Source organism: Schistocerca nitens, chromosome 1 (assembly GCF_023898315.1).
Source record: "Schistocerca nitens isolate TAMUIC-IGC-003100 chromosome 1, iqSchNite1.1, whole genome shotgun sequence".
Taxonomy (NCBI): domain Eukaryota; kingdom Metazoa; phylum Arthropoda; class Insecta; order Orthoptera; family Acrididae; genus Schistocerca; species Schistocerca nitens.
Genome location: NC_064614.1, coordinates 524,986,049 through 525,274,406, shown reverse-complemented (window position 1 = coordinate 525,274,406; position 288,358 = coordinate 524,986,049). Strand labels below are relative to the sequence as shown.

Here is a 288,358-nt window from a genome sequence, read left to right as displayed (position 1 = left end):
TGGGATAAGCCGTGTGCTCTAAAACATATACCTGCACAAAAATTGTGCTCTGTTGTCAAATCTGCCACGTATCGCTGCCTATTATGCCTTACAGAGCGGCAAGGTACCGATCTCAACGTTTTTTGATGACTCGAGGCTTGAACGTTGAACACTTTGTCGCCTACTGGTGGTTTCACCATCCTACCGCTGTCCATACATACTCCAGACAACAGCAAGCGAACAGCCGACCCTTTGCCATTTTGAGATGCTCGTTTCCAGGCACCGAGCCACAAAACTCTGCCCTTTGTCAAAGTCTTTTTTTTTCAGTGGATTTTCCCATTGTTATCATAATTTCCCCGTTAGTCTCTGTTCCGCATATGTACTTTTCTACCTGCGTCACGAGCCCCAAACTCCACCAGGCGGCATTTAATGCCGCGTTGTGGAGTCATCACGAAGTTGAAAAATCAAGAAAAGCAGTGTATTTACACTCTAAAGAAACAGAAAGAAACAGTGGAGGAATTGTCCGAATAGGACGGAAATCTGTAGATGTGATTCAATGTACAAACAAAGAAATAATTACAGTTTCCGAAACATTTGATGATTTATTCGAGACAACGAGCTTCACAAATTGAGTAAGTCAATAATACAATCAGTTATTTTGCTTGGCAATGGTTCATAGAAATGTTTACAGAATTGTTGGGTGTCTTTGTGAGGATTATCGTGCCAAATTCTGTCCAAATGGCGCGTTAGTTCCTCAAAACCCCGAGCTGATTGGACGGCCGTGCTCATAATACCCCAGAAGTTCACGTTAGGGGAGGGACCCGAAGGTTTTCCTGGCCAGCGGTTAGCTGAGGTGTCTCCTACTGATGGTGGTACCTTCTTCGTCTGACGTCCATGCACTTCCTCTATGGCATATGTTTCACCCCATGCGGTTTCTGTCGTTGCAAGTATTTTTCACATCTTGTTATTAAGTGTGTCGGAAGTAACAAGGAGACGTTGCGTAGTCGTCATTACCGGTTTCGTCCAAATTTATGGTGTAAGCTGGGCTTGGTCATAAATGAGAGAGACAGAAGTGAAGGCTCCCGCGTTTCGAAACAAAATAACATTTTTGGCGTGGCTGTGAGAGGCATGAGCCATTTATGTTAGCATACTTTCCAAGATGCAGTCAGAGCCGCGGAGAGAATACCGAACCGGAATCGGAGTGTCCCTAGGTCGAGTCCCCTTTATGACGTGCCGTTCCATAAGTCGCCATTGTTCGGCAGTGACATACGAAAAAGCTGTGTGTGTTAGTTCCATTAGGTCTGGCAGCTTAACGATCTTGTCAATTCTCGGGATAAATCCGGCTCCAGATCAGTTCTGTTGGGTTCATATTGCAATGGTACAGTGGCAAATGTAAAAATGCAGCATTTGTATGATGTGTTAGATGGTGTGAAAATGATTGTTTTTCTTGTTTCTACGACACTTATCACTCTGGCTCGTGTGAGACTACATTCGTGGTATAAAACAATGGACATGGCCCAGATAAGGAGTCTTTGGTTTTTCTTTTTTGCCCCAAAAAAATAAACTGTTATGTTTCCTTAATTTAAGCAATATTTCTTGTCCTTTTCTAATTCCAGTTCTTGCGTTAGTTGCCGGCCGCTGTGGCCGAGCTGTTCGAATCATGCCTCGGGCATGGATGTGTGTAATGTCCTTAGGTTAGTTAGGTTTAAATAGTTCTAAGCTCTAGGGGACTGATGACCTCAGATGTTAAGTCCCATAGTGCTCAGAGCCATTTGAGCCATTTCTACGTTATACTGCAAATGAATCTAAATAGTGATCAATATGTTGTATTTATTAGTATTTTCATAATAGGCCTGAAAAAGAAAGGCAAGGGAAAATTTGAGATTGCGAATAAACTTCCAAGAAATAATTGTACTTACATTTTGACCTTCGAGCAGTTCTCGGCAGCTGCAAGCGAACAATAAGCTTCCTGCACAGATACCGAAAAAATTACTGCATCCCATGTTTTTACTATGAATACCGTGTCATCCGTGGATGTGTTAATTGTCAGCTGTAAAACAATAAAAGCCCTTCTTGGAAATTTATTTGTAATCCCTATTTTCCTTCACCTTTCATTTTCAAATATTTTGTGGAAATACTAATAAATACTATATGTCAAGCATTATTTCTGGTTATTTATAGTGTAAGTAACGTAAAAACTGAAGAAAAACTTTTCTGCTTAGGTTCTAGCCCCCACGACACTCGGAACGCAGTTCTGTACCCATTCCACTGCACCAGCCACTGCCTGCCTGACTTCTCGCCTGATCCGCACCAAAAATTACTATTTTTAAACGCTCGGTCATTTGGAACTTCCACTTGTGCCACTTTCATTTCGGAACAAACCCTGCATATACCACAAAGGTAGACGATATAGGTGCTGACGAGTAGGCGCGGCCCCTTGCAAGTAGCTTGGAAACGTCCCCTTAGAAAAATTAGTGAATTACTGTGCTGGTAAACCCCTTACGTTATTTGATTTTCAAACAGCTGGGCAAAACTGAACGTACTCAGACATTTCTCTCTTTACTTATTCTGATCATCACTAAACTGACACACAATATTTTTTAGCGCAACGCAATCTCACTTTTAATAATCCCTACAAAAGAATGGCCCTCACTAACAATAACCTACACCTTTCACGAATCACTTACCTCACAAAAATCTTCGTTACTCGAACTACTGCAACACAGCGAGTGCCACTACTGCCAGTTAAATAAAAGGTTCTAACTACTGAAGGCACTAACTGCTGATAGGCATAGTTAGCAAATGAAAGATTTTGATAGAGAACAAACGATATATTTACCTTAATAGTGTTCAAAAGTTATAATATATACATCAGTTCATGACATCCAGTCTTACAAATTTACTGTCTCTGATGGACACACGTCCAGATCATCCGCTCTCAAAACTCCGCCATATCTCTCCCCACATCCACCACTGCTGGCGGCTCACCTCCAACTGCGCAACGCTACGCGCTGTTAACAGCCAACTGCCCAACACTACAATAGCGACTATTCCAACAATGCCATCCAGCCACAGACTGCACACAGCACAGCCAGTGATTTTCACACAGTCTAGTTACAGCTTTTGGAAGACATTGGCCAGTGTGCGGGTGCGTGTAGCTGGCGCTAAGGGTGTGGTGCGGGGATGAGCCCGGCGTGTGTGGCTGCGTGCGCGCGGTGCGTTGGCGGCGCTGGGCGCGGCGCGTTCCCACGACCCCCGGCCGGCCCGCATTGTCTCCGCGCTGTGGCACGCCGCGGCGTCACACCCGACGGCCGCCCACTCCTAGGAGCCGAGGGCCGCAACTGGCCTGCCACGGCGAGTCGGGCCTGGCTGCCTCATACCGGCTGCATCTACCTCTACATACGTACGCCGCAAGTCACTGTATGGTGCGTGGCGGAGGGTACCCTGTAAACTGCTAGTCATTCCCTTTTCTGTTCCACTCGCAAATAGAGCGAGGGGAAAAACGACTATCTATATACCTCTATATGAACCGTAACTTCTCTTGTCTTCGTGATCCTTATGTGAAATTTTTGTTGGTGGCAATAAAATCGTCCTGCAGTCAACAGCCGGCCGGTATGGTCGAGCTGTTCTAGGTGCTTCAGTCTGGAACCGCGCGACCGCTACGGTCGCAGGTTCAAATCCTGCCTCGGGCATGGCTGTGTGTGATGTCCTTAGGTTAGTTACGTTTAAGTAGTTCTAAGTTCTAGGGGACTGATGACCTCAGATGTTAAGTACCATAGAGCTTAGAGCCATTTGAACCATTTCTGCAGTCGGCCTCAAATGCTGGTTCTCAAAATTTTCTCAATAGTGCTCCCCTAAATGAACGTCGCTTCGTGTTCTTCGAACCTACTGGTAAAAAAATCCGACCTGGTACCGATCCCAAACACCCGAAGACTATTCAACAATGGGTCGCACAAGTGTTTTATACGTGGTCTCCTTTACAAATGAACCACAATTCTCTAAGGTTCTCTCAATAAACCGCCTCCCCTACTTGAGTTCTTACATATTCATTCCCCTTCATATTCGTTTGCAACGTTAGGCCTAGATAATTAATCGAAGTGACTCTGTCAAGCAGCACGCTACTAATATTCTGTTCGAATTTCACGCATCTGTTTTCCCTACCCACCTACGTTAACTTATATTTTTCTACATTTGACGCTGACTGCAGAAATGCGTACTGCCAGTACGGCAACTGAACGTCCAGTGAGCGGTGACACGTGGTCTTTCAGATGAATTGCATTTTATTCTCCTCCGGACAGATGCCCGTTTGTGTGTACATCGTGAAATGATTGAAAGCAAACTCTCTGCTTGTATTACGAACTGGGAAATATTTCGTGGCGTTCTGTTGGTTCTCTCATCACTCTGGAATGCACACTGGATCAACAGAACTATGCATCTATCCTTGGGTACTATCTCCACCCATAAGCGCATTTTGTTTTTTCCTCGGCACGATGGCATCTACCAGCAAGACAATCCAACGTTTCACACAGCTTGCAGTGCACATGAGTGGTTCGGACAGCACCAGGATGAATTTACCGTCCTCGTTTGGCCACAAAACTACCCGGATTTTAACCCAATCGATAATATGTTGGACCACTTCTGTAGGGCTGTTCGTGCCGTGGATTCTCAGCCGAGAAACCTAACGCAGGTGGCCACGGCATGGCTCTCCATCCCGGTAATAGCTTCCAGAACCTCACTATTTCTGCACATCCGCGCTGCAAAAGTTGGTTATTCAGGCTTTTGACAGGTGGTCATATTAATGTTACTGGATGGTGTAGTTGTGCAGAAGGGAGATGTCAAATGGGTGTAAGGAAGAATGCCAAGGAAGTGTAATTCATCTAAGTGAAGGCCTTACAAAATTTCGTAGACCAGTTCTTGAATATTGTCAGTCTATTTGGACTCTTACTAAATAGAGAAGATTCGAAGAAGAGCTTTTGCCATGGTTTCGTTTGGTCACAGAATTGTTGAACGAATTTCAGGGGAGATGGTACAAAATTACTGTGTGTATGACATCCTCAAAATTTTAAGAGCAAATGTTCTACTTGGAGCACTGCAAGCTAATGCACTGTGCGTGTGGTGTTCACTCAGCTGCAGTGTGCGAGAGAGAGGGCGGAACTTCGCACCACCTGGGCGGAAGTTGGCGAAGACGGCCGACACAGCCGACTGCGCGGCTAGCGCAGCCTCGCTGATGCTCACAGTGCGCGACCTTGCAGTGTCCGGGGGCTCGATGTTCTTCCTCTGCCGCTCGTGCTGAGTTGGTACGTAGCTGTCCACCATGTTTCCTTGGTCCACTGAAGTGGCTATGCGCCTGCTGAATTGGAAACGGCAGTGTTAGCCCGCTTAAAAGGGAGGACAAGAAGCGCGTGGATAGCGAGTGGTAGAGACCGATCGCCACTCAGCCACCTTTGCTACACGGATGCATTGTCCTAGTTGTAACACGAGTTCATCGTATTTATCATCAACGGTGTACAGTTCCACTTACTGGGGTACTGTTGACGAGCCTTTTCCACTTCCTTTCATCCGTGTATAGCCTGTCACAGAGAACACCATCTACCGCCCTTCCTCTGGCAGCGAGGTCACCGTCACGTCCATCCGACGGGTTGCAGGTCTCCCCACAAGATGTTTCCCTCCCACCTCTAATGACAAATTTGTCTGGGCTGTTCTTGTAGGCTCAAACCACATAAAATCCTGTACCAGCGTAGTCTGGATCTGACGATTCACTCTAAAAGGGTTGTCTTGATTCTGGCATTCCATCCCTTCACTCCTTAACTTATCCATTTTCATCTTCTGGTTGGTAGAAGCAAGCATTTTGATTTAAGATGGCTGGCGTCTTGATTACTCTTTCTGAGGCGCATGCTTCGACCCCATGTGTCAATATTGCTGTGAAGTAGCTGCTGAACATCACTGCTTTTACTTTTTCTGGAATCATATCGTCCCATATACTGAGGTGACAAAAGTAATGGGATATCGAAATACACATATACAGACGGCGGTAGCATCGCGTACGCAAGGCATAAAACGGCAGAGTATTGGCGGAGCCGTCATTTGTACTCAGCTGATTCATGTGAAAAGTTGTCCGTCGTCATCATGAACGCACGACGGGAATTAAACAGACTTCGAACGAGGAATGGTATTTGGAGCTACACGCATGGGACGTTCCATTTCGGAAATCATTATGAAGTTGAGTAAGCCAAGGCCCACAGTGTCAACATTGTGCCGAGAATATCAAATTTCAGGCATTACCTCCCACCACGGAGAACTCGGTGACCGACGTCCTTCACTTAAAGACCAAGAGCAGTGTCCTTTTCGTACAGTCGTCAGTGCTTACAGACAAAGAACACTGCCTGAAATAACCGCAGAGATCAATGTGCGACGTACGACGAACGTATCCGTTAAAACAGTGCGGCTAAATGTGACGTTAATGGGGCACGGCAGCAGACGAACTACATGAGAACGTTCGCTAACAACACGACACAGCATGCAGCACTTCTCCTGCGCTTGTGACCATATCGGTTGGACCTCAGGCGACTGGAAAACCATGCCCTGGTCATATGATTCCCGTTATCAGGTGGTAAGAACTGATGGTAGGGTTTATTTTTTTCAACGACTATTTCATAATTCCAAAGGTGTTTTCACGAATACGCGTAAATCACATTGTTCTATATTACACTACAAACACAGTTCATTCCTCGTTTTCATTTCTAATAGAAAACTAACAAAACGTATACGCGGAAAATGCCGGGTTTGTCGGTTAGTGATAGCCTCTCGTGAAGTAAACCGGCCCAGGACTGTCCTAACTGTCGCAACTGATCCTTGATATGCCAGACACGCACGGGCACTGGGGCAGAGTTGACATTCGTGCTGGTCCCACACATATACTGTCGGAGACTGATATGGGGATCTTGCAGGCCACAGGAGTGCCTCAGCATCATGCAGACGGTTAGATGATACACACGTCACTTATGGACAAGTATTGTCCTGCTGAAAAATTGGACCAAGATAGTGTCACATGAGAGATAACAGATGAGAACGGAGGATGTCCGCACGTATCTTTGTGCAGTCAGAGTTCCATCAGTCACCACCGGCCGCGACCTGAAGTCATACCCGATGGGTTCCCGCACCATGACGTCACGAGTAACACCGCTGTGCCTCTCTAAAACATTGGAGCGAGGTGGTCTTTACCTGGATCGCAGCCACGCTCGCTGACGATGGTCATCCGCGGTAGCGCGACATGATTTCCGATATCCAGAAAGCTACAGGCAACAATCACTTTTGGGTTAAGAGCCGGCCGGGATGGCCAAGGGATTTGGGGCAGGTTGGGAAGGTGTTGGTGGGGGGGGGGGGGGTGGAAGGACAAGGGGGCCTCTGGGCACTATGGCACTTCACTTCTGAGGTCATCAGTCGCCTAGAACTTAGAACTACTTAAACCTAACTAACCTAAGGACATCACACACATACCTGCCCGAGGCAGGATTCGAACCTGCGACCGTTGCCTGACAGTAGGGGATATGTGTACGAGTTTGACTGAAATCGGTCTCAGAGGAGGAAATGTGGAACGCACACACACGCACACGCACACGCACACACACGCACGCACACACACACACACACACACACACACACACACACACACACATACATACATACATACATTTTTATGTATGGATTCCCAACCAAGGCCTTGCATGCACCGAGGTCAGAGGGGATGAAATGTCATAGTGATAAATGATTTGATACTGGTAAGTTCCTTGTAGATTCGATTCGATTTGGAATAACTGACGTAACGTCACATACGCTCTAAGGCCACAATGGTGTTTTGCGTTTCCTCCTTCCTTTTCGGGAGCTCCACTTTTTTGTCAGCCAGTGTACATCTCGCATTGAATATAAGAAATCGGTGTCCTCTAAGCTAAACCTTCTTCCCTGCTTACAGTGCGAACAGCAGCAGAATATCATGAGGAGGTTCTGTGGACGGACGAAAGGCATGTTTGAATAGTAGGAGATGGCAGGACTGCAGAGTTCCGAGTTTTGAACTGATACGCTGCCGTTCTGCGCGGAGGCAGATCAGCGGCGGCGCAGTGCGTTCGGCGAGGTGCGTGCGGCGCCCGAGGCGGTGGGTGTGCCTCGCCGCGGCGGGGACAGGCCGAGTGTAGGCAAGGCCAGCGCGGCGGACAATACACACGGCGCGGCACGGCCTCTGGCGGCGGGCACTCCCTCCGGCCAAAAAGACCATGGCCGCCGCCGGCACATAATTTATATTTAAGGTCATTTGATCGGAATAAAAAACCGGTTTAGCTGAGACAAAGGCTCGTACGTCCTCCGGCTGTTTTTCGTTTTAGCACCTACGCGTCGCGCCCGTGGCTGTGGGCTGTGCGCTGTCCCCGTTTTCTCCCCCCGCCCCCCCCCCCCCTTCGCCGCCAAATCCCTTGGCAACCGCTCGCCGTGGCTGACGCGGGAAGGGCGTGCAGCGAGCGGCCGCGCCGGCGTGAGTAATGACTGGCCAGCATGTTTATTCATCGCCGCCCATCGTTGCCATCTGAAATTATTATTCCGACAAGGTGGACGTGCAGTTGAAGACGCCCTAGCACTCATTTGTTCTTCTGCTGCAGTCACGAATTGTACGCCTGTAACCTGTCGGAGACAGTGAAGTTATGCAGCTCTCAATTCGCCCATCTGTAAAACTCACATTATACTCTAAAAACGCCATTTTCAGCGAAAAACTTGGAAAGAAATCATAGGCATATCTTTTTAATTTTTGATTTGTTAATGCTTAAAAAAAGTATTTAGGAGGTTCACTATTTCACGCCATGGGACATTAACAATTCTAAGTGAAATTTCTCTTATATATAAACATGAAAGAGCCTCCTTTCCCCAGAATTTCATTGTGGTCCTTCATTTTGATATAAATCATACGACGGATATTATCATTCGATGATCGAAAAGCAAAGTGTGAAGAAGTAGGACGATCGCAGCCCACTACGCTTCCTACTTTATTGCTGAAAATATGAGAAAGTTATTAATTGGTATTATACAAATGACCTAGTTTTAAAATTCGTAAAAATACAACCTATTTCGTACAATCAAAACCACCCGCATCCGATTAATTACTGAGCCACGAAGAGGTATTAAATATCATAGAAATGGTTCAAATGGCTCTGAGCACTATGGGACTTAACTTCTGAGGTCATCAAACCCCTAGAACTAAGAACTACTTAAACCTAACTAACCTAAGGACATTACACACATCCATGCCCGAGGCAGGATTCGAACTGTAGCGCCTAGAACCGTTCGGCCATTCGGCCGGCAATATCATAGAGAGTCCGTATTTCTTTAGCTTAGATATTCATGATAACAAAACGGCGTACATCCTATGGTAGAACTGCTAAAAGTAAGGATTTATCTAGTTTTGCCTTATGAGCAATTTATAATTTTGGAGACAGCAAAATTAGCATGTTAACATATTTTATGTATCTTCAATCACTGTTGCCCCGTGGCACAATATTTTGTGACAATTCCTTGCTCAGGTGGAAATTACCCATGACGAAAGAAAAATTAGTTATAAGCTAGAGCGGGGTTCAGAAACCTCTGTACATTTTGTAGACGTCCGGTTTTGAAATTCGGAATGTCAGCTACAGAATCAAATGATATTTACTCGTAGACGAAATTTACAGGACACACCCATTTGCTTCTGAGTGATTGAGATATTCGTAATAAACAATACAAGAAGGAAAATTATGTGATCTGCACAATAGCGGATCTAATGTTGGCGCAGGATTGCTGTAAAATTTATTTAACACTCTGCTCAATAAAACGAGATGTCTGAGAAACAGCCGACCGGCGTAGCCGTGCGGGTCTAGGCGCTTCAGTCCGGAACCGCGTGACCGCTACGGTCGCAGGTTCGAATCCTGCCTCGGGCATGGACGTGTGTGATGTCCTTAGGTTAGTTAGGTTTAAGTAGTTCTAAGTTCTAGGGGACTGATGACCACAGATGTTAAGTCCCATAGTGCTCAGGGCCATTTGAACCATTTTTATCTGAGAAACAGCAACAACGTCTTACAAGCAGAAGAAACTGTTTCTCCTTGATAACATTTTTATAGTATAAAAAACTTTTAAACGGACAGATCATAGTTACATGAATACATTTCTTAAAAGAAATGTTTGCAGATTATGTTCGACTGCTACATTACACATTATATTGTATAATTTAAGTTTAACCTGCAGTAAAAGGAACTAATTATACAAGCTTAACAATAACTCATTTACGATTTTCCGTATTTCATCACCACAGAATCCTGAACATTTTTTCCCACTATAAATGCGTCTCATTCATGATTCTTAATACTGAATTACTACAGTTAAATGAAATAACTGACGACACGTGCTCCTAACGTCCCTGTTGTCTGGGAAAAACCATCGGTTTCGAAGAAGAAATTAAATGAAAGAAATATAGAATCAGCTGTAACCGAATGGTTATTACGCGATTACTTCTACACAATACGATAAAATGAATTTGGCAAATGCTAAAAACTGCATAGTAGTTAGTGAAATTTCAGATAATGAAAAATATATATATTTTTTTAGTTTAGATAGCTATGGTTATAGAAAACAGTCGCCGCCTCGCGGTATGAAATGAATCTAATCGTGAAATCAATAAAGAAAACTGCGCTGAGCATACGCACTTGACTGCAGGTTGTTTGGAACTCAGTATGCCTAACAAATGGCTTCGCGCAACCTACCATAACACCTACTGTTAATATTTCTTCTCTTGTTATTTTTCTTAAGTAAATATTTTCTGTTAAGCAAAATATGCCTTGTTAGCGTGTAACTTTCATTAAATAACTACTGGTTAACACTTGGATAACACTGTTACTTGTTTTCGACATGAGAGCAGAAATTATTGATCACACGAAGAAATTAAATATTCTGATCCACGATGATCTTTGAAAACCAATTGAAATCACTTTTTCTTAACCACTGAATATTAATACTTGATTTTTAAGTGACGATTTCCCTGAGCAACAAAGTCCATTATCTTAAACTATCAAAAATGGTTCAAATGGCTCTGAGCACTATGGGACGCAACTGTTGTGGTCATAAGTCCCCTAGAACTTAGAACTACTTAAACCTAACTAACCCAAGGACAGCACACAACACCCAGCCATCACGAGGCAGAGAAAATCCCTGACCCCGCCGGGAATCGAACCCGGGAACCCGGGCGTGGGAAGCGAGAACGCTACCGCACGACCACGAGATGCGGGCTCTTAAACTATCAGTCTCAATTATTTTTTAAGTTTTGATAACTTTCACTTTTTTAAACAAAGCATCAACATTCGTCAAATGAAGCTATTTATTGTCACTTTTTGCCGGAAAGCAAAATTGTTTTTCACCGTATCTGTCATTGCTCAAGTCTCGCGTATTTCCGCAGCGAGACATTGAAGCATATTTGCAAGCGAAGTCCGTCGTTGGTAGCAGAAAAAAACGCTACAGCTATTCGGTCGGGATGCGCAGGTAATAGCGTAGGAGACGTGTTATTAGGAGCAGCAGTGCACTATTGGCAGTCCGACAGATATCAGACAATACTGACATAATCCAAGACTCATTTAAAAAAAGAATCGGATGCGTTGACACTCATTCGGATACCAACAATAGAGCAGGCCTATTAAATGACTGACAACTAATTTTAAATGCACAGAAATTGAACGACAAGATGCGAAAAAGTATCAGCTTTTGCTTGCAGCAAACAGTTTCTCTCCACAAGTCTAAATATTAATAATGAAGAAAGAATATGCGAGAGAACTGTCTCATAAGCTCGTTTCTGGTAAAGAAATCGCATGCTGGCCATTGGGAAACACCCGTCCAAATATCCGAGCGCTGTTTCGGGCACGGGGAGTAGAGCTTCACCAGGTTTAACGACGCTTCCTGGTGAGCCAGTCGGCCACAATGTGATTTTCAGGTGGTTTCCCACACACCACTGGGTGAATGGCGGGCGATACCCACATACCGCCTCAGGCACTCGCTACGCAAACATTTAGAAAACGTTCTTACCCTTGCATACAGGATACTCTGTAGACGCATGTACACAGATTTCATATAAGACACTGATGACCTTAGATGTTCAGTCGCTTCAAACACGCCCGCACGTCGCACCGTGTTATCGCAATGCAAAGCATTTCTTGCATAATGAATTTAGTACATGTATCTGAAAAGTACAGAGCAGGTGAAGCGGTTATCCAGGGATGTAACAAAAAACATGGTATCTAATAGCCAGTTCCCATGAAAAAAGCTGCTTGTAAAGCCTTCAAAACGAAAAAGTACGCAACTAATGAAAAGCACACAGCTAATTGTTTCCGATTTACCTTAAACACACTAAAGCGCCAAAGAAACTGGTATAGGCATGCATATTGAAACACAGAGCTATGTAAGCAGGCAGAACACGGCGCTGTGGTCGGCAACGCCTATATAAGACAACAAGTGTCTGGCGCAGTTGTTAGAGCGGTTACTGCTGCTACATGGCAGGTTATCACGATTTAAGTGAGTTTGAACGTGATGTTATAGTCGGGGCACGAGCGATAGGACACAGCATCTCCGAGGTAGCGATGAAGTGGGAATTTTCCCTTACGACCATTTCACTAGTTAACCGTGCATATCAGGAAACCGGTAAAACATCAAATCTCCGACATCGTTGCTGCCGGTAAAAGATACCCCAAGGACGGGACCAACAACGACTAAAGAGAATCGTTCAGTGTGACACAAGTACAACCCTTCCGCAAATTGCTGGGCCATCAACAAGTGTCAACCATTCAACGAAACACCTCCGATACGGGACTTCGGAGCCGAATGCCCACTCGTGTACTCTTGATCACTGCACGACACAAAGCTTTACGCCTCGACTGGGCCCGTCAACACCGACATTGGACTGTTGATGACTGGAAACATGATACCTGATCGGACGAGTCCCGTTTCAAATTGTATCGAGTGGACGGACGTGTACGGGTACAGAGATATCATGAATCCATGGACCCTGCATGTCAGCAGGGAACTGTTCAAGCTGGTGGAGGCTCTGTAATGGTGTGGGACGTGTGCAGTTGGAGTGATGTGGGACCCCTGTTACATCTAGATATGATTCTGACAGGTGATATGTACTCAAGCGTCCTGTCTGATCACCTACATCCACTCGTGTTCATTGTGCATGTCGACCGACTTTCCAGCAGGACAATGCGACACCCCACACGTCCAGAATTGCTACAGAGTACCTCCAGAACGCTCTTCTGAGTTTAAACACTTCCGCTGGCCACCAAACTCCCCAGACATGAACACTGTTGACCACTGTTCAAAAGAGATCTCCACCCCCTCGTACTCATACGTATTTATGGACAGCCCTGCAGGATTCATGGTGTCAATTCTTCAGACGTTAGTCGAGTACGTGCCATGTCGTGTTGCGACATATCTGCGTGTTCTCGGGTGTCCTACACGATGTTAGGCAGGTAGAAAAAAAAATGAAACAGGACGGTTCGCTATTTGATAAACGTGTATTCTGTCTGTAAAACATTTTTAATGCCGCAGAGAGATATTTTAGAGGCAAATGTTGTTAAATACAATCTTGGTGTTCACAGAAGTAAATATTTTTTAAAGAAAGAAATAAACCTCTACAAACAAATGCAATCGAAAGTAAAAGTTACAACACTAAGCCAAAGTTTTAATGATCATTGTGCAGGTATTTTTGTTATCGCATATAATTCTTGACTACCCTCGCAATGCATGGCGGTGTGGAAAGACTAGGGAGTTATTTGGAACTAACATTTCGTAGACTGCATACTGATCCGACCAGGGAACAGGATGTTTCAGAACGATACCACGGAGAAAAGTATGCTTCTGACTAATTGAGACGGGAGCAAAAGGAAGCCTCGCTCGCCCTTGCGGCAGCCACCGCTGCAGACCTTGTGGTCGGGCTTTCCCGGGATGTGGGACTTCCCCTGTAGCTATAATGTGGTGCTCGGTATGCAACGTTTAATCGCAGCGTATGATAGCGTCGCCCTTGACTTCTGTTGCTTTAGTCTAATCGTTCAGTGTCAAGACACGGGAAATATCAACAGGTACGATCATACGAAATAGCTTTACTAATTTGTGATTGGCGCGAAGTATTCTTCATCCATATGGACCCAAATATTACTGGAGTTCGAATGCTCTCCAGAAACAGAAGTAAGATCAGGAAGTACATCTTATTACACAAGAACAGAAGCGCTCTTAATTCGATTGCTGATGGTGCTGCCGAAGATGTTTTTTACAGACGCTGTGTGACTTTAAAAAAATGTAGAGCGACTTAGGTAATACGTCCACTTGGGGTACTGAAGGGCAGTTTTCTCGAAATTTGGATTAATGGATAAAGGTGCCTATCCTCTCAATCTATAAAGTTTAGAGACTGGATTAATCAACAATAGAGAAAAGCTAAGATGGTGGTTTTACTACTTTGGATGTTCTACATACTCTTCCGCTGGAGTACAACGCACACAGAACGTTCAAAGCATCCTGTGAAGCTACACTGAAGAGCCAAAGAAACTAGTACACCTGCCTAATATCGTGAAGGGCCTCCAAGAGCACGCAGAAGTGCCGTACTGTGACGTGCTATGGACTTAATGTCTGAAGTATTGCTGGAGGGAATTGACACCATTAATCCTGCAGGGCCGTCCATAAATTCGCAAGAGCAGGAGGGGGTGGAAATCTCTTCTGAACAGCACGTTGCAAAGCATTCCACATATGCTCAGTAATGTTCACGCCTGGGAAGTTTGGTGGGCAGCGGAAGTGTTTGAACTCAGAAGAGTGTTCCTGGAGATACTCTGTAGCAATTCTGGACATGTGTGGTGTCAAATTGGTATGCTGGAATCGCCCAAGTCCGTCAGAATTCACAATGGACATGAATGGGTGCAGGTGATCAGACAGGAAGTTACCGTACGTGTCACCTGTCAGAGTCCTATCTAGACGCATCGTGGGTCCCATATCACTCAAACTGCACATGCCCCACACCATTACAGAGCATCCGTCACCTTGAACAGTCCCCTGCTGACATGCAGGGTCCACGGATTCATGAGGTTGTCTCCCGCTCGATACAATTCGAAACGAGACTCGCCCGACTAGTCAACAGCGGGCCGGGGTGGCCGAGCGGTTCTAGGCGCTACAGTCTGGAACCGCGCGACCGCTACGGTAGCAGGTTCGAATCCTGTGTCGGGCATGGATGTGTGTGATGTCCTTAGGTTAGTTAGGTTTAAGTAGTTCTAAGTTCTAGGGGACTGACTTAGAAGTTAAGTCCCATGGTGCTCAGAGCCATTTGAACCATTTTTGAACCAGTCAACATCTTTCCTGTCATCGGCAGTCCAATGTCGGCGTTGTTGGGTCCAGGCGAGGCGTAAAGCTTTGTTTCGTCAAATCATAAAGGGTACACGAGTGGACCTTCGTCTCTGAACCGACCGATGATTTTTCGTTGACTGGTTCGCACACTGACAGTTGTTGATGACCCAGCATCGAAATCTACAGTAATTTGCGGAAGGGTTGCACTTCCGTCACGTTGAACGATTCTCTTCAGTCGTCATTGGTCCCGTTCTTGCAGGACTTTCAGACCGCAGCGATGTCGGAGATTTGATGTTTATCCGGATTCTTGATATTCACAGTAAACTCATGAAATGGTCGTACGGGAGAATCTCTAGTTAATCGCTGCCTCGGAGATGCTATGTCCCAGGGCTCGTGTGCCGACTATAACACCACGTTCAAACTCATTTAAGTATTGAGAACTTGCCATTGTAGCAGCAGTAACCGACTAACAACTGCGCCAGACACTTGTTGTCTTATATAGGCATTGCCGACCGCAGCGCTATATTCTGTCTGTTTATATACTCTGAATTCGTATGCATATACCAGTTCCTTTGGCGCTTCAGAGTATAAGAAAACGACCCCTTTGCGATACGTTTCGACTCGCGCATCACATTGACTTGAATGTCGGTTATCTCAATAACGTTGACCCTTCATGTGAATTTCAAATGGCTCTAAGCACTCTGGGGCTTAACATCTGAGGTCTTCAGTCCCCTAGACTTAGAACTACTTAAACCCAACTAACATAAGGACGTCACACACATCCATGCCCGAGACAGGATTCTAACCTGAGACCGTAGCGGCAGCGCGGTTCCAAATTGCCTAGAACTGCTCGGCCACAGCGGCCGGCTTCATGTGAATTTCTGCTGCTTGTCGTTTTGCGATAGGTTTCTAGTGATAGCATGCTTTGTCAACCTTGATGATCACGTGTCGTTATTCTTGTTCGGTAGTGAAGGTAGCGGGACAAACTTCGCAAACACTTTTCTCCTCTTCGAAACATTGTCTTGAATAATTGGTTTATAGGTGTTGCTCCCTTGCGATTTGTGGCACAGCAACGTTGAGACTGGAACCGCACGACCACTGCTTAACACTGTCTGCTCACAACCGACTGGTCAAATGCACTTCTGTTGTTTACAGTAGTTAGGTCAAGGTGCCACCATAGTTCCTACGATAAAATGTCTCAGAGTTTTTGTTGCACGAATGTTACCTAAGTTGCAGAAATAACCCGATAATATTCGGTTACAAGGTTAGTGGTGTACATCACATGTCTTTCCCTTCGTTTAATTGTATGGAATGACACGAATTGATATGATATAGAACGAGTATCCGGAATCATTGGTAGAAAAGGCGTATGGAAGAGTTTTGCGACATATAATACAACTGTTAAATGGCTTCTGTGGCTTAATGTAGAATACCGCACGGTGTAGAATACAGTGTTGTCATAGTATTCATTACCAAGTAAGCATGAGCGCAGATGTCGAAGGAATTCAAAGACGCATTGCCAGGATCATTGCAGGTCAACTGCAAAACAACGTAAGTGCACTGGGATCTTAAACGGAAATGTTTTAGAGAAAATCAACATATTTCTCAAGATATCCTGTTGGGTAAATTTAGAGACCCAGAATTGGAAAAAGAATATGTAACAGCTCTGCTGTCTCTATTGCACGTTTCACGTGGCGATCGTGAGAGTAGCAAGATTCACCAAAGCGCTTATGAAAGCATACGGTCTTACTTCCTTGCTCCCTAAGCTAATTGAAAAGGGCGGAGTGTAGCTACTACTGGCACTAAAGATCCTCTGAAATACATTGCACAGTTGCTTACGTTGTATACAGTATTTCTAGATGTAGATGTATAAAACGATATTAAATTTAAATTACTCCGGCGCTGTAAGTCTAAGGATAATCCTAGAAGCATCCATTGCAGCAGTTGTATAGTAAGCGTTGTCCCCTACGTGATGTTTGTTGAAAGTTATTACAACACTATAACAGAGAAACAATTCGGATCTTTACTAATCTACTCTCTTTCTGACGTTAAAGAACGAATGCTGCCTTGAGCGTACCTCAGTTTTGAACAGTACAAAAATTAGTAGCTGCATATGATGTTAGATGGTACACACATTGTAAAAAAGACGAATAAATCATTAAGTTGCCTAAAACTCGTATAGCGCAGTCTCCTACTACACATCGACAGCCAGCTTAGAATAAGTTTTTTTAAGGTAATCTAATTTTCTTTTCTTTTTGTTAAATTAATATTTTGTACATCACCTCGTATTTAGTCTGACGTCGATGTGTAATATATCCAACGTACTTCTTTTTCTTCAGAGGGCAGGCTGGTTTTCACGCCAAAGGAACGTTGCGAGGAATGTTGGTTGCTGTATTCGGAAGACCACTTCCGCCATAATTCAAAGAAGGTCCTTACCTCACGTTCAATAGTCCCTTTGAACGCGAAACATTAGATGGCGTGCGTGAGGGCAATAAAGTTATATTTGTACAGTTTACGATGGTGGAGAGAGAAACTAAAGTATGTAACCCGGCGGGAACTCGTGGTCTAAGACTCTGGAAAAATTCTAGGAGACAAAGCTAAACTGGTGTTGATGGCTTCACTACAGGACATTACATAGATCATCTTATCCAGGACAATGCGCATAGTATGGCGAAGAACAACTAACTGAACTTTACCACTGTATCTGCTTCTTATAAGACAATGCCTGGCCTTCAACGATGAAAAACTGGTTTTAAGATGGCTTGTATTTACCAATCTCACATTCTTCGTTTGGTGAGGCTGTGCCTTCAAATAACATGGAACGGGAAGAATTCGTTCGGTATTGATACCGTGATACGGAAAGCTCACTTTCACGACCACAACTGCAATAATACTGTGGGCGACAATTTTTTTTTTTTTTTCCTGAAAGCAGGTTGGTTTTATTCAGGATTCCAATTCACCACATCATTCCACACTCTTTTGGCTACAAAATCCTGTTTCTCAATGTAACCTACGTTCAATGCGACGGCTTTACCAACCTTAATGGCAGGGCCTGTATGCGCGCATCACATCGCAGTACTGGTCGATGTCGAAGCTAATGTCTTGCTGCATTAATAACCTCCCCATCACCCACGAACTGGTTCCTGCGGAGAGCATCCATGAATGGTCAAACAGATGGACGTCAGGGAGTACGAGATCGAGGTTGTAACGTGGATGAGGAAGAACAGTCAAGTTTTGTGAGCTTTTGTCGGGTGGGCAAGCTTGTATAAGGCCTTGCGTTGTCATGGAGAAGGAGAAGTTCGTTTGCATTTTTCTTCAGTTTCCTGAGGGTAGCAGAATACACCCGAGACTTGATCGTTGCGTCATGAAAGAGGTCATCAATCAGAATAACCCCTTCACAGCCCGAGATGGCTGAGGGTGAGGTTTTGAATCTTTTCTTCGGAGGTGAGGTGGTGTGTCGCCACTCCATCGATTCCCGTTTTATTTCCTTTCCGAAGTAATGAACCCGTGTTTCAACGCCTCTAACGATGTACGACAAAAAAGTCACAGTTAACTTTGTAACGCGCAAGCTATTCCGCACAGACGATTCTCGTTGCTCTTTACGGTCTTCGGATAGGTGACGAGGCACCCAACGCACATAATGTGGTGTCACTGCCAGACACCACACTTGCTAGGTGGTAGCTTAAATCGGCCGCGGTCCATTAGTACATGTCGGACCCGCGTGTCGCCACTGTGTGATCGCAGACCGAGCGCCACCACACGGCAGGTCTCGAGAGACGTACGAGAACTCGCCCCAGTTGTACGACGACGTTGCTAGCGACTATACGGACGAAGCCTTTGCTCTCATTTGCCGAGAGACAGTTAGAATAGCCTTCAGCTAAGTTAATGGCTACGACTTAGCAAAGCGCCAATTGTCACTGTGCATGTATCTTACGAGTCTCATTTGTATAGTCAAGAGAGATGTATCACAAGGATTGATTAAAAGTTAAGTATATTCCAAAGATACGTATTTTCTTTATAGTATTCAATACGTATCCTGTTCCAGACTTGACGCTAGTCGGCGTGTGTGTACGCGTGCCTTTCGGCTTCCTCCTCAGTGTGGCGTGACTAGCTTGTTACGCCACAACACATACACCTTCGAGTATGCCAGCAGGTGGATGAATTTGTCAGCGCAACCAACAGAGACGTCCAGTTCTGCAGCGAGATGTTCGATTGTGATCCGTTGACCACCTCGAATGAGAGTGTCTGCACGTTTCAACTCTGCAGGATTCACAATTGTGTGCGGCAGGCAGTCAAGCAGGAGATCGGAGAGGTTTTCGCGACATTGTGGCGATGACGGCAGACCCCTCGATCTACAACTTACCGTGCTTTTGTTCACTGTCAGGTCTCCGTACACAGTCTCCAAGCCCCTATGAATATCTGCGGTGTTGTGGTTTTCCGCAAAAAGAAATTCAGTGGCAGCTCTCTGGCTGGAACGCACCTTCGTTACAGACGCTATTCTGAAGGCTATGCATCGCGCCGCCACCTACTGGAACTTCATCGAACCACAGGGGCTAAAGCGGGAATATTCTGCGAAGTTCCACAATAAATTACGCATTTTTTCAACCGAAATTCGCCGAGAAAAAAAAGTGTTGCATTACTTACTGAACGTCCCTCGTAAAACTTTGAACCTTGAATTCTCGAACATGGTGGAGAATCACATCGTGTGAGAGCAGCACTCATTGCATCTAAGTACTCGTATATACTGCAATAACGCGAAAGGTGAGGAAAATGGACGGCCCGTGGACGAGTGCTTCCCTTGTTAGCGGAGGAGGACTGGCTGGCGCGCCGGGGCGGAACGGCAGCTCCTCACTGTTCGTCACGTGGGTCGTGGTCCGTGCTGGGCTGGTCTGGTGGCATTTAGCAGAGCGAGCCGGACCGCCGGTAATTACAGCTATTGCCGCCGCTATCAATCGTGGCACATAGGCCCGGACCGGACCGGACTGGCCCGCGCTGGCTCCACTGCCGACAGCCGATATCGCGGATCGCCTCTCGATCGCCGAATCTCCATTTCACTGCACTGGGTGACCAGGTAGACGTGGCGAGGCGCGCTAGAAGTAGGCGGGAAGGGGGAATTGTGTTTAACGTCCCATCGACGGCGCTGTCATTAGAGACGTAACACAAACTCGAATTGCGAAAAGATGGGGCAGGAAATCGGCCGTGTTCTTTTCAAAGGAACCGTCGCGGCATTTGCCTTGAGCGATTTAGGGAAATGGAGGAAAACCTAAATTTGGATGTCGGGACGGCGATTTAAAGTGTCGTCGTCCAGTGTGCTAACCACGCCGCCACCTCGCTCGGTGCGGCCTTGCTAGTACGATGGCTTGTCTCCATAGGGAACGATATTATCCTGCAGCATCAGTCGCTGCAAACACTGACCAGTTTCTTTAAGCATTTATTGACAAACTACAGTTTCAAATATTGAAATTAATTCCTGACATTGAACTTAACTATAATAGGTATAGATGTACTACCCTAAAGCGACATACGAACATTTGCGCCGGAACAGGATTCGAACCCGTATTTCCCGCGTGTCGCGACTGATTGCCTTACCTTTTATGTGATCCGAGCACGCTCCCCGGACCGAACGAAACTCCCATAGTCACACATCTACATATTTCTTCTCTTATATTACTAACTAAAAAAATTTTCAAATGTATGTGAAATCTTATGGGACTTAACTGCTAAGCTCATCAGTCCCTAAGCTTACACACTACTTTACCTAAATTATCCTAAGGACAAACACACACACCCGTGCCCGAGGGAGGATTCGAACCTCCGCCGGTACCAGCCGCTCAGTCCATGACTGCAGCGCCTCAGACCGCTCGGCTAATTCCGCGCGGCTATTACGAGGTCCATTCAAGTTCTAGGGCCTCCGATATTTTTTTCTAATTAACTACTCACCCGAAATCGATGAAACTGGCGTTACTTCTCGTCGTAATCGCCCTGCAGACGTACACATTTTTCACGAAGCTGACGCCATGATTCCATGGCAGCGGCGAAGGCTTCTTTAGGAGTCTGTTTTGACCACTGGAAAATCGCTGAGACAATAGCAGCACGGCTGGTGAATGTGCGGCCACGGAGAGTGTCTTTCATTGTTGGAAAAAGCCAAAAGTCACTAGGAGCCAGGTCAGGTGAGTAGGGAGCATGAGGAATCACTTCAAAGTTGTTATCACGAAGAAACTGTTGCATAACGTTAACTCGATGTGCGGGTGCATTGTCTTGGTGAAACAGCACACGCGCAGCCCTTCCCGGACGTTTTTGTTGCAGTGCAGGAAGGAATTTGTTCTTCAAAACATTTTCGTAGGATGCACCTGTTACCGTAGTGCCCTTTGGAACGCAATGAGTAAGGATTACGCCCTCGCTGTCCCAGAACATGGACACCATCATTTTTTCAGCACTGGCGGTTACCCGAAATTTTTTTGGTGGCGGTGAATCTGTGTGCTTCCATTGAGCTGACTGGCGCTTTGTTTCTGGATTGAAAAATGGCATCCACGTCTCATCCATTGTCACAAGCGACGAAAAGAAAGTCCCATTCATGCTGTCATTGCGCGTCAACATTGCTTGGCAACATGCCACACGGGCAGCCATGTGGTCGTCCATCAGCATTCGTGGCACCCATCTGGATGACACTTTTCGCATTTTCAGGTCGTCATGCAGGATTGTGTGCACAGAACCCACAGAAATGCCAACTCTGGAGGCGATCTGTTCAACAGTCATTCGGCGATCCCCCAAAACAATTCTCTCCACTTTCTCGATCATGTCGTCAGACCGGCTTGTGCGAGCCCGAGGTGTTTTCGGTTTTTTGTCACACGATGTTCTGCCTTCATTAAACTGTCGCACCCACGAACGCACTTTCGACACATCCATAACTCCATCACCACATGTCTCCTTCAACTGTCGATGAATTTCAATTGGTTTCACACGACGCAAATTCAGAAAACGAATGATTGCACGCTGTTCAAGTAAGGAAAACGTCGCCATTTTAAGTTCTCATTCTCGCCGCTGGCGGTAAAATTCCATCTGCCGTATGGTGCTGCCATCTCTGGGATGTATTGACAATGAACGTGGCCTCATTTTAAAACAATGCACATGTTTCTATCTCTTTCCAGTCCGGAGAAAAAAAAATCGGAGGCCTTAGAACTCGAATGCACCTTGTACTAATTCATTTACCCCGTCACGTACGGCTCTTAATTCTCGTGCAGGTTATAGACTCAAGACAACGAGAAGTTATAGAATATTGTTGACATTTTCGCTACAGGAGTTTTTTCCCCTTACATATATTTATATTCAATGACGATTTCAAATATGTTGCTTTAGTCAGTACATCTATGCCTTTTACAGTTAAGCTGAATTTCAGGAATAGAGCTAACGATAGTCTCAGCACTTTAGGCTCGGTGTACACGAGTGACTTGCTACAGCGGGCTCACACCTGGTTTCCTCTCACGTGTTTTAACAGCACACCAGTAAATTCTCTCCCCCCCCCCTCCCCCCCCCAACTACCACACACACCTCTCGGCTCGCCACTACCGTTTTTTAAAGGATCGAACTCCCATGTAAAAAACTTCAAACTTCCAATTACTTTACAAATGAGTTGACGTGAAAAATAATTGACACTAAGAATGTAAGCGAGATAAAGTTTTGAAAACGTTCGGTTGTAAACTAAAAGCTTGTTCGAAGCCGCTAAACGCTTTTATTGTCAAACACTGAATGGATGTATTCTAGATAATTCGCACTCCGTTTGAATTGAGAGCTAGTTTTCCACGCGTCTCAATGTCTGTGACGTCCTATCTCATGAACTCTGTGTCGTACAGTGGTATAATTTCGCAGGTATTTACAGTGGTATATTTGGTTACCTTCTGCAAATGTGTTGCGAATAGAATTATAAATTAAAAGGTCATGCCTGATGCTGCAGTTTTACTCCATAAACAGTGAAAATTTGGTAAGAGATAAACGTCCTCGTATCATCATTTTGTTGTGAGTTACTGCGAGCTGCTGTAGCTACAATTGTTACAATTCTTTTCATTGGTACTAGTACTACTTTCCATGTTTAATACCTCTTGAAGTAGTTTCGTCAAGTACTGATTTTACATTTCCTTTACGTTTGTATATTGTTCATCTTTTTTTTTTCTTTTTAAAATACAGTACTACTACACTCTTAGAGATGGCATTTATTATGTGTTCTCTCACATTCCTCCATTTTCCTGCATTTATTCATTTCTTTTACCTTATTAATATTCCTTAAGTTCTTAGTACATTCTTTACTTACAATTGATAATTCTTTCTTTTAATTGGTTTGTGTATTACTCGCCATCTTTTATTCCTCTTGAAGTAGCTTTCTCAAGAACTAATTTTATTTTACTTTACTGGTTTTGTTTCTTAATATAAACTGTTAAGTAGTCATGCTTTTCCTGTTTTTTGTTAGAGTCTCTTCCTGTATACTCCCTTTGTATTCATTTATTGATCAACTTTTTACTTTTTACATTGCGTTACAACCACACTCTCAAAGGTGTCATTTACTGTACGTTTGTGTTTCAATCTAGATGTGTAACTTCTTTTCCAGTGGCATTTACAATCATTGTAACTTCTTTGGCGACAATAGACAGTAAATGTCTGAAGATGGCCTTGTAAGCCGAAAACCGGTTAACACAATAAATTAATACCGTAGAACAAAAGCAAACTAGCGATTTTCATTCATTATTCAGTTTTCATTTTAATGGCAGTTGAATAGGTAAAAATAAGCTCAAATTTGACAAAATTGCTAAGCCTAAAATCCAGGGGCATCTACAAATGAATGACAATCAGCAACAAATAATTCGGTTTCCTCAAACGAAATAAATCCTTCGTCAAGGAGAAAAGAACACCAAAAAGAGAAAAAAGTGAAGAAAAAATATTAATTGGGACACCTTTTAGAAAGCAACTGAAATCGCAGTTAAAAGAGAAAGACAGAAAGAAACCAACGCGGGAACAGTTTGATTCTGATCAAGCAAACAAAGATAAAGCAAAACAAAATTTAAATACGTCGACGGAAAATCTACAAAAATCCACTAACGGAAGACAGGATTCAGCATCTAAATTGCGAGTTGTGCAGCCATGATTGCCGCTCTTATAGTTCTCAGCACTCCATTTGTGATCTCTGTTAGATGTTGTTTGTATTTTTGGCTCTGTCTACTTCACAAGCCTACGACTAACTGTCTAAGTCAAATTTTAAGTTAACGCTAGTTATTACGAGTATATGCTGAGAATCTAGGAAAATTTAAGGAAATGTGTATTTGACGTTCCACGGGGAGGAAAACCCGAATTACTGAACATTACTTTCAATTGAACTTATTTCACTGTCTTTACACCGTTTTCAGAAGTTTTTAATTCAATTTGCTACGGCAAGAAACATTCATATTTCAGTATATAAAGGGCCATCATCTTTATTTTAGTGAAAATTAGGGGTATTTCTACAACTGTGTTCACTTATTTTTCAGTAAAACTTGTCTGTCATAAAATTTCAGTGAGTGGTACTCAAAAGCCCCCAGATATTTGCTGAAAATCATGTCAGCCCGCTATCAGCAACTATATTGATGCTATCAACTTCGGAAATTGCAAATCATCGTCAGGCGAAAGAAGTTTTTCACACAGCCAATGCATATAAGAAACTTCTTGTACCTGATGATAATTAGTAAAATTATAAAATCGTGTCAATAATAAAGGTTTTCATAACAGCTGACGGTGTGCAACATAATTTTCGATAATTGACTTTCATAGTAAGTGAGGACATTGAAAATGTGTAAGTAGGTTGTTTAGGTTTTCTTATTGGTAACGCCACATAGCGCTCTGTATGAAAATCACTGGCTGTGCTGTGTGCAGTCTGTGGCTGGTTGGCATTGTTGGAATACTAGCCATTGTAGTGTTGGGCAGATGGATGTGAAGAGCGCGTAGCGTTGCGCAGTTGGAGGTGAGCCGCCAGCAGTGGTGGATGTGGGGAGAGAAATGGCGGAGTTTTGAAATTTGTAAGACTGGATGTCATGAACTGCTATGTATATTATTATTTTTCAACACTATTAAGGTAAATACATTGTTTGTTCTCTATTAAAATCTTTCATTTGCTAACTATGCCTATCAGTAGTTAGTGCCTTCCGTAGTTTGAATCTTTTATTTAGCTGGCAGTAGTGGCGCTTGCTGTATTGCAGTAGTTCGAGTAACCAAGATTTTTTTGAGGTAAGTGATTTGTGAAACGTATAGGTTAATGTTAGTCAGGGCCATTCTTTTGTAGGGATTTTTGGTTTCCAACATCCTTTTTCACATATCAGAGACCCTAACCGCTGTTAATTACTCCTTACTTTATTACACATATACATATTCGTCGATACTTCTTCAACATTTCATCATAAGAAATACGTAGTATAATCAAATTCCTCATATACGGAAGCATCATCTTATTGATCATAAACATACCTCAGCAGCATAATACACATCGTCGTCGTAATAATAACATCATAACACCTCAGTCAAATCTTGAAAATGTCGTAGCTTTCTGCAATAATTTCAAAACATAAAGAGAATTCTCTGCTCAGTTCAATAGTGTCATCTACCTCAAAAGTACTTTAAAAATCACGATCCCATACCAAATACATCATTCAAAGCTTTAACTACAAAATTAATCACTCAAATGCGTGTCCTGTAGCGCTAAATGTGCGTCTTGCTGTAAGATAATTCTGTGGAAGTGTCGTAGTTATCGTCCTCTGTAAGCAAAGTTCTGCTGAAGTCAATGTACTTACCTCATCAAAAACGAAAGTGAAATGCTTTGCGTATATATATCGTAGTTATTACGTACCTTACCGTGATCAAGAAAGTACTATAATGTGACGTATTGTTGTGCTACGAAAAAAGCTGTCTCATTGTAGCTATACCACAAAAGTTACTACTGAAACATGTTTTACTTTCAAGAATCATACAGAAAAACTGTGAAGATATAAAAAAAGATACACCGCAAAAGCAACAATGTAAATTGTGTCACATATTAATAGCGTCGCGATATAATCGTGTAGCTATCAAAGAAACCAAATGCTAAGTCATCTTTAATCTCACCGAATGTACTTCAAATAAAGTAAACCAAAATGTTGCATTAATATCTCATTAGCAGTATAAGTTCTAAGTATGTAAGCCTGATAGTCGTTACGTAATCGTGCAACTTGTTGAAGAATGTATAACACTGTGTCGTCTGTTCACTATAAAAATGCATTCGTAATTTCTGTTTAAATAAGTTCTCTTGGTTCTTGATTGGACACTTAACTTCAAACATTGTTGCATGGTAACAGATTCTAAGTCTGACAATGCATACTAGAAATGTGAAGTGAAAAGTTTTATGGCAAAGACAAAGTTAAAAATCAGATTATCTTTCAATAAACGGTTTTACATGTGAAATGTGGTGCAAACCTTTACTCTTCCTAGTACGCAGGGTTTCAAATTCAACGCAATTATCATGTGGTATACGTCGGATTCTGTAAGGTCCATTGTAAACTAGAAAGAATTTGTGACTAAAGTGTTTCTTCTTATGTGACAATGAATGAGCTTTAATGAGAACTTTCTGACCAATATGTAACTTCTTTGCATTTGCTTTACCGTGTAGTTTTCTCCTTTTGTCTGCTGCAGATTTTATATTTTTAATAGCCAAATCAACTATGTCTTTGTGTCGAAGTTTACGTGTATTCGGGAAAGGTACAAGCTCTCTGATTCTGTTCGGTGGTTCTTCATTCTTCAGTACAACAGTAGGTGGTAAAGCAGTGGAGTCATGAGCCATTTCATTCAGCACATTTTGAAATAAGTGTAAATATCTGTCCCAATGCTGATGCTTTCTGTGACAATAAAGTCTGCAAAGCTTATTGATTTCTTTCATAATCCGTTCAGATGGGTTACAATGTGGTGAGTACAATGAAATAAAAACAGGTTTGATTTTATGGTTCCGAAGCACGCATGAGCAAACAGCAGATCTGAATTGCGGTCCGTTATCTGACAGTACCATTATCTCTACAAGGACTGCAGTGGGTCTGCACCTCTGGTGGCCCACCAATACCATACTCTCTACCAGGACTACAGTGGGTCTGCTCTGTGATGACCTACCTACCAATATTTTTTAAAACTTCAACTGACTCTGCTGTGGGTTTGCTCTGTTGTGGACCATTCCCTGTCTGCATGTCAAGAGTCAGCACAGTCTTTCTGTTGGAAGGACAACACTACTTCTTCAAGACTGCATTGAAATCCACTACTTCCGTGTGCATAGTCTTTTACTGCTCAGACTTTGAGAAAAACACTGCAATTTTACTGTGATGAACGATCAGGACTGTCTTTATGGACTGTGAGAAAATTTTAGCTTTTGACCAACATTGTATCAATAAGTGTGTGCATATGATTTCTTTGTTATTGTAATTGTGAGAAAAAATTTTAACAAATATGTATTGGCCAGTGCCAAAAACAATTTGTACAATTTTTTGTGAGGAGCATGGGGGCCATGTAAGTAGGTTGTTTAGGTTTTCTTATTGGTAACGCCACGTAGCGCTCTGTATGAAAATCACTGGCTGTGCTGTGTGCAGTCTATGGCTGGTTGGCATTGTTGGAATACTCGCCATTGTAGTGTTGGGCAGATGGATGTGAAGAGCGCGTAGCGTTGCGCAGTTGGAGGTGAGCCGCCAGCAGTGGTGGATGTAGGGAGAGAAATGGCGGAGTTTTGAAATTTGTAAGACTGGATGTCATGAACTGCTATGTATATTATTATTTTTCAATACTATTAAGGTAAATACATTGTTTGTTCTCTATTAAAATCTTTCATTTGCTAACTATGCCTATCAGTAGTTAGTACCTTCCGTAGTTTGAATCTTTTATTTAGCTGGCAGTAGTGGCGCCCGCTGTATTGCAGTAGTTCGAGTAACCAAGATTTTTTTGAGGTAAGTGATTTGTGAAACGTATAGGTTAATGTTAGTCAGGGCCATTCTTTTGTAGGGATTTTTGAAAGTCAGATTGCGTTGCGCTAAAAATACTTTGTGTTAGTATAAGCACAGTCATACATAATTTTTCTAAGGGGACGTTTCAAATGGTACGACGCAGTGAGGCAAGTGTAGTTAACAGCAAAAGGCAATATCTGCGTTTTGCTCAAGCTCGAAACATCATAGAAATCCCATCGATTTGAATTTCGAGAAAGATGCGCTTTACTATTTCACTGGCAGGATATATAGATAAGCAATTTTTCGCACCGAATAGTCGTTTACGTGCAACTGTGTGCTGATCTGCCAATGATTCTGATCCGCAAAAATTAGGCCGTTCTCCGCACTCGCCTGAGTGTCCTCTGCCTTAACGAGTGTCGATTCAGTAAGGGGAGGACGCCGGCCGGAGTGGCCGAGCGGTTCTAGGCGCTACAATCATTTGACTGCGAGCATAATGTACACGACGTCTCTTCCAAGGAAATCCCCGTCGCGTCTAGAAATAAAAAACTTTCAAAATGTTCAAATGTGTGTGAAATCTCATGGGACTTAACTGCTAAGGTCATCAGTCCCTAAGCTTATACACTACTTAACCTAAATTATCCTAAGGACAAACACACACATCCATGTCCGAGGGAGGACTCGAACCTCCGCCGGGACCATCCGCACAGTCCATGACTGCAGCGCCTGAGATCGATCGGCTAATCCCGCGCCTTAAAAAACTTTCCAGCAGATAAAAGGGGACGGGGCTACACGAGCTGAGCTGAATAAACCCTAACGGGTGAATGCCAATCGCTGTTTGTTCATATGATTGATTGAGTGTGCTAATGATCAACGTTGTTGTAATTATTAGTGAAATCCGTAGATTAAGACTGTCAGGGTGGAAATAACCGGCTGATAGGAATAACAAGAAAGAATACATATTATCTTCCCAATGTATCCAGAAAATGAAATTTTGTCAGAAAATGTTTGCCAGATCGCTACGCTACTAAGGACTAGTTGCACAGTCCCGGTTAGCATCCGCTTAAGTTCAATTCTGGGAATAGCGCGGAAAATGCGTTGTGCGAAGACCTCATAACGCATAACCGGCGAATAAACGCGGGATAACTAAACCGGTGATTCTGGGAGGGTTAGTGAAGTTAACCAGAAAATACGTACTGACAATGGCGGGTATATTTACAGAACTAGTGATGACAATATTGTTTGTTAGAACGAGGAAGGAGAAGAAACGGGGACACCATATAAATTATATGGAATCATACGACGATTCTAAACTTATAAAAAAATTTTGTACTACTACTTTTCGATCTCATGATTGAGAAACTAGAGCGTATGAATGAAATGTCAAACTATTTTCTAACACAAAACTGTTTTCTTGTAGTAGGCCTAATAGGTATTTGATATTGATACTTCGTGAATTATATTCTGTCATGTAAGTTATGCAATTGAGGTACATAAAATAACCATTTGTGCCATAGCAGTCTCGCTTATTTGGCGTGTGTTACATTTGCTGCAATATTAGAAACGCCTATTTCGTTTCATCTATCAGTGAGAAAAATGAATAATCAGATCGAGAAACCACACCAGTATTGGGTTATATTCCTATTAAAAGCTTTTTCAGTATTAGACAGCAACATTTTTATTTTTAATGTACCAAAACGTTTCACGAACTTCGATGAGGTAATAGATTCTTTCGCAAAAAGGAAAGCACGCCATGTAAAGCTGTAACAAGGTTAGAGAGAAAAGAATGTCGGGAATCGAAAAAAAAATGTGTACTATCTTGCTTGTCTCTTGTCTTTGCCGACTTTATGTTTCCTATATTTAATTTTATGTCACACAAAAGAGAAATTTATCAGTTAATAGCAACAGAGTGCAAATTTTCTGAAGAGTTTTTATTCTATCGGTTACAAATAATCCTACCCATTATTAACCGTGAAGTTTTTTTTTTTTTTAATTTTTTAAGGGGTAGGACTGGGAGCAGGAAAGGCACCACAGGACATTTGAACTTCCGCTGTCCTGAATACTGGTTCGATGGCTTCCATTACAAAATATACTCGTTTAAATTCCAGAGAGCGATACAGTGACGTGCGATAGAAGAATGCTGTGTGAAGAGGCATGGCACTGCACTTTGGCACATTTAAAACCAAGTAAAATGTCTTATATTTCCTCGAACATGTAGGTTTTATATATCAATCTTTTCAGAAAGACGTGCGCTACAAAATGAACATATTTTTGAAAAATCTGTTTCAAACTCTCGATGGGAGGAGGGGGAGGGGAATGGAGGTGCTACTAACAAGTTTTTGCCCCGGTTCGGAAATATCGTACATCCGGGGTTGCCAAGGAATGCCTGTTATCTTGTAAAGTGGACGATGGCGGCAACATCGCCCTTGCCCTGGACGATTTCTTTGTCTCACTCGGTCACTGCGTCAGCCGATTCCACTGCACACTGAACGCTCGGGACTAAGAATAACGTGCTGAAACAGGAGATAGGTTGTGGGCACCTATTAATCTGCAGGGTCATTTCAATAAAATGTAATAACGTGGCGTCTCAGCCTGTCGATTACCGGTTCCAGTTCTCAGCTGCCAATTAAGATCAGGCACGTTTCCACCCTAGACAGGCGTAAAAGGACGCAGTCTTCGTGTTTACCAGCGGCGCGCGGCGTTTAGAAACAATAATCGCAACCTTATTTAATTACACGAGGCAATGAGCAGGTCCGGTAGCCGTGATAGCGATCGGCGGCGGCGGAGGAGAACCGCGCTCGGCAGCGGCGGAAGCCATATTTCATCGCCAGTGACACTGGTACTCACCGCGAGCGAGCAGCGCGGGGACGCGGCAGAGGTCAGCGCCGTCCGGGCGCCGCATTGTTCTGCCGATAAGTCATCTCATCTGATTTATTGCACATCTCGACTAATGGACTTGAAACGCGACCTCGTCGTTCTGGGGTCTGTGCCAGCGTCAGGCATTCTACGCAACTTGCATCTACCGAGCAGCGGGTATATACAGGGTGTTACAAAAAGGTACGGCCAAACTTTCAGGAAACATTCCTCACACACAAATAAAGAAAAGATGTTATGTGGACATGCGTCCGGAAACGCTTAATTTCCATGTTACAGCTCATTTTAGTTTGGTCAGTATGTACTGTACTTCCTCGATTCACTGCCAGTTGGCCCAATTGAAGGAAGGTAATGTTGAACATGTGCCTTTACACGTACGACACAACATGTGGTTCATGCACGATGGAGCTCCTGCACATTTCAGTCGAAGTGTTCGTACGCTTCTCAACAACAGATTCGGTGACTGATGGATTGGTAGAGGCGGACCAATTCCATGGCCTCCACGCTCTCCTGACCTCAACCCTCTTGACTTTCATTTATGGGGGCATTTGAAAGCTCTTGTCTACGCAACCCCGGTACCAAATGTAGAGACTCTTCGTGCTCGTATTGTGGACGGCTGTGATACAATACGCCATTCTCCAGGGCTGCATCTGCGCATCAGGGATTCCATGCGACGGAGGGTGGATGCATGTATCCTCGCTAACGGTGGACATTTTGAACATTTCCTGTAACAAAGTGTTTGAAGTCAAGCTGGTACGTTCTGTTGCTGTGTGTTTCCATTCCATGATTAATGTGATTTGAAGAGAAGTAATAAAATGAGCTCTAACATGGAAAGTAAGCATTTCCGGACACATGTCCACATAACATATTTTCTTTCTTTGTGTGTGAGGAATGTTTTCTGAAAGTTTGCTTGGCCGTACCTTTTTGTAACACCCTGTATACAGGGTGCCCCAGAAATGTTGCGACAAACTGCTAGGGGTTGTAGAAGGCGTCTTGAGGAACAAATCGAGGACAGGATCCTGTGTCCGGAAACGTCATCCAATTACGCTACGGAGCGTCGAAGTCATAGGCGCCGGCGCCTGTTACTAGCCCACCCCATCGTCAGCAATCGTGACTTCGTACGATCAAGGACCGTAGGCGCTTCACGGTGTTGTTCGTTACTCAGTGATCGCGACTGATTGCCACGACCGCCAGTGGAGTGGATGGAGCTAGGTACTGAGTGGGCAGGCCTTACCTCCTGTGAATGCAATGCTCTGTTCACTTGGTGGATAACGGTTTCGAACAGAACTTTTCATCTGTAGCTTTTTTCCTCTACACCGAAAAACATTGGAGATTTTAGTGGGTTCCAGGAGAAAAATAAAATTGGGATGGAAACCTGTGTCCGAAACAGATGTCCACCGAGGCCACAGAACATTGCATTCGTAGTAGCAAGGCCTGTCTACACAGTAGCGGCTAGCTCCATCTTCTCTGCCGGCAATCGTGGCAATCAGTCTCGATCACTGAAAAAAAAAAAAAAAAAAAAACTTTGGGAGACGTTCCGCCTGCATTCTGTCAGCGTACAAAGTCATTCTTGCTGCCAAAGGGGTTGCTTACTGGCCGGCGATGGCGGCTATAACTTCGACGCTCCGTAGCGTAATTGGACACGGATTCCTATATTCGATTTGTTCCTGAAGATGCCCTGTAAAGCCCCGCGAAGCTATTCGCAAAATTTCTTGGGCACCCTACATATACATTGTGTTGGTTGTCTTTTATCTGCGTCGAACAGTCTTCCCACAAACACGCTACATGACTCATTTTTTGATCTTTTCTGTACGGTCGTAACTCCAGCACTAATTCGACTACGCCTGTGAGCCTAGACTAACCATTTTGCATGCACTTCTCCTTACTCAAGGTATCGAACAGGATATCGAAATACATAGGCCTTTCCACTGATGTGAAATAAACGTTGTTTATTTTCAGTTTACATGACGTTTTATGCAAAGTAGGGACCCAACTGGAAGCTTTGAAAAAAATGCCTGAAGCAATTCTGAACAATTCTGATACTCAGCCTTTGACATTATCTGCAGTACCATGGCTGTAGCTTTCTGGATATCTGAAATCATGTCGAAACGCTTTCCTTTCAGTTCCATTTTCAGTTTCGGAGCGCAGACAAGTCAAGCAAATAAGGAGGGTGTTCAAGCATCAAGATATATATTTCAAGCAAGTTATCGTGTACGACGTTGTTTTTCTGCGCCAGTGCATTGCTCTCCCACAAACACCACGGCCCTTCATTCCGGTATTCAGATCTAAACCGAACAATTTAAAACACACAAGCAGCAATCAGTATTCACCTTTTGATCTTCTGGCGCGAACTCTTCATGGGAATTTCCTTTCGAAACAAAGAAAACTGTGAGCAGTGTCCTGACACGGCTTTTCTGGAAGTGTACTTTTTTCGGTTTCTGAGATTCTTGACCGTTCCGTTCTGAGCTTTGGCGCTTTGTAAGTGTCTCGTACTGAAAACACCACGATTCATCACTTGTTAGATGGCTGGTGGCAAAGCCTCGCAATTTTCAGTTTTTCTTATGTTGTAGTCAATGAGCGGTAGATTTTCCTGAGATTTCAAATTGAAGTCATAGGTTGCGTTGTTACCTATAACCCATCCAACTTCCAGCTCTGTCTGATTGTTAATTACACTTGAAATAACCCTTTATGAAATTGTTGTACTGTAGCCAGGTTACCCAGAAATATTGGACTGAAATGTCTCATGAATTTGAACATAATGGTTAAAAATTCTTGTAAAAAAATAATACCTTAATCTTCTCGAAAGGAGGATTTGTAGAGTAATCTGAAAGAGTTCGAATGCTGAGGCTAAGCTATGTATGTACCTAGTATATAGTGTACTTTCTTTGATTCATCTTTTAAGTCTCAGGGTCTACACCTTCTTGTTCTTCGCAAACTACTTTGCCAAATAGTAAGTCTATATCTATATCCAAGTCATTTTCATGCTGTGAGAAGTCTGAATCTGACTCTAAAGAAAAATCATCTGCCTGTTCGATGTGTGTGTGTTTTTTTTCCCTTTTCTTGGCACTGATGTAATGAAATCTAGCTTACGTCGTTTTCTTTTTATAACACGCTCTTTTCTTTCTTTGACACGTCTTTTGTTCCCAGTAGCAAGCTTTTCTTTTCCATGTGTTCCTCTTCCATTCATTCTTTAGTGGGTGTCTGCGTTAGAAGCACAGATCAGTCTTTGCTAGTAAGTTTCTCCTAAATATTTTAGACAGAGGAGTTATATCTTCAGGTGAGATAACCTCACACAGTGTGTGTTGAATGTCAATTTTCGCGGCAGTTATAATTGAAGAATTGTCATCACTTTATTGGAGCCGCGGGCATTACCAGGAACACTTGCGCGGATTTGCTCAATTCCTCCATCTGCCGACAAATGCGCCATTGATGATTTTGGAGACTAAGTGGAATGATTTTTTTCAAGGAGAAAGTGAAGCTTAAATGCACAGTGTCAACAAGTAATTCGGTGATTGGTCTCTTTTAAACCTACATTAGACAATGTTCGAGTAAAACATGAGAAAAGTTACATGTATGTAGTAAAACACAGACTTGTCTCATTTTCTCATCTGTGGAGTGACCTGCCTTGACAAAATTCCATGTAACAATAAGTTACAATAAGACAAACCTGCCACCTGGTGGGCAACTCCTGAATCGGTGACAGTTTATGAAAAACCTCGGTGCGGGTTTTTACTCAAAGGGGGGACGCTATAACCCCACTCACCCTATGATGCAGGGAATGAACTCTGGATCCTTAGTGGCTGATCTCTTCGTGTCTCTACAGTGTTCTACACTGCAACATTTTTGATCGTCAGTGAGAGAGTGGGGCTCAAAGCGACAACAGATCTTTTTGGCCAAATTTTCAGTTAGAATGCTACGCACAGTTGTTTCAGCAATTCCAGTGAGCTCCTCAGTCAACCTGGTAGAGGCACGACGATCATGTAGAAGTATTTCAGCCAGTTTTTGAATATTTCCTCCTACTCGAATTTCCAATGAAGCTCCCGGACTTCGATCGTCTTCAATGCTCTTCTATCATCAGGAAATCTTGCGTACTACTTAAAAATGTTATGCTCTTCTATCATCAGGAAATCTTGCGTACTACTTAAAAATGTTTGTATCACTCACCGTTTCACTGCCAGAAAAAGTTTGTATCATTTCAAAAGGCTACTGGTCTTACTCGGTAGAGTACAGCCTTTCTTGACTGCGGCACTAGGACGGAGAAGATGGCGGGCCTATCGCCCCTGCCCAAAAGCCGGAAAGATTCACGGTACTCATTTCTTAGGACGCTTAGTGGTACGGGGGCCGCCCTGGAGTGATTGGAACGACATCTCCGGTGCTCATTTGAACAAATTGTGAAAACGAAGATTAATAATAAAATCATATCATGCCTTTTTCACTTGGTTGACCTTTTCTGCCCACATCCGTTCCTAATCCATTACAGACAGCGACATTCCTATTCGTCTTTCATGCATTCACAGCACCTGGTGGGCAAAATTGAAACTAATTTTATTCCACCGTAAATCGATTCCGAGCTAGCGCATTAGAATATCTACTAAGTTTCGCTGCCATACGATAATTACTGTACACACGGGACCTCTGTGATTAGTTGCACTTTAACTACCCATTTTTGGAGTTCCAGGTCTTGCGATGAGTGTCCATGAGAAAGACGAACAACAGTGCTCGGACCTCTGGTATGCCTCAACTGTCGTTTGAAGGGTATTGATGAGGCCAGCCGGAGAATGCACTGAGGTATTCAACACTCTGTAAGCACTGCCGAGCTGATCGGATGTTCACCCTCTATTTTCGTACAATGATTCATGTCAGTGGATGAAACAGTGGTAAGTCGACGGACAAATTTCCCATCAGATACCCCTCCAATGTGGCTGTTTGTATCGTTGACGCACTCAAGCAAACCTTCTCTCCCATCCTCCCATCCCCCTACCACAGCGAAGTCGATGCTTCCTACGGTGATTGGATTTGGGGGGAGGGGCGTATGGATGTAGCGCCATTAAAATTAGTTTCATAGAAGTTTAAATTTATTACTTTCATTTATTGTATGGTTAATCCATGTAGCAGACTACGTGGAAAGTCTTCGTGGGTAACCTTGAAACATTTAAATATCCAACTAATGTTGACCTTTTTATGTTACACAGCTGATAACAAAAATTTTAATAAAAGCCACTAGAGCAGTATTTCAGCTTCGTTTATTTCGTAACAAGCGGTTACATTCTAATTGAAAATTTCCAGCTGGCTTCGAAAGGTCACCAACAGTCCTCGTATCTAGCTGCCACATATTATCATGTTGTGACCATCATACACGAGGACTTTTGGTGAACTTTCCGTGTCGCCTAAAGATGTTCATTCACAAGGACACCTGCTGAGGAGCAGTAAACACCCCTGAAGTACAGCTGTGGTGGATGTTATTAACATTTATATCGATCTGAGCGTGGTTCTCGCCCTGACTGAGCCAGGACTGGCAGATGGCCGGAGGAGACGCGCGTGCGGCGTGTGGCGCAGCTGGTGGCGCACTCGCTGGCGCGCCACGCCACTGGCGCCAGCCCGCGCCTCTCATTACATATTCATACACTCGCACAGCCGCGGCCCCCACGGCAGTGCGGATCATAGCGGAGCCCACGGCTCATCCCTTCGGCGAGCGGCCCCACCCACTGCGCAGTGCTGGCCACCTGGTAGCTGTACCAGGTTCTTCTTCCCTCCTAACCAACACTCACACAACTTCTTCTTATTTTCTTGTATTTCATTTCAATGTTTGTCTCGCCGAATAACCGATTACGTGGTAATATCACTGTAATGGCACAAAAAAGCGTTTTCTTGGCAATTTTTCTTTTTGGGGGGAGGGAGGGGGATTGGGGGGGGGGGGGGTCGATGGTTGCAGAAAGTGATACGCGTTTTGCCGGCCGGAGTGGCCGAGCGGTTCTAGGCGCTGCAGCCTGGAGCCGCGCGGTCGCTACAGTCGCAAGTTCGAATCCCGCCTCGGGCATGGGTGTGTGTGTTGTTCTTAGTTTAGTTAGGTTTACGTAGTTCTAAGTTCTAGGGGACTGATGACCTCAGCAGTTAAGTCCCATAGTGCTCAGAGCCATTTGAACCATTTTTTGCGGAATGTGATAGAGAAATAATACTTGGGATAATTATTAAGCATTTGTCGGAATATATCACAAAATGGTGACACTGTGCAGCCATTCTCCCGAGGCATATTGAAATATGAGGCGATCTGCGACACGCACTATAACTGATGACGATTTGAGTCTAGAAAAAAGAAAAAAAACTATGTAATGTGCATGGGTATAGCTAGTGAACCACGTAGTAAATTTTATAAATATTGATTTTTGTATAACTGGAGTGTGTTTGAATAAAGTCGTTCAATATTCACCAAAAAGACAGTCATTTCTTAATAAATATTGTTTAAATCAACTGACCGAAAATCCTCTTCCTGATTCACTGTGCAATGTTGTTTCAAAGTTGTTGTCATATTTTCGAATAAAAAGATTGAAAGTTGTAGGAGTCTCCGTGCCGTTTTGAAAAATCACATTCCGAGAAAAACGCGTTTCAAGATTTGAAATGTGTTGTAGATATGATTAAATGAAAAAAAAATCTGCTTTTGGAAAACTCTTACCATTACTCTATGTCCCAGGACTGAATTACCGTACTGTTGTTGATACGATCGAAATCATATCCACTAGTTTAACGTAGAACGATTGAAATATCAGTCGTTAAAAACCCATGAACGCACAAAATTTTACAATTCCGTTTATCTCTATTACGAATAGGCACATTGCTAGAACGATTCGACGGTTGGTTTCGTATGCGTTCGGCATAAAGTTTCTAGTTCATATAACAGCTTCTCGGCTGTTTGGACAAGCAATAATTTTTGTGAAGCCTAACCCTCGAGGACGTCGTTCTCGCAACGTGATGTCTGCATTGCACATATTACGTTTCACTTGTTGAGAAATAACAGAAAAAATGGCAAGAAAATTTATAATCCTGTAGTCCAATCCATAATTCACATCAAAATTGTCATTGTCTTCAATTTCTTAGCAGAGGCACTGACTCATTCCGAAACGCTCTTAGCCTTATATCTATTCCTTGGACGCTTTGATAAGTTACTACTTCGACACCGCGTGGCGTACGATGTTTTTGCATCTTTTCTGGCCTAGTAACTTGCTTAGCATTCTTTCTTACCTGAAAGACAAAACTGTATACTATTAAATATTAAATAAAATATCAAAAGTCAATACAGCATACAAAAATCAAGATTCGAAGCGAACGAATAGTCTTTTTCGTACACGTACTGACGCTTGCTTACGCCAGGCTAACGCACTTTTGTTCTGAAACGCTTCTAACTACACCCAGACACTACAGGGGGCATCGAGTTGGCGCAGGTAGGTCGTTTCGGGTCATCCGAGGCGCTAGAGGAGAAGCTCGGGACTTCACAGAACAAATTTGTTTTCACTGATTAGACTTTTTGCTTCATATTTCAGAAGATTCAAAGCATCTTTTAAGCCAGTAAAAGAAACGATTTTTTGAAAATTCTACAGTGGTGTTACCCCTTAAGTGTCAGGCTACGGATGTGCCGTCCAGCCCTAGGAAATTTATCTGTCACTTATCACTCCTTTCTCCTCTGGCAATGCTCTGTATTGTGAGAAACGCCATTTTGTACCGTGTTTAGGCTTCGTTCAACTATAGGACTACCTATGGCTAACTGAGTAATTCTGTTCAAAATTCGGAGGAAGGTAAGAGCACATCACCTCCGAAAGGACCACCGTGGTGTTCAAACTAGTCTTCGAGTTGATGACAGCATTACTAAATTCCTAGCAACGAGTCAACGCAGTGCATGACAACATCCTGCGTTCCTTATGTCTCTTGGAAGATTCTACAGCAGAGTGGCTGTGTGGCTGTGACATTTAAGGCCGTACGAACCATTCATTACATGGTGTTTTCCTGTTTCCATGCAAACATCAATCTCCCGATGCACCGTGAGTTTCATTTAATATCGTTGTAATGACAGTAAAAGAGAAGGTGCATGTAGTTGCGATCGGGAGTAGGTTTGCGGCCGATACAAATGAATAGACAGACAAGAAAACAGAATAGAACGGGAGCCGCTAATTGGTTTCTTCGAATACAAGGGCGCCATCGCCCACGCTGAAGCCCGATGGATAATAGGATGCCGACTGCCCTCTCACTCGGCTGCCACAGACACTTGTGCAGTCGATTGCCTTACCTTGCGAAACCTCGACGACCTCGGAGAGGGTAATTGTTTCGCAACGACGCACGAATTTGTTATCCGGAAGTCCTCTCTGGAATTCAGGAAATGCACGGATTATACGTTCTCGTTTAAAGACACTCGTTTCGAGCATCAGAAGCAAACTGTACTGGAAAATCGATTTACTTGGAGTTCTTTTTTATTTATTTATTGGCTGTTGGTTGCAAGAGCATATAGCCAACCATAATTTCTGCATATTAGTAATAACTGTGAGTTTTGAGTCTTGTCTGTGAACAACATTTAAATATATTTATACTGAAAGCGATACAATTTTTATTAAACTAGTATGAATACACTACGCTTGTCTACGTCCAAAATTTAAATCAAATTGAGTTATAAAAAAGGAGTATTATTGTGAAGCAAAAAAACTTTTGCAAGTACACTACACTTTGTGTCCAGTTTGTCTTCTGACGTATCGGGTAATATTATTCCGTGTTGCTGGAGTCAAAAGAAGAGCTCTTGCAGTACTCACAAGATCTAGATTGTATGGGAACTCCTAATTCTTTGATAGGAGTGCATGTGACTTTTTACACTCTAAGGTTATTTGTTCCCAAAAGGGTGGTAATACAGTGTGGGCCTTCATACCCCACAGCAGTCAGCTGATTAAGTTTTCCATTTATTCTGTCCGTCTTTTCGGGACTTCCTTATCTTGTATGGTTCATGTTTTCTTCCTTTCCACAAGTACAAAGAGGGTTGTCGATGACTCGCAGGCGAAGCAAGTGCTTTCTACAACTACCTGGATTGAATTTCTTGACACCTTTTGCTTCATATACCAATGAACTGAAATTACAGGCTGTATCGCTTTATAATATTTCCCTCTGTCGTCGGTTCTTCTTCTCCATTCCTCGTTCCATCTCAATCGCATCGTCCTTTTAAGTCTTTGTATAAAATATGTGTGCGGTATCTTTGGAAGAGATGGCGTTCCTGAAACCGCGTCTTGTTTAGCCAGTCGGTCAGCCTGTTCGTTTCCGCGGATACCACAGGGCCTTTCACCTAGATTAATGTGACTTATCTCTGATGATTTTGTGGATTACTGACTTGCTGCATAACTTCATATCTGACTGGGTTGTAGTGTCGCTGCATAAAATGGTTGTTCTAGATCATGACTGCTGCTCGGGAGTAGGTTAAGATAATGATTTTGTCCCCAGTGCACCTACCTGCATATTTAAGTTCTTCAAAGGGGCTACTACTCTGTCATAGTGCTAGACATTTCCACAGGTACTTTATAAGATCCCTAAGCGTGTGTTGTGTGGTCTGTAAATGCAAATCGGTACCATTTGCACCCTGGGCTCCATCTGTGTATGGAATTTAGGCGTCCGTCATGTGTCCCAAGATTTGTATCGCGTGACGTGCTCTGAAAGGTTATCATAAGCATCGTTGAGTTGTTTACTTTGGTTTGTGCGAGAGGTGTATGATAATAGTTGAAACACGCTAGATCTGTAGCGCACATCACTCTGTGTTGGAGTTCCTCCGTTTCAAAATAATTTAAAACAAGTGTTGGCGCCCGCTTGTTGATCCAATAGCATCCGGTAAAATAGTCAGTCGCTCGATACCGTAACCAACGACCCTGTAAACTGGCTGTGTTTTGACATGAACTACGATGCAAAATAGCGCCATAGGATGCTTCTGACACTTAGAATTCTTGATAATCTATATAGATGTCCGTACTGCATGTTTTATATTCCATGCAGTTTTAAGGGACCTGACGATTCCACTGAATTTAATGCAGCACCTTTGCGAGAGTGCCCATGTGGCTCCATGTTTGAAAAAAAAACCGACTTATTTTTATTTTGTTCTGGCACTTACTGTCAGATGAATTTTGCCTCCAGGCCTGAGGGTGGAATCGAAAACGTTGTCTTACGCGAGTAGTACTCTTGCTTTCTGAGCTATCCGAGCACGCTCTATTACGCACACTGAGCCTCTATCAGCTATTGTCGCTCTTCGGCTGGAATATTTCTATGTATCGTACACTCTGAAAATGAAAAATGTAGTTAAGAATTTACCGTTAGCCATATTCTGAAATACATTAGACCAGAGATTTATTGTTTTTGCTTCTAGTAGCTATACAACTTTCCACGGGTTTTTGGTGTCAATGTATTCACTTAACTGCTTAATTTAAATTGGTCAAAACCATAAATTCAGTTATATGCTGCTGCAAGAACAACATTCCGTTTTGTTGCACAATAGCAGCTTCTCAAAAAACGGTTCAAATGGCTCTGAGCACTATGGGACTTAACATCTGAGGTCATCAGTCCCCTAGAACTTAGAACTACTTAAACCCAACTAACCTAAGGACATCACACACATCCATGCCCGAGGCAGGATTCGAACCTTCGACCGTAGCGGTCTCGCGATTCCAGACTGTAACGCCTAGAACCGCTCGGCCACTCCGGCCGGCTCTATCTTAGGCATGTACAAGCATTAGTTCAACTACAATATTAGGTTTGGTCTAATGCATAAGTCAGAATGTCACGTTTTGATTACGTTGACTCTACATGACTAATTATAACGTACTGATGATAGCTGCACTTACTTACTTACACTGGCCACACAAACGGCAGCCGGTCCTTGGCCTCACTCATTCCAGCCTACCACACCTTCCTGTCAGCTGCGTCTTCATCTCCCGGACTCGGTATCTGCATGTCTCTCATTGTATTGTTCTTCAATCTCGTTCTCCGTCGTCCTAGTGGCCTCTCAGCTGAAATCTAGATCTGCAGTTTTAAGAGAAAGTCAGATGACGTTACGACCGATGCCGACCTTCTTCCTGTCCTGAATTAAAATTTGACTGAGATGTGTCCCTAAAATTGAGAAAAAAAGAAAAATTATTTAGGTGATTCGATGAGATCGTCTGCAGTACACTTTATGAATCTTACGTCTAGCTTCCGAATATACCGTTTAGAAAGCAATAAGCGAAAATCGAGATTGATAGAATAGTTCTTTCTCTATGTCGGAGACAAGTGCATTTTGAAAATTTGTTCTTAATAATGGATACCGGTTGATAATTGACTCACATAATATAAATTTATTTCTGGCGTGGCTTGCAGTTCAGCAGTTACAGTCGGAAGAAAAGTATTCCAACTGACGCATATAGACACATAAAATATAACGAGAGAAACAGTTCATCCAGAAAAGTTTCAGAACCTGAAACTTAATAACAGTAATGGCGAATAGCTTTATAACTATAAAAACCGATGCTGATTACGCGGATTTCTCGGTTTGTGTCGTCAGTCCACGTTGCCACTAAACGATTTCAGCAGTTGCCATACCGTAGCGTAATTCGCTTCCCTAAATCACTTAAGTGCCGGTGTAGCTCATTTGAGAACGACACGGCCGATCTCCATCCCTCTCCTCCGCCATCCCGACCTCGTGCCCCGTCTCTAATGACCTTGTCGTTAACGGGTCATTAAACGATAATCTCCCTTGCCCTGCGTTCTTAAGGCAGTTTATGGTTTGCATATCCTATCGTCCGTACTGTCGGTTACGACACCTGTATACCAATCACGATCTCGGAATCACATAGTTTCTTTGTGAAACTAACGCCAGTTTGAGCAATCCGTCTCTCATCCTACAGCAATTATCTTGTAACAAAATCCAAATGAATTAAAATAAAATACAATCAGTTTCTGCAGCGCTAATTGTATGCAAAATTTAAGGACTTCCACATTTCAGTTCTAATAAATAAGATCGAGTTAAAGCTACAAAACTTCGACACGGAACCATTTTCTCCTGGCAGTCCTTTCTAAACTCGTAGTCAGAAAATAAGGTTAATAATTTTTTACTAAGTGTATTACATACAACGGTATGATATTTTTAATAAAATCTCCGTTGCGATATGTGCAGATGAGCCAAAGCTCTACTAAAGGTTGTATTCCTTGCGGATAATATTATTCATCGAGACTATAACCACTAACCAACTACCTATTGCAATTCGAGACAGAAGTCCTTGTCGGCTGGCGCTTTCTTAATGGAGTCACCGAGCGAGGTGGAACAGTGGTTAGCACAACGAACTCGCATTCCCCAGGTAGACGGTTCAAATCCCCGTCCGGCCATCTAGATTTAAGTTATCAGTGATTTTCCTAAATCGCTCCAGGCAAATGCCGGGGTCGTATCTTGGAAAGGGCACAGCAGGTTTGCTTCCCTGTCCTTGAATAATTCCAAGCGTGTGGTCAGTCTTTAATGATCTCGATTCCGACGGGACGTTAAATCATAATCTGTCTCCCTCCTTCTTAGTGGAGTTCACAGATGTGGTAATCATTATTACAACATAAAAAATATACGAATATGGTTGACATTCAAAACCGGACTCGCTCAATTCTATTAAATAACTACTCTGTACGCATGTACGTAAATCCATTGTCCAATAAGAGAGGAAGAAGGTTGGACAATACTCTACAACGCCGAATTCGAAGTGTTAATACAAGGTGGGGAAATAGTAAAATTTGTGAAATCACAGCGAATACGATTACTACGATGGTTGGAAAGAATAGCAGAAGATAGAATTCCAAAGAAAATGATGGAAGGTGTGATCCATTGGGCTAGGCGAAAAGATAGACCTAGAAGAGGATGGATTGACGACGTAATAGTGGATCTCACCAGTATAGGAGTCCGTGGGTGAAAAAGCGCAGCAAACAACCGAGAAATGTGGAGGTTCACCAAGGGCTGTAGCGCTACTGAAGAAGAATAATTACTTTGTACATGATCTCACATCATCACACTTCACTAAAGTACAATCACTCAATAACCGCACAATGTTGTTTTCATTGCAGACTTAAAATCGTGATCAGGCAGACTTCTGTGTGACTCAAATTTTTCATGTTCTCTGAGCGTATAATGTTGCAGTATTACAGCTTTCTGGCCCAGAAACAACAGCATGTTGCAGTCAGTAAAATTCTTCTGGGTTTGAGGCCACATTGTCAACTGTAAAATTCCGACGTTTCGACGATTGTTGCAAGGCGCCTTCCTCAGAGTGTATTGTCTGAGGAATGCGCCTTGCAACAATCGCCGAAACGTCGGAATTTTATTGTTGACAATGCCGCCTCAAACCCAGAAGAATTTTATTGACTGTGACAACGGCCGCGGAAGCCTACTTATGTTGGTTTCTAGACTTCCTGAGAATTTCAATATTGCTAAGCTTTCCCTGTCCTTTTGGTCTCCGACTGCAACTGCTTTACCAAGCGCTTATCAGCGGTAACAATAACTGTTGATAAATCATCTCCTTCCGTCTCGAAACTAAAGCACAGTTTCCAAGATGTGCACACAAACTTCTTTCACTTGGTACTTAAGTTGCTGTCGATCGCACGTGACTGTAACTTCGTGGCGTTACACCGTATTGTAAACTACATGACGCACAAAGGCATGACTAAATTCAATACCATATCAATTTCTTCGTGAGTTATCAATCGACTCCCTCGGAACTCTCGACGTTGCCTGCTGTATTCAAAAAAATGGCTCTGAGCACTATGGGACTTAACATCTGTGGTCAGCAGTCCCCTAGAACTTAGAACTACTTAAACCTAACTAACCCAAGGACATCACAAACATCCATGCCCGAGGCAGGATTCGAACCTGCGACCGTAGCAGTCGCGCGGTTCCGGACTGAGCGCCTAGAACCGCTAGACCACCGCGGCCGGCCCTGCTGTATTCGCAGTGTGCTGAGGGACAGGTACTGCGCGGCCGTAAGTGTGATCACTCCGGTCGTAAACGCCTCATACCATCTGTAAGTATGCTGAAGTCACAGGGAGGAATTCCAACGACTATTCGACAGATTCCTTATGTGCATAATTCAATATTTTAGGCTTGTATTTAAAAAATACTGACATTAACTTCTACGCTAAAATGTTTTTTCACGAAAAATGTAAATCGAATATAGTAAACGTAAATTAAATTTAGGTTCAGAATAAATTTTGCTTGATGCTTACATTTGCTTAATAAGGGATCGCGATCTAAAATTTAGAGCCCTTAGGGCTTTGAAAATATTTGGATATCTGTTGTAAATTTCAAATATATAAGCGAGTTTTATTATTTTAGTATTTAAAATACGCACAGTCGACCCAGGATGAGTTTTAATACAATACAATCTTCCTAGCCTCTGAGACACGATCTCATTTAGGGATACTTACTGAAGCCGTAAATTCAAAAATTGTGGGTGCAATTTGCGCCGGAGCAGTACCCCTCGTCCAGTTGCCACAGAATGTAGAAGCAATCCTGAGAGGAAGTTTTATATAGTTTTTAGCAGAAAAAAAGAAAGATCGAAAATATTGCAATATAACCAGTCCCTCATTAGGACACGAATACATCTTTAGACCAGGTATCGATTTTACAGTCGGGTCCACGTCAAAAGGTTCCACATCCAGTGCCCAAATTCACATTTTCTATTATCTAAACAGTTTATAGAGCTATGCTGCATTTTATAAGCTCTTAAGAGGCACTGTGCAGAAGAGAAAAGAAATTTATACAACAGTAGAACTTGTGTAAAAGAAAGAATACAACGTTAGTCGTCAAGAAACAGTTACTTTGGTATTGGAGGAAATTGATGTGGATGGTATGGGGGAGGTCAAAAATTGCAGGGAGAGATCAACGCTGGACTTTAGTAAACTGGTTCAAGGGCATTTCGATTGCAGTAGTTATGCAGAGATGAACAGAAATGTGCAGGACTGCCTAGCTTGAAAACCTGCAGCCAACCAATCCTCGAATACAGACTGCGACGGCGTGGGTTGGAGTAACTCATGCAGCTGCAACCCGCAAAACCCGATTCCTCATCGAGCCGCTTGTACTTCAGCTGTTACAACTTATTAAGCAGTCTGAATTTCGAGCCCTACCACGTACGCTACGCAAAGGACGCCTTCCTTAACAGGAGAGGTCTCAATTATGGCAAGCCGGCAGCGGTGGCCGGACGGGGAAACTCCCGTCAGAACCAGACGCAGATCAGGCGGAAAGGCAAAGTGATCCCGCTGTGGCTCGGTGAATGTCAGTGGTCAGCGAGGCGCCAAATGGAGTTGGTCGGCTGGTTAGCAAGTAGCGGGCGGTGCGGTCTTGCAAAGCCTTGGCGGGGTTGCGAGAGCCGGCCGGCGAGTGCCAATAAAACAGAGCGGCCGGCAAGTTGGGCTGTTTATCCGGCCGGAGTTGGCCGCTATCGAGTTACGGCCGCCACGAACTTGCGCGGTCAGCCCGCCTGTCGGCAAAGAGGAGAGCCGACTCCACTGGCCCAGGTACTGCCTTGCGCTGCCCGCCGCCAAGGCCAAACCTGGCCCCACTCCATCGACGACCATTTTCCCGATATTACTTGGTTTCAGGCGCACGTCACACAAAATCACTTCAGCACAAATTCAACGAAGTTTTCGGAAGTATGTTTTAGGATGGACTTTGTGCTGTGACAACACTACTGTATCCGTAAAATAAATATCAGCATTTCCTTGCGCTGATGTGTAAGAAGTGCGTTCTGACGACGGTTGGCGTATCTTACACTGTATTACATACAGGGAAACAAGATACCATTACGCTTAAAACTGTAGTTAACCACACAAGATACATATCAGCATACATTACTCCTTACAGTGTGATACCAATGGCTAGTAGTTACTACACATGACAAAATTATAGATGTATGCTAAAGACCTCATTCTTCAACTAAGGTTACTCCATTCCAGCACAAGATTATTTAATTAACAAGTTATTAATGCCCTACAAATAATTCATTACATCAGTGCATTTGAACTGATAGTGATCAGGAAACACCAGGTTCGAATCCTGACAGGGTCGCCACTTCTTACACTGTGGTAGAACAGCACTTCTGTATCTGTGTAGTAACTATCGACACGTCTTTGTGCTGATTTATAAGAAGTGCGTTCTAATGAAGGCTGACATTTCTTACACTGTCTTACATAAAGGGAAACAAGGTGGCAATTTATTTAAAACTGTTATCAATCTTACAAGGTAGATACTAGTAATGTTGTGTGGCCTTAGTCAAATTTTTGGCACCACTTCACTACGTCTGGACACGACATCGCATCTCGTCCACATACCGCCAGACGTTCACGAAGGCCGGACGCTGTGGCCGAGCGGTTCTAGGCGCTTCAGTCTGGAACCGCGCGATGGCTACGATCGCAGGTTCGAATCCTGCCTCGGGCATGGATGTGTGTGATGTCCTTAGGTTAGTTAGGTTTAAGTAGTTCTAAGTTCTAGGGGACTGATGACCTCAGATGTTAAGTCCCATAGTGCTCAGAGCGATTTGAACCATTTTTTTCGTTCATGAAGAATTTGCTTGAAAGATGTTCAGTTCACAAAAGACGTACTTCACCTCTGGAGTATGTTTCCACATGCTGTGCCACTTCATTATCATAATGTGATCACCTGCTTCCGTACAATAACAGAAATGTGTGAGGTGGAAATCTGGAACAGGTACTCTCTTGTGACAATATGCTCAACTTCTTAGGGTGGAAAGACATGTGTAACTTACTTTTCGAAATTCCCTCCAAGCAGCACTATACAGTAGTACGTTACGATATTAAAATCACATGTTTTACTAAACCACATTATCAACTTGACGTAGAAACTATGACTGGACAGCCGTCAAAAATCGGCAGTGGCTAATATTACTCGTGTTTTGTACATTCACTGTTCCACCAATACATTTACCTACTTGAAGACAACCTACGTAACCAAACGATAGCGCAGAAAATAAACCAAAAACTGATAGCTGTAGGAAACATTGAAAATTCAAAAAATTCTTAACTACTGTAGGCGCAGGTTCAAAGAAAGCAGGATTTAACCATGTTTTATTTCTTTTGTTCATTTCAGGTGTTTTACCTTCGCTATCATACTTTATTAAATGATAAAAAGAGAAACTGAAATGACCTCACACATTTACGTAACAGAAAATCAGCCAGCGAGAATTCTGCCACAGGAGCGCTGTTTGGCACCTATATTCACTTCAACCACATCTCCGTATGCCGATCTGAATCGCGGAAGTAGGCAAGGAAAGGAGATTAGAGTTTAACGACCCGTTGACGACGAAGTCATTACAGATATGTTCGGACGTAAGTGGAAATTGGTGGCTTCATCCTTCTCAAGGTACCACTGAGGCATTTGCCTTGAGATGGTTTTAGGGAAACCTAAATCTGGACACCAACCGCCGTCCTACCCATTGCAAGTCGAGTGTCTTACCGCTGCAATACCATGGTTGATTTCCTGGTAACAGACGGTACGAGATTCTACAGTGGAGATTTCTAGTCCCCAACTGGTTTCAATCGATTATACGTTATTTGGAAGACGTTCAACCGACAGAGATCATGGTGAGGTAAACCATGTCTACTCCAGTGAGACATCGCAGAAAATGAATATTGCTGTCTGGAATGGTCGACACCCACTTAATTAGTTACATGTTCCATAGATCATTTGAACGATTAACATTAATTAACACATTTTTAGTCCTATTCACGTAACGACACCTAAGCAAGGTTCTCCTTGAAAAAAAAGAAAAAGCCTTATAGGATCGCTTCGTTGCCTGTCTGTCTGTCCGAGCCGGTCGCTGTGACCGAGCGGTTCTAGACGCTTCAGTCTGGAACCGCGTGACCGCTAAGGTCGCTAGTTCGAATCCTGCCTCGGGCATGGATGTGCGATGTCCTTAGGTTAGTTAGGTTTAAGTAGTTCTAAGTTCTGTGGAGGCTGATGACCTCAGATGTTAAGTCCCATAGCGTTCAGAGCCATCTGAACCATCTGTCTGTCCATGCTGAAAACTCTGTTCCTCAGAAACGGGTTGACGTATCAAGTTGAAATGTATGTTGCAAGCTAAGTCTATAAATTCTTGGTGGCATAAAAAGCATGCTCTACAGTTCCACTCCACATGATAAGGTAGGAAATAACAAACAGTCATTTCGTGTAGCCCGAAGCTAGTAATAACATGGCAAGTAAGTAAAATTAGTCTTAAAACCAACAAATGGTTGATAAAGTACTTCTTTGGAGTAATTTTTGACGTTGTGGATGGTACTTATATTCCGACAAGCTAGAAAAAGGCAGGGACCTACGCTAATTACGTCACTTTGTAATGTAAAATGAGCATTATACGCAGGTGTAGGCAATAATGAATCAGAAAACTGTTAGCTGTTGGTAATGATGATGTATACAGTACAAAAAAAAAGCTTGCATACAAATATCTACAAAATGTGTGTTGCAAACTAAAAACTGAATTATTGCTGAAATACCTTAAATAGAACTTCCAACTGTACAATGAGCATCGAATGAAGAAGTACCTGTATCAGCATTCACGAAAGTTTGTGTTAGAGTGGCCAAGGCTGTTTGCCTTGAGAGTTGAAAGTGGTCAGGACGAGCAGTGAGGTAATCAGAGCGGTAATGCAAATTTAAGGGACGTAGTGGCACTCAGTTTAGTTTGTTATGCAGTTTATCTTGCAGCTTATACTCACATATGGTGAAATAATAGGATTCATGGGCACTAAAGAAATTGACATCTAGAGTCTCGACGTCCTCTCTCACCTAATCCTGTAGCTCTGTTTTCATGTGTTTTCATGTGAAACCGTTCACGGAGAAGATAATTTTAGGTATGAATGGTTCAAATGGCTCTGAGTACTATGGGACTTAACATCTGAGGTCATCAGTCTCCTAGAACTTAGAACTACTTAAAGCTAACTAACGTAAGGACATCACACACATCCATGCCCGAGGCAAGATTCGAACCTGCGACCGTAGCGGTAGCGCGGTTCCAGACTGAAGCGCCTAGACTCGCTCGGCCACAGCGGTTGGCTTTAGGGATGAGAGATTGATTAGAGATATACTTACTCCCCGTTGTCAGTTGTAGGCAATATCAATCGTGCAAAAATAGTATTGCGTGGCTGCTGTACACATTATTTTTCCGTCTCATATGGGAAGTCAAACTAAAACTGGGGAGTAAGAATTATTTTCAGCACTCTGGTAACAATGAAGCCAGTGAAAACTAAGTTTTTAATGAGCAAGGTTTTATGAGAAATGCGATGGTTCTTAAAAATTAATTTGATTACAATATCGTTTGCTGTAAGATTTTTCCAGTTTTTCTATTATTTAACAAGTAAAATTAAGTAGCTTTGATATGCTGAAAATGTAAAATCGCAGTAATGAGTATTTCATGCACTAATGTCTCTTGTCACTGTGAGGATGTGGCGAGCACACCAGACCGCGCTCGGGCCAAGTACAACTAGAATGTAATTGACGCTGGGAGCAACGGTTTGGAACTCGCACAGAGCTTCAGGCAATCACTTGAAAACACAAGGAAATTGTGGCGAGAAGGTAAATAATGATGGGGAATAGAAATGGCGGACCGTCGGACAGAAATTAACTCGCGCCGCTGAGGAACAACACGGCGGCCGCGGTAAGCTGTTTATACAGTGATGCGCTGGTCTGCTGCGCCCCACAGGGCTCGATATTTCGCCCTCTAATATCGCCGGCCGCCCAGCCGCACCACTGTTCTAGGCAAAGGGCTGCAGAACCGACAACTGTCATGTCAAGGTACCCTTGGAACCTTCACGTTGCTACATCTAACGAAAAGGAACGGTCTATTCTTCGTTGAAACATATGATAAACCTTAGCATTGTGTACTTCGTTTTGCCGCATGAAATATTTTCATGTCTAACTAGACATTATTCCTTACATTCTCACCTGTCATAGTAGGCATTGAAAAGTAAAGGAGGTATTCAAAATTCCAGTAGTTACTTTCTAATGAGTAGCGAGGCAGGGATTGCGGTGACTGAGATCTACACACGAACGGTGCATGCGTGTCCATCACTCCTCTTCTTGATTATACGAACATCGCTTATTTATGATCTTTTCGTTTCGTATAAAGCTTTCGATTAGTGCTGCAACAGTGAGTTCACTATGCTAGAGCCTCTCTTCCGCATCAGTTTCACGAGCACTGCAAAGCTGTGTAGTAGATAGACGAGTCTTTAGCTACTTATAGAATCAGAGTTGCTCGGAGTAATCGACAGAGTTTTTCGTCATTCTCGAATAATAAACACGTCCGCCCACTGCCGGAAATGAGCGGCACATAGGTGCTACAGCGAAACAACGTTATTACAACAAATCGACAGAGCTCTGGACAACTAACGTTCTTTCCTATCATACGTTTTCGCAGCATAGTCATCAAGCTACTTCTAAACAGAGCGGATTGCTAATTTACACTTTAGCACAGTGCATAAACTCTTGGTTCGACTTCTCTTAGAACAAACCTTGAAATGCTCGGCAGGCTGTGCCTTTCATACTTCAATAAAAAAATCCGCTATCTGTTAACATTCTACTTTTAAATGTTTGTATGTAGCCTGCATTAATCTGTTTCTTAGGTGGAGGTTGAATCAATATTGGTAACTTAGCTAGCTTATGTTGCTCAAGAACAACTGGTTCAGACCTAAGGTGAATTAGACGTTTCACACTGTAAAGGGAAAATCGAAGTAGTGTAGAGACTGACAACTGTTTTTTCTCTAGCAATGGGAAGTGCAAATAATGGAAGAGGAAAATCACATGTGGCGCTAAGTGTAAATGCCATATATCACCTTTACTAAGAAGAAAGAAACTATGAACCATTATAAAGGGGCGAAAGAAAGTATTTATTGTGCTAGGAGTGTGGATGGAAAATGACACTGCAGGTTTACCTGAAGTACGAGAGACCTGGAAGTGTGAAACGAAAAAATGCCCTTAATGTAAAACTCGGATTATTAATTAATTCCATATTTGTTTAAACTGAAAATGACATGAAGGTACTAATGCAGACATACAGCCCGATACACAACATTACGCGCATTGCTTGGTGATTTGATGTGAGACGGCCGCGGTGACAGAGCGGTTCTAAGCACTTCAGTCCTGAACCGCGCGACTGCTACTGTCGCAGGTTCGAATCCTGCCTCGGGCACGGATGTGTGTGATGTCCTTGGATTAGTTAAGTTTAAGTAGTTCTAAGTACTAGGGGACTGATGACCTCAGATGTTAAGTACCATAGTGCTCAGAGCCATTTGAACCATTTGATTTGATGTGATCCTCTTGAGAGAGAGAAGGAAAACTTGAAAGCTCCCCGACGTCGTATCCCTGAACAATAGTGGTCAGTGAATACTGCCAAAGAAGTTGTCTCTGAATCCCAAGACTCCTATTACAATCCCCTCGTCGCGACTACAAGTCCTTCGATTGCCGGAAGCAGATCTAACCAGAAACTACATTACTACCAATGCACCTTTGGTCAGTCGAACTTTTAGACCGCAGTTTAAGGCTCGGAGACGTTGGTAATTTCTCTCCAAATAGAGAAGCCTAAATATATGTGCCAATATATCGCTAAGCGAAGAATAATGACGATGCGCGTATTGAGATCCTATTGCCGGAAGCAAGGGAAAATCTGTACATTCACTGGACATAACTATGGTTGCAGTAGATCGCACAGCCATCCTATACAATTTCCAAAATACCTACAAACAAGAGGAAGAAGTAATCACGATATCACCAGATTCCCAGATCAGCGTTCACTGTCCAGAACAAATAACCACTCGGTTGCCTACGACATATACAAACTGCCAAGGTCGAGCTACTCTGTGTGAAGGTACTGCGGCCTTAACAAGAACTAAATCGTGGATTTATTCGCTAAGGAGTGTACACACGGTGGAGAAATTAGTCATTAAGGAATCTGAGCTACTGACTTCCTACGAACAGTTAGAGCTTCGAGCAACCACCCATCTGTGGAGCAACGAACGGCACGAGTCCTCCCCATGCAGTGGAAGAACATACGAGTAACAACACTTCATTTCCAATGCTTCACTGGAAAGATAACTGCCTATGTTCAAGCAGCTTCGTAACCATCATAGCGTGCCTCAAGTTCATTGGCGTGACGTTGCAGTAACATCTGCACCGTATCGATGTAAAATTTGTGAAGAGGAGAACGTCTATCAAATTTTTCGGTGGCATAAACTGACAGGATTTCGGAAATGTTCCAATGCAAAATCTGCTCAAACTCTACTTGTCCTTCTCGACTTTAATGACTCCTTTATGGTAAGAAAACTACAGTCTAAGCATAATCGTGTTTGGGTTTCTAGTAAATTTGGAAATCCTCCTTCAAGAGTGAAACGCAAGGTAACAAACTGTTAACTGTTTTCTATTCGTTGTATTTTTAGTTATCCATGTAGCAGTTTGCTATAAGAGACCGTTTCAGAAGATAAAAAAAGACTTCATTTTGGCGTCGGGTGTCTTGATGCCCATAGTACGTGCCAGCTTTAGCCTGCACGCCTACCATTTCGTTTCCCATAACAACGCCATCTGCTATTACTCAACAGAACCTGACCTGCTGACGGCTGTGGGTTGATTTTAGCGGTATCTGAGATTACGAGGGTGTTCTCCGAAATGTAGCGTGGCTAATTACTGTCGAACGTTGAAAATCACCTATCCACTTGCTGAATTTCATTCACTACTTGTAGTCGTCCTAACAGATCTGAGTAATAACTGCCCAAAACGAAACCCAATCTTTGTGCAAGGAATGTTTCTATGGCATATAGCGTAATGCTGCAACAGAAGAGACAGTGTTTTGTAATGAAAGTCTTTATACAAGTGTCAGCCAATGGACCATACGTTTTAGCCCCACCCACGGCTCCGCAGACGTTAGTGAGCACTCGCCGCTGCCGTCAGCATAGGCTGTTCGGGTCGGTCTGCTCGTACACGACGGTTGACAGTTCGGTGTGTTGCCAATGTCAATATCCGATGCAAGGAAATCCAAACCACTGAGGAGCCATATACACAGCGTGACAAAACAGTGAAGCACCCAGAAGGTAACGAGTGTACGGGTATGGAGACAATCTCATCAATCCATGGACCCTTATGTCAGCATGGGACTGTCCAAGCTGGTGGAGGCTATGGGGCAGTTGGAGTGATGTGGGACCCGTGATACGTCTAGATACGACTGACAGGTGACGCGTACGTAAGCATCCTGTTTGGTCACCTGCATCCATTCATGTCCATTGTGCATTCCCACGCAGTTGGGAAATTACAGCAGGCCAATGCGACACCTCACGCGTCCAGAATTGCTATAGAATGGCTCCAGGAACACTCATCTGAGTTTAAACACTTCCGCTAGCCACCAAATTCCCCGACATGAAGATTATTGACCACATCTGGGATGCCTTGTAACGTGCTGTTTAGAAGATTTCCCCCCCCCCCCCCCCCCCCCCGCTGGACAACTCTGCAGGAATCATGGTGTCAATTACCTGCAGCAATACTTCAGACATTAGTCGTGTCCATGCCACGTCGTGTTGCGGCACTTCCGCGTGCTCACGGGGGCCCTAGACGGTATTAGGCAGGTGTACCAGTTTCTTTGGCTCTTCAGTCTATAATACGTTGGTCAGAGAATGACGCTCGTATGCATATGACATCTATTAAGGCCCACGCCATTTCTGGGCCAACACCTAGTTGTCTGCTCTTGTTCCTGAAAGGAGCCAACACCCTTTACGCCCCAAAACAGATGGTTCCGATCCGCTGATCTTGTAGTGTGATCCAAATTAGAGTTGGCATAAGATAATTCCATAATTTTGGTATGAAGCCATCCTGCACTTAAAGTTAACATTTAATCCTTCATGTGTTACAAATATAAAATGATAGTAAAATTTGGACCGATCACTTACAAAGAGTGGAAATAATCAAACCATCCAAGGCTGGATTGGATTACATGCCTAAGGGAAGAAGAGATGGAGGACGACCGAGTACAGGCTAGAGATAACTGTGAGTGCGGAACGGGCAAGAATGCGTAATCCATGGAGTGGAGAAGAACAAGATGTGTTCAAATATCGTGTATCAACTGAGGCGATTGCTGCGGAAGTCATGTCATCGTATTTAGTCATTTCATTATTTTACTCTTGGTACACACACTGTGATTATAAATCATTTTACAGCCGAGAACGAAGAGGCACACCATGATCAATAAGTAGATGGAAGTGCTCAGCCATGTCCACCCAGAAGTCGAATATGTTATAACGTAAAGCTGGCAAAACCAAAAATTCTGAGATACTTCACTTTACAATATATGCAAGAATGCTTTAGTTTTTTATAAGTATTTAACAGCGATACTTCTAAGCGTTATTGCTTAACAATACTTGGTCTATCAATTTCCGGATTATTCTATTTTATCAGACATGTTATGTTTACATTAAACACCTTGAAGAAACAGCGGCGGCACTCTTTATAAACAAATGTTTGAGAGGAGGTCACGGCGTCCTTTCTCTATGCTATCGCAGTGCAGAATTGCTCTCCTCGCTGTGTCTGTTAATTCGACAACAGTCGCTGGCTCTGTTATCCCGTCCACGTTTCGCGAAAGGCGCGAGCTCCCCGTGTTATTACAGAGTTTTCCTCTGCCCCGCGATCGGAGGCCGGTGTCTCAGATCTCCCCAGGAAAACGTGACCAGCAGGAGCGGCGCAGAGGCCTCGGCGAACCACCGCAGCCTCCCTGCAGATATGTCACTGTTTTCACAGAAAATAATTGGACCGCGGGCGATTACTTTTGCAGAAGGCGACCTTTCCCCGAGGAGTCTGCGAACACAAACAGAGGCCAGTTAATTGGCAGAAGGGCAGTCCGCACGGCGTTCTCGCGACCTGCTGGAGAGGTGGCCGCGTGTGTGTGTGTGTGTGTGTGTGTGTGTGTGTGTGTGTGCTCCTCCCGGCTCTGGAAGGATTCCCCCTGCCTGCCGCCTCAGAAATTACCTTGCTTTGCCCTGCGGCCTGCACAAACGGCTCTCCATATGCTCACACACACATACACACGCATATACGCCACACACTATCCCCGAAACGCCGTCGCATAAGAGGAACTTCATTATTTCCTGATGGAAATGGGCTCCGGCGTTTATTCTTCAGGGACCGTGGGCACCTGACTAGTAATAAAATTCGAGTAATGCGACTACGGCCTGTGCAAACACTGAAAAGACGGGAACGTGCTTCTCGCTCTTTCAGTCTACAGCTATGACATGTACAACACACTCTGTGATTCAAAACTTGGGCAAAAACTGATATAGCCGACTGGTGTGTAGTCAATGTACACCTACTGCCCAGTCAGAATATAAAGTCTAGGAGGGATGCGTTGGAACACAATGAGGAAAGCTAAAAGTAACAGTTGACTATATTTATTTGCGCATGTATTTTTGTGTATATCGTTTGTTTTGAAAAATGAGTTTATTTCTTTTATTTTATAGCACATTTTATGCGCACGCAGAAAGTCTAAATGTAAAGTCAATTTTTAGAAAGAAATTTGTTGTCGGAACTGAGTATTGCAAGTAACATAATTTCTTTAAATTGTCTCACCCATCTTTATAACTTATCCGTTTCTTACCAAGATTAACAGTTCCACCCTGGAAGAAGTTATATGTGACATTGAGGCTATAAATTCTGCCACCGCCTTTAAGGTCTCGTCATCCGATGAACCTTTAGATTCATGGTGGTGTTCCACCGTCAGATGAAAAAAATGAAAATCACTTGGAACTAAGGTAGCTGTCATTATTTACTGTTTGTCCTTCTAGCGCGTAATGAATCAGGAGTTGACCTTGTAATTTTGTACAACACTGATGTCAACTATGCAGCAGCTACATGGTTTTTGGACTATTTTGCTGTGGGCGAGGATGGATCCATGCTCGTCGCTTACTCTGTTTTTTGTAGTGATGGACCCAGATCTCGTGAACGGTTACTATTAGACTGAAGAATTCTTTTCCTTCCTTTTCAAGCCCTTTAAATGTGATTGCGCCATTTTCAAACGTTCTTGTTTATGTTTGTCAGTTGACATGATACCCAGTAAGTACAAACTTTCCAATAGTTTACAAAAATGGTTCAAATGGCTCTGAGTACTATGAGACTTAACTGCTGAGGTCATCAGTCCCCCCAATAGTTTACAGATTCCTGGGTGACTGTGAAATGCTGACTCATCGGTAATGTTCAGCGCATGAAAAATCACCCGTTCTGGCACAATTATCTTCACGAATCATTCGCACAACTGTCTCAATGCTCCTTCTCTTTTTTGCAGTGGAGCACTTGCCCGAACATTCTTTGTCGCAGACAGATACACGTCCACTTTCAAAGAAATTCGTATGCCTTTTGCTCACTATGACTGCTGTCAACATACCTCACCTGAATTCTGTCAGTAATCTCCTCAGCATGAGTTACTTCATAGTACAGAAAACGAATCACTATTCTAATGTTTTGCTTGGCGTAGACAGACAACGGGGCACTCCTAATAAAAATGCTCTGAAATCACTACTGACAGAGTTATTCATTGGAGTAACACAGCTAATGTACAGGAACAAAAGGGAGATTTTGGATTTAATACTCATTCAGCAGTAAGCATTAATTTCTATTTTTTGGTTTAAGAGGCCATAGAAATGTTGTTGTTGGGCCAGTGTTGTTAAATGTTGGAACACAAAAAAATGTCTTTACTACTGCCTTTGTTATGTGGCAAATTATGCCAAAACTGATACACATCCTATTTTATAATCTGTTACACACATCCCAATAATAGTAAAGACGTTTCTTTAATGCTCCATGGAAACTACAAACAGTATTCATAATTGCCAATGATCGCACTGCTGCTTATTCTTCTTCTCCTTTATTGTGATGAGGGAGACCTGCTAATTTTTGGCTTGGGGCTTTCCTTAGCTGGCTCGTGACAGGGAAGATATGAGGGCTGTTCTGGAAGTAAGGTCCGATCGGTCGTTAAATGGAAACCACAGTAAAAACAAAAACAAAAATTGTTCACAAAAATAGGCCTTCCAACTACCTCTTTAAATAGTGGCCGCTCCGACTTAAACATTTGCAGTAGCAATGTACAAACTTTCCAGTATCCTCGTCACAGGTAGGAACCGTCTGTACTTTCTGCCAGTTCTCTACACTTGTCTGCCTTTAGTTGTTTGTACCAATGTTGTCTTTGTAGACAGCAGTTCATGTGTGCAGAGATAAACATCATAGGAAGCCAATTAATGGCTGTATTGTGGGTGATCAAACACTTCCCATCGAAAACGCTGCAGGAACGTCTTCCTTGCCCCTGCAGAATGCGGCTGAGAAAGAAACGCATGCGCCGGCCGGAGTGGCCGAGCGGTTCTAGGCGCTACAGTCTGGAGCCGCGCGACCGCTACGGTCGTAGGTTCGAATCCTGCCTCGGGCATGGATGTGTATGATGTCCTTAGGTTAGTTAGGTTTAAGTAGTTCTAAGTTCTAGGGGATTGATGACCTCAGAAGTTTAGTCCCATAGTGCTCAGAGCCGTTTGAACCATTTTTGAACCAAAGAAACGCATGACATTTATGTTACGTTGGCTGCATAGCTTCAGGTAGAAATCTGTCACCATGTCCGCATAGTCGGCAGGAGACACTTTTGTTTTAGGAATTTCTAAGTGATCACTTTGCGCTCTGAACTGAAAAGAGCGACTTGAAGCGATCAACAGGCACAATAAAGATACTGCCCAACACATCTGTGCAAAGTTTCATTGGATTTACACAGTGGTTACATTTCGAATACCCCTCGTACCTTAGAAGGACTGCCGGCCGCGGTGGTCTCGCGGTTCTAGGCGCGCAGTCCGGAACCGTGCGACTGCTACGGTCGCAGGTTCGAATCCTGCCTCGGGCATGGATGTATGTGATGTCCTTAGGTTAGTTAGGTTTAAGTAGTTCTAAGTTCTAGGGGACTAATGACCACAGCAGTTGAGTCCCATAGTGCTCAGAGCCATTTGAACCATTTGAACCTTAGAAGGACTAGAGCATCATAAACTTGTTTGGCCCTGAAATCCAGTCCCAAGCAGGTGTAGAACAGGGAAATCACTGTGTTCGGTGTCTGCACAGCAGGTGTGTAGAGGGAGGGGGAGGCACTGTGCATTCCATAAAAACTACATTGTGTGAAATGCTAGAAGGAATCCTTTTTGGCAAGATAAGATTTGGAGGGAAGCTGAGAAACTCAGAGCTTGAAACTGTTTGACTGTCCATGGGTAATGGCCGTGCCATGCAGAAATTTTCATTTAAATCTGTGATCGGTTCACAGTAATTTTTGATGTAGAAGGCGTGTTTTCCCACATGTATTTCTATTGGCCAGGTTGTAGATCTGTCATGAAGTGAGATTTCCTACCTTCCTTCCGATGCCATGGTGAACCATGACAAAATTCGCAAGAACAGGAATTCGTTAAACTTGATCATAAAATTATTGCTGATCAGAGCTCGCAAGGTCTGCTGCAATAAGGCAATGAAATTCCTACGTTGGAAGAATTAGCAAGGTTTTGGAGAGTGAAGTCAGAAGACACTTGCTGCCGGGATATCAAAGAGTGTGCTTGTTTCAAGAGGCTGAAGGGTATAGTCGCGGGAGAGAGAGACGACTCCAACTTAGAGCGAAGTACAGAGCCTGAACTAGGCTCAGAGTCGCCAGTCACTTCTGCAGCCATCCTTCACTCTCGCACCATTCAGGAGTGGTAAGCATGAGACTGCGATGCAATCACAGACCCAAGGGGTACACGAACCTAGTTAATTTACATCAGGGTTTCGCTGCGCTATTTTGATATTCACAGCCAGCTAATGTACGCATCATCCACTTTGGCGAACCTAATAGCATTCATTCTTTTCTGGTGATTTTTCTTAAACTTACAAGCAAACAGAGCGCCAGATATCACACAAAGGGAACACCCTTTCCCCATTGATTTAATTATTCCATATTCTTTTCTCAATTGCACACGTTATTACACTTTCTCAGAAGTCCGGTGTCTGCACTATAATAATATTTTGTTGATACTTCACCCTCATAAGTGAGGCAGTGCTGAGTATGTCTCAAGTAATTGGTTCCTTGAGCTGACTACAGCATCGACATGCTCAAGTGACGTGTAGCATGTTAAACAAACAATAACTACTGTAGAACAAAGTTGTGCAGCGTGCCAACTTAAATCTGCCTCAAACAGTCAACTAAATGTAAATCTCTACAATTTATTACATTTTCGTCCTTCATGGCACAGTCCATTAATCGTCATTGTATTTGTTTTGTTGACAATAGTAGTTAAACCATACTTTGTGACAAACGTTATTTTCCTCCCTGTTTAAAATAAAAACTGTATTCTGCTGGTTATTTTCACAATTCGATATTGATGGTAGAACACAATACTTCTCGAAAATCTCTTACACTGTTCCTTTCAAATTGTCAAATGCTTTTTTATAAGCTGTAGGTGCGGATTTTTTCCCGCACGTGTTCTCTTTCATTTTTAAGTATCTTTCTCAGTCTGAGGATAGAAACAAAAATGAGCGTCTTATTCTAAAACTAACTCTTTGGGTTAAACTGCCTGTGATAATTATCAGTGCTTGATGTTAAATTCTCGTATATAATTTACAAGCTGTATTTGGAAGGAATTATTTGCCTTTCAGCTGTCTTCTTTCCTAAAACCCTGGGTCATTACATATTTTCCGTAATCAAGTCCAACATTAGTTTCTGGCCCGTAATCGTCTATTTGTCATCATTATAGTTCCTTCCTCAGCTTTTATTTTGAAAATAAGCTGTCTAATCTAACTTTTCTGAGCTGAATGAGAGTCTGTTTTCTGAACAGACTTTTAATGGCAACGAAAACGATGTCAGTGGAATTCTTAAATTAGTACTGGATGCAATATCGCACCCCCCTCTGGCACTAGCATAAAAAGTTTTCAGGCTGGTTACGCTGAAGATAACAGTAAGCTGAAATGTTAAGGGCTCTGCAGTTTTATTCATGTCTTTCTATCAAAATTTATTTTCCATCCTGCATTCTTGCTGCAGATTGCATTATTTACTGTTACAAATCCGCTAGCGCTAAAAAGTACTGCGTTTGGAAGCAAGTGCAGAGGAATGCAATACTGGCATGTTTACTGTTTGTATTCCCGAACACCAAACAGAGCGCTTGTCCGGATTACAGACCGAAAGCAAATTATGTGTCGCATAACGATAAGCCGAGAGCACACTGTCAGTTTAGCGGAGCAAATCAGAATAACGCGCTTAAAACAAGCAGCGCTGAACCTGTTTTTGTACACATAAAAAAGGGCCAGCATTATTTGTAAAACAAACGCTTCGTTGGATCTGGTTATATTTCTAATGGCGCAACAGAGCGCATTGCGTTTAATATGGTAACCATTTTCACCTGAAGTACTCTCATACATATTAATTTCAACGGATTACAAAATCCGCTGGTCTAATACTTTTCCGCGGCCGTTATTGTTAAATGAATTTGACTGACAGACTGCGAGAGTCCTGTAACAAAAAAAAATTATATTAAATATTTCTCGGTGTAATTAATGTGTGGAAAGGCGTGCTGCTTATTGCACAAGTGAAAGTTCGTTTCAGCTGAAAATGCAATGGTATCATGCAAGTACGACCATGTAAAGACTAGTTAATACTAGAAATGGCTGACCGGTAGTGTGGGTCACTATGATATAGCTAGACTTCCATAAAACATAACTACAGCTGTCTTTTAGAAGCTGAAATCATAGTTTCTTTCAACATCCTGCACAAATATACGGCACCAGCGTACTTCTAGGAGATACTCCTCGCAAATACATTACTTAGGGAAAGTTGTATACCAACAAATAACAAACATCGTCGAGTAAATGATGAGAGACGGTCGCCAAACTCAGTATTGTTTTACTCCGGGGCACGAAAATTTCCTCACTCCTGTGATATGCCTCTGTTGTTCCCGATATTTAAAGAATACATAAGCAAGAATGCGATCGACTGATCAATTGAAAGCAAAAGTTCTTTAGTTTTTCTCATCTAAATTCACGCATGATAGAAGTTGTTTCTGGTAAAGGATAATATATCCTGCCGACTACGGCATATGATTGCTTAATGTTCTTAACGCTATAGATTTTACACACATTTACTCAAACAGAATTTAGTTTATGAACGCAGTTTTAACTTCTGGTTTTCTTTTTTGAGATAAAAATCGAAGTTTACTATCACACGTCAACAGTCAGAAATACCTTCCATTCGCAAGGAGGTAATAATTCTTGTGAGAGCCTGGTTTCATAATTTGTATGGAGAATCCGTGCGCTCCACCCTCCGAAAGGTAACTGGTGTGTGTTACAGAAACTTACCTTCTTAACGAGAAGGTCCCCCTTGATTTCGACTGTAGTTTTTGGCTTTACAAGACTGGAGTATGGCAGCTGTATGTTTCAAACTATTAAACAATTTTTGTTGTGAATTTACATGAGCTTTCTTAATGTCTTTTTCTCCTGTCCAGAAGCAAAAAAAAAGGGGGGGGGGAAAGGATCACACAAATGTTGTTTAGCCACTTTCTTCACTACGTAGATGTGAGCACCCAGTATTTTTTATTCTGTAGTCCACCTCCTCTTCTCAAGAGCTGTTTAAAAATGTAACACAGGGCACCATTCACGTAAACATTAAGTTGTTAGGAACGCAATTTGAAACTGACTTTGACTTTTCTGTACCAGGACGCAGGCACGTTCCTGGGTTAATGTAACTAGTCCACTTGCTGGAGTTAACAGTAAACAAATAGAAACAACGAAAATTGACACCGTAATATTTTTTCCTGGTGTAATGCTATTTGGGGTGGTCAAGACAAAAGGGACATTTCGTTTATTCCTTTTTTAATGAACGTTGTACATCTCTTCTTTGTTACCCAAAAGCTCGAATAGTTTAAGAGTCTCACTTCAAGGCTGTCATCCGTAGACCCCGTTGTTCATGTGCATGGGAAAGCAAGGAACTGAACGACAATAGCTCCATGGTGAAATCCTACCGATTTTTTGGTAATTAATTCCGAGAGACGTTGTAAATTCTAATAAATCTTCATGGTAAGTGTGGCAAAGACGATATCATTAATTCGAGCCTGCAATGGTGATAAGTTCCCCACTCTCAAATAACAGAGGTGGGATACCTTTCAGTTGCCTCTCACCAACGACTTGACGTGCCTCCACTGGAAAGCTCGGGACGGTTGAGATATGGAGACCTTGCCAGCCACGTTACAAGATCACCCTTGCCAAACCATCGCGTAGAGAAGGTGTTGGTGTTATTCGGACGATGCACTCCAATACTGAAGTGAGCAGGCGTCCCGTCACGTTACGCCTTCGTCCTCTCGCGGACAACGAGAGCACCGTTTCCAACAACGCAAGCAGTATACCCCGAAGAAACGCCAGTCCTTTCAAGTCGCGTACCAGAAGATTATGTACTATGAGGTCCTCCTGCACAACGACGGCCGAAACGTTGATTGGGAGTTGCACTTAATGACAACCCATCAAAATGATATATGGCTCTTCATCGGTTACTGATTATCACACAAGGAGTGAAGGAAGACTCATTTATTGAAAGGAAACACACTGGAGCACAACAATAGCACTTTTCTGGATGAAAGACTGACAAAACTCAACTCTAGACAATAAATCGTTTCTGATGACTAGGGTGTATTTTCTGGCCTCTTAATGCACGCGGAGCTCTACCCTTCGTAACGTGTACGAGACGAGCAAAGTGACGGATGCCCGTTGTTCGTGATTCTTCTACACGCTTTAAAATTATCTCTCCAAATTCTCGTCTAGGACTGTTAACGATCTAGCAAAAATGGTTCAAATGGCTCTGAGCACTATGGGACTCAACTGCCGAGGTCATTAGTCCCCTAGAACTTAGAACTAGTTAAACATAACTAACCTAAGGACATCACAAACATCCATGCCCGAGGCAGGATTCGAACCTGCGACCGTAGCGGTCTTGCGGTTCCAGACTGCAGCGCCTTTAACCGCACGGCCACTTCGGCCGACAACGATCTAGCACCTTCTAGGCTTCATGCACTTATTTTATTTGGGATGATAACAGAATATGGTTACAATCACAGTCTGATTTGGCAGCACATTGGCCATCTCCATATTTTCTGCGGCATTTGGCGAACGAAGCGTTCACAATATGCGTTGACACATCCGGCTTTGTTTGCTCCTTCTCGCGCTGTGTCAAATGACTTCAGATTTGGACGTGTGTGCATCCTTTCGGAGTCTGATGATCAACGTCTTGCTGACCCGCAGAAGTCTAGCATTTCGTTTGACGAATCATATCGTTGATCTATCTTTTCTTGTTATGTCAATCGGAGGTATTTGTGTTTGGCGTGAAAGATACGGCAGTTTCTTATTTGTTCTTCCACCTTGTTCTCTGCGGGGTTACAGACGGACCATTCTCGAATTCATATTATTGTTTATGTTATCCATTATCATCTCATAATATTTGACATACTGTGCCTCTTTGATTCTTTGAGTCGATTATCCCCAACCCCACTTATTTTCTTCCATTTTCAGTATAATTAAGTCAAGTTTATATATCTAGCATTCATAATCAGGACTTCCTTATCAATTCTACGTCTACGACTACGTGATTACTCCGCTATTCATAATAAAGTGCCTGGCAGAGGGTTCAATGAACCAACTTCAATCTGTCTCTCTACCGTTCCGCTCTCTAACGGTGCGCGGGAGAAATGAGCACTTAAATTTTTCTGTCATCCGTCAGTCCCACCTGATGCAGATCCCACACCGCACAGCAATACTCCAGAATAGGGCGGACAAGCGTGGTGTAAGCAGTCTCTTTAGTAGACCTGTTGCACCTTCTAAGTGTTCTGCCAATGAATCGCAGTCTTTGGTTGGCAATGCCCACAACATTATCTATGTGATCGTTCCAATTTAGGGTATTTGTAATTGTAATCCCTAAGTATTCAGTTGAATTTACAGCCTTCAGTTTTGTGTGACTTACCGCGTAATCGAAATTTAGCGGATTTCTTTTAGTACTCATGTGAATAACATCATATTTTTCTTTATTCAGGGTCAATTGACACTTTTCCCACCATACACATATCTTATCTAAACCATTTTGCAATTCGATCTGGTCATCTGATGACTTTACAAGACGGTAAATGACAGCATCATCTGCAAACAATCAAGACGGCTACTCAGATTGTCTCCTATGTCCTTGGGGAACGCTGGATATTACTTCTGTTTTGCTCGATGACTTTTTACTTTCGATGACGAACTGTGACCTTTCTAACAGGAAATCAAGAATCAAGTCACACAACTGAGGCGATGATCCACAGGCACGCTGTTTGGTTAGAAGACGCTTGTGAGAAACGGTGTCGAAAGCCTTCTGGAAATCTAAACATATGGAATCAGTTTGATATCCCCTGACGATAGCACTCATTACTTCATGAGTATAAAGACCTAGATGTGTTTCTCAAGAACGATATTTTCTCAATCCGTGCTATGTGTCAATAAATCGTTTCTTTCGAGATACTTCATAATGTTCGAAAACAGTATATGTTCCAAAACCCTATTGCAAATCGACGTTATGGATATGGGCCTGTAATTCAACGGATTACTCTTACTTCCCTTTTTGGGCTTGGTGTGACTTGAGCAATTTTCCAGTCTTTAGGTGCGTACCTTTCAGTGCTTCATAAGCAACCCTCTCGAGAAAAATAATGAAAAGTGTTAGGTCCTCGTTAGAAACTGGACGTCTGAGATTGTCTTCAAAGTTCTCTGTTCCTCCGTGTGCATGGTATGACTCCTAATCTCGTTGGCAATGACATTGGAGGCGGTAATGGAATGCCGAATGCGGTACTCCTCGGTTCTTGAGGAGAACTTTGTCAGGTAAGATTTATCATCGTGTTGCGATGTATGCAGGCAATGTAGTGCTTTTCCATATTGGTCTTTACAAGTGCTTGACAGTGACAATTTGTCGAAATTAGCTGATCGCACGATTAAATAAAAGTCACGGTACAGCCTTCTACGGACCATGTTTACGTATATTAAACATCTGGAGGTTGTGGATCCCTACAGATACAAAATTTTATCACCATGTTTGTTACAGAGAAATTCTTTCAATGTTTAACATTAATAAATGGAATGCTAGTGCGTGTAAATGACTGCAAAGAAGTATGGATACAAATAGCAGTTCAGATTCTCGTAATCGTATTAGCACTGACGTTGAAAGATGTTATATTACTTCTTAGATTCTTGCGCAAAACTACGAGTATGTTAACTGTCTTTTCTCGTCGTGTTTCTTGTAAATAAACCCTTTCAATGTTTAACATTAACAAACGGACTCGACTAATCTGTAAATGAGTATCAAGAAACTTTCACGTGAAACATTTCTTTTTATCTTTCTACCAATGGAACTGAGATGTTTATTTACGCCGATAAGTGTCCAAACTGCTATAATTCACTTCCAGTTTCAAGGACGTGAGCTGATTTCACTATCAATGAAAAGGTTATCATGAGAGCGAATCAGCTTCTTGTGTCACTTAAATAGAAAAAAGTGAACTAATTAGTTTTAATAGTAGTGTTAAACATATCCACAGACTAATATTAAGTAATTATTTTGCGAAGTGTTTTAGTTTCCACGAACCATAAGGATAAATCTAAGAACACCTAAGCTTTTATGTTAAGAAAAATAAGCCAAATTTTTGAATGTTGCATTACTGGAGCAAGACCTCAGATATATTTATAGTTATGGAATTATGGTTCTGCCTTGTGCGAACAAATATTATTCTTGTTTAAAACCCAAACATGTTTCGGTTAAGTTTCACCATCGTCGGTGTGCTCGTTTATTTTCTGTCTGTTAACGTGTAAAGAAATTTTGCATCATAATATATGCAATTTTTGAATAATTTTATTTACATTTATAAAATTATTAACAGGAAAGTAATACTTCAGTATCATATGTTGATGTTTAAGTGGCTATCTGGCACTTGCAGTAAAGTCGATATTTTGTTTCAGATTGTTATATGCAATTAACGAGTATTTTTCTGTTATGTTACGTGTAGTTAGCAAAATATCGGGCCTAAAATGAAACTATCGTTTTTTCTGCTTTGCTAATGTTATATAATATAACGCTGTCAATACTGATCTCTTGTTTTGTTCTGATAAAATAATAGCTTTCGAAAAATGATGTGGATATACTTTGGTTACGTATGCGCTCATAAAATGATGAATGGGAGAGAGAGAGAGAGAGAGAGAGAGAGAGCGAGCGACGAGGGGGGGGGGGGTTGTGTGTGTAAACTGAATGTACTTATTTCCTGATAATCCGGCTTTTTTGCGCCTCTACGGGGTGTGTGAAGTGTGTGTTCTAAAGTGCACTGTCACTATCATTCAGTTGTTATGCCATCTTGTTTTATGTGTTACGGGCGGTTCGCTCGTGCGCAGCTCTGTTTGGACGGCGATTCTCTTTTTCCACTTACCTGACGCGAGCGCGCACTCAGTGGAACTACGAACACTCGAGCCGGCCGCTGTGAGCCAGCGGTTCTATGCACTTCAGTCCGGAACCGCGGTGCTGCAACGGTCGCAGTGCTGCCTCGGGCATGGAAGTGTGTGATGTCCTTAGGTTCAAGGGGACTGATGACCTCAGATGTTAAGTCCCACAGTGTTTAGAGCCATTTGAACCATTTGAACGAACACTCGGCGCCATTCTGCGCAGCTCTGCGCCACCGTTTGTGCTCAGTGTGACGCTGCACGGCTCGGCGTGACCGGCGTGGACGCGGCTTCATGTGCCTTGATCTTCCGATAGTTCCTTTGGAGCTGAGAACCATGTTCCGTTGCACAATGCAGTGTATTCGTTCATTATTTCTTTCCCTTCTTTTATGGCCATTTGTGTATGGAATTTGTTTCTGTTACAAATTTCTTTGGATAGCTGTGTTTATGTCTTTAGTCTGTGGTTAGTGTCCATAATGTACTTTGCAAACGTCGAATGACTGCTGTACACTTAAGTACCCTTCTGTGTTCAGTTTATCTAAAGCTAAAATTTCTACCTGTCAGCCCGATATAAACTAAGCTACTGTCTTGACATGTGAGTTGGTTGAACTAAGTTTTACTTGTATATAATTATTTTTTCTGCGGCTATTTTCAATCCTTTCGGAAATAAAACAAAAATTTTTTGGTTCAAGATAGAACCGTATTTCGTCAATAATATATTAGGAATCAAAAACGAACAAATTGTGATGTTCAAACAAAAGATGAATAATAATAATCTTCTTTTTTTTTTTTTTGTATTTTTAAACCCAATCAAGTAGCGTTTGGCAATGCAGTATACGGTTTCGACTAGGCAGTGGTTATCTTCAGACTAAAGCCACAATTTGCAAGTAGTTTCCGTCGCCTTGTCATCAATACGTATATAGATATGTATTGTTGTTATAGGTAACGTACAGCAGCGTAGTCAATGACACGGAAACTGCTTACTTCCTTTGTCTTTAATCTGAAGATTACCATTGGTTCAAATGGCTCTGGGCACTATGGGACTTAACATCTATGGTCATAAGTCCCCTAGAACTTAGAACTACTTAAACCTAACTAACCTAAAGACATAACACACATTCATGCCCGAGGCAGGATTCGAACCTGCGACCGTAGCAGTAAGATTACCATTGGCCGGTCGAAACCGGTTATTGAATTGTAAAAATCTTTGACTTACACGCCAAGGCAATATATCCTTTTTTTTTCTTTTTTCAACCATCAGTCTTCTGACTGGTTTGATGCGGCCCACTATGAATTCCTCTCATGTTCATAATGGTTCAAATGGCTCTAAGCACTAAGGGACTAAACAACTGAGGTTCCCTAGACTTAGAACTACTTAAACCTAACTACCCTAAGGACATCACACACATCCATGCCCGAGGCAGGATTCGAACCTGCGACCGTTCAGACTAAAGCTCCTAGAACCGCTCGGCCACAGCGTCCGGCTGCTCTCCTGTGCCAACCTCTTCATCTCAGAGTAGCGCTTGCAACCTACGTCCTCAATTAGTTGCTGAATTTGTTCCAATTTTTGTCTTCTTCTACAGTTTTTGTCCTCTACAGCTCCATGATGTCTTAAAGGATGTCCTATCATCATGTCCCTTCGCCATGTTTTCCACATATTCATTTCCTCTCAGATTCTGCGCAAAACCTCCTCATTCGTTATTAGTCCACCTAATTTTCAACGTTCGTGTGTAGCTCCGCATCTCAAATGTCTCGATTCTCTTGTGTTCCGGTTTTCCGACAATCCGTGTTTCACTACCATACAATGACGTGCTACAGACGTATATATCAGAAATTTCTTCTTCAAATTTTGGCCTACGTTTGATACTACTAGACTTCTGCCAGTGTTAGTCTGCTTCTGATGTCCTCCTTGCTCCACCCGTCAATGTTTGTTTTGCTGTCTGGGTAGTAGAATTCCTTAACTTCATCTATTTCGTGGCCATCAGTATTGATATACGAGCTGATATCGATAAATGGAAGCGCACATCAAAAATACAGGTACATTATGTGATCAGAAGTATCCGGACACCTGGCTGAAAATGACATATAAGTTCGTGACTTCCTCCATCGGTAATGCTGGTATTCAGTGTGGTGTTGGCCCACCCTTAGCCTTGATGATAGCTTCCACTCTCGCAGGCATATGGTTCAATCAGGTGCTGGAAGGTTTCTTGGGGAATGGCAGCCCATCCTTCACGGAGTGCTGCACTGAGGAGAGGTATCGATGTCGGTCGGTGAGGTCTCGCTCGAAGTCGGCGTTCATCGCAAAGGTATCTGTAGGATTCAGGTCAGGACTCTGTGCAGGCCAGTCCATTACAGGGATGTTATTGCCGTGTAGCCGCTCCGTCACAGGCCGTGCATTATGAACAGGTGCTCGATCGTGTTGAAAGATGCAATCACCATCCCCGAATTGCTCTTCAACAGTGGGAAGCAAGAAGGTACTTAAAACATCAGGGCAGGCCTGTGCTGTGACAGCGCCACGCAAAACAACAAGCGGTAGAAGCCCCCCTCCATGAAAAACACAATCACACCATAACACCACCGCCTCCGAAGTTTACTGTTGGCACTACACACCCTGGCAGATGGCGTTCACCAGGCATTCGCCATTCCCACATCCTGCCATCGGATCGTCACATTGTCTACCCTGATTCGTCACTCCACTGTTCAATAGTGTAATATTTCGCACCTTACACCAAGCGAGGCATCATTTGCCATTTACCGGCGTGATGTGTGACTTATGAGCAGCCTCTCGGCCATAAAGTCCAATTTTTCTCACCTCCCGCCTGTCTTAGTACTTGCAGTGAATACTGATGCAGTTTGGAATTCCTGTGTGATGGTCTGGATAGATTTCTGCTTATTACACATTATGGGCCTCTTCAACTGTCGGTAGCCTCTGTCAATCAACAGACGAGGTCGGCCTGTTCGCTTTTTTGTTGTACGTGTTGCTTCACGTTTCCACTCCACTATCACATAGGAAACAGTGGACCTAGGGATGTTTAGGAGTGTGGAAATCTGGCGTACAGACGTATGACTCAAGTAACACCCAATCACTTGACTCAGTTCGAAGTCCGTAAGTTCCGTAGAGCGCCGCATTCTGCTCTTTCACGATGTTTAATGACTACTGAGGTCGCTGACACGGAGTACCTGGGCCGCGCGGAATTATCCGAGCGGTCTAAGGCGCTGCAGTCATGGACTGTGCGACTGATCCCGGCGGAGGTTCGAGTCCTCCCTCGGGCACGGATGTGTGTGTTTGTCCTTAGGATAATTTAGGTTAAGTAGTGTGTAAGCATAGGGACTGATGACCTTAGCAGTTAAGTCACAAAAGATTTCACACTCATTCGAAGATTCGAGTACCTGGCAGTAGGTGGCAGCACAATGCACCTAATACGAAAAATGTATGTTTTTGGGGGTGTACAATTACAACGTAGCATCTCCATAGCACTAGGATTCCAAATAAGGATTTCCCAACTTACAGCTCTTGTTACGTAACGCTATTTTAAGCCAATAGATTTTAGAATTTGTTGCTATCAACGCTAACATCTAATACAGACCTTGTTGTTGTTTATGTTGCAGGAAGAATGTGAAGTGCGAGATTCGAGGCGAGGCGGACGGCAAGGAGCCCAAGGACCTGACGGCGAGCACCAGAGCCATGTTCCCCAGCTCGCAGATCAAGATGAGGTGAGCCGGTGGGCGCTCCCGCTCTCTCTCTCTCTCACACACACACTCACTCTCAGCATACGGCACAACTGCACTGGCAGGACAAAGGCGGTGCGGCATTCAGTGAACTGCCGCAGAGGACCTTTGCCACATCCAGCAGCCTGCCTGTATTGAATCAACCGAATGCCTGCCCAGTGTGGTTGCGGTTCAGTGACGCGACGCTTCTGAGATCTAACGGGAACGTTAAAGGGGTGCAGGCGATCGGATAGGCTTACTTACATGTTTAGAATTAGTTCCTTGAATGAAAAGTACCACGTCGGGCAACAAGTCTGCTCTAGTGAACTCGATCAGCAGCCAGGTATTCAGCTTCCTCCCAGTTTATGTCCAAGCACTGAAGCTCCCTTTGCAAAAATTCGTTCCCAGCTGTTACGAGGTCTTCCTCTACTTCCGTAACTATCGGTTTGCTTACACAACAGTTCTGGTTTGGGGATTCTACTACCTTTCATGAGTAGAACAGACCCGCAAGCTTCACTCTTATTTCAGCAACGATTTTGCACAGGTTGCCCAGACCACTTCTTCTCAGCACTTCATCATTTCAAACGATAACTGATCAAGATTCGCCTCAAGCTTGTGCGCTAATTTCGCTGACGTTTTACAGGTCTCACATACATATGTGGTCATCATCAGGATGATAGAGGGGCAGAGCTGAAAATTGGGGACATACTTCTAGAGTTAAATTGCAATATGGATCGCACTTCATGGAAGATAGCAGAATACTTCCCAGTTCTGCTGCTGTTATCTACATCTAAGTCCCCACTAACACATTTGAGGCTGCCGAGGTATGGAAGTCGGTCAGCATGTTTTAATACATTGGAGTAAATACATTTCCACTTTTTATGTACACTACTGACCATTAAAATTGCTACACCACGAAGATGACGTGCTACAGACGCGAAATTTAACCAACAGGAAGAAGATGCTGTGATATACAAATGATTAGTTTTTCAGAGCATTCACACAACGTTGGCGCCGGTGGCGACACCTACAACGTGCTGACATGAGGAAAGTTTCTGACCGATTTCTCATACACAAACAGCAGTTACCGGCGTTGCCTGATGAAACGTTGTTGTGATGCCTCGTGTAAGGGGGAGAAATGTGTACCATCACGTTTCCGACTTTCATAAAGGTCGGATTGTAGCCTATCGCGATTGCGGTTTATCGTATCGTGACATTGCTGCTCGCGTTGGTCGAGATCCAGTGGCTGTTAGCAGAATAAGGAATCGGTGGGTTTAGGAGGGTAATATGGAACGCCGTGCTGGATCCCAACGGCCTCGTATCACTAGCAGTCGAGATGACAGGCATTTTATCCGCATGCCTGTAACGGATCGTGCAACCACGTCTCGATCCCTGAGTCAACAGATGGGGATGTTTGAAAGACAACAACCATCTCCACGAACAGTTCGACGATGTTTGCAGCGGCATGGACTATCAGCTGTGACCATGGCTGCGGTTACCCTTGACACTGCATCACAAACAGGAGTGCCTGCGATGGTGTACTCAATGACGAACCTGGGCGCACGAATGCCAAAACGTCATTTTTTCGCATGAACCCAGGTTCTGTTTACAGCATCATGATGGTCGCATCCGTGTTTGGTGGCACCGTAGTGAACGCACATTGGAAGCGTGTATTCGTCATCGCCATACTGGCGTATCGGCCGGCGTGATGGTATGGGGTGTCATTGGTTACACGTCTCGGTCACCTCTTGTTCGCATTGACGGTACTTTGAACAGTGGACTTTACATTTCAGATGTGTTACGATCCGTGGCTCTACCCCTCATTCGATCCCTGCGAAACTCTACATTTCAGCAGGATAATGCACGACCGCATGTTGCAGGTCCTGTACGGGCCTTTCTGGATACAGAAAATCTTCGACTGTTGCCCTGGCCAGCACATTCTCCAGATCTCTCACCAATTGAAAACGTCTGGTCAATGGTCGCCAAGCTGGTTTGTGCTGAATCCGCTGAGCACTTCCTGTGCAGGTGGGTAATCAGCTGGTGGTTCTTCTATTATCCTTTACGGGATTTCAGTCATGCGAGTTGACACTCACTTCCAAAAAGGGGATGCCCATCGTCAATTGTTTGTCTGAGTCTCTTTGAATTCATGTGATATTCTCCAAGAGTTGAGATTCGCAAATCCGGCAGTTATATATAGTTTTGGTAGGCAAGTAGGTTTCACCACACAACTCGGTTACGCCACACATGGTGCCATGGGGGAAGTCTCCCACTGGACAGTATGAGAATCTCTGACTGCTGGTTCATATCGATTCTCGGGCTGGATGGAGTGCCGGAATCGCTTTCAGATACTAAAGCAGTGACAATCAGTTGAGATAACTGATGGACTTAACAGTATAAACTTCAGATCGCCACTTCCTGAGAGATTAAACTCTGTGTCAGTCCGGGACCTGAACCTGGGTCTTTGCTTCTCATAGATAATGCTATTACTAGTAAGGAAAACCTTCGGGATCCAGTCTCGGTCCGACACTCGCTTTTTGTGTCCAAAATTTTCATATCTGCATACATTCCTTACCCCCCCCCCCCCCTGCGGGTCCGGGGTAAGAATAGGCCCGAGGTATTCCTGCCTGTCGTAAGAGGCGACTAAAAGGAGTTTCAACCGTTTCGGCCTTCCATGTGATGGTCCCCCTTGGGGTTTGACCTCCATTTTTCAAAATTCTACAGAAGTACGAGCCTTTTGGGGAAGGACACCTTACGTGGTGTCTCACTGGTCCTCAGTGCACTAAGACCTTGGCACTCAGCATTATAACGGCGTTGTAACCACACCCACTATTCCACAAATTGGGCCTAAACGCCTGATGGGTTGCACAAGTTACTCCCATAGTGCGTCCCCATCTGCACCTACGATCATGATGGACTTTCCATGGCACCCGAAATCCAGCACGGTAGCCAGCCCATTGTGGTGGGATCGTCATGTACCCTCTAGGTTGTAGCCCCCTGACAACACAGGGATCGTACTGCCGATACCTGAGCTGCACCCTCCCCACGTCGGCCAAGGAGTAGATGCCCGTCTCCTTGGGGCATCGGGACTCCCGGCAACAGTCATCCTGCGAGGTGGCCCTTGCTGAGGCTGGGTGACGCCCGTGGGGAGAGCCCCTGGTCGGATTGGGTGGTATCGGGGCGGACGTTTCGCAGATGAAACGTCAACATATATCAGGTCGCTCTGCGGCCGAGTCTTTTAAAAAGAAAGGTACTGTCTCTGGTTCTGGTTCTCCTGCCCTTTCCCCCTTGGCCACTCCCTGGGAGGAAGGACAGGGCGAAGGCTTGGGGCGAAGTACTCCCCCCGCTATTTAGTCTGTTCTCGGACTGATGGGGGGACGTTCGCCACCTCCGAGCCCATGTTCTTTGTCCAGCACATCGAGGACATCTTCGGGGAAATCGAGGCTCTCAGTAAAATGCGTTCGGGGTCCGTTCTTATAAAGACCGCCTCCGCCACACAGTCGGCGGCGCTCCAGGCGTGCGACCGACTACGGGACATCCCAGTGTCTGTTGTCCCGCATCTGGCACTGAATAGGACGCAGGGGGTTATTTTTCATCGGGACCTCCTGCTGCAATCTGATGAGGAGCTCAGGGCCAACCTGGAGCGCCGATGCGTGCATTTCGTCCGGCGAGTTCAGCGCGGCCCCAAAGACCGTCGCGTCGACACCGGAGCCTTTATCCTCGCCTTCGAGGGGGACGTTCTCCCGGAGAAGGTGAAGATGATGTGCTACTGGTGCGACGTGCGACCTTACGTCCCGCCTCCTATGCGCTGCTTTCGGTGTTTGCGCTTTGAGCACATGTCGTCACGGTGTGAGGCTGAGCCCCTTTGTGGCGATTGTGGACGTCCTCTTCGTGAGGAACATACATGCACCCCACCACCTCGGTGCGTCAATTGTCCTGGCATCCACTCGCCTAGATCTTTAGACTGCCCCACGTATCAGAAGGAGAAGATTCAAGAATTAAAAACTTTGGATCGTCTCTCTTATTCTGAGGCCAGGAAGAAGTATGACCGCCTCCATCCCGTGACGTTGACAACTTCGTTTGCCTCAGTCGTGTCCGCTCCTTCCACAGTATCCTCACCCCTCTCCTGTCCCCCCTCCACCTCCTCACCCCATCCGGGGTCTATGCCTCCGCCTCCCAAATCCCTCCCTTCCAAATCCTCCTCCCTCGCGGCCCCTGCCCCCTCTGCCCCGGGGGCCACCCTTCCTCCTCCTACCCCTCCGCCGCCTGAGAAGCGATCCTCTTCTCAGGCGTCCATCGGGGAAACGTTCCGGACCCCGGCTTCCGAGGTCCGGCGTTCCAACACGGACCCCGCGCGTGAGGACCTTCTTCGGGTCCAGCCCACCATCCCCGTGCCTCATCGGACTTCCAAGAAGGCCTCCAAGAAGAAATCTTTATCTCCCTCTCCACCCCGGCGTGTTTCGTCTGACGCTCCATCCGTGAGTCGCTGCTCCCGGCCGTCCTCAGTTTCGCCGGGACGCTCTGCTGCCAGGCGCTCAGCTGGCCTCTCGTCAGCGAATGATGCTGCCCCTCCTACGCAACCCGGGAAAGCGGCCGCCGCTGGCGACGACTCGATGGAACAGGATCCGCCTCCCGCCGGTTGTAGCGTTGTTCCGTCGACACCTGGCCCTCCGCGGCCGTCGAGGTGACCAGCTCTTCACCCGTTTCGTTCCCCCTCTTTTCTGACTAGCGATGGCTTTGTTACATTGCAACAAAAGAGGTATTCGATCTAATCGGGAGGAATTACAACTGCTCCTCGGCCTGCACTGTCTGCTCGTTCTTGGTCTCCAGGAAACCAAGTTGCGCCCAACTGACCGTATTGCTTTTACCCACTATACCTCGGAGCGGTCTGACCTCCCCCCTGTGGACGGTATTCCAGCTCATGGTGGGTTCATGTTGCTCGTTCGGGACGATGTCTATTACCGTCTCCTCCCATTGACCACCCCACTCCAAGCAATAGCTGTCCGTATTACTCTTTATGCCTTTACTTTTTCTGTTTGTACCGTCTACACTCCATCGTCATCCGCAGTTCGTCGGGCTGACATGATGCACCTGATTGTTCAGCTTCCTCCACCGTTTTTATTGTTTGGCGACTTCAATGCCCATCATCCCCTTTGGAGCTCTCCTGCATCCTGTCAGAGAGGCTCCCTCTTGGCGGATGTCTTCAACCATCTCAATCTTGTCTGCCTCAATACTGGCGCCCCGACTTTCCTCTCGGATTCTACTCATACCTACTCCCACTTGGACCTCTCGATCTGTTCTACCACTCTTCCCCGTCGGTTCGAGTGGTATTTCCTTTCTGACACCTATTCGAGCGACTACTTCCCCTGTGTCGTTCGTCTCCTGCACCACACCCCATCCCCACGTCCTTCGAGCTGGAACATACCGAAAGCTGACTGGGGACTTCACTCCTCCCTGGCGACCTCTCCGGACCACGATTTTCTCAGTTGTGACAGTCAGGTCGAATACCTCACGGCTGTTATCATCAATGCTGCCGAACGTTCCATTCCTCGTACTGCCTCTTCTTCACGTCGCGTTTCCGTCCCCTGGTGGAATGAGGCTTGTCGAGACGCTATCCGTGCTCGACGACGTGCTTTACGCACCTTTCGCCGCCATCCTACGTTGGCGAATTGTATTGGATACAAACGACTCCGAGCTCAATGCCGTAGTCATCAAAGACAGCAAAAAAGCTTGTTGGGCCTCTTTCACCAGCTCCTTTAACAGTTTTACTCCCTCTTCTGTGGTCTGGGGTGGCCTGCGCCGGCTGTCGGGCATTAAGGCCCACTCCTCGGTACCTGGCCTGACTTCAGGTGATGAGGTCCTTGTTGATCCTGTGGATATCTCCAACGCCTTCGGCCGCTTTTTCGCGGAGGTTTCAAGCTCCGCCAATTACCACCCTGCCTTCCTTCCCAGGAAAGAGGCAGAAGAGGCTCGGCGACCTTCCTTCCACTCGCTGAATCTGGAAACTTATAATGCCCCCTTTACTATGCGGGAACTCGAACGTGCACTTGCACTGTCCCGGTCCTCTGCTCCGGGGCCAGATGCCATTCACGTTCAGATGCTGGCACAGCTTTCTCCGGCAGGCAAAAGCTTCCTTCTTCGTACCTACAATCGCGTCTAGACCGAAGGTCAAGTCCCCATGCGTTGGCGTGACGCCGTCGTTGTTCCTATACCCAAACCTGGGAAGGATAGACACATTCCTTCTAGTTACCGCCCCATTTCTCTTACAAGCTGTGTCTGTAAAGTGATGGAGTGCATGGTTAACGCTCGGTTAGTTTGGATTCTTGAATCTCGACGGCTACTTACCAGTGTTCAATGCGGCTTTCGTCGCCGCCGCTCCGCTGTTGACCACCTTGTGACCTTGTCGACATTCATCATGAACAACTTTTTGCGAAAGCGCCAAACGGTCGCCGTGTTCTTCGATTTGGAGAAAGCTTATGATACCTGTTGGAGAGGAGGTATCCTCCACACTATGCACGGGTGGGGTCTACGCGGTCGCCTGCCCCTTTTTATTGATTCCTTTTTAACAGATCGACAGTTTAGGGTCCGTGTGGGTTCCGTATTGTCCGACGTCTTCGTCCAGGAGAACAGAGTGCCTCAGGGCTCCGTCTTGAGCGTAGCCCTTTTTGCCATAGCGATCAATCCAATTATGGATTGCATTCCACCTAATGTCTCAGGCTCTCTTTTTCTCGATGACTTCGCGATCTACTGCAGTGCCCAGCGAACTTGCCTCCTGGAGCGCTGCCTTCAGCGTTGTCTAGACAGCCTATACTCATGGAGTGTGGCAAATGGCTTCCGGTTCTCTGAAGAGAAGACGGTTTGCATCAACTTTTGGCGATATAAATCGTTCCTTCCGCCATCCTTATCTCGGTCCCGTTGTTCTCCCATTCGTGGAAACAACTAAGTTTCTAGGGCTCATACTGGACAGGAAACTTTGATGGTCTCCGCACGTCTCTTATTTGGCTGCCCGTTGTACACGTTCCCTTAATGTCCTCAAAGTTCTTAGTGGTTCATCTTGGGGAGCGGATCGCACTGTCCTGCTTTGCTTGTATCGGTCCATAGTCCGATCAAAGCTGGATTATGGGAGCCTCGTCTGCTCGGCCATCCCTCTTACGCCGTCTCAGCGCCATCCAACATAGGGGGTTACGTCTTGCGACCGGAGCTTTCTACACTAGTCCCGTCGAGAGTCTTTATGCTTAAGCTGCCAAATTACCATTGACCTACCGGCGCGACGTACTGCTTTGTCGGTATGCCTGCCGGCTGTTGTCAATGCCCGACCACCCCTCTTATCAGTCCTTCTTCGCCGATTCTCTCGACCGTCAGTACGGGTTGTATGTGTCTGCCCTGCTGCCCCCTGGAGTCCGCTTTCGTCGCCTGCTTCGACAATTGGATTTTGCCCTCCCTACCACCTTCAGAGAGGGTGAGAGCCCGACACCACCTTGGCTCCAGGCTCCAGTTCATGTTTATCTCGACCTCAGCTCGCTCCCGAAGGAGGGTACTCCGGCTGCAGTGTATTGCTCACGGTTTGTCGAACTTCGTGCGCGACTTGCCAGTCACACCTTTATTTACACTGATGGCTCCAAAACTGACGATGGTGTCGGCTGTGCCTTTGTCGTCGGGGCCGGCACCTTTAAATACCGGCTCCTCGACCAGTGTTCCAGCTTTACGGCCGAGCTTTTTGCTCTCCATCAGGCCGTTCAGTATGCCCGCCGCCACCGCCATTCATCGTATGTACTCTGCTCTGATTCACTCAGTGCTCTTCAGAGCCTTGGAGTTCCATATCCGGTCCATCCCTTGGTGCAACGGATCCAGCAGTCCCTCCATTCTTTCGCTGAGGGTGGCTCTCCTGTCAGCTTTCTGTGGGTTCCCGGCCATGTAGGAGTGCCTGGGAATGAGGCTGCTGATGCTGCAGCCAAGGCTGCAGTCCTCCTGCCTCGGCCAGCCTCCCATTGTGTCCCGTCATCTGACGTTAGTGGTGTTGTTTGTAAGAGGCTTGTGTCCTTGTGGTGGGATATTTGGTCCTCACTTCAAGGAAACAAGCTCCGGGCAGTAAAACCATTCCCAACTGCTTGGACAACCTCCTCCCGACCATCTCGGCGAGAAGAGGTCCTTCTGACCAGGTTGCGGATTGGGCATTGCCGGTTTAGCCACCACTACCTGCTCTCCAGTGACCCAACCCCGCAGTGCCCTTGTGGTCATGCATTAATAGTGCGCCATGTTTTATTGTCGTGTCCCCGTTTTAGTCAATCTCGTGTTGTCCTGTCTCTGCCATCTACTTTACAGGGTATTTTAGCGGATGACGCTCGAGCAGCTGCTCGTGTTCTTCGTTTTATTACTTTGACTGAATTGTCCGAAGACATCTAACTCTTTCACTTATTTTATCTGCATCTTTGTAAGAACTTTCTGGTGTCCCCCCCCTCCCCTTGAGTTTTACTAGATTCTATGTGATCTAACAATTGTGACTGGGCGCTAATGACCTCAGTAGTTGAGCGCCCTTAAACATCCCCCCCCCCTCCAAAAAAAAAAAAAATTACTTACCTTCAGTAGTAAATAGAAGCAGGAGCTCTATTAGAGCACTTGCGACAAAGCAGCATTAAATAAAACTGCCCTGCTCAGTGGAACACGGATATATGGAAACATACGTTTTCATTTGAATTGCTGGTCAAGCTTTGTTATTACATACAGGTTGTTTCAAAGCCTTTACGATACATTTATAGGGATAACTGATCAAGTCAAGGGGAATATCTTTAGTTAATATCTTTGATGACGCTTCCCAGCAACACTAGGCATCCTTTAGCATTCACCGACCCTGGGACGAAGAGATATTACGGAGCCAGCAGGATTTATTAAGCAGGTTTGTAGCATACTACACAGCTCAGTAAACTGACAAGAGCGATTTTCAACCAGAAAACCATACGGATAAGTGTCTTTAAAATGAGGAAGGAACTTCAATTTTGCTCAGCCTCCAGCCTTTCACGCAGAGCAGATTCCTGGATACTAGGCAACACGCATTACATACGAACACCACGGAGTGCCTACAACCTGCCGCCTCCAAGGGGCATACTCAATCGAACGAGGCCTGCGTCGCCGGGAAACGTCAGTGGAGATTTTGTCTGCAACAAAGGTGTTCCCCCATGACGTGATCTATAACCCCCCCAAACGTTTCTCGCAAGGACTTTGAAACATATTGTATATGACATCAGACTGAGGATCCTCACTGTCAGAAGACCATATACCCTTGCATGTAATTTTTCACATACGTATAATCTTTCGCATAGTTCGGTATCTCACTGGAACTGGTCTATTTACTGAGCCGTTACCACATCCAGTTTCTTCCGTCCGTTGAGAGATAAATAATGAGATGCGATTCAGTGAAAGCTGTCTTTTCATAGACGTACAAGAGTCAAGGCTATTACCGAGAAATGATGACAGTCTAAAACCGCGCTCGATGTTTACCTTCAGAGTCTCAACGCTTTCGATTTAACCATGGAAAACTGTTCCATTATTTTATAATGGCTTTCTCTGAAGTAGCCAAATGGAATTTTAAAATGAATTTTTTGGCGCATTAACACACCTGATTCATACCTTGAACGTCCCATAGAAAAAATATTACAAGTTACGACACTCAAACAATGAGCCATGTAGCAAAACTGGTAGGCGAAAGGTCTCCATTAAAGAATATACTTGTTAAAGTTTAATTGGAAATGAATGTTTAATGATTTTCGACGGTCCTGCATCGCGTGTGTACTTACTGCAACCAAAATTCACAATAATTCATTTCTAATAATCTAATCTTAGTCTTTCCATTTATTGGTAACTCTTCATGTAATTATTTCATCATGTGTTCTTTTTAAGACCACTTCATTTAGCGATACACACATGCTTTCACAGCATCGCATTTAAGTGTCTCCATTTTTTCTTCAATTCTCCAATGACCTGCGTTTCACTGCCATAAAATGCTCTTCTTGTAACACTATTGCAAGAAAATGTAAAAAAGCAGTCGTAACAGAAAATAGACCATTTGGGAATGGAACTATGCGTCCATAATGTAGTAGTGACAACTGATTATTAGAACGTTAGTACAGGCACATCACTTCGTGCAATCGTGTATCCACCGAATAGTCAGTAATAATGTCAACAGCGATTTCGGGAGCAGGCAAGTTAATTAGAATTGCGAGTATCTGGGAGCACGCGTAAGAAAACAAATAATATTAATAACAGTCAATGATTTTCGGCTGACGATAGCAATACGATACTGACTTTAGCACAAACGCTTCAGGAGTCACGTATATTAAAACCAAAGGATAAATATATTAGTAAAGTGCTGTAAATGATAGGATTGTATAATAACGGTAATACGTGTGGAGAGCATACAGTGAAGCTATAGTACGAAGCTAGGCAGGTTGCTTAGCATGTACTGATGTTTATTACTACAAACACCGTCTTACGCCGCACTACTCATTTTTTTAGTTAGCTTATGAACAAAGTCACTCCCTATTTCAGTACACCGTTATGTAGAATATAGGTTCAAAATCTGTTAACAACGCACTCGGAGAATCACCTTTGCGCTATGTAAATGCACGTCTGTTGTTAACTTGAGGATGTGGCTTGAAGAGCATCATTTGTGGAAACGTTAAAAGTTTTATATACTATACCAACCACTATATTGCGAATGCGATCCACCGATTGTCACAAGTTACAAATACCAAATTATTGACTCAGAGCAGAGTGCATTATTTAAGATTTTATAGGGACTGACTTTCATAGTTTAGCTTTTCTTATTGGTAACGTCACGTAGCGCTCTGTATGAAAATCACTGGCTGTGCTGTGTGCAGTCTTTGGCTAGTTTGCATTGTTGTCTGCCATTGTAGCGTTGGGCAGTTGGCTGTTAACAGCACGAAGCGTTGCGCAGTTGGAGGTGAGCCGCCAGCAGTGATGGATGTGGGGAGAGAGATGGCGGATTTTTGAGAGCGGATGATCTGGACAGAGACAGTAAATTTGTAAGACTGGATATCATGAACTGATATATATATATATATATATATATATATATATATATATATATATATATATATATATATATATAATGACTTTTGAACACTATTAAGGTAAATACATTGTTTGTTATCTATCAAAATCTTTCTTTTGCTGTGTATTGATTTGATTTTGATTTTGTTTGAATTTTCTAATTTGATCATACTCTTCAGTGTCAGTGAAGGCTACAGGTCTTGTCATTCAGATCATCATCTACCTACGTAGATAAGTTAGTGAACTGATCTGAAAGTTCGGCTACTTTATCCGATAGTGAAATTATTTCCTATGTGTGTTTTTCTGAACCAAGTTTCAGAGTGTCCATTTGTGTTGAAATCGTATGTACTGTGTCCTTTAAGTTTTCCTGAGTTTTTGCAAGTTGCGTAACCGAATCGGTAGATTCAACTGAGTCAATTTTACCTTGCAAGGTCTCATGATTTTCATGAACAATAATTTGCAGTTCTTTTATGGCTGCTTCGTGATTCTCTAATGCATTTTCATGCCGCGAAAAAATAGGTTGAAAATGCTCACAAATTTGTGTTTTTACGTCATTACAGGCTTTTTGACATTTCGATTCAGTGTTATGTAACTCAGTAGTTAAATCTTCACGTGTTTGTTCAAGTGTGATGTCTAACTTTTGAAGCTTTTGCTGTGTTTGTCTCTGATTTTGTTCCATTGTGTCTAACTTTTGAAGCTTTTGCTGTGTTTGTCTCTGATTTTGTTCCATTTGTTGCATTAATTGCAATAATAATGTATTAGTGTCTGGAATGTGTTTCTCTATGCTTTTTGGCAGTGCATTTTCACTGGCAACATTCGCATTTTGAAAAGCAGAAAATGTGTATTGACTTATTTGAGAAAACGGTGAGGACGCAAAACCTGAATCTGCAGTATTTGCAAGATTGTGTCCTGTCATTTCGGATTCCTGAGGCGAGCTGTTGCCGACCGATCGATCGATAATGCTTCCCTGTTCACTATTTGTTTCACTGTCTACGCCATTGTTTGCCGCCCGCTCCATTTCCCTATGCACAATTACCAAATTACTATGTTGAACATTAGTTAATTCATTACACGGTGGCGCTAACACACTGCTTTCGTCTTCACTGTCATTTCTCAGTTTACTTTGGAGCCTAGTATTACGTTTTTCACACGCCATTATTGTCACAGTATTTCACACGACAACACAGAAAAGCACAATTCGAAGAGCAAAATAACAAAACACATTAACATAGCATTGAAAATAATATCTAGTTAATTGCAAACGCAGCTGCGAAATACTTGGTGCAAATCTACATGCATGCCACAACTGTGTACGACAATGAAAAACTACAACTACAAAGGAAATTCTCTCTATAATTACGCGCTAGCAATAAACAAAAGCTACACTAATTACACAGACTACAAGAAAAAGTCAGAAGATTCCAGTGAGGTATCCTCGGCTAAGGGTCGACATATGAAACGTCCCCCTTTGAACAATTACACAAGACTGTGCTTAAACTGGCACACAATATTTTTAGCGCAACGCAATCTGACTTTCAAAAATCCCTTCAAAAGAATGGCCCTGACTAACATTAACCTATACGTTTCACAAATCACTTACCTCACAAAAATCTTCGTTACTCGAATTACTGCAATACAGCGAACGCCACTACCGCCAACTAAATAAAAGATTCAAACTACTGAAGGCACTAACTACTGATAGGCACAGTTAGCAAAAGAAAGATTTTGATAGACTGGATATCATGATATATATATATATATATATATATATATATATATATATATATATATATATCAGTTCATGATATCCAGTCTTACAAATTTACTGTCTCTGTCCAGATCATCCGCTCTCAAAAATCCGCCATCTCTCCCCCCACATCCATCACTGCTGGCGGCTCACCTCCAACTGCGCAACGCTTCGCGCTGTTAACATCCAGCTGCCCAACGCTACAATGGCAGACAACAATGCAAACTAGCCAAAGACTGCACACAGCACAGCAAGTGATTTTCATACAGAGCGCTACGTGACGTTACCAATAAGAAAACCTAAACAGCCCACTTACAATAGTATGGTAGTTACTAATTGTAGCATTATAGACATATAATGGAAACATCATTTCATACAAAATCAACAAACACACAAATGCCACGTATGTTTCGTACAGGCTAAACAACCACAGAGGCAACCAAATAAGAAAGATCGTACAGAATTCTAAATGTTACTCATATGTTACTCCATGACGTGCACGCTGTCAACGACAAAGAATGAATTATGTCAGCACACGAGAAGACGAATTTGGAGTAATAAAGAAAGCCAGATTTCTAGACGCATCCACTACTCTGCAGTTCATTCTACCAGAATTAGCGGATTTTTCAGGGAAAATTGACTGACTGCGCAGTCGCTTCCTGGTGATCCAGCGTTCCATCAGTCACTGGACTGAATCTCCAGCTTGCCCTAATTCAAAACATCTCAATAGTTGCAGCGAGCGACTACAATGAGCCGACCGTTCGTCTTTGCATTTTCTGAAATCACCACTCTGTTTTGTGGAGACAACGTTAGTCTTCTGACTGGTTCAGTTCGTTGCGGCCCGCCACGAATTCCTATCTTGTATCAACCTCTTTATCTCTGAGTGGCACTTGCACCCTACAGTTTCATTTGTTGAATGTATTTCATTATTTGTGTTCCACTAGAGATTTTGCCCTCTACAGTAATGTGGGGCCCTGCCCACTCGTCTCATATAGGGTGCCTAGAGGATGCTGCGCTCTCGGAATGCTATACAACAATTCAAGCAAGTAACATTAGTAGTTTTATTTCAATAAAGCAGATTGACAATACTTAACTTCGAAATAACAATGGTGTCGCAAACGATGGGCGACATGCAAACAGTAATGTTCTTCGCTATAGAAAATGTCCAAACAAACAGTGGATATGGAACGCTAATAACTGCTCTCGTAGCACTCTCTGCTAGGCCGTGCTAATACTCAGCGAATACTGTTCACTAAAGTCCGGCGGAGGCTGGCAGGAGTGGCGCCTATATTCGCTATCGTGGTGACGTCCTGGTGAGCGCGCTGTTGGCTGATGTCGTCTCACCGCCTTCTCTGGTTTTGCGTTTTTCTTCTTCGTTCCGGCGCTTCATCTACATCTACATCTACATTTACACTCCGCAAGCCACCCAACGATGTGTGGCGGAGGGCACTTTACGTGCCACTGTCATTACCTCCCTTTTCTGTTCCAGTCACGTATGGTTCGCGGGAAGAACGACTGTCTGAAAACCTCCGTGCGGGCTCGAATCTCTCTAATTTTACATTCGTGATCTCCTCGGGAGGTATAAGTAGGGGGAAGCAATATATTCGACACCTCATCCAGAAACGCACCCTCTCGAAACCTGGACAGCAAGCTACACCGCGATGCAGAGCGCCTCTCTTGCAGAGTCTGCCACTTGAGTGTGCTAAACATCTCCGTAACGCTATCACGGGTACCAAATAACCCTGTGACGAAACGCGCCGCTCTTCTTTGGATCTTCTCTATCTCCTCCGTCAACCCGATCTGGTACGGATCCCACACTGATGAGCAATACTCAAGTATAGGTCGAACGAGTGTTTTGTAAGCCACCTCCTTTGCTGATGGGCTACATTTTCTAAGGACTCTCCAAATGAATCTTAACCTGGTACCCGCCTTTCCAACAATTAATTTTATATGATCATTTCACTTCAAATCGTTCCGCACGCATACTCCCAGATATTTTACAGAAGTAACTGCTACCAGTGTTTGTTCTGCTATCATATAATCATACAATAAAGGATCCTTCTTTCTTTAGCTTGTAGTTACGCCAGAACAAGTAATTCCCTGATGTCTTAAGACATGTTCTATCAACCTATCCCGTCTTCTCGTCGGTGTTTTCCATATGTTCCATTTTTTGCCGATTCTACTGAGAACCCCCCCATACCTTACATTATTGTATTTATATCATAAAATAACGATGGTACTCAAATCTCTATAGCTTTTGCGAAAGAAATATACCCCCACACACTGCAGTTGCAATACATCTCGGACACTACTATTTTAACAGTTCTCTTTACCAAATATTTCTTTATTTCTTAAAATTGGTTGAGGCGTGATCAGTCCAAAGTTGCAGTAAAAGCAAACTGGTTCTAATAAGTAAACAATGACTATAATTTGTATACCAAAGGCTGTAGGGTCACAGTCTACAGCTGTGTTCTTTTGTGGACTACTTCTTTGAGCCCAGTGAGTATTTGATACCAGACCAAAAAACATGTCTTCTCTTCTGACAGCTTCTGAGATCATTCTTGCTTCGACCATAATGAATAATGAAGCTTTTTAGACACGAAAATCAATCTAATTCGTCTGGATCTGCCTGTTTCCCGAATACAAGTGCTCACCAAGTCGCTACTTCCCGTCGATTTTGCTCTTTGTAAGTGTAAGAACAAGACGTTTCTAATATTCAAGTCCAATTTTATCTAGAAAAATTAATGAGCTCTAAATAGTTAAGGCTAACCAAATTGGCCGGGTAAGTGGCAGAGAGGACACTCAAAATATCGATTGGTGCGTATGCGCTGTGGGTTATGTGGCCTTTGTACTCCAAATTGAGCTGTTTCTCGGCTTGACAGACCGCAAGTGTCCCCTACCAAATTGTTCGTCTCGGTTTCCCCTACACCACTCCAAAATATTGTAAACTGTTATGGTTTGGACCTTGTAGACCGTCTTCGGTACACTTACCACACATTCTTAAAGTTACCTTTGTCATAGCATTATTTACTTTCTGTAGCTGAACAAAGAATCAGATAAGGATGTCGAATGCTTGCTGACTTGTACATGGTGATTGAAAAAACAGTACAGATATCAGATGCTTATAACAGACAAACTGGAAAAGACAAACGCATTGCGCATGTAAGTAGACAGAGGAACGTTCAGAGTTTTGTGTTCGCACGGGCACTACACCATACGCTCAGCATGAGCACCATGCGTTGCTTGAGAAACATCGAAACGGTAATAAATTTCATTCCACACACGATGGTTTGATTTCTCAGATGCTGAAGAGTAGCTCTTATGTAGGACAAAGGCTGTCTTTTATGTACCCCTACAGGAAAAAATCGCAAGGTGTGAGATCTGGTGACCTGGGAGACCAAAAACAATGAACATTTTATTGCCCTTCTCTTCGCCCAAGTTACAACACACAAAATGATATCTGTCATGGTGCAGTCGCCACGTTGCTACAAACGAACAACAGCGCATCTGTGTCAAAACTTTGAACCTTCCAGTATCCAGTGATAATTGCTATGTGTTTCTATTTTTTATAGGTTGCCTGTAGTAAACAGCTGAAATCTGTTCTTTCTCTTTGAATCGCACCCTATTAGATGAATTTCCCATCGCCTCCTCTGCATTCGGAAAATTTTCCTCGCTCTCCGGCTCTTTTGTCAACAGTGGAAGCTCAGATCCCATCCTATGACGCAATCTCAAATCTCCAATACACAGTGATGTGTCGACAGAAGTGCCGACACAGTGTGATTTGAGGGGACCGCTATGCACGCTTTAAACACACGAAGGATGGCGTGAGGTCTGAAACAGGATACGTAATGAATGCTATAAAGAAAAGTACGTAGCTTTTGGAATACTTAACTTTAATCCATCCTTGTTGTATACATCGTTCTTGATGAGACATGCTTTATACGATAAGTATCAGATGCTATGTAAGGCTAATGGCGCCTTGCTAGGTCGTAGCCATGGACTTAGCTGAAGGCTATTCTAACTATCTGCTCTGCAAAGGAGCGAGGCTTCGACAGTGTGCATCACTAGCTAAGTCGTCCGTACAACTGGGGCGAGTGCTAGTAAGTCTCTCGAGACCTGCCGTGTGGTGGCGCTCGGTCTGCGATCACTGACAGTGGCGACACGCGGGTCCGACTTGTACTAATGGACCGCGGCCGATTTAAAGCTACCACCTAGCAAGTGTGGTGTCTGGCGGTGACACCACACACAGCACACATGTTTATTACAGAAAGACGAATGTGACTGACACCTAAACTATGTCTGTAGGGCAAAAACTTGGGTAACCCTGAAGGGATTCAGAAGTCACTGATCCATGAACTGGATACTTCCTCACAGAACACCTTTATAAAGTCATAATAAGTGGAGAACACGTGATAACTGGTTTACTACTTCCAGTGGACCACCTTTCGACTTTATGAACGGCAATAACGCAAGAGCTGTCGCTTGTTTTAAAATCCCTTTGCAGTCCTCTCTGGTCGTGTACAGCCGTGTGCGGCGCTGCCGGAGGAGCTGTTAGCCTTTGAAACTAGACCTCCCTCCCTCTAGTTGCGGCGTTTATCACAGCCGCTCTTAATTACAGGAGTCTCTGGCTGAGCGACGTGTCGCGTGTTGAGAACGCGACTTGTGTGTCTGTAAAAGCAAGAAACGCGGCGCTTTCTGCCTTGCGTTACACAGGCCGACTAATTACCGCAGCCGCCTGTGCGTTTGAAGACCCTCGTAACATATATTTTACGAAGTTAATTACTGACTTGGAGACGGTCGTCCCCATGAAATAAAATGTGTTTGTCGCCAGTATGGGACCTGTGACATAAAGTATTACCGAAATCTTCTAACACTTTGCGAAATATATTGTTTTAAGAGCTCTAACGTATGAGAGCTGCTTTCTTTTTTTTCTCTGAATACAACAGAAAATACTTTCACTGTTCTGGAAGTGCCAGCCAGGCAATAAACTGCACTGTAAAGAAAAAGCCTCAACATATAATGCGGTACGTAACAGATATGGCGCAAACAATGTGGGATAGAACAGCTTTTCTAACAGATTTATCTCAATACTATCGACGAAACGGCACCTGTGTAATCAAAACACATACCGAAATCGATTTCCTATATTAATAACCGTCGGGTATTTACAAGAGCCAAAATTGTAAACTGAGCCCAGAAGTAAATATAGAAAAGTTTGCATATCCTCCCACGGCGGCACAAAAGACACCAAGTTAGCAGTAATTGAACAAGTTTATTTATTAAAGATTAATAGCACATCTACTTCGATGTGGATTGAAACAAAACACAAAATAAGTCAATTCTTGAAATAAAACAATAATACTTCTGGCTGCTGAAGGCCGGTTAGATTGTCACTGCGCTCAAGTTCCTTAAACGTCCACTGTATCAAAATCAGAATACCGAAGGATGCTCATTGTTAATGTATAAACTTAATGAACGAAGTTGAACGGCCGTAGAGGGCAAAGTTATCCAAATCTGGAATGTAACAGATTAAATGTTAAACAAGAATAAATTTACAAATCCACAAGTCTGACACGACAATCGAGTCTCCACCTTCTGCGGCCACACACTAAGTCCACAGCGGATCGAGGGTTAGTCCAAGTTAACTAATAACTGGATAGGACAGCTGTAAATGCTAAGGTAAAGGTGATGGAGACAGAACAGTTAGTTAGTCCTATAATTATTGACCAGGTTTTGGAAAGGTTGATCTTGAGGAGCCATTGGTTACACCAGGACGTAAATTGATTGACGTGGGTTTGGAAGGATCGTTGGAATTTCTAGGATAGTGGTGTAGTCAACATACTGAAGGAAGTGGATTGGTGGGGATGATTTGGGCACATCAGCAGTGTAGAAGAGGTGAAGGAGAGGGGAGAGGGCAGAGCCTTGGGATACTCCCACAGTGGGATGGAAGGTATGGGAATTGGTACTGTTAACAGTGACAAAGAATGGGCGACTAGACAGGAAGGATGCAGTAAGAGAGACATTGTTTACTGGAAGTGCATATGTCTCGAGTTTGAAAAGGAGACCAGAACGCCATACAAGGTAATAAGTTTTTTCTAAGTTGTGGGAGACAAAAATAGCAGATTTACGGGACACGATCTTGTGGGATAGGAGATGCGTGAGGTGCATGAGCTGATCATTAGACGAGAAATAAGGGTAGAAACCACACTGGTTGACGGAGACGAGGCGATGTTGTTTCGAGCGTTGAGAGGTGTTTCCAGGGAGGATGAATCTAAAGACTTTGCTAAGCACCGAGGTGAGCCCGCTCTGGCCCCAACACTGGATACAACCCGCTCTACTTTTGAGCAAGTGTCTTGCGGAAGAGAATAGGTCTCTGCAGCCTCTGGCGGTGCTTGGGTCTTCTAATGTGCAGTTGAAGCTGTCGTCTATCTTCCGGAAACTTGTCCCCTGTGTATTAAGCATCTTAAAAGCACTGTAGGCACAGCTGCAGTACAGCAAGAGATATATTTATAGCCCAGAGTTCATGCGATTCTCTTTTTTTTTTCCATGTGAGCACTTTAGCATAACTGGAGGAGAAATGAGTCATGAAATTAATCGCCAACGCGATGGTCATCTACATGGCTTGTACACGACACAGTTATAATGGATGTTGCGTTCATCCCTCCTCAAAACCAGTTCAGACGACAATTTCCAGTGGTACTAGAACTTAAAGTGGGGTGAGGACCATAGTACAGTTCTAGCTCTCCAGGAAAAATGGAAAAAACCTGTATCTATCTAAGATCATCTCGAAATTTTTGAGAGTTAAACTGAACTTATCATCTCACCTGGCACACTTTTAGATTTACACTGAGTAGCTTCACAAACAAGCAATGTTCATTATCTTCCGAAGATTTAATATGTGCCACAGCCAAGCACGTAGAGAAAATTGCACCCGAAAAGAAATGTAGCCTCTTGGGTGGAGTTCAGTATGATGGTATTCAAACTAACCTCGGCTTGATGGATTCTTAGCACTATATTTTGAGGAAAGATTTTGCAGTTATTCTTCAATGTTCATTTACCAACTGTAGAAGCGACAGGGGCCACTGCAGTCTCCTTCCGTGCCTCTCCTCTGCAGAATTCGTCATGGCGTTGACAACCTTGCCCTTGATGGACAGCTTGGAGTCTTTTTGAATGTATTGTCCGTCTCTAATACGAGGGTCATTCAATAATTAAAGAGACAAATTGGTCTGGGGAAAAAACTGTTAGTAGGGCAAGTTTGGTACTTTTATGGCTTTTAGTTTGCATCACTGGGAGGAGCCGTGATCAGCTGATGTATCAACATTGTTTTGTTTATAGCCTCAAAATTACATTTCAAGATGACGCGTCCGCTTAAACGTCCACGTTAGTTGAACAGCGTTCTGTTATTCGTTTTTTACTTGCTGAAGGCGAGAAACCAGTGAATATATACTGTAGAATGTCTAAACTTTATGATGAAGGTTGTGTGAATCGTGCAAATTTTTACAAGTGGTCGCGAATCAGTGACTGACGAACACCGTTCTGGCCGACCAGTTGCAGTTTCAACTGCCTCACTTGAAAGTCGAATTGATGTCATTATTCGTGCCGGCCGCCGCGAGACTATGGAAATGATAGCTGGTAAGGTACAAATTAATACTGGTACAGTTCATAACGTTATCTGTAAGAAGCTGAAGTACCGCAAAACATGTGCAAGATGGGTCCCAAAGGAGTTGACACGGCTTCACAAGGAAACAAGGTTGAGGGTGTGCACAGAGATAAAGGAACGTTCTGAAAGAGAAGGTGAGTACTTCCTCGACAAAATTTTACCTTGTGATGAAACTTGGGTTCACTATTATAAGCCAGATTCAAAAAGACAAAGCATGAAGTGGAAGCACACCAACTCACGTGTCAAGAAAAAATTCAAAACACAAGCATCAGCAGGAAAAGTTATGTTGACGGTGTTTTGGGATGCTGAAGGTCCAGTTTTTTATGATTATCTCGAAGAGCAGCGTACAATGAATAGCCAATATTACTCGGATTTGCTTTTAAACGAGGTGAAGTCAGCCATGAGAGAGAGAGACGTCGTGGATCTCAGAGGAGAGGTGTGATTCTCCAGCAAGACAACGCACGTTCACATATTGCTCAACTAACCTGTGAAACCATCGACAAAATGGGTTGGGAAATACTGGCTCATCCTCCTTACAGTCCTGATTTAGCACCTAGTGATTACCATTTATTTGGTGCAGTGAGGGAGGTATTACATGGGAAGAGGTTCCAGGACAACAAAGACGTGAAAAGTTCGTGGGAAATTGGTTCAAACATCAAGATAAAGAGTTCTTTGCAGCCGGAATAAAAAAGCTTGTAGCTCATTGGAACAAGTGCATAAATGTTCAAGGGGATTATGTTGAAAGTAGAAAAAGTATTGTTTTGTAAAAATAAACGTTTTTTTCCTGCAGTCCCATTTGTCTCTTTAATTATTAAATGACCTTCGTAAAATCGAAGTCGACACAACGTTGAAACTAAATTTTTCAGTCCCCAAGAAAAGAAAAAAGATATTTACGCGGTATAGCAGGGACAGCCAAAAATTCTGGTCTTAAACTGTGCCCTGGGTCCCGTCCCATAGCGCTCAGCCTAACTCCACACTTCCTCCACCGCCATGCCATCTGTCTGGAAGGGAGGAGGTGGAAGCGGGATAAACTGTGAACGCGCCATATTTACATGACAATGCAATAGCACTGGATACAACTTCGTTTCGCAATTCATATTTCTTGACAACGTAAGTCACAAACGACACATTGTCTGTAGTAATTAATTAGTTTGGGTGCACTGTAGACATATAATTTTTATATGGTACAGTCTGTTCACAGATTTACGCACGTAATCATGACTTATTTTGTTTCATAATCAAATTAGGATCTTTCACACACTTTCACAACCACATTATGGAGACGTGGAAACTCTTCCCAAGGAAAACAATGTCGATGTCGTGGACAGACTGTCAAATGGGAATTACGTTACACATCACTCAGTTACGTCTGCACAGGCACAGGGTTACAGATGTAAGATTGGCAGTGTCCTCAAAACGTTTAGAAAACTATCCTTGTAATTCTTTTAAGCTTCCAAAGAATCCTTCGAACCTCTCGGTTTCCTAGACTCCAGTGAGCGTAGGGAAATGGAATGTATTTGACGGATTTTTTTTTTTTTTTTTGCCTTCTGCAACGCGATTTTCTTATAAAATGCATCCCTATCAAAATAGAAATAAGTTATTTCTCATGTTGCAGTGTCTTGTGGGCAGTGTCCAGCAAAGTCCATTTAAAATGCAAGGCCTGCAATCGATTCTGGAAGTTCTAATTTTCGTTCCTGCACTACTTTTTCCTTTATAAACTCAAAATAGCGGGCTTTAAATAGGTAAATAGCTCCAGGCATACCTCTTGACTTAACCAACGTACTTTGGAGTAAGTCTCCATACTCTTCTTTCAGTTTCATCGACAACAGTTGCAACTGACAGTGGAGTAATGCGTATGAATTCAGAAATTACACTATTCGTACCAACAATTTCTTCGTGTGCTCCAACCTGTAAATTTAGCAAAAACTGCTTCTTTATATACAAAACAATGAATCCTGTCTGTCGATTGCTGGAATATTTTGCTTTTTCATCGTCAACTAAATCTTTAAATTCTTTCTGCATGGTGTTGTAATGCTGCTCCGTAGCACATTTGAGGTACCCATTGCTACTGTGTAATAGATGTCGAAAATTCTCATCTTTCTCTTCTGTGACCCTTATTAATTTTTAAAGGCATGTGACGATAGATCATATGACTGCCTCTTTACGTGCGGAGAGCTACTGCACCTGCGAATGTCCTTCATACACCGAACAAATAACGAAGGGTAAACAGCGATGCACCACAATTCTTTGAACTAATGAGAGTTGTATAGACCGAGGAATGCCACACCGCAGTACTAAATGAAATGTTGCACTGTACCGTGCACTTCCGAGAAGGACCGAGTAAAGCCGAGAGGGGCCGAGCCTCGGCCGCACGTGGCCCTCGCATCCGTCTCACGTGCGGTCTGGCACACCGTGGCCGGCCCAACTGTAGGGCAATTAAAGGAGCTGAAAACAAAGCTGTGATGTTGAAAGTAATGGCGAATAAGTACAAAGACAAAGATAGAGAGGGAGAGAGGGGGAGGGAGAGATGACAATGTTTGCATCTACATGTGATTGCATAGTCCGCAAGCCAGTGCACAGTGCATAGCATACTAACAGAATCGGTTTTCTTACCTGTTCCATTCGTGTAGTGCGAAAAAAATGACTTGCCTGTATGCATTTGTACGGGCACTGTTCTCCGTTGTCTTGTTGTCATCATCACGACGCGATATAAACGATGGTAGCAGCATAAGAGTCCACAGTATTCTTCGAATACTGATGCTCTAAATTTACCCGACAAGGTGTCTCGAGAACTACGTCGCCTTCTTACCTAGGATTTTCTTTTAGTTTCCCTGAGTACACGTGTTACATTTTCATGTGGGTTGTACAAACATACTAACGATTCTAGAAGCCTGTGTGAGAATTCATTTGATGTTCTGACGCCTTAAGGAATCCAAACATTGGAACAATACTCTAGAACTGATCTCACTGTCATCTTGTACGTGATTTGCTTCACAGATGCATTACATTTTCCCACAACCTTCTCACCAAATTTAAACCTTCCATTCGTCCTTCTTAATAATGAACGTCCCATTTCTTATCGCTTCTTAGTATCACTCCATAACACTTATGCGATGTGACGTGCCCAAGATGTTCATCCCTAAACGTCTAATCAGATACTGCCTGGTTTTTTCTCTTTTATAATTTTAAAGAGCTGTCATTCATTACGCCAAGTGGAATTTTCAGCCAAGTCATCCTGCATTTTCTCACGATCGTCCAGCGACAGTACTTTCTTGTACACAACACATCTTCAGCGAACAATCTTGCATGCTGCTGATCCTGTCTGATAAATCGTTATTGAAAACTTAAGAGATGCCGGCCAGAGTGGCCGAGCGGTTCTAGGCGCTTCAGTCTGAAACCGCGCGACCGCTACGCTCGCAGGTTCGAATCCTGCTTCGGGCATGGATGTGTGTGATGTCCTTAGGTTAGTTAGGTTTAAGTAGTTCTAAGTTCTAGGGGACTGATGACCTCAGATGTTAAGTCCCATAGTGCTCAGAGCCATTTGAACCATTTGAACTTAAGAGGTCTTATATTATTGTATGATTATATGATAGCGGAACAAACACTGGTAGCAGTTACTTCTGTAAAATATCTGGGAGTATGCGTACGGAACAATTTGAAGTGTAATGATCGTATAAATTTAATTGTTGGTAAGGCGGGTGCCAGGCTGAGATTCGTTGGGAGAGTCCTTAGAAAATGTTGTCCATCAACAAAGGAAGTGGCTTACAAAACACTCGTTCGACCTATACTTGAGTATTGCTCATCAGTGTGGGTTCCGTACCAGGTCGGGTTGACAGAGGTCATAGAGAAGATTCAAAGAAGAGCGGCGCGTTTCGTCACAGGGTTATTTGGTGAGCGTGTTAGCGTTACGGAGATGTTTAGCAAACTCAAGTGGCAGACTCTGCAAGAGAGACGCTCTGCATCGCGGTGTAGCTTGCTGTCCAGGTTTCGAGAGGGTGTGTTTCTGGATGAGGTGTGGTGTCACAGCCAGACACCACACGTGCTAGTTGGTAGCTTAAATCGGCCGCGGTCCTGTAGTACATGTCGGACCCACGTGTCGCCACTGTGTGATCGCAAACCTAGCGCCACCACAAGGCAGGTCTCGAGAGACTCACTCAAACTCAGCCCAGTTGTACGGACGACAGAGCTAGCAACTAGACGTACGAAGCCTTTCTCTCTCATTAGCCGAGAGACAGAATAGCCTTCAGCTAAGTTAATGGCTACGAACTAGCCAGGCGCCATTAGCCTTACAGTGATTGTAATTAAAGTCTCCTTTGTGCGATGTACCACAATGATTGATTAAAGATAAGTATTATACCAGCTACGTACTTTTCTTCATAGCATTAATTACGTATCCTGTTCCAGTACTTCACGCCCGTCTGCGTTAGTCTAGCGTGCTTTTTAAGCCACCTCTATCTACAAGGTGTTGGCCCAGCTGCCGACACATCATGAGGTATCGAATATATTGCTTCCCCCTACTTATACCTCCCGAGGAGATCACGAATGTAAAATCAGAGAGATTCGAATGCGCACGGAGGCTTTCCGGCAGTCGTTCTTCCCGCGAACCATACGAGACTGGAACAGGAAAGGGAGGTAATGATAGTGGCACGTAAGGTGCCCTCCGCCACACATCGTTGGGTGGCTTGCGGAGTATAAATGTAGATGTAGTCTCTGTGAGACACTCTTAAGAAAATCTTGTGTGTTTTCCCGCTCGGTCTGCTTTAGCGCACTCGTTACAACAGCCTATTGATGCGACGTTGTACCGCTGCGAGAGCGCTGGTCAATGGTGCCTACAACCAGTCCGGCCCACGGAGACACAGCTTTCCGTCGCCCTCTCCGGCGACCGCCGCCGCTAATGGAACCACTTTTCCCGGCCGTCGCCGTGACGAGGCGAGTGCGCCATTACCTCGTAAGAAAGTGGCTCGCTTCGCACCCTGATAGCGCCACACGACGGCCTGTCGCCGGCTTGCAGTGTAGCAATTTAATAATGTCTTTTACAGAAAGGGCTGCCAACGGCGTAGCTATAAAATGCGATAAGTAGGTCGGCGAGGGACACGTGTGTGTCCTTGCCTTAAATTAAACGCTTGTTCCCGGTATTCAGACCACAATGTGCGCTTCTTGATACGAAAATTTACCAACAGCCGTTTGTGTTGTAGAAATTTATTTTATGAACTTCTTATATGCAACCAGTTTCGGCATTACATTGATGCCATCTTCAGGCCCCACACGCCATAGAGATAGACTGTGTCGCCTGACCACCAAAAGCTGTTGCAGGACGAATTGATTCACGGATCCAGTTATATGGCTCCTTCCGTTTATAGCGATTTTACGACTATGGCGTGTGGGGCCTGAAGATGGCATCAATGTAATTCCGAAACTGGTTGCATATAAGAAGTTCATAAAATAAACCTCTACAACACATACGGCTGTTAGTAAATTATTGTATCAAGAAATACATGTCAGCCGTTGTCCCACAGTCCATAATGGATCAACAAAGACAATGCGCCTTTTCCTTCTAGATTACTGTCAAAAACGTTATTTGTTTTGGCATAAAACACCAAAGATGAAACTGGGCCAGCATTAAATACCACTGAGCAGAGTTTACAATGTTCGCAGATACAGGGTGTTTCAAAAATGACCGGTATATTTGAAACGGCAATAAAAACTAAACGAGCAGCGATAGAAATACACCGTTTGTTGCAATATGCTTGGGACAACAGTACATTTTCAGGCAGACAAACTTTCGAAATTACAGTAGTTACAATTTTCAACAACAGATGGCGCTGCAAGTGATGTGAAAGATATAGAAGGCAACGCAGTCTGTGGGTGCGCCATTCTGTACGTCGTCTTTCTGCTGTAAGCGTGTGCTGTTCACAACGTGCAAGTGTGCTGTAGACAACATGGTTTATTCCTTAGAACAGAGGATTTTTCTGGTGTTGGAATTCCACCGCCTAGAACACAGTGTTGTTGCAACAAGACGAAGTTTTCAACGGAGGTTTAATGTAACCAAAGGACCGAAAAGCGATACAATAAAGGATCTGTTTGAAAAATTTCAACGGACTGGGAACGTGACGGATGAACGTGCTGGAAAGGTAGGGCGACCGCGTACGGCAACCACAGAGGGCAACGCGCAGCTAGTGCAGCAGGTGATCCAACAGCGGCCTCGGGTTTCCGTTCGCCGTGTTGCAGCTGCGGTCCAAATGACGCCAACGTCCACGTATCGTCTCATGCGCCAGAGTTTACACCTCTATCCATACAAAATTCAAACGCGGCAACCCCTCAGCGCCGCTACCATTGCTGCACGAGAGACATTCGCTAACGGTATAGTGCACAGGATTGATGACGGCGATATGCATGTGGGCAGCATTTGGTTTACTGACGAAGCTTATTTTTACCTGGACGGCTTCGTCAATAAACAGAACTGGCGCATATGGGGAACCGAAAAGCCCCATGTTGCAGTCCCATCGTCCCTGCATCCTCAAAAAGTACTGGTCTGGGCCGCCATTTCTTCCAAAGGAATCATTGGCCCATTTTTCAGATCCGAAACGATTACTGCATCACGCTATCTGGACATTCTTCGTGAATTTGTGGCGGTACAAACTGCCTTAGACGACACTGCGAACACCTCGTGGTTTATGCAAGACGGTGCCCGGCCACATCGCACGGCCGACGTCTTTAATTTCCTGAATGAATATTTCGATGAACGTGTGATTGCTTTGGGCTATCCGAAACATACAGGAGGCGGCGTGGATTGGCCTCCCTATTTGCCAGACGTGAACCCCTGTGACTTCTTTCTGTGGGGACACTTGAAAGACCAGGTGTACCGCCAGAATCCAGAAACAATTGAACAGCTGAAGCAGTACATCTCATCTGCATGTGAAGCCATTCCGCCAGACACGTTGTCAAAGGTTTCGGGTAATTTCATTCAGAGACTACGCCATATTATTGCTACGCATGGTGGATATGTGGAAAATATCGTACTATAGAGTTTCCCAGACCGCAGCGCCATCTGTTGTTGAAAATTGTAACTACTGTAATTTCGAAAGTTTGTCTGCCTGAAAATGTACTGTTGTCCAAAGCATATTGCAACAAACGGTGTATTTCTATCGCTGCTCGTTTAGTTTTTATTGCCGTTTCAAATATACCGGTCATTTTTGAAACACCCTGTAGGTGTCAAGGGCACGTTCCTGCTCTTACTTCAACTTAGTGTCGTGGGGCAGAAATGAATCCCAGAAAGAGGAAGAGGGAGGCTGAAGTGAACCCTACTCCCCGCTCCCTCTCACTAAGGAAATACACGTAAGGACCAGAATCCACACCACAAACGTAAACACTTTGTACTCAGCGGAGTGTTCACGATTAATTCGCAGCTAGCCAACCGCTACCGACACTACGTGGTTTTGGCCGTGCGGTTAAAGGCGCTGCAGTCTGGAACCGCAAGACCGCTACGGTCGCAGGTTCGAATCCTGCCTCGGGCATGGATGTTTGTGATGTCCTTACGTTAGTTAGGTTTAACTAGTTCTAAGTTCTAGGGGACTAATGACCTCAGCAGTTGAGTCCCATAGTGCTCAGAGCCATTTGAACCATTTTGAACTACGTGGTTTTGCGAGGTTCTGTATTCCAGTATTACATCGAGCACGGCTGAAGGTTTAAAGTGTGACGTTTATGAATGTGATTGCACCGGCCGCGGTAGCCGCTTCAGTCCGGAACCGCGCGACTGCTGCGGTCGCAGGTTCGAATCGTGCCTCGGGCATGGATGTGTGTGATGCCCTTAGATTAGTTAGGTTTAAGTAGTTCTAAGTTCTAGGGAACTGATGACCTCATATGTTAAGTCCCATAGTGCTCAGAGCCATTTTTTGAATTTGACTGCAAGATATGGAAAATGGTATAAAAGTGATTACACACTTGTGCAAGGAAACGTAATACTCTGAAGTGACGAAGAAACTGGAATAAGAATGCGTATTAGAATACAGAGTTATGTAAACAGGCAGAATATGGAGCTAAGGTCGGCAACACCTACATAAAACAACATGTGTCTGGCACAGTTGTCAGATCGGTTACTGCTGCTACAATGACAGGTTATCAAGATTTAAGTGAGTTTGAATGTGGTATTATAGTCGGCGCACTAATGATGGGGCACAACATTTCCGAGGTAGCGATGAAGTGGGGATTTTCCCGTACTATCATTTCACGAGTGTGCCGTGAACATCAGGAATCCGGTAAAACATCAGATCTCTAACATCGCTGCTGCCTGAAAAAGGTCCTGCAAGAACGGGACCAATGACGACTGAAGAGAATCGTTCAACGTGACAGAAGTGCAACCCTTCCGCAAATTGCTGCAGATTTCATCGCTGGGCCATCAATAAGTGACAGCGTGCGAAACATTCTACTAAACATCATCGATATGAGCTTTCGGAGCCGACTGCCCACTTGTGTACCAGTGATGACTGCACCACACAAAGCATTACGCCTCGCCTGAGCCCGTCCACACTGAGATTGGACTGTCGATGACTAGAATCATATTGCCTGACTGGACGAGTCTCCTTTTAAAATGTATCGGGTGGATGGACGTATAGGTGTATGGAGACAACCCGATAAATCCATGGACCCTGCATGTCAGCAGGAGACTGTTCAAGTTGATGGAGGCCCTGTAGTGGTGAGGGGCGTGTGCAGTTGGACTGACATGGGCCCCTGACATATGTATATACGTCTCTGACAGGTGACACGTACATATCCTGCCTGATCACCTGCATCCATTAATGTCCATTGTATATCCCGACGGACTCGGGCAATTCCAGCAGGACAATGCGACATCCCACACGTCCAGAATTGCTACAGAGTAGCTCCAGGAACACCCTTCTGAGTTTAAACACTTCCTCTGGCCACCAGATTTCCCAGACTTGAACATTATTAAGCATTTCTGCCTTGCAACGTGCTATTCAGAAGAGATCTCCACCCCTCGTACTCTTATGGATTTATGGACGGCCCTGTAGGATTCATGGTTTCGGTTTGCTCTAGCACTACTTCAGACGTTAGAAGAGTCCATGCCACTTCGTGTTGCAGCACTTCTGCGTGCTCGCGGGTGCCCTATACGATGTCAGGCAGGTGTATCAGTTTCTTTGGCTCTTCAGTGTATTAATGTGACATGAAAAATATAAAGAAAAACTTCTTTTAGTTGCCGTTCGGAGCCATGTAAAACTTTGGAAATGATGTCATTGTCACTTTTTGACTGTAAAGTTGTTAATTGTACAACCAACCATTATACTTTCGGCCGTGTGGCCATTGTCAAGTGGAAATAGTGCAAAATGCAAAAATAACATAGCGTATACCTGGAGTGACATCATGCCATGCAATGGCAATTGTATAATATAAGAAAATGCTGTAAACGTACGACTCTTTTTAAAATTCTGATTGCATGCAAATATTTACCTGGCCTGAAGAAAACGTCCTCGTGTATATAACGTTTAGACTCATTAAATGATACAATAACGCTAACTTCAATTTCTTAAAGGAACAGAACAAGAGAAGGATAGGAGTAGCTTACTGTATACAACGTAATAGTAATGGGCACCAACGAACACTTGACTTAATTGTAAAAACGTACTACGGTGTGATAAGCTGTCTGCCGGCATCATTAACGTGTAAGTAACCCAGCTTACAGCCAAATTATGTGCAGTGAAGATGCTTCACTCACTCCGCTAACCTAGCTTTTGTATTTAAAGTCACACAGCAGTAACGTCGTACATAAAGTGATTACCCGGCAGCTGTCTCTGCATCACCAGCTGCTCACTTATCTTCTGGCATGAAAAACATGAAAAGAAAAAGCCGAAGGGTACTGCTGAGTGCAGTTTCAAGAAAGGTATATACTGATTGTAATACTGGCTCAGGGAAATTTGCATCTGTGCTGAAGGCAGAAAATGTGCAGTATTACGTGAAATAGTAAGATGCGGCTTACAAAGTGCGTTCTCTTAAAGCTGTGACAAGGGATCAGGAATAAACCTCAGAATCTTTGATCAAGAAAATGTGATCGCATATAGGTCACAATGACGCCCACAACATTTGTGTGTGGAACACGTGGTACAATAAATCACCACAAATTAATGATTAGAACAAAAATAATTGTATAGGGATTAGAAAGTTCTTAAAAAGGCTGACTAAACTCTTTGGAGGGACACCAGGTATATGCATGCCGTTGTGCCACACAGCTGAAACTGTAATAGTAGTTTGTACAAATAAATAATTTTACGGTCAAAAGGCGACCATGAAGTCAGTTATAAAACCTTTAAAAAAGGCTGACTTCTCAAAATAACTGGTGTAATGACACGGTATGTAGTGTGATGTGTATATTGGTGGAGCTGCCCCCGACTGTGCCGTGCTGTTTCCGCAGACTGCTGTCGCCGAGCAGTTCGCCCGCGACGTCGCCGACCATGTCCAACTCGTCGTCGCCGACGCCGCAGCAGCCGCCGCCGCCGCTGCAGCCGTACAACCACAAGATCACGGGCATCCCGTGCGTGGCGGCCGCCTCCCGCTACACGGCGCCCGTGCACATCGACGTGGGCGGCACCATCTACACCTCCTCCCTCGAGACGCTCACCAAGTGAGTACAGTACGGCACCTCTCTGTCGCCGCACCTCCTGCAGCGGGAATGGGGCGCCCGTAAGTAGGCGCGTGCTGGCAAGAAGCCCAGTGACAGAGGGCACTGTGTACCATGTAACGCGCGCGGAACCTTAAGCTTTGATTTTCATGTTAGTCTGAAGGCATTTTGCCACTGTGGTATTCTTTACAGGAAGCAAGCAAACTGAAGTACTACTTTAACAGGCAACAACGATATCTTTTGAAGTACAGGGTGTGGTAGATAAGTAATGAGACTCAGTCTAGAAAAACAAATTTATTGATCCAATTTGTACAAAACGTTAATATTCTTCAAAGTACTCGCCTTGGGCGTCGACACAACGTTGCCAGCGCGTTTTCCAAGCTTCATAGGCCCCACTGTAGTCCGTTTGAGTTATCCCAGTTAGTGCCTTCGTGACAGCACGTTGGATGTTCGGAATATCGTCGAAAATAGGAAGAAATCAGGAGGACTCAAGTCAGGGCTGTATGGTGGCTGTGGCAAAACTTCAACTCCAATTCTGGTCAAGTAGGAGGTCACGAGGAACGCTGTGTGCGCCGGAGCGTTGTCGTGGTGGAGACGCCAGCGTTGAGCAAGGTCCTGTCGCTTCCGTTTGACGGCTCTGTGCAATCGCTGAAGGACTTCTTTGTAGAATTCGGCATTGACAGTCTTCCCCTGAGGGAAAAACTCTTTGTGAATTAACCCCCGCTTGTCGAAAAACACAATCAGCATTGTCTTGATGCGGGACTTTGACATTCTTGCTTTCTTCGGCCGCGGGGATGCCGGTGTGTGCCACTCCGAGCTCTGGGCTTTCGTCTCCGGGTCGTACTGGAATGTCCACGATTCGTCGCCTGTTACAACGTTGTCTAAAAAGTGTGGATTATTTTCCAAATCATTCAACATCTCATGGCAAACGTCCACTCGTTGTTGCTTTTGTTCGGCGGTGAGCACTCGGGGGAACCAATTTTGCGCAAACTTTCCTCATCATCAAATCTTGCGTAACAATTTGGTGAACCGTAAATTTATTCACGGAGACCTCATCGGCGATCATTTTGAGACTTAAACGACGGTCGGAGTCCAGGAGTTCTTTCACTTTGGCCACCGTTTCATCCACACGACTCGTTGAAGGGCGTCCAGATCGTTCCATGTCTTCAACGGATTCCCTCCCGTTTTTAAATTCATTAAACCACCGGAACACTTGAGCTCTTGATAGGGAGTCTTCTTTGTAGGCCTCCGTAATCATAGCAAAAGTTTCCGAAGAAGTTTTGCCCAAGTGAAAGCAAAATTTGATTGCATACCGCTGTTCTATCGAGCGATCCATCTTCAGCGTTTTCACAAGTGTCACGCGCAACACAAACAACGTAATACGCGAAGCTCGACCCTCACTGCACCAGAGCTCCGACGCGACTGCGAACCGGTTCTATTGTTAGCTCAGATCCCCCACCACGTGACGTACAGGTGGGGACCGCCCTGCGAGCGACTGGGGCGCCGCGCGGCGGCCAGTCTCATTACTTATCTACCACACCCTGTACATACACACTGATCAGCTAGAAGTTATGACCGCCTAGCCAACAACTGGTATGCCCACCTTTGGCACGGGTAACACCGGTGACACGTCGTAGCATGGAAGCAATGAGGCTTTGGTAGGTCGCTGGAGGGAGTTGGCACCACATCTGCAAACACAAGTCACCTAATTCCGGGGATAGGGGTGATAAGCTCTGAGAACAATTATATTCGCCACTGTATTCCTCGAACCACTCGTCTTACTCCTGGCATTGTGACTTGGAGCATTATGTCGTTGAAAAACGCCACTGCCGTCGGGAAACATGTTCGTCGTGAGGTGCGTACGTGGTCTGCAATGTGTACGGTACTCCTTGGCCGTGATGGTGCCTTGCACGAGCTCCACTGGATCCATGGATGCCAACATGCATGTTCCCCGGAGCATAATGAAGCCGCCGCCAGCTTGTCTTCTTCCCGCAGTACAGATGTCGAGGAGCTGTTCCCCGGGAAGACGACGGATTCGCGCTCTACCAGTGGCATGATGAGGTAGGTATCGGTATTCATCAGACCAATGTCCAATGCCGATGGTCACTTGCTCATTTCATACGTAGTTGCCGATGCCGTCGTGTTGCCACTGGCAATGCATGGGTCTTTGGCTGGGTAAGCCAGTCGTTAGCATCGAAATCTGATGTTCGTTCCGCGACAGTTCGCCTCCTGTCCTGTTTTATCAGTCTGCACAGAGTACGACGTCCGACATCTGTAATGAGGGGTGGGAGCTCAACCCTAAGATGTCTGCAAGCCGGTGTGGCCGAGCGGTTCTAGACGCTTCAGTCTGGAACCACGCGACCGCTACGGGCGCAGGTTCGAATCCTGCCTCGGGCATGGATGTGTGTGATGTCCTTAGGTTAGTTAGCTTTAAGTAGTTCTAAGTTCTAGGAGACTGATGACCTCAGCTGTTAAGTCCCATAGTGCTCAGAACCATTTGAACTTAAGAGGTCTTATATTATTGTATGATTATATGATAGCGGAACAAACACTGGTAGCAGTTACTTCTGTAAAATATCTGGGAGTATGCGTACGGAACAATTTGAAGTGTAATGATCATATAAAATTAATTGTTGGTAAGGCGGGTACCTGGTGAGTGGGAGTGTGGTGGGAGAGTGCTTAGAAAATGTAGTCCATCAACAAAGGAGGTGGCTTACAAAACACTCGTTCGACCTATACTTGAGTATTGCTCATCAGTGTGGGATCCGTACCAGATCGGGTTGACGGAGGAGATAGAGAAGATCCAAAGAAGAGCGGCGCGTTTCGTCACAGGGTTATTTGGTAACCGTGATAGCGTTACGGAGATGTTTAATAAACTCAAGTGGCAGACTCTGCAAGAGAGGCGCTCTGCATGGCGGTGTAGCTTGCTCGCCAGGTTTCGAGGGGGTGCGTTTCTGGACGAGGTATCGAATATATTGCTTCCCCCTACTTATACCTCCCGAGGAGATCACGAATGTAAAATTAGAGAGATTAGAGCGCGCACGGAGGCTTTCAGACAGTCGTTCTTCCCGCGAACCATACGCAACTGGAACAGGAAAGGGAGGTAATGACAGTGGCATGTAAAGTGCCCTCCGCCACACACCGTTGGGTGGCTTGCGGAGTATAAATGTAGATGTAGATGTAGATGAGAGAATGACTTGTTTCGATCTCCCTGGAGCATCTCCATTTCTGTGTAGTACCCTGATGCTGTGTTCCGATACAGACACGACGGGCTGCTGACGCAGCTGTAGAGAATGAAGATGATGCAAGGAGATCGAAAGAAATCATACCACAATAAAGTGCATCTGAGACTGAAGAATAAACGATATATTAAAGCTGTTTTAAAGTTTCAAAAACTTCATCATGAAGTTCAAATTAAACCTTACTTTATTACGAACATCAATTGAGTCAAAATACTTGGAACCAGCCACTATTATCTTCCAGTGTCACGACCGTCTCGAAATATTGTATTTCTATCAGCATCTGTTGGGAGTTTCACTTATTTTCACTACGTCATAAACGTTATTGTCTGTTTTTTTGTGAGAAAATTGAAGAAACGTCCTTCGATTACAAGTTACAAACTTCACAACAACTGGGTTTACAAAGACACTGTACACATACATCAAGTCTATAATACTAATTTGTATAAAGTGAGGCGAACAGCTTTTGTAAGACGGTCAAAAACCAACCGTTGACTGCTGAAAACTAGAAAAAGAAAATAAACGTGATAACTGAAATCTAATTCATCATACAATAGAGGTTACAACACTCTGAAACGCGTAGTGTAATTAAAAAATAAAGAATGAATGCGTACAGTACAGCAGATTTTTGTGTGGTGTTTCGAACAGAGGAAACTTATGGACCTTGTCCTTTGTTCGGCTGATGGTGCCTGCCTTCATAGTTCCGCTACAGAACGTGGAAGTAACTGTCGAACACTGAAGACAATAATGACGCCTTCAGTTAGTCTCTCTGTACGTAATGTGACACACGTGCGTCTTTTAGTGTACAAGCGGAGAGATAATTTATTAACTTGTTGGTTTGGATATAATAATCTACATTTGATCCTCTGAGATGGTCGTCTGACGGAAATTTTTTCATGGAGGCAGTCACGTTGAGCGAGCTTCTCCAAATAGAAATAGTTAGCAGAAGTAGCGCACACTCCGCACCAAAGTGTAAGATTTAGCCGGTCGAGGTGGCCGAGCGGTTCTAGACGCTACAGTCTGGAACTTCGCGACCACTACGGTCGCGGGTTCGAATCTTGCGTCGGGCATGGATGTGTGTGATGTCCTTAAGTTAGTTAGGTTTAAGTAGTTCTACGTTGTAGGGGTCTGATGACTTCAGAAGTTAAGTCCCATAGTGCTCAGAGCCATTTGAACCATTTTTTTCGTAAGATTTATTTTGGAACAAATCACCAGGACCGTGGATACACTATTTCGCGAGCTGCTCTCCTCCAGGTGTGCTTCTCCAGCGTCTGTTAGCATTGGCAACTAGAGTATAGGTGCTCGAAGAAATGAAGGCGTCGGGGCGGTAAGAGCACTGTCCACGAAAGCAAGGTTCCCATTTCCAGTCCAGGTCCAGTGCACTCCATATTCTGTCAGCAAGTCTGAATACAGTGCACGGTATCTGCCGAAAAGTGAAAGATTTAGTCTGGAGGTAGTAGCAGGTTGAGAAACAGTAACGCAGCTTTAATCAGACAAAAAATCTTTCATGTAAAAACTTCGACAACTTAAGTCTGAAATTTCGTGTAGATTCAGATGAGATCAAGGACACTGTCACGCAGGTGACAACAACGTCGTTAAATATGAGTTGCACTGAAACTTAGATTTAGGCTGCATTCTGTCCTTCTTGTCCTGCTAAGATGCAGCAATGTGTAAACCTTGACAACCGAGACTATCACAAATAATGAACAATAAAAAGTGTTTTTGGCTTAAGAGATTGTCTAGTGAAGAAACTAATTACGAAGTAAAATGATTTTCAAACATGTCTCGCCAGAAATTCTCTCGGGAAAATGATGGCAAAATGATCTGCACAGTTGTTAATTACAACCGGTTCTATTGCCGTCATTTTATTATATCTGACCAGAGTTAATTCGCATCCGTCCCTCGAGGCAAAGCGTAAGCCAAACACATGTCCATTAATCCAGAGCATAACACAGCGCACTAGCTTATCGTTTTAGCATTGCTGGTTAAAATCAAGTATAATCAAGAGGATAACTGCGTTGCAGTTGGAAGCTACTGTTTACAGAAAGGTCAGTTGACTTTGTCTCCTATCTTTCTACATGTCTGAACTCCTCACATACCAGTCACAATTCTTCTGAACTGACAGGTCGCATGAGTTTCCCTGCGTACATGGAGAAAACACTTTTTTTTTCTTTTCATTTGAACTACGAGGTCAGATTGTGTTTGATTATGAAAAGTGAAAGAAGTAATCATGGCCAAAAAAGTGAGTAGGAGAAAAGACGCCGTAAAAATCAGGTTGTAGCAAATACACCACGGTGTTAAATTTCCTCCCTATTTTTCCCAGTTTTTCGCAGTTGACTAGTGTGAACGGATTATGATGGGCTTAATTCGCTTCTTCGCTTGAAATTTATGTTACCAGACTGAAGAGCAATAGTTAATCTAGATATCTGAGAAATGGTACCGCAGATTTCGTGTTCTGTGAAGAGATACATGTGGAATATACCAATTGCAAGTAACACGACGCACAGCAGAAATTTAAACTAATGCCAACTTTTTTACAATCAAAAGTGTTTCATCTGTGTTGATGTCATCCTCTGTCACTCCTGTCGTGTGTAATTCTCTTCGTATGTGCATACATAGTTATAACACCTATTCATTAGTTATAATCTTTATCTGATCCTATAACTTTTACTTTCTTTTGCTCCTTATTGTGGAATGTCAACTTATGGTGGGTGACTTACGCATTCCTGTAACTAATGGCTTTGTTCTGATAAGAATGTTTCGTGCCTCACGTAATTCCCATTCCGTATTCGAAGCACCACACAATTTCACGAGACAAATCGTACAATGTCAGCAATAAAGTTAGTACAAGGGAAAACATTAATAACGAAGGTGAATATTGCTAATTATTGTAACGGAAATCAATATTCTGTAGATACTCAGATTTTTTATTTTTTTATAACGTGTGACTAGGGCCTCCCGTCGGGTAGACCGCCCGCCTGGTGCAAGTCTTTCGATTTGACGCCACTTCGGCGACTTGCGCGTCGATGGGGATGAAATGATGATGATTAGGACAACACAACACCCAGTCCCTGAGCGGAGAAAATCTCCGACCCAGCCGGAAATCGAACCCGGGCCTGTCGCGCTGACCACTCAGCTACCGGGGGCGGAGAAGATACTCATATAATTCAGTCCAACGTCTTAACACTTCGTGTCATTGCACCTCATAAAGACAAACAAGTAAGGAAGTCAACGTATTTCCCTTAACATCGTAATACCAATTGAGGGTGCGGGGTATTTTATGTCTACCTTTTGAATATATCGTAATCTCGTCAGTTACTTTATATTTTAAATGTCTGAAAAAATATTTTTTTAAAATTACTTCTTAACCACATTCCATAATCTTTTTAAATTTTTCAGTAAAACCTAACCCAAAATTTAAGTCTCGTTAACGAATGTGACTTTTCACAGGAAATGATATATTTATTTTTCCAGGTTCAGGTAGGTACTTACAAATCAGTACATCTGTAAAAAGTATGTTGCGAATAAAAGTCTACGACAGTTGACGAAATTTGTATTTTTTAAATTTTTTGTGGTGGTCATAAAGTACCCCTACCATCGGTGTACACATTATGGAAAAGGCATTGGTACTGCTAATATTGTGTGAAAAGATATTTTCATGTTCTGAACCCCACTTACACATCAGCCCCTATTTGAAAAGTATGTTGTAAATAAAAGTTAACAAATCCAACTTTTTTTCTGCCGTGGCCGCGGAAAGTACCCCCCCCCCCCTCCCACCGGCCGACGTTAAAGAGAAAATGCGTTGGTATTGCAAGCATTAATCTCATTCAGTAACCCAATATGACACAGTATTTTAGAAAAAAGAAATGCTTTGACGGGGAATGTTTTCGCTGGATAAAACGGTAAATATTTACATTTGAATTATGGTAAACAGTAGGTCATATCCTCAAGGTTGCTTGGCCGTGTCATGTTCCTCTGCAATTTCTTCTTACATAATGACGTTTCGACCTCTCTGTTGGAATCTTCTTTAGCATCTTCATGTAAACGGAATCATTCCAAGTCATTACTTTGTATTGTAAAAGACTCATGATACACAAAATTAACTGAAGCAAATAAAAAAGAAATTTACATGGATTCAAAACCCAGAGATGCGTCATCTTTTCTAATTAATTTTTCTAAAAGTGTTTGTTCTCAGCCAAAACTTGTCCCCGGTGTCTCTGTTCCAAGAGAGCGGGCAGACATTCACTGATTGTATAAGAATTCAAATATTAGATTGACGGGCTGTGTCAAGCGAGCAAAAAATTTTGTGGGCTAGTGTGTTCCTGAATAGTAAGCTACTTTCTTCAGATAAGTTTTGCTTGAGAGTGGCTGTATGTTTATCAGAGGGGGCTAAGCTTCATACAGTCCTCATTTGTCTCACTCATATATACACTCCTGGAAATTGAAATAAGAACACCGTGAATTCATTGTCCCAGGAAGGGGAAACTTTATTGACACATTCCTGGGGTCAGATACATCACATGATCACACGGACAGAACCACAGGCACATAGACACAGGCAACAGAGCATGCACAATGTCGGCACTAGTACAGTGTATATCCACCTTTCGCAGCAATGCAGGCTGCTATTCTCCCATGGAGACGATCGTAGAGATGCTGGATGTAGTCCTGTGGAACGGCTTGCCATGCCATTTCCACCTGGCGCCTCAGTTGGACCAGCGTTCGTGCTGGACGTGCAGACCGCGTGAGACGACGCTTCATCCAGTCCCAAACATGCTCAATGGGGGACAGATCCGGAGATCTTGCTGGCCAGGGTAGTTGACTTACACCTTCTAGAGCACGTTGGGTGGCACGGGATACATGCGGACGTGCATTGTCCTGTTGGAACAGCAAGTTCCCTTGCCGGTCTAGGAATGGTAGAACGATGGGTTCGATGACGGTTTGGATGTACCGTGCACTATTCAGTGTCCCCTCGGCGATCACCAGTGGTGTACGGCCAGTGTAGGAGATCGCTCCCCACACCATGATGCCGGGTGTTGGCCCTGTGTGCCTCGGTCGTATGCAGTCCTGATTGTGGCGCTCACCTGCACGGCGCCAAACACGCATACGACCATCATTGGCACCAAGGCAGAAGCGACTCTCATCGCTGAAGACGACACGTCTCCATTCGTCCCTCCATTCACGCCTGTCGCGACACCACTGGAGGCGGGCTGCACGATGTTGGGGCGTGAGCGGAAGACGGCCTAACGGTGAGCGGGACCGTAGCCCATCTTCATGGAGACGGTTGCGAATGGTCCTCGCCGATACCCCAGGAGCAACAGTGTCCCTAATTTGCTGGGAAGTGGCGGTGCGGTCCCCTACGGCACTGCGTAGGATCCTACGGTCTTGGCGTGCATCCGTGCGTCGCTGCGGTCCGGTCCCAGGTCGACGGGCACGTGCACCTTCCGCCGACCACTGGCGACAACATCGATGTACTGTGGAGACCTCACGCCCCACGTGTTGAGCAATTCGGCGGTACGTCCACCCGGCCTCCCGCATGCCCACTATACGCCCTCGCTCAAAGTCCGTCAACTGCACATACGGTTCACGTCCACGCTGTCGCGGCATGCTACCAGTGTTAAAGACTGCGATGGAGCTCCGTATGCCACGGCAAACTGGCTGACACTGACGGCGGCGGTGCACAAATGCTGCGCAGCTAGCGCCATTCGACGGCCAACACCGCGGTTCCTGGTGTGTCCGCTGTGCCGTGCGTGTGATCATTGCTTGTACAGCCCTCTCGCAGTGTCCGGAGCAAGTATGGTGGGTCTGACACACCGGTGTCAATGTGTTCTTTTTTCCATTTCCAGGAGTATATATATACTGACCAAACGGACTCCAAGAGTGAGTCTGTTCTGCGCCTGCAGCGCCTCTTCCGGGAAGATTATTTCCTACAGTGTTCTGCGATTCAGAAGTTCCTCGCAGAGCTCAGAGTAGAATTAATATTTAAGAAAATTCTCGCATTATATGAAGATTTAGTTGGGATGGAGCGATATTAGTGTTATTTTCATCTGTAAGTAGTTCACTGCTGAGAAATATAATAATTTTTTGTTGTGTTCCTTCACTAATATGTGTTGCTCTAAAGATGAAAGAAGAAAATTGTACGAATCGGGTTTTTTGTACGATGGATGGTACGTTTCACGAACGCACAATATATAATTCAATAATTGTCATTCTGTTTGTATGTATGTGTGTGTGTGTGTGTGTGTGTGTGTGTGTCTTTGTGTGTGTGTATGTGTGTGTCTGTTTATCATCCCTCGTCTTAAATACGCTTGAAATGAAGACCAGAGCAGAATAACATATGAGATTTCTCTACAACGTGGACACATAAAATTGTGGTTTAAGTAGCATTTTGTTTGTAATGGGAACTAAAATGAAAGTTTTCGTTGACATTCCACGTCACAAAAACAAATTAAAATATTTTTACAAACACCAGACAGGGTGTTTCACAACTCCGGTCTAGGGGCTATATAGGGGGCTTAGTAAAAATAGTTTCGGTAAGAAAATCATGTCTGGAAATGTACCGAATGAATATAAAATAATTTTGAAGATTGCGTCGCTTTCAAATCTACCGCATCACAGTGCACACATAGCTGATACAATGAGTTATGACATTTACGCTCTACAAATGCCCATACCGGGGGCAATGTTTCGAGTGCTCGTGGGGGGGTTCTCTTCTACGTGACGGAGGACGCCTTGTTCAAACTCAAGTGTACGGTGCGTCCCTGGAGCCCTCGACACAACCTTCTTAGTTGCGAACGTACTTGTCGCAATTGTTGCAGTGGGATGAAAATGGTATGTATTGGACTGAGACGATCCGGAAAACATTGTGCAACTGAATAATTACGTACGGTACCGTGAACGCTCTACATCACACAGAGCATTGATAGTCGCGAACTGATTATCTTTACATAAGTGTTCGAGAATCGTAAATGTGTATCTGAGGCGATATTGGCCATTCATGAGCAATGTCCATGAGACAGATGTTTGACAACTGCTTACGTTTCCTTTTCGACGTTGGTGACGCTACGTTCTCAACGTTGGTTTCTTTCCTATCGGGATGTATGGGTATATGAAGCCGCAATAGGTACTGAACAGCAACGCTGGCGGTCTCCTACCTGCGTGCCTCATAAGCAATAGAGATATCTTAGACAGCACCGAAGAACTTTATGTGCCTTTCTAATGCACGCATTGAGGCGAGCCCTCCTCTTTGGAACAGTTAATGTAAGTTTAAATAACTACATGAAAAAACATTCCCGACAGTTAGTTCCTTATCTCAAAGTCGTCAGTTGAGGGCCCTTCACAGTCTTTATAAATTTGATCCTCCAAGAGTCTGTCGTAAGAGTCGTCAGGCCCATTTCCGAACATAGTTATGTTCGATGTTATGACATATTTATGGAGTAGACCCAAACAAACACTGTTCAACATTTGTCCCAAAAACGCCCAGAGTCAACAGAAAACTTAGGTTTGTTTCTGTAATAAAAACTAAATGTTTCTCTTATTTTTTAAGTAGAATTTTAAGCGCCTATTCGAATCGAACTAGTCTAGCGCGACATTTAGCTTAATGATGCCCCTGTAGCATTAATATATGTGTAAACATACGTCCTCACGTCTTCCTTACCTGGCTCGCTCTGTCTCCTGTGGAAGTCAATGACTGCAGCTCCTACGGCCACACAGCAGCCGCTGATGGGAGATCTGTTTATTCATCGTCTTTTGCTGACGCCTTTGACAGATATCGCTAAACCCGAAATAGCACTAGAGTAATTCTAACTCGCTCTGTCGAACAAGAACATAAACTTCCACTTTGAAAAACATTTTATTTCTAGCGAGACCCCAATTGATGTTTTCTGTTGACACTACGCTGCGCTTGAAACACGATGAGCTGCATTTATTCGGGTTGACTGCAGCTGCAAGCAAAATGCAAACATTTGCTGAATCACCAGGTAACACGCGCCTGACGACTCGGATGTACGGACGGTGGTTATCGCAGCAACAACCATTTTTCGGTTATATCCGAATGGTAGAACTGCTGAAAATGACCGGTTTCTGAAACAACCAATTTTGGTTTTTATTTCCATTATTCCCTGTAACAAAAGTAGACATCTAACAAAAATTGGAAAATTTTAACTCCCTCTGTTTCAAGACACAGAATAAAAATATTAAGTTGTTGTTGTTGTTGTTGTGGTCTGCAGTCCTGAGACTAGTTTGATGCAGCTCTCCATGCTACTTTATCCTGTGCAAGCTTCTTCATCTCCCAGTACCTACTGCAACCTACATCCTTCTGAATCTGCTTAGTGTATTCATCTCTTGGTTTCCCCCTACGATTTTTACCCTCCACGCTGCCCTCCAATACTAAATTGGTGATCCATTGATGCCTCAGAACATGTCCTACCAACCGATCCCTTCTCTGGTCAAGTTGTGCCACAAACTCCTCTTCTCCCCAATCCTATTCAGTACCTCCTCATTAGTTATGTGATCTACCCATCTAATCTTCAGCATTCTTCTGTAGCACCACATTTCGAAAGCTTCTATTCTCTTCTTGTCCAAACTATTTACCGTCCATGTTTCATTTCATACATGGCTACACTCCATACAAATACTTTCAGAAATTACTTCCTGACACTTAAATCTATACTCGATGTTAACAAATTTCTCTTCTTCAGAAACGCTTTCCTTGCCATTGCCAGTCTACATTTTATATCCTCTCTACTTCGACCATCATCAGTTATTTTGCTCCCCAAATAGCAAAACTCCTTTACTACTTTAAGTGTCTCATTTCCTATTAAGTTAAAAAGGCATAAAAAAGAAAAGTTAGTGTGTGTACCGTTCGTTTGCTTTTCTCTAAAAGTGGCAAGTGGTTGAATGCTAAAAAAAAACATTATTCTCCTATTGATTCTAATTTTTTGTAACTATGCTCAAAAATCATGGTGTAATCACTATTTGGGAATCACGAATAGTCAGTGCTAAAGGGTGAAAACTCAGGTTGAATAACTCTATTTTTCATATTAATTGGTCCATTTTCGAGGGTTACAAACACACAAAGGCATATTATGTAGCCACAGTCAGCAAAGAAACTACATTACCAACCCTGTGGGAGCGTCTTTCACATCTAATGTGTACGCATAGCATCTAATAGGTAACATCACGTGCTAACAGGTACATTATTGTCTCAGCAATGCTGTACCTATTCTTATACCGTGTGTTTGTTGTTAGTTTCTGTTGGCACTGTTATTAAAATATAGGTAGCACTGATCGCCCTCCCCAACTTCTGTAATAACGTAATATTTCAAACCAAGGGAAATTTTACGAATAAAAAGCACTCATTTGAAAAAAATTAAAAACCAAAAACTTTAGCAGTGCTGCCTTGCATAACTCGTATTTCGGTTTTTATCCTGTTATTGGTAAAAAATAAAAGGGACCAAAAAATAAAAGAGACCAAACATACACCGAAAAATATCGGTTATTAGCAACTAAAATACTGGTATCGATTTTAAACGGTCTGTTTTTCCCATCCATACTCAGAGGAGAGACACTCGGTATATTCACACTGACAGTGCGATCACCGGTGTCGAGACGTCTGTTGCGCCGGAGAGACGGTGCAGCTGAGTCGTGCAGCGGAGCGAGACGCGAGGCCCTGCTGGAGGCCGCTGGAGGCGGCTGGAGCGGCGTGGCGCCGGGGGCGACCCGCCCCCCGCCCCCCACCCCCGCCCCCGCGCCGTAATGAGAGGCCGGAATGCGGCGGCCGCCGGCAGTTCCCAGGAAACTGTGTGGGAACGCCGACCCTGTCCGGGAGTGCCACAAGGCTCTAATCTCGGCCCACACTTATTCTGGTCCGGGTACATAGCCTGCAGAAACGTCACGAATCTGGCATTCCGGCAGGTACGTTTTGCATACATAAAGTGGAAGTTGCGCTATACCTGCATCGACCAGCAGACCTTCGTTCAGTACCGAACAAGCGGAATTCTCTTTCAAAATGTGTACGGATGATAGAGTTTCTCGTACGAGATGCCATGCACATAAAGGGAAACGAAGAAATACACTTCCTTAAACGAATTTTGAGAAAAAATATTCTAGCTGATGAAGCGCTTTCCGTTGTGAAGTGTTCCACCGCCACAGGCGCGATTTCAGCTGTCATCAGAATTACACCCTTTACACATCAAGCACAATTTCACTAAAATAATATTGGTTACTTACCATCTTTTGCGACTGTAATAAAAGTCTTATTTCGACCGTACTTGTTCCGCTTTATTTCGGAGCATTTTCATATATATCCAGTGACAGTGAAGTGCAATGTTCTAAAATCTGTGTATGGAAGAACATCAGGAATGAAATGAGAAGCACGGAATTATCAGTAATAATTGTAATTTAGTACTGTTCAGTAGTAGTAACATAAAACATGAGGACTGTTTACGACCTTGACAACAAAATTGTTGCAGCGACCACTGAAGATAGTTCGAAATAAAGCTAAAAACGTGTGGTCTAAATAAGATCTTTATTACAGTCGCAAAGGACAGTATATAACCTGTTTTACTTGTACAACTGCTAGTACGGAAAGAAAGGAGGTCTGAAAACAAGACAGACAACGTGTACAATTTCACAGAAATTGGCGGTAGCAGAGAAAGCCGACCCTAAGACAAGGGAAGTATATTGTTTCGAACTGTGGAGGTATCTTTCTGCATAATCAGTAAGTAGATCCTAATTCATTATTTAAGACACACATGTATGTGCATAGTCGTTAGTTTGAACTCATCCTGGGATTTTCACGTGGGGTCGCTATTCTTCCTTCGCCGTGATATTTGTCGTGTGTATCTGTGCCGTGCAGACTTAAAACAGTTCGCTACTGTTTGTTGTGCTAGGAGTATGGCGTGATATAAAGTGTGCAACCGTAGACTCCTAGATTACTACTGCAGCATAACATGAAGGGAATCGCCTAGATTAAAAGTCCCCATCCGATACTGGATGTCTGTTAATAGAGACATGTGTGGAGATGGTTGGTATTTAATACTGAATACTGAGTAATAACGTGTAGACCAAGAATGGGTGCTGTCACCCCTCCTCTTGACCATTCATAATCTGTGATGGCACTTTGTTCCAACATCAGAGTTTGAACGTATTACTTCTGGATCAAATGCCACCTAGCTCATATACAAGGTGTAACAGGTATAAGTGCAGATACATCACATAACTAATGAGGAGGTATTGAATAGAATTAGGGAGAACAGAAATTTGTGGCACAACTTGATTAGAAGAAGGGATCGGTTGGTAGGACATGTTGTGAGGCATCAAGGGATCACCAATTTAGTATTGGAGGGCAGCGTGGAGGGTAAAAATCGTAGAGGGAGACCAAGAACTGAATACACTAAGCAGTTTCAGAAGGATGTAGGCTGCAGTAGCTACTTGGAGATGAAGAAGCTTGCATGGGATAGAGTAGCATCAAACCAGTCTCTGGACTGAAGATCACCACCATAACAACAACAACAACCTTAATATATACAAGCGCCAGTGTGTTGGTTGTTTTTCTCTGTGTCAAACAGTCCTCCCACAAACATGTCACAAACTTTAGAAACTGATGTTTTCTGCACAGTCATACTGCACCATTATGTGGACTACGCCTGTCGGAACAGACTAACCGCTTTGCATTCATACATCCGCACTTCAGCACCTGACCTGTTGACCAGGGAAAGCAAGCGTTAAAGGCTTGCTCTAGTCACATGTACTTGGAGGTACTAACGAACCTAAAAACATATGACTCTTTATGGCTGTAATTATTCGTCTACATATTATGTAAATACTGAGGTAATGTTGTTCAGCACACCACCCTTATCTATCAGTAGAAATATCCGCTCTTATTCCTCTTACATCTTGTTTATGTAGTAATTGGAATTTAACATTTGTAAAAATATCCTTTCTCATCTTTTGTTTGATACGGGACTGATATTAACAAAAACAATATCCTAGGTGGTTCGTGAAGGAACTTGGAAAAGCTGCTAGATATAGAAATTCTTCCAGTCCACTTTTGGCATAACAGCGAGAGATCTTGGTGCCTCTCGCGTCCATCTAGAAAAGGTAACCTGAAGATGCCTAAATAAGGCGAAACGCGTCGTTGAAAAATAAAAAAACCTAAAATTGCAATCTGTTTTTAACCAATACTGCTAGATATAGCTCCATATACTCAGACAAAGCCGGCAGCTGTAGCCGAGCGGTTCTAGGCGCTACAGTCCGGAACCGTGCTGCTGCTACGGTCGCAGGTTCGAATCTTGGCTCGGGCATGGATGTGTGTGATGTCCTTAGGTTAGTTAGGTTTAAGTAGTTCTAAGTCTAGGGAACTGATGACCTCAGATGTTAAGTCCCATAGTGCTTAGAGCCATTTGAACTTTGAACTCAGACAAATGCGTTGCAATAAATGGAACTGAAAATGACAGAAAGTTAAATGAAGTCAAAGTGAGCTTTGAAAAGGGAAGTTTCTTGTGTTCTCTTCGGCAATATCATGTTCAAGGTAACAACACAGAGTTCACAACATTACATTGGAGCCATGTCATCCGGCTTCAGGATACAGCAACCACTAACCGAAACTTGTGACCATACGCAGAAGCGAAATTGCTCTTTCCACTCACAATGCCTCTCGTTTTCCGTACGGAGAGTAATAGCAGGCGGAGTGCAGTTTACGAACAAATAATTCAATCGCTAATGGGAGATTTCGCAAAAACCGGTTGGCACACTGCGCAGCTGACTGGCCATAAAGTACGTGTCTAATTATGTCTGGTAACGCTATATCGGACCATTTAGTAAATTAATAAAAGCCTTGGTCGCAGAGATAATCGGAACCGGTCCGCACGGGCGAGGCTCGTGTTACAGCACAGACGGCTGTCGCTGCTGCTAGCTGCTGGCTGGGCTGCGCACCCTCATCTTACTCACACTCTAACTCAGAATATTTTGGACATTTGTCAGCTTCGGCATATAGCGGCCGAGCTCATGCTCGCTCCTTGTTGACAGATATTAGTGGAGGTTGTTGTAGATCCACTTACCGACGTTAGAAGCTGAAGCACTATTATCTCAGGTACAAAACTGCAAAAGTAACAGGAGCAAATGTCTGCTATACCTACAATTCTGTAATAGAAATGATGTGTCGAAATACGTATGTCATTCGAATGTAGGAACAGCACACACACACAGATAACAGTTCCGAAGAAGAAGTGTCTGTTAAAGGTATTATAAGAGTGTAATATAGCAGTAATATTCCATACGTAAAACATTTTGAATGCTAGGACCTAGATTATCTATTAGATCACTGTTGAGATAAAGTGTTACATCTTCGAGCTGGAACATCTTAACCCCTTGACGTATTCTTAATGCAGCCTTAGAAGTTAGTCTGTTCTTTAGCCCTCTTTATATGTACTTAACTACTACGCCATATGTCCATTTAAACCTGTTACGAAATTCACAACTCCTTCATTCGCCAGGATGCGTCTTATCAACGCATCCATTCTCTTAGTCAAGGTGTGCCACGAAGATTAATTCTCCTAATTTCGATTCAGTACTTCCGTTAGTTACTCGTTGCACCAACGTAATCTTCATTCTTTTGTAACAACGCAATTCAAAATTATCTAACCTTTTTTTTTTTTCCTCTGTGCTGTTTATCTTCCACTTTTCACTTCCATACAACGCTACACTCCGAATTTCACAAAAGGACTTTCAAACACTTAGAATTGTATTCAGTGTTAAATTTCTGCTTTTCAGGAAAACTTTACCTGCTATTGCCATTCTACATTTAGTATTATCTTGATTTCTGCTGTCGTCTGGTATTTTGCTTCCCAAATTACATCTTGCCTATTGCTTTCAGAGCGCTCTTTTTCATGGTATAATTCACTCAGTATTGCCTAACTTATTTCGGCTGATCTGTACTATCCTTGTTTTAGTTTTATTGATGTTCATCTTATAATATCTTTTCAGAACACTGTGAATTCCGTTTACCTGGTCTTCCAAGTCCTTTACTTCACTAAGAGAATCACAATCTCATCAGCAAACCATATAGAGTTACATGCAATAAAGAAAGCAAATATTTCGATAAAGGTTTCCACGTATTAGTGGAACCAGTCATCTTTTGTTTTATTATTCAAGTTTTATTTTCCATTACGGGTTTCAGATCACCAAGCTATTCATCATCAGATGGTACACATTCATTGCATGTTTGGAGTATTGTGAGGGTCGTGTACCTGTGGAAAAAATGTCGAAACGAAACATGTAAGCATGAATGTGGCGAGAATTACTCACGCTACGCCATTTGAAACCGATAATGGGAGATAAAAATTGAATAATAAAACAAAAGACTATTGGCTGCAGTAATTTGTGGAAACCTTTACTCATCACAGTCCGTCTTCCACATCCTAATATATAAAATTTTTAAATGTTTCTGTCTCAGATTTTATTAAATAAATAGGTAGAATCATCCTGGACACTCGTAATTTTTAAGTGATAACCAGTGTACTAAAGAAGTTCATGTTGATTCAGCAATTTGTGTTACATAGCCGATTACCGCTTCAGTTCTCAAGAGAGTAACGTGGGCAGAGAAGCGAAACGGTAGTGCGCTTTCGTAAGCGCTGGCCCTTAGTTAGTCGGGAGTCTTTCTGCAACTTACACTGTTCAGAAAAAACAGAACACCGTGAATGAGTTGAAATATGACGTTCATATTCACAGGACATGTACATTAGTATCTTCTGCAGAAATGATTAGCATTTGTGCCATGTCGGCCCGCGGGTTTAAGGTCAACATAGATATTGCGGCGCAACACCACCCACCGCTAAAATGTGCTTACGGCTCTCGTTGTCGCTATAAGCCGAAGGTAATTGGTCAGTGTGACTTCAGCAGACATGCAAGATGCCTCGTAAACGTATGTACGAACCGTACCATCAAATCACTGAGTTTGAAAGAGGGCGCATTATTGACATGAGAGAATGTGATGCATTCATCTGAGAAATTGATGCTCGTGTAGGACCAAGTGTTTCGTCAGTGCAATGGGTGTGTGCAGAATAGTTCATGGAAGGCCTTAGAACACGATGAGATGGATCAGGCCACCCAACCCAGAACACCCCCGAGATGATCGACAGCTCATCCGAGTGGCATTGTGTCCTCCTCGGCTCTGGCGCAACAGTGGAATAGTCTTACACATCGCACACTATCAGGGGTGACAGTCCGTCGCCGTTTGTTACGGTTTGGCTCACGTGCGCGTCGTCCACTTCTATGCGTGCCTTAGACGAATGTGCAGAAACATGTTAGACGGCAATGGTACATGGAACGACGACACTGCGGACAGGAATGGCATCAGATAGTGTTTTCGGACGAATCCAGGTTCTGTTTGTTTGAAAATTATGGTCGCATTTTGGTTCGCCGCAGACAAGGGGAGCGGCATCACAGTGGTAGCATCCGCACAGGACATACAGCGCCAACTCGAGGGCTTATAGTGTGGGTTGCTATTGGGTTCAACCACAAATCACAGTTGGTGCGTGTCCTTGGCACTGTGGCCAGTGTGACCTACGTGAATGACATCCTGCGACCCGCAGCCATACCCTTTTGTGCACAACACCCCAGACGCTATTTTTCAGCAAGACAATGCACGACCACATGATGATGCCTGAAGAGGTGCCTTCTTAGTGTCACAGGATGTCACCTTCTTCCATGGCCCGCCAGATCATTAGACTTGTCGCCAGTCAAAAATTTGTGGGATATGGTGACAAGATGGTTGCAGTGCTGTGACCCATTGCTGACTACCTTAGATGAACTTTGGAACGAGGTGACTGCAGCACAGATGGCTATACCACAGGACGTCATTCGCGCCTTATACATGTCGATGCCATCACGCCTGCAACAGGTTATCAGGGCCCATGACGGAGTCTGTGCCAACTAGACAAAAGGACACATGCTGAACCGAGGTGACTGGAATGGTAATCATTTCTGCAGAACATACTAATGTACATGTCCTGTGAAGATGGATGTCCTGTCTCCAGTCGTTCAAGATGTTCTGTTTTTTTTCTGAATATAGGTGTATGCAAATCATACGGTGGATGACTGTTATTTGGAGCATTATTACCAAATTTACACGTAAGGGTGCAGATACGACTAAAAATACGTCACCCAATAGGACATTATTAACACAATTTGTGCATTAATTAGAAAGCAAAATATTTCTGAACAAGTATCCCCTATGTTACATTCGCAGAAGAGATGAACATGTGTCTCATAGGCTTTACAACAGATTTCACTGCATAATGATTGACCTACATACTGAATTTTTTGATTTTATGAAGCGATAGAAATTCGGCTGTTAAAAGATTTCATTTTTTAAAAATGTGTATAAACATTACTGCATAAGAAAATGTTGAGAATAATTTTTGCAAGTGCGCTAGGGATTTGCTAATGACGACGGAAGACTCTGAATGCCATCTGCATTGTGTCTTTATTTAATATGTACCACGCACCACCGTTATACCATTGAAATGTCCAGGCACACCCAAGATAAGTGGATATCATATTATCTGATCTCAGATGTACAGCAAGTCCGATTTTGTCTGCAGACTTGCCATTTTCGTAATACAGATTGAAACTAAAGGTTGTACAGACGTCAGAGGGCTGACAGTAGAAAAAAACATGTCTTTCAACTATAGATATTTTAACCCAAGAAACAGCGTCAGGGCACAGTCTAAAATATTGGAAACGACACTTCGATACTTATACATATGGGCACATTCCAGGAGTTACATTCCATATCAGTGTGACCATGATATTTGGAATTCTGTCGATGTATTTGTTGCGAATTCCCAAATATTTCAACGACTTACCCTGTAAGCATTGTTCCATAACGGTCACTGCCGCCTCTAGTAGGTTATAAAGGATGATCCTGACCCAGAGCAGTACCTGTGGGTAACTTTTACCCAACATTATGAAAGGACTTACTGGTTATGTGGAATCAGAAACACAGTATAGCTTGGAAATTATCAAGACAATATCATTTTCCGTCTTGACTGTATTGCAATCAGACATTTATCTCACATGGTCTGCTGATTTCGGAGCTGCATCGTTTTCAACCGATAAACCATAGCCTGCATCGTATATATGGTATGTCCGTCGTTTAAATATTCCGGGTATTAGAGAGCAGATGTTGTGGCCATTGGCACCTTAACACGCATCCACTTAAGCGTGTTAGTTGTCTTTTCTCGATGTCTAACAGTCTTCCTGCAAACATATCACATAATTTACTACCTGATGTTTTCTATATAGTCGTAGCTGTGCACAAAGTGGAGTGCACCTGTCAGTACAGACTATCTGTTTTGCATCCACGTGTCCACACTTCAATACTCTAACTGCTGCCCAGGGAAAATAAGCATTAATGGTTTGCATGTGCCATGCGTACTTGGCAGTACTAACGAAGCTAAAAGCATGCTGCTCGTAATTGCTATAATTACTGCTGTGCAGATGAAGTAAATACTGATGTAATGTTATTCAGTACACATCAGTCATCGATAGAAGTACCTGTACTTATGCCCATACTATCGTATGTAACTGCAGGCATAGCAGATTCAAATGCCAGCAGTTATATATTTCAGTGGCGTACTTACATTTTATACATTATTGTACATTATTCTGGGAAGTATTCCTTGATTACTGGGCGAATGCACGAACTGGAAATCCCATTTCAAATACTCTCAGTTGGAAACAGCTTTGATGCTCTCCCAGATTCTAGTAAATTGGTTGCAAACAACAAGATTCTAGAAAATGAGGAGGTAACCAAAGATGCAAAAAATAAAGTAGTAGATATGTACACTGAGGAGCCAAAGAAACTTGTACGCCTGCCTAATACCGTGTATGGCCCCAGCGAGCACGTAGAAGTGCCGCAACACGACGTGGCATGAACTCGACTAATGTCTGAGATAGCGCTGGAGGGGAATTCGCATCACGAGTCCTGCAGGGTTGTCTATAAATCCGTAAGAGTTTGGTAGCCGGCGGAAGTTTTTAAACTGAGAAGAGTGTTCCTGGAGCCATTCTGTAGCAATTCTGGACAAGTGGGGTGTTGCATTCTCCTGCTAGAATTGCCCAAGTCCGTCGAAATGCACATGGACATAAACGGATGCAGGTGATCAGACGGGATGCTTTTTTACGTGTCACCTGTTAGAGTCGTATTTAGACGTGTCAGGGGCCCCATAAACACTCCAACTGCATACGCCCCGCACCATTACAAAGCTTTTACCAGCTTGAACAGTCCCCTGGTAACATGCAGGGGACATACCCGTACACGTCCATCCGCTCGATAAAATTTGAAACGAGACTCGTCCGACCAGGGAACATGTTTCCTGTCATCAAAAGATCAATGTCGGTGTTGACGGGCCCAAGCGAGGCGTAAAGCCTTGTGTCTTGCAGTCATCAAGGGTGTGCGTGTGGGCCTTCTGCTTCGAAAGCCCACATCGATGATGTTTCGTTGAATGGTTCACACGCTGACACTTGTTGATGGCCCAGCATTGAAATCGGCAGCAATTTGCGGAAGGGTTGGACTTCCGTCACACTGAACGATTCTCTTCAGTCGTCGTTGGTCCCGTTCTTGCAGGATCTTTTTCCGGCCGCAGCCATTTCTGAGATTTGAATTTTTACCGGATTCCTGATATTCACGGTACATTCGTGAAATGGTCGTAAGGGAAAATCCCCATGTCATAGCTACCTCGGAGATGCTATGTCCCATCGCTCGTGCGCCGACTAAAACACCACGTTCAGACTCACTTAAATCTTGATAACCTGCCATTGTAGTAGCAGTAACCGATCCAACAAAACTGCGGCAGACACTTGTTGTCTTATTTAGGCGTTGACGACCGTAGCGCTGTATTCTGCCTGTTTACATATCTCTGTGTCTGAATACGCATTTCTATACCAGTTTCTTTGGCGCTTCAGTGTATTTCTTGTAGATATGTGTCGTTCATATCTAAATAAAACAATTGGTACTTACTGACAAGCAATATCCGAATGTCTCAAACTGCTAAGAAGAGCACGTTTCGAATATACGAAGGTAAGTTTCCCACAAGAACAAAACTTGCGTTATTTACTCGAAAGCATCGTAGTGTTCCATGTAGGTGAAAAGTCTTATAAAAGCCCAGTGTTTGGAAGATCAAGTAAAGCAGTGAGGTACGTGTGTGCTATGCCTTTCGGCGTGGCGCCAGCCAACCCAGGGTCTTCTGAGGTCGCAGGCGCTAGAATAAAACGACGCTACGCCCCCTAGTGGCACGCAGCGCGCAGGTCGCCGCACGGCGCAGCAATTACAGGAGAATTATAAGGGCGGACCGAGCGCACAGTAGCTAAACGCCGCGGCACTTAACCCGCCTCCCGTCCACCCAGTCAGCGGCTGCTGGAGCATCACAACGCCTCTAATGAGCCCGTCTCCACTCTCGAGTGCGACTGGGCTGCTGCGGTGCGGTGTTGGACGTGTGCAGCAAATCTTGAGCTTCCAGACCATAGAAACTGACGTCGTTTCATATCAGTATTTACGTTCTCGTGAATGACACGTACAAGAAACGTGGTGCCGCTCAATACTATGTCGTTTCAAAACACCAAACACAGAATGTCGGCTGTGGGAGTAGCGACTGAAGTATTCAGGAAAAAGAAAACGAAAGAAATGAAATGAAAGGATGATCTGAGGTTGCAGAAAAGAATTTTAATAAAGTTGGTGAACATCAGAGAAAAGGAGGGAATGGAAGAAAGTGGCGGCGTGAGTCAGAGAACGTTTCTTGTACGTGTCATTCATGAGAACGTAAATACTGATAGCTACGGTCGCAGGTTCGAATCCTGCCTAGGGCATGGATGTGTGTGATGTCCTTAGGTTAGTTAGGTTTAACTAGTTCTAAGTTCTAGGGGACTGATGACCTAAGATGTTAAGTCCCATAGTGCTCAGAGCCATTTGAACCATTTTTAAATACTGATATGAAACGACGTCAGTCTCTATGGTCTGGAAGCTCAAGATTTGCTGCACAAGTCCAACACCGCACCACAGCAGCCCAGTCGCACTCGAGAGTGGAGACGGGCTCATTAGAGGCGTTGTGATGCTCCAGCAGCCGCTGACTGGGTGGACGGGAGGCGGGTTAAGTGCCGCGGCGTTTAGCTACTGTGCGCTCGGTCCGCCCTTATAATTCTCCTGTAATTGCTGCGCCGTGCGGCGACCTGCGCGCTGCGTGCCACTAGGGGGCGTCGCGTCGTTTTATTCTAGCGCCTGCGACCTCAGAAGACCCTGGGTTGGCTGGCGCCACGCCGAAAGGCATAGCACACACGTACCTCACTGCTTTACTTGATCTTCCAAACACTGGGCTTTTATAAGACTTTTCACCTACATGGAACACTACGATGCTTTCGAGTAAATAACGCAAGTTTTGTCCTTGTGGGAAACTTACCTTCGTATATTCGAAACGTGCTCTTCTTAGCAGTTTGAGACATTCGGATATTGCTTGTCAGTAAGTACCAATTGTTTTATTTAGATATGAACGACACAATGATTTCATAGTATAGTAGTAAGATAAGTAAAGCAGATGAGTAGGAAAAGCACTCCTGTAATGTTCAGATGCAGTATTAGTGGTGTGCTGCCTGTCGCTGTCATGTAGATTCATTATGTAGGTGTAACGTTGCAAAATCATGAAATGGAACGTGACCGATAGCTGGAGCTAACAATCCGAAACGAATCTTGACACGAAAGTACTAAAAGTGAGTGTGTGCGGAATGTTTTCTCTGTTCAGAAACCTTATAATAGTCTCAGCCAAGCACGAGTATTTATAAGACTGCCTCTTAGCTCCTTTCTAGAACTATACTACGGATTCGATTACTGTCCAGTGTTACACGAAGACTTGTCGAAGATCTTAGAGTGAGCCGTCGATATAAGGCGGACGCTGGTCGTGCAGGGAAGTGTGCCGGACTGGCCACACAGCTTTCACGGGAGTGTGTGGCACCCTCGCTCTGGGTCATTTCAAGCACTCACCTTTTACTTCGTACAAAAGCAAGCGAAATGTCAAGGTCAGAAGACGCGAGACAAGCACGTGCTTTCAGACTGTTTACCGTAAAAGAATCAAGTTACGAAGTGAAATATAATTGAGAGTAGTATTTTAGTTGATACTAATGCCTTCTGTGATATCCGAAACCAACAGGACCCCTATTCCGTCGGTCGATATTATAGTATTACATGGGCTGCATTCAAGCACTCAGCTGTGCCAGACCCCCCATGCAGTTAATCGCGATTTTAACATACCGGGTAATCAAAAAGTCAGTATAAATTTGAAAACTTAATAAACCACGGAATAATGTAGATAGAGAGGTAAAAATTGACACACTTCTTTGGAATGACATGGGGTTTTATTAGAACGAAAAAAAAACACCCCATATTGCTAGACGCGTGAAAGATCTCTTGCACGCGTCGTTTGGTGACGATCGTGTGCTCAGCCGCCACTTTCGTCACGCTTGGCCTCCCTGGTCCCCGGACCTCAGTCCGTGCGATTATTGGCTTTGAGATTACCTGAAGTCGCAAGTGTATCGTGATCGACCGACATCTCTAGGGATGCTGAAAGACAAATCCGACGCCAATGCCTCATCATAACTCCGGGCATGATTTACAGTGCTGGTCACAACATTATTTCTCGACTACAGCTATTGTTGAGGAATGATGGTGGACATATTGAGCATTTCCTGCAAAGAGCATCATCTTTGCTTGCCTTACTTTGTTATGCTAATTATTGCTATTCTGATAAGATGAAGCGCCATCTGCCGGACATTTTTTGAACGTCTGTATTTTTTTGGTTCTAATAAAACCCAATGTAATTCCAAGCATGTGTGTCAATTTGTACCTCTCTATCTACATTATTCCGTGATTTATTCAGTTTTCGAATTTATACTGACTTTTTGACCACCCAGTATATAAACATTTATGACACACTTCATATGAATGAATTTAAAAAATAGACTCTCTAAGGAACATTTAACCCAATAAAAAAGTAGGCCAAAAAAATTTTTAACCTGATCCATCCTCTTAAGACGGCTGATATAACCGGTACGTGACAAATATGTGTCCGCCTTTCTAAATTCCAAAGCCGACGGGAAGACAAGCGAGATACTAAAATTCTGCCATGCTCGTGCGTTCCCATCTTACTTCTCTAAAGTAAATAATTGAGTGCGATTTGCGTGAAAATTACTCAAAAACGACCGCCGTACGAGCGACTCCAGTCTGCTTCAAGTAAGCCGAAAGCCCAGGTCAGCAATATTATATGTGCTTTAATTTCGGTCGTGGAAGTGACTGCTCTTTATGCCTGCTCGTAGACCCGACGGTATCGCAGCCAGTAGATCTCTGTTGCCAGGGCCTGCGCGTTTAAGGGGAGCGCCGACGTCTGGGCTGTCCTCCGCCCGCGATTTACGCCACAGGGCAGTGGCCCAGCCGCGGGTCTGGGGGCGCCGCTTGTTAGGAGGCAGGCGCGGATGCCGCTGACGGGGCAAATATTTATTTTAATTTGTGCCCCGCTAGCGCCGCCACGCGGCAGATAAGGAGGCGCGGCTGCGGCACGGGACGGCCAATTAGCGCCTGCTACCGGGCGACGCGCCGCGCCACGCGTGGCTGCCTATCCACCAGGCGCCTCGCTCTGTGCTTCCCACCTCGCAACCCACGGAGGGTGATCTAGTATACATAGAACCGCCTACACACTTGCTGGCGTCTACTCCTCTTTATTTACACTTACGAAAAGTTAATAACCATTGTTTGTTGTTGTTGTTGTTGTGGTCTTCAGTCCCGAGACTGGTTTGTTGCAGCTCTCCATGCTACTCTATCATGTGCAAGCTTCTTCATCTCCCAGTACCTACTGCAGCCTACATCCTTCTGAATCTGCTTAGTGTACTCATCTCTTGTTCTCCCTCTACGACTTTTACCCTCGACGCTGCCCTCCAATACTAAACTGGTGATCCCTCGATGTCTGAGAACATGTCCTACCAACCGATCTCTTCTTCTAGTCAAGTTGTGCCACAAGCTCCTCTTCTCCCCAATTCTATTCAGTACCTCCACATTAGTTATGTGATCTACCCATCTAATCTTCAGCATTCTTCTGTAGCACCACATTTCGAAAGCTTCTATTCTCTTCTTGTCCAAACTATTTATCGTCCACGTTTCACTTCCATACATGGCTACACTCCATACAAATACTTTCAGAAACGACTTCCTGACATTTAAATCTATACTCGATGTTAACAAATTTTTCTTCTTCAGAAACGCTTTCCTTGCCATTGCCAGTCTACATTTTATATCCTCTCTACTTCGACCATCATCAGTAATTTTGCTCCCCAAATAGCAAAACTCCTTTACTGCTTTAAGTGTCTCATTTCCTAATCTAATTCTCTTAGCAACACCCGACTTAAATCGACTACATTCCATTATCCCCGTTTTGCTTTTGTTGATGTTCATCTTATACCCTCTTTTCAAGACACTGTCCATTCCGTTCAACTGCTCCTCCAAGTCCTTTGCTGTCTCTGACACAATTACAATGTCATCGGCGAACCTCAAAATTTTTATTTCTCCATGGATTTTAATACCTGCTCCGAACTTATCTTTTGTTTCCTTTATTGCTTGCTCAATATACAGATTGAATAACTTCGGGAATAGGCTACAACCCTGTCTCACTCCCTTCCCAAGCACTGCTGCCCTTTCATGTCCCTCGACTCTTATAACTGCCATCTGCTTTCTGTACAAATTGTAAATAGCCTTTCGCTCCCTGTATTTTACCCCTGCCACCTTCAGAATTTGAAAGAGAGTATTCCAATCAACATTGTCAAAAGCTTTCTCTAAGTCTACAAATGCTAGAAACGTAGGTTTGCCTTTTCTTAATCTTTCTTCTAAGATAAGTCGTAAGGTTAGTATTGCGTCACGTGTTCCAACATTTCTACGGAATCCAAACTGATCTTCCCCGAGGTCCGCTTCTACCAGTTTTTCCATTCGTCTGTAAAGAATTCGCGTTAGTATTTTGCAGCTGTGACTTATTAAACTGATAGTTCGGTAATTTTCACATCTGTCAACACCTGCTTTCTTTGGGATTGGAATTATTATATTCTTCTTGAAGTCTGTGGGTATTTCGCCTGTCTCATACATCTTGCTCACCAGATGGTAGATTTTAGTTAGAACTGGCTCTCCCAAGGCCGTCAGTAGTTCTAATGAAATGTTGCCTACTCCCGGGGCCTTGTTTCGACTCAGGTCTTTCAGTGCTATGTCAAAGTCTTCACGCAGTATCATATCTCCCATTTCATCTTCATCTACATCCTCTTCCATTCCCATAATATTGTCCTCAAGTACATTGCCCTTGTATAGACGCTCTATATACTCCTTCCACCTTTCTGCTTTCCCTTCTTTGCTTAGAACTGGGTTTCCATCAAAGCTCTTGATGTTCGTGCAAGTGGTTCTCCTTTCTCCAAAGGTCTCTTTAATTTTCCTGTAGGCAGTATCTATCTTACCCCTCATGAGATAAGCCTCTACATCCTTACATTTGTCCTCTAGCCATCCCTGCTTAGCCATTTTGCACTTCCTTTCGATATCATAACCATTACACTTCACAAAAATTAAAATGATAATGAGCCTAATCGAGGATAACATTTCTTCGCAAATTCGCTAACCTCCAACCCCTTTGTAGTTTGAAAGGCTCGAATTACGGTCTAAACATTTCTTTCCCGCACGGTAGAGGGGGTTGTTTGAGATCAGGTACCTCGTAAAGTCGAACGAAACAACGGAATGCTTAATTTTTTTAAAAGCTCGGGAACGGAGTACATCAGTGAGAACAGCAGGAGCACATTTAAAGAATATGAGTCACCAATGTTTCAACATTAGGTAGTAATATAAGACCTACTTGGCCAAGGACGGCTCCTTTACCTGCCTTTTTATGAACGATTTTAGCGTCAGGTGCAGGGTTGTCATTGGGGTGCAAAATAGCTTGGTGACGGCGGACCGTGAAATTCTGGAGTCTAATGCACCAAATAAATTGCATAACACATAAAGCAGTTATAGGACATCGTAATGAGAACAATATATAGGAAGATTCGAGTTGTAAAAAACGTAGATGTGCTTATAATAGCGCACTGATGGTGCGAAATCGACAAGTAACCGAACCACTCGCTTCCCAGAGTAATTAATTAGCTGAAGCATAAACAAATTCTGAAAACATCATTAGTAAATGATTTTTTACTAGATAACTACTAAATAGAAGCATAAATTAATATAAGTATTAGTATTGCTAAAATTGCAAATAAGGAAATGAGCATTACATGAAGACGGACGAAGACAAATGACAATAGAGAGGACACTATTATCTCCTCAATAATTTTTTTTTAAATTGTCAAAGGATTACCAAACATCAGTGGAGGTACAGAGTATAATTTTATCGCTGACATGTGAGAATTAATTTATTACACATTGAGGTAAAGGGGACCCCAATTGGGAATATCTGTGATCTTTTTTTCAGTTCCGCAATTTGAGTTACAACTTTCCAAAAACCTTGACCGAAACAAATGGATTCAATCGGACCATTTGGACTCATGTGTTGTGATTTTCCTCGAGACAGTGTTGTATCACCGGAGACGCAAGAATACAAGTGTTGCCTGTCATCATTTACTAGGTGAAAAAAATTATCCGATATAATGTAAAACGTCACAAGCTATCCGATTTAGCTGTCAAATATAAACAACCGAAATAGAGCGAATGGATAATCCACACTATTTCATGAACGAAATCTCATATCTAAAGAAACACATCATAGCCCTATTGAAAAAGCTGCATCGTCCTACTAGTGTCAGGGATCTCTGTCTTCCTCTACAGTTTTTGCCCTCTAGAACTCCCTCTAGCACCATGGAAGTCATTCCCTGATGTCTTAACAGATGTCCTAACATCCTGTCCCTTCTCCATGTCAGTGTTTTCCACGTATTCCTTTACCCTCTTCCTCATTCCTTACCTTATGAATCCACCTAATTTTCAACATTCGTCGGTAGCACCACATCTCAAATGCTTCGATTCCCTTCTTTTCCGGTTTTCCCACAGTTTATGTTTCACTAAGATACAATGCTCCGCTCCAAGCGTACATCTTCAGAAATTTCTTCCTCAAATTACGGTCTATGACAGATACTAGTAGACTTCTCTTGGCCAGGAACGTCTTTTTTGCCAGTGCTACTCTGCTTTTGATGTCCTCCTTGCTCCGTCCATCATTGGTTACTTAGCTACCTACACAGATAGGAGAATTCCTTAACTTCATCTACTTCGTGACCATCATACTGATTCGCTGATAACATTGCTATCCTGAGTGAAAGTGAAAATAATTACATGATCTGCTGAACGGAATGAACAGTCTGATGAGAACAGAATAAGGATTTAGATTAAATCGAAGAAAGACAAAGTAATGACAAGTAGCAGAAATGAGAACATAGTGAAACTTTACATCAGGATTGGTTATCAAGAAGTTCATCATAAGGGAACGAAATTGTGAAATATTTGTTTTGCATTTTTTTATTATTTTACCTAAATCGAAAGCAAATAAGGTGCTTTACTCCCTGATGATGGGCTACACCCTAGTGCCGGTCGAATAATAAAAAATACGTAATCTCAGCTGAGAGGCTTTCTTTGGAAATCAGATATCGTTCGTTGAATGTATCCCATTACTTTTTTCGTATAGATGACCCTCCAGGATACCTGAGCGTGTGTCAAAGCGCCGCTTCAGAGACGAGGAACTCCACTGGTCCAGGATCGAATCCACCCGGCGGATTAACGACGAGCGTCGGTGTGCCGGCCCGCCTGGATATGAGTTTTAGGCGGTTTCCCACATTTCACTAGCTGAATAACGAGCTAGGACCCAAGTCCCGCCTCAGTTACACGATTCGCAAACATTTAGAACATTTTCGCTGATTTTGACATGAATAACTCTACACCCGGGGGGAGGGGGAGGGGGAGGGAGTTACTGGGTGGCAGCAGGAGGGGCAATCGGCCACCCCTTTAACTGACACATGCCATATCCGTTAATAGCCATGTGGACCATGCACTCATGCGGGACAAAGGAACAAGAAAGATAAGAAAGAAGACTTTCCTTCGGACAGGTAACAGTTGCACAAAATTTGTAAAATGAAAAAATTTCCATTGTCGACTACGATTATTGTTTACTAGCGACCAGCCCAGCTTTGCACGCCTAGTGCTACTATCTATGGCCAACTGACTTTTCTGGCATAGCGGTTTATGGGTCACTTCTTAGAATTATGATAAAAATCAGAGGACAACATTGGGTAACTGTATATCATCACTTCCATAGAACTTAAATCACTTAGGCTGTATATGCATGGGAAATTTACAGGAGACACCAATACTTAATTAGCATTTGAAGTGACATCTCGTGGCAATGATGGGAAGTACGACCTGTCCGCCCAACTCCAGCGCCAATCCGCTGCGAGATACAGTGTGACAGTTATTGAACAATATGAAATAAAACGTAAATTAGTCACAAACTACGGCATTCATACATTTTATTCACTATATAAACGTCACTAAAGATATTCGGATTTATGTCACGACATATTCGACATGCCTGCCATCATTGGCGATGATGTGACGCAGACGAATAGCGAAATTCTGCATAACCCGCTGAAGTATCGGAACATCGATGATGTCGATGACCTCCTGAATTACTATTTTCTGCTCAGCAATGATTTTGGGTTCAAAATGGTTCAAATGGCTCTGAGCACTATGGGACTCAACTGCTGAGGTCATTAGTCCCCTAGAACTTAGAACTAGTTAAACCTAACTAACCGAAGAACATCACAAACATCCATGCCCGAGGCAGGATTCGAACCTGCGACCGTAGCGGTCTTGCGGTTCCAGACTGCAGCGCCTTTAACCGCACGGCCACTTCGGCCGGCAATGATTTTGGGGTTATTGCTGAACACCTTCTCTTTAATATAGCCCAACAAAACGGAGTCACATGTGTTCAGGTCCGGAGAATACGGCGGCCAATTGAGGCCGATGCCAGTGGCCTCTGGGTACCCGAGAGCCAGAATGCAGCCCCCAAAATGCTCCTCCAGGACTTCAGACACTCCCCTGCTTCGACGGGGCCGAGCTCCGTCTTGCATGAATAACATCTTGTCGAAATCAGGGTCACCTTGGGTAATGTGTATGAAATCATCTTCCAATGCCTTCACGTACCGTTCGGTAAGCACCGTGTCATCGAGGAATATAGCACTGATTATTCCGTGACTGGCCTTTGCACACCACACAGTCACCCGTTGAAGGTGAACAGACTTCTCGATCGAAATGTGAGTTCACAGTCCCCCAAATCCGCCAATTTTGCTCATTGATGAACCCGTCCAAGTGAAAGTGGGCTTCGTCGCTTAACCAAATCATATTCACATAATAATTCCCATCATGCCCGGCGGCAAAACGTGCAGTTTGAACGTCCTAACTCAAACTGTTCAGAAGTTATGAAATTTTTATTTCACATAGTCCAATAATTGCGACCCTGTACTTTATCTGTGTGCCCTTTCCCACATTTCTCTTCACACCCCTTATACAACAGCTCTGTACCAAAAAAATACTCTTACCAGCTTAATGTACAATACCGGTACATCCTGCTTCGCACGTCATTTAAGAATTCGGCGGTAACTTGCGCAAACTGTACGCTGCCATCAGGCTGCTTTATGCCTTCCTCCTGTGCCCACAAATCTTCCTCATCAACTAGTCTACCTGTTAGTATAAACTATATAATAATCTCTACAATAGTGTCTGAGATTAGACAGAACATACATGCAGAAACCACGACGCGGGGCGTTTAATTCATGCATGTAAAAAAGAAAGCAGATTTCCCACTGTTGACCAGTTTCAGCTATTACGTCATTGTCAGGCGGTAACTGACGTACATGACAGGCCACCAAGCTGTCCATCAGTATATAGCGGGAAAACACCAAAACACACGCGCACACACACACACACACACACACACACACACACACACACAAACGCGCGCGCGCGCAGAGAGAGAGAGAGAGAGAGAGAGAGAGAGAGAGAGCAGGACTGTGTCTTATCGAACAGTGATATGACGTCAGATTACACGGAACTGCTAACATTTTCTTCCGTAGTCTCGCATCTCGCAGCGCTTTTCAAAGGCAGCTGTCGCCCGACGGTATTGCCCGTCTGTCTGTGACGGGCGGCCTGTTGCACGATCTGCCAATGCATGTAGTTATCTCCTGGCTACTTCCACGCCGCATCCTTCGTTACTTCTGTTTTGTGTCATCACAATCTGCCTCTCTAACGTACTGATTTCACTATGCACCAATGCTGTACTGCGGCGTGTGTTACGCTCCCATTACGTGCATACTGAGTTCGTGCAATCATTAGATATTCTGGTCATCGAATGACACGTGTAAGCCTGTGAGTATAATCTCTTATGTCGTACTTTTTCCGTAGTGTTTGTTGAAAAGGCAGAGGCCCATTCTATCAAAGAAGAAAGGTTAAAAACTTCTCTTCCTATTCGTGCATTTATTTATTTTGATATTTGCTGTTTCACACTAACGTGTAGTGCTTGTATCAACCGCTGAACCAGCAACCGAAATTAATTCATATTGAGAAATGTTCTTCTGAAAATGAACAGTTCCACTTTTTACTTCCAGCCTTCAGCGCTGATGAGACGAATACTGCAAATAATTATGATTATGTAACATAAAATAATCGATGCGATTAGCCTTGAATAAATATAAGTTTTAGCTTTCTGTGCCAGAATGTAGCTCACAAGAACTACAATAAATTAGTCTTCTCAATAAACACTCCACGGATTTTTCAATTAAAAATGAAGTTAATCATTCTTCATTAAATTTACTTTAGTCTTGATAAATGAAAGTTGTATGTTTCCACATTCTTATGTAAATGAACCACGCGAACATAATATCAAATGTAATTGGTTCAAATGGCTCTGAGCACTATGGGACTTAACATCTGCGGTCATCAGTCCCCTAGAACTTAGAATTACTTAAACCTAACTAACCTAAGGACGTCACACACATCCATGCCAGAGGCAGGATTCGAACCTGCGACCGTAGCAGTCACGCGGTTCCGGACTGCGCGCCTAGAACCGCGAGACCACCGCGGCCGGCTTAAATGTAATTATTTTTCCACTTAATTACTAATGACTTTAAGACAGGTTTAAAACAAAGTTGTGTACTTCCACATTTTCATGTAAATGAACCACATTAAAGTAATATTTAATGCAATAACTTTTCCGCTAAATAATTCATGACTTTAAGATAGGACTTAAGTAAACTAAACAAAAGGTACTTGAAATAAAGAGTTGACACTTTGAAATTAAACTGTTTATGTGTTAGTCAAAAAGGTACTTTCGTCACTGCCGTTTCGCCCAGAACTGTTTCCACAGTTCTTCATATCCCTCAATAATCAGACAGACCAAATATGCCATTACGTCTGTCATGATGTACCATGATGCAATATTTTACAGGGTGTCAGAGAAACGTTGTTACAACCGGCCAGAGTGGCCGAGCGGTTCTAGGCGCTACAGTCTGGGGCTGCGCGACCGCTACGGTCGCAGGTTCGAATCCTGTCACGGGCATGGATGCGTGCGATGTCCTTAGGTTAGTTAGGTTTAAGTAGTTCTAAGTTCTAGGGGACTGATGACCTCAGAAGTTAAGTCGCATAGTACTCAGAGCCATTTGAACCATTTTTTGAAATGTTGTTACAAACTTCGATAGGTTGTAGAGAGTATCTTGAGAAACAAATCGAAGATAGGTATCCGCGACCGAAAACGTCCTCCAACGACGCTACAGAGCGTCATAGGTATAGGCACTGGCATGAAACTTCCTAGCAGATTAAAACTGAGAACCGAGATTCTAACTCGAATCTCGGTCCAGCACACAGTTTTAATCTGCCAGGAAGTTTCATAACAACGCACACTCCGCTGCAGAGTGAAAATCTCATTCTGGCTATAGGCACTGGCGCCTGCCACTGGAGTGTACGTTGGCGGACCGAAGGCGGGACGTCTCGCAATATCGCTTGTTAATTCGCGACCGAGACTGCGGCGATCGCCAGTGGGGAAGATGGAGCCAGCTGGTGCGTGGAAAGGCTTTGTTTCCTATGTGTGCGGTGCTCTGTTATCTCAGTGAATGACGGTTTCGGACACGGGTTTATTTTTCTCCCGTATACCGAAAAAACTGGGAGATATTTAGAGGGCTCGAGGAGAAAAATAGTTACTGCGCTGATATCGTTTATAACCAGGAATAACATCAGCCTCGGGACTTTTTGAGCGGACAGTGCATAGCCACAGCTTCCTCGTGAATTAGTCGTTTACCGAAAGTCGTATCAAAATCAGTACAGTAGCTACTAAGGTCAGTTTCCACCTACAGACAGATCATATGTAGAGATTAATACACTCTATTACATTATAAATAGCTAAACCGAAATATAGTGCGGTAATTAAGGCACAGAATACTAATTATTGCGGAAGCACAGTGAGCAACAGACTATGGGAAAAAGTGTACGTTCGAATGCAGTAGTTCTGATAATGTACACAGAAACTCTGATCCAGAATTCCAAACGGCTTACAAAAGTTGTTTGGGTAATAATTCGTTGTCGTTAACGGACTGTGAACAAGCTGCAGAGTTAGCATCCACCGTAAGTGGGGCGCTGGTAGCGGGTGGGGACTCAACACTATCCAGTTAGCAGCGTGCCCGCGACGCATCAGCGCAGGGGCAAGGGCGGGCCCGTGCCGCAAAGCGATGGCCGTCCGATAGCCGACATTTGCTAAACACAGAGCTATAAACCGCGCCCTGCCGCTCGGCGTTTAGGTGTAATTGCAGACGTGCCGCAGGAAAATGATCGGTGCGCAGGCGTGTAATTTGAGAGGCAAGCCGGGGCGCGTGCAGAGCCGCCACCTGAAGTACGTACTGGCCGCCACCGCCACAGGGGCCCTCGGAGGCCGAGTTCTCGTCTTGCGGGGGTCCTGGCTCACGTCTAGTCTGTAGACAATCAGAAATAAATAGAGCAGTCGACATCGCAGACTCCGTACCGTGAGAACGGAACAATAAAGTACGAACAAAATTTGTAAAATAGAAAAAAACAGTCTTGATCGGACAGTCATTTATTAAAAATACGGCCGGTTTTGGGCCTCTAGTACAAGGCCATCTCCAGGTATGCAAAACTGCGTTTTGCGACTGGGGTCAACACAGATGTTCCAGGCGTCGTCATCGTCGCCGGATGGTGCCTACTACTAGAGGCCGAAAACGGTCATATTTATAACAATTGACTGTGAGATCAAGATTATTTTTATAGTAATTTTACTTTACTGACAGTTCGCTGTTCACAACAATGTTTTCTAAAGATATAGAGTACGAATAGCTACGGAGTGAGCATAGAGATGTGCACAACAGAATTTTTGTCGTCAACGTATATCGCCTACAGAGTCACTGGACTTAGGTACGTTTCTCCGTAAGCACTCTCAATATTCTCTCTTTCAGTGCATTACCAGAACACACAGATCCCATTTGAAAGTACTGTGAATTTCTCATACACGTTTCGTACTCATCTCAGTTATTTACGTACGGTATTGGTTCAAATGATTCAAAGCACTATGGGACTTAACGTCTGAGGTCATCAGTCCCCTAGACTTAGAACTACTTAAACCTAACTAACCTAAGGACATCACACAAATCCATGCCCGAGGCAGAATTCGAACCTGAGACCGTAGCAGCAGCGCGGTTCCGGACTGAAGCGCCTATAACCGCTCGGTCATATCGGCCTGCACGTACGGTATTTGGAATGAACTTGGTATAAAATGTTTTGAAAGATTTCATGATGTCTTCAGCTGCCATTCTCTTTATTTCATGTACGATTGTACAATTTCGGCCTCGGGCCATTTTCAAGTATTTTAAGGATGATTTTTTAGTAGCAAATTATGTCATGCATGTCGTTGCTCCTATGACTCCATAAAATATTTTTATTTTTTTGCATCTGCTATTTCTTTAAAAATTTTCTCCGCATATCATTCCGTAAATGTTACCCAACATCGCGTTATAAACATCTAGTGACTCTTTCGTCAGCACACACAAATTCCTTACTAACCACTTCGACAATAAGAAACAAATCAACACGAAATTATTGAAACTAGTCAGTTTTCAAGCTTCTTCTCACCTGGGTCAAAAAGGGACTCTTACTTTGAAACGAGTGGATTCGGTTTCGAATTTGTTATCATAAATCTATTGACAGAAATTCCGAAACCTCTTGGAGCTATGGTTAAAGCGCACTGCAGCATTGAATGCAGCTTCTGTTCATAAAGCAGCAGTCGTGAATGGCCTGCAAGTGAAATCGCCCCAATTTCATTAGTTTCCTTGTGTTGATGTCCATTGGACACTGTCGTGTCACCTGTTGATCACCTATTTATGAAAATATTTTAACGTCCGTAAGCTTATTTCGGACCTCTATCGTTGACAGCTTAAGCTTACACTTAGGTTAAATGTATCTGCAGCTGTTATCCTCAGTCTATTAGTAAATTCCGGAGAGACCCGGCGCTCCTTCACGTCAGTCGGGATAAAAATACAAATTAAATCAAGCATTAAAGTGGAAGTACATTCACTGAACAGAAATCATACCACTCAGATTCGAGCCGCTAAAGAAAGAGTTTGTGGAGACCATTCGATTAGTTTCCATGTACCCATAATAAATCAAGCACGAAATTCAAATTCGTGAAACTTTCGTGCAACACATTTTAATTTTAAGAATTTGAGTGTCTTGCCGGATTCGCTAGATATGATATATAATACCAGCTCAAAATTACTCAGATACGTATTAGTGGACATTAGTGTGAGGAGTGTCCACGCGTCACCTTTACGACGGTTTGAATTCTGCTGCGGACACTTACAACGATGTGTATAAATGCCTGTGGAGGATTGGCAGCCTATTCTTCCTCAAGAGCGAAAAGTAGAAGAGGTAGGGTTTTAGACGCTGGTCTTTGGAGTGCAATCTACGTTGTAACTCATCCAAAAGGAATTCCATTGTTCCACTAGGGTCAGGTTTGGACTCTGCGCAGGCCAGTCCATTTCACGAATGTTACTGTCCACAAACCATTGCCTCATAGGTGCTGCTTTATGGTAAGATATATGGTCATGCTGATAGAAACAACCATCGTCTCCCCATTATTCATCTAATGTTCGCAGTACACAATGAATTTAGCGCTTTCTTAAGCGCGGTAAGAGGACCACACCTTAAGCACAAAAACACCCTTATGCCATAACACAAACTGCTCCATTCTTTACTGTTGCCGCAACACGTGATGGTAGGTAACGTTTTTCGGTATTTGCGAAACCCAGATCCTTCCATCGGGTTGCCACAGGTAAAGCACGATTCGTCACTGCAATCCACTCGTTTTTAGCCGTGACATCTACTGGTCAATCAACATTATGTGGGGATGTCCAGACACATTTGATGTAAATAAGCGTAACAAGCCTTCTAACACCTATTTCTTAAACTTGATTCAAAGCTATCCTAACAGAAGTGCAGAATGGAAGCACCCTCGTCGAAATAAAGAACGTTTGGTCAGTTCGTAATTTGACAGCGCGTACATGACCACATTCAAGGGAGAGAAAGGTGATGTGGCTCTCTCTCCGTGGCAGTGCCGCAAGCCACACACTACAGGAAATCGACCATTATGTGATTAAGGGAAAAAGAAACGAAGACAGCGACGTTTTGAACCGGAACCGGTGGCGCTGGAGAAACAAGCCGAGCACTGAGTCGTCACCTGGACAGCCTGCAGCAGGTGGGACCAGCCCTGCTGCGGTGCCTGCGGCTCTCTCCTGGACCCGAGGAAAAACGACTGCGCATGTGCCGCACGCAGAGGTTAAGAAGGCTAGGCAAGGGTTAACGTTCCGTTGGCACCGAGGTCATTAGGGACAGAGAACGAGCTCTGTCTGCGGGAGTTCATTTGGGGGGGGGGGGGGAGGCGAACGATCGACCTTGTCCTTTTCAGTGGAAACATTCAGGCATTTGCCTTACGGATGACGTTCTTGAAATTGACCGAAGTCTTCAGATTTAAAATTAATTTGCTTGTTTTTTTCCTAGAAATCATAGATAATAAGTTCACGAAGATTCAATTATGAAATTGCAACCAAAGTGCCTCAAAAATAACTAAATGCGTGACGCGACCTTCCTGCCACGCCCACTTTTTGAAGCAACGCTTCAGTACTCGCTCGGTGAACAACGATTCTGTGAATTACTTTCACGTTAACTTGGATAAGTACTCTTTAGATTTGTAGATTATCTGTGACTCTGTCTCGTATCGCCGGCCGGAGTGGCCGTGCGGTTCTAGGCGCTACAGTCTGGAGCCGAGCGACCGCTACGGTCGCAGGTTCGAATCCTGCCTCGGGCATGGATGTGTATGATGTCCTTAGGTTAGTTAGGTTTAATTAGTTCTAAGTTCTAGGCGACTGATTACCTCCGAAGTTAAGTCGCATAGTGCTCAGAGCCATTTAAACCATTTGTCTCGTATCTTAAAAACAATAACAAACCAGCTGCTTTGTATATGAAGTAGGAATTCTTGTACTGTCTTGTGCTATTGACGAATATTTACGCAAGTGTTCGATTCTTTCATCGTCTTGTATTTAATCATTTGAAAGTAGGGAGGATGAATGCATTACGGAGAATGAGCTTTAATATAGGAAATTTTACTCAAGACATTCACGAAAAAAATAGATTTGCAGCACCTCTCTGCAGCTGAAAAGTAAGTTGAAGACTTGCTAAAGGAAAGAAGGCAGAAAACAAGAAACCAGAAGAAAATCTTTGAAGAAAAAGAGGACCCTGAGTACAAATCTGGGGCTTTCTGAAGAGGTTGCATGAGAAAGAACGAAAGGTTGAACGTTACACTGAATTTCCTGTAAATTACGTTTTTTAAAGTTTATATATCTTTTTCTCAGAATCATGAAATGATGTACACATATTTCTAGAAAGTCAGTAAATGTTATCTCAAGAGTAAGCTGAAGTATGTGTCAAAGTGCTTGGAATTTTGCATGAATTTTATATTATACTTACAGAATTAATATTAAAAATTTATTAAAATTCTTCTGTACGATATACTCTAAAGGCCTCATGAGAGAAACTTACTACATGCAAAGAGATGAAACAGAGATAATTTTGTAGAAATCTCTTGAATAGTTTCTGAGAATAAGGTCCATATATTATTTCTTTAAAATAGAAGTTTTAAATTCCATAAAAAAGTTAATACATATACTCCAAGGAACATAGCAGCAAATGTTAACTTCGTGTCAGTATAGCACAAAATTTCATTGCCGTATCTTCAAATTTGCGGATTTAGTGCATCTTTTAAAAAGTGTCTGGTTCTGATGAAATTGTCCCCTTTAGCCGATTTGGGGAAACAACGGAAAACATAAATCTGGAAGGCCACACTATGATATTCCTTAAAATAAAAAAAATATTGGCTCTATAATTCGTCTTCCACTAACTCCACAACACACTTCTATGCACATCATGCAGACGTTCTTAATATAAGTGATTAAGGTTATCAGAACTCACGTACCACAAACCACGGTCCAGGACACATACAGCGAAACTTGACCAGAAAAAAGCAGTTCGGAATCGGCCTCCCCATCAGCCACAGACTACAATAGTCGGTTGCAGAACTGCCTTCGAGCAACAGTGTATGAACTGGTCAGTCGTTGTAGTACTATTATTTTGTAGGGTTTTTTGTGAGAGTTTGTACACAACCCTGAACATGTGCTATCAACATACCAGCCTCAGAAGCTAAATGACGCAGATTTTTTGTCACATTTCTCCCCAAGGCCGTTTGTAGCTCGTCTGTTTGACCGAAATCGCTACTCCACCTGCTACAGCCCTAACAGTGGGCCGCAGAATTTGTGAATCGGAACCTGACGCTCCCGTAATGCTTCCCACGCAACGCCGGACACAGTTATTGTGTAATACGTGAAGCATCGTGTATATGAAATAGCTAACTTCTCCATCTCCTTAGCGTTAATACCGACTAGTATGGGGTCCGCTGTACTCAAGATCCGCAAATTTATTTTATCTATCTCTGTGGTAGGATAACCTTCCTGCAGCCGCAGTCTTCAGCTACATAAGGGAGGGAACTGAATTTTCTCATGTTGAGAAATGAAAAGCAGCGATATGATTTACTTGAGAAAAGCTTTCTGAGACCAAGATCGTACAAATATTGCTCTATTTTCAACAAACATTTTCGACAGACTTTGCTGTCATCTTCAGGTTAAAAAATGTTTGTTACAAAATGTGTTCATTGTGAGCTGGAACGTCATGCCATCTTATAATATTAGTGGGTAAAATGTAACACATCATGCAAAGGTTTGTCAGAAATAAAACATTTAAAACTAAAAAGCACTTTGGCTAAAATGGATCATCAATGAATGGGACATGTAAAGCTAATGTAAACAGCTGTGCTACTGTTCATTTCATTGTAAACTGTGATTTTTATAACTTAACTGTTATCTGTGAGCCCTATATATTTGGACATGACTGTGAGCACAAGGTTATTTTTTTACTGTAAATGTTCTATTTTTGACAAACCTTTGTATAATGTGCTACATTTTATCCCCTACTATGACAACTGGGCATTACGTTCCAACTCACAATGAACCCATCTTGTAACAAAAATTTTTGAAGAACTAAGGATGACAGCAAAGTCCGTCGAAACCGGTTGTTGAAAATAAAGAAACATTTATGCGTTCTTGGTTTTAGAAAGATTTTTTTGAGGGAGGGAAGTCGAGTGCGCCACCTGTCTGTTTATTCTGTTATTTGTGCAAGCTTTGTTCTGTGTGTGATGGCATTTTATTTGCTTGTGTACCGCATTTTCTGAGGCGAAAATTAGGAACCAGTCCAACATTTGCCTAAAGGAGCGTGGGAAACTGGGCCGGTAGACCAGTCATGGTGGTTAATCTGCCGCATAGATTCCATCTGGGTCTGGCTTTACCTTCTCCTCTTGCGAGCTAAGGCGCTGCGCGGTACGCTACACGGGCAGGTCATATGAAATAGCTAACGCAATAGACATATCAGAAGAAAGATTACGGTACACTTTACGTGAACAATGACATTATGAGAAAGGTTCATATCTGGTGGGTGTTGCATTAACTGTATTCTCGTCCAAAGTAAATGCGAAAAATAAGTTCTCTTTTTGATGATCAGCATGTTTTAAAAATAATTCAGCTGATTTTTTGCCCCAATTTCTTACCATGAATATGCATCTCCGCCACAAATTAGCAATGAAACTACTGTTTCGGAACCAATTGCACTGTGCCTAAAAAAAAAAAATAATTTTCGAGTACTGGCAGACGCTTCGTATTTTAGGACAATCATGTGTTCGTCGAAGATGTCTTGACAATCGGAATAATGAAGGATTTCAGCTTCATGTTTGGAGCTTGACCAGGATGTACTTTCACTGTCTTCGACCTATCCCCACATCTTACGAAATTTTTATGATGTTAACATCTGGAGGCAAATGCACACGTTGGGACTGCAGTGGATGGGACCTTTTCAGCCTTTCTTCTATGTAGGTAGCTGTTAGAGTTGTAAAACTACCATAGATTACTCCAGACTATCGTAAGTACGCGTAAACTACGGTATTTTCCCCCGTAGCTTCGGTCAGTTATGGTCGTACCCGCATTATCTGTATGTTACGGGTGTTGCATACCTATCGGGCCTTCTCATAACGATCGCTTTCTTCACGTATGCCATCAATGCCTTACTAGATTTCCCTAAAAACCGAAGTGGTAAACCGTCTAGAAACTGACTGAGGATATAAAAGGGCTGTGTAACCTAAGGAACATTTTTGTTCTACATGGTTATCATCCTGTCTGTTACATAAAAAAATAACAGATTTATAGCAAAACTGAACATAACAATGTTTAATTCACGTTTTATTCGAAAATCGTTGATTTTTAACGTGAAACAGAGGGAAGTTGTCGTAAAAATTTTAAAAACACAGTTTTTTCATATAGCGCTAGAAAACCCAGTTTCCACAACAAAAAAGTAAAACAGAAAACACCATATCACAAAAATATGTCAGACATCGTTTCAGTACTGATATAAAACATGTTTTTCTTATTCATAAACATCTTTCGCATTTATCAATAACAACAGCAAACTCTTGCCTTTGATCATGGTGAAGAACGTTCTATTGAGTAGAAAATAACAATTATATATATATATATATATATATATATATATATATATATATATATATATATAATGTTTCTGCATGTGCACTGTTCTTACATCAAACGTAATTGCTTTGGTTGCATAAAAGTGCAGAAGTTACGCGCGATCAACCAATTTTTATTACTGTACTTATAAAATTCAGTTTATGTTCTGTAAGGATGTAAAACCACAACAGACTAACACCGAATGATATGCCATTATAATTATGTGCAAAATAAACAACCAAATAAACAGAAAAACAAAGAGCAATCATCGGCTCCCAGTTTCTGTCTTACACATTTACGTTTCCTTTCGTACCAACGCTACCAACACTACCGGTAATTCTACCATTTACTATGTCATTTATGTAGTGTACCAAAAGTGTCGAACCATAGTTTTGGTAGAGCGCCACTCTAGAGGCTGTAAATCTATACATTATCTACCTTTCGTCGAGATGTAGGGTAAGTTGTAAGTAGAATGGTAAATAGAAGAATGAAATGAAAGACATGTTTCACACAGTAATAATATGCGCAGATCGCGAAGCGCTGAATATGTGGTTGGCATAACATGCCATTAGGATGCTACTCATCAGCCTTGATGACATCAGGCGTTAATTTCACAAAAGAAAAAAGTAGTAAAGCTTGCCGTGCTCTCGCCGGCGAGATTAAAAGGTGTTACTTTGCTCTCGGTTGGACGCCTAATACTGATGCTCGCAGTTAACTTTAATTTACAGCCTTCGTTGTTCTCTAGTTTCTTTTACAATCTGTCATAACACACTCACACAAACCACTGTTTCGTCTGCCGGTTGATTTGAGTGGTCTCGATAGACGTATGAACGGAAGGTGGGCCTGTTTAACCAATATAGGCGCAGCCAGAGTGGCGGGATGGCCGGTTAATGGCAGCAGCTCGGGCCGACGAGGCCCGCTTAATAACAGGTAGCAGTCCGCACGCAGGCCGAGCCAGTAGGCAGGAAATATACGGCTTGCCCGCTGTTCAAACCCACAGCGGCGACCGCAGCACGTGCCTCCGAGTACCGCCCCCTCCCTAATCGGCGAAGGATGGCCACTGGCTTCCCGATAACCAACGCTCCGTATTTAAAATTTTCTTTTGAGATACGGAGGTGTGTTTAATAATAATTGTTACATGGAGATAGTAGATAAGTTTTCGTTAGGGACTCATGTTCGGTAATATACCATTATGGTAGAAAATAAGTCTGAAGAACGGATCATGTTGAAATCTACCACTTCACAGTAGGCACACAAACTTAACAGAGGGCGCCGTCGTCAGTCCCTGTTGTAAATACCACGTCACATTTTCGTCCAGCAATAATAACGGCTGCGATGAAATGGTTGGTACGTCCACGACCAGGAGGCTTCATTGCGGTGTTCCACGAACGCACCGCGCTCCAGGGCGTCTGTCGTCACGTAGAAGAAAACCTGATGACCGAGTACTCGAAACATTTCCCACGCTATGGGCTCCTGTGAAACACACTGCTAAGAACTCATTCCTCAACTGTGTACGTACCGCGAAACGGAAGATTTGAATGTGATCCTATCTTCAAACTTATTTTACATACAAACGGTACATTTCCGAACATGAGTTCTTTATCAGAGCCTGATCTACTAAGTCTTCTCTATAACCTATGCAAGCTTGTAATAGGAATTGTAAACAGTCTGTCTACCGGTTGATTTCAGCGATTGGTCTCCAGCGTACACACTGATCGGCCCGAACGTTATAACTACCGGCCTACTAACGATATAAACCCGTCCAGGCGATTGCAGCCTTACGTGGTGAAAACCAGGCTGAAACCACGTACAGAAGTAGTGGCGTTGGGCCGCCACCCCTCATTACAGATGTCGGATGTCATAGGCTGGGCCGACTGTCAAAACAGGACAGGCAGTGAACTGTCGCGGAACGAAGATCAGACTTTCATGCTGGGCAGAGTACAAGTGTCTGAACACACTGAGCACCGAACACTCCTAACGATTGGCCACCGAAACCGACGATCCATGCGTGTGCCAATGTTAACGCGACTCCAGCAACTACGTCTGAAATGGGCGCATGACCATCGGCACTAAACTCTTGCACAGTGGCAGAGCGTTGCACGGTCTGATCAATCCCGATACCTTCTTCATCACGCCGATGGGAGGGCGAAAATCCGTCGTCTTCTAGGGGAACATCTCCCTGATGTGGGACGGAGACACCCTGGCGGGGCTCCATTACTCCCTGGGGAACATTCTCGTGGTCATACCTGAGTCCAGTGGGGGTCGTGCAAAGCACTGTGACGGCCGAGGAGTATTGTACGGTGGTTGCAGATCAGCTATCCCCTTCATGACGATCATGTTTCCTGAAGGCAGTGGCATTTTTCAACAAGGTAATGCGCTATGTCAAAAGGCCAGTGATGGAGTGGTTCGAGGAACACAGTAGCCTGTTCTAGTTGAAGTGCAGGCCCATCAGCTCTCCAGATCTGAATCCAATGGAAAACATCTGGGATATGATCGAACGTGGCTTCAGAGCTCATCGCCCGCCTCCCCAGAATTTATGGGAATTAGGTGACTTGTGTTTGCAGATGTGGTGTCAGCTCCCTCCAGCGACCTGCCAAGGCTTCACTGCTTCCATGTCACGACGCATCCGTGTCAGAGGCTGACATACCGACTATTCGGTAGGTGGTCGTAATGTTCTGTCTGATCAGTGTATTCTGCATAGGAAGTTTGGCCTAAGTACGAGTACGTTTTCCGAGTGCTCTAAATGGTTACCAGATCATGTGAAACAACAAAGTTGCAATTGAGAAACAAAATTGAACGTTACTCTCTCGTGCTCGAGATTACCGAAAGCTAGCAGTATGAGACTAACGTGTTTCCATTGTTCTGGCAGAGGTTGCGGTTATGATCTTAATTGGTACAATAATTTCACCATTGATTTTATCGTGTTCAGTGTCGGTGCCATCATGATCTAGAACGGGTGTAGTTGATCCACTGACTGATTGTGGGACAAAACTTTTTCTCGAATTTTTACTATTAGGCAGCTGACATCAGGATTTCGAGTTATGTGAACGGCTCTTAAATAGATACGCTCCCACTAGTTTTTTTGGTTGTTCTGCTTTCGTCTGTTAATTGCCTCAGTGAATAAAGTTTTATCCACACGCAAAAATACATTCCCCTCCACGTACTACCATATTTAGAACAGCTTCTGAAGATTATGGTATTCGCATTATGTGAGTCACTGTGAATACTGAGAGGAAGACCGGTGTTGTCTATAAATATAGTACACAGGACACCTTATAATGTGTGGTAGAGCGCGCTTCGTATATCTGTCGCTTCCCTCTCTTCACCGTTCCAGTCGGGAATGGCACATGGAAAGAAAACCAGGAGCACTGTGGGACTCAACTGCTGAGGTCATTAGTCCCCTAGAACTTAGAACTAGTTAAACCTAACTAACCTAAGGACATCACACACATCCATGCCCGAGGCAGGATTCGAACCTGCGACCGTAGCGGTCACGCGGTTCCGGGCTGTAGCGCCTAGGCCGGCTGGAGTGGCCGAGAGGTTCTAGGCGCTACAGTCTGGAACCGAGAGACCGCTACGGTCGCAGGTTCGAATCCTGCCTCGGGCATGGATGTGTGTGTTGTCCTTAGGTTAGTTAGGTTTAAGTAGTTCTAAGCTCTAGGGGAGTGATGACCTCAGAAGTTAAGTCCCACAGTGCTCAGAGCCATTTGAACCATTTTTTTGTAGCGCCTAGAACCGCTCGGCCACTCCGGCCGGCAAGCTTGCTAGTGTTTTGTGTCTTGACTGGCTCTGTATATGCTTACGTGGTAGAACTTCTGTGTATGTAACATGATGAATATTGCATGCAGAGCATTCCGTGGTTATGGAGGAAAGATTTCATGGAGCTTCATGCTCCAACTTTACTTGGGTTTCAAATGAGCATGCATATTTAAGTCCTTAGAAATAAGAAGTCACGGCTCTCGCTGCTCGCCTTTGGCCTGCCTACTCTTGTAAAGCCCAGGAAGCTGCAGCGCCTCTTACAACAAGCGGCCGTTGTTCTGCTCCCCTGCGTGCTCCGGCGAGACAATGATGGGCACGGAGTGGGCCGAGTTTGGGTGCTGAGCGGCCGCCAGCCTTGGCCCCGTTTCCCAGCGACGGACAGGCCCGTTTACGTCGCAGCGAAGGAGATAGCCCGCTCCGTCCGGTGCGGCCATTGTTAGGAAACAGCGGGCGGCCCAGAAACAATGGCCAGCGGTGCGGCGAGCCCCGGGCGACGCGTGTATATACAGCGCGGCTGCGGTAACGCGCCGCGCTGCGCTGCGGCCGCAATTTTACCTGCGGCCGGGCGGGCTCGGTGGCAGCGCCGCGCCGCACTGCTCAAACAACAGGCCCCGGGCGCGGAACAACATTTGGAGAACAACAAACAACGCCGCCCGCGGCCTGTGTGGAGCCCGGCTGGCAAACACCGCGGCGCGGCGTAGCGAGCGCGCACTCGCTCGGGGCGCTGTTTATTTATATATACGAGCCGAGCCGGCGTAGAGCGGCGGCCCCGCCCCTCCCCCTCCCCACACCATCCTCCACGCTACCCCCCCCCCCCCCAGCGCGAACGCTCTGGGCAGCAGCGTGGCGCGGCGCGGCGGCATCGCGGCCACAGCTGCCCGGGGCCACGCGTCGCAAGGAAACCACGCCCCGCCCAGACGAGCTCGTAACGATTCCTCCGCCCCCACCCACCCCTGCGTTTTGTCTAGGAACGGGTACGCCCACGCCGTGCGGCGTGTGTTGAACTCGTCAAAGTGTAACAACAGCAACGAAAATTGCTGTCGACAAGACCATAACCGACCTCTGAGCTAATAAGCTAAGTATGAGGGGGAGGGGGGGGGTCTCTCGTTAGGTTTCACCAAGTAGTGCTCCAGAGGTCATAAGTTCGAGGGGTTGTTATTACGTTTGAATTATCGCGTTCGCAAAGTAATGTTGTGTCATTCATTTCTTTTCTCGTTTGCGGGAACGGGTACATGGCTGCATTGCTTGCACACAGTCCAATCCCCGCACCATAACACAGTAGCATGTCGCTAGAGAAGCAAATAAATAAATAAATAAAATAAAAGAATCGTGTGTCTCCTCTACGGACCTATGGTGCGGGGCTCTCCCTGTATGCTGTGTACCATGTCTGTAAATATGAATGCCGGGCGGAGTGGCCGAGCGGTTCTAGGCGCTACAGTCTGGAGCCACGCGACCGCTACGGTCGCAGGTTCGAATCCTGCCTCGGGCATGGATGTGTGTGTTGTCCTTAGGTTAGATAGGTTTAAGTAGTTCTAAGTTCTAGGGGAGTGATAACCTCAGATGTTAAGTCCCATAGTGCTCAGAGCCAATACCGGCAGGAGTATCGTAGAGAGAGCTGAGTTGATGAAAGCCTCAGCAGAAGTAGAGACGGATATAATACGTCTTCAACAACCATACTCCAGGGATGGACGACTGACACGCCTTCCTTCAGGCGCAGTCACCACATCGGCGATCGTACTCGTGGCAGCCATTACTGTATTAAATAGAAATTTCACTAAATGATAATTAATTGAAACCCTCAGTTGCCGGAAGGTGTTGCTGGTATACCTCAATGGGGACAGCTGAATATGTGTGTCCCGACCGGGACTCGAATCTGGGATCTCCTGCTTACATGGCAGACATCTACATCTACATTTATACTCCGCAAGCCACCTAACGGTGTGTGGCGGAGGGCACTTTACGTGCCACTGTCATTACCTCCCTTTCCTGTTCCAGTCGCGTATGGTTCGCGAGAAGAACGACTGTCTGAAAGCCTCCGTGCGCGCTCTAATCTCTCTAATTTTACATTCGTGATCTCCTCGGGAGGTTAAAGTAGGGGGAAGCAATATATTCGATACCTCATCCAGAAACGAACCCTCTCGAAACCTGGCGAGCAAGCTACACCGCGATGCAGAGCGCCTCTCTGGCAGAGTCTGCCACTTGAGTTTATTAAACATCTCTGTAACGCTATCACGGTTACCAAATAACCCTGTAACGAAACGCGCCGCTCTTCTTTGGATCTTCTCTATCTCCTCCGTCAACCCGATCTGGTACGGATCCCACTCTGATGAGCAATACTCAAGTATAGGTCGAACGAGTGTTTTGTAAGCCACCTTCTTTGTTAATGGACTACATTTTCTAAGCACTCTCCCAATGAATCTCAACCTGGTACCCGCCTTACCAACAATTAATTTTATATGATCATTCCACTTCAAATCGTTCCGCACGCATACTCCCAGATATTTTACAGAAGTAACTGCTACCAGTGTTTGTTCCGCTATTATATAATCATACAATAAAGGATCCTTCTTTCTATGTATTCGCAACACATTACATTTGTCTATGTTAAGGGACAGTTGCCACTCCCTGCACCAAGTGCCTATCCGCTGCAGATCTTCCTGCATTTCGCTACAATTTTCTAATGCTGCAACTTCTCTGTATACTACAGCATCATCCGCGAAAAGCCGCATGGAACTTCCGACACTATCTACTAGGTCATTTATATATTTGTGAAAAGCAATGGTCCCATAACACTCCCCTGTGGCACGCCAGAGGTTACCTTAACGTCTGTAGACGTCCCTCCATTGATAACAACATGCTGTGTTCTGTTTGCTAAAAACTCTTCAATCCAGCCACACAGCTGGTCTGATATTCCGTAGGCTCTTACTTTGTTTATCAGGCGACAGTGCGGAACTGTATCGAACGCCTTCCGGAAGTCAAGAAAAATAGCATCTACCTGGGAGCCTGTATCTAATATTTTCTGGGTCTCATGAACAAATAAAGCGAGTTGGGTCTCACACGATCGCTGTTTCAGGAATCCATGTTGATTCGTACATAGTAGATTCTGGGTTTCCAAAAACGACATGATACTCGAGCAAAAAACATGTTCTAAAATTCTACAACAGATCGACGTCAGAGATATAAGTCTATAGTTTCGCGCATCTGCTCGACGACCCTTCTTGAAGACTGGGACTACCTGTGCTCTTTTCCAATCATTTGGAACCCTCCGTTCCTCTAGAGACTTGCGGTACGCGACTGTTAGAAGGGGGGCAAGTTCTTTCGCGTACTCTGTGTAGAATCGAATTGGTATCCCGTCAGGTCCAGTGGACTTTCCTCTGTTGAGTGATTCCAGTTGCTTTTCTATTCCTTGGACACTTATTTCGATGTCAGCCATTTTTTCGTTTGTGCGAGGATTTAGAGAAGGAACTGCAGTGCGGTCTTCCTCTGTGAAACCGCTTTGGAAAAAGGTGTTTAGTATTTCAGCTTTACGCGTGTCATCCTCTGTTTCAATGCCATCATCATCCCGGAGTGTCTGGATATGCTGTTTCGAGCCACTTACTGATTTAACGTAAGACCAGAACTTCCTAGGATTTTCTGTCAAGTCGGTACATAGAATTTTACTTTCGAATTCACTGAACGCTTCACGCATAGCCCTCCTTACGCTAACTTTGACATCGTTTAGCTTCTGTTTGTCTGATAGGTTTTGGCTGCGTTTAAACTTGGAGTGAAGCTCTCTTTGCTTTCGCAGTAGTTTCCTAACTTTGTTGTTGTACCACGGTGGGTTTTTCCCGTCCCTCACAGTTTTACTCGGCACGTACCTGTCTAAAACGCATTTTACGATTGCCTTGAACTTTTTCCATAAACACTCAACATTGTCAGTGTTGGAACAGAAATTTTCGTTTTGATCTGTTACGTAGTCTGAAATCTGCCTTCTATTACTCTTGCTAAACAGATAAACCTTCCTCCCTTTTTTTATATTCCTATTAACTTCCATATTCAGGGATGCTGCAACGGCCTTATGATCACCGATTCCCTGATCTGCACATACAGAAACGTTAGAGTCTGTTTGTTATCAGTAGGTCCACGATGTTATCTCCACGAGTCGGTTCTTTGTTTAACTGCTCGGAGTAATTTTCGCATAGTGCTCTCAGTATAATGTCACTCGATGCTCTGTCCCTACCACCCGTCCTAAACATCTGAGTGTCCCAGTCTATATCTGGTAAATTGAAATCTCCACCTAAGACTATAACATGCTGAGAAAAATTATGTGAAATGTATTCCAAATTTTCTCTCAGTTGTTCTGCCACTAATGCTGCTGAGTCGGGAGGTCGGTAAAAGGAGCCAATTATTAACCTAGCTCGGTTGTTGAGTGTAACCTCCACCCATAATAATTCACAGGAACTATCCACTTCTACTTCACTACAGGATAAACTACTAATAACAGCGACGAACACTCCACCACCGGTTGCATGCAATCTATCCTTTCTAAATACCGTCTGTACCTTTGTAAAAATTTCGGCAGAATTTATCTCTGGGTTTAGCCAGCTTTCTGTACCTATAACGATTTCAGCCTCGATGCTTTCTATCAGCGCTTGAAGTTCCGGTACTTTACCAACGCAGCTTCGACAGTTGACAATTACAATACCGATTGCTGCTTGGTCCCCGCATGTCCTGACTTTTCCCCACACCCGTTGAGGCTGTTGCCCTTTCTGTACTTGCCCAAGGCCATCTAACCTAAAAAACCGCCCAGCCCACGCCACACATCCCCTGCTACCCATGTAGCCGCTTGTTGCGTGTAGTGGACTCCTGACCTATCCAGCGGAACCCGAAACCCTACCACCCTATGGCGCAAGTCGAGGAATCTGCAGCCCACACGGTCGCAGAACCGTCTCAGCCTCTGATTCAGACCCTCCACTCGGCTCTGTACCAAAGGTCCGCAGTCAGTCCTGTCGACGATGCTGCAGATGGTGAGCTCTGCTTTCATGCCGCTAGCGAGACTGGCAGTCTTCACCAAATCAGATAGCCGCCGGAAGCCACAGAGGATTTCCTCCGATCCATAGCGACACACATCATTGGTGCCGACATGAGCGACCACCTGCAGATGGGTGCACCCTGTACCCTTCATGGCATCCGGGAGGACCCCTTCCACATCTGGAATGACTCCCCCCGGTATGCACACGGAGTGCACATTGGTTTTCTTCCCCCCTCTTGCTGCCATTTCCCTAAGGGGCCCCACTACGCGCCTGACGTTGGAGCTCCCAACTACCAGTAAGGCCACCCTCTGCGACCGCCCGGATCTTGCAGACTGAGGGGCAACCTCTGGAACAGGATAAGCAGCCATGTCAGGCCAAAGATCAGTATCAGCCTGAGACAGAGCCTGAAACCGGTTCGTCAGACAAGCTGGAGAGGCCTTCCGTTCAGCCCTCCGGAATGTCTTTCGCTCCCTGCCACACCTTGAGACGACCTCCCACTGTACCACAGGTGAGGGATCAGCCTCAATGCGGGCAGTATCCCGGGCAACCACAGTCGTAGTCCGATCGGGGAATGCGTGGGACGTTCTATCCATCTTAGCCACTGAGGACACAGATCAAGAGCGCTACTGCAGGGACTTATCCCTTGCACGCTTCCCGTGAGACCCACATTCCCAACTGTCCACAATCCACATACGTAATGTACCTAAAGAGATATTTGCCCGTCCACTCAGTACTCGCGCACACTAGGATGACGACTCCCGTAAGTGTTCGAGCAACCTGTGCGCATACGCACAGACGAAGGTCAATATCCGAGTAGTCATTTAACTACATATGTAGATAGTAACTGTTCTCGAAAGAGCAGATACCATTGATAACCGTGCAGCTTCTCTAGAAGCTGGTCATCAAAGGTAGGTATCTGTTATTTATTTCAGTTAATGTAGTTTCACTTGTCCTGTTAAAATTTTAGTATATATAACTACAGTCGTTTCATTTACCTGCTTAGTCTCACTTGGTACATTGTACCTCTTTGTAATGTTGGATTTTCTAAGGATAAGATTATCTTGTTAATTGACCCCCTCGGAACTTCTCACGAAACTTTTTCTGTATATTCTTTAGCTTATCCTTCCTGTCACAACAATTCCTGTAACTTGTCGTACAGTTCATTATTTAATGTGCTACCTGTTTTACTTAACCAAAAAATCTTACACCTCGTTTTCCTTGAAATAATCCCAGTCGTTTTAGCTCTAAATCAAGCACTAACAATTGCCATCTTTAGAAACATAAATACTCTATAGGTGCACAGTCATAAAATCCTCGATCCCATAAAAATTTCGCAGCCACATATATTTATCTTTGTACATGACCATGGTATTATACCCGAAAATCGTTTTCTGGAATAATAAAAACGGTAGAATATTACATCAGCGTCGTGTGCTTTTTCATTTATAACGTGTTTTGTCTTTTTTGTACGTGGATTTGCTCAGAAAGATCGACAAAAATGGAATCAATTCACGTAGTAGTTGTCGGAGCGTATACGCATCGAGTTTTACATTAGTTTCCCAGAAGGGGTAGTGGAGGAAGAACGAAGCACAGGTTAGTGAAAAATAAAAGTTCAAAGGTTTTGAAAAACGTGTGTATTAGTCAATCAGCTTGTTAATGTAACCATTTGATAATGCATACTGCCTACAATGTCCTTAACTGAAAGGATATAGTTAACACGAGATGTTTTTACACATCATCTTGTCGCCAGGCATGCAATGTTTAGGTCCATGCGAATAATTTCCATATTCACATTTTAGAAGTATTTTGAATTTACTGTTGATACTGAAAAAAAACGTCGCAAATTGAAGGTAACAAGCTTTCAGAACCCAGTACCATCCGCCATTTTTAGTTCTAAAGTAGCAGGAACGGCGAAACAGATTTGAGGTTCACGAGAAGCAGCTTTCATACAATTCATAACGCATCGATACGCCTGGGGGTGGCAGAGATCGATTGTGAACGTCGAAAGTTCTGAGTCTCACATTAGCTTTCACAGGCCTCACTTCAGTGAAAAATATTTTGTTTGAGGTAGGTCATCATATCTGAACTTAGAATCTCTAGGTTCTCTTAGAATCAATTATGATCAACAGACGGCGATATCGTGTGTATTTGTAGAAAATCAGTGTTTCTTTTACAGCAGTGGTTTCCAACCTGGGGATAATTCCCGGAGGGGTAAAATGAAATTTTCTAAGGAGTAAAAGAACACGTTCAGTAGTGTTTGGGTCTCGAAATTGAACTATTTTCAAAAGATCATTATTATTATCATCATCACTATTTCGTAACACTGTAATACTGAACACTTAAGTTACCGCACACTGGACTCGCATTCCGGAGGACGACGGTTCAATCCCGTCTCCGGCCATCCTGATTTAGGTTTTCCGTGATTTTCCTAAACCGCTTGAGGCAAATGCCGGGATGGCTCCTTTGAAAGGGCACGGCCGATTTCCTTCCCCATCCTTCTCTCACCCGAGCTTGCGCTCCGTCTCTAATGACCTCGTTGTCGACGGGACGTTAAACACTAATCTCCTCCTCCTTAAGTTACCAATAATTACATTTTTTATTTCAAATACTAGCATTAACGCGTGAGAATTTGGTGAAACGAATGTACGAATAACATCTTCCTTGTTCCTTACATAGTCCTTCTACTGCACATATGCTTTGGATCATCCGTCTGTAACAGTAAAATTGATACATATATGCTTAAATATCTCATGAAACTGCCTTCTCTGAGTCGTATGTAGTTCCCACAGTGGACCAGAAACTGCTTCATTATTCACTTCGCTACAATAAACGATCTAACTGAGGTTGCAACAAAGCAGTAATTATGTAATGGCTACTTCATTGCTGTGCGGCAGTGGTCAGACGCAAAGCATTGACAGCCTAAAGTCTTCCAGTTTCTACCATTTCAGAGGTAAGAAGTCCAGAAATCTAGTGGTACACGAGCGTTAGGTATAGTGTACACCCTTTGACTTGGTTGGTTTTAAAATAGGGTTGCTGGGTGTGTGTGAAGCAAATATCACTAGCGAAAGGAGTGATGCTGAGGAAGCACGTTTTGTAATAAGTGTCTACCATCAATGTGGATAATTAGCTTTCCTTCCTGCGGAGGATTTGTTGCTGGCACTCGCAATGCACTGAAAATTAGTTTATCTTTCTACAAATATAAATATTATGTTGTTAGAATTAAGCAGTACAGTTGTCTCATTTACTTATTTTTTCGGGGATTAACAAGACATCTACGGAGAATTAAAAATCATTTATCTTCCATCATTTTAAAAATGAAAAATTATTCTTCATTCCAAAGTTCAGTTAGGCGATAATGTTGTTGTTGGTGGGGGGTGGGGGTGGGGGGGGGAGGGGGAGAGGAGAGGGTGCTAGCTATAATATCTGATTGCACTCATGGTAACAGTCTCAGAAAGATTGGGAACCACTGTTTTACAGTGATAGCCTCTGCTGTAGATGCAAACATTTATTGATATGTAAAGATTAACGATTCTGGTTAAATTTCGAAAAAAAATCACAGTCAAGCGCATCCTGAGATGTATTTTTAGGTAAACCTGTGTAAATTTTAAGAAAGGTCGGAGTTAAAAATTTGATCCAGTGCATGCCTTGCAGTTTCATTCAGATTGCAGTGAAATTTTCTATATTGTTTGATACGTATCTGTATGGTAGTTCGCTCCGTGTGTCCATGAGAGCTGAACCGCCGTAGAGAAGAGTGCCAGCGTTGACTTCCGAACGGCTTTTGATACAGTCCCGCTATTTGTGGTTGGATTCAGGGCTTGCTAGGTTGAGCGCCAGAAGTCTGTAGAGAAATGCAGGAAGACCTACAGACAACTAATACCGGAACTGGCAAATGATCGTGGACGTGAATAAATGTAATGTCTTGTGCGATCATCAGTACACAGCTGGAGTAACGTGACCCTGTAAAACTGGGTGCAGAAGAAACAGATAACGTAAAAGACAAAGCATCAGCCGCTTTTTACCCCCGGAAAAGTTTTCCGGCACTCATCGTGATGGCATTCTGAGTGCACCTAAGGCTGTGCTGGTGCTGTAAGAACTGGAACGAGGAAACACCCCCGCCTCCCCCATATCCACGATCAATCTCAAAACCTCCGGGGCCGGAGTCAAGTTCTTTACCCACATTTTTGTCTTATTTTTATTTTTATTTTCTTAAGACCTTCACAGCCGCGGAGCAAAAGTAGATACCAATTGTAACCTAAGCATCGTAAAGAAGTGTAATTCATCCACGTAAGAAATGGCTTTTGCTTAACGGAAGAAATAGAGAAGGTCCAAAGAAGAGCTGCGCATTTCGCCACGGTTTCGTTTAGTAAGTGCGAATATGACAAAGATCCTCAGCGAGCTCCAGTGGCAGAGGTATCAAGAGAGGCACTGTGTATTAATGAGAGACTTTCTGTTAAAATTCCGGAAGTGTACGTTCCAAGAAAAATCAGGCAGTATGTTACTTCCTCTCGTGCACATCTCGCGATATGACAACCATAAAAATCAGAAATGATAGCTTGTGCGACAGCTTACCGACAGTCGCGCATCCAATGCACCATTTGCGGTTGAAATAAGGAAGGGCAAAAATGATAGTCATGCGAGAAATATCCTTCGCCACAAGCCTTTGGATAGCTCGTATTGTATAGATATAGGTGTGGTTCAGACGGAATTGGAACGGTACATTCACATTCGTGCTGCATCAAAGCGCGACTTTGTTTTCCCATACTAACCTCTTTATCTAAAAGCGGCATTTGCACACAACTTCCTCAATTATTTGTTGTTCTAATGTCTGTCTCACTCTACGGTTTTTACTCTCCGCTGCTCTCTCGAATACCATGGAAGTTAGTATTTGATACCTTCAGCACATGTCCTATGACTCTGTCCTTCCTCGTCACGGGTGTTTTCCTCACGTTCCTCTTCTCGCCTCCTCATTTCTTATTAAATCATCCAAATTTCAATATCGTGTTATCGCACACCTCAAACACTTCGATTCTCATCTTTTCCGGTTCTCCCACAGTCCATGATTCTTTGTTATGCTGTCTATTTCTCGAACATACATTAACAGAAATTCCTTCTTCAAATTAAGCCAAATGATTGACACTCTCCTTTTCGCCAGGAACGCCCCCCTTCCCTGTGCAAGTTTATTTTTTATGCCCTCCTGGCTTCGTCCGTCACGTATTATTTTGTTGGTTGGTTTGGGGAAGGAGACGAGACAGCGTGGTCATCGGTCTCATCGGATTAGGGAAGGATGGGGAAGGAAGTCGGCCGTGCCCTTTCAGAGGAACCATCCCGGCATTTACCTGGAGTGATTTAGGGAAATCACGGAAAACCTAAATCTGGATGGCCGGACGCGGGATTGAACCGTCGTCCTCCCGAATGCGAGTCCAGTGTCTAACCACTGCGCCACCTGGCTCGGTTATTATTTTGTTTCTAAGGTATTTCTTCACTACGTCTAGATCGTAGTCCCTAATTTTCATGTTAACCTTATCGCTAATCTCATTTCTGAGACTCATTATTTTCGTCCTTCGTCAGTTTAGACCATTCCATTCCAGAGATCCTCTAGTTTTCCCTCAGTTTCACTGAAGATAATAATGGCACCACCATGTCTACTAGAGCCAGAAAGCAATATATACAGGCGGCTAGGCAGGTAACGTTTCCTTGACTCCCAGAAGGCGTTGGATATTGTTCCAAACTGGCATCTAATGAACAAAATGAGAGCGTAAGGAATATCAGCGCAACAGTGTGGGAGGAATGAAAAGTTTCTAGCGAACGGAAGACAACATGCCATTCTGAACGGAGAGATATTTTCGTGCGTGCCACAAGGGAGCGTTACGGGACAATTACGTTTCACATTATATACATATAAATAAAGGAACTGGTAGAAGACGGAGACGTTCCATGAGGGGTTTTGTGGACGCTAAAGTTGTCTACAGAGAAGTCTCAAAACAAGAAAATTGTAGAGTAATTCGCCGAGGGGTTGTAGGCGCTACAGTCTGGAACCGCGCGACCGCTACGGTCGCGGGTTCGAATCCTGCCTCGGGCATGGATGTGTGTGATGTCCTTAAGTTAGTTACGTTTAAGTAGTTCTAAGTGTAGGGGACCGATGACTTCAGATGTTAAGTCCCATAGTGCTTAGAGCCATTTTTGATGCTCGGTCAACTCTAGTAGAAGACACTGCAAGTGAGGTGATCTGCATCACGGTATGGTCTACTGTTAAAGTTCCTAGAGTGGACGTTCCTACAAGATTCAACCAGTATATTGCTTCCACCTACATATACCTTGCGAGAAGACGACGAAAATAACATTAGAGTGATTTGAGACCATACGGAGGGTTACCAGCAATCGTTCTTTCCTTGAACTGTACGGAACAGGAAAGGGGGAAGTGACAATGGTACCGAAAGCACCCTCCGCCTATCGTAAGGTGGCATGCGGAGTAAAGATGTAGTTGTAGATGTTTAGCTGTCATAACCGAATCTTATCACTGAAATCCTCTCACTCGGTATTAATGCTATACCTCTAAGCAAAGAAAACGACCGGCGTTGGGGACGTGTCTCGGAGGACGACCTCAGACCAGCCTCCACGCCAGCCAGAGTGGCCGTGCGGTTATAGGCGCTACAGTCTGGGGCCGAGCGACCGCTACGGTCGCAGGTTCGAATCCCGCCTCGGGCATGGATGTGTGTGATGTCCTTAGGTTAGTTAGGTTTAAGTAGTTCTAAGTTCTAGGCGACTGATGACCTCAGAAGTTAAGTCGCATAGTGCTCAGAGCCATTTGAACCAGCCTCCACAACGGTGAGTGCGTGACTAGCAAAGTGTTCCGGTGGGGTCCGGCGCGGCTGGCCAGCGCGTTGGTACGCCAGCGTGCTGGCGCGCCAGTGCCCGCGCACGCGCCAGCCACGGCCACAGCAGCCCGCGGCTGGCCGCCCCTCTGCCGTGTGCTGAGCGCCAGCGGCGCCGGCCGAGGCACGCCCCGCCCAGAAACAGGTTCGCCCCTGCCGCCTGCCTCTGCCGCGGGCCCATTCACGGTTTTCTGGTTGCCTGCCAACGCTGGCCCGAGGACGTTTCAAGTTCACGGTCACCCTGACCAATCGCTGCCGCACCTCGCCACCATAGCTTCCATCCAGACCTCTTCCCCGCGCTCACGCGACTGCTTTAAACGTTTCTTTGCGTTGTCTCGATTTCACGGGTTAAGATTATAGTCCAATGTCGGCTCTTTTAACGAGATGTACCTGTTGTATCCTTTTTGACTTGAGCTCCCTAGCTCATTACGTATGTTCACAATTTTAACGTCAGGTAGTTAATGTGACTTCCTTCTGAAGAAGATATCCTTGATGGTATCAAAACCTGGTCAAGGTTTTTACATTAAACTTATGCAACCGGCTGGCTGTAAACTTCATATAATGAAAATTTATTTCGGTTGCTGCTGTCAGCCTTGTTTAAAATTGTGGGCTTGGCACCGCTCATTGTCGACATGCACGTCGCTTGTCTACTGTTCCTAAACGCAGATCACAACTCTGCATTAGGAAGATACCATCTCTCTATGCGGTTGTTCCCGAACGGCGCTGTTGTCTGTGAGAAGGCTGCAGAGTGAGTTGCGCCGGCCGATGTGGCCGAACGGTTCTAGGCGCTTCAATCTGCAACCGCGCGACCGCTACGGTCGCAGGTTCGAATCCTGCCTCCGGCATGAATGTATGTGATGTCCTTAGGTTAATTAGGTTTAAGTAGTTCTATGTTCTAGTGCTCAGAGCCATTTGAACCAATAGAGTGACTTGCAGTTGAACGGCGCCTGATGCAAAGATTAGCAGCTGCCTATAAACACAAGTAAATGCGATGTAGCGCGCGTAAACAGGCGAAAAATGGTTAAAATGGCTCTGCGCATCATTGGAATTAACATCTGAGGTCATCAGTCCCTTAGAACTTAGATCTACTTAAACCTGCAAACATGCAATGGCGGCATGCGAACGGTTTACGAGCTTCGCAGTCTCGGAAATGCTCCCACCCTTGGGTTGAAAACCAATAATCATCCCCTTTTGGACGTCAGATTATAAAATTACAATAACATCGATAGTCAGTGGCAGACGACATCATAGAGGCTTTTTATGATAATGCAAAGATATTATTTCTACGTGTTTGTTATTCTCGCAGGAAATCACTGTGCTTACATAGTGTATCCATGCGCCACGTGTCTTACAAGAATTTTCGGTAGAATTAAAATACAATAGTTATGTTTGCTCAGGAACTGCGACATTCAACAGCAGAAAACACTTCTTGATTGCCAGAATGTGGCAAAGTTGTAGACATATTTTTTATTTTTATTTTGGACGGACTACTTTGTGTGTAGGAATGTGGCGGAAGCAGCGCAAGTGGTGAGGGGCCCAGACATAGGTTGCTTGGGGTCTTTACAGTTGGAGCAGCGCTGGAGTGTGGATGTGACCACTTAACTGGAATAAAGTAATATGTTTTAAAACAGCGACTTTTTATTTAGCCCATCTAGCTGCATTAAGTGAACAAATATCACGTAACGCTAGTATTGCCAAGACTCTAAGCGAAATCGTCCCTAGAGGGAGCCAATAAGTTAACAGGAAACAACGGTGAGATTTTTCGTTGTGAGCGGGGCCGTATAGCGTTACAAGATAAATAGCTCCGTTTCCACATTACAATTACGACTTCACTGTTCTGTGCGTCTAAAGCCACGCTTTATACACTGAGGTGATATAAGTCATGTGTTACCTCCTGATTTCGTGTCGGACCTCATTTTGCACGGCGTAGCCCAGCAACTCAACATGGTATCGACTCGACAAGTCGTTGGAAGTCACCTTTAGAAATACTGAGCCAAGCTGTCTCTATAGCCGTCCATAATTGCGGAAATGTTGCGGTGCAAGATTTTGCGCACGAACTAACCGCTCCATTATGTTCCATAAATGTTCGATTGGATTCATGTCGGGCGATCTGGATAGCCAAATCATTCGCTCGACATGTCCAGTATGTTCTTCAGACTAATCGTGAACAATTGTAGCCCAGTGACATTTCGCATCGTTGTTTGGGAAAAACGGTGGCAAATGGTCTCCAAGTAATCGAACATAATCGTTTCCAGTCAACGATCGCTTCATTTGGACCAGAGGACCCAGTAAATTCCATATAAACACAGTCCACACTATTATGGAGCAACCACCAGCTTGCACAGTGCCCTGTTGCCTGCTTGGGTCCACGGAGTCACGGTGTTTGCACCACACTTGAACCCTAGTTCTTACCAACTGAAATCGGGACTCATGTGACCGGAACTAGGTTTTCTAGTCGTCTATGGTGCAGCCGATATGGCCACGAGTTCAGGAGTGACGATGCAGGAGATGTCATGCTGTTAGCAAAAGCACTCACATCGGTCGCCTACTGCCATAGCCCATAAACGCTAAATTTGGCCTCGCTCTCCTAACAGGTATGTTCGTCGTACGTAGCTCATTGATTTCTGCGGTTATTCTAAGCAGTTGGGGGTTGTTGTGGGTAAGAAGACCAGACAGCGAGGTCATCGGTCTCATCGGATTAGGGAAGGACGGGGAAGGAAGTCGGCCGTGCCCTTTTGAAAGGAACCATCCCAGCATTTGCCTGGAGCGATTTAGGGAAATCACGGAAAACCTAAATCAGGATGGCCGGACTCGGGATTGAACCGTCGTCCTCCCGAATGCGAGTCCAGTGTCTAACCACTGCGCCACCTCGCTCGGTTTCTAAGCAGTGTTGCTTGTCTTTTAGCACTGACAACTTTACGAAACGCCACTGCTCTCGGTCGTCTGTGAAGGCCTTCGGCCACTTTCTTGTCCATGGCGAAAGGTAATACCTTGTAATTTACTATTCTAGGCACACTCTTGACGCTGTAGATCTCGTAATATCCAATTCCCGAACTATTTCCGAAATGGAATGCCCGATGCTTGTAGCTCCAACGACCATTCCGCGATCAGAGACTGTAGATACCCATCGTACGGCCATAATCACATAGGAAACCTTTTCACATGGTTCAAAAATGGTTCAAATGGCTCTGGGCACTATGGGACTTACACATCTTAGGTCATCAGTCCCCTAGAACTTAGAACTACTTAAACCTAACTAACCTAAGGACATCACACACATCCATGCCCGAGGCAGGATTCGAACCTGCGACCGTAGCGGTCGCGCGGTTCCAGACTGATGCGCCTAGAACCGCTCGGCCACCAGCGGCCGCCTTTTCACATGAATCGCCAGAGTACAAATGACAGCTGCGCTAATATACTGTCCTTTTATACCTTGTGTAGGCTGCACTACAGCCATCTGTGTATGTGCGGATCGCTATCCTGTAACTGTTGTCACCTCAGTGCTGCCACGTGCCGTCTGTGATTGGTTATTGCACAATGACGCCCAGCTTAGGCGATCTTTATATTATTGTGACTGAACTGTGTAATTTCAGAAAGTCAAGAAAAAAATTTGCGGTTCTAGGCGCTACAGTCTGGAACCGAGCGATCGCTACGGTCGCAGGTTCGAATCCTGCCTCCGGCATGGATGTGTGTGATGTCCTTAGGTTAGTTAGGTTTAATTAGTTCTAAGTTCTAGGCGACTGATGACCTCCGATGTTAAGTCGCATAGTGCTCAGAGCCATTTGAACCATTTAAACCCAATCCTTTCCGTACTTATTTTTTTCTTCGAACCGCGCCGGCCCGTGTGTTTCCGCGGCGCTCGCAGTTCCCTCTTATCGGATGGGCCCAGCGGTCGGCCGTCTCGGCTGCGTGTGGGCGTCTAGCGTCACAATCCGAGCGGAGCCCAGGCTGCCAGCGCTGTACAGCACAGTACAGTCCAGCCGTGTACAGAGTGGCGGCTGCACACGAGAACCGCGGCTCCACCAGTACTGGCTGGCCTGCGCGTAGCCGCTGCACTCTGGCGCTACTGCTGCCCGCTATGGATTTCCTGTCCGCAACTTTAAACAGATAATTACGTGTCAGTGCTTATTTTGCTACGCTGTCAGCCTAACCTTCTCGGTTTCAGTTTTTCTACCATTATTTCTCAGTCTTATTGTATTCGGAATAAATTTTAATTTACTTTTCCATGGGGATGACAGAATTATACACATTACAATACCCTGTTTAACTTTCAGATTCCTTGCGTTGACCTGTAAGGGCAAAGTTTTATTTTCCCAACACTTGTCGAAAGATTTCCAACAGCCACATCAGTTGATAAAAATTAAAAATTGCGTATTGGACCGAGACTTGAATCAAAACGTATTATGTTTGCTCGTAGTGCTTTTCCAAGAGAGCTTAAGCACTCACAGCGAAAGCTCATTGACTTCCCTCGAGTCTCGGAGCAACACGCAGTTTTACTAACTTCTTGCAACTATTTAATAGAGTGAAAACTTTATTAAGTAGTACCAGACGCCTTTTTTATCTAACTTCTCGGTCGCGCAGGGGAAGCCGCACGGTCTCTGGCGCCTTGACACGGTTCGCGCGGCTCCCCGTGTCGGAGTTTCACGTCCTCTCTCGGGCATGGGTGTGTGTGTTTTCCTTAGCGTAACTTAGTTTAAGTAGTGTGTCAGCCTAGGGACCGATGACCTCAGCAGTTTGGTCCCATAGGACCTTACCACAAATTTCCAAATTCAAACTTCTGCACACAGAACTCCGTGTACGAGGGCTATTCGGAAAGTAAGGTCCGATGGAGTGCGAAATGGAAACCACATTGAAAATCCGACGAAGCTTTGCACATGTGTGTTGGGCAGTGTCTCTAGTGTGCCCGTCGGCCGCTCCACGTCGCTTTTTTCAGTTCTGAGCGCACAGTGAGCACGTAAACGTGCATAGAAAATAGTGCCTTCCGCCAAGTATGGGGGCCTGGTGTGAGGTTTCGTCTGATGTCCTGCAGCCCACATAACATAACTGTCATATGTTTCCTTCTGCTTGACAATTCTCGGCTGCACTTTGAAGGGGCAGTGAAGATGGTTCTGCAGCGTTTTCCATGATAAGTGTTCGATCACCCACAATAGAGCCCGTAATTGACTCTCCCTGACTTTCATCTCCGCTCACACGAACAGCTAGCTACGAAGACAACGTTCTGCAACAGACGTCGATCTGTAGACCAGCGTAGAGAATCGGCAGGAAGCACAGCCGTCTTGCTTCTATGACGTGGGTATCGGAAAGTTGGTACAACGCTACGACAAATGTCTAAATCGGAGCGGCGACTACGTAGAGAAGTAGCTGGAAGGTGTAGCTAACTGTTGCAAGTAAAACGTTTTTGATTTTCACTGCGGTTTCCATTTTGCGACCGATCGGATCTTACTTTCCGAATAGTCCTCGTAATAAGTTGTATATTATACAATTACGCAAATGTATCTTCTTGCCCACCTTTTTGTTCTTATCAAAAATGTCGTCCCTGATGAGGAGACGTAATTTAAGTGCTTGTGGAAGCGTATACTCTAATGAACATTTCTGACAAATTTGATATGTATGGAGAGCAACACGACGCAAGTTGAGCCTTTGAATCAGTTCGTGACGGTAAGTAAGTAGCTCACTTATAGCTGGTATTAGGGCTAAAGTACTGATCAAGAGCCCGCATCTTGTGGTCGTGCGGTAGCGTTCTCGCTTCCCATGCCCGGGTTCCCGGGTTCGATTCCCGGCGGGGTCAGCGATTTTCTCTGCCTCGTGATGGCTGGGTGTTGTGTGCTGTCCTTAGGTTAGTTAGGTTTAATTAGTTCTAAGTTCTAGGGGACTGATGACCATAGATGTTAAGTCCCATAGTGCTCAGAGCCATTTGAACCATTTGAACTGATCAAGACACAGTTTTCACCAGATACAAATTTTTCACAAGTTAGCACTTCTCTTTCCACGAGCCTTCCACTGTCGCCACCGGTCTACTCTTCTAAAGGGTACTCAGTGTGTTAGACAATGTGCATCGCCACGTGTGAATTAGCATTAGTTATTTCAAAACGTTATTTGAGATTTAAGAGTATTAAACATGCATGAAAAAGCCAATCGCTTGGCGGACATTTATTTCAATATCATGAAGCCTTTAAGAAATATTTTATTTGCCTGCTTAATGAGACACACAGAGTTTTTTATGTATGTCACCAAAAAGCTGCCAAAATCTTTATTATGCTGCAGTTTGTTCGCCAGTTTCTCTCATCACTGGCAGATCTGGATACAATATGCAACAAGAGCTAAGAATTTTCCAAAAGGGGAGACATTCGACACACTGTAATAATAGTATATTATTAGGCACTTCAAAGTTTAAAATGGGGTATGGCACATTTCTGTTATTTTACAATATATTTTAGGGAGCTATTTCGCAGTCTACATTTAAAAAAACTACGATATAAAGAAGACATATACACCATAAGCTGTTTATCACTTATTTGTCGTCAGATGTTTCTAATTTATCTTAGTCAAAATTTTAATTTCTTCTTCATATATATCACTTTGTGAGATACTGGTATTTCCAAAATAGATTTGACGTCACTGACATAAGCGTCTATTGCTGTAAGTTCACAGATCTGCTGACAGAACTAAAGCCGGTGTTACAGGACCACCAATCGTATAGAAGTTTGCACCAGCGCCCCAAGCGAACAAGTCTGGAACTGTCAATGTTTTCTCTTACTCCTATTACAAGATAAACCTAATCCTGTAAGTTTGCACCAGTACCACACGGGTAGATATTCGGTATTGCAGGATTGTTTATGTCATTTACGAAAAGTGGCTCTAAGCACTATGGGACTTAACATCTCAGGTCATCAGTCCCCTAGAACTTAGAACTACTTAAGTCTAACTAACCTAAGCATGTTGCCTTGGCCTGCTCGATCACCAGATCTGTCTCCAGTCGAGTACATACGGGACATCGTCGGACGACAACTGCAGCGTCATCAGCGAACAGCATTAACCGACCCTGTATTGACCGACGAAGTGCAACAGACGTGGAACTACTTAAGCCTAACTAACCTAAGGACATTATACACAACCATGCCCGAGGCGGGATTCGAACCTGCGACCGTAGCAGCAGAAGCGCCTAGAACCGATCGGCCACAGCGGCCGGCCGTCATTTACATTGAGTGTGAAAGTGGATATTTTTCTAAAGCGGCTGTTTACTCATATTGAAACTTCTACAACGTCTAGGTTCGTATTTATTAAGCAGTTATTGTTACCTTGTGCAGCTAGAATGAAATTACGTTACGATTATACAGAATTATAGATTAAACTGTTCGTTTCATGTCATACTGGTACAAGCAAATGATTATCAATGTTTACGTTTCATACCATTTTACATGTGGAGGACGCAATTATCTATGCAGCATTTACAATGAAATGTCCGCCTTAGACGTTATGAGAAGGGCAGAGTGATAACGTAATGTCAGGAGTAGGAACTGGGCTCGACCACGACTGGCAAGAAGAGGTGATGGCGGAGGTATATACTCTCTGTTAATGGCTGAGTTGAGGCCGGATCATCCACACGAAATTACGAATTTCATCGGAATGGATGTGCCTCATCGATCGCACATGAAGGGATTCTCCCAAGTGACATGAATAAGGGAACTTATTCCACATCAGAGCGAGCGCAAAGATGCAGATCGGCTATTACAGCCTCCACTGGTCGCTGCCGGCGCAACTGGTCTGTCTCTTGTGGCTATTGTCATAACACTGTCCTTCCAGGCGTGCTGAAATAATACAAAAGATTCAATCAAATCAAACAAATTCGCTACTTTCAACAGTTAAGGTGACACGTACGCATTACACTGAAAAGCCAAAGAAACTGGTACACTTGCATAATTTCGTGTCGGGCCCCCGAGAGCACACAGAAGTGCTGCACCACGACGTGTCATGGGTTCGACTAATGTCTGCAGTGGTGTTGGAGGGAACTGACACCTTGCATCCTGCAGAGCTGTCCATAAATCCGTAAGAGTACGAGGAGGTGAAGATCTAGAAGTATCAGAGGTCCCATATCACTCCGACTGCACACACCCCATACCATTACAGAGCCTCCACCAGCTTGAACAGTTGCCTGCAGATATGCAGGGTTCATGGGTTCATGAGGTTGTCTCCATACTCGTACACAACCATCCACTCGATACAATTTGAAACGAGACTCGTTCGACAAGGCGACACGTTTCCAGTCATCAACAGTCCAAAGTTGGTGTTGACGGGCCCAGGCGAGGCGTAAAGCATGGTGTCGTGCAGTCGTCAAGGGTGCCTTCGGCTCCGAAAGCGCATGTCGATGATGTCTCGTTGAGTGGTTCGCTCGCTGACACCTGCTGATGGCCCATCTTTGAAACATGTAGCAGTATGCGGAAGAGTTACAATTATGTCACACTGAATGCTTTTCTTCAGTCGTCGTTGGTCCCGTTCTTGCAGGACCTATTCCCTGCCGCAGCGATTTCGGAGATTTGATATTTTTCCTGATTACTGATATTCACGGTACACTCGTGAAATGTTGTATTGGAAAATGCCCAGTTGACCGCTACCTCGGATATGCTGTGGCCCATCGCTCGTGAGCCGACTGTAACACCACGTTCAATCTCATTTAAATACTGATAAACTGCCAATGTTGCAGCAGTAACCGATCTAACAACTGCGCCAGACACTTGTTGCCTTACATATGTGTTACCAACCACAGCGCCGTATTCTGCCTGTTTACATATCTCTGTATTTGAATACACACGCCTATAACAGTTTCTTTGGCGCTTCATTACATATGAACCTTTACGTAAAACATATAAACTCAGAATTAAACAGTTGTAGATGAAATTTCTTGTGGAACAGCATATCTAGTGGATCATATAGACAACTTTCCTTGGTGTATGCGTCAATGAGCATGCTTATATTATTGTCTTTCATTCCATTTCTACAACAAGAAGTTTCGAGTATTATTGATTACTAAAAATGTGCAGGATATTTTGCGTAATGGGGATCAATGGTAGAATAGAACGGTTCCTATTCGTCCGGGGCATATGAACTGTCTGCCGAAATCGTACCTTCACCCGTTCTGACGCTAGATAGCAGGCAATTTACACCTGTATTGTACACTTTAGGTGTGTCGTGTAATACTGGCTTAATGGAAGATTTGCGCTGTTACTCCGGAATTATGAGCATGGAGACCGACGCATCAATGACGGTTTAGCCGTGTGGTGCACATGTCCACTGCACTGAACAGCTATTAATGGTCTCTTATTCCGCTTCTTCAATCAGTCCTGAGACGGCAAATGCACGCAAGGAACAGCACCAGTAAGGAATGTCCACTGGAGCAGACTGTGTGCATTTGCAGCCTCAGGACTGATTGAAATCTCCAAGAACATCAACAGGTGTCCACTGTAGTGGACATGTGCACCACAGATTTCAATGATTTCCACCAGAGGTTCCATCACAATCAATACGTAACCTTGTTGCGAGCATCGGGAGGAAGCTAAAAAGATTGAAGGTCAAAGCATGTGAATAGTATCGTGCACAGCTGTTTCATTAAGAGCTTAACTCCAAAAATGAAGCTCAGACGTGCTGCTGTATCGAAAATTTTGACAGTGAAAAAAAGTGAATGACTATGTCATTAGAGACAAAACTGAAGCTCAGATGTGGGAAAGTCCATGTCATTTTTGTCCGGGAATTAATCGCTTTAGGGAAACAAAGGCAGGCCAACATCAACCCAGACGGACAAAATAAAGAAATGGCTCTGAGAAATATGGGACTTAACCTCGGAGGTCATCAGTCCCCTAGAACTTAGAACGACTTAAATCTAACTAACCTAAGGACATCACACACATCCATTCCCGAGGCAGGATTCGAACCTGCGACCGTAGCGATCGCGCGGTTGCGGACTGAAGCGCCCAGAACCGCTGGGCCACTCCGACCGGCCCAGACGGACACCCGCGTGGTTTAACACACCGCTTCCGTGATTCGTGGAGGTGCGCTGCCCACGGGTCGAATACGCCAGGCGCATTAACGACGAAGCCCAGCGTGCTGGCCAGCGTGGATGAGGCTTTTAGGCGGTTTCCCACATCCGACTACGTAAATGTCGGGTTGGTATCATGTCACATCTCAGTTACACGATTTGCAAACACTTACAAAACGGTTACACACTTTCACATTGATAACGCTAGACGTTGCAAGATGGAATGTACAAATTCCGTTCCGGTGAAAGAGATGGCGACAGGTGGGACAATGGGCTAAACTGTGCTACCTACACCGCCAAACCCAGCTTAACGTCAGATCGACCGAGAGTGGGTTTGAAGGAATTGGTTGACAGGGCACATCCTGAGCATTAAAGAAGTGTGTGTGTGTGGGGGGGGGGGGGGAGATTGTAGAGCGAGGCCAAAGCTCCAATAAAGCAAGCAGAATCAATTGGTGTGGATGACAGTACTTATGGAGAAATTAAGAGGCTTGCGCTACCGTGGAGAGCTGTTTGAAACGAGTCTTCAGACTGGAGACCACAACAACCGTTGCACTAGTTCGCTCCGTATCAGTGTTAGCTGCTGTTTGAGATACAACTATACCTGTGATACACCTCTGAAAATAATAAATGATTAAATAAAATGTGCACATAACGTTAAGGAAAGTTATTTCTCAAGGAAAGCGAGTTTAATTTGTTCTTGTATCGCACAAAGAACGACTCGGTCGAGTGAACGCCAGGAGTGCGGCAAACTTTCTACATCCAGCAATTAGGCCGTGAAAACTAACACACTCAGAGTGCCGAGCGACATGCGCTTAATACGTATAATTTACGGAGCCTGCGTTGTTAGCGTTGCCGTAAGTTATCATTATCGCGCTATCAGATGTGTGGCGGGAACAATGCGATGCTGCAATCGCCAGCTGCGTTCGGACGGAGTACGTTTGTTCCGTTGTTAATCGCTGTAGATAAAACGCCGCGAGCCGCTCGAAGCAGACAGATTTATTTCTGGGCCAGCGGAAAACGCGCGTGTGGAGCGCGGAGGTGGCGGCCGGCACCGGCACACATTCGCCGTTATCCCGTTGCCGGAAACCGTCACGAATTTAAACGCGGCGAAAGGCCTAGAAAGCGGCGGACTGGCTATCTGGCGTGGCGCGGTGCGGCACGGCGCGGCCGCGATCGCGGCTCCTGCATCACTCGATACGCATCTGGCTGCCCGCGGCCACGCGATACGCCACGCCACGCCGCGTTTCGCTCGCGGCCAGCCGGGTCGGCAACTGGCAGCACGCTCCCCGAGACGGTCGACGCTGCAGCGACGGCAGCTCTAGCTGAGCAGGAAAATAAACTCCTCAGTATAAAACGAAGTCTTCTAGGTTTTTAGCATATTGCAGCCCCGTCAGTAACTGTGATAGTCTAATACACTACTGGCCATTAAAAATGCTACACCAAGAAGAAATGCAGATGATAAACGGGTATTCATTGGACAAATATATTATACTAGAACTGACATGTGATTACATTTTCACGCAATTCGGCTGCGTAGATCCTGAGAAATCAGTACCCAGAACAACCACCTCTGGCCGTAATAACAGCCTTCATACGCCTGGGCATTGAGTCAAACACAGCTTGGGTGGCGTGTACAGGTACAGCTGCCAATGCAGCTTCAACACGATACCACAGTTCATCAAGAGTAGTGACTGGCGTATTGTGACGAGCCAGTTGCTCGGCCACCATTAACCAGACGTTTTGAATTGGTGAGAGATCTGGAGAATGTGCTGCCCAGGGCAGCAGTCGAACAATTTCTGTATCCAGAAAGGCTCGTACAGGACCTGCAACATGCGTTCGTGCATTATCCTGCTGAAGTGTAGGGTTTTGCAGGGATCGAATGAATGGTAGAGCCACGGGTCGTAACACGTCTGAAATGTAACGTCCACTGTTCACAGTGCCGTCAATGCGAACAAGAGGTGACCGAGACGTGTAACCAATGGTACCCCATACCATCACGCCGGGTGATACGCCAGCATGACGATGACGAATACACGCTTCCAATGTGCGTTCACCGCGATGTCGCCAAACACGGATGCGACCATCTTAATGCTGTAAACAGAACCTGGATTCATCCGAAAAAAATGACGATTTACCATTCGTTCACCCAGGTTCGTCTTTGAGTACACAATCGCAGGCGCCCCTGTCTGTGATGCAGCGTCAGGGGTAACCGGAGCTATGGTCTCCGAGCTGGTAGTCCGTGCTGCTGCATACGTCGTCGAACGGTTCGTGCAGATGCTTGTTGTCTTGCAAACGTCCCCATCTGTTGACTCAGGGATCGAGACGTGGCTGCACGATCCGTTACAGCCATGCGGATAAGATGCCTGTCATCTCGACTTCTAGTGATACGAGGCCGTATAACCCTCCTGAACCCACCGATTGTCATATTCTGCTAACAGTCATTGGGTCTCGACCAACGCGAGCAGCAATGTCGCGATGCGATAAACGGCAATCGCGATAGTCTACAATCCGACCTTTATCGAAGTCGGAAACGTGATGATACGCATTTCTCCTCCTTACACGAGGCATCACAACAACGTTTCACCAGGCAACGCCGATCAACTGCTGTTTGTGTATGAGAAATCGGTTGGAAACGTTCCTCATGTCAGCACGTTGTAGGTGTCGCCACCGGCGCCAACCTTGTGTGAATGCTCTGAAAAGCTAATCATATGGATATCACAGCATCTTCTTCCTGTCGGCTTAATTTCGCGTCTGTAGCACGTCATCTTCGTGGTGTAGCAATTTTAATGGCCAGTAGTGTATTTTGAAGAATCAGCCTCAGATGTACAAATTTTCTGGTCTTTACGAGGTTTCGGCTAAATTAATCTAGCCTTCTTCAGGAGCATAAAATTACTATAACATGCCAGAGTAAGGCACAGTCAACATTAAAATTAAAACCTATAGTACCGTGATACCATGTCGTAGTTTTATTCGACATGATACCACGGTACTATAGGTTTTAATTTTAACGTTGACTGTGCCTTACTCTGGCATCTTATATTAATTTTATGCTCCTGAAGAAGGCTAGATTAATTTAGCCGAAACCTGGTAAAGACCAGAAAATATGTGCAACTGAGGCTGCTTCCTCAAAATATTATTCTTCTAGGTTGTTAGGCCACGTCAGGTTCCTCCTCAAGTTTCTTCTTACACAATCGGCATTTCGAACCTTCTGCAGGAATTTCCTTCGAAGCATCTTCTGGTGTTCCCTGTTAGCTGAACATTGTCAACGACCAGTGTCGCGTTCGCTTATGAAAAAGAGTTTCCCTGCCCTTGTTCCGAAGAAGTGGGGCTACATGGTAAAATTCTTCCGGCTACTATAGGTGGGGTATCTTCAGTGAAACAGGCAGTGTTCGGTGCTTAAAGAAATAACACAATCTACTTCAGTTTCTTCTGGTTTACGCAGTAAAGTGAACACTGTCAAAGACCAGCTTCGCGTTTATACTGAAGCGCCAACGAAACTGGTATAGGCATGCGTATTCAAATGCAGAGATATGTAAACAGAATACGGCGCTGCGATCGGCAACGTCTATATAGGAGTGTGTCTGGTGCAGTTGTTAAATTGGTTACTGCTGCTAAAACGGCATGTTATCAAGATTTAAAAGAGTTTGAACATGGTTTTATAGTCGGTGCACGAGCGATGGGACATCGCATCTCCGAGGTAGCGGTTTTCCCCATTTCATGAGTGCACCGTGAATATTAGGAATCCGCTAAAACATCAGATCTCCGACATATCTGCGGCGGAAAAAGATCCTGCAACAACGGGATCAACGACGACTGATGAGGATCGTTCAGCGTGACAGAAGTGCAAACCTTCCGCCAGTTGCTGAAGATTTCAGTACAGGCCCATCTACAAGTGTCAGTGCGCGAACCATTCAACGAAACATTATCGATACGGGCTTTCGGAGTCGAGGCACAGTCGTGTAGCCTTGATGACTGCAAGACACAAAGCTTTACGCCTCGCCTCGCACCGTCAATACCGACATTGGACTTTTGATGACTGGAAACATGTTGCCTGGTCGGACGAGTCTCGTTTGAAATTGTATCGAGCGGATGGCCGTGTGCGGATATGGAGACAATCTGATGAACCCACGGCCCCTGCACGTCAGCAGGAGACTGTTCAGTCTGGCGGAGGCTCCGTAACGGTGCGGGACGTATCTAGTTGGAGTGATACGGGACCCCTGATACATCTAGTACGACTCACACAGGTAAGTAAGTATCCTGTCTCATCACCTGCATCCATGCATGTCTACTTTGAATTCCGACGGACTTTGGCAATTCCAGCAGGACGATGCGATACCCCAAATGTCGGGAACTGCTGCAGAGTGGCTCCAGGAACACTCTTCTGAGTTTAAACACTTCCGCTGGCCACCAGACTACCCAGACATGAACATTATGAGCATATCTGGGATGCCTTGCAACGTGCTGTTCAGAACGGATCTCCACCCCCTCGTACTCTTTCGGATTTATGGACAGCCCTGCAGGATTCATGTTGTCATTTCCCTCCAGCACTACTTCAGACATTAGTCGAGTCCATTTTACGTCGTGTTGCGGCACTTCTGCGTGCTCGCGGGGGCCCTACACGATTTTAGGCATGTGTACCAATTTCTTTGGCTCTTCAGTGTATATTGGCCGCAGTTTTCCTGTTGTTTCGCTATCACACATTTCACACATTGTTTTAACCGCGTATGGTATTCATGATCTTTCATACTTTCTTGCTGTCCTTTGAGTTTCACTTGTAAATAGCTTACCACAGGCACATGTCAATTGTTAGTCTCCCGCAGTATGGTGGTAATCACAGGCGTTCGTGTCGCTTAGGAAACAATTTTGTTCTGACCAGAAAATATTGTCTTAATGTGATTTTTTGGAAGAATTCTACTCTACGCTGGTCTTTGACTGTTCATCTAAGTGGGAACACAAGAATGTTCTGAATAAGCGCCCAGGAAAGAGGTCTAAACGTCGATTGTGTGAGTAACATGACATGGCTTAACAACCTGGAAGATTTTGCTCCACTGAAGTTTTTTTCCCACACTCAGGACTTGTTTAAATTTTTTTCCGAACGCTGAAAGCGTAGAGTAACAACGAGCCATTAGATCGCTGCAGTTTACTTCCTTGCAAAAGCAGCGCTACAGGCTTCGAACTGATACATTCAGAATTAGATAGGCATCAAGCTTTTCTTGAAATATATAGAATGTTAATTAAAGGCGAACTCCATGAAAAGACAGTTCACGCTTTCATGTGCACTCAGAATCACCTTCATTACTATTTACCTTCGTTGTGCAACAACAGAATTTTTATCTACACGCTACACTTATTTTGACTTACCTTCTTCTTCATTTTATACCCATCGCCTACCCGTTGGAACGGGATTCGCTTTGTGGATCAATGCACGTCATTTCTTCCGATGTAACGCTACCCATGGATTTAGGTGTCGATCCTAGATCTGCGTTTCTCGTATCCAGCTATCGTAATTTAGATATTCCATCATGCCTCTGACTTTCGACAGTGACATGACAGGCTAACCTGATCACTGAAGTGAGCGGTGCGTGTAAGACGTGTCCGTAAATAGGGAGACTCCATTCTTGCATATTCCCATTGCTTGGAGCCAGTGCAGCTGGACGTCGAATCGTTTTGTTGTTGATGTAGAGCAGAGAAGTACCTTATCTTCTCAGTACCCGCATTTGCATGGCGTGTAATGAGCGCTCAGCAGTTCTACATGCGGGCCAACACTCGGTAGCACATAGTGCACCTGGCCTCGATATTTTACGGTATATCTTTGATTTTAAGCGGATAGACCTCTTCGAATCACAGAGAACACCAGTGGCTTATATAAGCTGCATCCAGGTTGCTTCGATTCTTGCCAGCACATCGTCATTCACATGGTCGCTACTTCTAAATTTATAACTTAGATATCCACTTTGGGCAGTGCAGCTCCATTAATTAGTATAGTTCCAGGAGATGGAATCGTTTCGATGTACTGAGTCTTGTGAACGTATAAACAGAGTCGAAATCCTTGCAGACTAACATACCATCTTTGGACTTGAGATTCAAGGTACTTTCTGACACCGGCCAAAGCATCACTGGATTAGCTTATAGCAGTGTCCGTGCTACACACTTACGTTGGTCGCGCGTTATCGTTTCCATTGCGGTAAGAGAGAGTAGCGGACACAGAGCTGAGCCTTGACGAACGTCAACTGTCATAGGGAAGCTGTTCATCCGCAAAGACTCAGTACCTCTAAATGGTTCCATCTCCTGGAACTCTACAAATTAATGGGTTGTTCTCACTAAAGTAGATACATTCCGATGACTAGGTTCTGCCGGACGGAGTGGCCGAGCGGTTCTAGGCGCTTCAGTCTGGAACCGAGCGACCGCTACGGTCGCAGGTTCGAATCCTGCCTCGGGCATAGATGTGTGTGATGTCCTAAGGTTAGTTAGGTTTAAGTAGTTCTAAGTTCTAGGGGACTGATGACGTCAGAAGTTAAGTCCCATAGTGCTCAGAGCCAATTGAACCATTTGACTAGGTTCTCGACTACGAATTGCCCGGCTATGTGAATGAAGATGTGCATGTAGGCTCAAAGTGACCTGGATGCAGTTCAGAGACGCCACTGGCGTCCTCTGTGATATCAGGATGCCTCTCCATCTAAAATTAAAGAGATAGTGCACGGTGGTGAGGGCAGGAGTGCTGTATACTGCCGAGTTTTGGCCCGCACCTAAATTGCTGAACACACACCTTACTGAACTGGTTCCATTAAGTCGACTGGCACTTTACCGCCACACTGTACGAAAAGCATCTGCAGCGGCTTAGGGTCACAATGCCGTCCGGTACGTGTCGCACGCCATCCACGGCGCTCCAAATAACCAGTTCACTCTTCTTAGGAGATGACTAATATTTTGTCTGGTGAGCTTATTTACGTCGCTCGAATATCATTGTTAACATAAATATATTTAAGACGTGTAGTATTCTGCCTAGACTGCGTCACAGAGACCACCAGACTGGCTGCCGCATTCCTGTCCGTCGCATTGTTCTCAGCAACGGCCGCTGGCACGAGAAGAAAACTACGGCCGTTGACACGGCATAACATCGCCCAGGAGAGAAGGCGGCCCGGCAGCGCCGCGTGGAGACCACGTGTGCCGGTCGGCTCGTGTCGTGTCGTATCGCTGCCGGTGATCGCTCCGCCTGCCGCCTGCCTATAAATACACGGCCGCCGCCGCCCGTGTTAATTAACCCATTCTCCAGCTCCTGCTCCAGCTCCAGCTGCAGTCCAGTTCCGCGACCCGGACGGCGGGCATGTTTACGAGCCGCCCCCGCAGGGAGAACCCCGCCGGAAGCCCAAAGTCCCACAACGCTTGCGCCAGCCTTGTCGGTCAGCTGGAGCGTGTACGCTGCTGAATGTTTAAAGCACGGGTTCACCAACTCCAATACTCTCTCTGCCCAACTTCTCAGCGACAGTCCACAACGAGTACACTGCAATGTACTGGACCAACAGGCCACTGGATTACGAAAGCACTTCGTATTTGGTGACATTCCTCCTTCAAATCAGTTCTAAGTGCGCATTTCAGCTTCCTGCATGTCTGGTTATTAATTCCCACCTTCGTAACTCACGCTTTTCTCCTTGTGGTTTTCAACAGAAAATTCTGTAGCTGTACCACACAAACTCTCAGAATTTTGCCTGTCATTCTCTACATCACTAAATTTTCAGAGACTTTTTAACTTTGGTGGGCGATATTCGTCCGAATCGGATTCCGTACGTCACTGAATGGAGGATCCAAAATTGATCCCTAGATAAAGCACGAATAGATTCCTCAATACTGGTCCTTGAAACTTTGTAAGTGGGCTTTCGCGAATAATTTACTTCTCTCGTCAAGGGTCTGCTAGTTCGCGTTCTTCAGCATCTTCAGGAAAATCTGGTGAAACAAACATGTGACCATTCGCACTACCCGACACTTCATACGCTCAATATCCCATGTCGGCCCTAACTTAACGTCGGACATAAATAACGAGCAACCTTAAAGCAGAAATGATGTTCTGGTACCGAAAGTCGACAGTAACGACTATGAGTGCGTCAGGTAAATGATGAAACAGTTGCTTACAAGGACGACAATAATATGGCGCTGCATTCTGTTCAGTGTATCTAAATTGGAAGCGCCAAACACCCAGTGTTCGGCTAAACGTAACTGTCAAATCCTTAAGTTCTGAGTACCACAAATGAGTCGCAGCTTAACGTAGAGAACGATTTTCTAAGCTGTTCATCTGGCGTCTCAAAAAATTGTTCAAATGGCTCTGAGCACTGTGGGACTTAATATCTGAGGTCATCAGTCCCCTAGAACTTAGAACTAGTTGAACCTAACTAACCTAAGGACATCACACACATCCATGCCCGAGGCAGGATTCGAACCTGCGACCGTAGCAGACTGAAGCGCCTAGAACCGCTCTGTCACAACGGCCGACATTTGAAGTCTCCCTGGGATACATTAAAACTGCAATTATTGTGGAATGGGCTAATATGGAGAGCGTCAAGTTATAAGCATGGGCATCTTCGCACGTTTTTCTTAGGGTCACGGCTGCGGATTCGGAGATTATATTCTTCGACAATACGTTCATCTACTTTGCTGCGCCGAGGGATCGGGGCTCTTTAAGGAGAGATGTTTACGAAATTTACCGAAAATATCAATTTTCAATTTATTTTTTATTTATTAGTAGAACTCATGGACAATAAGTTCCGAAAGTTTCAGTGATGAAATCCCATCTGAAGTGCCCGAAAAATGATTAAATGTATGACAGGACATTGCCGCCAGGCTCCTTTTTTGAAGCAACACCCCACACCTACAGGCTCAGAGAGATAACAACCGCTTAATTCACAAGGAGAGGCTTCGTAATTGTATTTTGGATGTTGTCAAGTCCACCTACAGGTGTCTGGTCGATCTTCAACTTCTGAAAAAGTGTGTTCGTACTAAAACCGGAATCCAAATGAGTCTCTAAATTCACTTAAATGGGGGCGATGCTCTAAGACCACATTTTCATCTGCTACAAGTGTCTGAATTGCAACTTAAGATGCAGCTCTTGTATTTAATATTGGAAGTTTAGGGAGGATGCAAATATTAGAGAGAATGTGCTTTAAGACGGGAAATTTCGCTCTACACATTTTGAGGACAATAGATTTACATCGCCTCTCCGGAGCTGAAAATTAATGATAAAGGATAGAAGGCAGGAAAAAAGAAAGGAGAAAAGAAGCCTTGAAGGGAAAGACAATCCTGATTACAAATGTGGGGCCTTCTAAATATGTGACATAAGAAAAACCGTTAGTTTAAACTTAAATTACCTTTGTTTAAAATTGTAGTTTTAAAAGTTTATGTACCTTTTTCTTAGAATCTATGTCGCCTAGAATTATAAAATTTTATACACTTATTTCTGCAAGCCCAGTAAATGTTATCTTAAGAGTAAATTTTCAAATTCTGAGTGTAAGATGCGATATGGGGTAAAGTGCAAGGAATCTTGCATGAATTTTATATTATATTTACAGAATTATAATTTAAAAAATATTAAATTTTCATATCCGATATATTCAAAAAATTTAATGAGAGAATCCTACTATACGCAAAGAGGCTAAACAGAGAAAATTTTGTAGAAATCTCTTGAACAGTTTCCTATAAAAAGGTATATATATATATATATATATATATATATATATATATATATATATATATATATATATTATTTTTTGGAAATAAATTTTTTTAATTCCACAAAAAACTTAAATATATATAATCTAAGGAATTTAACAGTAAATGTGTTAATTTCATGTAAAGCATGGTACAAGTGTCATTGCCGTGCTACCATTTTTCCTCATTGATGTAACCTGGGCGACTTGCTAATCAGAACTTGTAAAAGCGGCTGCAATGAGTGTACGCGTTTTATGGTCATGGGAGAAGGGAAAAGATAATACCCGTTGATGACAAGTAGCGTGATAATCTCAAACAGCACCAGAAGGCCAGGCAAGCTCCAAGTCGCTATCTAGAGAACGGATCGCGCTCAACAGTCTCACATGCCTTCACTCTATGAAACACTGTGGACAGATTTTAAGCCAGGACTGACTTAAAATTTGTTTGTCAGTGTCCCCACGCCATCCCTTTCCCTCCCTTTATCCACACAATACGTGTTCCGAGAGCGCTACCATCGAGTGCAGCAGCACCGTACGCCATTTGCGACCTGGTGTACGACGTGGGTGCCTGATGAATGATCCCCGAAAACATAGGGATGGCTTGGCGGACAACATGAGCTCGTTACATGTCTGGAATGGCCAGCTTACGTCTCTGGCTTACATTTATCTGTACATACTATACTCTATAAACTGAAGGACTGTGGCCCTAGCACTTCCATTACGTCCGCAGCTCGTGCTCGTGCGGTAGCCTTCTCACTTCCCACGCCCGGGTTCCCGGGTTCGATTCCCGGCGGGGCCAGGGATTTTCTCTGCCTCGTGATGACTGGGTGTTGTGTGATGTCCTTAGATTAGTTAGGTTTAAGTAGTTCTAAGTTCTAGGGGACTGATGACCATAGTCCTCAGAGCCATTTTTGAACTTCCATTACGGACCAAAGCTGACCTCTAGAGACTTCCTCGACGAAAGGCGTACATTATCTGAAGCTGTATGGCTTTTTCCGCAAATATGAGAAGCCTTAGTTCACCCATTTCCTATCGAAGGCATTACATTAAAGTATTACATTAAAGCAACCGATGTAAGGACGCCACTTCCAGTGTTGGAGCCTCTTTTTAGTGAAAGCATATTTGGGCGAGGATCATCCTATGTTGATACAGGCGCGGCAACAGACCGGGACTGAAGAATATTGGGATGGCAATGGGATTTTGATCATTGAGTTTTAAGATGTTTAAGATTTGTAGAAAAGTTGGAGGAATTTGAGATGACAGAGGGTGGGGTTGGAGACAATCCATGATCCCTGGCCAGTTTCCTAATATACACTACTGGCCATTAAAATTGCTACACCACGAAGATGACGTGCTACAGACGCGAAATTTAGCGGACAGGAAGAAGATGTTGTATTATGCAAATGATTAGCTTTTCAGAGCATTCACACAAGGTTGGCGCCGGTGGCGACACCTACAACGTGCTGACATGAGGAAAGTTTCCAACCGATTTCTCATACACAAACAGCAGTTGATCGGCGTTGCCTGGTGAAACGTTGTTGTGATGCCTCGTGTAAGGAGGAGAAATGCGTATCATCACGTTTCCGACTTTGATAGAGGTCGGATTGTAGCCTATCGTGGTTGCGGTTTATCGTATCACGACATTGCTTGTCGCGATGGTCGAGATCCAATGACTGTTAGCAGAATATGGAATCGGTGGGTTCAGGAGGGTAATACGGAACGCCGAGCTGGATCCCAACGGCCTCGTATCACTATCAGTAGAGATGACAGGCATCTTATCCGTATGGCTGTAACCGTAACGGTTCGTGCAGCCACGTCTCGATCCCTGAGTCAACAGATGGGGACGTTTGCAAGACAACAACCATCTGCACGAACAGTTCGACGACGTTTGCAGCAGCATGGACTGTCAGCTCGGAGACCATGACTTCGGTTATCCTTGACGCTGCATCACAGACAGGAGCGCCTGCGATGGTGTAATCAACGACGAACCTGGGTGTACGAATAGCAAAACGTAATTTTTTCGGATGAGTCCAGGTTATGTTTACAGCATCATGATGGTCGCATCCGTGTTTGGCGACATCGTGGTGAACGCACATTGGGAGCGTGTATTCGTCATCGCCATACTGGAGTATCACCCGACGTGATGGTATGGGGTGCCATTGGTTACACGTCTCGGTCATCTGTTGTTCGCATTGACGGCACTTTGAACAGTGGACGTTACATTTCAGACGTGTTACGACCCGTGGCTCTACCCTTCATTTGATCCCTGCGAAACCCTACATTTCAGCGGGATAATGCACGACCGCTTGTTGCAGGTCCTGTACGGGCCTTTCTGGACATAGAAAATGTTCGACTGCTGCCCTGGCCAGCACATTCTCGAGATCTCTCACCAATTGAAAACATCTGGTCAATGGTGGCCGAGCAACTGGCTCGTCACAACACGCCAGTCACTACTCTTGATGAACTGTGGTATCGTGTTGAAGCTGCATTGGCAGCTGTACTTGTACGCGCCATCCAAGCTCTGTTTGACTCAACGCCCAGGCGTATCAAGGCCGTTATTACGGCCAGAGGTGGTTGTTCTGGGTACTGATTTCTCAGGATCTGTGCACCCAAACTGCGTGAAAATGTAATCACATGTCAGTTCTGGTATATTTGTCCAATGAATACCCGCTTATCATCTGCATTTCTTCTTGGTGTAGAAATTTTAATGGCCAGTAGTGTACTTTGTATTGGTACCACTGATTTACCTGGAGATATTAAGGAAAACTTTTAGTGCACAAATAAGCGTCTCTTTTTAGTCGTGGATCTCTAAGAACCCTCGACTTTTGGGCATTGGTGTGTACTTATGCGGGCTGGATACCAAGCAACAACGAACGAATGAATTATCAGTAAACTAAACGAATTAAGAGGAGGGCAGCACTTTTGTTGACCGGACATGATACGGCGAGGACGGCTGCTGCGAGGCGGCAGTACAAAAGGCGCGCACGCCGAGTAATCACGCATTCAGGGCACACAGCGGAATGCGGCCCGCCTGATGGAGTGCGCGGTGCGGCCTGCTGGCAGCGGCGCGCTCTGCCGGCCCTCCGCTCCCACAGCACGCAGTGCGCGTGACATCAGTACACACCACGCTCGATATATCAATATTCGGGTAGACCAGAAGTGGGAAGGTTGCCAGTTATCGAATGGTTGAAGTGGACATAGCTCTCGCCATCCGACCGTTCGAACGCTTGTAGGTGCTTCATTACGCCGCGCTGGATTAGCCGAGCGGTCTCAGGCGCTGCAGTCATGGACTGTGCGGCTGGTCCCGGTGGAGGTTCGAGTCCTCCCTCGGGCATGGGTGTGTGTGTTTGTCCTTAGGATAATTTAGGTTAAATAGTGTGTAAGTTTAGGGACTGATGGCCTTAGCAGTTAAGTCACATAAGATTTTACACACATTTGAACATTTTTTTGTTTCATTACACACAAAAAACTACACGAGACACTAAAATTACTAAAACTGCTAACTGACCGTACATGGGCTCATATCCTTCTGACCTACTCCACAATTACAAAACCCTTATCCGAACCATCTCACCTTCACCAGACTAGCTTAGATTTCCGCATTCTCAGAATTTTGGATGTCTTAAAGACTCCGCCTCGACTTTCGTGTTCTTCTCCTACATGCATCCTCCACTGACTGAATTCCATAGACATTCCAGAAAGTTTCTTGAACTCGAAGATCAAAACCCTATTGACTCCTCAGCCTTTCCAGTCACGACTGTTGACACGCGTACACCTACATGTCTCACCTCTCCCCTCCCTTCCCCTCCTCTTCCTCCAATTGCAAGCCATCCATACCCTATTTCAATGAAACTTAAATAGGCTCTCGCTTCCTAACCCAGAAATCTGCCCTATATGCCCATCTGTCACCTCTAGCCCTACCTTCCATATCATTTCCTCACATCAAGACTCCACTACCCATTTTACGTCCTGACTGCTGTAAACCAATCTTCGCTACTTTCTATTACAGCTTCCGCTCATCGATCACACTTCCCTGCCAAATATCCTGTTCCCAGACACAACGATCCATCCTTGCGTATTGCCTCTCACCAATCCATCCTCCTTTCCAACAATTCACTAGGAACTGACCTCCAAAGACGTGCCAGAAACAGCATCGTCACCCACATCATAGCGCTCGAAGCCTTTGATTTTACAATCGTCATTATTAGTTCACTCATTTCTGAGTGTCGTGACCTAACATCTTCAGTCATTTCGTCTAAGGCGCTGCACTCATGGACTGTGCGGTTTGTCCCGGCGGAGGTTCGAGTCCTCTCTCGGGCATGGTTGTGTGTGTTTGTCCTTTCGATAATTTAGGTTAAGTAGTGTGTAAGCTTAGCGACTGACGACCTTAGCAGTTAAGTTCCATAAGATTTCACACACATTTTTTTCAGTCATTTCTTAAGTAGCTGAATCGTCCAACAGACGTGTCCACCCACAACGATCTTCAGCTCTTCTTAAAGGTCCATTCTCCTCAGTCAGACTGTAAAATAAGCGTTTTAACGACTTTTTTTTTTTTTTTTGAAAAACCAATGAGGCAAAGAACGTAAATCTTTTCGCACATTATTCATTGATTCTTCGACAGCTCTGACCTTTCTTTTTATTTTAAAGAAATTCAGTCATCATTAAGCCCCACATTCGAGGAGTTAACGTTGCTCTTTCCAAAACGAGGTGTTCCATGGCAGAAGTCATCAGATAATTTAAAACTACATAAAAAACAGACTTAATCTGTAGGATATTGCCCGCGAAGTAATACCACAGTATTTTGAAATTTGATAAAAATTATAAAATGGCGTATGTTTGAGATAAACATGTAGTTTTGTTGTGTGTTTTGCTCACGTTTTCTGCAGTCACTAGTGCATCAATTGAAATAAAATAATTACCTTATTACTCCTTGCGTACGTGCCGAGGAGTAATTCAGCCAAATTTCAGCTTGAGATACAGTGTATTTCTAGCTGACGGAATAGACTGCGGGCACACTAATAAAATAACCCTTCGAGTCCCAATAATATTAAAAATTAATAGACTTAAAATTTATCACATAATTAACTTTTTTATCATAGAAATGACCGAATAAAAGAAGAAACTGGCAAAAAGTGAACACTCTATTCTTTCAAGGAGGTGGTTTCACTTTGCACAGTAATTTATTGTTGGTAAAAGGTAAACGATAAGTTGTTTTAAATAGATGCTTTCACTTATAAAACAGAAGGACATAAATTTTTTAACCACCCATCATTTCATATGATACACATGAAAGTAAGTTCGCATTTCCGTAGACACTGTCCCACATCTCGAAACGCCCATGAACTCAAAATATCTAAAACAAATTATAGTTGTAAATAATAAGCAAAAATGGGCCTAAAATTTAATATATTTTGTATGAAAACTACAGACTGCCCCAGCGGCTTCATTTCGAAACCACACACAAAAGCAGTAACACAAACTAAAATTTCCGTTACAGTAACTTTAGAAATATTTATTTTCATGGCCTATGATCTCAGTATGTCCACTATTAGAATACCGCATGTCAAAATTTCTGTCAGTCACATAGCAAACACAATATCCACGTAAACTGTTGTTTACAACCCTTTAAGAGACTAATAGAATGGGCTACATTCCTAGAGGTACCACTAGATGTCTGTCTTGCAACATCATCGGTAGTTTCATGCTAAAGACACTAGTGCTAAGAAACAAAATTAATAAAATTGTGATTTCAGACAGAAACCACTGATACTCAAAGAGCTAACATAATTCATAGGAAAATAACAAGACTGTTAATCTCAAAGTAGCCACCTTAATTTTTTAAAAGGCTTTGATCCAGATTTTGGTTTAAGAAGAAATGTTTCTGACCCGGTACTGAAATCCATGGTTAGGGGTCAAAAATGGTCTTACCTGCCGATGTAATCCAGTTTTAGGTTCCTTCGTCCAATTTTTTATTCCTGTGTGAAGATGAAATCACTGAAGAAGAATAACGTACGTACGGCTGTCGTAATATCTACTGCATTCAGAAGGTGTTTCAGCTACGAATTTCTTTTTGTGAAGCAACAAATGGAAGACTGAACTGAATGCCGAGCCCAGTGTATAAAGAGTAGTCCTACACCACGTGATCATTTTTTCTTTTTCTGTCTTTTGCTAGCTGGTCAAGAACATTGCTGTACAATTCGGCAGCTATTTTTTTATCCCTCGTAAAGTAACCATAAAGAAGAATCCGTTTTGTATTCCAGAAAATACCGCCTAACTATCCAGCAGTCGAAACAGACTCCATCTCTTTGATGCAAGGGTACCTACTTTCATCAGATGTATTGCTGGCAGTTTCCACTCCAGGTCTCGCCCCTAACAACACACTGAAAGAACAAAAGTAAAAATTACTGATAAATTCGCTTTCGCGAATGCTTTCGGTCAGTATTAAGTCATCATGGTCTCTATAAAGCACAAAGTTTTCTTGCAGTCAATCATTCGTGCAAAATGCATCATACGCTTTCTTCTGTTCTGCCTCTGACGTCAACTATTTCATACTCCTTTAATCGCTGACCGTCATGCAGTTCCTCCCTGTCTGTAGAGACTTGTAAATATCTTGGAAATTGAGGGAGAAAATTTTTCCTCTCCCTAATACTGTTTCGTATTGAACTTTCCACACAAACGTAGAACGGCAACCCATTATTTACAATTAAATTGTTTGAAATTGGGTTCGTCAGAGCGAGCTGCGCTAACCCCATTTAAATTTCTGCGAATACTTTGATGCAAAGCTTGTAACTTCAATTTAGTATACTGCCTGCACCCCACAAGCAACATCAAGAAAGAATATGGTGTGGTTTTCGCGAAGCAAATCCTTAAAATCTTTTCAGAAATGGTTATGTTCTTTTGAAAACGTTTCTTTTCTGTTGATGTTGGTCATTAAGATGTAAGATAAGAGCAGTGATAACAGTTCCGTTATTTGTTTGTACGAAGTAGAAGACCATTTATAGACTGAAACAAAGTTTTCGTGACAGCAGAAGTGTGTTGATTTTCGCTCCGCAAGAAAACACAGCAGGTAGGCTACACTAGATTGCACGTTATGTGACGCACAGTAATTCCATTCCGTACATTCGCCGTCCAGGCTAATCCTCAAAGAACTGGCACGTACATGTATGAGCAACGTTCACTTTAGAAAAGATGTTCAAAGCGACCACCTTGCATTTGCAATCGCTTCGCCACTTGCTGGACTTTACGCAACACACCCGCTTCCACCATTGCCGAAGCGGCATGCATGCGACCCATTAAGTCGTGTACATCCGTGAGTAGAGTAATATGAACTTATTCTTTTTAATGTCTCCACAAATGAAAATCTAGTGGATGAAGGTCCTTGGATCTTGGAGGCCAGAAAATTGAACCTCCACGACCAATCCAATTCATTGGAAATGCTTCGTTGGAATAGTTACACATGTTCATTCCGAAGTGTGGTGGTGCATCATCATGCTGAAACCATAGCTGTCGCTGAACGCCAAGTGAAAGGTTTCCTTATTCGTCAGGCAAAGTATTGAAAAGAAACGTCCGATACAGGGCCGCATTCAACTTGTGTGGCAACACGTAAGGGCAAAAGAGCTCTCCTTCCACCATTCCAGCCCACAGGTTTATGCCAAAGCGTGCCCCAAAGCCAGATTCACTGGTGACATGTGGGTTGTGTTCCGACCAATAATGGCAGTTGTGGTGGTCGAGGTCGCAAATACCTCCACGAGTGAAGCTAGATTCGTCAGTCCATATCACATTATTTATAAAATGTTCATTGTCTTCCATGTAGTGCAAAAGCCATTCACAGGACTGTATTCCGCGAATTGGTCTTCTGGCCGCTGGTTTCTAGCCAACGTGTAATGGTATAGATGCAGTTCTTCATCGTGCTGCACTTCAACAACCGGAGCCGGCCGCGGTGGTCGTGCGGTTCTAGCGCTGCAGTCCGGTACCGCGGGACTGCTACGTCGCAGGTTCGAATCCTGCCTCGGGCATGGGTGTGTGTGATGTCCTTAGGTTAGTTAGGTTTAAGTAGTTCTAAGTTATAGGGGACTGATGACCTAAGATGTTAAGTCCCATAGTGCTCAGAGCCATTTGAACCATTTCAACAACCGGTTTTTGAGATTTCTGGAACTGTCTTGCTCAAAAATGTTCAAATGTGTGTGAAATCTTATGGGACTTATCTGCTAAGGTCATCAGTCCCTAAGCTTATACACTACTTAACCTGAATTATCCTAAAGACAAACACACACACCTATGCCCGAGGGAGGGCTCGAACCTCAGCCGGGACAACTGACTTGTATTATCACGGATACTTCGCTGAGGCAACTAGTGCACGGTTTCAAGAACAGCGCTCTCTGTTTGTGGAGTACTTGTAGTCCTTGGACGGCCTTGGCCATTACTTGTGGAGAAGATTATCGGTTTCCTGAGGGCGCTGCTACGGGCGACGAAAAATATTTCTATCGGCCTAGCGCCTTTTATGCATACGCACGAGGAGCAGCAGCAGCTTGGTTGTTGGATGCACACAACTCCAAAAGCGTATCGACTTATTGATCGTTTGTGTATTCCATCGAGAACCTGCCATTCATGAATTTGACAGGACCAGTTATGGTTGTGCACTGCGCGGCAAGTAGACACATGCATGCAGTTCATTAGATCCCACTGTCATATGATAGACTATTTCCATGTGACAAAATGATGTCCCGCTACCAAACGTCGTGAACTAGGAAAGGGACGTCTAAAAAATAACAAAGAAGCTGACGGGAATTCGGTGTGTGTTTGATATCTCAGAAGTCTACTCACTGAGCTATGACAGCTGTTACGGTAGTGCAGGGTGATACACGTTCCTCTCTACGTTCCAATGCCCATCACAATGTGACAGTGTTGCCAGCTCCTCGTTTTCATACATATGTATTCAAAATGCTCCCGACCTGATTTTGTTAGATAATCTTTTGTCTTGAATCTGGATGGGGAATTGTGTGCCAACCCCAAGTTGGGCATGTTTTCACCACCCTGTACATGCAGACTGAAGCAACAAATGAAATTTGAACCATGGCCAGGATTCGAATCCATGTCTCCTACTCACTATGCAGGTCGGCTACCCACTACCCCACCTGCCACATTGGCTTTGCACAACTCGATGAACTGCCATAGAACGCCTCCATCTTCAATCCAGATTACCTTTCAGACCTCAGTTCACTTGTTATTTCACCTAAGCCATGGTGCCAGGGTGGCGTAGTGGTTAACGTATCTGCCTAGTGAACACGAGACCGTGATTCGAATCACGATCCTGACACAAATTTTCATTTGTTGTTTGAGTCTGCATACACACTTCATAAAACTACAGATGTCAGGAGTGCTCAGTGCAGGATAGTATCCTATACTGGATGTCTGGAACCGATTTTTGTCACCAGTGACAGTAGACCGTTTCGTTCTTTCCATAATCTAGCTATAGGAAACCGTGCAACATTCACTCTCCGCAAAATGAAGCGTTAACGAATAGGTCATTTCTGACCATGCTGTCTTGGGTTTTAACCGACAGCTGTCTCGACTCAAGTGATGCTCTTAAAGATCAGCAAAGTAACATTGCACAGCGTAACAAACGACAGCTGCCTGCAGCAAGTGTGCGTACGCTGGCAGGTGTGCAGGTGGGCGCTGAGGTGCAGGTGGCGCCCGGCGAGACAAAGAGCTGGCAGGTGATGGCCCACCAGGCGCCCACCTGCCGCCCTCCGGCGCCGCCTCCGGGACACGCCGCACATTCCGGCGCAGCCTTCTAAGCTTTCCACACTTGTTGCCCATCTCCATTCCAGTGCACGGAAGAAGACACCCGTGAGAGTGGTACAGGACGGTTATATGTTAAACCTTCGCTACACAAGCCAGTGTAGACGGAAAGCTACACTACTGGTCATTAAAATTACTACACCAAGAAGAAATGCAAATGATAAACGGGTATTCATTGGACAGTTATATTATACTAGAACTGACATGTCATTACATTTTCGCGCAATTTGGGTGCATAGATTCTGGGAAATCAATACTCAGAACAACCACATCTGGCCGTAATAACGGCCTTCATACGCCTGGGCATTGAGTCAAACGCAGCATGGATGGCGTGTACAAGTACAACTGCCCATGCAGCTTCAACACGATACCACAGTTCATCAAGAGTAGTGACTGGCGTATTGTGACGAGCCAGTTGCTCGTCCTCCATTGACCAGATGTTTTCAGTTGGTGAGATATCTGGAGAATGTGCTGGCCAGGGCAGCAGTCGAACATTTTCTGTATCCAGAAAGGCCCGTGCAGGACCTGCAACAAGCGGTCGTGCATTATCCTGCTGAAATGTAGCGTTTCGCAGGGATCAAATGAAGGATAGAGACACGGGTCGTAACACATCTGAAATGTAACGTCCACTGCTCAAAGTGTCGTCAATGCGGACAAGAGGTGACAGGGACGTGTAACCAATGGCACCCCATACTATCACGCCGGGTGATACGCCAGTATGGCGATGACGAATACACGCTTCCAATGTCCGTTCACCGCGATGTCGCCAAACACGGATGCGACCATCATGATGCTGTAAACATAATCTCGATTCATCCGAAAAAATGACGTTTTGCCTTTCGTGCACCCAGGTTCGTCGTTAAGTTCACCATCGCAGGCGCTCCTGTCTGTGATGCAGCGTCAAGGGTAACCGCAGCCATGGTCTCCGAGCTGATAGTCTGTGCTGCTGCAGACGTCGTCGAACTGTTCGTGCAGATGGTTGTTGTCTTGCAAACGTCCCCATCTGTTGACTCAGGGATCGAGACGTGGCTGCACGATCCGTTACAGCCATGCGGATAAGATGCCTGTCATCTCGACTACTAGTGATACGAGGCGGTTGGGTTCCAGCACGGCGTTCCGTATAACCCTACAGAACCCACCGAGTCCATATTCTGCTAACAGTCATTGGAACTTGACCATCGCGAGCAGCAATGTCGTGATACGATAAACCGCAATCACGATAGGCTACAATCCGACCTTTATCAAAGTCGTAAACGTGATGATATGGATTTCTCCTCCTTAGACGAGGCATCACGACAACGTTTCACCAGGCAACGCGGGTCAATTGCTGTTTGTGTATGAGAAATAGGATGGAAACTTTCTCATGTCAGCTCGTTGTAGGTGTCGCCACCGGCGCCAACCTTTGTGTGAATGCTCTGAAAAGCGAATCATTTGCATATCACAGCATCTTCTTCCTGTCCGCTAAATTTCGCGCCTGTAGCACGCCATCTTCGTGGTGTAGCAATTTTAATGGCCAGCAGTGTATGTACGTTAGGGATGTTCAACTTCATAGCAATGATGTTTGCATTGTGCGCTCTTGGACTTACGTTGTTAGTAGTGTTGGTGTCATGAAGTTACTGGGACGACAACATAGGACTGAAAACAAGCGTCAGTGTGTATTACAGTTGCAGACAGTCAACATGGGTCTGGACAGGATGAGCAGGGCGTTATTCATAACGCTCTTTTATCAAAACAACAGCAATTTGCTGTTGCTGTTCACAAGTGTCGACACATTAAAGGCATACGGAGAGTCCGCTTTCCGCACCGGGGTTGCAGAACATATTTGAAAGTTCGAATTAACTGACTATCTGGGAGTTGCTCCTGGGAGAGACCGACGGCCAATTGCACCACAAATTGTTGAAGGGGCTACTGTTGCCATGGCTGAGAATGCTGGAAGCAATGTAGAAGTTAAAGATGAGCACAGCGGGGTGGGGGTAGCCAACGTTCCAACCGAGATGTTTCGGACAGCAGTAGAGCAATTTCTAATGCGATTCCAGGTTGTCGTGGATGCAGGTGATCGTCGTATTGTGCAACGTTCGTAACCTACAACGTAACTCAAGGTATGCTATTAACAAATATTACCCTCTCATGTGGAAAACAAAATGTGATTCTTTTATTCGTTATTTCTCTTCCGCATTTTCTTACAGATGTCCACGTTGTCGATGCTGATGGTCGTCACAAAGATCAACGTTTATAACCTGAAACGTAAACGTGGTACGCATTTAACATATGTTATCCTCTCATGTGGAAAATAATATGTGATGCCTCCAATGGCTTGTTCGTTATTTCTCTTCTGCACGTTCTTACAAATGTTTCCACAAAGTTTCATTGCCCTTCAATCACTCGTTGTTCATGGGGACCCTCTCAAGTGGCAAAAGAATAATTACACCCACCCTGTACTTCAGTGCTACGTACTATAGAACAGTGCGTAACTATGGTGCAATGCAACCCTACTGTTGGTGAAAAATACAACGTCGTCGAGGATTACGAAAAAAATTTATTAGGAAAAAAGACAGTCGCGTGTTTTCTGAAATGGTTCGTCTAAAGTAAGATATAAGCTAGATTAGAGAAACATTTGACGCGACTTCGCTCGAAATCATGTACAGCAGCGGAGATACTTGTACGCTGGTGGCGTGAAGTTACTGCTAAGTGATATTCCATCAGACACATATCCTCTAGCACTTTTTAAAATGCTAATCCTAAACTAAAGACAGAAATGTAAATTCTCATCGCCATCTCATTTGCTGTACTCGATTTCGAACATCACCTCAAATGTTTCTTCTAACTGGTCTCGCGGTTCTAGGCGCTCAGTCCGGAACCGCGCGACTGCTACGGTCGCTGGTTCGAATCCTGCCTCGGGCATGGATGTGTGTGATGCCCTTAGGTTGGTTAGGTTTAAGAAGTTCTAAGTTCTAGGGGACTGATGACCACAGATGTTAAGTCCCATAGTGCTCAGAGCCATTTGAACCATTTTCTTCTAACTTACAGTTTTAGACAAATCATTCCACAAAACCTTTGACCAATTTTTTGCAGCTTTTTTTTATTTTCACGTTTTGTCGAAAAAACGTGAAAGATATTTAAATATCTTTCGGATTTTCTTACTATTAAGAGTATATAGATCAAGAGAAAGTAGAGAAGTGTCAATTTATGCAGTGATTAGAGACATTTTGGCACTTCACTTATATAGCTACCAGCAGCCATTCGTGAAATATTTCAGTTTTCCCTCAAACTGAGTTTTTTATGATTTCCCTGATTACTTTTGAGCAAACAAATAATGTTTCCGAACACTAGACCTCACGCTGGTAAGTTTGGTATCCATTTGTCCATTTCTCACTATTTGTTTGGCTACGGAAATTTGGACAAAAATTTTCCCTCAAATTCTAATTAACCTTTCCTTTATTGCCCTAATTACTTTCAAGCAATTAAACCCTTTTTGCAAAACTAGAGCTCACGCTGATGATTTTTTTTTTCTTTTTTTTTACCCCCATGCCGGCCGAAGTGGCCGTGCGGTTCAAGGCGCTGCAGTCTGGAACCGCAAGCCCGCTACGGTCGCAGGTTCGAATCCTGCCTCGGGCATGGATGTTTGTGATGTCCTTAGGTTAGTTAGGTTTAACTAGTTCTAAGTTCTAGGGGACTAATGACCTCAGCAGTTGAGTCCCATAGTGCTCAGAGCCATTTTTTACCCCCATCTGTAATTTCTAGGGAGTCTTGTTTCCACTACGCTAAAACATTTGACTAAAAATCGGAATTTAAAGAAAAATCAAAACAGCAGTTCGCAAGTAAATTTTAGAGAAAAACACATTGTGTGAGAAAAGAGAAAACAACTTCATGAACCCATTTTCTTTATTTATTTGCCGGCCGAAGTGGCCGAGCGGTTTCGAGAAAAACGTCGCGTAGACATCGCTCAGGAAATGCTGAGTGAAGTCGAAAACGATTCAGAACTGAAGAAGTTTATTAACAAATGACGACACGTAATTATACGGACATGGCCGCAGAATTGCGGAAGAATTTACCCTTCGACTCCCTTGTCGTCAATCCATTTATTTTGCTGCCGTCTGGAAATTAACCACCAATTTTAAAGAAAGAGGCAACGTGTTGGACAAACCGCGTTTAGGACGACTAAAGACTTCAGACGAAACGAGGGAGTCTCTATTGGTCAATGTTTATGCTAGCCCAAAGAAACCACACAGTCGAACATCCACGGATCTGGCTGTTCCAAGGTGAGCCATCCACAAAATCCTGGTCATTTACAGGCATTGTATCACTTAAATAAAGATGACCCCGATAGACTCAAGCAGATAAATTGGATGGAAATATCAATTTTTCTAAAGACTGTGTGTTGTTCAGTCATGAAACTGTGTTTTATGTCAATGATGAAGTGAACAGACAAAATTTTCGATACTGGTCTCAATGCAATCCACATTGGATGAGTCTATCCAACAGCAGGGCTGTCAGAAGGTGATGGTGTGGTGTGTGGTTTGTAGAAAGCTGAAGTGCTAGTGCCTTCCTTCGTTGATGAACATGTAGCGGGTGAGACTCTTCTGAACACGCTGAGAGGCAAATTGATGCCACAAATTGAGCGTTTGGGCGTGGGACTTCCACACTGGTTTCAGCAGGATGAGGACCTGTCCATTTTGCTGCAGTTGTTTGGTTGAATAACAACTTTCCTCACTAGATTGGGAGAAGACGTCATGTGGAGGTGTCCCCTCGTTCGCCAGACTTTTCTCCCCTTTACTACTTTTTCTGTGGCCGAAAGTTTACTCGATGAAGATTACAAATTTAAACCACTTGATAGAAGACATTACTAGTCAATGTGGTAAAATTGACGGTTATTCAGATTTATTCTATCATCTTCATCTTACTCTTGCAAAGCGCATGAAATTATGCATTGAAAAGTACTTAGATCATGTTGAAAATATTGCGAGGGTTGGAACTTTAATAGCGGAAACTGTTTATTTATAGCTCGTACAAAATAGATACGTGTTTCAAAGTTTTACTGACCTTCAAAATAGTCACCAGCATTGTGTATAAACCGTTGCCAGCGATGTGGAAGTCGTAGGATACTCTTAACAGTGCCAATTGTGTTGACAGCTCGAGCGGCGCGGTCCATTGGCCGACGAATTTGTAGCACTTCTGAAGCGAATGCCGTGAAGTGTGTCCTTCAGTTTAGAAGTCGAGTTGAACTTGCGAGGGATTAAGTCAAGGGAGTGCAGTAGGTGTTATAGCACGTGGCAGCCCCCTCAGGTCCGCAGCTCGTGGTCGTGCGGTAGCGTTCTCGCTTCCCGCGCCCGGGTCCCCGGGTTCGATTCCCGGCGGGGTCAGGGATTTTCTCTGCCTCGTGATGACTGGGTGTTGTGTGATGTCCTTATTTTAGTTAGGTTTAAGTAGTTCTAAGATCTAGGGGATTGATGACCATAGATGTTAAGTCCCATAGTGCTCAGAGCCATTTGAACCATTTTTGAGCCCCCTCAGTGAAACAAATCAGTAACAGCTTGCACTGAACGTGCTTGAGCATTGTCCTGCAAAATGATGGTCAGGTCCTGCAGAAAGTGTCATCACCTCTGTCTCTATGCTGTTCATTTTTGGAACACAACCTACGACCGGCTGTATGGAGGGTGATCGATGACATTGACTCCAAGCCGTCGGATTTCTGCTGATGTTGCAGCGCTCGAATGTAGTCCGGCACTGTTATGCTGAAGGAGATGGCACTCCGTACATGGAAACACTCAAGCACACACCGACGTTGTTACGTTATACATCGCCATGTTATGCTCTACAACTCGGAGTCCTCCCCTCGCCAGCCGCTATAATCTGAGCTGTGGAGTACAGGTTGTACAAGTAGTTTATCGCCGGTTTTAATTTCGGATGACAGTCGAAGCCATCTGTGCTAAGGCGTTAGACTGTTGCCACGCGACGGAAACTAGTAGGTGACTGTCAGTGCGATTATAGGTTTCTGACCTGTGCAACACTGTGACCCAAAATGAGAGACAGAAAAGTGAATGTGGAAGAGAAGAAAGGGGCCCGCCCGAGGGCTTAGAAACGCTTACCGTCGGCCGCGACTTCCGCAGCTTTCGCCGCCGTCGCCGCCACTTGAGATGCAAATTGCTGACCGGCCTGATTGGCACCCAGCGTCGGCCGCCCGCAGAACCCCGTCACCCGCACACGCAGCGCCGCCCATTGGCCGCCTGCACCAGCGCAAGCATCATGAACCGCCATTCGAACCAATTTACTCGTCCTCGTATTCCTGTTATCATTCCCATGCTGAGTCCGTGGTCGACGTATAAAAATACACGTTTATTCGTAAGTACCTCCAAAGTTTCAGAAGGCCCTGCGCGAAACTATAAGGTACATAGAAAAATGACAAGTACAGCGACGGTACTGGTTCGTCACACGCCGCTAAGCGACAGTACCTATGAGGTGCGATCAAAAGGAAACGGGAATTTTTGTTTTCCTTAAAGAATCTTTATTTATTCACGAACTTCAACTTTATCCCCTTCAGAGTAACTCGCTCAGTTATAATACACTTGTGCCAGCGCTTTTTACAATCTTGGAAGCACTTCTGGCACTCACTTTTCGTTATGATGTTCGGCTCCTTGAGCTGTTCTGTTCTTATCTCATCAGTGGTGGCAAAACGATGTCCTTTCATGGTTCTCTCGAGCCTCGCCAATAGAAAGAAGTCACAGGGGGCCATGCCCGGCGAATACGGTGGTTGAGGCAACGTTACAGTTTTGTTTCTTTCCAAAAAAAATCACGAACAAGAGTTGACGTGTGAGCGGGAGTATTATCATAATGCAATTTCCAAGCCGGCTGGTGTGGCCGAGCAGTTCTAGGCGCTTCAGTCTGGAACCGCGCGACCGCTACTGTAGCAGGTTCGAATCCTGCCTCGGGCATGGGTGTGTGTGACGTCCTTAGGTTAGTTACGTTTACGTAGTTCTACGTTCTAGGGGACTGATGACCTCAGACGTTAAGTCCCATAGTGCTCAGAGCCATTTGAACCATTTTTTGCAATTTCCGCGAGTGGTTTTGCCACAATTCTGGTTGTTTTCTTCGGATTGCTTCAAGAAAAAAGCCCGTAGCTTCCAGGTCGTACTCCTTATTCAGGATTCATGATGCACTGTCCCATTGAAAGCGAAGAAAACAGTGAGAGGAACCTTCACATATGTTCGAACTTGTCGAATTTGTTTTGCTCTTGCCTCTTCAGACAGTTTCCATCAGGACGATTGTGCCTTAATTTCGACGAATGAAATTCAACAATTTATAAACAAACTCTGCTGCTACACGTTACATGACCAAAACATACGAAAAAATTGCTTGGCATGAACCAGAGGATGTGCCTACATCACCTGATATCTCCTTGATGATGATTTCGGCAATTTTCCAAAACCACTTTCTCTCCATCCACATTGTCGTCAGTAACTGATGTACTAGGTCGTCCAGAGCGGCCGTCGTACTCAACGTCTCTCGACTGTCTTTTGAACGTTTATACGACTCGTAATCTCTTGTCTTGCTCATAGTTTCTCCAGGGGGTGAATTGTCATGCAGATACAAAAATCGTTCCCAAACTGCTCCTCCACTAATGCTATAAAATGTGTTCTTCCGTATTTAGTGTTTTCTTAAGCGCAGTAAGGGGCCACATCCTAACCACGAAAAGCACTCCCATTCCATAAGACCACCTCCTCCGTACTTAGCTGTTGGCACTACACATGATGGCAGGTAACGATCACCAAACCCAAACCTTTCTGTCGGATTACCTCAGGGTATAGCGTGATTCATCAGTCCAAATCACTCGTTTGCTGTCGTCTATTGTCAAGTGGCGTTGCTCAGGCGTCACTTAGCACTGACTAGAAATGTGGGCATTCTCAGCTGCTGCTCGAGCATTGTACCACATTCTTTTTAATTCCCTACGCATAGTCACTGTGTTATCTGGACTTCGGTAGCACTTTGGAACTCACGAGCGATTCCTTCCTCTGATTTGATGTGATTTTTTATAACTGTCTTCCGCAGTGCTCCACGGATCCTGTCCGTCAGAATACGAATTTGCTAGGCCTTGGTGTAGCTGTTGTTGATCCTTCGCGATCCAACTCATAGTCACATCACCAGCAGCCGACTTGGGCAGCTTTAGGAGGACTGGAATGCTCCTGGTGGATTTGTTTGTCACATGACATCTACTGACTAGTCACTTTCGTAATCACTGGACTCTCTATGCCGTTGCTGCTTCTTTACTGACAGCACAAGACTGTCCGCCTCCTTTCACACTGACGGGTCCACCCTTCGTGACGTGGTCAATTCCGCATTAAAAGGGGTGTACGGATACTTTCAATCAGATAATGTTTTGGTTCAGATTTACAGTAAAACACACCTTGACGGACAACGCCTTCCCTTTAGCTGCATCTACGATTACTAAACGACCTTGTAAAGAAAGCCATTGCTCCTCTTTCTACATCCTTTATTTTCTCTTCAGTCCCACTTTGTAAGGGTCTTTAAATGTGGAGCAATGCTCAAGAATCGGTAGGGTTTTGTTAGCTATGCACTTCGTCGATGGACTACGCTTCCTGAATTCTTCCAATCAGTTTGTCTGACATCTGCCTTTCGGCGATTAGTTTTATGTGGACGAAACACTTTGCATTTCTTCGTAAGACCACGCCCATTTGGTAGACGTGATTTTTTCCAGTAATTTTTTGGCAATCGTATTATCAAAAAATATCACATTCGTCCTCCTATTAATGTGTAACATGTGGTTGCATTCACTTATATTGAGGGCAGACTGCCAAATACTGCACAGACCTTATTGTCTGCAGGTCTTCCTGCATTTCTTTGCAATTTTGCAGCGTTGCGACACCCGTATAAACGACAGAAACATCCACGAGCAGCCTTATGGAGCTTTATCATTGCCCATTAGGTCATTTATGTACATTGTGAACAGTAATGGTGCCGTAGCACACAGGGGCACGATGGTACGACATGTGTTATCAGAGAAAAACTTCCGTGCTACTAGAGGGAGCTGTTGAGGGTAAAATCTGTAGAGGAACACAGACATGGGAATAAAGACAACAAATGAAACTTCCTGGCAGATTAAAACTGTGTGCCGGACCAAGACTCGAACTCGGGACCTTCGCCTTTCGCGGGCAAGCGCTCTACCAACTGAGCTACCCAAGCACGACTCACGCCCCGTCCTCACGGCTTTACTTCCGCCAGTACCTCGTCTCCTACCATCCAAACTTCACAGAAGCTGTCCTACGAACCTTGCAGAACTAGCACTCCTGGAAGAAAGGATATTGCGGAGGCATGATTTAGCCACAGCCTGGGGGTTGTTTCTAGAATGAAATTTCCACTCTACAACTGAGTGTACGCTGATATTAAACTTCCTGGCAGATTAAAACAGTGTGCCGGACCGAGACTCGAACTCGGGACCTTTGCTTTTCGCGGGCTAGTGCTCTACCAACTGAGCTACCCAAGCACGACTCACGCCCCGTCCTCACAGCTTTAATTTTGACGGTAGGAGACGAGGCACTGCCGGAATTAAAGCTGTGAGGACGGGGCGCGAGTCGTGCTTGGGTAGCTCAGTTGGTAGAGCACTAGCCCGCGAAGGCAAAGGTCCCGAGTTCGAGTCTCGGTCCGGCACACAGTTTTAATCTGCCAGGAAGTTTCATATCAGCGCACACTCCGCTTTAGAGTGGAAATTTCATTCTGAACACAAAAAATAATTAATGACGTAAGTTGCAAGTGCTCATCTGGAATGAATATTCATTCCATCACCTCCCACTCGCTTTCATCTAGATTTCGTGACCAAATGTGGAATTGTTTGGCTTGTATCATGGGGCCGAGCAGAAGTATCATCGGTAAAACGTCCAAGTTATGCAGTGAGCGTGGAAACGTAGCAACTTGCCTGTACGCCTGAGTTGAATTTTGAAATTGATTTAATGAGCGTAACTGAATTGAGAAACGTGACGTTGCGAAGTCATTGAAACCGGCGGCCCAGAACGGCCTGTCCAGTGGTGTCCTGTCACGCGAGGCGGGTAGCGGAGCGCGCCTGTCGCCGCCGGCCCACCGCCCGTCACTCAGTACGCCGGATAGGAGTGGTCCTGCCTGGAAAACGACGTACTGTCGACAACGTTCCGTCCATGCACCGTCGCTTGGCTGATTACAAAATAATCATTCACTCTGCAGTGGAATGTGCGACTGTCTGAAACTTAGTGGCAGATTAAAACTGTGTACAGGCTCGAGATTTGAACCTAGGAAAAAAATGGTTCAAATGGCTCTGAGCACTATGGGACTCAACTGCTGAGGTCATTAGTCCCCTAGAACTTAGAACTAGTTAAACCTAACTAACCTAAGGACATCACAAACATCCATGCCCAAGGCAGGATTCGAACCTGCGACCGTAGCGGTCTTGCGGTTCCAGACTGCAGCGCCTTTAACCGCACGGCCACTTCGGCCGGCTTGAACCTAGGACTTATACCTTTCGCGAGCAAGTGTCTACGGACTGAGCTATCCAAGCACGACTCACGATCCGCCCTCAGAGGTACTGGAGGAGCGCGGGCTCTGCCTGAAAATGATGCGTTACACTGCTAGCAGTCGGTCTGCTTTTTTGTCCCCTTATACAACTGTATAGCCTATACAGGGTGTTTATAAATGAATATCGGGGTTTTAACGCTTTATAATATTTATTATATTAAACTTACAGTTATAAATGATATTTCAAATGAAAGAGCAACTCAAACAGTTTTACCAAAAAACCTTACAAACGTTCAATGTGAGCACCACTTTTCACACGACGCACATCAAGTCTTCCCAAACGTTGATAAGTGTGTCTTCAGTGACTGTAGCAACAGCTGCTTCAATCCGGTTTCTTAATACAGGGAGGTCTGCTGGTAGCGGAGGCACGTACACACGATCCTTGATGAAGCCCCGAAGGAAAAAATCGCATGGCGTTAGGTCGGGTGAACGTGGAGGTCATGCAAAGTAAGCCCTGTCAACGTTTGGGAAGAACTCGGCTATAGACTTGATGTGCGCCGTCTGACAAATGGTGTTCACATTGAACATTTATAAGGTTCCTGGTAAAACTGTTTGAGTTGCTGTTTCATTTGACATACCATTTATAACTGTAAGTTTACTGTAATAAATATTATTTAGCGTTAAAACCCCGATATTCATTTATAAACAAACTATATACTGTGTAGAGCTTTTATAGCTCCTTGCCATTTCCCAGCATACACTTTCGTTATGCTGTAGACTATGTTCTATATATTAACGCTGTATTGGATCACTTTAGTTATGCTGTAAGTGCAATGCATAGCTGCCGAAAACACATAACTGGTTATACACTGAAGTAACAAAAGTCGTAGGCTACCTCCTAATACCGCGTCGGACCTCCATTTGCCCGGTGTAGTGTATCACTTCGACATAGCATGGACTCAACAAGTCGTTGGAAATCGCCTGAAGAAATATTGAGCCATGCTGCCTCTATATCCGTCCATACTTGCGAAACTGTCGTCGGTGCAGGATTATATGCACCAACAGACATCTCGATTATGTTCTATAAGTATTCGATGTTATTCACATCAGCCAGTCGGGTGGCCAAACCATTCGCTGAAATTTTCCAGAATGTTCTTCAAAACAGCTGCGAACTACTGTGGTCCGGTGGCAAGGCGCGTTGTCATCCATAAAAATTACATTGTCTTTTGGGAACATGAAATCCATGAATAGCTGAAAATGGTCTCCGAGTAGCCAAACATCCAGAGGACCCAGTCTATTCCGTGTAAGTACAGCCCATAGCGTTATGGAGTCACCACCAGCTTGCACAGTGCCTTCTTGACAACTTGGGTCCATGGCTCTGTGCGGTCTGCGCCACACTCGAAACATACGATCGGCTCTTACCAACTGAAATAGGGTCATATCTGCCCAGACCACAGATTTACAGTAGTCTAGGGTTCAACCTATGTGGTCAAGAGTCTAGCAGAGGCTTTGCAAGCCCTGTTAGCAAAGCCACTCGAGTCGGTCGTCCGTTGCCATAGTCCATGAACGCCATATCTCGCAGCACTGTCCTAACGGGTACGTTAGTCGCATTCCCACATTGATTTCTGCGGTTATTTTACACAATGTTGCTAGTCCGTTGGCACTGACAACTCCAAGCAAACGCCGCTGGTCTCGGTCAGTATGCGAAGCCGTCGGCCACTGCGCTGCCCGTGGTGAGAGGTAATGCCTGAAATTTAGTGTTCTCGGCACACTCTTGACACTGTGGATCTCAGAATATTGAATTCCTTAACGATTTCTGAAATGGATTCTCGTGTGGCTCGCTCCAACTAAAATCTGGCGTTCGAAATCCGGTCATAATCACGTTGGAAACCTTTTCACATGAATGCCCGGAGTACAAATGACAGTTCCACCAAAATGCACTGCCCTTTTATACCAGTTCACGTTATACTACCGCCATCTGTACACGTACATATCGCCATCCCATGTCTTTTCTCACCTCAGTAGAGGCACAAATGTTGAAATTGCAGTCAACCCCACGACCAGACTAACAGGTGACAATTTATTTTTCTTAGCAGGTGACTTTCACTAACGTCTTATGACTTTAATTACTTTCCGTTTTACATCATCAGCAGTACTTCAAAGGAGAACTTATTGATGGTAATAGAGACGGCTGTGCAAGTACATAACCTTCCAATACCTCCAACTTTTAATCTGTCTTGTTTTGGTATAACGTCAAACTTCATTGACACTTAAAATTAACAAATGCGTCTGTCTGTCTGTGTGTGTGTGTGTGTGTGTGTGTGTGTGTGATTTTACTGTGGGTGTGTAATGAACTCACTGCGTCCCCCTCTTTTCATTCTACAGACAACGTTTAGTTAAATCCTAACATTTCAGAGGACTGTAACCTACAACTTTATCAACAGCTATTCTCCACAGTTCATCATAGTGTTAATATTTACACTAATTCTTCATTGGCTGCCAGTTCAAAGCGCGTTATCTTGTAGATAATGATACCTACTAATCATCTTTTGTAACTGAAATTTGTTTCTAACTGAACTCAGTTCGCCTCATAGTTTTAAGCATCTTCAGTGACCTTCGAAGGAAATTATTATAATAACAGTTATACTACAAATGTTCTATTTCGAGCTATTTGAATTAAGATATTTAGTGTTCCATAACAGCAACTCTGTATTAACATTCACTGTGTCACAATTGTCCACAGAGATTACTTTTATAGTCTAAGTCGATAACTGATCGATTAATAAGTTGACATGTATTTATCTTTGGTTTATTTTTGTTTGGTTTCCATCTCTGGAATCAGTTGTGCGCTGTAAATTGGGCATAGAACCCGAAACATGGGTCATACAAAAAATAAAGTTCGATGAAACAATCCCAAAAGAGTGTTTTGTTTAGTCAGTACAATTCTCACAGCATTTACAGGTAGAAAATGTAGAATGGGCCATTACTTGAATGTCTTCTGGTTTCCTGGTTGGAGAACTCTGGTAGTGTAACAAAACAAACTCGTTCCTATAGGCTGCTGTCGTTTACACCGTCCTCCATGCTGAAGTTAGGCTCTGTACGTATGTACAGGCTATTTAATTTCTTTTTGTCATAAGAAAGCAACAATGTCTGAAGCAGTAAACTACTAGATCAGTACAAGACTGTATTACTTCATTAGAAGATGCCCGGATGACTAGAATAATGTCTGCCTTTGCCTCAGCTAAGCTATGAATTTTACGACCACTCTCTCGTTTCGTTCCTTGAGATTCTAGCAGAAAATTTGTTGCTTCAGAAATGCTTCGTGTGTTTTGTATTTTTATACATATCATGCAGGAAACTGGAATGCACACGCAACACTATTATCGAAATCCATTGTGTGTTACTGTGTATATTTATCTCTGTAATCCAAATAGACATCAAATATCCTTAAACGCAGATAATCTTCCTAAAAGTCAATATTTACTGTCCTGTTGAGAGAACTAATGTGACGAGCCTCCAGTACGTCCCTGTATCCACCACTTCGTACAACAAGAATGTAAAAATATATTGTGTTTTAGATGGAAAGCAGGATCACAGGTATATTTTAATATCGGTTATACTTAACTTGGGTAGTTGTTTTCTATTTTTTGTCGTCACTGCTGGCGTGTCTTACCAAACGTTGTCAATTTTGTTTAACACGCGCCTGGTCTGTCTACGACGATATTAGGAATTATAGTTATACAAAGGTTTAGCTAATACAGTACCTAATTTTCCGATTTATACTGCTTCTCATGGCGTTGTTTTGCACAACAGTGGAATGCATAAGTAAAGCATGACTGAAACCAGAATCAATTTTCTGATCAGCTTGTCAACGTCCGGATCATAAAGGAATTTTGAAATTATACAGCAGAACTGTCCCCATATGCAGCAGAATTTTTATTATGCTTCATTCACTTCTTCTGTAGAAATCTGGAACTTTAACTCTGAATTCCAGAGTAATCCTGTAGATTTGGGTGCACAATGTCTTTTCGTTTGCATTCTCCTGAAACTTGGTAGCGGTCACAATGTATTTAGGCAAAAAACGGAGAATATTTCGCCGGCACACTCAGACAAACGTAGTTCGATATCCGGTTTAGGTGGGATCAATGATGTCAGAGGCTTTCTTAGTTACTATAGCGGCAACAGTAGTACTGAGTTAAATGAAATTAAGTTAAAAGTTCAATACAAAGAGATTTGAGACCAACAGTGGTTACAGAAAAACCAATAGATCTAAAAACAATATAGGAGAGATAATAGTAAACCCTCAGTCTACATCCCCGACTTATAACTAACTGAAGTAGTGATGGTATGGTAAGTTCCTATGGGACCAGACTGCTGAGGTCATCGGCCTGAAGTAATGAATTAAAATAAAAGTGTAGCTATGAAACACTGCATATCTTAATCCAAACTACTCAGAACATAGCGTTAATTGTTAAGCGAATAATTATTATAACAATCATTTGCTTTTAGATCACTGAAGATGCTTGAGAGAATTAGGTGAAACACGTCTGGTTAAAACTATAAATAAAATTCAGACAAGCAGTTTTTATCTGCAAGACTGACGTTTTACCTGCAGCTTCGGCCATGTATGCATACGTCACGCATATTTGACAAACACACATATACAGGGTTGGGGTTGGGTTGTTTGGGGGAAGAGACCAAACAGCGAGGTCATCGGTCTCATCGGATTAGGGAAGGAAGTCGGCCGTGCCCTTTCAAAGGAACCATCCTGGCATTTGCCTGGAGCGATTTAGGGAAATCACGGAAAACCTAAATCAGGATGGCCGGACGCGGGATTGAACCGTCGTCCTCCCGAATGAGAGTCCAGTGTGCTAACCACTGCGTCACCTCGCTCGGTCCATGTACAGGGTGTTAAAGATATAAGTGCAGATATTGTGATTATTAATACCTTAATATGTACCCAGTTCAGTGTGTTGTTTGTTTTTTCTCTGCATCTAACAGTCTTCCCACAGACACGTTACATAATTTACTATCTTGTGTTTCCTGTGCAGTCGTAACTGCACCACTAAGTGGACAATGCCTGTCAGTATAGACTAACTGGTTTGCGTCCATGTGTTCACACTCCAACACCTGGCCTGCTGCCCAGGTTAAAATAAGCATTAACAGCTTGTTCTTGGGTTATGTACGTGGAGACCTAACCTAAAAACATACTACTGCTAATAACTATAATTATCAGTCTTCAAATGAAGTAAATACAGATATAATGTTGTTGAATACACAGTCCTCAATTATCAATAAAAAGTATCTGAATTTATGTCTCTAACACCCTGTATATTTCTCATACATTTAGCGTATTTCTCAAATTTCATACGTAGTTGTAGGAAATTTTTCCCTCCAGTTTCATCTATATCTTGAGGGAAGTGCACGGTTCCCCACTGTTTTACACCATGTGACTCCAGACAGGACGTTAAATATAACTGTGATACTCAGGTGTGAGATACTCTTTGGCCCTGAAACGGGCCAAAAAATTACTGACTCGCTGCAGTGCTCATTCTTGAGAAACGGTTCACGTACTGAACAACACAATAAGCGCTTCGCACTTTTAAAATTATTCCAAGTGAACTAATTACAGGAAACAAGTACCAACAGGTTGTTGTCGAACATTTTTAATGTCATCCCTTTTCATCTCTACCTCCATCTCTACGGTAAAAGATTTTTCTTACGCCCATAATATTTTCATGCAAACAATGAGAAGTTTATACACCAAATTTGTTTGAAAGTGCTCCAGGCGCACTTTAGTTCTGCTTTTGTGTCGTATCTTCTCACCCCCAACTTCAGTCATAGGGCTACTTTTAGTGTGTTTCCATATTGCAAGTGTTATGTGCGGCATCAGTGGCCCTAGCGCCCCGAAAACAATGGATTCGACACCAGTATCCGTCGTTACCAAATATTTTTACATTTTATGCATTCTCACCTCCACCCCACCTGTAGAGGGAGGTACGGGTATGTTTGTACTACAATTCAGTAACCTTCGCGGGCGCGCACACAATGCACCGTAATCGTACGGATGGTGTAGGAAAGCGTAAACGACGAATAAACAAATATTCATTTTTATACATTAAATTCGGTAAACTGTATTTCACAGTTTTCTCGCCCTCATATTCCGTTCATGAATGGTATACAGGACGAAAGTCTGTATACTTACTTCGCCAACTACTCCGCCATGGTAGTAGTAGACCCATTGGAAAGCGGTATATTAGGATTGTGACATAATTTATTTACTTAATAAACAATATTTTTGTGTTGACGTTTCCCAGTAGAGACTAGTCAGCGTATCTGTGACAACCGCGTTCCAATGAAACCAGTATGCTGCAAATGACGCATCTACTATGCAGAATCGGAAATGTATAAGCGTCTGAAGCTGGAAATCTCAATACACGAGCTGATCTATCCGTAGTGAACACGCAGCCGTAAAACAGTAAAATGATAAACAGAGCACGGCTCTTTAAAAACGAAGGGATTGTCGTTCGAGTCAGACCCTCAGCGAGCTGCAGTAATGGCTGACATGGACATCTTAAATCGTATATTTGGAGAAGCAGTAGCAATTATATAGTTTTCCCTGTGCTGGTGTGAGTGATGTTAACCTGAACTTAGAGTGCTTAGCTTATGGAACAGTAACATCCGCCCACTGTGGTGTACGGTTCTCGTAGACAAGCTATCGCGGAAATCTGGGATTTTTCCCTCCGTTGCGTGCCGACACAGTAAACCTTTCACACGGTCGGTCCCGCCCTAAGCTTTAGCGTGCGCCACTTAATCAGGTCATTGTCCTATATGTAGGTCATAACGGTTTAAGTGGCTCGCCTCACGTATCCAGAAGCGAAAACTGTCGATCAACGTAAACACCTCGCAGCGTATATCAGGTGCGGGGTCCCGACCAACTTGCGTTGCGTGAGGCCTTGTTGGCGATTTAAACGTTTCTGAATTAATCGATGCCTCGCAGCGGGTGCTCTAGGCTGCCTTTCGTTTACACAACGTTACCTCCGCAAAAAAAAAAAAAAAAAATGCTGCCGGAACTGATAGGAAACATGGCAATGTGGCCTTATTAGAGCGGCCTACAGTGTATAAGATCGCGATTTCCTCTTTACATCAGGATTTCATCGGAATAATTGAAATTCGCCGAATTCCATTGTCACACACAACTCTTTATAACGAAGGATTTGTCTGCTTCTTTTCTCTGAAAAGTGAATCTTATATCTCTGTGTGGGAATCAAGCAACTGGATTTTCTCCAGACTCTAAACTAGAAATTAACGGAGAGAGGAAGAAATAAAGGCAAACCAAATCTGTCGCCCGTTCATAACATTAATACCCCTTCTATTATCTCAGACGAATATTATAATTTAGTTTTAAGTGATACCTCACACTCATTGGAAGTTCCTGTTAGATTAAAACTCTGTGACGGACCAAGACTCGAACTCGGTACCTTGATTTTTGACGGTAATGGTCTTAGCATCTGAGCTATCCAGACAGAATTCACAACTCGAAGGAACTTTGGACCACACTTCTTAACAATACAGACTCTGCAACATCGAACCATAAAGGTCGAGGGGTAGTGGATTTCATACTTAGCACTGCTAATAATCTGAAAAGCAATAAGTAGAAACAAACATTTATGTAGTGCACAGACCTCCCACAAGGAGTGGTAGAGTTTTAGACAAATAACGACAGGACGATATGGAGAATTTCACGTATATAGAAAAAGATGCAACAGTAGATGGATGCAGCCTGAAAGACATCTCGTATGTAGCATATGCTATCGAAAGCCGCTTACATCCTGCTTGACCTTAACCTTAGTGCATGACTGGTATGACGTCAGTATTAGTGTTCTAAAACTATTTCCCTTATTGTACAAAATTTTGACCCATGAATGAGCAACGATGTGATTGACTGTTATTAGTCTAGTAGCCTGTACTAGGTAAAACTTCCATAGTGCAACTGAAACTATAAAGAGGTCTTTAACATGTCTTTAAATAAAGCAAAACTTCGACCAAGAGGTTCAATCGCTCTGATACAATTTGAAAGTGTAAGCGCCTCTTCTCTTACAGAGAAAACACGTGAGAAGCAGGTGTAGGCTGTGCTTTGCATGGCCTAACACCAATCGCCAAGAGGCATGAATCAGAAAAGCCACTCTCAACATTTTCAGGATTGCAGCACTTTTTTCGAAGATCTCAGCTGTCCAAACCTACCTTATGTCGGCTGTAATATGCATGCAAAGAAAGAAAAATGTCTTCCAGAGGAAGTTTATCGAGACGGCATTTCCGCTGAAGGCAGAACGTATTCAGCGGATTGTATTCGACGAATATAGACAGCGTACAAGTGAGCATGAACGTGCTAATTGAAAATTTTGTAAATGGTTTTGGGGTGAAGTAATTAAGGAGAAATTTTAAGTGAATACCTACTATTATTCAATAAATAAGCAGCAAAATTCACTAACAGAGATATACATAGCTTTCAAAGGGCTACGTGGGAATCTAGTACCACGTACAGTACAACGTAACCCCATACATTCTCAAATCCCCGTTCTATTACTAAATGAGTGGAAAAATAAGTACAGCATGATCTGTAACCACGGATGATTTAATGAAAGACCGATATTGATCCTCTTACAATGAGCGAAGTTTCATTCGCAACAACAGATGTAATCCTGGTCACAAAGTAACACATCTGCAGAGCTGAAATATCATGTAATACAATATTACGTCAAAGCACGTTACCAAGCAACGCTCTCACCATATATTCGTGAATATTGCAACTTAGAAATGTCCATATGGGCGAAACAGAAGACGAAAACATTTAAACTTAACAAATAGGACAATGTTAAGCAAGTGGTGTCTACGTGAAGAAACAGCACCCAGCTAAGCCTAGGATCGGACGAAGGGAATACTTTTTGTGCTCATCCGCATGACGAAGTGAACTCTAGCTTTTAACCGAACAGTTGCCTGATTGGTCAGAAGAGCTCCGCGCTCAAAGCACACCATGCAGATATACTTTTACCTAGGAGACAAAGCTGTAACTTCTCTAGCATACGAGAACAGTGCGTAGAGAGTTTTTATATCAAAATAATCAGCAGCCAGTTACATAAAAGAAATTTAATTTCTTAACCGGTTTCGGGCACTTAATGCCCTTCTTCAGAAGATTATACCTACCGCATTATTTACGAGAGTCAACAATAAGGTGTATACAACAAAATGGCATGGTCATGTAGTTCATACTGCCTGTAAAAAATGGTAAAAAGCAGCCAAAGATTTTTTGGACCACGGTAGTGATATTTAATATGAAAGACAGACGGCTTTTTCAATCTTGTACAGCTTACAACAAAAAACGCTTTTCATCTCATAAAATATAATCTTGGGATTAAGGAAATAATATATTAACAGCACGTTTCATGCATGGGGTCCAGAGCCGTGGGGTGGTAAAACCTCTACCTGGATGGCCTTTCCGTCTCTTGTTAGGGACGCCATTACGTGCTGTTCCTTTCCGCATTGCTGTGTGGATCATGATAACCTGTAAGCATGGCTTTTGATGTGGTCTAGCTTATTAATGCCAAAGTGGACAAAATTAGCTAATATCTAATGACGAAATAGTTTATTTCACTTAAAAAGCACCCTTGCGTAATTATATTTCTTTTCTCGGTTGCGTTTTTGGATGTAGGCATGAATGATAAACTGCTGTAGCAGAGGGTGGAGAAGAATCGATGCTCTTTAACATCGATGGTACCACCGAGTGCTGTAGATACCACAGACAGAATAACGTAGTTGCAAAGAGGTTGCTCGGAGTGTGGGGCCTACAATGATACGACGTGACTCTCTAAAACACGTTAGGAATTCCGTAGGTGACCATAATGCAAGTGGAACACAGAAGCGATGCTAAATTATGTCAGCCGTAGTGGCTGGATCCCATATACTCGTATAATTGAACACAATGACTTGGCCTTCATCTCAGGAGGGCGTTGTTGCGCACTAGCGCCTACTGAACGAAATACTGGCGCAAAGAATATCATACAATCTGTGTGATTGGATTGAAAACTTGCTAAGAAACAGAACAAAGCAAGTCATTCTCAATAGAAAGATATCTTCAGACGTAAAAGTAACTTCGGGCGTACCCCAAAATAGTGTTATAGGATAATTACTTTTTACGAAATATATAAATTACCTAGTGGATAACGACAGAAGTTCTACGAGGCTTTCCGCGGATGATGCTGTTGTGTACGAAGAGGTCGCAACGCTCGAAAGTTGTAGTGAAATGCAGGAAGATCTGTAGAGAATCGACGCTTGGTGCAGGGATTTGCAACTGACGCTCAACATAAACACATGTAACGTATTGCTCATAAACAGGTTGAAACTCACGTTACTGTTTGATTACACTATGGCAGAACAATCGCTGGAAGCAGTCACATCCATAAAACATTCAGGAGTATACGTGCGGAGCGATTTAAAATGGAACGACCACATAAAACTAATTCGAAACAGAGATTCATCGGACGAATGCTGAGAGTATGTAGTCCATCCACGGAGGAGGCAGCTTTGAGAAACCTCGTTGAATATTCCTCCTCAGTCAGGGATCCGTACGAGATAGGATTGATGGAGAAGACAGAGAAGATCCAAAAAGAACAGCGTGTTTCGTTACAGGTTCATTTAGCAAACGCGAAAGCGTCACAGACATGCTCAGCCAATCTCAGTGGCAGACACTGCAAGAGAGCCACTCGGAATCACCGTGTGCTTTACTGTTTAAGTTCCTAGAAGAGTCGATAAAATTGTAACGTCTTGGCACATTAAAACTGTGTGACGGACCAAGACTCGAACTCGTAACCTTTGCCTTTCGCAGGCAAATGCTCTACAGACTTGCAGAAGTAATTCTTTGAGGACGGGTTGTCAGTCGTGCTTGGGTAGCTCAGTCAGTAGAACAATCGTTGTCTCCGCGAACCATTCGCGACTGGAGCAAGAAAGGGGATAGTACATGAAGTATGGCAGTTGACGCTGAACGTAAATAAATGTGACATACTACGCGTACGTGGGGAAAGAAATCCACTACTGTACCACTACACTACTGACGACAAATTTCTGGAAACAGTGACTACCATAAAATATCCCATATCTGGAATTATCTATTGGGAGCGACCTTAAGTGGAATGACTACTTGAAATTAGATGCCAGATTGAGATTCATAAGAAGAATCTTATAATTTATTCACTAAAGAAGTGGCTTTCTTGTTCTGCCGATTCTTGGGTATCGTTCGTCCATCTGGGACTCTTACCAGGCAGGGTTTAGAGAACAAATAGAGAATATCAAACGAAGAGCGGCCTATTCCGTCACGGGGTTGTTTGCGCTACAGGGATGCCAGACTAACTCCAATGACAGATGCTACAAGAAAGGCGCAGTGCTTCACGGAGAGGTTTATTACTGAAATTTCGCGAGAGTACTTTCCGGGAAAAGTCGAACAACATATTACTACTTCCCGCATCACGAAATGACCTCAACGAGAAAATTCGAGAAATTACGGGTAACACAGAGGCTTACCGGCCGTAATAGTTCCCACACGCCATTCGTGAATGGAACATGGACAGGGGGGGGGGGGGGGGGGAATCAGTTATTGGTACCAGAATATTGATGTATATGAAGATGTAGCTTTAGAAAACACCCACCGCACAACGGGAGGTGGTTTGCCGAGTATAGATGTCGATCTAGAAAAGACAATGCGGCGGCAAACCAGCCTTAGCACTGAAAACGACAGTAGAAGATGGGGAGGACGTAGCGTAGTAGCTTGATGGTGCCTACTAGTTTTATAGCAGTAAGAAGTTTTTGCTCCGTGTGTGGGCCCATTGAAGAGAGTTTCGACGCGGCGCAGGTGGAGGGTCAACGCCCTCGTCGTCCCCAACTGGCCTGTCCCCGGGAACCCGCAATCCTGTTTGGCTATGGCAGCGGGCAGCTGGTCCAGGCAGTGCCCTCGCCCTGGGCTCGGCCTCCGGCACACAGGCGCGCCGCGCCGCCTACTGACACCGCAGGTGTGTCTCGGGAAACTGCCCGCCGGACTCGCGCTCGCCGTGCACACACTCGTTCCGTGGGACACGCTGCAGCCACCGAGTCGGGGCCGTCAGCTGTACCGCGTCTCAATAATAACACACAGTTTAATTTACGAATAAAACGTATTATTTACTAGAAAATGGTTCAAATGGCTCTGAGCACTATGGGACTTAACAGCTATGGTCATTAGTCCCCTAGAACTTAGACCTACTTAAACCTAACTAACCTAAGGACATCACAAAACACCCAGTCATCACGAGGCAGAGAAAATCCCTGACCCCGCCGGGAATCGAACCCGGGAACCCGGGTGCGGGAAGCGAGAACGCTACCGCACGACCACGAGCTGCGGACATTTACTAGAAATAATGAATTTTTTTTTTTTTTTTTTTTTTTGCTCATCAGTACAGAGTGGGGTTGTGTAGTAAAACCAATATCCGAAGAATGTTCGACGAACACTTACTATTTTTACCAGTCAAAAGAAACTGTATGGTTCCAGTGACCATATAGTTTCATATGATTGAAGCACCTATGCCTGGGGCTCAGGCAGAGTTCCCCGGTTCGTTCGAAACTGAGGTACTATTCCAGTACAGCTGGAGAGCTTCTGTAATGCTGTTCGAGTTACCGGATAATACCAAATAGGATGAGGCGTCAATGGGAGTTTGGATCGAGGATAGGGGCGTGCTAGGGTGATCCGTGCAGTTGTACGCAGCCACTGTGCCAGGATGGCGTAGTGACTAGCGCATTTGCCTAGTGAGCAGGAGACTCAGGTTCGAATCCCGGCCTTGGTACAAATTTTCACATACATCATAACAAAAAACATTTCTGGATCGATTTCCGCAATCACATGCTCAATTTGGTCCTTTAATTCAGGAATTGTTCTCGGTTCCGTAGCTTTAACAGGTGACTTCACGCAACCCCACACGAAATACTCACACTGCACCAAGGTGTAGGTGGCCTATTCCCGTCTCCATGGCGTGAGATGACTCGACCGGAAAATTTCTCCTGCAACAGCGCGTGTGGTTCGTGCGCGTTATGACAAGTGTCGCCATGTTGCTGGGAAAACTTGTTTTCGAGGTCCAACCCCTCCAATTGTGTCTAAAAATGTTCAAATGTGTGTGAAATCTTATGGGACTTAACTAAGGTCATCAGTCCCTAAGCTTACACACTACTTAACCTAAATTATCCTAAGGACAAACACACATACCCATGCCCGAGGGAGGACTCGAACCTCCTCCGGGACCAGCCGCACAGTCCATGACAATTGTGTCTAAAAGCATTATTTTTCCTGTTGTGATAACATACACTACTCAACATCACTGCATCATGCATTCTTGAAATACTTGGGTCTAATCACGCAACGCGTACAAAATTCGCACCGAACAGTGGCTCGTTGTGCCTGCATCTGCTATTGAAGAGTTATGCGTGGATTCTCCGACAACTATTACTGTCGAAGTAATCGTCTAGTTGGAAATGCGCCTCATTGCTGAAGATGATATCCTTCACAAAATTTCCTCCACATTTTGGTCATTCAACACCAAATTGACAAATTCAAGTTGCTGAAAATGATCGACAGGCGGTATTTGTTGCGCCCGCTGAACCTTGTAAGTGTTTTAAAAAGACCTTCTGTCACAATTTTCGGTTCTTGTGATCGACGGCAAATGGAGTTTCTGGAATTTCGGGCTACTCTCTCACTTGAGGGAATATTTTCAGCTGACCGGCCTGTACGATCTGGCACTGCTGTCTTAACATCAGCAGGTGAAGCCTTTTACCAAATTCTTCACTTACTCCTCGAAATTTAAATGAATCTGGTACATTTCGTGGGCCGAGAAGCGTGCTGTTTGCGATGTGTTCGTAAAAAAAATCCCCTTAATTATAAAATGCTTTTGACGATGACAGCACCTTTATTATCGGTTAAGTAATGCATTTCCACTAACTTTAATGTCTCTAGGTGACCCCTGAGTAACAGCGAGTTTCACCAGTCGATCAGATCGGAAAAGGGTGCAGAACACATAGTTTGCATTTTGTGTTAATGTTTATACTGATCCAGAACATTAGTCAATCCAAAGCTTAAAGACACTAACTTTTGAAATCACGTAATCTAACTAACTGAAAACAACTCCCTCTCTACTGCCACCCCCGAGCTCTTATGCTCAGAGCTTGTATATTTTTTTAACAATGCAAGTTCTTTGAAAGTATTGTTCAACAAGTCACATTGAGTTAAAATTAAAATCAGTTGTTTCGTAAGAAATTACAGTTACAGCTTTGAACACAATAAATGACTGATTACAACAAATGTGATTTCTAACATTGCTTTTCAAGTTTAGTAGAGAAATTCTGCTATAGAAATGTGACTAACAATACTTGATACAAAATAATTAATATCTCGTTAATTAAAATAGGAATTTCGATGCTAACATATTTTGTATTACTTTAAATAATGAGCAAATAGCTTTTCAGATTCAAATTTTACGTAACAATCCTGTTTTGACCAAATCATCGAAATAATAATTTGTTTACAAGAGAATGTTTTAAACTTTTACTTACAGAATTAATTACAATGAATATGATTTTAATTTTTATGGAAACGTAATCTCTTGAGAATGAACGTAACTTTCAGGGCATTAGTTAACCAAAAAGTTACCCAAAACCTTAATTTTCAGGTTGTGTGAAATAATCGAATTTTGACAATTGGTTTGCCATTTGATGACCGAACTGATTTTAACACTATCATTTCTACTTGATTATTGGCTGAGAGTAACGCAAATGAAATAATTAATTTGTCTGTAAATTACGTAAAATGGTTGCTTACAATAAAATACTTTTCCACTATTTAAAAATTCCTGTTACTTGTATTTAAATGAGCTGCTGGTAACTAAATGCGTGTGTTACTTTTTATATATCTCGTGTACAATGCTACTTGATACAATGCACGAAAAGCTGTGTTTTTACATTTGCTATACTGTGAAATGTGTATCGTATAATACGTAAAAGTGTGGTACCGAGTACTTCATATAAGGGTCTCTATAGTATCTCCTACCACACAGTCACATGTGAAAATTAGCGTGATCTATTGTACGAATTCTTTTCTCTGCCAGTTCTCTCACTGGAAGACAGTGATGTTAAATCGTTAAGAACTATTGCATAGATTTCGAGAACAATTTGTGTAAGATAGACACAGAATTTTCTGCACCAACTGTATATTTTGGGTAAAAACAGCAGAACATACTGTGGTACAACTGGCAGATAGCGGACATTTATTTATTCAGTGAAATTCATTATTGTTGAATTAGATCACACTATATGTTTTAAAAAAATACTATTTGTAATACTTGTCGAAATTTACTGCTTGCTTTTGTTTCTGTATACTGATGAAAAAATATCTTTTATTATTCACACTTTTCTTGACCGCATTTTGTGGAATCTTGACAGATGACCTTTTTAGACTCTGTCTCTTGTTACGAAAGCAGTATGTCAAATAGTCATCTAGCGCACGTTGTGGCCACGCAAAACCAGTTTGACTGTTGATATTAAGTGACCAAATGGGTGCTAGATGACTATTTGACGTTTTACTTTCTTAACAAGAGACTGGTTCTTACGATGTCCCACAATATTCGAAACTGACAAACTTCCAGTATAGATGATCGAGACAGTTGTGAATAAAAAGAAGATATTTATTCGCCAGTAAACAGTTACAGCAGTATCCAATAAATTCGAGCATCTGCTGTATAGTAGTTCGCGAAATGTATATCTTGCAAGCAATAGCCGAATCGAAACTGGATGAAACTACAATTGAAGTTATTGTGTGCTTTTATTACGCGGATAATCCGATAATTTCGAACTAAGTATATTAATTCCACAGCGTGGCGTTTATCTGTCGCAATACAGAGATAATAAAAGTTAGTTAACTGTTTAATTCACCTGCGTGTCGTAACAACAGTCCCTGAAACCGGTGCTGCAGCACTCACTATAACAGACAGCTCAAACGGTAAAGATAAATTATGCGTTGCGCGCAGTTCAAAGAGGCGCTTTAGCAATAATAATTGGAAAACGCAGGTCAAGGAAACCGGCTGCGTTTTAGTGGCGTCATTAAAACACGGGGCACCCAATAAAGAAACGCACAACAACTCCATTTGTGGCGGACAAACGCGCCGCCCGCAGCGCTCAATGATGGATCAATTACGACCGCGGGCTGGCAATGTCGCTATTGTGGGCCGCGTCTGTGTGCGCGAGGCGGGCGGGCGAGCGCGCTGAAAGCGGTTTTGTACGCCTCTTTCTCGCCGAGCGCCGCGCGCCACAAAATTTAATGGAATAACCGACGGTCGATCACACTGCGGCACGCGGCGATATCGAAAACAGCGCCTGCCGGCCAGTCGGGCTAGCGTAATTGCCGGCAAACGGCCGCGACATCGATCCATCGAAAACTCGTCCCGTGAGCTCGCTACACCCGCGAGGGCACCTCGCTGCTACCGCCGTTGCCTCCCCTAAAAGTAAACAAGTGCAACCAGACACTGTGGCCCAGCACGTTTGGAGCGTGTCACTGTCGGCTCCTTCGCCTTCGACGGACACTCGACATTCACTCTGTCGATCACGGACAGAAACGTGAGATCGAAAGTCAGAAGTCAAGTCGACGTGGGTTCCTCAGTGAATATCGATACTGAAATAAATTACATCATCACTTTCCCTTAAAATCGATATCTGTGTTTTAGTCTGAACAACCGATATTTTTCGGTATCTGTTTGGTCTCGGTTGACAACTGCTTCTTTTTCATTTTTTCTAATAACCCGGTGAAAAAATTGGTATATCAATTTGACCTACAACAGTACTAAAACTCTTCATTTTAAATACGAATAATGATTGTTTATAAAATTTCCGTTGCTTGTAAATAATGGGTTATAATAGAAAACTGGAAAGGTGAATAGTAACTACACCGACAGTTAGAAACAAAAAAAAAACAAAAAACAAAAGACGCGTGGCATAAGAATCGGTGCAACATTGCTGAGACAGTACGTATCTGTTGCCGTGTGGTGTGTCCTGTAAACATACGAATATGTGCGGTGTGCTAAACTTGCCCCAACTGGTCAATGCGTCGGACTTCAGTTGAATTGCAGAATGGCACCACACCTAGTTAGGGAAATATTTTACAAAGTGCTGTAGCACTGAAGTTCAAATCACCATTTGCTCTAAGAGATTGAAAGCGGGAGGAAGCACAACAAACTTGCGACACGATATAAGAACACATCCACCATGTTCCTTCAGAAAGAAGGTAAATTTGATTGATATACCTATAATTTTATTGGCATGCTATTAACTTGGTTGCATCAGGGTGAAAAATTGATGCCTTTCAAAAGTGACGATGAAGGAAAGTCATCTACTTGTGACCCTTCGATCTCGCAGACGCCACGTCCGTCTCGTTCTCCTTCGCCACATTTGCTGGAGTCAGTGGCACTGATTCCTGCCACAGCTTGTTCCATACCAATCGAGATCTCTTACTCTTTACATTTATTAGAATTTTTAATTTTTATCCCAAGTCTACGTTTTTACTGTAAATGATAGCAATAAAAATCCGAAAATCGTTATTTCAGAAACCGGTTATTTTGCTCGATTTTAAAAGTTAGGTTAAACTGGAGACGTAAAAAAACGATATAACCGAAAACCAGTTATTTCAGTGATAACCGTCACCCCTATTTTCAACACTCACTTATCAAGAGGAAATCCAACAGAGACTAAGCAATATTTTTTTTGCTGTTGCTTACAGCGAAGTCTTTTAATGAAAACTAATTCACTTTTGCAAGGATGAAGCAAGGAATTGGTCTAAAATTGTTGCAAGCAACTACTCTTGAAAAATACGAAACTTCGTGTGTGTACATAACTAAATATCGTCTTTGGTATTGCATCACTGTAGATTGTTACCACATTATGTTACAGACGTGGTGCGTCGTCTTGCAGTGGTTAAATAAAACAGAGTCCTGTCGGTAAGTAGCTGCTTTAATAGAAAAAAACACGATCAAATGGTCGTCTTGCCATTCTGATGCCGGTTTTGCCGATGAGAATGAAATAAGAAAAAAATATTGTATTAGGACAAGAAACGATAGAGAAAGTGATGTAATGGACGATCGTTAGAAAATCAAAATTGGCGTGAAAGCCTGATATTGGGCGATGTTGTAGCCTTGGTGCCCGACGCCCGTGATCTTCATTTGGACATTGCAAATTCTAGTTTCTAAGTTCCTGTAGAAGGGAACCAAGCACTCGTACTTACGTCTGCAACCTTAAGTCTATTACTTCATTTTTCGAAAATAAGGTGGATAATATCGATAGCGAGATAACAAGAAATAAAATTCCAGGATATTAAAAAAAGAGTAAGGCTTCGCAGTTGCTCTTTTGAATAACAAAACTCACTTGTAAGAGAACCCATGCAACTAGCTCTTACGCGTTAGGAGTCTTGTGTTTAGTTACTGACGCACAACACTCGGTACGAGGCACACTTGCTGGTAGCAGCATGGAAGTTACTTCTGAATGACACCTTGCCATCTTTTCTCTACCAGCAGTTGTTTTTAGGCGAATATAATGCTTTGGGTACACGATGCACAGTATTTATTTTTATAAGTGCAATTGTGACATTAATGTTGGTGCGGCATTGGAACGAATGCTGATGAAATTTCTAAGCCAGTTAAAGTATTTTTGTGATATATTTTTATTGTTAGACATTCAGTCACATTCCACATCACGTTGTGTGATATACAATAGGCGAAAGTTCAGTTATTAGTGCCCCAGAAATCCAAGACTTAAATGATTTCTTTTGTGTAACCTTCATTATTTTCATCTGGACTCTAAAACCAAGTAGCAGATTTCTATCATAGAGGAAATGAATGATTGGTACGAAGCTCCGACCATTGTCGCAGAGATTTGGTGATCGTGATCGAGGACAGTGTCGTGAATCGGTGTCACTTTGAAGTGTAATACAATATTCAATAAAAGTTAGTTGGCCTGCCATAATAATGTGTAATTTACTCGTTGAAGTTACTTTGTATATTTCTAGACCAAATGTGAGATGTTAAGCTCATCGTGTGATAATTATGAAACGTGAAATTTCAGGGCAAATTAAACTTCTGTGCCTTTCCGATAACTGATGTGTGGCCACTTAAAATTGCTGACAGCATTCATAAAAACTGAGTCATATGAATTTTACAGCTTGACTCAAACCTTCAATATAGAAGTTTCCGTGACTAATTAGTTGGCAAAGTTGAAGTGGGGTTCCATCAAACGATTGTAGTTTCCTTTCATCTACTGTGAGTGGGCCGATTACCCTAACAAATCGCTAATTCGCTAACTTGTGGTACAGTGATCGAGTAAGAGAACTCATTTATAGAATGCCAAAAGTAAATTAGATCTTCTGTGGGCACTGTGTGGGCAGGCGCCGTGCTGGTGACGTCAAAATCACCGACCGAGTCCCTGTTTTGCCGGAGCTGCCAAATCACTTTACCAAACGCCGTGCTCAATTCGTGTGGAGTCCGCTATCAGTGGTGAGCTGCACTGCAGGCTATAATCAGGACTGACGACCACCGTGACGAGATGCGGCCGTGGATGACATTCCGACAACTCGTCATATCGAGCTCGGGTTATGCTGACAAGTGGTCCAGATCAGCGCTCACAAGAAACACGCTGTCCGGGCTACCGAGACAGTAAACATTCTTAACTCGATCGATCTCCGGTCTCTAGTTCGCCTTCTCTCTCCGGCGGTCCGGAATAGTCTCCCGAGAAATTCCGTTCTCTGGACAAACTACGAAAAAATTAAGATGCGCGACGCCATTAAGCCGCATGGCTGCCATTAGTAGCCAGTCACGGGTCTTAGTCACAATCACAAGTGTGCAAGCTCCAGCACACAACAAGTCCAAAGCCCGCCGTTGTGGCCGAGCGGTTCTAGGCGCTTCAATCTGGAACCGCGCGACCGCTACGGTCGCAGGCTCGAATCCTGCCTCGGGCATGGATGTGTGTGATGTCCTTGCGTTAGTTAGGTTTAAGTAGTTCTAGTGCTCAGAGCCATTTGAACCATTTCGAACACCTCCAAAACACCACAAAATATCCTACTCCGATTGAGAGGCTTGCCACCACAAACTAGCGGCGGCTTGTTACGTCAGCAAGTGTCACCAACTGTCCACCAATGAATGAGCTTGCTCTTTTAAAGTGCACGTGGGAAGCGCACGGGAAGAGTAACCGGCATGACAAAACACTGTACCTATGCGTAGCGCCGGCTTGGCAGACACCTCGCCGTCACTGACCCACGATTCTAGGCAATGCCCCACTGTCCTGGCCCAGGAGTCACGACGGTACGCTGGCAGATTCCACGCAATTATCGTTGCCTTCTCTTCTGCCGAGAGAAAACCGAGGGTGCCTTTGAAATATAGCCCCCCTGGCCATCCGTATTGTCACCTGGGCCCGACTATCCTAGAATCCGACGGACACGGCCGCGCAAAACTCCCCTGTCCCATGTGTCTCTTCCACCAACAGATATTGGAATATGTAGCAAATGGAGTAAGACCCATCACCTGTTTTGAACAATTATAGCCCTTGATACTCAATCACCTTCCTATCGACATCTCCTGAGAGGTTGGTTAAAGAAAATAAATGAGAGGGGACAAGCCAAAAGAGTTTGGCGTCTCTCAATTTTTGAAGAACAAGTGAAAGTTAATCGCAGACTGAAACTGTTTGTCGGTTGATGAGGAGCACTCAATTGACTGTTTGTGCTTGTTGTATGCGAAGATAGATGACCTTTTCAAATCCTGCTTCAACTTTAAGATGTGACAGTTAACAAGATTCCTGTTTGACAGTGTATAAATCAAGATATCAGTCAACGAACACAGTATTTGTGTACAAAGACCTCTTTAGACCCGATGTTGATCTCGTGGCACGACACTTGTGGCTGTGATAACCGTGTTGCCTTTGTGCAAACTGTGGGTGAAGTGTTAGCTGATCGTTTAGTGTGAGTCAGGAAAATGACTGCCTGTCAAGTTTTGTGTCGGTGTTGTTGAGAATTAAAAGACAACTGAAAGGGGGACGTAAGGAATTGACATCATATGGACGACAAGTTCATTAGAGATACATTATTCCTCTCTGTGAGTACACATTGGTAGGATTTTTCGACCTAGGAAAAGCATTCCACGGTGCAAAACGGTGCAAGATGTTCGACATTTCCAAGACGGGTGATCTTCAACGTGTACAATATCCAAAAAAGAATAATAAGAATGGAAGATCAAGAACGAACTTACAGAATTACAAAGGGTATAACGCAGTGATGTAGCCTTTCACTATTACTGTTTAATCTATGCGTAGGAGAAGTAATGAAGGAAATAAAAGAAAGCTTCGGGAATGGGATTAAAATTCAAGGTGAAAAGTATCGATAAGAAAATTCACAGATGACATTGCTATCCTCAGTCAGTGATAAAGACATGCACGACCTGTTGAATAGAAGGGCATATAGTGTGGATTGAGAGTCGTCGGGAGAAACACAAAAGCAATGAAGAGTAGCACAAAAGAGATTAGTGACAAACTTAATAACATAATAACGAACTAGGCAAAGTGGAGGGGTCTGCTACACGGAAGCCAAGTGACACATGGCGGAGGAAGCAAGGAGGACATAAAAATAGACTGACACAGTGCAAGAGATGATTCCTAACGAATGACCTTCATTGGAGGAAGAAATTTCTGAGATTGTATGCAAGCAAATCATGAATTATGTGAAGGAAGAGAATTGAAGTGGGTTTGTGATGTGGTGCTTGCAGAAGGGTGTTGAACAATAGGCGGACCGATAAGATAAGAAATGAGAATGTTTTTGGCAGAATCGGCAAGGAGAGGAACATGTGGAAAACATTGACAGGAATAATGGACACCGCGTGAATGCTACGGTCGCAGGTTCGAATCCTGCCTCGGGCATTGATGTGTGTGCTGTCCTTAGGTTAGTTAGGTTTAAGTAGCTCTAAGTTCTAGGAGACTGATGAACCAATAATGGACAGGAACAACTTCCACGGTACTGAAAGGTGCTGTAGCTGGCGTAACTGCAGAGGAAGACAGATTTAAATACATTCAACAAACAACTGAGGAGACTGGCTTGAAGTGTTACTCTGAGGTGAAGAGGTTGGCTCAGGGAAGGAGTTAGTGAATAGCGCATTAAACCCGTCAGAAGTCTGATACCTGTAACCCCCCAATCCTCTTTCCAAAAAAAAGTAAATAAAATAAAATGGCACCACGTCACCGTGTTAAACTTAACCCCGCATACGGGATAGCGGTGCCCGTGTCCCGCAGTCTGAGTACTGGGGCTGGCCGACCAGGCCAACCGGACTGTCTCCTGGCTCCGCTGTAACTGTGTCGCGGGGTCCCTGGGTTCAGCTGCAGCAGAGCTAACGGCCCCCCGTAAATCTCGCCGGCACAGATTTTTGCCCGCGGCAGGTGGCCACCGGCATCCGTGGTACTTTGGTGGTCACCGTCTGCTGGTCTACGGAGCAGCATTTGGTACCGCTGCTGGTGTCACAGAATGTTCTCAACAGAGGCACAGTACGATGCGGTTCGTTATTGCTTTATTTGTTCTTCTACATTTAATCGTTCCGAAGCTGTATTCAATGTAGTCGATGAAATTCCGGAATTACAAAACTCATCGCTTCATTAAAACCAGCGCTTGAGGATGTATCTTACTAACCTGTTAATCACATTGTGCAAAAAACTTTTTTTCTGCCACATTCTACGCAGTATCTGTCAAAATACCTTATTTCACAAACTCGTTCATGTTATGATTTATCCTTGCTTTTCTGAATATACATCTACATCTACATGGATACTCTAAAAATCACATTTAAGTGCCTGGCAGAGGGTTCATCGAACCACCTTCACAATTCTCTATTATTCCAATCTCGAATAGCGCGCGGAAAGAATGAGCACCTGTATCTTTCCGTACGAGCTCTGATTTCCCTTATTTTATCTTGGTGATCGCTCCTCCCTATGTAGGTCGGTGTCAACAAAATATCATCGCATTCAGAGTAGAAAGTTGGCGATTGGAATTTAGTGAGAACATTCCGTTGTAACGAAAAACGCCTTTCTTTTAATGATGTCCAGCCCAAATCCTGTATCATTTCTGTGACACTCTCCCATATTTCGCGATAATACATAACGTGCTGCCTTTCTTTGAACTTTTTCGATGTACTCCGTCAGTCCTATCTGGTAAGGATCCCACACCGCGCAGCAGTATTCTAAAAGAGGACGGACAGGCGTAGTGTAGGCAGTCTCCTTAGTAGGTCTGTTACATTTTCTAAGTGTCCTGCCAATAAAACGCAGTCTTTGGTTTGCCTTCCCCACAACATTTTCTACGTGTTCCTTCCAATTTAAGTTGTTCCTAATTGTAATACCTAGGTATTTAGTTGAATTTACGGCTTTTAGATTAGGGTGATTTATCGTGTAACCGAAGTTTAACGAGTTCCTTTTAGTACTCATGTGCATGACCTCACACTTTACGTTATTTAAGATCAACTGCACTTTTCGCACCATTCCGATATTTCTTCTAAATCGTTTTGCAGTTTGTTTTGATCTTCTGATGACTTTATTAGTCGATAAACGACAGCGTCATCTGCAAAAAACCGAAGACGGCTGCTCAGATTGTCTCCCAAATCGTTTATATAGAAAAGGAACAGCAAAGGGCCTATGGCAGAACCTTGGGGAAGGACAGAAATCACTTCTGTTTTACTCGATGACTTCCCGTCAGTTATTACGAACTGTGACCTCTCTGACAGGAAATCACAAATCCAGTCACATAACTGAGACGATATTCCATAAGCACGCAATTTCACTACGAGCCGCTTGTGTAGTACAGTGTCAAAAGCCTTCCGGAAATCCAGAAATACGGAACCGATCTGAAATCCCTATGAATGTTTATGATTATTACAGAATTCTATACCTTCACATCATAGGACGCTGAGGAGGTTGTAATTTCATACGGAATATTGACTGACTTGATAATCAGGTACTTTTTTCCCGTCAGCAGAAATCTTCTGTTGGTGGAAGCTTCTCCCACCTCCAGATTTCCGACCGCAAAGGTGATGCCGTGATAAGGCACCGGACTCGTGTTCTGGAACAACGGAAATCACACCTGCATTCTGTAGTTTCTATAGACCCTGTGAGGTGAATGCTGGGATGGCGCCTTTGGAAAGGACAATGTCGATCATAAGGGGGGGGGGGGGGGGGGGGGTAGGACATCAAACGGGCAGACTTGGAGCAGGAGAGGCACCACAGGAAAACTTTGTCAGCATGACAAGAAACGAATCAGGATTCACACTCATAGCAGTGGAAGTTCAAAAACATAACAAAATCATTTTTTTACATGTTAAATTTCATCATTTTTTTCACTTACTACTGGCTGCATTTGTTGCTTTAGGTACACTTTTCTTCATAGGTAAGAGAGATTCTTCGGTGAATTTTGGACAGGTTATAAACCATACTTACAGGTGTATGAAACTCTACAATTTTCCAAATATATTAAAAACAGTGTAAAAATTGAGATAATTAAATTTAAAACTTGAGTTTTTTCTAAATATGAAGTTTAAAATGTAACACCTCATTCATTCTTTCATATATTAAATAAATTCTAGAGTTTCATATAGCTGTTGTTTGTATCCTGTGCAAAATTCATCGAAGAATCTCTCTTACTTATGAAGGAAAGTATACCTATAGCTACAAATGCAGCTAATAGTAAGTCAAAAAACGATGGAATTTCACATGTAAAAAATTTGTTTTGTTATGTTTCTGCATTTCCACTGTTATGAGTGTGAATCTTGGATCCTTCCTGGCCATGCTGACAAAGTTTTATGAATTTATTTGTAAATGTATTGACAGTGGAAATTAAAATATCCTGTGGTGCCTCTCCTGCTCCAAGCCGGCCCGTTTGACGTCCTACCATCTTACCCCTTTAAGCGGACGATCGACAATCTCATTACTTCGACGTCTTCTGTTCAGTGGTGACTGCATACGTAAATTTAGCTCACCATCACTCACACTTTTTATGCCAGACTACAGGTAAGATTCCATACTCACGCACAAACCGTACAACCGACGCCCAGGTGCACTTACATGTCACTGGTATTTCTTGCTTTGCATCTTATTTGCTCAATGGAATCTACAGCGCGTAGTTGATGGGTATGGCACATATAAAAGAAAAGGACTGACACTGTATGATGATTTAATACATAGTTTCATTGTCCATAATTCTGGCTGGTTGCACTGGTTACGTGAAAAAAAAGAAAGAAAAGCGCTACCTTCGCTATTTTAAAACGATAACACGTGCTTTTGCCCCATGCTCCTTTTTCCAGCGACGCACACCAACAATCACACCCCACAAAAGTTCTTGCGAGCTCTCGGCTCGCGGAGGGTGATTAGTACTGATTCAGAATTCCTAAACACGAAATAGCAGTAAGTATGGTACACTGCGGCTACTACAGTCGTCAAGAAACACAGGAAATACATTTGCTGTTACCAATATGAACCACTAGAATAATGACGACAGTGAAAATTTGGTATCACGGCCAGACGCAAATTTCCATATGTTGTCTGACACGTGTCACAACCTGCACTCGTACGTTACGTGTATTCCCGTCCAGGAAGCACATATTTATTGAGATTCGAAAAAAAAGATTCAAATGGCTCTAAGCACTATGGGACTTAACATCTGAGGTCATCAGTCCCCTAGACTAAGAACTACTTAAACCTAACTAACCTAAGGACATCACACACATCCATGCCCGATGCAGGATTCGAACCTGTGACCGTAGCAGCCGCGCGCTGCCGGACTGAAGCGCCTAGATCCGCTCGACCACAGCGGCCGGATATTGAGATTCGAGGGCGCGGTCTTAGCGAATAAATACGAAATAACAGTGGCTGTGTTATTAAGAAGCAATGTTCCTTCGGACATGCGTGCATGTGTCTCTAGTGACCTCATTCTCGACAAGACATTAAACATGCATCTTCTTTCGTTCCGGATTTCTGAAAGTCTATCTCCAATACCGCACCTTAGCCGCATTACCAGATTCGAGAAAATAAACCCATTTTGGTGAAACCGTCACGGGTGAGAAAAGCACGTCATGATACAGTTCTGTTAAATAGCCAGATTTATTTTAAGCATTCTAGATGTATTCAGGTTGCATAATGTGAAATGTGTGAATAATGTCTTCTCAAATGCTTCGAGTGCCTTGGCTGTTGTTACGCTCGGTGTGTGTCTGCGCGCAGGTTCCCCGAGTCCCGGCTAGCGAAGCTGTTCAACGGCAGCATCCCGATCGTCCTGGACTCTCTGAAGCAGCACTACTTCATCGACCGCGACGGCGGCATGTTCCGACACATCCTCAACTTCATGCGCAACTCGCGGCTGCTGCTGCCGGACACTTTCAGCGACATCGACCTGCTGCTCGAGGAGGCCCGCTACTTCGACATCGCCCGTGAGTACCGCACTTCCCTTCACATCCACTTTATACTGCTCATTTCATATAATCAACAAGCTGCAATTCTGAAATTCTGAAGGTAGCAACGATAAAACATAGGGAGCGATTACACTACTGGTCATTAAAATTGCTACACCATGAAGATGACGTGCTACAGACGCGAAATTTAACCGACAGGAAGAAGATGCTGTGATACGCAAATGATTAGCTTTTCAGAGCATTCACACAAGGTTGGCGCCGGTGTCGACACCTACAACGAGCTGACATGAGGAAAGTTTCCAACCGATTTCTCATACACAAACAGCAGTTGACCGGCGTTGCCTGGTGAAACGTTGTTGTGATGCCTCGTGTAAGGAGGAGAAATGCGTACCACCACGTTTCCGATTTTGATAAAGGTCGGCTTGTAGCCCATCGCGATTGCGGATTATCGTATCGCGACATTGCTGCTCTCGTTGGTCGAGATCCAATGACTGTTAGCAGAATATGGAATCGGTGGGTTCAGAAGCGTTATACGGAACGCCGTGCTGGATCTCAACGACCTCGTATCACTAGCAGTCAAGATGACAGGCATCTTATCCGCATGGCTGTAACGGATCGTACAGCCACGTCTCGATCCCTGAGTCAACAGATGGGGACGTTTGCAAGACAACAACCATCTGCACGAACAGTTCGAAGACGTTTGCAGCAGCATGGACTATCAGCTCGGAGGCCATGGCTGCGGTTACCCTTGACGCTGCATCACAGACAGGAGCGCCTGCGATGGTGTACTCGACGACGAACCTGGGTGCACGAATGGCAAAACGTCATTTTTTCGGATGAATGCAGGTTCTGTTTACAGCATCATGATGGTCGCATCCGTGTTTGGTGACATCGCGGTGAACGCACATTGGAAGCGTGTATTCGTCATCGCCATACTGGCGTATGAACCGGCTTGATGGCATGGGGTGCCATTGGTTACACGTCTCGGTCACCTCTTGTTCGCATTAACGGCACTTTGAACAGTGGACGTTACATTTCAGATGTGTTACGACCCGTGCCTCTACCCATCATTCGATCCCTGCGAAACCCTACATTTCATCAGGATAATGCACGACCGCTTGTGGCAGGTCCTGTACGGACGTTTCTGGATACAGAAAATGTTCGACTGCTGCCCTTTGCCCAGCCCATTTTCCAGATCTCTCACCAATTGAAAACGTCTGGTCAATAGTGTCCGAGCAACTGGCTCGTCACAACCGCCAGTCACTACTCTTGATGAACTGTGGTATCGTGTTGGAGCTGTACCTGTACACGCTATCCAAGCTCTGTTTGACTCAATGCCCAGGCGTATCAAGGCCGTTATCACGGCCAGAGGTGGTTGTTCTGGCTACTGATTTCTCAGGATCTATGCACCCAAATTGCGTGAAAATGTAATCACATGTCAGTTCTAGTATAATATATTTGTCCAATGAATATCCGTTTATCATCTGTATTTCTTCTTGATATAGCAATTTTAATGGCCAGTAGTGTAGTTATCTACAACTGGTATAGGAACCATACTGAAGTTACGATGAGAGTTTCATTCAGATCCCAGTACACCATATAGTTCCCCACTCTTTTGGCTACAAAGCTCTGTCTTTCAACACAATCTCCGTTGAATGCGACGGTCTTGCTCCATTTACTGTGAGGGCCCTGTACTGGGCGACGTCAGAGGCAACGTTTGGGAGCATCATTAACCCTCCCCCCAATCATCCTCGTGCTGCTTCCTGCGCAGTAGACCTTCACTGAGCCAAACTAATGGAAGTCGGAAGATCTGAGATCCGGTCTGTAGCGTGGATGAGGGAGAACAGTCCAACGAAGTTTTGTGAGCTCATCTGGGGTGTATAGTGTGTGAGGCATTGCGTTGTCACGGATAAAAGTTCTATGTACTGACTTGGCGGAAAATCCTAAGAAATTTTGGTCTTATGTCAAAGCGGTAGGTGGATCAAAACAAAATGTCCAGACACTCTGTGACCAAAATGGTACTGAAACAGAGGATGATAGACTAAAGGCCGAAATACTAAATGTCTTTTTCCAAAGTTGTTTCACAGAGGAAGCCTGCACTGTAGTTCCTTCTCTAGAATGTCGCACAGATGACGAAATGGTAGATATCGAAGTAGATGACAGAGGGATAGAAAAACAATTGAAATCGATCAAAAGAGGAAGGGCCGCTGGACCTAATGAGATACCGGTTCGATTTTACACAGAGTACGCGAAGTAACTTGTCCCCCTTCTTGCAGCGGTTACCGTGGGTCTCTAGAAGAGCGTAACGGTACAAAAGATTGGAAAAGGGTACAGGTCATCCCCGTTTTCAAGAAGGGGCGTCGAACAGATGTGCAGAACTATAGACCTATCTGTCTAACGTCGATCAATTGTAGAATTTTGGAACACGTTATATGTTAGAGTATAATGACTTTTCTGGAGACTAGAAATCTACTCTGTAGGAATCATCATGGGTTTTGAAAAAGACGATCGTGTGAAACCCAGCTCGCGCTATTCGTCCACGACACTCAGAGGGCCATAGACACGGGTTCCCAGGTAGATGCCGTGTTTCTTGACTTCCGCAAGGCGTTTGATACAGTTCCCCACAGTCGTTTAATGAACAAAGTAAGAGCATATGGACTATCAGACCAATTGTGTGATTGGATTGAAGGGTTCCGAGATAATAGAACGCAGCATGTCATTCTCAGTGGAGAGAAGTCTTCCGAAGTAAGAGTGATTTCAGGTGTGCCGCAAGGGAGTGTCACAGGACCGTTGCTATTCACAATATACATAAATGACCTAGTGGATGACATCGGAAGTTCACTGAGGCTTTTTGCAGATGATGCTGTGGTGTATCGAGAGGTTGTAACAATGGAAAATTGTACTGAAATGCAGGAGGATCTTCAGCGAATTGACGCATGGTGCAGGGAATGGCAATTGAATCTCAATGCAGACAAGTGTAATGTGCTGCGAATTCATAGAAAGATAGATCCCTTATCATTTAGCTGCAATATAGCAGGTCAGCAACTGGAAGCAGTTAATTCCATAAATTATCTGGGAGTAGGCATTAGAAGGGATTTAAAATGGAATGATCATATAAAATTAATCGTCGGTAAAGCAGATGCCATGCTGAGATTCATTGGAAGCATCTTAAGGAATTGCAGTCCGAAAACAAAGGAAGTAGGTTACAGTACAGTTGTCCGCCCACTGCTTGAATACTGCTCACCGGTGTGGGATCCGTGCCAGGTAGGGTTGAAAGAAGAGATAGAGAAACTCCAACAGAGAGCAGAGCGCTTCGTTACAGGATCATTTGGTAATCGCGAAAGCGTTACGGAGATGATAGATAAACTCCAGTGGAAGACTCTGCAAGAGAGAAGCTCAGTAGCTCGGTACGGGCTTTTGTTGAAGTTTCGAGAACATACCTTCACCGAGGAGTCCAACAGTATATTGCTCCCTCCTACGTATATCTCGCGAAAAGGCCATGAGGATAAAACCAGAGAGAATAGAGCCCACACAGAGGTATACCGACAATCCTTCTTTCCACGAACGATGTGAGACTGGAATAGAAGGGAGAACCGATAGAGCTACTCAAGGTGCCCTCCGCCACACACCGTCAGGTAGCTTTCGGAGTCTGGATGTAGATGTAGATGTAGATGAGCGTAGCACAGCTGCGTGCTCCGGCCGGCACGCGGGAGATCGGACAAGTTATTGCGACCTCGTTGCGATGATGTCAGACACCTGCCCCAACGACTCACCGTGCTTTTGTCCACTGCCAGGTCTCCGTAGACATTCTGCCAGTGCTTATGAATATTTGCGATGGTCTGGTTTCCCGTCAAAAGAAACTCAATGACATCTCTCTGCTTGGAACGCACCTCCGTTGCAGACGCCATTTTGAAGACTACGTATAGCGTCGCCACCTATCGGCACTTCACGAAACTATAGGGGCTGAAGCGGGAATATTTCACGATTTCCCACAACAAATACCACATTATTAAAACTGAAATAGGCCAAGATAAAAATGTGTTGTGTTACTTATTGAACACGTCCGGTGCAAGAGTCGAACACCATGAAAGAAAACCAACAGCTGAGGAGGAACTGAGACGTGGTCCTATTCATGATGTTGTTTGCTCAATCAAATGAGCAACACGTGAAGGAAATCGAGTAGAAATTTTAAAAGGGTATTAAATTTCAGGGAGAAGAAACAAAAACTTTGAGATTTTTCACTGATATTGTAATTTTATCAGAGATGAGAAGGAATTTTCAAGATCAGACGAACGGAGTGGACAGTGCCTTGAATAGAAGTTATAAGGGAAACTAGGATAATAAAACAGTCGATTTAAATCAGATGATGCTGAGCGAATCAGTTTAGAAAATGAGACACTAAAAGTAGTTTAGTTGGCAGCAAAGTAACTGACGCAGGTCTAACTGAAAGGTATATAAAATACAGACTGGAAATAGCAGATAAACGTTTCTGAAGACGCGAAGTCTGTTAACATCGAACATAAATTTAAGTGTTAATAAGTCTTTTCTTGAGGTATTTATGTGGAGACGTGAAGCCTTCTACGGATTAAAACTGGTCGATAAAATAGTCCAGAGAAACTTCTGAAATGGGATACTACAGAGGAAAGCTGAAGGCTAGGTGGGTGGATCGGATTACTAATGAGAAGGTTGTTGTTATGGACTTCGGTAGGAAAACTGGTTGATATAGCTCTTCACGGTGGTCTGTCCTGTTCAAGCCTCTTCATTCCTGCGTAACTACTGCATTATAAAGCCATTTAACTTGCTTACTGTGTTCATCCCTGGGTCTACTCTATTCATTATACCCTTCTCCCCCTCCCCACAATCCCTAGGTAACCGAACTGACGATTCCATGATACCACAGGATGTGTCCTATCAACCGATCCCTTCTTTTTGCCGAGTTGTGCCAAAAACTTCCTTTCTCCCCTATTCCTGAGGTATTGGATCGAATTGAGGAGAAATGAAATTTATGGTACAGCTCGACAAAAAGAAGAGCTCCATCAATAGGACACAACCTGGGGCATCACTGAATCGTCAGTTGTTAATGTAGGGCGAAAATTGTGGAAGATACCTTGGCTCCAGTACAGTAAGATAGTTCAGGTTGATGTGGGTTGCAGTAGTTATGCAGAGATAAAGAGGTTTGCTCAGGATAAACTAGCCTGGAGAGCTGCATCAAGATTTATTCATTCTGACGACTACAATAACAACAAAAATCTGTAGGAGGGATCGAGAACGTCTAGTTTCACATCTTAGAGAATAACAGGCGAAGTTCTGTATGTCACACAAACACGAACGTTTCGTTTGCTGAGCTAGCGATGAGCGATTTCTGAAGGAAGGAAGGAAAGAAGGAAGGGACATTAGGGTTTAAAGTTCCGTCGATTTCCATGTCATTAGAGATGGAGCACAAGCTGCAATTGTTTTCCTTTTGTTAAGAATGGAAAAGGAAGTCCTTCGTACCATTTTGAAGGAACATGGCGACTTAGGGATACCACGAAGGACCTACATTTTGATTGTCGGACGCGGATTTGAACCGTCGTCCTTCCGAATCGAAGCCAGCGTGATAACCACTGCGCCATCTAGTCGGTAATCGATTTCTGAGACAGTATTGTATACTAATCAAAGCAATAGTAAAATTGTTTGATCAGGAATTTGTGCACAGCAAGAAATCTTCGCCAGTCCCAGTCTGCATCGGAATAGAGTTGAGTTTAATATATTGATGATGTCGAGGCCATTGGGGACAAGCGCTAACTCATCTGGACAAGAGCAGGTAATAGTGTCGGTCGTGGTCCTGTTAAAGGATTCGTTTTGGCATTTACCTAAGAGATTTAAAAAGGGTGACAAAGCATAGGTGAGCATGAACGAATGGGGATTCGAATTTCTCCTCTCGGATACAACAACAGTATTTGCGCTACCTGGGACTGTTGCTGATATTCAGTCATAAACTGTCTCCAGGCGCACATGCTATTCACCCACCTGTAAATTCACTTCAGATACGTAATCTCACCATGTATGTGTTTCCATTTTTCTACCCTGACATCTACGGAGTAATTTTTACAATATTTAACCTTGGTGACATAGATATCTCAGAATTAAAATCAAGATTACCAGCGCTGAAGCAACGGCACTTTGTCGCTACGTAACTGAAGAAATTGTGTCGAGCATATGATGAACTTGGAAGTAATGCACTACGAAAGGTCATGTAACTCTACCACGAGGCTTGGTGATCTACAGCCCAAGTTCAGGAACCAACAAGACGCGGCTCTCGTGCCTGTATCAATTCCTACCGCAGCAAGGTTCCTGCGGTATTGGGCTACCTCCCATACAGCCCACGCACAGAGCGAGCTAGTGGTTGGTCTTCCATTACTTAACGACAGCATATGGCCGGCGGCACTTCAGTGTCAGTTGTCATGCACTAACGCCACACGGAAAGCGTGCGGAAACGTCCTTGATGCGAAACCTACGGCCGCTCGTAAAAACTTATGAAATCCCGTTATCGCTTTGCTCTAAAAACTGTAATCGAGAACATATTTTCAAAAACTAAACAGCATCTGCAGCTATATTGTTATGGAGAATCTGGAACTTCGTATCACTTACGGGAGCACATTAGTCAACAAGGACGAATACTTCACACCGAAACCGCTTTTATTCACCCCACATTCTGCCTCAGCAGAGAGAGGTCCTTTTTCATACATACATGGCATGTTCTAGCAGTTTCCAGTACACTCAAGAACTTTCCAGGGATCAATAACTTTAAATGATAAATAATTCCAGAAATATGAGTCGAATCGATGAGCCACACATTGTGAGCCACCGACTATATCTGCAGTATCAGAGTGGAGGGTGAACAGTATTACGTGGAGTCTACTGTCTGAATCCCAGCTTCCCTGTTTTCTTACCCTACGTTCTTCTTACTAAAAATTCGAAGAATCAAAATAGTGGGCAGTTCACCTATTTGTATCTTCAACGTCTATTTGTTGTGGAAAAACTGAGACGACCTAATAACTGTGTGAAAGATTCACACCATTTCATCGATGGTTCACAATACCTCGGAAACAGTATCTCCTCCTTCTTCCTCAACGACTGAGAAACTAAACGTTTCCGTAGGAATGTTGATTTGGATACTTTTTGTTTCCACATCAACAAATATTTTTGATTCCTCAAATAGATGTGACGTGAGAAGGAAGTAGTTCAGAACCATGTTTAGACGTGTTTCTGCCGCAGCAGCGAGACAATGAGCAACGAATCGCGCTAATCGGTATGGCTAGCAAGGCGGTCGGCATTCTGGAGACGCACACAATGACTCCAGGTTCAAATCGCCGTGGCAATGTTATGCCACTTAAATGACTGCCTTGGACTCAGGTTACGAGTAGTTTACAGTTTCCTCAACCTAATACTAATTACATAGAACAGTCTGTTCGCACTACCGTTAGATAACAGGCTGAATTTTAAGGCTTATGAGTGTATTCTCTCTACATCTCCCTTTCCTCTTACACTCACAAATGGAGCAAAGGAAAAACGACTATCTATACGCGTCTGTACGTGCGACCCTTAATTTCTCTTATCCCGCCTACGCTGTCCTTACGCTACGTGTAAGTTGCCGGCAGTAGAATTCTTCTCAGTCAGCCACAGATGCCGGATCTCTAAGTTTTCTCTGTACTGTTTCGTGAAAATAAAAACGTTTTCCCTCCAGACATTTCAGTTTGAGTTCAAGAAGCATCCACGTAATATTCAAGTGTTGATTGAACACACAGGTAACAAATCAATCTAGCAGTACGCCTCTGAATTAGCTGTCTTCTGTACTATACTGCAGCGGTTCTTTCTATGTATGATCCAAGTTTCATAGAGTTTTATTACTTGTCGCGAGCGCGCGCGCACACACACACACACACACACACACACACACACACACACACAAAAGCGAGCAGCCGCGTGGGATTAGCCGAGCGGTCTAAGGCGCTGCAGTCATGGACTGTGCGGCGGGTCCCGGCGGAGGTTCGAGTCCTCCCTCGGGCATGGGTGTGTGTGTTTGCCCTTAGAATAATTTAGGTTAAGTAATGTGTAAGCTTAGAGACTCATGACCGTAGCAGTTAAGTACCATAAGATTTCACACACATTTGATTTTTTTGAACTAGTGAGTATCGCACGCCAAACCATAAACAACAAACAGATACGAAAGAATTACGCTGTTGGCTTACATATTCCCTCTTGTTACTGCACGCCTCTGATACCGGCAAGTGTGTACGCACAGTACTCCAATTTCCAGCGTTATTCATACACCGGTATCTTAATCTATCAAATAATTCCCCAAAAGCCTAGAGTGTACGCCAGACGTAACATGCCTGTCATTGTGAAGGATAACTACTTGGGCACAGGAGATCGACATGACTGTTCGGATTGATCCTAAAGCCAGTATTGCCACACGGTATCATGCTTAGCTGCTCCGAATATCACGGCTGCGTTGCGTGAGCGTTCCTTGCCACGTGCTAATGTGCATGCGCTGACGGGTACGATTACGAAATCACAGGTAACCAGTGGCCAGACTTCCGTGACGGGAACAATTCGATGACAGGCGTGCTGGCAACACGGACAGCATTAGCGTCTTCAGGCACTAATGAGTACACGCGTTTGCGTGCTCTTCCCCGTGGTTCGCTCCACTTCGTCGGGTACGTTACTAGGTAACCGGCGTAGCGATGGCCGCTGCTGGAGTGTATTATGTAAATTTTTAATTTAAGCTCCTATACGCTCGAATAAATTTACATTTCTTTAACAACTTTGGGCCTCCTAACGGACGGGTGTTTTTGCTTAATGGAACATCGCCGCATTAATAACGTGTACCAGATTCCCGGTATTATTACACATGCTAAAAAGTAGTTTTGTTGGGAAGGTAGAAATGGCTGGGATCACACTTTCAAAAATCTTTGCTCGATCTCTCAATCTGACTGCAATATTGCACACAGTATTCCGAATTACTACTGAAAATTAAAGGTAACTATTTATAAACTTCCGTTGTCTATCAGACGTAGCCACAACAGAAACAAAAACCGGAATAAACTGAAGTAAATGTATTATCAAGTTTTTAAGATCGTTCACAGATCATTACAGTCCTCAAGAATGTCATCGAACGTTCGATATAAGTTTCTTGTGCTGATGTTCTTCTGAACTATCCATGAAATGAAAATATGCAGATATTTGATACTGAACGTCCGCGACTGATTATAACGTTTATAGGGAAGCTATGCTCTGCTAACCTCGATCATAGTTTGTTTTTCCTTTGAAATGAAAGACGAAAATGGAAAAGATTAGTTTTGTCTCAGAAGAACGGCGTCAAAGTAATGTTACAAAAATATATCTATCCTTTCCAGTTCCCTCACATTTTGAAAAGGGTCTGGAACGTGAAAATGTGATCCTGGGAATGTGTTCTCTCTTTCTTTAATGATTATTAATGCTACGTAATTGTCCGCAGCTCGTGGTCGTGCGGTAGCGTTCTCGCTTCCCACGCCCGGGTTCCCGGGTTCGATTCCCGGTGGGGTCAGGGATTTTCTCTGCCTCGTGATGACTGGGTGTTGTGTGCTGTCCTTAGGTTAGTTAGGTTTAAGTAGTTCTAAGTTCTAGGGGACTGATGACCATAGATGTTAAGTCCCATAGTGCTCAGAGCCATTTGAGCCATTTTTTTGCTACGTAATCACCGAGGTCTAGTCGCGGCAGCAAATGATGAGACTACTGACCGCTAGTTACACTGCGCAACAGAATATAGAGGATCACTTTTTCGAAACTCAGTAATTGTGTCCCACTGCGCAGCATAAATTTGATATTTCTCTCAAAGGTGCCTACAACCTTCCTCTGGAACGGTGCAAAAGAGTGGCGCCCATGCGACGTCGTCCTCGGGTTCGTCGACGCTTCAAACAGCAAAGTGTCGACACATGCGAAAAGAAGACCACAACGCAGAAGTTCATGTGACGTGTAAAGTGTGTTAATGATGTCACATTAGCACTGAATTTCATCAAAATTCTGACCAACATTGATAGCTGCGTGGATAGAAATTAAAAGCGTCTCTCTAAAGCCCAGTAGTTCGGCAACAGCTTCGGTGGCACCCCGCCCTCCTCTTCCCACATTTATTGAGGATTTTAAAAATGTGCTTTTACAGAAGAAACCTTCGAAGCAGTGCTATCTGCCTGCAGTAAGACGACTGGCACCGGTGATGTATCAAGTGGCTGCCTACCTGCAGGCGCCTAGCACCTGTGTAATAGTACAGTATCCGGACACCTCCAAAACAAGCATTTTTCATATTAGGTGCGTTGTGCTGCCATCTACTGCCAGGTACTCCATATCAGCGACCTCAGTAGTCATTAGACAGCGTGAGAGAGCAGAATGGGGCGCTCCGCGGAACTCATGGACTTCGAACGTGGACAGGTGATTGGATGTCACTTGTGTCATACGTCTGTACGCGAGATTTCTACAATGCTAAACATCCCTAGGTCCACTGTTTCCGGTATCATAGTGAAGTGGAAACGTGAAGGGACACGTACAGCACAAAAGCGAACAGGCTGACCTCGTATGTTGACTGACAGAGACCGCCGATAGTTGAAGTGGATTGTAATGTGTAATAGGCGGACATCTATCCAGACCATCACAAAGGAATTCCAATCAGCATCAACTGCAAGTACTATGACAGTTAGGCGAGAGGTGAGAAAACTTGCGTTTCATGGTCGAGCGGCTGCTAATAAACCATATATCATGCCGGTAAATGAAAAACGACGCCTCGCTTGGTGTAAGGAGCGTAAACATTGGACAATTGGACAGTGGAAAAACGTTGTGTGGAGTGACGAATCACGGTACACAATGTGGTGACCCGATGGCAGTGTAAGGGTATGGCGAATGCCTGGTGAACGTCATCTGCCAACGTGTGTAGTGCCAACAGTAAAATTAGGAGGCGGTGGTCCTATGATGTGGTTGTGTTTTTCACGGAGGGGGCTTGCTCCCCTTGTTGTTTTGCGTGGCACTGTCACAGCACACGCCTGCATTGATGTTTTAAGCACCTTCTTGCTTCCCACTGCTGAACAGCAATTCGGAGATAGCGATTGCATCTTTCAACACAATCGAACACCTGTTCATAAAACACGACCTGTGGCGGAGTGGTTACACGACAATAATATCCCTGTAATGGATTGGCCTACACAGAGTCCTCACCTGAATCCTATAGGACATCTTTGGACTACGGTCGCAGGTTCGAATCCTGCCTCGGGCATGGATGTGTGTGATGTCCTTAGGTTAGTTAGGTTTAAGTAGTTCTAAGTTCTAGGGGACTGATGACCTCAGACGTTAAGTTCCATAGTGCTCAGAGCCATTTTATGAACCATCTTTGGGATGTTTTGGAACGCCGACTTCGTGCCAGGCCTCACCGACCGACATCGATACCTCTCCTCACTGCAGCACTCGGTGAAGAATGGGCTGCCATTCCCCAAGAAATCTTCCAGAACCTGATTGAACGTATGCCTCCGAGAGTGGAAGCTGTCATCAAGGCTAAGGGTGGGCCGACACCATATTGAATTCCAGCATTACCGATGCAGGCGCCACGAACTTGTAAGTCAGCTTCAACTAGGTGTCCGGGTATTTTCGATCACATAGTGTATTTACACGCAACGCGTTATGTTTGTCTTTTTTGCGAATCAACAGCCAACCCTTGTACCAAGCATCGATACACTGCAGGTCTTTCTGAATTTCGCTACATGCTTTAGTCTTGGGACTTATCTACACGCAGCAACACCAGTCTCATAGATCTTCCCACGTCACCCACCAGGTCATTTGCATATTTTGTCGACCGGAATGGCGCTATAACATCTCCCCCTTATGAGTTCTCTCCCTCCGTCGGTCCCCCCCCCCACTTCGTTTTTCCTCCCCTCCCCCCTTTTTTACCCCTCATCTGGACCTGCCCCCCCCCCCCCCCCCGTCTGCCCTTGGCTGTGGTGTGTCATCTTCCTGCAAACTTTTTAGTGCAGTGTTTCAAGTGAGTGTTAAGTGTTGTGCGTCTTTTCCGAAGTGTATCGAACGGAAATCATACTGTCACTGGGTGTGATTTTTATATCTCTTGCCAACAGAAACCAGACTGTCGCTGTGTTTTTTTTAATTGTCTCTCTACTATTTTACCTGTCTGCTTCCTGTATATTTTAGTAGCATCGCCAACCCTTTGTTTTATGTTTTAACTTCCTCAATTTTCCGCCATTTTACAATTTGAGTCATCGTTTTTATCGCCTGCTTTTACTGCTTATTATCTTCTTCTTATGTTTTAAAAATTCTGTAGGGTGAGAGCGGCGTACTAAGCTGCTGCCAGCCCGCCCCCTTCGGGGGAAATCGAAACTCAATAAAGGAAAAAAAAGCGCTATAACATTGCAACATCGCTCGGGGTAGACTCATAGTTTCTCCTTCGTCTGAACTTCTCTCTTCATTAAAAATGACATGCTAGGTAGCTACGATTATTTTGCTAGAAACTCATCAATCCGATCACAAAGCTGGTCTGATGTTGCTTATGCTCGCAGTTTGTTCATCAGGTGACAGTGCGAAAAACATTCAACGCGGCATCAATCTGAGCGGTGCTTTCTACTGCCTTCTGGCTGTCGTGGACGAACCGAACGAGCTACTCTCCTCACGATCGTTGATTGCGGAATCCGAACCGAATCATACACAGAACGTTTTCACTCTGCAAGGGGATCATAATGCGCGAACATGTAACGTGTTTTGCAGTTCTTTAACAGCCTTTCCGCCCGTGTTTACCCGGTCGTTGTCGCAGAATGGAGATTTCCCGCAAGTTGGCTGTTTGCAGAGATTCGCGAGCTGGCGGCGGGCTGCGCTGCCAATTAACGCCGGCGGCGGCCTCGTAAGTCTGCGCGGGCGGCGATGGCGCGATTAGCGAACCTCGCGCCTAGCGCCCCGCGCCGCCCGCCAGCGAGGCAGCCATCGCGATTTGGAAGCGCGCGTGCACAATAAATCGGCGCCGCCGAATAACGAACTAATCGCCACGGAGCGGGCCGCCACGCGGGGCCCCGCGCGCGCCCTTATCACCGCCAATTACTCAGGCCCGCCGAGCGTAAATTGGTTTATAACGCCGCCTATCTCCGCAGCAGCGAGCCGGCCGCAATAAACTGGGCTGCCCCGGCCGGCTGACGTCTTGCTCACACCTCCCGCTGACAGCCACGCCTCGCGCACCGCGACTGCTCCCTAGCACATTTGTTCTCCCGCTTTTATGTGCGTTACTCACGGCCGGGCTCTCCGTAATGGCCGCTAACAATGAGCCTTATTATGCTGTTACCTTTTTTCTGTGTGGCTGGAATTCCTGCGTTATGACGCCACCCAGTTTTCCAAGAAACTTCGCTTGAAGTGACTAGTTGCAATTACAATTAACTGAACCAGCTGGTAATAGACATAATAACGACATATTGTCCGACTTAGTGGTGTGTTGTTATTAGATTGGTCCATAACTTCGTAGCTATTTTGTTTTCCATTTTGGTATTCCAATAAAAGTTTCTATGAATTTATTTATCGATGGTCATTTTTTTTAATTTGTAGTTCAATGTTGGTATTGTTATCTCGTCATTTAAAGATAGTGAGTGAAGCTTGGATGCTAGAAAATCGAGTGCCAAGTAGGGAAATCGGAACATTTCTGATATATTCTTAGTCTGAGATCAATGGAGGTGTGACAGTAGCGGGAACTGTGGTTTGCGTACTGTAAGACCTTCGGTACACACACCATCAGATTATTTGACTTGTCGCTCTAACGAAGTAGGCGAGTGTCAGCAATATGTCTCGTGGTATTATCGTGGCGTGTTTATCTTCTGCCGTTAGGTCAGACGATAGAAATGCTACATGCACGCTTAGAGTAGCAGATTGACGGTGACCAACTTTAAACAGAACTTGATTAATTTTCACAGACATTTATTAAAATAATAAAAAGCATAGAAATACTTAACTTGGTTCTGGATGCTATTTACAATTGACAATCTGAAGTTCCTTTGGTCTTGGTACGTTAATGTTATTCTCACATATCTCTGATACTTGACAAAGTGTCTATACATTTCTCTTCATGGCGATGTACAGGAATATGGTAATCTTACTAGGCGCAGACTGAAACTTGACTACAGACTAATGCAGACTGATGCAGACTGACTAATCGGAGATCTGTACACTCGTTATAATACCTCACGCGTTCAGGTATCACTGCGCGAGTGTGATCCGTGAGGAGAAAAGGTTCTACGTTAGCAGCAATCTCATTGGCTGCGTTACATATTAATACACGGATCGGCGGAAGCAGAATTTGGTCCGTCTCTAAGACAGCGCCATCTCGTAGTGCGGAGACGGACGAGCGCTGCGCCTGCACTGTTGTGCTTAGCGGGGCGCGCTCTAGTGGGAAAGTTCTGTACGCGCTGACTACTTGGAACTATGTACACAACAGGAACAGACAGAACATTTTTCCCCGCGTATGAGTATAATGCCGTTGGACAGAGCACGGAAACAAAATGTTTTTCTCGCTTTAAGGAGCATTGTTTTGACATTAGCGACTCTCCACGTTTGCTAAGGCCTTCGGGGTTTGATGAAGTTAGTCTAAACACGTTCATCCACAAGGGTCCACGTCAGTGTACTTGGGAACTGGGAAACGTGATCAGCTGTGATCATTCTACCATCGTGCGACATTTCCATGCAGTTGGGAAGGTGTAAAAAGCGGTTTTATGGGTATCGCATGCTCTAAGCCAAAATCACAAAAAGTCGGTGGGTATCAGTGCCTCCTCGACATCAATTGTCTCGTGGACAGCACTCACCATTTCTATCTTGTATCGTTAATGGGGACGAGAAATGGTGTTTTTATGCTAACGTAAGGAAAAGAAAGGAATGGTCGAGTTGAAAAAAAGCGCAACACCCCATACAAAGACCTTCGGCCATCCACAAAAGATAATGTTATGCATTTGGTGGAACAGCTACAATGTGGCGTACCACGAATAGCTTCCCCGAATGTCACTACCATCAGCACTTACATTTATTGCCAACAACTGAGACACTTTGCAGACGCAATCCAACAACGACGACAAGGAAGACTGCGTGATGTCATGCTACTCCACGATAACACCCGCCACCATTCCGGCAGACTGACAAAAAACGCTTCACACGAGTTGGGTTGGGAAATCATTCCGCATACACGTTATTCGCCTAAACGTCCGCCCTCAGATTTTCACCTTTTCCGCTCTCTATCGAACAATCTTTAAGAAACTTCCTTTAAGGATGAAAACACACTCCGAACATTGCTGGGCAAGTTCATCGCATCAAAACCATGTGATTTCTACAATCGCGGAAACTAAAAGATACTCCAGCGGAGGCAGACTGTCGTAAATAGTGAAGAAGAATATCTGTTGCGTTTATTAAACGTATGGAAATCGCTGCCAACTTACGCAACGAGCCAATACGTTTCCTTGCTAATCAGTGGTGCAATACCGCGTGTAATTTGTCCCTCGAGCTGGATTTGGTCCGCGACGACGAGTGATATCTCGTGCGACGCCACAATATCTCAGAAAACGAGATGAAGGAATGCATCAAACGGGAAGGTCAACCCCCGGAACACCTGGAAATATATTCATGCACATGTTGCATGGTTGTTACACAATTCGTTTCGGTCGTGTGTGTGTGTGTGTGTGTGTGTGTGTGTGTGTGTGTGTGTGTGTGTGTGTGCGCGCATGTGTGTGTGTGTAGCGTAGTGTAATGTAATGTTTGTCTTGTATGACGATGATGATGATGATGATCATGATGATGAAGAGAGTAGGGAGAGGATGAAACCCCGTGCCGGCTCATAGCCTACTTTTCGCGAATAGCACTGAGGGGGCCACCAAGCTTTATCTCCCCATCCGACGGACGGATCACCATCAGCAGCGTCACGTGCCCTAACTTCATGAGACACTGTGGAAAGGTTTGGAACCTAAACCAGGACGTTGGCGCAAAGTCTGGTGATCAGGAACTTCACGTTTCCGATTCCAATCCCCTTTTTTTCCACCACAAGGATTCGAACTAGCTTACCCCTGGTCGAGTGCCACCTCACAAGCAAGCATTAGCGACCTCCACAGCGGAGACGGGTACTTGTGTGCTTTTACGTAACCAAAGCAATTTTTTTTTTTTTTTTTTGCTGCCAAAACCGTTTACATGCCCAAACATAAAATATCTGGTTATTTTGTACTCAGTAGAACATTCTTCGTTGTGACAAAGGTAAGAGTTCCTTCTTATTATTGATAAATCCCAAAGTTGTTCATGAATAACAGAAACATGTTTTACACAACTTCGACGAAGTATTCAAGCGATGAGCATGGGGTAGTTTTCTTCTGCGGTTTTTTTTTTCTTTTCTTTGAAGAAGTTGCGTTTTCAGGACTAGCGCTAGGTGATAAATCTGAATTGCTTTTTTAATTTTTGCTGAAACATTCCTCTGTTTCGCGTCACAAATCAACAATATTCGAATAAAACCGGAATTAAACACCGAGAAGTTCAGTTTTTTTTTTTTTTTTTTTCAAATTCTGAAGGTGGCAGGGGTAAAATACAGGGAGCGAAAGGCTATTTACAATTTGTACAGAAACCAGATGGCAGTAATAAGAGTCGAGGGGCATGAAAGGGAGGCAGTGGTTGGGAAGGGAGTGAGATAGGCATGTAGCCTATCCCCGATGTTATTCAATCTGTATATTGAGCAAGCAGTAAAGGAAACAAAAGAAAAATTCGGAGTAGGTATTAAAATCCATGGAGAAGAAATAAAGACTTTGAGGTTCACCGATGACATTGTAATTCTGTCAGAGACAGCAAAGGACTTCGAAGAGCAGTTGAACGGAATGGACAGTATCTTGAACATCGACAAAAGGAAATCGAGGATAATGGAATGTCGTCAAATTAAATCGGGTGATGCTGCAGGAATTAGATTAGGAAATGAGATGCTAAAAGTAGTAAATGAGTTTTGCTGTTTGGGGAGCAAAATAAGTGATGATGGTCGAAGTAGAGAGCATATAAAATGTAGACTCGCAATGGCAAGGAAAGCGTTTCTGAAGAAGGGAAATTTGTTAACATAGAGTATAGATTGAAGCGTTTAAGTGTCATAAAGTCGTTTCTGAAAGTATCTGTATGGAAGTGAAACGTGGACGATAAATAGTTTAGACAAGAAGAGAATAGAAGCTTTCGAAATGTGGTGCTACAGAAGAATGCTGAAGATTAGATGGGTAGGTCACATAACTAATGAAGAGGTATTGAATAGAATTGGAGAGAAGAGAAATTTGTGGCACAACTTGACTAGAAGAAGGAATCGGTTGGTAGGGCATATTCTGAGGCATCAAGGGACCACCAATTTAGCATTGTAGGGCAGTGTGGAGGGAAAAATCGTAGAGGGAGACCAAGAGATGAATACACTAAACAGATTCAGAAGGGTGTAGGTTGCAGTAGGTACTAGGAGATGAAGAACCTTGCACAGGATAGAGTAACATGGATAGCTACATCAAACCAGTCTCTGGACTGAAGACCACAACAACAACAACATAAATACGGTTTACTTTTAAGTAACAGTCAGGAGTACAACTACGTAGAGCAAAAATGTTCCGTGGGATACCAACCCTTTATTTGTCGTCACTCAGTTTCTAAACGCTTCACCGCTTTCGATTTTTAGGGGAACCTAGTATGACCATCGTTAGGAGGAAACGCCTAATAGGTACGCAACACAACTAGTGTACCGGTAATGTGGTTAGTACTTTAACTTGCCAAAGCTACTAGGAAAACTGTCGTGGTCTACGCTCACTTATGATAATCTGTGATAACATAAAATACTTTTATTACGGTAGTTGTGTTTGATATTATTAACTGCAAATCAAATATTCCGAGTTGGACCTTTAAGGGATACTTTCTTCCCCGACAGTGATCTCGTAATGTAATAGTATTGCCAAACTGCCCCGTGGTTCGTACTGCTTGTTAAACTTCTAGAACAGACAGAATGAGGCAGTTCGTTTTTCACAGGTATATCTTTAAGACGCCACTGTCAGTTGAGGTAAATAATTTGTGTTGGCGACCACTTTACATTTATTGTCCACATAGCTACGTAAATAGCTGCTTAGTAATACAGGAGAGCATCATTTCATGCGAGGCTGGCCTGAAAAGGGTTTCTGCCAGGCACATAATTAACTGCAGAGTAATCATGTAGATTTAGATGTAACACGACATTCACAACTATAGGGTGTTTCAAAAATGACCGGTATGTTTGAAACGGCAATACAAACTAAACGAGCAGCGATAGAAATACACCGTTTGTTGCAATATGCTTGGGACAACAGTACATTTTCAGGCAGACTAACTTTCGAAATTACAGTAGTTACAATTGTCAACAACAGATGGCGCTGCGGTCTGGGAAACACTATAGTACGATATTTTCCACATATCCACCATGCGTAGCAATAATATGGCGTAGTCTCTGAATGAAATTACCCGAAACCTTTGACAACGTGTCTGGCGGAATGGCTTCACATGCAGATGAGATGTACTGCTTCAGCTGTTCAATTGTTTCTGGATTCTGGCGGTACACCTGGTCTTTCAAGTGTCCCCACAGAAAGAAGTCACAGGGGTTCATGTCTGGCGAATAGGGAGGCCAATCCACGCCGCCTCCTGTATGTTTCGGATAGCCCAAAGCAATCACACGATCATCGAAATATTCATTCAGGAAATTAAAGACGTCGGCCGTGCGATGTGGCCGGGCACCATCTTGCATAAACCACGAGGTGTTCGCAGTGTCGTCTAAGGCAGTTTGTACCGCCACAAATTCAGATAGCGTGATGCAGTAATCGTTTCGGATCTGAAAAATGGGCCAATGATTCCTTTGGAAGAAATGGCGGCCCAGACCAGTACTTTTTGAGGATGCAGGGACGATGGGACTGCAACATGGGGCTTTTCGGTTCCCCATATGCGCCAGTTCTGTTTATTGACGAAGCCGTCCAGGTAAAAATAAGCTTCGTCAGTAAACCAAATGCTGCCCACATGCATATCGCCGTCATCAATCCTGTGCACTATATCGTTAGCGAATGTCTCTCGTGCAGCAATGGTAGCGGCGCTGAGGGGCTGCCGCGTTTGAATTTTGTATGGATAGAGGTGTAAACTCTGGCGCATGAGACGATACGTGGACGTTGGCGTCATTTGGACCGCAGCTGCAACACGGCGAACGGAAACCCGAGGCCGCTGTTGGATCACCTGCTGCACTAGCTGCGCGTTGCCCTCTGTGGTTGCTGTACGCGGTCGCCCTACCTTTCCAGCACGTTCATCCGTCACGTTCCCAGTCCGTTGAAATTTTTCAAACAGATCCTTTATTGTATCGCTTTTCGGTCCTTTGGTTACATTAAACCTCCGTTGAAAACTTCGTCTTGTTGCAACAACACTGTGTTCTAGGCGGTGGAATTCCAACACCAGAAAAATACTCTGTTCTAAGGAATAAACCATGTTGTCCACAGCACACTTGCACGTTGTGAACAGCACACGCTTACAGCAGAAAGACGACGTACAGAATGGCGCACCCACAGACTGCGTTGTCGTCTATCTCTTTCACATCACTTGCAGCGCCATCTGTTGTTGAAAATTGTAACTACTGTAATTTCGAAAGTTTGTCCGCCTGAAAATGTACTGTTGTCCCAAGCATATTGCAACAAACGGTGTATTTCTATCGCTGCTCGTTTAGTTTTTATTGCCGTTTCAAATATACCGGTCATTTTTGAAACACCCTGTATATTTTCCCAACGGACTTCGAAACTGGATACGCCACTTTTCCTTCAGAGAGCTTGTCAGTTAACTCAGTGTCATTGTTGAGTTGTTCGTCGTGGTGACTCTTCTACAAGCATTATTTTTAACACTTCTTGAGACCTGCTCTTTTCTTACCCACAGCGCAACATACAATACAATTTTTGTTTCCATCAAAAGACAATTTTTTAGATTCTTTTGTTATATCAGGACTATGTATATCGATTTTGAAACGTCCAAGAAGAAATGAGTGATCATGTGAGCAGGACAATCACAGTTATGAAGACGCGTTGTACTACAGCTATTTACTAAAATAAGAAGCACCGTGAATCAAATATCCAGCGTATTTAGTCGACAGACTCACACTTTCATTCTAATCTGATAAAGCAACATTATTTGACCAGTATTCTTGAGTAGAGAAAGTAGAATATTGTCGATATGAATACCATCTCTTACAAATTATTCATTTCATATTGACAGTATATAGAAACACAAGAAAGAAATCCACCACTCTCGATAAATGGATCCCGGATAGCTTGTTAGAGGAGTCGTCAACAATAATCGCAAAATTACATCCCGTTGGTACAGGAACGTTGGGTAAAAGATTTTCGAAACAATTTTAAAACGGGGTTTAGCATTCCGTAGAGGTGTAAGTGGAACGGACGACAGCTCTCTTCTACAACAGCGTGGAGAGAAGGAACCGCCCTGACATTCGACAGTAATGATTTAAGGGAACACGAATACTCTAAATAGGGACGACTAAACAGTGATTTAAGCTGACCACTATCACCTCGTTAGATTTGGTAACACAGTGGATAATGTTCGTCGGTCCATGTCGGTCGTGTAGTAGTTCAAAGATGCGCCTAAATAGTGTAATAATGTGTTCTTCTACGACTTAACTATGACAATGTCAGAAAAATGCTTTTTACTCGTTAGCTGCCCAAAAATTCTTTTCTGGCCCACCGAAAACGGAAAGGGATATGAACAGCGGGGTCGTCAGAGATGATATACAAGTTTTAGATTGAAGAAGTCCGGAGAGGAAATCGGGTGCTACATTTTGAAAGGAACCGTCCCAGCTTTCACATTAAACCTGAATGTGGCTGGCCGGCCGGGGTGTGAAAGCCGCTCCTTCTGAATGAGGTTGTGGTGCCTTAACCAGTTTGCCACCTCCATCGGTTTGGTTAAAGAGTAGCGCCCCAAACACAGAGATGTAATTCGTTGTTCGAGAAAAGTTTAGAGGCGTTTCTCCTTCATATGTACGCAGCAGAAAGTAACTTCCATTCTAAAGCCCAGCATTCAGTCTTGGCTCACAACGCTATATGTCCACAACGTTTTATTCGTTGTGGTAAGGCCGCTCTCACTCGAACAGTTACTGCCGCCGTTAGCGTTTCCTCCGTACACTGCTTACAAAGTAATTACCGCCAAGAATGTCTTCTGGCCACTCCCGGCAGCTGATGCGGCCTGCTCGTCGTTTTCAAATTAATTGCCTCTTATCCGCCAGTCAGTAAGGCTAATGGCAGAAACGTTTTCCTATTACGGCGTCTTTAAGACTTCAGCTCATTTCCGAGTATCTAAGGATCACGACCACTTAGCCTTAATTAAACACAAAGAATAATAATTTTGACCGTAAAATATGTAATATTTCTACCTGCGGTCACCACCATACCTGCTGAGATCTTATGTTCCCTGTATTTATACATTTATTTATTTATTTAACCTGATCTGATTAGGACCATCAGGGCTTATGTACATCGGACGAGGGTTGCACACATAAGGTACATTTCTCACATCATAGCAATATCAATTTTTGTGCCGCAACACGATGTGACCTGGACTCGACTAATATGTGACGTAGTGCTGGAGAGAACTGACACAATGAATCCTGCATGCCTGTCCATAAATCCGTAAGACTAGGACGGGGTGGAGATCTCTTCTGAACAGCAAATAAGCTCAATAATATGCATGTCTGGGGAGTTTGGTGGCCAGGAAAAGTGCTTAAACCCAGAAGAGTGTTCCTGGAGTCACTCTGTTGCAATTCTGGATGTGTGGGGTGGCGCAATAATGGTAATGGCAGATATAAAAATAACTTGTAGGTATACAAAAAGATGTACGAGGGCGGTTCAGAAAGTAACCTCCGATTGGTCACAGTGCGGGTTGTGGGGGGAGTAGCGACGCCATCTGAGCGTTCACGCACTCAACAGGTCAGTCGGCATCAAGCCGTGGTCGAGTGAACGTCGTACCTGCGCTAGTTTAGTTTTTGTGGCGGTTTGAAATGTGTGCTGCAATAGAAAACCCCGCCAAATGTGAAGTGCGTGCTGTCATAAGGTTTTTTACAGCCAAAGGATATTCTGCAGCAGCTATTCATCGTGAGCTTTGTGCCGTGTACGGACCAAGAGTTATGAGGGAAGGAGTTGTCCGTGAATGGGTACGTTTATTTAAAAGTGGACGAGAAAACGTTCATGATGAAGAGAGGAGTGGTAGACCATCATTGGTGACTGACGAACTCGTTCAGACAGTTGATGCAAAAGTTCGTGAAAATCGACGTTTCTCAATGTCGGAGTTGTCTACTGGTTTTCCACAGATTTCTAAGACTCTCTTGTACGAGATAGTGACAGCAAGATTGGGTTACCGTAAGTTCTGTGCACGATGGGTGCCCAAAATTCTTACCGACCACCACAAAACTCAAAGAATGGCCTCTGCATTAGACTTTCTGTCACGTTATGAGGACGAAGGAGAACCATTGTTAAACAGAATCGTGACCGGTGACGAAACCTGGATTAAGTACGTGAACCCTGAGACGAAAGAACAATCAAAGATGTGGGCACATTCAAATTCGCCTACCAAACCAAGAAAAGCCTCGCAAGATTTTTCTGCCAGAAAACTGATGGCAACGGTGTTTTGGGATGCCAAAGGGGTGTTGTTGGTTGAATTCATGGAACGTGGTACGACCATTAATCAAGACGTGTACTGTGAAACAATAAAAAAGTTACGACGGGCTATACAGAACAAACGCCGTGGTATGCTGACTTCCGGTATCGTTTTTTTGCACGATAACGCCCGTCCTCACTCTGCTCGCAGAACAACGGCCCTTCTTGAGTCCTTCAAGTGGGACGTTATCAACCATCCACCTTACAGCCCAGACCTGGCGCCAAGTGATTATCACCTCTTCATGCATTTGAAGAAATGGCTCGGGTCACAGCGGTTTGATGACGACGAAGAGCTCAAAGATGCGGTCACAGGCTGGCTCCAGGCACAAGCGGGTGATTTTTATGCAGAAGGAATTTCAAAGCTTGTGAAGAGATACGATAAGTGCCTCAATTGCTATGGAGACTATGTAGAAAAATAGTGCAAAGATGTAGTTGTAAGATGTATATATTAAAATATTTTTATTTAACTTGGTGTAATTTTTTAAATCAACTGGAGGTTGCTTTCTGAACGGCCCTCGTATTTTGGGAAGTGAGGAAGATCTGGTTTGAAGGAAGAATGTATAATATAAGGGTAACGAATGCGTACAGGCGCAATGGCAATCCGTTTTGTTGCTTTACTAGATGCGTAATTAACTGTCTTCTGAAGCTGGAGATATTATTTAGTTCTCTAATATAATGCAGGAGGTTGTTCCAGAGTCGGGTTCCTGCTACTGTGCTTGTCTGCACGCAGCCATGATAGGTGTGCTTATGGTGGTGAAATACGATCAGAGTGTTGTTCCGACATCACACATATAACGAACTAGAGAGTATAAAAATTAGTTTTAATAGTTTAAAAAAACACCAATCTTGTAAACCGGAAGAAGTCTAGCCCCCACTTTTAAAACTTCAAGGGTGGAACAGTCATTCGTAACCAGTTCCAAGCGCTGTGAGCTTACCTGAGAAAGGCATTGCAGGATACCTTTGCTGTAATCAATAATTTGGAGTATAAGTATTTGTACAAGTTTATTTTTCAGGTCAGGAGAGAAGAGCTTTTTATATTTTTATTGGACGTGGAGAGATGCGATGTTTTCTGCAGTCACGTGCTCAGTCAAATTTAGATTTTCATCTTTTATGACTCGTAGACACTTTGCTGAGTGAGAAAAGTTGATATTTGGTCCATTTAGGGTTAAAGATGGTAGGGATTCCCAATATTTCGGGCCAATGAGTCTAGAATAACTAACCACTATCGTCTGAAAGTTGGATGAGTTGAGCTTTAACACCACATCCTGCGCCCACTTTGATAGTGCACACTAGTCGTTATTGAGATTCTCGATAGCTGTCTTCAGGATTATTGGTTTTGCAGTTAGATACAACTCGAGGTCACCAGCGCGCGTATAGTATTTGCAGTAGAATAAAACTGATGGCACACCATTTACGTACAATCAAAAGAGTATAGTACTTAATACCGAATCCTGGGGGACGGCTGGTACTACCTGCTTCCTTTGCGACTTTATGGTGCGGACATGACGCCTTGCTGGCGACACGCCACGTATGAACGAATCCATTTCACTGCACGTGGCGAGAAATTTAGGCTGCTAAATTTGACACCGTCAAGTAAACGTGTAGATTAAATACGCAAGCTGTTGGACTGTCTACACACTGCAGCAGGTAAATTACGTTTCTGATTACATTCCGACTGAATAGTGATTCTACAGCATTTACTTAATAATCTAACTTTGGATTTTTTAAATACATTCTCGCCACGTTAAACGAGAGAGGAGATGAGGGGTGCACTTTCTGCACAGTCTGCCACGTTGGCTGGCGCTAAATGACAGCTGATGAAGGAAGAACGAACACAGAGCAGTACTTGCCAGCAGCTGCAGAGACTGGCGCAGAACTGAATCCTCCCAAAAGATGTAAATTCCCTTATTTGAAGCTCTGTTTAAATAAATTTCATTTTCCTATCTGCTGCAAAGACATGTATAAAATGTATTTGTGAGTGGCAACTTGTGGCGATAAGCAGCAGTTCCACATTCGAATTCAGCTCCGGCAAAAATTGTCAGTGTCACCAACTTTTCATTAAAGTGTTGTTGAGCCGTGTGAACTGTGAAAGAGGCAAGTCCTCTTTAGGTAGATGCTCCTGAACTAGTAAGGCTAAATTTGCTTGGTGTAATCAACATTGCTGCAGGCTTGATCTTTATTACAATCCTACTAACTACTGCATTTTGTGAATCTAGTGCCCATTTCCTAGATTTGCTTTTACGCAATATTTCGACAGCGTCGTTGCAACAGACCCGTTGCTTCCACGTCGCTCCCAGCTGTCGTCCCCGTTGGTTCAGCACTGGATATGTCGCCATTCTGCTGCCGTCGCAGCCATCTTTAGTGGAGGTTTCGCTCCCTCTTGGACGGTGGGATATCATTACAAAGACAATGAAAACACATGTAATCCAAGAAGTCATGCTAGTGCCAGGACCGGACACCCTTCCCCTCTGTTAACCAGTTGCCAAAGGTTGACTTATGGTGTCACTTTGATATAATGTAGCACAGTGAAGTTAGAATCTTGCGTCAAGAGGCATCCAGCAGCGTTAGGACTCAAAACAAGAAACAGGAGAGCAGTGGAGGTCGAGGACGAGCCTGATGAATTTCAGAGTGATCATCGCCAGCAAGTTGTCCAGTCATTTCAAGTTTACAATTTCATTCTGCATTCTTTCTTGTTTATTGATGATTGGACACGGATCGTCACTGCAAAGGCATTCGATCACTGGCCGGCGAAAGACTTGTACCACTCGTATTCATGCGTACATGCCCTCCTGCACTCAGTATCCCCCACGTACGTCATTGTTCTCATCGAGCAAAGCAATATAGATATTGGAACAGTAATTTATTGTATACACTCATTTTGTTTTTATCAGAGGTACAGTCATATTTAAACTCTGTCCTCCACTTTTACTGCCCAATTGTCCAAATCCTATGTAACACACCAATGGAAACTCATATTCTTCAATATGAAGAAGGCATGCAACAAATGCCCATTTGGCGTGAAGTGTGCTCCATGTTTCGATATGCAAACGATAAGCAAATCAGCATAACAGGTCAAGTAGGTATGCGAAAAGCTATGTACATTCTGGATGGAAGATTGCTCAGCAGGTTTGACGTTCAGAAATCACAGTCACTTTTCGTTATTTGTGAGAAGGAAAATGGGAAATTTGTGGTAAGTTCCTATGGAACCAAACTCCTAAGGTCATCGGTCCCTAGGCTTACACACTACTTAATCTAACATAAACTAACTTACGCTAAGGACAACACACACACCCATGACCGAGGGAGGACTCGAACCTCCGATGGGGACAGCCGCGCGAACCGTTTGTGAGAAGGGCATGCCATGCGTCGTATAAGGAGAAACCTCTACCAGCACGTGTCCCAATTGGACCGTGGCCTAAAACTAACAACGGCACAGACAGCAGTGTGATGGCCACATGCCCTCCATACCCACATCAGTGACGCCTATTGATTGAGGATGACACGACGGCCGGTCGGAACCGTTGGGAGTTCTGAACCCTGTTCGGATGGTGTTGAGATCGAGGCCTATCGTGCCTCTGGTTTCTCGTATGGCAATCTGATGCTCATATTGGTCGGGATCCTGTGATTGTCATACGAATGTAGAAATGGTGAGCCCAGCAGAGCCAGTCCGGAGCTCGTGGTCTAGTGGCTAGTGTTGCTTCCTCTGAATCATGGGGTCCCCGGTTCGATTCCCGGCTAGTTTGGGGATTTTCTCTGCCTGGGAACTGAGTGTGTGCGTTGTTATGATCATCATCACCAATCGTGAAAGTGACTAGAGTGGACTGTGTAAAAAATTGGACTGTGTAAAAACTGGAATTTTCTACGGGCGCTGATGACCGCGCAGTTGAGCACCCGACAAACCAAACATCATCAGCAGCAGCAGAGCCGTGCTCGAGGACATGAAGGATCTCTTCCACGTGACTAGCACCTGAGAGGACAGATATAGTGTTTGCAGGACGCTCTGTGGAGCACCATTGGCAGTCAGCAAGGCGACCATTGTAGTAGCTTCCCTTGACGCAGCAGCAGAGAGAGGCGCTTTCACAGTCGTGCACCCAATGGCACCACGTCTTTTTTTTTTTTTTTTCAAAATGAGGCCCTCTGCTCCGTACAGCATCACCAAGAACATATCCGTGTATGGAGGCTCCGAGGAGGACGAACAATTCCAGATTGTATTCGTCAAACTCATACAGGCCTAGGACACGGAGTGACGATATGGAGTGTCTTTGGCTACATACGTAATTACCTGTTGTTCGCATAGGATAGTTAGTAATTTGGACAGAAGAAGTCTGATCTTTGACATTTTAAGATCTCTGTAAAGTTATTTTTCAAGAAGGTAATACAAGATCCCATGATCCCATGTTGCACATGCCGCCACGATCCAACACGATAAAGGTGTTCAAGTGTTGCCCTGGTCAAGACGTTTCTCAGTCTTCTCATTGAAGACATTTGGTTATGGGTTTAGGGGAAACTGGCATGCAAACACTCGCCAACCACTATGACTGACGAACTCTGCGTAGATCTGAAACAGGATGGAATCAAGGCTTAGTCTGCCGCAATGCCCAGCCAGGCTAAAGTCGTTGTTGCCGCCGGAGATGCCAGCTGTGTGTATTTATCCCGAAATCACTTGCAACTTTAATCTAGCGTTCTTCCCACTTTATTGTATACGTAAATATCGGTTTATTGATATTCTTAGCGATATGACAAATTCGTATTGTATACGTAAATATCGTTTTATACGTAAATATCGTTTTATTGATATTCTTAGCGATATGAGAAATTCGTCATCAGTGTACACTTACATTTTAATGGAGAAATGACGAATAAATATTAACGTAAAATACTCAGAACCTGGTGGTCTCGTATGCCAGTCCACACAGTTCTAGATAAGTGACCACTTTGACGCACATCCCATGACGCACTGGAGAAATATTCATGAAACGTAATGCGATGTCTCGTTACCAGTCTTGATGTGTAGTTCTTGTCATCATCACGAATTCGTTCACCTGAACTATTTGTCTGTCTAAATGTTAGATCGCATTCGGGGAAGAAAGGCGTCAATTACCGTTCCAAACAAACATTGTCAAGGAAACCTGGTTTTTTTTAACGAAGAAAACTTATATGAGCCCTGTATTCCAAACGGATCATAAAAATGGAAGTACATTTGTATGTATGTATACCCCTCATATCTTCCTAAACCACTGGACCGATTTAAATCAAAGTCGGTACGCGTATAATTTACTCTTCACTTAAAACTTCCGGGCTAAAAGGCCGTGGTCGATGTATAAAACTCTCCCCTGACGATTCGTCTCCGACTGCGGGAGATATCCTCCAAGATAAATCGGCGAACTGCTTATCTCGGAGGATGTCTTACGCAGTCGGAGACGAAACGTCAGGGGAAGGTTTTATACATCGACCAAGGACTATTAGCCCGGAAGTTTTAAGTGAAGACAATACCGGCCGTGAAAGCCTACATTGTATGATCATATAATTTACTGTTTGGAAAGAATCTCTGTCGGAGTGAGAGCCACCCATCTATCAAACGGGTGTGTGTGTGGGGGGGGGGGGGTGAAAAAGCAGTGTAGCGCACCTCGTGACAATACCATGCCCTAGTCCAGTGTTTGAGAATAACGACACTTGGAGACTTGCCAAAAACCTTACTCAAAATTTCAAACTTCTAAATAACTTTTTCTCGCTGATGAAAATGGTTCAAATGGCTCTGAGTACTATGGGACTTAACATCTGATGTCATCAGTCCGCTAGAACTTAGAGCTGCCTAAACCTAACTAACCTAAAAACATCACACACATCCATGCCCGAGGCAGGGTTCGAACCTGCGACCGTAGCAGCAGCGAGGTTCCGGACTGAAGCGCCTAGAACCGCACGGCCACTTCGGCCGGTTCGCTGATGACCCCCCACAAAATGAAGAATGGAAAAAATGTTGTCGCTTACTACATTTACACTGTTCATGCAGTAAAACAGCCACATTAAGGAAGAAGTTTTAATTTATTACTTCTTTAATACTACTTGTATTCGTACACATTTTGCAGACAGTATCCACATATACTGCTGAATGTCTCACCAGCTGTCTCACCAGCTGGGGCCAGTTGCACAAATGACTGTGTGGACGATGTGGCCTATTCTACACCTTATTTTAGATCTATGTGACGATGCTGTGCTGAGTATATTTATATGTTTTGACGATGCCATTACAGTCTTATCAGTTTAGGACATGGTGTAGAAAAGATCTGAGGATGGTCATTACTGACTGAAACCGGTCATCGTCAAAAGCATTGATATTGAGATCAAAGACTGGAATAAAGAACATTTGAGTGCTGAATGTGGACCAGCTGGAGTGGCCGAGCGGTTCTAGGCGCTACAGTCTGGAACCGCGCGACCGCTACGGTCGCAGGTTCGAATCCTGCCTCGGGCATGGATGTGTGTGGTGTCCTTAGGTTAGTTAGGTTTAAGTAGTTCTAAGTTCTAGGGGACTGATGACCTCAGAAGTTAAGTCCCATAGTGCTCAGAGGCATTTGAACCATTTTGCTGAATGTGCCTACAATAATATATCGTAGTACGACACGTGATTGAGGAGCTATGAAGTCATAAACACTGAGATGCGTGAGAAAGTGCCGCATCATGCATGGCGGAGGAGGAGATTGAAAAGAGAGGGGAGGAGGAGACTGAAAAGAGAGGGGAAGTAGGAGATGGAATTAGAGAGGGGAGGAGGAGGAAGACAGGGTGGGGAGGAGCAGATGGACAGAGGGGAGGAGGGTGGAAAAGAATAACAGAGAGAGGCATAGGAAGGAATAGACGGAGAGAGGGGCAGGAGGAGATGGAGTCGGAGTGGTAGAGATGGACAGAGATAGGACGAAGGAGGAGATGGACTAATAGAACAATGGAATAAATATACAGGGTGATTCAAAAAGAATACCACAACTTTAGGCAACTACAAAAGGCAGAGCTAAGCACTATCAGTCGGCGAATTAAGGGAGCTATAAAGTTTCATTTAGTTGTACATTTGTTCGATTGAAGCGCTGTTGACTAGGCGTCAGCGTCAGTTGATGCTAAGATGGCGACCGCTCAACAGAAAGCTTTTTGTGTTATTGAGTACGGCAGAAGTGAATCGACGACAGTTGTTCAGCGTGCATTTCGAACGAAGTATGGTGTTAAACCTCCTGATAGGTGGTGTATTAAACGTTGGTATAAACAGTTTACAGAGAATGGGTGTTTGTGCAAAGGGAAAAGTTCTGGACGGCCGAGAACGAGTGATGAAAATGTAGCACGCATCCAGCAAGCAGTAACTGGACTACAGTATCTGGAGATGTTAGAGAATTGGCTGTTCCCTCAGCTCGAACAAGAAGCTCAACAATTCATATTTCAGCAGGATGGAGCGCCACCACATTGGCACTTATCTGTCCGTAACTACCTGAACGTCAACTACCCGAGGCGATGGATCGGCCGCCAGGCAGCCCGTGACAGAGCACTTCATCACTGGCCTCCAAGAAGCCCTGATCTTACCCCCTGCGATTTTTTCTTATGGGGGTATGTTAAGGATATGGTGTTTCGGCCACCTCTCCCAGCCACCATTGATGATTTGAAACGAGAAATAACAGCAGCTATCCAAACTGTTACGCCTGATATGCTACAGAGAGTGTGGAACGAGTTGGAGTATCGGGTTGATATTGCTCGAGTGTCTGGAGGGGGCCATATTGAACATCTCTGAACTTGTTTTTGAGTGAAAAAAAAAACTTTTTAAATACTCTTTGTAATGATGTATAACAGAAGGTTATATTATGTTTCTTTCATTAAATACACATTTTTAAAGTTGTGGTATTCTTTTTGAATCACCCTGTATATTCGGTCAGCGCAGGGTAATCAATTAGTAATCAGGTAAAGTTGCGTTCATTTCCATGTGTAAAATTTTCCTCCAACTCCATTATGTGGTCGTTGTGTGACACAGTGCCCCTTGCGATGTTGCAGCCATGGTGAGGCAGCTGGAGCAGCTGCGCAAGGAGCGCCAGAAGAAAGCAGCAGCGGCGGCGGCGGCAGCGGCGGCGAGCCCGCAGGCGCTGGGCGGCGGCAGGGACCGCGGCGGGGGCGGTGGGGGCGGCGTGGGCGGCTGCGCCGACGACCCGGGCTGCTGCCACAACAGCGGCGCGCTGCAGCCGGGCCTGCACTACGAGTGCGTCGCGCTGCACGTCTCCCCGGACCTCGGCGAGCGGATCGTGCTCTCCGGCGAGCGCGCCGTCCTCGACGAGGTGCGTACGCCTGCTCTCCGTCACCAGCTCAGCGGACCGCACTGTCGACAGTTTCTCATTTTAGTTTCGAGCAGTGTGCTCATCACGTCCTATATAAAAGTTAGAGGCGAAACACATCGGCGAAGTAACTTTTTCTTCACACATTATACGTGTGTGAAAGGGCTTAACTAATTACGAAATCGATTTCTAAAATTTATTGCCTTCATAGGTGTCTCAGTGACGCACATTAACTGGACATTAACGTGGGTTCTGTCCACCTTTGGCCTGTATGACGATGGCTTAAACTTTCCTAGGGACACTTTCAGAGAGATGTCTGGAATTCTGTTCAAGAATGGCAGAAAAAACACCAGAGAAGGTAGTGATGTCTGGCACTGGGGTCTGGAGCGAAGTAGACTTTCTAATTTATTCCAATGTTGTTCCATTGGGCTGAAGTCGGAACTATGGGCAGGGCGATCCATTTCAGAAATGCTGTCGTCCACAAACCATTGCCTCGCAGATGCTGCTTTATGACAGGTTGCCTTGCCATGTTGCTGCAAATAATCATCGTCTTCGAACTATTCCTCTAGGCGTTCACAATACTGTAAAACGTGTTCATTTCCTTCCGTATTAAGTGTTCTCTTAAATGCAGTAAGGGGACCACATCCTAATCACGAAGATCACCCCCATAGTGGAACCCCACCTTCTTCCTACTTCACTGTAGCACTACATGTGATGGCAGGTAACATTCTTCAGACATTGGCCAAACCAAAACTCTTCTGGTAAATTGCCAGAAGGTATAGCGCGACTCTTCAAATCACTAATTTCTAGTCATTCACTGTTCAGTGGCCTCTTTCATAAGACCACTCGAAGTGTGGCTTAAAGCTGACAACAGAAATGTATGGTGTATGACGAGCTGCTTGACCATTGTAACCTGTTCCTGATAACTCTATTCGCTCAGTTATAGTGTTAGTTGTATTGCTGATAGCACCACAGTGCTCTACAATCCGTGCATTTGTGTACATGAGGTCTGCCTGGTCATGATTGTTCCTTCGCGTTTCCACTTCGATGACCCATCACCATCAATCGACTTGGGCAGGTCTAGAATGGTTTCAATGTCCCCGACGGATCTGTTACTCAGGTGTCATCGAACGGCGAGTCCCCGTGCGATCTCATTATCTCATTGAGCTCTCCTGACCGACCCATTTGCTGCTTCTCTGCCGACAACACAATAGTCCCTGCTTCCTTTTGGACTTGCTAGTCCGCCCCTCCTGACATCTAATCATCAACTGCGTACTACATAAGGGCGTCCAGACACCCGCCCGGATAGTCGTTCGTATTAAAGTGCTGCTTCCGGGACGGGGAGCTGCCGGCCTTGTATACACTCCGCCCGGCTGATAAACGACGAAAGTCGGTGTGCTGGTCAGCCTAGTTGTGCTTTTTAGGCTGTTTCCTGCATCTCACTGGGTGAATATCGGGCTAGTACCCAAGTCTTGCCTCAGTGACACGATTCACGAACATTTCTAAGAGCTTTCGCTCGCTATCCCATGGATAACAGCATACGCAAAACAGTTGGGATACAAGTGTTTATTCTGGGAGGTAGCTGGGTTTCGACAGGAATGGCATCCGGTCACCCGTTAAACTAACCACGCTCAATCTGTTAAAAACCACAATGAACCTACACAGATGCGGGACAACGAGTTCAATCCATACGAAGTGGTCCAGCATTGGTTGCTTGACTACCTGAGGAAAATCTGATATTTGCTGGTTGAATTACCTAGTTTAGAGGACTCAAAAATAATTTTTAAAAAATTTTGTTGTTTATGATTCAGAAATGGCAGCAATTTTTGTTTCGGGATACAAGCGATATAGCCCGACTCGTCACTCCAAATCACTAATTTCCAGTCATTCACTGTTCAGTGGCCTCTTTCATCCAGCTAGGTGATAATGGCTTTAATTTGTAGACCAGAGTGTCCTGAACTAAATGCTGTGTATCTGAAAGGTCTAGAGCAACTCACTACTGCGTAGTTAATAAAACTGCGTAGGCTTGAAATATATATATGTCTTTAATTTGCAGACCAGAGAGTCCTGAACTAAATGCTGTGTATCTGAAAGATCTACAGCAATCCACTACTGTGTAGTTAATGAAACTGTATAGGCTTGATATATACAGGGTGTCCCAGCTATCTTGTCCACCCAAAATATCTCTGGAACAATAACAGCTATTGGAAAACGACTTTCACCGGTATCAATGTAGGGCTGGGGCCCATGAATGTACATATTTGGAAACATTTTAAAACGAAATCATATGTGTTTTTTAACACCAACTTATGTTTTTTTTTAAATGGACCCCCTATATTTTTTCTTCAGCAATCCATAGCATGACAAAGCACATACACAATGGCGTTGATTGCATCGCAATATTCCCATTACATCCCGAGATATTGAGACGCGAAGTTGACGCTTGAAACACCCGACATGCGCTGCTAGCGCACGTCCTGAGGCTTAGGCGTGAACCCCATGCTGCCCGTAATCGCGATGTGATTGACATGTGTAATCAACCTCCATACTTATCGAGGTCCGAAACAACGGTAAAACTTTTAGTCCACTTGCTCGTTTCACTAAAACCATCAACATGAATTTTACTATCACGAGTGAATGATTAACTGTCACTTGCGCTAGATCTACAGTAAAGTAAAGTTTTAACGTTGAGCGGCATTACCTTTTTAGTAACGGATTAACGATAAACGAAGTTAACTTTGTGACTAACGTTGCGGTACACAGATATGTTACAGAACCGCATCACCCATAGCCTATGGGATAAATACCTGCTGGAATGTACGACGTTAATGCAGGATGGCAGCAGACCGTATTATTCGTTTCGGATCTCTTGATAAGTATGGAAGTGTGATTACACATCTCGCAATGTCCCGTGTACTCATCTGTGGGTTCATTGCAACAGCAGCTAACACACCAACTGCACCCGCTTCTCCTGTGACGGGTCTGTTACGGACCCGTTTGCGTGCTACGACCATACCTGTTGCATACAGTTGGCGGTAGATGTTTTGCAATGTGCGGCACGTTGGATGCTCTCTGTCCGGGTACCGTTCTGCATACACCCTGCAGGCTTCAGCTGCATTTCGTCGACACTCGCCATAGATGAGTATCATCTCCGCCTTTTCAGAGTTCGAATACACCATGGTCACAGTTCCTACAACACTACACTATCACAGACGTCTGGTAACACGGTGTACTACAGTTGGTCTGCGTGCGGAGACGAATGCAGAATAACAATAGCAGCAAGCGCTACATGCGGACACTGCGGCAGCTAGACCAAACCGCAACAGTGCACTACAGCCACACTCGTAAACACGGTCGTCATCGTAAACATGTCCCTGCAGATGCTGCTCGCCGACCGTGGCCCGTGTTTGTTACAACACGCAACTGAACGTCGGAGGTTTCAATTGTCAACTTTAGGTTACAATATCTCCGGATGTAATTAACATTTTACAATGCAACAAACGGCACTGTTATGTATTTGTTTATATGTTCAGATGTTCTAACAAAACTAACGTGGTTCCATTTAAAAAAACGTAGGTTGTGTTAAAAAACATACTTCCGTGCATTTTTCAAATGGCTCTGAGCACTATGGGACTCAACTGCTGTGGTCATTAGTCCCCTAGAACTTAGAACTAGTTAAACCTAACTAACCTAAGGACATCACAAACATCCATGCCCGAGGCAGGATTCGAACCTGCGACCGTAGCGGTCTCGCGGTTCCAGACTGCAGCGCCTTTAACCGCACGGCCACTTCGGCCGGCGTGCATTTTTGTATGGTTTGTATTAACCAATTATACTAGCCCCTCTCCTCACGTTCGGTCTGTGGAATCGATTCGTCATTATTTGATGTAGTTTACGAAATATATCCAGCGGTAATGTTAGGTGACTCACCCTGTATATATATATATATATATATATATATATATATATATATATATATATATATATATATATATATATGAAAGGTCTAGAGCAACCCACTACTGCATAGTTAACAAAACTGCATAGGCTTGAAATATATATATCAAGACTATGTAGTTTCATTAACTACGCAGTAGTGGGTTGCTCTAGACCTTTCAGGTACACAGCACTTAGTTCAGGACACCCTGGTCTACAAATTAAAGCCATTATCACCTAGTGGGATGTATTCCTTAGTGTATTTCTAATAGGTCGAAGCTATTGGTCGAAAATTAAGAAAACTCAATTTTTTGAACAGTAGTGTTCCACAGAAGGAGTAATTTCTTATACAATGTTTTTTGTGCTGTTAACTATATAGTATTGTTACTTTTTATACAGTATTGTAATGGTGAGAAGCTTACACTTAAAAAGCACACTATTCTTTAAAAAAAATTTCATTTTTTCAGTTTTTGAGCTGCAGTATTTTTGTTGGAGGGCCAGAAAAAAATCTTAAAATTATACACAGACCTTTATGATATGACACTTCGGTGCATATTTCAACTTTGAGAGTCAATTGGAAGCTACGAAAAAATATTACACATATGAGTCAAAAATTCGTTTTTTTCTAACATCTTCCATGTCTGGAGAAAATGAATGATAAGGGCGACCGAATACTCTTGATCAGTTGGTGCCTAAGCCCAGGTGAGTGCGCCTGTATCGCTACAGCCCTGGTGTCTGCCGGTGCCGACAGGTGTTCCCCGAGACGTCGCAGGCGCTGATGGACGCGCGGTCGGGCGCGGCGTGGAACGCGCACGACGCGCGCCACGTCATCCGCTTCCCGCTGAACGGCTACTGCAAGCTGAACTCGGTGCAGGCCATCACGCGGCTGCTGAACCGCGGCTTCAGCGTCGCCGCCAGCACCGGCGGCGGCGTCGAGGGCCAGCAGTTCTCCGAGTACCTCTTCGTCCGGCAGGCGCACCCGCTCTAGGCCCGCGGCCCCTGGTGCCGGCTTCCGCCGTGACCAACTCACAGACTGCTGCAGTGGGGAGCGCACCTCGCCGCCACGCTCTCTCTATCGTGTTCTCTCCACCACTGGAGATGCTCGAATCGCGAGCTCCTTTCGGCGATCAGAGCGTTTTATATTCCAGTTTTAATACTCATTTGACATTCCTTCACACTGTCTGAATTGGCACTAGCGTCAGTGCGAAAACTTGACAAATTCCGTACAATGTGAATACGCAGATAGGTATACAGCAATCCGAGAAAAAGCAACTGAACGATACGATATCATAAGAGGGGCGTTCAATAAGTAATGCAACACATTTTTTCCGCTTTATTCAGGACTCCAATACACCATACTATTCCCTAATCTTTTGGTTACAAAATCCTATTTTTCAACGTAATCTCCGTTCGATGCGACGGCCTAACGCCAGCTTACTGGCACGGCCTGTATGCCCGCATTTTACCACTCTACTGGTTGACATCGCAGCCAACGTCTTGCTGCATCAGGAGCCTCCCCATCATTCAAGTACTCCTTCTCACGGAGTCCATCCGTCACTGAGCCAGACAGCTGGAAGTGGGAATGTACGTGATCCGGGGAGTAGGGTGCGTGAGGAAGAATAATCCAGTGAAGCGTTGTGAGGTCCTCTCGTGTGCGCAGACTTGTGCGAGACCCTGTGCTGTCAAGGAAAAGAATAATCTCCCTTTAATTTACGTCTATGGTCACAAAACTTTTTGTTCACAGATTACCGGTTTCGGTCTATAATGACCATCTTCAGATCTGTGTTTTATAAAAACAATGCCCTAATGTACTTCGTTAGGACATTGTTTTTATAAAACAGAGATCTGAAGATGAACTTTATAGACAGAAACCGGTCTATACCTACCTAATGTTCTTTATTAGGACATTGTTTTTATAAAACACGTATCTGAAGATGGTCATTATAGACCGAAACCGGTAATCTGTGAACAAAACGTCTGTGGCCATAGAGGTAAATTAAAGGAAATTTATCCTATATACGGTTCACTGTTTTATTCGTGACAATGTCGCAGCTTGTGAAAGGATAAACTCATTTGCATTTTTGTGGCGACAAACACGCTGAAGTCATTTCTTCAACTTCTTGAGCGTAGCACAATACACTTCGAAGTTGATCATTGCACCACGATGGAGGACACCAAACAGAATAACCCCTTCATAGTCACAGAAGAGCGTCGCCATGACTTTACTGTCTGAGGGTGCAGCTTTGAACTTTTTCTTCGGAGGATAGGTGGTGGCGTCATTCCATGGATTGCCGTTTTGTATCCGGTTCAAAGTGATGAACCCATGTTTCATCGCCTGTGACGATATTAGACAAAAAAAACTGTCAACATCAGCCTCGTAACGCGCAAGTAATTCCGCACAGATGGCCTTCGTTGCTCTTTATGGTACTCTGTTAGGCGGAGAGCGACCCAGCGGGTACACACCTTTTAGTGTCCCAACTGGTGGAAGAGTCAGTCCAGTTGAGCAGCGAGGTGTTTGATTGTGATCCGTCGATCACCTCGGATGACGGTGTCCGCACGTTCCAACATGTCAAAAGTGACAGCTATATGCAGCCGGCCCGTACGCGGCAGATTCGACAGATTTACGTGACCCTGTTGCTATGATGACAGACGCCTCGCCCAGCGATTCTCCATGCATTTGTTACTAAATTTTATACATGGCTGCACGTTCAGAGACCGTTCCTAGGTTACAATTGCAAGAAATAAGCCCTCGGTCACTATTTTTAGACTTAATTAACCCGGTTTCGACACTCCTAGGAGTGCCTTCATCAAAACTGAAAATGATTAAAGTGGCCTATAACACAGTCACAGAGTTATAGAAGAAGACATTTTTATATAAAGAGTGTAAGTACTAATTAACAGTAAAAGACATCTGCAGTACTTACAGATCACATATAAAGTAATTAACACGTCAAAACAGCTTTAGTCACAAAATATTTAAGATAAAATAAATGAAGGCGAGCCACTATGGGCTGCTCATACCTGCACGGCCACAGGATGCAACGAACTGCCACGTCCCCGTAGACACCCTGCAAGCGCCTATGAATATCTGCGATGCTGTGGTTTTCCTCTAAACGAATCTCAATGACAGCTCTCTGCTTGGAACGCACCTCAGTTAAAGACACTATTTTGAAGGATTCGTACAGTACCGCCACCTTTCGGAACTTCATGAAACTATAGGAGCTGAAGCGGGAATATTCCACGATGCCCCACAATGTCTTGCTGCATCAACAGAAAAAAAAATGTGGTGCATTACTTATGAACACCCCTCGTACATCACAGACGCACAGCTCCTCTTCTGTGGTGTTCTATGAAGAGGTACTGTTACAAAATATTGTTGCGGATTTGAGACCTAATTCCAGAGTCGGACAGACACAGTTAAGGTTGAACTGAATCAAACGATGCGTAAAGCGTGTGCTGTTTCCGTTAAAACAGTCCTGTCAATTACAGCACTTTTACCGCAGTTGCTCCAGTTATGATTCATTCCATTAATGTTAGTGTATCGTTTTTAGCAACGTAATTATTTCTCTAGCAGTAATTCCACGGTTTTTTTATCGTGAAAACTGTTTAAGATAAGAACGAATACTAACGAAACACACCACTGGCACGACCTTCAAGTAGTATTATCAGAACGCCGTAGGCTTTCGAACAAAATTGTCTGAGGACCATTTCCTTACACACTAGGCAAAATATTATTAGCCGGCCACGAGTATTAATGCACTAAATCATCGAAAAGTTTAAAATTACATTCGTAAACCTTTCTCGGAGATCTTTAGTTTGTCACCTTTTAAATCGTCGTTTGTAAATAGATACCATCGATCGCAATTTCCTTAATTTCTTAGTAATGCTTCTCAAGACCTTAATTCTAACACACTTTTTTTGTACATTACACCCCATCATTCTAACACTAAAATAGTTTTCTGTTATTGACTTACATAGGCGTTACGGATCAAACTGACTTCTATCATTAAGTACAAAACTCAATATTCTCGACTCATTTCATAGCAGGAAAGTTTCGTATACGCTACGTTTATCTCCCTGTTGTATAGACGAGTGCTTGTACTACCGCGCAGGAGAGTAAAGACATGTGGACCACGTGGTGATCTCATATTAGAAACTCCTTTCGGGGCTGAGAAGCGAGAAAGGAGAGTTAGGAGTGCGTTGCGGGGCGCTGCGGTTTCCGCCGGCCGTCGCAGAAGGTTCCTGTGCCACGAGGCGGGACCCGAACTGACTGCCCGTCGTTCCCCCTGTCATAATTGTTGTTCTGTGACATAGGGTTATAACAGATCAGTTCACATCTCAAATAATAGATCTTTGTGTAAATGTAGCATATAGAAAATATTGTTTGTTTTTAAAGTATATAACTTCTATCGCAATAAGAAACAATTGTGCCAATCTGTACCGAAACTGTACAATTAAATCTTTGACATAATACTAAACGTGTAACGCTTTTTTTGACTGCAATTCGTATTTCCTTCCTTTAGAATTCAGTATTGAATGTATATGAGAGAACTTTTTTGTGGCATTGTGCCAAACATCTTCCAGTGAAACTGTTACAATCTATTTACTGCAAAATAAAATACTCTTGAAGAAATGATAAAACTGTGCTGACGCTGATAACGTAATTGCAGTCATATCGACGACAGAATACCAGAATACACAAAGAATTTCAGCCGGGATCAGTGCCCAGTATTAAGAACATCCTTAGCAACGGTTGTCTAATAGTCACAAGAATGGTTTCGTCGTCGCAGTCATGTAACATTAAAATGATTTTTATTTTTGGAAACAATAACATTTATGTTTTATGTAAAGGATTACGGCCACTTCACACAGGAGGACAACAGATCTGAAAACATGCACGTGATTAAGTCTCAAAATAAAGAGTATTCCAACATACATACTGCTGTAATAGTTATCTCTATACGTGAGAAACACGGACTTCACAAAACGCTTATACGGCAAATGAACCTTCAACCGTTCTCCAGCAAAAGTTTTACATGTTTGACAAAATGCCTAATTACATAAACACAGAAAATAAATTCGACCTTTTTATATATATACAGAATGGTTCAAAAATGTATCCACTATTTAAAAGTCTCATCTTTGGAAGTGTAATAGTTTGTAGTTCCAGAAATCGCCACACAAGCGTTGTATTGCGATGTTTTGTTTTGTCAGACGACAGTCGGCAGATAGTCAGTGTTTTGTTCTTAGTTGCACCTACACTCCTGGAAATGGAAAAAAGAACACATTGACACCGGTGTGTCAGACCCACCATACTTGCTCCGGACACTGCGAGAGGGCTGTACAAGCAATGATCACACGCACGGCACAGCGGACACACCAGGAACCGCGGTGTGGGGGCCGGCCGAAGTGGCCGTGCGGTTAAAGGCGCTGCAGTCTGGAACCGCAAGACCGCTACGGTCGCAGGTTCGAATCCTGCCTCGGGCATGGATGTTTGTGATGTCCTTAGGTTAGTTAGGTTTAACTAGTTCTAAGTTCTAGGGGACTAATGACCTCAGCAGTTGAGTCCCATAGTGCTCAGAGCCATTTGAACCATTTTTTTTTTGAACCGCGGTGTTGGCCGTCGAATGGCGCTAGCTGCGCAGCATTTGTGCACCGCCGCCGTCAGTGTCAGCCAGTTTGCCGTGGCATACGGAGCTCCATCGCAGTCTTTAACACTGGTAGCATGCCGCGACAGCGTGGACGTGAACCGTATGTGCAGTTGACGGACTTTGAGCGAGGGCGTATAGTGGGCATGCGGGAGGCCGGGTGGACGTACCGCCGAATTGCTCAACACGTGGGGCGTGAGGTCTCCACAGTACATCGATGTTGTCGCCAGTGGTCGGCGGAAGGTGCACGTGCCCGTCGACCTGGGACCGGACCGCAGCGACGCACGGATGCACGCCAAGACCGTAGGATCCTACGCACTGCCGTAGGGGACCGCACCGCCACTTCCCAGCAAATTAGGGACACTGTTGCTCCTGGGGTATCGGCGAGGACCATTCGCAACCGTCTCCATGAAGCTGGGCTACGGTCCCGCACACCGTTAGGCCGTCTTCCGCTCACGCCCCAGCATCGTGCAGCCCGCCTCCAGTGGTGTCGCGACAGGCGTGAATGGCGGGACGAATGGAGACGTGTCGTCTTCAGCGATGAGAGTCGCTTCTGCCTTGGTGCCAATGATGGTCGTATGCGTGTTTGGCGCCGTGCAGGTGAGCGCCACAATCAGGACTGCATACGACCGAGGCACACAGGGCCAACACCCGGCATCATGGTGTGGGGAGCGATCTCCTACACTGGCCGTACACCACTGGTGATCGTCGAGGGGACACTGAATAGTGCACGGTACATCCAAACCGTCATCGAACCCATCGTTCTACCATTCCTAGACCGGCAAGGGAACTTGCTGTTCCAACAGGACAATGCACGTCCGCATGTATCCCGTGCCACCCAACGTGCTCTAGAAGGTGTAAGTCAACTACCCTGGCCAGCAAGATCTCCGGATCTGTCCCCATTGAGCATGTTTGGGACTGGATGAAGCGTCGTCTCACGCGGTCTGCACGTCCAGCACGAACGCTGGTCCAACTGAGGCGCCAGGTGGAAATGGCATGGCAAGCCGTTCCACAGGACTACATCCAGCATCTCTACGATCGTCTCCATGGGAGAATAGCAGCCTGCATTGCTGCGAAAGGTGCATATACACTGTACTAGTGCCGACATTGTGCATGCTCTGTTGCCTGTGTCTATGTGCCTGTGGTTCTGTCAATGTGATCATGTGATGTATCTGACCCCAGGAATGTGTCAATAAAGTTTCCCCTTCCTGGGACAATGAATTCACGGTGTTCTTATTTCAATTTCCAGGAGTGTAGTTACTCGAGTAAACACGGCTAGCGCAAGGCTTACATTCGGTGAAAGGAAGTCAGTTTTGAAGTGGTATTTTAAGTACGAAAACATTAATGAGATTCAACGGCGATGGCGAAATGAGTATCAAACAGAGCCACCGACACGTTCGTCACATTCAAGACAAATTTGAAGCCGAAGGCTGTGTTATAAATGTACACATACAGCGATCTAGACGACCTATAACAGTAACAAGTCCAGCTAACTCCCGTCGCTCAAGTGTTCCGCGAATTTTGAAGACAGAAATGTGGAAGTGGTACATCCCACGATTGCTACACGCAGTGAACGAGGACGACCCAAATCGTAGAATGGAGTACTACGAGTGATTTACTAACATGGTGCCCAACGACGAAGAGTATGCAGAGATGATTGTGTGGTTTGATGAGGCACAGTTCAAACTCAATGGTACAGAAAATGGGCACAATTGCATCTACTGGGCCGTCGAAAATCCGAAAGTCCATGTAGACAAAGCCATGAATTTGCCAGGAGTAAATGTTTGGTGTGGGTTGTCTTACCGGGGCTTGATTGGGCCATCCTTCTTTGACGGCACAGTTACCGGTGAGGTGTACCTTCAGAAGCTTAAGACATTCATTTTACCTGCCATCCGAGACTTTTATGGGGACGGAAGAGTTTACTTTCAACAATATAGTGCCCCAGCCCACTACCAAAATCGTGTTAGGCCGTATCTCGACGAAAATCAACCAGTAAGATGGATAGGCCGTAGCGGTGCTGTGGAGTATCCACCACGTTCCGCAGACCTAACTCCTCTGGACTTTTACCTGTGGGGAACACTAAAGGACGTCGTTTATCGACAAAAGCCACGCATATTGGATGAACTTCGAGAATCCATCGTACATTCATGTGCAAATATCCAACTGAACACATTGCAGTCAGCCGTTCGTGCTGCAGTTCGGTGACGTCGTCTGTGTGTGGATGTTAATGGCGACCATTTCGAACACCTAGAGTGATATCTTTAAGTTACACTTTCACCTAAAATGAGACAACTTCGTCAATTAGTTTGCAAGTTATGGACTTTTGAACAGTGGGTACACTTTTTTGGACCCCTCTGTATATTGGTCACGTATGAGGGTACATAAAAGTTAAAATGTAATCAGAGACGTTATTGATGCTGCTTTGGTGTACTGGTGATGCGATTGGTGCATGAAGTAATAATTTTCATGATGTAAGTGGAGTGTTATGGAGGTGGAACAACACTTCGGCGCGGTGCTGGTGTATTTTAGAGGGACATTGTAGTTCGGGCGGTGCCGTTGCTTGACCCAAAGCACCTGGTTACGCCAGAAAGCAGCACAGCTGATGACTAATGAGCTGAAAATGTTGGCTATGAGTAGTATCTGCGTGACAATGCTAAAAAAAAAACAAAATTTATTGTTGCCGTCACCAATATATATAATATAATTGGAGTTGTCCTTTTGGGAACCGTGATTTCGGACACCCATTCAATACATTTTTGCTGCGTACGAATTAACCACGTGACGGTATTTCGTATGTCGAATGGCTATTTAGGCCTTCGATATAGCGTTCCTGACAGTTCATACTTTGAAAAATCTGGTGACGATTGTAGGTAGCGGGCAATGACGTTCTGGAATATAAATCTAATGTTGTTCTTGGTTACAAACCAGTTTATAGTAATCCCTACTATTCGAGAAACTATTACATACCTGCTGCCTCACAAATAAATGATACTTTTGAATGTAAAAATGCGCTCTCATTTCACCACCATACGTTCTGTAGTTGAAAGTCCTCGATCTATCTTGCTCAAAAAACTTATAAACCCCAACTTCATAAGCAGATTCCCACCATCACCATACACAGAATCGTATAGTTAAGATGCATATACACTTATAAGCTTACAAGTAGACCCACTACTATCCTACCCTCAAGTGGTTAAGCTATGTTGATTGCACATTTTATAAGGTTTTTAGCAAATAAAAATCACATAATTCAGTGAAATAAATTATTTTATTTGTCTTCCTTTTAAAATCCTCACAGACTAGTTTAAAACAGTTAATTCACTTTTATATTTGGTTTATTACATCAGAAGTGCTCTTAAGTGGCTCCTAGGCGGTCAATATTACTGCATAATAATACTGTACAATATGACTGAGGTTCTCCATACACCGCTGAATATATTAATAATGTGATGTGGAATGTTGACGATAAAGACACTGCTACTATGATTATTGCTCTACTTTGTTACAAGCAGAAAAAAAGTGGATGGAAAAGTGGGTCAAGGAGCGTCAAAAATCTCTCATGAGAAATCTTGTTCAGAGAATTGAAGTTGAACGAAAATTATGATAACTATAACATTTTGTGTGTTGATGGTCCAACATTAGATACATTACTTGAATTGTTGTCAACATACATAGCCGTTGCCATACTTGGCCTCCCTGCCCCTCTTGGAATCTGGAGTATGGTGGTTTTATCCATTACAGAATTCTTATACACTTCCAAAAGTGATTTCCCATGATTCTGCTATACCTCTCGCGTAGCCAAATGTAGACTGCGTGGCTGATCGCAGCGAGGCAATACGGGTTTAGCAATTGCTGTGTAACCGTTTGTTTGTTGTTTTAAGTAAGGTATTGAAATAACGTACGTGTAACAAGTATTGAGCGGATAAGCATCGTTCCCTGGGATATAATGTTTTTTGTGTCACTCGTAAAACTTAGTTTTTGAAGCATGATAAGTCTCAAAACTGACCAACTCACTTTTATCAAAAATAGAAATTTTAGAGTCTGGTACCCACTATTTCTTAAATTCCTGCAGATGCTTAGATCTCCATAATCAAGAAACAAAGAACAGCAGTGAGAGATGTAATTCCACCAAGTCAGCCTTAATCTATTATGCTACAATACCTTTCCTCTGGCAATTCTTTCGAAGACTTTAAACTTACAATTGTAAACAGACACAAATATCTATATATACTTTTATCCATAATTCTGCGTTTCTTTTAAACAACGTTCTTCGTGGACTTTCCCCGTATTTTCTGAGCAATAAATCGTCGATTCATTCATTTCTGTTTTTGTCCTCATCTGCCCCAACACCCCACAATGCCGGTAATTATTTATGCATTTCGATGCACTCTTATCATCACACTATTTCGTCTTGTGTTGAACTCATTTCCAACACCATAACAACAACGAACAGTGAACACAACTACATTAACAATCCGTAGCGTTCGAGAGACTGGCAAGGGTATTGTCAGTACTGCCCACAGATAGCACAATGTTTCCGGACAGTGCAAAATATTTCTTTAGTTTTTGATATTCTCAATATTATTGGGCAACCTCTCAGCCTCACCTCTAGACGTTTAATATTATTGCGCTTCAGGGAAAATTGCGCAGTATTACTGACAGTCTAGGACGCGCTTTATTGTAACTGAAACAGGTTTCCAACACACTGCACACGACAGGTGGACATTTAACGCGAGTGTCAACATGGCTGCATGCAATGAATAGCTCTCCCATCTCTTCCTCCAGTGAAATTTTACGAAGTCTAGCACTGTCAAAAGCTTCCACAGTCATTTGCCGATCTGATGCAAGTTTAATATTAGTTGCATCGTTTGTTGTAATTATTGCGTCTACGTTGTGACAAATATTATCTACAATATCTTTACTACCACAAGAATCACATGTAAAGACATCAAAAACCACACAGTATGTCCAACTCACAGATTGTACATTTCTTCCCAACCTTTCAGTACACCACTACAATGGAAACACACAGTTTGATTTTTATTGCCATTATCAAAGAATCCAGTTGCACTTAGTTTTTCCGGGCGTTGGTTAATAGCTAACGACCAGTCGCTGAAGGATGCTAGCGTCACCTTACATATTCTGTATTTAGGGTGAACTAAACCAGTGTCTCGCGCATCATGCGATGTACTGCTCAGTGGTATTGAGTCAGGAGATGAGTGAAGATGTATTTCCATTCTTTACAAACTACAAGTTTCGTACAAAAACAGTTCGAGGCATAACATTTGAATCATCACAGACCTACTCTCAGGGGTTTACCTCTCCAACACCCCAGACATCCGCTGTGCTAGAGATACTTGCTTTCAGAGCGTATTAAGACGGTGACACTTCTAATCCTCATTTCTACATGATTGCATTGTGATCTTAACACATCCTTCTAATAAATTAACCAGCATTGAAGAATCATGATTTTAGTGTCGCAACATAGAACTGATGGTCATTATCACCATTTATTCACGAAGTAAATCTTACACATAGTTAGAAAATATGATTTTATCTCCTGTAGAGTGCTATGGTTAAAACATTCGGACTTTACTACACAGTTCTGTATCATCTGTTGGCAAGTGTCTAGAGATGACGGAATAGCATTCCAGAAGCAACTTGTGTACTCCATCAACCAAATAATGATTTGTGGGTGCAGTGAGTTGTATACGATAGGGAATATCCAGGTCCGTTACGCAGCAGTTATAATTCGTTGCCTACGCCCATGTTTCAGAAGCCTTCAGCAATATTACACCAATTTTACAGATACACTTAGAAGGAAGAATCATACAGTGGAATTAATTGTAATTTGCAGCAGAAGCTGTGGGGCTTTAATGTGAGCTCTAGATATTAGAGAGGGATGACAACATGTCTGTACTTTAATAGAGGGAAGTCGATACATTCTAGAGACAAGATGTCAACATGAAACTACAATTGCCCCTACATAGGAGCAATACTGCGAGAGAGCATGGATAACCATTCCAAGCAAATATAAAAATTATGTCGTTATATCATATAAAATGAAGCAGACCGATCTCAAAATTGATGAGCTGCCTGGACTATTGCACCAACTTCATGTAGATGGCTATTACCGTATTGATGGAGGTCTAACGCAATATTTTGCAGGGATTTTTAACAAAATGGAGGTATGTGACTACTTAATGTTAAATTACAACTTCTGTGTGCAAAAAGACTGCTAAGGGTACAGTTATGTTATTGTAAAAAACAATAAGTCAGTTTAACGTGGATGAGTTCCAGTTGCACAACAAAGATATACATATAACATTTATATTCAACGCAAGCCTAGATACGAACAAAGTTATCTTGAACCACATTATCTATTTTATAGTGTGCCCTGGTATTAAGTGTCATAAGCAGCATTTCTTTAAATATGTTCTTCTGTAATCTGTGCCAACTACATCCATTTGATGTAAATTATCAGACAACCTTACAAAAAAGCTGTTATGGTGTTCTGCAATTTGCTACTGCAAAAGTAAGAACACACGAAAGTTGTCTGAGGTACAGGTAAACCTTCCAGACAATCAAGCACGCGCGAAACTCACAAACTATGCTCAGTCTCGCAACAGCTTTGATTGTTTTCCTGTAAACTATATGGAAATTGTTAATAAAAACTTCGACAAAGATGACACAAGTATTATACAGGAGAAACATTTTTTTCAACCCAGGATATTGTTCTCCACATACCATGAAATATAAATATTACCAAATTGGGATTGTGCATACAAACAATGTTACTGCATAGATTCTATGAAAAGCTACCATGTTTTCCGATGAATATTAACCATTCCCTACCAAAGACTCTAACTATAAAACATATATGTAGTTCTACTGTTCTAACTTAATTGTTCAATAGCAGTGGAAAAATACACATGGCTCACATATTGCTACTACTGGGGTAGTAGATGGGAGTATGTAGCTGTAGTGTATCCAGCCTCTCTTCACTAGGTTTCTTACATCTTCTACGTGTTACGCAGTACAACATGGTACTACTGTAACAAATAGCGAACACATAGTTTGCATGATACTTTGAACTTGCGTAGATAACTACGGTTAGATAGTCACCTAATAAAATATACAAGTCTTCCTGACGAAAGAGCACGTTATTAAGCTGCGATCAACAACCATCGAGGTGCAAGGGATTTTCCATACTAAATACCATAGTATGCTCTAGTAGCTAGAAGCAGTTCCTAAGGCTGGGGAATAATTATATTTAACGACCATTTGCTTTTCTAAAGTGAATAGCTTGCATATAAACTTGGTTACGCATAGATTCCATCACTATCTACGATTTAGGACCCCACTTACTGAATTCATGAAGTAGCCTGACTAAAAATGAGGTAAGTGTGAAGCTATGATTTATGAGTACCGTGACCGATACAGCGAGAGAAAGCAATATTAGCGTTAAAAGAAATGACAAAGACTAATCCTATGACTGATACACGTGGAATGGGAAACTGGAAACTTGTGATCCGTAGTGTACCGCTTCCTAGCACAGTTGTATACGCTGCTGCACTGAGGGCCGTTAACAGGTACGATCAGTGCGATCTCTGTGCCTGCACCACAGAAATAATGTTGACCACCCCTACAGCTTCCGTGGAAAGTCTTCCACGGCATTGGAGTGTGAATATGGTACGCATTTTATTTTGTATGTGATGTAGAAGAGGCTGTCAAGCTAGTGGCAGTGCTGACCTGTAGGCTCTCAGTCTGCTGTGGCAATCATTCTTCAGTCAGGTTGTGGCTACAGCCTGACGTATGTGCAGTGATGGACGTTGTGAAAGCATTCCCACCCACATTAAGGCTCTGATCACAAGTTGTGTATCGTTATCCGTAAGTATGGCGTGAATTAAATAATGGTAGTCCATATTGTTTGCTGGCATCTGATTTTCTGTACAGTGCTAGTTAGCGTCGTCCAAGAACGTTCTATGGAGTGTGTATGCAATGTTATTATAAACAGTACAGGGAATCAAAGTGTGGACCAGATAGTGGTGCGCTTTCTACTGAGCCGTCAAAACGCATTGCCAGCAGTCAATGATTCCTTTGTGGAAACTCAGACATAGGAAATGTTTCAGATAGATTTCGGTTTTGTGGTACGTATCACCTTACTTTCTAAGGATGCAATATATCTGTCAGGAAACAATATAGGTGTCATTTTAGTATACATACACCGCTAAATTTTGCTAAGTCGATGTTTTGGAGTGGAGAGTAATGGCATCTGTCCATAGCTTATAGCAATATGCAAAGGCTGATTGCAGATGGTAGGCTGCCTGCAAGGAGGAGGTAGCAGACTGTAACGAATTCCATGCTAGCGGTACAGACAGTGGATGTAAATAAATGTACCATGTTGAGCATACGTGGAAGAAGAAATCCAGTACTGTTCCGTTACACTATTGATGGATACAGTAATTACCATAAAAAACCGATGAGTAAATACCTGGAGCGATTTAAAGTGGAGTATTTGCAGTAGCAAGGCTTAATTGCTCATGTCTCTGATGAAGTGTTAATCTGTCTTTTTCTATATATTCTCGCAATTAAAACTATATTTCTCGAGATATACAGCACGAGCACCCGCAAATTCGTCTTCCTATTTTTGAAATGCAATTTTCCTATCGTCAGCAGTTGTCTTTCTCACTATATGGCAATCGTCTAACAGTATACCCATCCTATAGATGGTGGAATGCACGTGGTACAGATTTTACCGGTTTTCTGCCCTTCTTCCATGCAATCCCATATAACACAGAGAATAGAAATCAGCAACGACTTTCTTATGCATAAATAATGTCTAAGCTTTCTTTTTGCGCTAAAATGAATCAGTGCAATGAAGCATGTCGTTTGCTGAATGGCATGCAGGCCTACGTTGGACAGATTGTCATCCTGTGTCTCACGTCATAGTTCTGTCACTCATAAATTACGGTACAGTACAAAAACAAGCCACATTTCTGAGAACGTTTTGTTCGATGTCATCTGTGAATCACATCTGGTAATGACCCATAACGTGAAACAGTAGTCGAGAAGAGGGCGATCAAAGTGTATTGGCAACAAAACACTGTCTTCACGTTACTCGTCCACGACATGTAAACGCTGTTGTAGAGAATGATCTCATTATTTCGCCTCGTTTTTGTGGATGTAGAGATGTTATTTAGAACATTAAATGTGCTGAGCAATGTGAAAATGGAATGGCACAGTCTCACCTGGACATGATTGCTAGAGAATATTACACTACAACACTTAAAAACGAAACACTTAAAATGGAATGTAAATCCCCTGCTCATGTCTCGGTCTTAGAAGCCATTATTCGCTCGGTAGGCACAGACGTGTTAATGTCAATTAACAGGAGACTAGATACTCTGATCGGACGCTGTGTGCGCAACGTACATTGCACGTCACGAAGAGTATAGCAAATGTCGGCACGTGCACTTCGCAAAATAATTTTGTAATTAGACATGGTTTTCTAGGCTTCGTACATCGTTCTTGCAGTATCAGCGTTCTCTCCAGTAGTCGCCCCGACTGGGTGCGGTTACGGGTGTAGTGCTGGGGTGGGCTTTGCACAGAATGCAGAGGAGACATGCTGCATTTTGCCTGTTTTTAAAGTAAGACATATCGCAGTGGTCGTGGTACAGTGGTCGTGGTACCATCACACAAGTGGGAAATTGGTGAAACATTATATATTAGTGTAATTTAGTGATTTCTTGTGTGTGTGTGTGTGTGTGTGTGTGTGTGTGTGTGTGTGTGTGTGTGTGTGTGTGTGTGCGTGTTTTAACGTAAATACATGTCTGTAGAAACACACTTACTTAGATTTTCTTTAATTTCTCTCTGGTTTTACAGACCTATAACAATATTTTATTTTAGGAATCTTTTCATATATATATCAAGAGCGTATTTCTTTAAATAATGCACTGCGGTAATTACTAAACGTGGGACCATGGAATACTGGTGTAATCTGTAAATATTAAGCGTATATTTGTTCAAACAATGCACTGTGATAATTGTTAAACATGAAACTGTAGGCTATTGGCGTATTTTTTATAGCGTGTTCGTTTAAATAATGCACTGCAGGTGATGAGCTTGAAAAGGAGTTCAAAGTGGGTGTTTGGAATACTGGGAGTAAACCTGGAATTTTTCAGTAAAAATTGTATTGAATTGCCCCAAAACTACAACGAAGTGGCCCAAAACAAAATAGGAGTGGCAAATGGTCATACATTGGTGTGCTCTGCTCCTGATGCTCAGATGCTTTATGGTGATGTTGACTGGTCGACACACACAACACGAATGCCAAGTCCTTCTTATAATGGATACCCAGATGAGTGGTGGGGGTTAAGCCATGGCTGTTTTGGCATGGTGGTGGAGGGAAAATATATGGCAGCCACTTTTGGTCATTAGTAATTCTGCCTGACTGGCCATTTGTACATCACCCAGTTGGCCTAGAGAAGTGGGGAATGGGGTGGGGGAGGTGGCCATCTGTCGTCATAAACTGTGGTCATGAAGATAAGGCTAAAAACATCCGGTAATAACTTAGACTCGCAAAAACATAACATAAGAGCATAGGTGAGCAGTTTCTTTATATCTGGGTCATATATGGGACGTTGAAATGTCCCCTTAGAAAAATTATACATGACTGTGCTTAAACTGACACACAATGTTTTTTTAGCGCAACGCAATCTGACTTTCAATAATCCCTACAAAAGAATGGCCCTGACTAACATTAACCTATACCTTTCACAAATCACTTACCTCACAAAAATCTTCCTTGCTCGAACTACTGCAACACAGCGAGCGCCACTACTGCCAGCTAAATAATAGATTCAAACTACTGAAGGCACTAACTACTGATAGGCACAGTTAGCAAAAGAAAGATTTTGATAGAGAACAAACAATGTATTTACCTTAATATTGTTCAGAAGTCATATTATATATATCAGTTCATGACATCCAATCTTACAAATGTACTGTCTCTGATGGACACACGTCCGGATCATCCGCTTTCAAAAATCCGCCATCTCACTACCCCACATCCACCACTGCTGGCGGCTCACCTCCAACTGCGCAACGCTACGCGCTGTTAACATCTAGCTGCCCGACACTACAATAGCCAACAACAATGCAAACCAGCCACAGACTGCACACAGCACAGACAATGATTTTCATACAGAGCGCTACGTGGCGTTACCAATAAAAAAACCTACACATCCTACTTACATAGCCCCCATGCTCCCCACAAAAAATTTTACAAATTGTTTAGGGCAGTGGCCAATAATGATTTGATAAAATTTTTCATAATTACAATAACAAAGATATCAAATGCACACACGTATTGATACAATGTTGGTCAAAAGCTAAAATTTTCTCACAGTCCATAAAGACAGTCCTGATCATTCATCACAGTAAAATCGCAGTGTTTTTTTTCTCAAAGTCTGAGCAGTAAAAGAGAATGCACACGGAAGTAGTGGATTTCCATGCAGTCTTGAAGAAGTAGCGTTGTCCTTCCAACAGAAAGACAGTGCTGACTCTTGAAATGCAGACAGGTATTGGGCCACAACAGAGCAAACCCACAGCAGAGTCAGTCGAAGTTTTGAAGAATATTGGTAGGTAGGTCATCACAGAGCAGACCCACTGTAGTCCTGGTAGAGATTACGGTATTGGTGGGCCACCAGAGGTGCAGACCCACTGCAGTCCTTGTAGAAATATTGGTATTGATGGTCCATCAAAGATGCAGACCCACTGTAGTTCTTGTAGAGACGGCCAGCAGCCATCTGTTGCGACTGTGCAGGTGCACAATCACCATCAAAGAGTCTTGCAACAATATAGAAACTCCATAAACCACCACTTGTGCACTCACAAAGTTTTTGGAATTGTCCTTAGAACCAGCAATGCTGTTATCCAGTCCCTTGCTGAATTATTAACACACGTGCGAACACTAACAGTCCCTCCTTCTCACATATTGTCCATATACTATGACCAACAGAAACGTGTGCAGTGAAATGTAACTTACAAGTTACTTAATTTGATGAACTGGTGTCAATTACAATTTTATAACATAAGAATACAATAACAAAGGTACAAAATACATCATTAAAGAAAATAACAATACAGATAACATTTGTGGTAATGCAGGCTTTACAAAAGAATCTAAATAACATATACTTCAGTGTTACAGGAATTATGACATAAGTAAATATATAAAATGTCAGAATAACTTTCGAAACATCAACTTCACACGTGAGCATTAAAACAAAACAGAATAAATAATGTCTAAACATCTTTACAAAGAAAATAACATATTATTAATGCAAATTATATTTCGGGATAACAGTATTCCTCATCATAGTGAATGCAGCTGAGTATTAGAAAAATTCTACAACATAAATCTTATTAGCTAAACACATAAAGACAGGGAAGACACAAATATACAAGAGTACACAAACACATAGTGGGATAACACAAGGAAGGACAGGGATTGTTTTACTGCAGTATTTTGCAGACAAAACTTTCTTTACTTCTTGGAGATCTCCCTTCGTTCTTCATTATTTCCCAAAAGTCCTCTCCAAACATGCTATCTGTATTCTGTTCACATCCTCTTTCAAAAATAGTTTCTCTCCACTGTACACTACTTTTTTTGCCAAACCATTTTCTTATAGCTTCTCAATGCATTTCTTCCAATTCATCATCGTTAGTTTCTTATATAGTCTACCCCCTCTTAAGCTAACTTAAATCTACTAAGTTCAGATATATATACCAAGGGACGAGGCAATGCAGCAGCACATAACAAATTAACACAAACAGCAATGTCAAAAAATTCAAATTGGCAAAGCAAGCAGCAGTAAAATAAATTAGCAGAGCAATTGCAATATTACAACTAATATAAGGCAATGTGCAGCAAACAATAAAAATAAATCAGTTGTAAAACTGGCTTAACAGAGTAATACAAAGTCAAACTCAGTAAGACTATGCCTGGCAAACAGCAGCAGCAAATGAAATAACTTATAGCTAAACATGACAAACCTCAAGCAGAAAAAATATTACACTAAAAATGGCCAAGTCTAATACCTATGTCACAGCTGAACACTAGAGTGATGCATCACAAAAACTTACTCTGCAAGAAAGTTACCAAGTCATTAAAAAAATTATTTATGCAACGCCTGTGAAGGGAAATGTCTATTTGTGCTCTCTTTTCCACGAAAGTACATCATAAAATTATTCTTTACTGGGTCTGTAGACAGAAAATAGTGAATGTAGTACATGTATTAAATTTTATTTTAACCAAGGCTGCAGTGCAGCTAGAAACTAGATATTAAACAAAATGAGCAAATATGTACAAAGGAAGGCATGAAACATCATTCATTAGCCATATGGCATTTCATAAGGTAGTAAAAAAATCTCTCAACTAGAAAGACAGTAGTCATAATGAGGTGTATAGACATAAAATATTTCTCGTCATTTCATTATGCATTTCAGTAAATATCATAAATTAAGAGCTCCACAGTGTAATCATATGTTTTAAGGTTTGAGCGTGTCGTATTTGCGATGCTTTCTACAAAGAAATGTCAATAGAGAGCATAATGGCCTCCTTTTTTCTCCACCTGTGCGAAAGGCACACACTAATGGCTTTTTTCCAGGCGACTGTTGCGCAGCTGAGTGCCCATGACGCATTACGTGAAGGTGGTCACTTAACTTTCTTACTGAAATATTTACGACACCAGTTTGCACTACAGTGACAGTCTCATATAAAATTTCACAGCTCGAGAATTTACGTTACAAATGTGTAGAAACAAAATCCTTTAAATATAATAGTGTCCAAAAATTTTTCGTCGGCATTGTGATACATTCACGCATTTACACACATGTCATAACTCTTTAAAGTACGATTCTTGGTTTCCAACATCCCTTTTCACAAATCAGAGTCCCTAACCACTACTCATTATGCCTTACCTTATTACACATATACATATTCGACGACATTCTTCAATATTTCATCATTATAAATATGTAGCATAATCAAATTCCCCATATAGCATCAGCTTATTGATCATAAACATACCTCAACAGCATAATACACATCGTCGTCGTAAAAATAACATCAAATCACCTCAGTCAAATCTCAAAAACGTCGTAACTTTCTGCAATAATTTCAAAACCTAAAAAAAATTCTTTGCTCATTTCAATAGTGTCATCTACCTCAAACGTACTTTAAAATCATGATCCCATACCAAATACATCATTCAGAGCTCTCATAGTATCACAATGGTTCCGAAAAAATATGAACAGTTCACAAAGTACAGACGAAATACAATTTCATAAGTGTGAAGTTATCCAACTGTGTAACTGCGTAAACATCAGTCACTGATGTAGTAAAAAAATTGTTTGTTCCTCTGTTAAATAATCAGAATATGGTACCGATGTGTAAAGTTGTATAAGCAAATACCATATTAGCTAGGGCTCCTTGTGCTTGACAAACACATGGTACATAAAGTAGGCGTGTATCCCCCAGAGGATTAATGTAATTATACCCTCAGGTGTTACAGATTACAGAAATGGAATGAAATGTATCATGGAAAACTTTCTTTGTAATTCAAAAATCTTTAAAAATAAATGTTTTAAGTACAAAATTAATCACTCAAATACGTGTACTGCAGCGCTAAATTGTGCGTCTTGTTTGTAACATAATCTCTGTCATTACTTGGGGTAAAAAAATGTGCCAAGTGTCGTAATTATCGTCGTCCATAAGCAAAGTTCTGTAGAAGTCAATGTACTTACCTCGTAATAAACGAAGTAAATTGCTATGTGTATAGATATCGTAGTTGTTACGCTTATTGCCGTGATGGAGTAAGTACTGTACTGTAACGTATTGTTGTGCTACAGAAAAGGCTGTCTCATTGTAGCTGTACCACAAAAGTTAGTACTAAAACATGTTTTCCTTTCCAGAAGAATTCAGAAAAACTGTGCAGATATAAAACAGATACAGCGCAAAAGCAATAATATAAATTTTGTCACTTATTAGTAGTATCGTGATAAAATCGTGTAGCTGTCAAATAAACTAACCACTGTGTCATCTGATATCTCTCAGAAAGTACTTTAAATCCAGAATCTTTTTTCAAGTGAACCAAAATGTTGCATTAAAATCTCATTAGCAGTACCGGTACATGTTCTAAGTATGTGAGCCTTATGGTCGTTACGTAATCGTGCAACTAACAAGCAAAAATGTACACACACAATAACACTGTGTCGTCTGTTCACTATAACAATGCATTCGTAATTTCTGTTTAAATAAGTTCTCTTGGTTCTTGACTGGATGTTTAACTTCAAACATTGTTGCATGTTAATAGTTTCTAAGTCTGACAAGGCATACTAGTAACGTGAAGTGATAAGTTGTGTGGCAAAGATAAAGTTAAAAAGCAGATTATCTTTCAATAAACGGTTTTACATGCGAAATGTGGTGCAATCCTTTACTCTTCCTAGTATGCAGAGTTTCAACTTCAACGCAATTATCATGTGGTATACGTCGGATTCTGTAAGGTCCATTGTAAATCAGAAAGAATTTGTGACTCAAGTGTTTCTTCTTATGTGACAATGAATGAGCTTTAATGAGAACTTTCTGACCAATATATAATTTCTTTGCATTTGCTTTACCGTGTAGTTTTCTCCTTTTTTCTGCTGCAGAATTTAAATTTTTAATAGCCAAATCAATTATGTCTTTGCGTCGAAGTTTACGTGTATTCGGAAAAGGTACAAGCTCTCTGATTCTGTTCGGTGGTTCTTCATTCTTCAGTACAACAATAGGTGGTAAAGCAGTGGAGTCATGAGGCATTTCATTCAGTACGTTTTGAAATAAGTGTAAATATCTGTCCCAATTCTGATGCTTTTTGTGACAATAAAGGCTGCAAAGCTTATTGATTTCTTTCATAATCCGTTCAGACGGGTTACAATGTGGTGAGTATAATGAAATAAAAACTGGTTTGATTTTATGATTCCGAAGCATGCGTGACCAAACAGCAGATCTGAATTGCGGTCCGTTATCTGAAATGACTTTACTAACGTGTCCAACTTCACGTAAGAAATTTTTAACAAAGGCGTTGGACACAGACCGTCCAGTGGCTTTACGTAACGGAGTGAAAGAAACTAATTTAGAAGTAAGTTCAACAGCGACTAGAACGTAAGAAAATTCTTTCGATGTTCTGACAAGGGGTCCCAAGAGATCAACAGCAGCAAATTCTTTTAATTTAGAAGGAATGATAGGAAACAACGGAGCATGATGTGAGATAGTAGATGGTTTCGCCTTTTGACAAAGTTTACAAATAGACAAGACTCTTCGAATTCTCTTTTCCATATTGTTAAAATAACAAGTCGTTCGAAGAATATGATAACATTTTCGTGGACCAAAATGTGCGTAGCTGAAATGAATGTACCAAATGAGCTTATTAACAAAATCGTCTGGAATGCAAAGTACCCATAGCTTGTCATCAACAGTGCAGCGTTTGAAGAGTTTGTTGTTTCTAACCAGAGTGTGCGTCTGAGTGTGCGTCTTTTCATGCCTTTTCTTTTGATGTCTTTCCAAATCGGATCTTTATCTTGTTCATCAGCAATGTCCTTTAAAGATGTGGTGATGAAGTTTTCAAAGGCGACTTTCTGAATGTAAAGAATACTGAAATTTTTCTCGAGGTTGCCTTCTGTGTTACTTTTCTCAAGCCCAGCCGGTGCGCGTGACAGTGCGTACGCAACAATGTTCTCCTTGCCGGGAATGTAGACTATTGTGAAGTGGAATTCTTGCAGAAACAATGCCGAACGTTTTAACCTGTCATGATTTAATTTTGAAGACATAAGAAATTGTAATGCACGATGATCACTGTATACTTTTACGTGCTTGCCAGAAAGAAAGAAACGGAATTTGTTAAATGCCCAAACGATAGCTAAAGCTTCTAATTCAGTAACGGAATAATTTCTTTCAGATTCTGTTAGCACTCGGCTAGCAAAAGCAATGGTTTTCTGAATGGTAGTGTCATTTTCTATGGCTTCTTGAAATAAATGGGCACCAAGACCGACTTTAGAAGAATCCGTGCTAAGGCAGAAATCTTGTGACAGATCTGGATGAGCTAGTATTGGCGCGTTAAGTAGCGATTCTTTCAAAGAATTGAATTCCAACTGTGCTTGTTCGTCCCAGTTCCAAATAGTATTTTTTCCAGTGAGAGAACAAAGTTTTGGTGTAACTAGAATTTGCATATTCAGAAAACGACGGTAAAAATTTACGAGACCTAGAAAACTGCGGACTTGTTTTTTTGTGGATGGAACTGGAATGGCTCTGATTGCTTCTAACTTTTCAGGATCCGGCTGAATGCCTTCAGAAGAAATAATATGTCCCAAAAACTTCACCTTTGTCCTACCGAATTCAGACTTTTCCAAGTTAACTGTAATTCCAGAGTCTACAAAAATACGTAACAAACTGTTGAGGATGTGATTATGTTGTTCCCATGAGGCTACTGCTATTAGAATATCATCCACATATAAGGTGATGTGACGTTTTAATAAATCAGGTAATATGGAATTTAGTCCGTGAATGAACGCTGCCGAAGAAATGTTCAAACTAAAAGGAAGTTTCCGAAATTGATAACAAACGCCGAAACAAAGAAAAGCTGTGTATTTTCTACATTCTGGATGAAGTTCGATCTGATAAAAGCTGGATCTGAGATCAATAGAAGACAACACTTTTACACCATTAAAATTTTGAAGAAGTTCTTCCATCGTTTGCGGCCTGTCTGTTTCAGGAATAATGATAGTATTGATGTGTCTCGAATCTAGGACAAGTATGATCGATCCATTTTTCTTCTCACCAACATGTAATGGATTGTTGTATGAGCTTACTGCAGGCTCAATAATGCCCTCGTTAAGCATAGATTGTATTTCTGTTCTAACACGGACCCTATAATCAGCTGGAATTACGTATGGTCTAACACAAAATTTAGTATGCTCACGGACATGAAATTGGTATTGAAATCCCTTGATTGTTCCTGTTTTGTGAGTAAAAACAGTGGAATGTACTTGTAAAATCACAAAAAGATCCTGCCTATCAGTGTCATTACAATTCTCAATTGTTTGGATTTTATTCTGAATTAACTCATTAGTTTCAAATATGTCGTCGATATCATCCCTGTCAGTACTTGCAGAGTGATTGTTAGTGTTTAGTTCCGTAGAAAATTCCGAACTGTTTTCTAACAGAAGGTAAAGCCGATTTATTTCCTCCTCATGGTTTGAGAGCCAATCTTCAAATTTCAAAGCTATTGACTTACCTTCTTTCTCTAATCTTATTTCAGCATCGTGAAAGTTTAAGATTGCTTTGTATTCATTCAAAAAGTCTACTCCCAATATAATTTCCGTCGACAATAATGGAACAATAAGAAAGTTCATAGAAAAGCTGTGGCTTTGACAAAAGAATTCTAAGTTGGTTTGTTGGCGTACATCTACACTTTTTCCAACGATTGCACCTTGTAATTTAATCTTACGTAACGGAAGTGTGGGGCAATCGTTCGATTTGTTGCATTTGCTAAAGGCTGTTTCACTAATTACTGAAATGGGTCTGCCACAGTCAAGTACTACCGTAAATTTTACGTCATTTACTGTACTGTGAATCACAGGATATGCAATGTTGTTATGTTTTACGTCGTGTTCCTGGAGTAAGATGTCCCTAATGTCTTCCATTTTTATGTAATTACTAGCTATGGCAGCTGTGTCGTCAGTTTCATAAGTACGTTTTGTGGCTGCTAGCGGTATGAGTCAGTGCCTATTGTCTCTTTGTTGGCGCGCGTCGTTATTGGGATTTGGAGACCTAACTTCTACAAATTCACCTTGTCGAGAGGGCCCCGTCCTGTTTGAATCCCGCCAGTTCTGATGCAATTCAGGTCTGTCGTTACGATCATATCGTCTGTCGTCATGTCGGTAGATGCCATAGTTTCTTTCTTGTCGGTCACGTGGTGGAGAATTTCTCCCTTAATCGTAACTGCGCGCCTGACCGTTGCGTCTAAAGTTATTCTGTCTCTCGTAATAATAATTGTTTTGGTTCCCATATTGTCTGTTTCTCTGATTGTCTCTGTGATAGTCATTACCGCGGAGAGGTGATCTTTCCCTGTAATTATTACTACTCTGCCAACCGTTGTCATACGGATGGTGTCTGTTTTGGTCACGATTTACGTTGTAAGAATAGCCTTGTCGTGTCCATTTATTATTACTGTCATCGCGGAATTGTGACGGATGTGACCTGTAATTGTTGTGCTCCTGTTTTCGCGTTCCGCGATTGTCAGTGTCAATTTCCAATTCTTCTAACAGTCCCTGAAAAGCTTCAATTTCGTCTTTGCAACGTCCTGCCAAAATAATGTGTCGTAAATGTTCAGGCAATTTGATTAAGCAAATGCGGATGAGTTCTGAGGGGCTGTAAGGGTTTGACAGGTACTGATTCGTGTGCAACATGTCTTCAAAATATTTCACAAGACTGGAAAATTCAGATTGTTCGAAATGTTTCATCATTATGATGCTATGTTTTACTCGGTCTTGTGTAGCTTGAGACGAATATACTGAGAGGAAGGTATGATAAAATTCTCCTTCACTGTGTCAATCGTGAATGACCGATCGCATTCTTACAGCTGGTTCATTCTCTAAATAGCCACACATAAATTCTAATCTGTGCTCTAATGACCAGTTGGGAGGAAAACAATGAGGGATTTGATGAAGCCACGCTTGTGGATGAATGTCGTTGACAGAATTCTTAAATGTTTTGAATTTACGTATAATAATGAACAGCCTATAGTCAAAATCATCGTGTCGGCGAGTCGCATGTCGGTCATTGTTACGTCGTTTCGGCGGTTCCATTTCAAAATTCGGTGCACCTTGCCAATTTCTTTCATAATTTCCGAAATTCGCTGTGTTATTATTTTGTGGCTGTTCCGTATTTATATGTCCCTCTTCCCGTATTGGAGCGCGAGTGTCCTCTGAAATATGTAATTCTTGTATTACTTGTGCCAACTGATCTTGTACTTCCCGTATTTCTCTTTTGTGTTGCATATTAATTTGATTCTGATTTTGTTTGAATTTCTTAATTTGTTCATACTCTTCTGTGTCAGTGAAGGCTACAGGTCTTGTGTCACTCAGATCATCATCCACCTTTGTAGATAAGTCAGTGAACTGATCCGAAAGTTCGGCTACTTTCTCCGATAGTGTACTTATTTCCTCAGTGTGTTTTTCTGAACCAAGTTTCAGAGTGTCCATTTGTGTTGAAATCGTATCTACTGTGTCCTTTAAGTTTTCCTGAGTTTTTGCAAGTTGCATAACCGAATCGATAGATGCAGCTGAGTCAATTTTAGCTTGCAAGATGTCGTGATTTTCATGAACAATAGTTTGCAGTTCCTTTATGGTGGCTTCGTGATTCTGTAATGCACTTTCAAGACGCGAAGAAATAGGTTGTAAATGCTCACAAATTTGTGTTTTTACGTCATTACAGAGTTTTT

At 43.7% G+C, this 288,358-nt stretch overlaps 1 protein-coding gene across 1 annotated transcript; it reads left to right on the top strand.

The window, feature by feature from the left end:
• Positions 1–71,314: 71,314 nt before the first annotated feature.
• On the top strand, positions 71,315–266,628 carry LOC126253398 (BTB/POZ domain-containing protein Tiwaz). Its single transcript, XM_049954701.1, has 5 exons — positions 71,315–71,415; positions 102,304–102,513; positions 227,017–227,222; positions 257,957–258,234; positions 262,919–266,628. Exons 1-5 carry the CDS (start codon positions 71,387–71,389, stop codon positions 263,153–263,155), a joined length of 960 nt encoding a protein of 319 aa, XP_049810658.1. The 5' UTR covers positions 71,315–71,386; the 3' UTR covers positions 263,156–266,628.
• The last annotated feature ends 21,730 nt before the right edge of the window (positions 266,629–288,358 follow it).

Bases quoted from the DNA above. Each gene is read 5' to 3' on its own strand.
- LOC126253398 (XM_049954701.1), top strand. From the start codon at position 71,387: ATGTTCCCCAGCTCGCAGATCAAGATGAG. The intron at 71,416-102,303 runs GTGAGCCGGTGG...CTGTTTCCGCAG, and splicing joins AGCTCGCAGATCAAGATGAG to ACTGCTGTCGCCGAGCAGTT. The intron at 227,223-257,956 runs GTGAGTACCGCA...GCGATGTTGCAG, and splicing joins CCGCTACTTCGACATCGCCC to CCATGGTGAGGCAGCTGGAG.